This window comes from Hordeum vulgare, chromosome 3H (assembly GCF_904849725.1).
Source record: "Hordeum vulgare subsp. vulgare chromosome 3H, MorexV3_pseudomolecules_assembly, whole genome shotgun sequence".
NCBI lineage: Eukaryota > Viridiplantae > Streptophyta > Magnoliopsida > Poales > Poaceae > Hordeum > Hordeum vulgare.
The window spans coordinates 169,200,704-169,489,061 of record NC_058520.1 but is presented as its reverse complement, the minus strand read 5'-3'; the positions used below and the strand labels follow the sequence as shown (position 1 = coordinate 169,489,061).

At 43.7% G+C, this 288,358-nt stretch overlaps 2 protein-coding genes and 1 long non-coding RNA gene across 4 annotated transcripts; all 3 read left to right on the top strand.

The window, feature by feature from the left end:
• The first annotated feature begins 26,458 nt into the window (after positions 1 to 26,458).
• LOC123441600 (alcohol dehydrogenase 1-like) lies at positions 26,459 to 28,351 on the top strand. Its single transcript, XM_045117959.1, has 7 exons — positions 26,459 to 26,530; positions 27,022 to 27,347; positions 27,433 to 27,515; positions 27,612 to 27,687; positions 27,773 to 27,834; positions 27,917 to 28,012; positions 28,112 to 28,351. Exons 1-7 carry the CDS (start codon positions 26,496 to 26,498, stop codon positions 28,349 to 28,351), a joined length of 918 nt encoding a protein of 305 aa, XP_044973894.1. The 5' UTR covers positions 26,459 to 26,495.
• A 216-nt stretch (positions 28,352 to 28,567) lies between these two features.
• On the top strand, positions 28,568 to 28,792 carry LOC123439748. Its single transcript, XR_006630144.1, has 2 exons — positions 28,568 to 28,601; positions 28,714 to 28,792. It is a non-coding gene; the product is annotated as an uncharacterized LOC123439748 (long non-coding RNA).
• A 140,572-nt stretch (positions 28,793 to 169,364) lies between these two features.
• LOC123443381 (nuclear pore complex protein NUP98A-like) lies at positions 169,365 to 175,084 on the top strand. 2 transcript variants are annotated; one of them, XM_045119731.1, is made up of 6 exons: positions 169,365 to 169,928; positions 171,627 to 172,753; positions 172,883 to 172,955; positions 173,223 to 173,274; positions 173,657 to 173,795; positions 173,923 to 175,084. In XM_045119731.1, exons 1-6 carry the CDS (start codon positions 169,529 to 169,531, stop codon positions 174,847 to 174,849), a joined length of 2,718 nt encoding a protein of 905 aa, XP_044975666.1. In that variant the 5' UTR covers positions 169,365 to 169,528; the 3' UTR covers positions 174,850 to 175,084. The 2 variants fall into 2 exon arrangements, with proteins under 2 accessions (XP_044975666.1, XP_044975665.1); XM_045119730.1 differs by having other exon boundaries at positions 173,214 to 173,274.
• The last annotated feature ends 113,274 nt before the right edge of the window (positions 175,085 to 288,358 follow it).

The following is a 288,358-nucleotide window of genomic DNA, read 5'->3' as shown; positions in this document are numbered from 1 at the left end:
GGACAGATGGCATGTTGCGTTCCGCCGCTCCCTCGGACCGGCCGAGGTCCAGGATTGGGAGGCCTTGAAGGCACTGGTTCCTCTCCCGGACTCGTCGCTCCATGACAGTTTCTCTTGGAGTCTCTCCCCCTCGGGAGATTTCTCCGTTAGCTCAGCTTACCTCGCACTTTGCCGGTGCCGGTCCTCCCGTGGTTATCCCCACTTTGGAAGGCATTACTGCCCCTAAAGATCAAGATCTTCGTTTGGCAGCTTCTCCGCGACCGTCTGCCTGTTGGAGAACGTTGCATGGAAAACAAATTTTTTCCTACGCACACGAAGACCTATCATGGTGATGTCCATCTACGAGTGGAGATTAGATCTATTTACCCTTGTAGATCGCATAGCGGGAAGCGTTTAAGAAACGCAGTTGATGTAGTGGAACGTCTTCACGTCCCTCGAACCATCCCACGAACCGTCCCGCGATCCGTTCCGATCTAGTGCCCAACGGACGACACCTCCGCGTTCAGCACATGTACAGCTCGATGATGATCTCGGCCTTCTTGATCCAACAAGCAAGACAGAGAAGTAGATGAGTTCTCCGGCAGCGTGACGACGCTCCGGTGGTGGTGATGATTGCTACGTCGACAGAAATCTTATGTCGTCTCTTGATCTTGCGTTGGTTTTCCCTTGAAGAGGAAAGGGTGATGTAGCACATGAGCAGTAAGTATTTCCCTTAGTTTGAGAACCAAGGTATCAATCCAGTGGGAGAATCTCGTCAAGTCCAGAGTACCTGCACAAACACAAAGAGTTTGCACCCAACGCTATAAAGGGGTTGTCAATCCCTTCAAGATTGATTGCAAAGTGAGATCTGAAGGGGGAAAGTGAAACAAAGAAAAAGTGTAAGGCTGAAAATATGGTGTGGAGTAGACTCGGGGGCCATAGTGTTCACTAGAGGCTTCTCTCAAAATAGCAATTATTATGGTGGGTGAAAAAATTACTGTCGAGCAATTGATAGAACCGCGCAAAGTCACGACGATATCTAAGGCAATGATCATATATATAGGCATCACGTCCGGGACAAGTAGACCGATACTTTCTGCATCTACTACTATTACTCCACACATCGACCGCTATCCAGCATGCATCTAGTGTTTTGAGTTCATGACGAACAGAGTAACACCTTAAGCAAGATGACATGATGTAGAGGGATAAACTCAAACCAATGATGAAAACCCCATCTTTTTACCCTTGATGGCAACAACACGATGCGTGCCTCGCTACCCCTTCTATCACTGGGTGAGGTCACCGCACGGTATGAATCCAAAACCAAGCACTTATCCCATTGCAAGAATCATAGATCTAGTTGGCCAAACAAAACCCACAACTCGAAGAGAATTACAAGGATATGACATCATGCATAAGAGAGATCAGAAGAAACTCAAATAATATTCATAGATAATCTGATCATAAATCCACAATTCATCGGATCTCGACAAACACACCGCAAAAGAAGATTACATCGGATAGATCTCCATGAAGATCATGGAGAACTTTGTATTGAAGATCCAAGAGAGAGAAGAAGCCATCTAGCTACTAGCTATGGACCCGTAGGTCTATGGTGAACTACTCACGCATCATCGGAGAGGTCATGGTGTTGATGAAGAAGCCCTCCATATCTGAATCCCCCTTCGACAGGGCACCAGAACATGCCCCAGATGGATCTTGCGGAGACAAAAGCTTAAGGCGGCGGAAAAGTACTTTCGATGATCTCCTGATTTTTTCTGGGATTTTAGGGAATTTATAGGCGAAAGACCTAGGGCAGAGGAGGCCCAGGGAGCCCACAAGCCTGGGAGGCGTGGGCCCCCTGGCCATGGCTAGGGGGCTTGTGGGGTCCCTGGTGGCCCCCTGCCCTGATTCTCAGGCTTCCCGATCTTTTTCTGTTTTGGAAAATATCTTTTTGGCAGTTTCGTTCCGTTTGGACTCCGTTTAAAATCCTCCTCTGAAAGGGGTAAAAAACATGGAAAAAACAGGAACTGACACTTGGCACTGAGTTAATAAGTTAATCTCAAAAAATATATAAAAGGCATACAAAACATCCAAAGTTTGACAAGATCATAGCATGAAACCATAAAAAATTATATATACGTTGGAGACGTATCAAGCATCCCCAAGCTTAACTCCTGCTCGTCCTCGAGTAGGGAAGTGATAAAGAATGAATTTTTGATGTGGAATGCTACCTAGCATAGTTGTCCTTTGCAACTTCTTTCATGTGACATGAATGTTCAGATCCGTAAGATTGAAAACAATAGTTTGCTATTGACATGAAAACAATAATATTTCAAGCAAACTAGCAAGGTAATCATGAACTTTCAAAATAACAAGGCCAAAGAAAGTTATCCCTACAAAATCATATAGTCTGGCTATGCTCCATCATCCTCACACAACTAATGTAAATCACGCACAACCCCGGTATTGGCCAAGTAATTGTTTTCGCACTCTTACTTTCTCAAACTTTTTATAACTATCACGCAATACATGAGCGTGAGCCATGGATATAGCACCTTAGGTGGAATAGAGTGTGGCGGTGGCTGTGATACAAAAAAAGAGGAGATGGTCACATTGACTCGGCATATCAAAGGGCTATGGAGATGCCCATTAATAGATATCAATGTGAATGAGTAGGGATTGACATACAAAGGATGCGCTGGAGCTATAAGTATGTGAAAGCTCAAAAGGAGAACTAATGGGTGTGCATCCAACTTGCTTGCTCACAAAGACCTAGGGCAATTTTGAGGAAGCCCATCATTGGAATATACAAGCCAAGTTATATAATGAAGATTCCCACTAGCATATGGTGATGATGAAACGAGAGGCTCTCAATCATGTAGAACATGGTGCTATTATGAAGCACAAGCGTGGAAAAAGATAGTAGCATTGTCCCTTCTCTCTTTTTCTCTCTTTTTTTATTTTTTTTATTTGGACTCTTAGGCCTCTTTTTTTCCTCTCTTTTCCTTTTTTTTATTTGGGCTCTTTGGCCTCTTTTTTTATTTCCTCACATGGGACAATGCTCTAATAATGATGATCATCACACTTTTATTTACTCACAGCTCAAAGCTTAGAAACGACTCTACAGGAAATGCCTACGGCAGTGTACCGGGATGTGCAAAGATCTAGCTTGGCGTATGACGTTGAAACATCTCGCTAGCTATCTTACGATCATGCAATGGCAATATGAGAGTGACGGCACAAGTCATGACACGGAACGGTGGGAGTTGCATGGCAATATATCTCGGAATGGCTATGAAAATGCCATAGTAGGTAGGTATGGTGGCTGTTTTGAGGAAGGCATATGGTGGGTTTATGTACCGGTGAAAAATGCGTGGTACTAGAGAGGTTAGCAATGGTGGAAGGTGAAAGTGCATCTATACCTTGGACTCACATTAGTCATGAAGAACTCACATACTTGTTGCGAAAGTTTTTATTAGTAATCGAAACAAAGTGCTAAACGCATACTTCGAGGGGAAGGGTTGGTAGGTGTTACCATCGCGCGATCCCGACCTCAACACAAAGGATGACAATCAATAGATCAATTATGCTCCGACTTCCTAACATAGCGGTTCACCATACGTGCATGCTACAGGAATCACTAATTTCAACACAAGTATTTCTAGATTCACAACACGCTACTAACATAACTCTTAGTATTACCAAATCCACGTCTCAAAACTAATTGAGAGGAATCAAAACTTCTCTTTCTACTCAATGCACACGAAGATGGAGGTTTTTGTATCCTCTTTGGGTACCTATCACCTTTGGGACTACTTTCATAGCATAAATCAACTACCAAGTCACGCACCGCCGTGCTCTAAAAGATCTAAGTGAAGCACATAGAGAAAAATTATCTAGCTCAAAAGATATAAGTGAAGCACGATGATCATTCTAGCAAAATCACGATGAGTACATGTCTCTCTCTAAAGGTGTGCAACAAGGATGATTGTGACACAACAAAAATAAAAGACTCCTAAGATACAAGACGCTCCAAGCAAAACACATATCATGTGGTGAATAAAAATATAGCTCGAAGTAACGTTACCGATGGATTGAAGACGAAAGAGGGGATGCCTTCCCGGGGCATCCCCAAGCTTAGGCATTTTGGTGTCCTTGAATTTGGCTTGGGATGCCTTGGGCATCCCCAATCTTGAGGTCTTTCCACTCCTTATCTCTTTGTCTATGAGAACATCACCCAAAACTTGAAAACTTCACAACACAAAACTTAAACAGAAACTCGTGATATCATTAGCACAAGAAAACAAACTACCACCTCTTTAGGTACTGTAGCAATCTTGATTTCTATTTATATTGGTGTTGGGATACTGTATTCTCACTTTTCCATGGCTAGTAACCCCCGGTACTAACCATAGTTTCATCAAAACAAGCAACCAACTCAACAAAAACAGAATCTGTCAAAAATAGACCAGTGTGTAGATATCTGTATACTTCGTATACTTCTGGTACCTCAAATATTCTAAACAATTTAGACTGCCTGGGAAAAAGGCATATCAACCAGCATCAAAAAGAATCAACTCAAAAGCTCTTTCTGAATAAAAATGAAAAATCATCTTGTGAGCGAAAAGTTTCTGTCTTTTTCCAGCAGGATCAAACAACCATCACCAAGACTAGTCATAAAGGTTTTGCTTGGCTCAAACACAAAAAGAAACACAAAAGACACAATCATAACAAAATTATGATAGTGCGGACGCAACAAAACAGAAAGAAAAAGAAATAAATTCATTGGGTTGCCTCCCAACAAGCGCTATTGTTTAACGCCCTTAGCTAGGCATAAGGCGATAGAATCACGTATCGTCGTCTTTGGTGCTCAAACCATAAGTGGCCCTCATCATGGATCATAAGGCAATCTTATTTTATTTCTAGGAAAGTGCTCCATGCCCTTCTTTAAAGGAAACTGAAATCTAATATTCCCTTCCTTCATATCGATGATGGCACCGATAGTCCTTAGGAAAGGTCTACCAAGAATAATAGGGCATGTAGGATTGCAATCAATGTCAAGCACAATGAAATCCACGGGTACATAGTTCCTATTTGGAATAATAAGAACATAATTGATCCTTCCCAAGGGTTTCTTGACAGTAGAATCCGCAAGATGCAAATTAAGAGAACACTCTCCAATCTCATTAAAACCCAAAACATCACATAAAGACTTTGGAATCGCGGAAACACTAGCACCCAAATCACACAAAGCATTGCATTCATAGTTTTTGATTTTGATTTTGATAGTAGGTTCCCACTCATCATGAAGCTTTCTAGGGATAGAGACTTCCAATTCAAGTTTCTCTTCAAGAGATTTTAACATAGCTCCGACGATATGATCGGTAAAGGCTTTGTTTTGGCTATAAGCGTGTGGAGAGTTTAGCATGGATTGTATTAAGGAAATGCATTCAATCAAGGAGCAACTATCATAATTGAATTCCATGAAATCCAAAGTAGTAATTTCATTACTACTCAAAGTTTTAATATCTTCTACTCCACTTTCAATGCTTTTAGCATCAAGATAGATGGACTCCGAATCATTAGGGCGTTTTTAAACCAAAGTGGATTCATATCCAGCCCGATCATCATTGGGTTTGACAGAAGAAAACAAAGATTCAATGGGAGTCACACCAAGCACTTTAAGATCTTTGTGATTCTTATCACGAGAACACGCCTTTTTAAGCCATTCATGTCTAGCACGAATTTGGGCGGTTCTTTCTTTGCTCTCAATCATGGAAACACGCATAGCTTTCAAAGTTTCATCCATATTGATCTTGGGAGGAGCACATCTAACTTTCAAAGCATCAATATCACTAGACATTCTATCAACGCTCTTAGCCAAATCGTCAATTTTGAGTAGTTTTTCCTCTATGGACGCATTGAAGATTTTTTGCGAGTTGATAAACTCTTTGATATTACTCTCTAGATCAGAGGGTAATCTATTGTAATTTTCATGAGTATTGTTGTAGGAGTTGCCAAAGTTATTAGAGGAGTTACTAGGAAAAGGCCTAGGAACATAGTTTCCTCTAAAAGCATTGTTGTTGCCAAAATTATTCCTACCACCAAAATTAACGTCCAAGCTAGCGTTTCTACTCTCAATCAAGGAAGACAAGGGCATATCATTAGGATCTATAAGAGCACTTCTAATAGCAACCAAATTCATTAACTCATCCATCTTAGCACTCAACGAGTTAATTTCTTCTATAGCGTGTACTTTCTTACTAGTAGGTGACCTTTCAGTGTGCCACTGAGAGTAGTTCGTCATGACATTGTCTAGGAGTTTCGTGGCTTCTCCTAACGTGATTTCCATGAACGTTCCACCGGAGGCAGAGTCCAATATGTTTCTAGAAGCGAAATTCAAGCCAACGTAGAAGATTTGTATAATCATCCAAAGACTCAAGCCATGAGCGGGACAATTTCTAATCATCAATTTCATCCTCTCCCAAGATTGTGCAACATGTTCATGGTTAAGTTGCTTAAAATTCGTGATATCATTACGGAGAGAGATAATCTTAGCCGACAGAAAATACTTGGATATATAAGCATCTTTGGACTTATCCCAAGAATCAATACTATTTTTGGGCAAAGACAAAAACCAAGTTTTTGCTCGATCTCGCAACGAGAAAGGAAAAAGCTTCAATTTAATCACATTTTTATCTACATATTTCTTCTTTTGCATATCGCAAAGCTCTATGAAGGTATTAAGATGGGATGCGACATCTTCACTAGGAAGGCCGGAAAATTGCTCTTTCATAACAAGATTCAGCAAAGCGACATTGATTTTGTATGACTCCGCACTAGTGGCGGGAGCAATCGGAGTACTACTAAAATCATTATTATTAGTATTCGAGAAGTCACGAAGTTTGGTGTTTTCAGTCATGGTGACTTCGGCAAGCAAGCAAGCACACAAGCAAACAAAGAGCAAGCGAGAAAAAGGGCGAACGAAAAAGGCAAACGAAAAAGGCAAATTTTTTTTGTAATTTTTTGTTTTTCAGAAGTGGGGGAGAGGAAAACGAGAGGCAAAATATTAAATGCAAGAGATGAGTTTGCGACACTTACTTGGATGAGTTCTTGACTTGATCCACCCTGGCAACGGCGCCAGAAATCCTTCTGCTACGTCGACAGAAACCTTTTGTCGTCTCTTGAGCTTGCGTTGGTTTTCCCTTGAAGAGGAAAGGGTGATGCAACACAAGAGCATTAAGTATTTCCCTCAATTTGAGAACCAAGGTATCAATCCAGTAGGAGAATCTCGTCAAGTCCAGAGTACATGCACAAACACAAAGAGCTTGCACCCAACGCTATAAAGGGGTTGTCAATCCCTTCAATATTGATTGCAAAGTGAGATCTGAAGGCGGAAAGTGAAACGAAGAAAAAGTGTAAGGCTGAAAATATGGTGTGGAGTAGACCCGGGGGCATAGTGTTCACTAGAGGCTTCTCTCAAAATAGCAAATATTACGGTGGGTGAACAAATTACAGTCGAGCAATTGATAGAACCGCGCAAAGCCATGACGATATCTAAGGCAATGATCATACATATAGGCATCACGTCCGAAACAAGTAGACCGATACTTTCTGCATCTACTACTATTACTCCACACATCGACTGCTATCCAGCATGCATCTAGTGTATTGAGTTCATGACGAACAGAGTAACGCCTTAAGCAAGATGACATGATGTAGAGGGATAAACTCAAACCAATGATGAAAACCCCATCTTTTTACCCTTGATGGCAACAACATGACGCGTTCCTCGCTACCCCTTCTGTCACTGGGTGAGGTCACCGCACGGTATGAACCCAAAACCAAGCACTTCTCCCATTGCAAGAATCATAGATCTAGTTGGCCAAACAAAACCCACAACTCGAAGAGAATTACAAGGATATGAAATCATGCATAAGAGAGATCAGAAGAAACTCAAATAAGATTCATAGATAATCTGATCATAAATGCACAATTCATCGGATCTCGACAAACGCACCGCAAAAGAAGATTACATTGGATAGATCTCCATGAAGATCATGGAGAACTTTGTATTGAAGATCCAAGAGAGAGAAGAAGCCATCTAGCTACTAGCTATGGACCCGTAGGTCTATGGTGAACTACTCACGCATCATCGGAGAGGTCATGGTGTTGATGAAGAAGCCCTCTGTATCCGAATGCCCCCTCCGGCAGGCACCAGAATGTGCCCCAGATGGGATCTTGCGGAGACAGAAGCTTGCGGCGGCGGAAAAGTACTTTCGATGATCTCCTGATTTTTTCTGGGATTTTAGGGAATTTATAGGCGAAAGACCTAGGGAGCGGAGGCCGAGGGAGCCCACAAGCCTGGGAGGCGCGGCGACCTGGCCACAACTAGGGGGCTTGAGGGGTCCCTGGTGGCCCCCTGCCGTGATTCTCAGGCTTCCCGATCTTGTTCTGTTTCGGAAAAAATCTTTTTGGCTGTTTCGTTCCGTTTGGACTCCATTTAAAATCCTCCTCTCAAAGGGGTAAAAAACATGGAAAAAACAGGAACTCGCACTTGGCACTGAGTTAATAAGTTAGTCTCAAAAAAGATATAAAAGACATACAAAACATCCAAAGTTTGACATGATAATAGCATGAAACCATCAAAAATTATAGATACGTTGGAGACGTATCAATGATCTACTATTGCAGGGCTCTATCCGAGCTCCAGAGAAATCCGATCTAGAGGTAGAACTATGTGGTCTAGGGTTCAGTTGCACGTCCCAAAAGTTATCTCTAATCAGCCCTAAAACACCACTATATATAGGAGGGAGGGGGAGGGCTAGCCTTGAGGGACAAGCCCTCAAGGTGTGCCGGCCAAGGAGAGGAGGACTCCTCCTCCTCCAATTCGGTTTGGGAAGGAGGAGTCCTCCTCTTCCTTCCCACCTCCCTCTTTCCCTTTTTCTTTTATTTTTGTTTGGTATTTTCTTATGTGGCGGCATGGGCCTGTTGGGCTGACTCCACCAACCCACTAAGGACTTGTGCCGCCACCCTAGTGCCTTGGGCTCACTCCCGTGTGGGTGGACCCCTCCCGGTGAACTCGCGGAAGCCATTCGGCACTCCCGATACACTTCCGAAATTGCCCGAAACTTTTCGGTGACCAAATGAAACCATCCTATATATCGATCTTCATTTCCGGGCCATTCTGGAAACCCTCGTGACGTCCGTGATCTCATCCAGGACTCTGAACAACATTCGGTAACCACACATATAACTCAACTATACTAAAACATCGCCGAACCTTAAGTGTGCAGACCCTACGGGTTCGAGAACTATGTAGACATGACCCGAGGCACTCGTCAGTCAATATCCAATAGCGGGACTTGGACGCCCATATTGGATCCTACATATTCTCCGAAGATCTTATCGGTTGAACCTCAGTGTCCAGGATTGATATAATCCCGTATGTCATTCCCTTTGTCCTTCGGTATGTTACTTCCCCGAGATTCTATCGTCGGTATCCGCATACCTATTTCAATCTCGTTACCGACAAGTCTCTTTACTCGTTCTGTAATACAAGATCCCGTGACTTACACTTAGTCACATTGCTTGCAAGGCTTGTGTGTGATGTTGTATTACCGAGTGGGCCCCGAGATACCTCTCCGTAAAACGGAGTGAGAAATCCCAGTCCTGATCCATACTAACTTAACGGACACCTTCGGAGATACCTGTAGAGTGATGTCTACTATGCAACCTTTTTCTTGTAGACGTTGTTGGGCCTCCAAGTGCAGAGGTTTGTAGGACAGTAGAAATTTTCCCTCAAGTGGGTGACCTAAGGTTTATCAATCCGCGGGAGGCGTAGGATGAAGATGGTCTCTCTCAAGCAACCGTGCAACCAAATAACAAAGAGTCTCTTGTGTCCCCAACACACCCAATACAATGGTAAGTTGTATAGGTGCACTAGTTCGGCGAAGAGATGATGATACAAGTGCAGTATGGATAGTAGATATAGGTTTTTGTAATCTGAAATTACAAAAACAGCAAGGTAACTAATAATAAAAGTGAGCACGAACGGTATTGCAATGCGTGGAAACAAGGCCTAGGGTTCATACTTTCACTAGTGAAGTTCTCTCAACAATGATAACATAATTGGATCGTATAACTAGACCTCAACATGCAACAAAGAGTCACTCCAAAGTCACTAATAGCGGAGAACAAACGAAGAGATTATTGTCGGGTACGAAACCACCACAAAGTTATTCTTTCTGATCGATCTATTCAAGAGTCCGTAGTAAAATAACACGAAGCTATTCTTTCCGTTCGATCCATCATAGAGTTCGTACTAGAATAACACCTTAAGACACATATCAACCAAGACCCTAATGTCACCTAGATACTCCATTGTCACCTCAAGGATCCGTGGGCATGATTATAGGATATGCATCACACAATCTCAGAATCATCTATTCAACCAACACATAGAACTTCAAAGAGTGTCCCAAAGTTTCTACCGGAGAGTCAATACGTGTGCCAACCCATATGCATAGGTTCCCAATGTCACAAAACCCGCAAGTTGATCACCAAAACATACATCAAGTACTCACATGAATATCCCATTGTCACCACAGATAGACACGTGCAAGACATACATCAAGTGTTCTTAAAGACTCAATCCGATAAGATAACTTCAAAGGGGAAACTCAATTCATTACAAGAAGAGAGAGGGGGAAGAACATCATAAGATCCAACTATAGTATCAAAGCCCGCGGTACATCGAGATCAAGACATCTCAAGAACACGAGAGAGAAAGATCAAACACATAGCTACTGGTACATACCCTCTGCACCGAGGGTGAACTACCCCCTCCTCGTAATGGAGATCGCCTGGATGATAAAGATGGCCAGCGGAGATGGATTCCCCCTCCGGCAGGGTGCCGGAACGGGCAACAGATTGGTTTTTGTTGGCTACAGAGGCTTGCGGCGGCGGAACTCCCGATCTAGGTTTCTTTTTGGGGGTTTCTATATTTATAGGAATTTATGGCGTTGCAGTTACGTCGGTTGGGCCCACGAGGAGGTCACAAGCCTGCTAGGCCCGACCTAGGGGGGGGGGTTGGGTCTCTTGGGCTTGTGACTCCCTCGTGGCTCTTCTGGCCTTCTTCCAAAGCTTCGGGGGTCTCTTTTGATCCAAAAAAATCATCACGAAAGTTTTATTCCATTTGGACTCCGTTCTGAAAAAAGTCCAAAACTCGGAAAAAACAGAAGCTGGCACTAGGCACTGAGTTAATAGGTTAGTCCCAAAAAAGTTATAAAATAGCATATTCATGCATATAAAACATCCAAAGTTGACAAGATAATAGCATGGAACCATAAAAAATTATAGATAAGTTGGAGACGTATCAAGCATCCCCAAGCTTAACTCCTGCTCGTCCTCGAGTAGGGAAGTGATAAAGACCAAAATTTTGATGTGGAATGCAACCTAACATATTTGTCCTTTGTAACTTCTTTCTTGTGGCATGAATGCTCAGATCCGTAAGATTCAAAACAATATTTTACTATTGACATGAAAACAATAATACTTCAAGCAAACTAGCAAAGTAATCACGAACTTTTGAAGTAACAAGGCCAAAGAAAGTTATCCCTACAAAATCATATAGTCTGGCTATGCTCCATCATCCCCACACAACGAATTTAAATCATGCAGAACCCCGGTATTGGCCAAGTAATTGTTTTCGCACTCTTACTTTCTCAAACTTTTTCAACTCTCACGCAATACATGAGCGTGAGCCATGGATATAGGACTATAGGTGGAATAGAGTGTGGTGGAGGTTGTGAGGCAAAAAGGAGGATATGGTCACATTGGCTTGGCGTATTAATGGGCTATGGAGATGCCCATCAATAGATATCAATGTGAATGAGTAGGGATTGCCATGCAATGGATGCACGAGAGCTATAAGTGTGTGAAAGCTCAAAAGGAAAACTAGTGGGTGTGCACCCAACTTGCTTGCTCACGAAGACCTAGGGCAATTTTGAGGAATCCCATCATTGGAATATACAAGCCAAGGTATATAATGAAAATTCCCACTAGTATATGGAAGTGTCAAAACAAGAGACTCTCTATCATGAAGAACATGGTGCTATTTTGAAGAACAAGTGTGGAAAAAGATAGTAGCATTGTCCCTTCTCTCTTTTTCTCTCTTTTTTTGTGTGGGCTCTTTGGGCTCTTTTCATTTTTTTGGTGGGCATCTTTAGCCTCTTTTTTTTATTTCCTCACGTGGGACAATGCTCTAATAATGATGATTATTATACTTTTATTTACTCACAACTCAATACTTAGAACAATGATGACTCTATAGGAAATGCCTCCGACAGTGTACCGGGATGTGCAAGGATCTAGCTTAGCGTATGACGTTGAAACATCTCGCTAGATATCTTACGATCATGCATTGGCAATATGAAAGTGATGGTACATGTCATGAGATGGACCGGTGGGAGTTGCATGGCAATATATCTCAGAATGGCTATGAAAATGCCATAATAGGTAGGTATGGTGGCTGTTTTGAGGAAGGTATATGGTGAGTTTGTGCACCGACGAAAGTTGCGCGGTACTAGAGAGGCTAGCAATGGTGGAAGGTAAAAGTGCATCTATACCATGGACTCATATTAGTCACGAAGAACTCATGTACTTATTGCGAAAGTTTTTATTAGTAATCGAAACAAAGTGCTAAACGCATACTCCTAGGGGAAGGGTTGGTAGGTGTTAACCATCGCGCGATCCCAACCGCCACACAAAGTATGACAATCAATAAATCAATCATGCTCCTACTTCCTAACATAGTGGTTCACCATACGTGCATGCTACGGGAATAACTAACCTCAACACAAGTATTTCTAGATTCACAACACCCTACTAACATGACTCTAATATTACCATATCCATATCTCAAAACTAATTGTGAGGAATGAAACTTCTCTTACTAATCAATGTACTTGAATATGGAAGTTTTTATTAAATCCTCTTTGGATGCCTATCATATTTAGGACTAATTTCATAGCACACGCCAATTACCATGCTGTTTAAGACTCTCAAAATGATATAAGTGAAGCATGAGAGTATAAGACAAACTACTCCAAAAGATATAAGTGAAGATCAATGAGTAGTTGAATAATTATTTGGCTATGTGAAGACTCTTCCATCTAAGAATTTAAGATCCTAAGTACCTTATTCAAACAAAATAAAATGACGCTCCAAGCAAAACACATATCATGTGGTGAATAAAAATATAGGTCCAAGTAACGTTACCGATGGATTGAAGACGAAAGAGGGGATGCCTTCCCGGGGCATCCCCAAGCTTAGGCTTTCTGGTGTCCTTTAATATGGCTTTGGGGTTCCTTGGGTATCCCCAAGCTTAGGCTCTTGCCACTCCTTGTTCCATAGTCCATCGAAACTCTACCCAAAACTTGAAAACTTCACAACACAAAACCTAACGGAACTTCATGAGATGGTTTAGTATGATAACGAGCAAATAAATCACTTGGGTACTGTCAAAACAAGGCTCATAATTATTTTCACACAATTCCTACTGTATCTTACTATTTCCACAATTTATATTACTCAATATAATCTATGGAAACACCAAAACAAGCAAACTATGCATTGAAAACAGAATCTGTCAAAAACAGAACGGTCTGTAATGATCTGAACAATAACCATACTTCTGCACCTCCCAAAATTCTTAAATAATTATTAAAATTAAGGCAATTTTTATATCAATCAGAATAAAAAATAATCAACCTAAAATCACTCTCTGGATGGAAATGAAAAATAATTTCATGACCGCAAAGTTTCTGTCTTTTTCAGCATGATCAAACAACTATCACCCAAACTAATCATAAAGGCTTTACTTGGCACTTTATTGAAACTAAGGCAATAAAAAATGATCAATACAGTAGCTTAATCATGTGAACACATGAAAACAGTAAGGATACATATTGGGTTGTCTCCCAACAAGCACTTTTCTTTAATGCCTTTCAAGCTAGGCATGATGATTTCAATGATGCTCACATAAAAGATAAGGATTCAAACATAATGGAAGCATCATGGAGCATATGACTAGCACATTTAAGTCTAACCCACTTCCTATGCATAGGTATTTTGTGATCAAACAATTTATTGGAGCAAGAATCAACTAGCATAGGAAGATAAAACAAACATGACTTCAAAAGTTTCAACACATGGAGAGGAAGCTTGATATTATTGCAATATGTAGAAGCATATGATTCTCTCTCATAATAATTTTCAGTAGTATCATGAATGAATTCAACAATATAACCAGCACCTAAAGCATTCCTTTCATGATCTACAAGCATAGAAATTTTACTACTCTCCACAATAGCAAATTTATTCTCATGATTAATAGTGGGAGTATCGTAAAAGACTTGAATACTACAAATAGTTTCCACATTGAAAAAGCAAGGTTTAGCAAAGGTGTACTCAAAATTGTGACAAGTTTTATCATCATTATTATTTATAGCATAAGTATCATCACAATAATCATCATAGATAGGGGGCATTCTTTCATCATAATAAATTTGATCATTCAAAGTGGTGGAACTAAAAAGATCATCTTCATCAAACATAGCATCCCCAAGCTTGTGGCTCTTCATATCATTAGCATCATGGGTATTCAAAGAATTCTTACTAACAACATTGCAATCATGCTCATCATTCACATATTTTATGCCAAGCATTTTATGTAATTCTTCTTTTAGCACTTCAGCACAATTTTCATTTCCATCATTTTCACGAAAGACATTAAAAAGATGAAGCATATGAGGCAACCTTAATTCCATTTTTTTGTAGTTTTCTTTTATAGACTAAACTAGTGATAAAACAAGAAACTAAAAGATTCGATTGCAAGATCTAAAGATATACCTTCAAGCGCTAACCTCCCCAGCAACGACGCCAGAAAAGAGCTTGATGTCTACAACGCAACCTTCTCCTTGTAGACGTTGTTAGGCCTCCAAGTGCAGAGGTTTGTAGGACAGTAGAAAATGTCCTTCAAGTGGGTGACCTAAGGTTTATCAATCCACAGGAGGCGTATGATGAAGATGGTCTCTCTCAAGCAACCCTGCAACCAAATAACAAAGAGTCTCTTGTGTCCCCAACACACCCAATACAATGGTAAATTGTATAGGTGCACTAGTTCTGCGAAGAGATGGTGATACAAGTGCAATATGGATGGTAGATATAGGTTTTGTAATCTGAAATTACAAAAACAGCAAGGTAACTAAAAGTAAAAGTGAGCACGAACGGTATTGCAATGCGTGGAAACAAGGCCTAGGGTTCATACTTTCACTAGTGAAGTTCTCTCAACAATGATAACATAATTGGATCATATAACTAGCCCTCAACATGAAACAAAGAGTCACTCCAAAGTCACTAATAGCGGAGAACAAACGAAGATATTATTGTCGGGTACGAAACCACCACAAAGTTATTCTTTCTGATCGATCTATTCAAGAGTCCGTAGTAAAATAACACGAAGCTATTCTTTCCATTCGATCCATCATAGAGTTCGTACTAGAATAACACCTTAAGACACATATCAACCAAGACCCTAATGTCACCTAGATACTCCATTGTCACCTCAAGTATCCGTGGGCATGATTATACGATATGCATCACACAATCTCAGAATCATCTATTCAACAAACACATAGAACTTCAAAGAGTGCCTCGAAGTTTCTACCGGAGAGTCAAAACGTGTGCCAACCCTTATGCATAGGTTCCCGAGGTCACAAACCCGCAAGTTGATCACCAAAACATACATCAAGTACTCACATGAATATCCCATTGTCACCACAGATAGACATGTGCAAGACATACATCAAGTGTTCTTAAATTCTCAATCTGATAAGATAACTCCAAAGGGAAAACTCAATTCATTACAAGAAGGGAGAGGGGGAAGAACATCATAAGATCCAACTATAGTAGCAAAGCCCGTGATACATCGAGATCAAGACATCTCAAGAACACGAGAGAGAGAGAGAGAGATCAAACACATAGCTACTGGTACATACCCTCAGCCCCGAGGGTCAACTACTCCCTCCTCGTCATGGAGATCGCCGGGATGATGAAGATGGCCACCGGAGATGGATTCCCCCTCCGGTAGGGTGCCGGAACGGGCTCCAGATTGGTTTTTGGTGGCTATAGAGGCTTGCAGCGGTGGAACTCCCGATCTAGGTTTCTTTTTGGGGGTTTCTGTATTTATAGGAATTTATGGCGGTGGAATTACGTCGGTTGGGCCCACGAGGAGGTCACAAGCCTGCTAGGCCCGTCTAGGGGGGTGTTGGGGCCTCCTGGGCTTGTGACTCCCTCGTGGCTCTTCTAGCCTTCTTCCAAAGCTTCGGGGGTCTCTTTTGGTCCAAAAAAATCATCGCGAAAGTTTTATTCCATTTGGACTCCGTTCTGAAAAAGGTCAAAAACTCGGAAAAAACAGAAACTGGCACTAGGCACTGAGTTAATAGGTTAGTCCCAAAAAAGATATAAAATAGCATATTCATGCATATAAAACATCCAAAGTTGACAAGATAATAGCATGGAACCATCAAAAATTATAGATACGTTGGAGATGTATCACTAATCACTTAGCAATTGAACCGGTATCTAATACCCTCATGCTACTAGGAGTACTAGTAAAGGACACATCAATATCATGTATATCAAATATACTTCTGTTGATTTCGCCAGCCTTCTCATCTACCAAGTATCTAGGGTAGCTCCGCCTCAGTGACCGTTCCCCTCATAACACAAGCACTTAGTCTCGGGTTTGGGTTCAATCTTGGGTTTCTTCATTAGAGCAGCAACTGGTTTGCCGTTTCATGAAGTATCCCTTCTAGCCCTTGCCCTTCTTGAAACTAGTGGTTTTACTAACCATCAACAATTGATGCTCCTTCTTGATTTATACTTTTGCAGTGTCAAACATTGCGAAACGCTTAAGGCTCATCATATATATCCTTGATATGTTATAGTTCATCACGAAGCTCTAGCAACTTAGTGGCAGTGACTTTGGAGATCCATCACTATCTCATATGGAAGATTAAATCCCACTTGATTCAAGCGATTGTTGTAATGAGACAATCTGAGAACATGCTCAACGATTGAGTTTTTCTCCATTACTTTGAAGACAAGAATCTTTTCGGGGTTCTCATACCTCTCAACAAGGGCACGAGCATGAAATCTCAATTTCATCTCTTAGAACATCTCTTATGTTCCATGACGTTTCAAAACGTCTTCGACGCCTTGCTTCTAAGACATTAAGTATTACGCACTGAACTATCACGTAGTCATCAAAAACGTGTATGTCAGATGTTCGCAACATCCACAGACGACGCTCGAGGTGCATCACACTGAGTGGTGCATTAAGGGCATAAGCCTTCTGCGCAACAATGAGGACAATCCTCAGTTTTACGGACTCACTCCGCAAAGTTGCTACTATCATCTTTCAACTATATTTTCTCTAGGAACATATAAAAATAGTAGAGCTATAACGGAAGCTACATCATAATTCGCAAAGACCTTTTGACTATGTTCATGATAATTAGAGTTTAATTTAATCAAATTACATAATAAACTCCCACTCAAAAAGTACATCTCTCTAGTAATTTGAGTGGTGCATGATCCAAATCCACTAACTCAAGTACGATCATCACGTGAGTTGAGAATAGTTTCAGTGGTAAGCATCTCTATGCTAATCATATCAACTATACGATTCATGCCCGACCTTTCGGTCTCATGTGTTCCGAGGCCATGTCTGCACATGCTAGGATCGTCAAGCTTAACCCGAGTGTTCCGCGTGTGCAACTGTTTTGCACCCGTTGTATGTGAACGTTGAGTCTATCACACCCGATCATCACGTGGTGTCTCGAAACGACGAACTGTTGCAACAGTGCACAGTCCGGGAGAACACAATTTCATCTTGAAATTTTAGTGAGAGATCACCTTATAATGCTACCGTCGTTCTAAGCAAAATAAGGTGCATTAAAGGATTAACATCACATGCAATTCATAAGTGACATGATATGTCCATCATCTTGTGCTTCTTGATCTCCATCACCAAAGCACTGGCATGATATTCTTGTCACTGATGCCACACCATGATCTCCATCATCATGATCTCCATCAACGTGTCGCCATCGAGGTTATTGTCGTGCTATTTATGCTATTACTACTAAAGCTACGACCTAACAATATAGTAAACGCATTTGCAAACACAAACGTTAGTTTAAAGACAACCCTATGGCTTCTGCCGGTTGCCGTAGCATCAACGTGCAAGTCAATATTAACTATGACAACATGATCATCTCATACATCCAATATATCACATCACGTCATTGGCCATATCATATCACAAGCATACCCTGCAAAAACAAGTTAGACATCCTCTAATTTGTTGTTGCATGTTTTACGTGGCTGCTATGGGTATCTAGTATGATCGCATCTTACTTACGCAAAAACCACAACGGAGATGTGCAAATTGCTATTTAACCTCTCCAAGGACCGCCTCGGTCAAAACCAATTTAACTAAAGTTGAAGAAACCGACACCCGCCAGTCATCTTTATGCAACGAGGTTGCATGTCAATCGATGAAACCAGTCTCTCGTAAGCGTACGAGTTAGGTTGGTCATGGCCACTTCAATCCAACAATACCGTCGAATCGAGAAAAGACTAAGGAGGGTAGCAAATAAAACATCACCATCCACAAAACCTTTTGTGTTCTACTCAAGATAACATCTATGCATGAACCTAGCTCTGATACCACTGTTGGAGAACGTTGCATGAGAAACAAAAAATTTCCTACGCATAGGAAGACCTATCATGGTGATGTCCATCTACGAGTGGAGATTAGATCTACGTACCCTTGTACATCGCATAGCGGGAAGCGTTTTAGAAACACGGTTGATGTAGTGGAACATCTTCACGTCCCTCGAACCGTCCCGCGATCCGTCCCACGAGCCATCCCGTGATCCGTCCCACAATCCGTTCCGATCTAGTGCCGAACGGACGACACCACCGCGTTCAGCACACGTACAGATCGACGATAATCTCGACCTTCTTGATCCAGCAAGCAAGATGGAGAAGTAGATGAGTTCTCCGGCAGCGTGACGACGCTTCGGTGGTGATGATGAACTACTCCTGCAGGGAATCCGATCTAGAGGTAGAACTATGTGGTCTAGGGTTGAGTTGCACGTGGCAAAAGTTGTCTCTAAGCAGCCCTAAAACACCACTATATATTGGAGGGAGGGGGAGGGCTAGCCTTGAGGGACAAGCCCTCAAGGTGCGCCGGCCAAGGGGAGGAGGAGGACTCCTCCTCCAATTCGGTTTGGGAAGGAGGAGTCCTCCTCTTCCTTCCCACCTCCCTCTTTCCCTTTTTCTTTTATTTTCCTTTGGTATTTTCTTATGTGGAGCCATGGGCCCCTTGGGCTGACTCCACCAACCCACTAAGGACTTGTGGTGCCACCCTCACTCCCGGGTGGGTGGACCCCTCCCAGTGAACTCCCGGAACCCATTCGTCCCTCCCGGTACACTGCCGGAATTGTCCGAAACTTTCCGGTGACCAAATGAAACCATCCTATATATATCAATCTTTGTTTCCGGACCATTCCAGAAACCCTCGTGACTTCCGTGATCTCATACGGGACTCTGAACAACATTTGGTAACCACACATATAACTCAACTATACTAAAACATCGCCGAACCTTAAGTGTGCAGACCCTGCGTGTTCGAGAACTTTGTAGACATGACCCGAGGCACTCCTCGGTCAATATCCAATAGAGGGACCAGGATGCCCATATTGGAAACTACATATTCTCCGAAGCTCTTATCGGTTGAACCTCGGTGTCAAGGATTCATATAATCCCCTATGCCATTCCCTTTGTCCTTCGGTATTTTACTTGCCGGAGATTCGATCGTCGATATCCGCATACCTATTTCAATCTCGTTACTGGCAAGTCTCTTTACTCGTTCCGTAATACAAGATCCCGTGACTTACACTTAGTCACATTGCTTGCAAGGCTTATGTGTGATGTTGTATTACCGAGTGGGCCCCGAGATACCTCTCCGTCACACGGAGTGACAAATCGCAGTCTTGATCCATACTAACTCAACGGACACCTTCGGAGATACCTGTAGAGCACATTTATAGTCACCCAGTTACGTTGCGACGTTTGATGCACACAAGGTATTCCTTTGGTGCCAGTGAGTTATATGATCTCATGGTCATAGGAACAAATACTTGACACGCAGAAAACAATAGCAATAAAGCGACACGATCAATATGCTACGTTCATAGTCTGGGTATTGTCCATCACATGATTCTCCTAATGATGTGATCCCGCTATAAAGTGACAACACTTGTATATGGTTAGAAACCTTGACCATCTTTGATCAACGAGCTAGTCAACTAGAGGCTTACTTGGGACAGTGTTTTGTCTATGTATCCACACATGTATTTGAGTTTCCAATCAATACAATTATAGCATGGATAATAAAAGATTATCACGAACAAAGAAATATAATAATACTAATTTATTATTGCCTCTAGGGCATATTTCCAACACTGCCTCCGGGGACCGAGGTGCTGAAATGCCATGGTCCGGGTAACGGCACCTGCCCCCTGTGCATGTCCCGGAGACTGGAACTCACATTCTATTCTCCTGCGTAGCGGTCCAGGACCTTTGGTGCTTTGAGCGTGAGGCTTTGGGACCGGAGTGGGAGGCTCATGACCTTGCAGAGTTTCTGCAGGTAAGGGCTACCCAAGTTGGCCGAAAGCGCCGACTGTTCTGGCTGGTCTTTGCAGCTATGATGTGGACTCTTTGGACTACTCACAGCAAAATGGTGATTGAGCGCGTGTTTCAGAGGAGCTCTTCTGACTCGTTCTTCAAATTCCTTGCCTTCTTGCAGCACTGGCATCCGCTCGCTAGGACCCGAGACTGAGACCGGCTTTAGCGATATCTGGACGCACTGCTGACGTCCGCCTGACGGCTCTCCGTCTGCTCGCCTGCACCTTAGCTTGGTGGCAGTGTGTATCTTTTTCTTGTTTATCTTGGGCGTGTTTGTGCTGTGGCCCCAGCTATTTTATGTTTTTTCTCACTATGGTCGGATGTGGTTGTCTGGATGATGAAATATTTGCGTTACATATAAAGCGGGGCGAAAGCATGTTTCGAGAAAGTAACTTAGGTAGTATCATGTACTTGGGACTAGCAAACATGTTGATGTGACAGACAATTAAAGTAGAGTGAGAGGATTAGAGTAACATAGGTAGATACCGTAACATGTTAAATGCTATGCTACTATATGTCATGCATGTCAATAAATGAGAGCATCTATGATACTAGTTTATGATACTATGCACTATAAAGAAAGTATCATGTGCATGATACTACTATATGATACTCCCCACTATGACCAACCTTATGCTGCGCTTGGTCTGATCCAGCTAACGAGGTATGCAAAATGGGTCATGCTTTGCTCGGAGGTTCGCAACACGGGACATATCGTGTTTGGGGGTTTGCATCATGAGTCAAATTGCCATAAAGACTTGTCAAAGATTTACACAACAAGTGCTTCGCAACATGAGTCATGTTGCATTTGAAAGGTTTGCAAAGAATCAACATGTGGGTGACCCACATGATTCCAAATCCACATGCCACTGAGAACAGACTCCCACCCCATAAAAAGCTATATAGGTAGTGCATGAAAAAAAATACACATCAATGTTCTTGCATAACTACATGATCGAGTCGCTACCATCCCAACTAGATGAATTCCATCGGCATGGTTACAGAGGGCAAGAAATTCGGCGAATTCGACCGACAAGGAATCCAGGCCGACGTTCTCCACCCATCACCATTGAATGACCTCGTTGACTATGCCTCTGGAAATGGACCTCTTAGCATCCCTAGAGTAATTCCAGCATCCACGATTTACTAGATTGGAAATTTCTAGGTTGTATTAGCCCACTCAACCATTTAACCCCATTAATCTTAATTTAGAATAGGGGATCTCTCTCGTAAAACTAGAGAAGTCATGAATTGACCCCTCTCCCTTCACACCCGACCTTGAGGACATTAAGGTTTCTAGTGCCATCACCGGGGCCGTCAGCTATATGTATATTTAGTTCATTCAACCTCGTTAATGTCAATCTAGAATAGTGAAACTCTCATGTAAAACTAGAGAAGTCGTGGATTGTCTTCCACTCCCTTCACACTCGACCCCGAGGAGGTTAGAGCCCCCTCGCTTACGCCATTAGCAATCTGCGCCACCTTCCATGGCTATGTGAGCCTTGGAGGTGTGGCAGGTTCCCTCACTAACGGGAGGGGATCTCATCCTTGCTTTAGATAGTTTTACCGTCTTGGTTGGGGCGACGACGGCTTGGAGTTAGAATAATGCCTTTCCTATGATATCCCTGCTTTGAAGGTGAGCCTAGAGACAATAATGGATGCGTAGAGGTGTGTATGTGATAAACCTTCTTGGATCCGGACGGTGTTGGTATCTGGTGGATCTTCATGGATTTGACCGACATTCATCTCTGATGGATCTGTCTGGATTTGGGCAACCCTTGTTTTCATTGGTATGCTTGCAAGTATGGCTTTTCCGATTTATGCTTCTCATCACTAGGGACGGTTAATGTTCTGGTGCGTGTGTTCCTTTAGGTCTTAACACAATAATCTCACGATTGACTATCACAACAAGTACTGCACAACTCCAATGAGGGAATGATGATGGTGACGACACCTTCAACTTGTCTCACTTCATGTACTAGTGGTCTTACTGTTGGGTTCTATCTTAGATGCATCTCATGCAAATTAAAAGAAATATGCACAGAACATCCAAGAACATGGTACAGAGATGGATCACATATCGTTATCACTAGACGCACATTGTTGTGCAGCGGAAGTAGAGTTGGGACAGCTCTGCGAGGCCCGTCTCCTCCTCGTTCGATCTCCCTCGAATAGCCAGTTATCAGATCCCACGTACAGGTTCGCCGGAACGGCGCAAGTGCATCGTCTCTAATGGTATCCGCACGTGCAGAAGGAACACCATGCGACGGACTGCTAGGTCCGATCACACAATCGACGACGAGTGAAGGTGGTTAGTTGCTACACATGCAAAGCCCTTATGACGGCTCCGAAGCGATCGACTAATTAAGTGTGCCACACCTTCACTATATATAGGCATCCGTTGATGAGCTCAACTCTTGGGCCTCGCACAGATTCTAAAGCCCACAAGTAGTTCCTTCCCTTAAGCGCGTGACCCCTTTGGTTCTGATTCACTTGGTCCCCAGTCAGATCACATCCGGCTCGACTAGCCGGTAGCGGCCTCTAGCAAAGTGTGCCGACTCCAAGTGTCCAATGATCTGTTTCCTTTGCCACACGATATATGTTGTCGTGCTCAAGGCGACATGGTCATCCTTCTAGCAGCACGTCCTCTTTCTCGTTCGGTGAATCCGACCAACACTTCGAATTATCTCATAATCCTCATCGCATGACCATGCTTATCCAAGCCGGATCACCCGAGGGGTCTGAATTATATCTCTCTTGATCAGAGGGGCAAATTCCATCTTGCTCGACCATGTATCCCAACATGGGTATGGAGAATACCGAAACTTACCTTTGTAACTACCGAGTCACGGAGTAGCGTTTGGTCGGCCCAAAGTAGATTTGTCACCATTCCGAATACATGCGCGAGCTCAGATCTTAGGACATAGAACATATGTTGTACTAGAGGCTTACAGATGACCAATCGCTGGGTCTCATAGTTGGGTTTGTTCAACTCGGACCTTATCTTGACTCGAATTCGACTACGTTGAATCTGATCAGATCTTTCCGAGTCCATATTATCCGGCTAGCATCCAATGCTACATGGTTAGTGAGACCGGACCATCCATCGTGTCATATGCTAGTTTAACTGGTTGCACGTTCACACAATCCTTTCGACTAGGGGTCATTTAGGACAGTCACCATACAATGTATAATCTCGCAAACAAATCACATACTTATTAATACACATCATTGATAATATTCAGAGACTATCTTTATTCGTAAATACATATAAAATATCATTATACATGATTGACTTTAGGACATATCTCCAACACCAAGAACCTAGTTGTAATTTTCATTATCTCTGAAAATCTTTGTACCATTTTTTTTTGGAACGATCTTTGTACCATTTTAACATTTTATGAATAGATTGGAGGATGATACTATATCTTAATCCGAATGAAAACTCATACATTCAAATTCAAAACGAGGGCCGGGCTAGTGTCAACTAAACCCATCTTTAATTAGCCTGTAGCCATCTACTATATGGATCATCCCAATGCCTCAACTTTTTTCAACGGCTTGATCCCGAAAGAATAACGTAGCTAGCGCCTTCAATCTAGACGGGGTGGGGTCAAACCGTTGTTTATTGCTGCCAGCTCCGGCTCGTTTATCCAACTCCCATGATCGTGAGGAGCACCAGGCAAAAACGCTAAACAAAAGTAGCTTTTTCGAGACGATCAGGGAGAGGGAGACGACGCGCAGGTGAGCAATCTACGGTCGTCCCGGAGGAGCGGTTGGTGCCTGGCCTGTAGTATTAAAATGGCTCGCAGTGGTTCCCGTCAAGAAACAAAAAAGAATGGCTCGTAGTGGACGCCCAGATTTTGGCGACTCGCCCGAGCAGAGACGGAGCCTGTCGTTCGTGCTTAAACCGAATTTCTTTTGAGGGATGCTTAAACCAAATTTCAATCAAGGTAGCAGGGCGAGACCAAGACATAAACACACTACGGGTGCATCTCTTTGACAGCCCCATTTAAATCAGTCAGAGATATATCCACGGCTCTCGTAAGTTTCTACTCAACGGGAACATGACATTTTTATTGAAATTGTGTCAAATATCTAATACAATGTAAATTTCATTTGGACTTGGATTCAAATTGTGTGTAGACATGTAAAAATCGTGTCTTAATAAGGCAAGTGTATCATATGCGTCTTTATATAATGTGAGGTAGACATATGATGTAACTTATGTCAATATAATGTGAGCCGGCGACGTGTGGCGACGCCCGGATGCGGTATTGGTTTTTTCTTTTTAAAACGAAAACAAAAGATTTGATTCATATCTCTACTATTAAAGCAGGATCGAACGTCGTGATGGTTCAACTAGCGATGGTTCGACCTCTCCCAGCGATCCCACCTCGTCTTACCCATCCCCGAACCAAAAAAACGCAGAAAAAAAAATCCGAAACGACCTGCACGCCCTCCACTTTCCCCGTCGGTCTCCATCCCCAGATCTCTCTCCCCCACCCCCTCCCTCGCAACCACCCCGATGCACCCTCTCCCCGAGACCCGGCGGCGCCTCCTTGTCCGTCGGAGCGTAGTCGCGCATCAGGGTTGGGGGTTCTGCGAGCATCAGGGTCGGAGTGGAGTGGAGCTGCTCCTTGGTGGGCAGAGGCTGATGATCGGCGGCGAAGTGGAGGATGAGCGCCACCGGCTTGCCGGAATGCTGGGCTTGTTTGGGGCTGCTGTTGGCAGTGGGTTTCTTGTTCTTGGGTCCGGCTGCTCCTCCTCCCACTGGCGGTGGCAGTGGTGGTGCGTTTGCTGGTCCAGCAGGCTGTTCCATGGCATGGGCGTTGGCGGCTGATCCGTGGGTGGGGGCCAGGGCCATGGCCCGGCATGGATTCGGGCGAGGAGAGGAGGAGCTGCTGCTGCTGCTGCTGATAGAAGTAGTGGTATCCTTGGCCTTGCCGCGGTCGGTGGCGGGCGCAGAGGCAGAGGCAGAGTCCCTGTGGAGGGCGAAGAAGGCGAGGAGCGCGCCGGCATCGACGCCCCCCGGGAGCGGGACCGGGAGGTCGTAGGGGCAGGCCGCGGCCTGGTGGAGCGCGGCGAGCAGGTCTGTTGAAGGTGGAGGTGGAGGTGGTGTGTGGTGGCCGCCGCCGCCGCCGTGTAGGGCGTTGAGGAGGGTGGGGGTTTGGTAGTGGTGGTCGAGGTACCTGCTCCGCTTGCACGCGCGCTTGGCCTTGTCCTCCCCGCCGCCGGCCGCCGCGGGTGGGGTGTCCATGGGGATGAGGGAGACGACGGCGATCTGTGGCTGTGGGGGATGGATTCGGCCGGGGCGGAGGAGTAATGCTGCCTCCACTCCTCTCCACGTGTAGTGAGTGGTAACTCCTCCTTTACGCTAGAACCACCCTCTCTAGGCTGGAACCGCTCCCGGTGCCGCCCCCACCCCCGTGCGCTCGCCGCCGTTCCCTGCCGCCGCCGCCGCCCCTGCGCGCTAGCCGCCGTTCCCGTCGCCGCCCGGTCCCGCCCCCGCGCGCTAGCCGCCGCTGCCGGCGCCACTCGGTCGCCTGCCCTCGCCCTCGCCCCCGCGCGCTAGCCTCCGCTCCCGGCGCCGCTCAGGCCCGCCCTCGCCCCCGCCCAGCGAGCTCGCGGCCGCCCCCGTGCCGCTCGGTGCCGGCCCCCGTGATGCTCAGGGGCAGACCCCCATGTTCCCTCGGATCTTCGGCCATGAAGCTGGAGGGTATGTTTCTCAAGTCTCAACCACCTTCCTTGATCAACTACTACTGCTCTGTGTATACATGTTTACCATGCTGTTAATACATTCAGTTTATGTTCTCCTCTAGGATTTCCAGATTTCAGCTTGTGCTAATTGTTTGTTGACAGAGAATAGGTCGACCACATAACTGAAAACATGCGAAGCAATCATAAGAACTGTGTTGCATGTGTAAGCCATTACTGAATAGTTGTTGTTGTCTGTATCGTAGTGGCGTCACTGTCATTGAATCTTGATAGAGTAACTATGAAGACATAAGTCAATATCATAGATTGGTACTAGGATTCTCAAACAAGTGAAGATACATCAGGGGTTTGTTCCATGTTGCTTTAGTTGAATTGCTATATCTATCCATCTCTTTATTTATCTGAGGTGCTCGGACATGAAGTCCTTTTATATAGATATTTCTGGTCAAATTTTATCTGGTGCACGTCCCCTGAACTTATTTATGCTCACAGCATAGTGGAGAGTGTTGGAGAGGGCGTGACAGATGTTGCCCCTGGTGACCACGTCCTCCCTGTGTTCACCGGGGAGTGCAAGGAATGCCCACATTGCAAGTCTGCGGAGAGCAACATGTGTGATCTTCTCAGGATCAACACCGACAGAGGTGTGATGATCGGGGATCGCAAGTCGCGCTTCTCTATTGGCGGCAAGCCGATTTACCATTTCGTAGGGACTTCCACCTTCAGTCAGTACACTGTCATGCATGTCGGTTGTGTTGCCAAGATCAACCCTGAGGCTCCCCTTGATAAAGTCTGTGTTCTTAGCTGTGGTATTTCCACTGGTAAGTTGACTTGTATTGCTATTGTAGTATGCTTATTATGGCTACAACTTATCTCATGATGCTGAGCTGCCATTCTTTCTTTTAGGTCTTGGCGCGTCAATTAATGTTGCAAAACCACCAAAGGGTTCCACAGTGGCGATATTTGGGCTAGGGGTTGTTGGCCTTGCGGTAAGTGTCCTAATCCCTCCCTTGATTGTTCTGCAATTGCAACCGGTACATGCATCTGACTTGCATCTATTTGCCCGTCGTATTTGTATGATTTAGGCTGCAGAAGATGCAAGGATTACAGGTGCATCAAGGATCACTTGTGTTGACCTGAACGCCAGCAGATTTGAAGAAGGTAAATACTCCTTATTTTACTATTCATGGGGTTATTTTTGTTGTTTTGAGAAGTTCCTCAGATTTTCTATTTTCTCCATGTTCAGCTAGGAAGTTTGGCTGCACGGAATTTGTGAACCCGAAAGATCACACCAAGCCAGTTCAGCAAGTGTGTTCCTTCACACGAGGAAAATAGTTATTCATTATGCTTAATGATGATCATGACATACAACTTCATGGTGATGCTTCAGGTGCTCGTTGACATGACAAATGGTGGAGTTGACCGCAGTGTTGAGTGCACTGGCAACGTCAATGCTATGATACAAGCATTTGAATGTGTTCATGATGTATGACTTCTTAAGACATCAATCGTCCACTCAAGCATGATTATTTTGCATCGCCTCTTATCTCTAGATGGAAGCTTGAATTCTGTGATCTGTATACAGGGCTGGGGTGTAGCTGTGCTGGTGGGTGTGCCACACAAGGACGCTGAATTCAAGACCCACCCAATGAACTTCCTGAATGAGAGGACCCTGAAGGGCACCTTCTTCGGTAACTTCAAGCCGCGCACTGACGTGCCCAATGTCGTGGAGATGTACATGAAGCTCTGCTGGAGAAGCTGCCCACCTACGACCGCGCGCGGACGACGGTGCTGGCCATGCCGGAGGGGGAGCTCAAGGAGGTGAACGCGGACAAGCTGGCTACGCAGCAGCGCATCGCCTTGGTCGGCGACGACCACGAGTGTTACCTCTCCAAGTTCAAGGACCGCGTCGACCGAACGCCCCCCCCCCCCCAGCTTGAGCTTCTCACCTCCTCTTTGGAATTTCTCAACTAGGTGGGAATTCGCAAAATTCTTTGTTTACAGGTCAACAACAGCAGCAATTGCCCAACCAACCACCGTCATTACCTAATCAGCCACCACCACAGCTATACCAGGTTCTTTTCTTCTAGAAGATATGGTTGATTTGATTATGCTGTCTTAAAGTTGGCTTTTTCCTCGCGTAAAGAAATTTGAGTCTATTCCGGAATGTTTTTTTCCTTTACGCAGCATTTGCTGTGCAAAATCAGTTTTAGGATGTACATGAAATGATGGAGTATTCTTGATCTGCTCAGGAGTTTTAGGCCTCAAAGAACTAAGCATGCAATGAGGAACGCCTCGGTCGGCGACGACCACGAGTTCTACCTCTCCAAGTTCAAGGACCGCGTCGACCGGACACTCCCCCCAGCTTGAGCTTCTCACCTCCTCTTTGGAATTTCTCAACCAGGTGGGAATTCGCAAAATTCTTTGTTTACAGGTCAACAACAGCAGCAATTGCCCAACCAACCACCGCCATTACCTAATCAGCCACCACCACAGCTATACCAGGTTCTTTTCTTCTAGAAGATATGGTTGATTTGATTATGCTGTCTTAAAGTTGGCTTTTTCCTCGCGTAAAGAAATTTGAGTCTATTCCGGAATGTTTTTTTCCTTTACGCAGCATTTGCTGTACAAAATCAGTTTTAGGATGTACATGAAATGATGGAGTATTCTTGATCTGCTGAGGAGTTTTAGGCCTCAAAGAACTAAGCATGCAATGAGGAATTGTTAACTAACCTTTTGCTATCATAGTGTAGTAACATATTATCAGCATTACAAAGTAGCATGTGAATTGACTCTTATTATCAGATTATCTATAATCCAATAAGACTAATATTTCACACAGTATCCATGCTTATGCTTATGTTCAAAACTTGGCCTGAATTTTGTTTCTTACCTATATCTGTCGACGGCTACTATTTCTCAAACATGCTTTAGCTACTGCATTTTTATAAAGGCTCATCCGAGTCACCTCCAAATGGTCATTTTTTTCAAAATCTTGCTCTGATGGTCAAAGTGAGGAGTTAGGATTGCTATGGTTTGAGGTGTATTTTAATGTTGTAGCTTACTAGCTTTCTACTTTTGTGTATAATTTCATTTCGGTTCTAACTCATTTAGCTTGACTGTAACTGAGAGTGGATAAGGTACGCACCAGTTTGTCAAAATACACATTGGTTATCTTACGAACAAGTATATCTATCACCAGAGCACAAGCAAATATCTTATTGTTTCATGAAGCAAACTGGTGGCATTGGTGCTCCTGGATTGAACTCATCTGTTGGATTGCCCGCTGCATCAGTGCTTGGAGCACCTCTGACAGTTGCTTCTCTTCTTGTACAACCTGTTGGAGCAGCTCGTCCTCCACCTCGCGGTCCAAGTCCAGGATCCGTCCGTCCGGCACGCGCACGTGGTCAACGCGCTGCGGCGGTTCAAGGTCGACCCGTTCACCGGCGAGTTATTCGCCGCGTTCCAGGTGTCGCACCGGCAGCAGCTTGATGGAAAAACAAAAAACATAGCACACCTGACTTACTGTAAGATGGATTTAATCAGCTAACAACGTACTAGCTAGCTTTGCCATGAGATGGATCGGTGAATTGATTGATAGACTAGCTAGCAACGCACGCACGGACTGGCATGTAACGTGTTTACTGTTTATACTTTTTCAACTCACGGCGATAAAACCTAAGAGCTACATGACTAAGCAGAGTTAGAATTTCGGTATTACTTTGGACAAGCAATCATTGGTGAATTCTGGCTATATGTGAGATTTATTGGCACCCAACAGAGAGAACTAGCAAGCTGGTGATTTCATCGTGTTTAGGAGGTCAAGCTTGAAAAAGGTACAATTCTCGACTTATCAAGAATCATGTTTTTTTCAAAAACATCTCGAGAATCATGTTAATCATAATATTTCCCCTGCTTAAAAATGCTCCCTGATGTGTTAGTTAACGGTCCTCTGGATATAGTTTATTTGATTTTTTACAGAATTTGACCATTTATGGAGGCTTTCGTTAATGATGGATCAACCTTGGTTCTAACAATTAGCCTATCCGACATGCAACCCCTGGGGAAATGGGTTGCAAAATATAGCTTGTTTTCCGTTTGTATGGTTGTGGTCATAGTCTATTTTAAGCCTTTATAAGTTTCTGTGGTTGTGAAGTGTATTCACCTCCACGTAGAAATAGACGATTAATTTTTTTCACCCATGAAGCGTCGTCGTGATGGTTCGACCTCGATCGATCCACCCATGTGCTCCCACCAAGGTAACTGACGATTCTGCTAGCTCCTGCGATCTGACCATTAGTTTAGTTGATGCCACTAACCTCTACCCACCATGTTGATTGGCTACAGATAGATGTCAATGTGAGGGTCATTGATGGGTCGCTGTCCGGCGTGGTGACCATTGAGTCGTGGAGAACACATGCAAAATTGGTCATACTCAACAAGTAATGTTACAAGAGCTCATTTCTTCAGTATTGGCATATGTAGTCATGTACTCATGCGCTGACATTTCTAGAGTTAGCCCCTAATCAAATAAATGTTTGGTGTCTGATTCATCATAGAATATTTGTGCTTGGTGCAATAAATTTCACACATGACATGATTTTGTTAGTCAAACGGTTTATTTAAGCAGGAGGTAATCTTCTTAAACTCTCCATAAAACAATCGGAATAATTCATTAGTTGATTGCTTAGTTCTGTTATCTATCCCATCTCTTTCTCATGGAACATAACCTCAAAATATGCACATAATATTCCAAGATCTCCCATCACGATATGTCAAATCTAAAAAAATGAGTTGATTCATTTCCATGTGATGTGGAAGTTATTAGTGGTCATTTTTAACCATACAGTTTGAGTTCACTTTTGGAAGTTATGCTTGTTGAATATGATACTTAAAAAAATCGATTATGTGATGTAGTAACGTCAAATGTGGTAAAAAAATGTTTTTATGGTTCATGTGGAAAAATGCAAAAGCTTTGCCTCTGTTTATACTAACCATTAGTTTAGAATAGTATAAGCAAATCTCGGATGCATTAGGTTTTTAAAACTCTTTATTGCAGCTGGTTGGTGCATAATTTAGAATGATGATTTTAGTCATTGAATTACATGCTATTTGTTTTGTAAAAAATATGCGTGTTGAATGGTGGGTACCCCTGAAAGTTTCCTTGCGAAAGAAAAAGATGCAAATGAAAGTTATGGAAAATAGCATACTAACAAATAAATTCTAAGGAAAGACGACGTGAAATTTGAAACAGATGCAGGAGGAAGATGCTTGGACAGTGACTTGCTAAAGAAGAACAAAAATACTAAGGGGTTGTATTTCTTTCTACGGCATGTGCTTTTTAATATGGTAAAAACATGAGGCATGTAATATCATAATATAGCTTTAAGAAAACTTACTTAGACTTTAGTTCCATATAATCACTCATTAGAAGTACATGGATAAGGAACTATGTATCAAATAACTTATGAAGAACCCAAATTCGGGGTTGAGTTTGCCTTTAGTGAGCTCCTCATATCTCTACTATGAAAGGATGAGTCTTTCAAGACAATAAATACTTTGATATGAACTAAAGGAACATTATCTGTTGAGCTGCTTTTTTTTGTAGCTCTATGATAATATTTAGCATGTCGGTATCCTTACATTCTAACACGTTCTTAAACATCAATAAGATCCATGGGCATGTTGATCGTGAGCAGAGGGAGGGGAGCAGAGCTAGATGGCGAAGAGAAGTCGTCGGCATTGTGGTGCACCACGCCATCCACTCCTGGTCGATCCCCGCCCATCCCAGCGAACATGGTTTGTGGAAGGGTCTCCTGGACACGACGCGCACTGGGTGTTGCCACAAAAGATTCAGACCGGCGTGGCGCTGTTGCGGCGGGGTCATGGGGCCGGGCCGCCGCGCGGTGGATGACATCGTCCAGACTGCGCGCGCGTCCAACGGAGCACTATACCCCCTCCCCCTCGATCTCACCTCACAACTGCGTAGCTAGGAGGAAGGGTTCAAAGGCGCATTGTGGAAAGTTGGGCCGTGATGGGTGCCTCACACGCCGTTCTAATGCGCGTCATGACGCGTCGGCGGCTGCATGGGGAAGCATGGGGGGTGGCTAGCTGAAAGGGGGGAGGGGTGAGCACTGAGGAGAAAGTGAGACTGAGAGTGTTCACGGTTGTAGGATTGCTTTTTATCCTGCAACTTTATAATTTTTGTTTCTATATATTGGTGTATATTTTAGCATAAGAACGGAGGTATTTACACGATCTATCAGGGCTATCAAATTTCTTGGCTAGATTAAGAAAATGTTATTTTGCATATTCTAGATGTATGTCTATCTAGCCTTTTATTTTGCATGTTAAATATGAATATATGATACTATGTCCCGCAGAGGTTGTTAGGGCTATGGGAGGATGACGATCCTCTCTTGAGCTATTGATGAGGGGAGCAAGGGTAGATCAAGCGTTCAATGATGGTGGTGAGACAACTAGCGAGGTTGAGTCAACTGCGGAGATCAATAATGATGATAAACAACATCAGTTTGTCGTCCCGTGACAACGCACGGGCACTAAACTAGTATTAATTAAGAGAGGAGAATTGTTTGTTATAAACGGCACACTTATACACGACATGCGGGATTACTCGCGCGTAAAAATGATGCCTCGTTTCTTTGCCTCTACGGAGATCCACATGTTTGCCTCTTGATCAATGGTGTTTAAAAGGACGAGCGGTGGAGCGCTTGTCGGAAGACCCGAGCATTTCTCTCATTTCACATCGTCCATGAAAGAGGCATGACGAAGAAAGCCATTACCTTTCTATTGGGGGACCCGTGAGCCGGTCCTACCAACCCACCAGTTGAACACTGAATTCTCGAGACGCCATGTCGAGGTGTCAAGGTGATGGAGCCTATATTTCTTCCAGACCAATCTCCAAAGCCTGAACTTGTAACGACATTTAAAAAATAGATGTGGTCAACTTTCTTGCTCACGCTTGCAAAGGATGCAATGTCCATAATTTGGCCAACCCCTTTTCTCCAGCCTATCAGCAATCCAAATATGATCTTGGATAGCGAGCCACACGAAGAACTTGGCCTTCGGTGGCACCCAAACCCTTTAGATCATTTTCTCCATGGGCGAGAAGACCAAGCCAAGGAACTGGGCCTTGTAGACAGAGGTTGTGGAGTAATGTCTCTCTGTTGTGTGTTTCCAAACAATGGTATCTTCGATGAGGTCATCAAAGTGGACGTTATTTAACATCATCCATAAGGTGAAGAATTGACAGATGTGCTCGATGAAGATAACGGTAGTGGTTTTGATGTTGAGAATCCACGCGTTGCCTTTTAGGGCCTCATGCACCTTCGAGTTCTTCCTGGCAAAGGCCATGAAGACGAGCGGTGCCACATTTCTAGGCTTGCATCCGTGCAGCCAAGGCGAGTCCCAGAATGACATCTTGGCGCCATTACCCACTGTGATCGTCATTGACACATAGAAGAAAAAGACCGCCCCAAATAAGTTGTGGATCGGTTTGGGGAACCCGTGCGATGAAAAGGATCTGGATGCGGTATTGTTACGGTTCCATGGAAAGAAGCGCTCATAATCAGACCCTCTAGAAATGTAGCCATATCGAGGAATCTGTTTAATAAATCTCGGTGTCATGCTCATGCTCGTGCAACTCTTTGGTCCTTAATAGATCGACTACGCGACTCGGATTTATTCTAACAATTTCTACCTATGATAAGCCTAGTTTATCAATGTTTTTTTTCTAACAAAGCACAATATTTGTAACACCATATGTGTAAAAGTATATATGCATGGGAATATTTTTGTTTTAGAAATATGAAACCAAGGTAGTTGAATTTGGATTTTTTTAAAGGTTGATTTTCAGTACTCCATCTATTTGATTGAAAGGACAGATTGACAACTCATATCTCTATGATTTCTCTCTACAAGTATGATATGAATATGTTGGACTAAGGGCATCTCTAGCAAACCCCGTATAAGCGGTTAAACCCATAAATATTTTGTGTTTTACTGTTTTGGTTGAAAAAAATGTTCAGAACAGTAATAGTGTTCCAACCCATAAATTTTTTAAGGGGCACGGAAAAGCCACACCCGAAACCTTTATATATAAAGGTTGGAAGGCCGAACCATGGGGAGCCTGTATACCGGCCAAACCTCGTCGAAGCAAACACGCCGTCGCGGAGTTTGCCGGAATCCGCCCTAAACTCGCCGGAATTCATCACCGCACACCGAAAAGGCCGCTAGACGGCGCAATCGATCGCCGGTGATTCAAATTGGACGAGCTCGACCTCGCCTTGGCCTCCCATGACCTCAGCCTACTTGTCGGAATCTTGCCGGCACTGCCGGCAAAGGGGCACGACTCGGCCGACGCGGCTGGCAACAGAGCAGGACAGTGCCAGTAGGCGACGGGGCATGGCCGGCGGGCAACATGACGTGGTCGGCGAGGCTGGGCGCGACTGACAAGGTGGTGGGGCACGACCGACAGACGACGGGGCATGGCCGACGGGCGATGGGGCCCAGCCGACGGGGTTGGACGTGACCGACATGGCCGAAGGACGACGAGGCATGGCCGACGGGGTTGGACATGGCCGGCATGGCCGGTACGGACGGCTGGAGGAAGGGGCGGTTGTCGCCGGACCGAAGAAAGGAGCTATTTATTTCAGTTATACAATTTGTTTTACGTTCAATCGTAACTAAAATGAATCCTTAAAATGTTTTTTTAGATCCGTATCTCAGTTTTATAGTTTGTGTTTTTACGAGATGTGTTAGAGATGCTCTAATTTTTACCTAGAGACCGTGACCTCGAGACTACATTAGTTTCGAATCTGATTATATGAATTACTTATGCCAACTTTAATTCTTTCCTATTCTCAAAAAAGAAAAACTTTATTTCTTCCCAAAAATGTTGCGGTTCCAAAATGGTTCCCGCCGTGCTGTGTGTCCTACGCAATAAAAAAAATACGCTCTGAGTACACCATATTTTTTGTTTGGAGAACTTACAACATAAAGTTATAGACTTTTGTCTTTTCTCGGGGGATTTCGAAAACCTAACTGGAGCAGGCCCAACCCAAGTAATCCATCCTTGGATTGCAAGTTCAAAAAAGTGCCATTTGGATGGAGAGAGACCGATCGATCTGTCGACGATTACTTCTCGGGCCCTGTCGTGTTAACTGCGATGAGGCCGGCATGTTTAGCGCAGCGGTCGGCTGTTGAAGACGACAACTGATTAATCACGGAGTATAATTATCGTCTAATCGGCAAGCAACGAGGAACTAAAGAAATCGAAGGGCGCTATCACCTCCTTTTCTCTTCTTCTTTTGTTCTTTCCGGCTATCGTTCCCGCTGTATTCTTCCCGGGAAATATAACAGGTTTCTCCGTGTTGATGTATCAGGGCGGATTACGTGGAGCCTAATTGATTGCAATAGTACGTGTGGAGTCGTGGTTGTTGGAGGTCGGGATTAGGATTTGGTCGGCAACCTAGCACTGTCTCGGTCTCGGTCTTTCACCTGTACTAATCAACAAGGCAACCGAAGAGATGAATCTACGTCTTCTCAAAAGCTAATCATCCAATTGATGGCCTGAAAAGCCCGAAACTGTGGCTAGCAAAAATGATTGTTTTTAGGACGTCCGGCACTAGTGCCAGCACATACAATTATCCGGAACAGGGTCGCGGAAAGCCTGAAGGTGTGGCTAGCAAAAAAAGAAAGAAAGAGAAAAGACCAACACTAATTGATGAAGATGCTAAGTAATTACTCTATACTAGAAGGATTAAGCGTTGCTGCGTTGTTGGCGTTGTTGTGTTTTTATAAAATAAGTTAACCTACTTATTTTTAAAATATAGGTGTATTAGATTTCTAAAAGGTCAAGACTCTTCAAATTTGAATAAACTTGTAGAGAGCTATATTAATATTCATAATATCAAGTTACGATCATTAAATTTATCATGAAATAAATTTTTATATTTTATTTATTAGTATTGTGGATGCTGATATTTTTTACTCTAAACTCAGTCAAAGTTAAATAAATTTGTTTTTTTGAAAAAAAATATAACTTACAAATTGGAACCGAGGGAGAATTTAATTTGGCTACTATGAGATGCGATGACCTATATTTTTTATTTTATTTATAACGTGGTCTTTTGACGGGTCTTTCATGGTGTGATTCCGTGTTATGTGTTAATCAGTCGATATTTACGTCGAAAATTTGTCCACGTCACTATTTGCATATACTATTTTGATATTACAATAATATATTTTTAGGTGACGAGGGGATGAACGGGATTGATGTATTATTATAAATCGGTTGCTACCGTTTAATTTTAAGAATCGTTGACCAAGTCGAAATCGTGAACCCAATCACAAATCGAATACCTCAATGGAATCAAAAAGCTTCTAAATTAAGGAACATAGTGAATTAAAATGGTTGAATAGAAGAGCTTGTTGAGAAATTGTTGACCCGGTCAAAATTGGATGACCAAAGTTTAATTAAAGACCTCAATTGTTTATGAGGCCTTCAATCCTACAAAGATTGGTGATATTGTATATGCACAACAATGACATCAGGTGGCTGGAGGAACTACACATGACGTCCAAGAAGAGAAGTATATGATACTCCTTAAATTTCTAACTGAACCCCTAAACTGAACTCTTTAGAAGATAAATAACAAATTCGACGCAAATTTGATCAAACTAGTCCATCAAATTTGATTCAACCACCAGCATAAACTATTTTTCATAAAATTAAACAAAATCTAAACTAAATATTACATAAAAACTAAACAAAGTAGTCATCACTATCAGTCCCGCGTGCATGCGCGGGTCGATCCGACGACCAGCTCGTGGTAGTCCTCCACCGCTCGCTCACAACGGCAAGGACCAACACACGACATCTCCACTACAACAACACCAAGATGCTACGGCTCGCCATCAAGTTGTCGGAGCGCAAGGCGGTGGATGATGCGACGACCAAAGCCAAGTCCGCCCGACTGGCAAAGGAACAGGCGCAAACGGTCCGTCGGATGGCCGTCATCATCTCCTTCTTTGACGACTTCGAAGACTCCAATGGGTCACACAATGACAATGACTTCGCCCCTCCCGCCATTGACGCCTACACGGAGGGGTATACCCGCAACAACGGTCGCCACAAGAAGGTTCCAGCGAGGAAATTCCTCCGCCCTTCTTTCCATAGGTTTATCTTTAGCTTTTTTGTGTGTGACTCCAATCATGTCATGTCATGTCCGACAATGAACTAAGATATCTTTTGATTGTATGAACTATGTCCGTTTACTAATATGAACTATGTCCATTTATTGTTGAGTGTGTTGGTGTACATAGTTGCTACTATGTTGCATGCTTATCATGATTTTGAGGGGCTAGATATAAGGGGACGGTTGCGTAGACAATTAAATGAGGGGTGACCGACCTTGGTCTGGCTGTATTGTTGGAAGATTATGCAAGTTCATGATTAATTCCAGTAAATAATTAATGACTAAAACAGAAAGTAGCATGCAATACTCTAGCAATTCGGCAGAGCAACTAAACATGCACAACATCACCGCACAAAAAGCAACAACTACAACGATCAACATAAACAGATTATGAGTAACGTACTGTTCGTTAGTTGCAGCAGGAGCGACTGTGTTGATGACGATGTTGGTGACGATCCTTTGTTGATGGCGATGAAGATGACGATGAGTAGCACCGCCCGACTTGGATGGTAGACGACCCGTGATGACGAATTTTAGCAGTCGCGCAAAGCGCTTCCCAAAAACCTAATTCGTCCTCTCCCGGTGCAGGATCGCAAAGACGAACGGTTCCGGAGACCTGCTCTCTCGTACGCCGATGCGCGCCGGCGTTCGAGATGAGGTAGACTACGATGGCGGCGCAAGTGGTGAGACGAGGCAAAACCCTAAATGTTTTTGGTGTGTGTTTGGCCGACCACGGTAAGCAGTATATATAGGAGGACCATGGTCGGTTTCGTGTCGCGACCACGTCTCAAACCGACTTGGTTTCCAAGTCGTATACTTAGTGGACAAGAAATTCTCAACTTGTGTGTCAAGACATAAAAAATAAAACGGCAAAAGGAAGCCGCGCCCCCGCAAGGCATCAGACCATAATTCAGCGGACCATTCACGCGCATGTCGCACGTACGCGCCGCCCTGCCCTGCCCGGCCAGGCGAGGCGAGCGAGTGCATGCGTGTGGTTCTCTCCTTTCTCTTCTCAACACACACTTAAAGTGGTGGGAAGAAGTCACTATATAAAGAGGTCCAACTCTTCCTCCACTAGCGGTATGGGACTAAACTTTGGCAGTACCACACCACCACTTGCCATTTTATTCATGGGCTCAATTTGAGATTTCAGAATTTGTAGATGGGCCAAGCCCATTAAATCTAACAACCCCCCACCAGATCTCAAATACCCATTTAGAGATTTGCCTTTTCTCTTCACTTGTTTAATATACCAGTATTTCAACACAGACTATTAAGTTGAACTTTTGTCTAGAACTTTAAGCTACATCCATCCACAACTTGAAAATGGACTATGCCTTCAATTGCTAGTTTTGTGTGAACATGTTTCACTCAAAGTCTTAACCAGTACCTGGCTGCCAGTAGGCTACCCCGCGGTTTGAAGCATATACGTCGTACTCCCTGGTCTTTTCATGAGCTTACTCGACATTTTATAATCGGAGCTCATATAGGTGTGTTCTTTCAAGATTGTTGTGTAGGACAACATCTTTGCTATAATAGCCAATAGAATCACATTAAGGCATGTTGCCAACCTGCCTTACATCACTCAAGCCTTATAGCTATGAGACTTTTGCATCTTCACTTAGAGACGATCACTTATTACTCTCCTCTGTTAACCAATAGCTTGTCCTTCCCAGGTCCTAATTCACGGGATCTCCGATCACAAAGGTTGGGTTACTACTATGGCGTAACGTCTATGGGTCTCATACCCATCTCCCTCGATGCAATATCTATCACATTTCGTGATAGTCCCTTTGTAAAAGGATCTGCCAGGTTTTTGTTTGTTTGAATATACGTAACAATTATTACTCCAGAGTTTCTCAATTTCCTGACAGTTTTCAAACGTCTCTTCACATGTCTTGATGACTTTGCGTTATCCTTAGAATTATTTACTTTAGCGATAACCGTTTGGTTGTCACAATTCATAAGAATAGCCGGTACAGGTTCTTCAACCACATGCAAGTCCATCAAGAGTTCACGCAGCCATTCTGCCTCTACAGTGGCTATGTCTAAAGCAGTTAGTTCTGCTTCCATAGTTGACCTTGTCAATATGGTTTGCTTGCAAGACCTCCATGACACCGCACCACCTCCATGAGTAAACACATACCTACTTGTAGCATAGAGTACATCAACATCATAGATCCAATTTGAATCACTATATCCTTCTAGCACAGCGGGGTGCCACGCGAATTCCATAACTCATGGTACCTTTCAGATAGTCCAAGACCCTTTCTAGTGCATTCCAATGATCATTACCCTGGTTGGACATGAACCTACTCAGTTTGCTCACAACAAAAGAGATGTCTGGTCTTGTAGCGCTAGCTAGGTACATGAGTGAACTAACAATTTGAGAGTATCTTAATTGATCTCTCGTTTTTGTCTTGTTCTTTCTAAGTGTCACGCTGGGATCATAAGGTGTTGGAGAAGGCTTGCTATCCATAAAGCCAAAACGGCTCAAGACCTTCTCAACATAGTGAGATTGCGTTAGAGTAATCCCACTCTCATCCTTAATAAGTTTGATGTTTAGGATCACATCGGCTTCTCCTAGATCTTTCATGTCAAAACTCTTTGATAGGAAAGACTTGACCTCATTAATCGCAACAATTTTTGTACCAAAGAGCAATATGTCATCCACATACAAACATACTATGACACTATTGCCTCCACCATGGCGGTAGTAAACACACCTATCAGCCTCATTAATGACAAATCCCGCACAAGTCAAAGTTCTTTCAAACTTCTCATGCCATTGCTTAGGTGCTTGTTTGAGACCATACAAGGATTTTAGCAACTTGCACACCTTTTTATCCTCTTCTTTTTCCACAAACCCATCAGGCTGATCCATATAAATTTCCTCTTCCAACTCTCCATTTAGGAAAGCTGCCTTTACATCCATTTGATGAATGATGAGACCATAAGAGGCACCAGGGAAAGTAGCACCCGAATAGTGGTCATTCTAGCAACAGGTGAATAGGTGTCAAAGTAATATTTTCCTTCTTTCTGAGTGTAGCCCTTGGCCACAAGTCATGCCTTGTACTTATCAATAGTACCATCAGGCCTTAACTTCTTTTTGAACACCCATTTACAACCCACATGTTTACAATTATAAGGTCATTCAGTTAACTCCCAAGTTCCATTAGAAATAATTGAGTCCATCTCATTATGAACAACTTCTTTCCAATCATCTACATCTGGAGACACATATGCCTCTTCAATAGACTTGGGAGTATCGTCGACAAGGTATACGATGAAACCATCACCAAAGGATTTTGCAACCCTTCGCCTCTTGCTCCTTACAGGAGCTTCGTCGTTATCCTTCTCATGGACTTCTTCGGGTGTTTATTCAATAAAATCATCAAATGTACTAGATTTATAATTTAACTCAGAAGAAAATCTAGCAATGCTATGCATATCTTTCATAGGAAACATATTCTCAAAAAATGTTGCATCACGAGATTCCATTATAGTATCTACATGCATATCAGGAACCTCAGATTTAACTACTAAAAATCTATAAGCAATGCTCTGCTGAGCATAACCCAAAAAAACACAATCCACAGTCTTTGGTCCAAGTTTGCGTTTCTTGGGGATAGGAATATTGACCTTTGCCAAACATCCCCAAGTGCGCAAATAAGAAAGTGATGATTTTCTCCCAACCCACTCTTCTTAAGGGGGTTTCTCTTTATTTTTGTTAGGAACTCTACTCAGGACATGACATACTGTCAACAAAGCCTCCCCCACCATGCCTTAGATAAACCAGCAGTGTCTAACATGGCGTTCACCAAGTCAGTCAACGTGCGGTTTTTCCTCTCGGCAATCCCGCTTGATTGGGGTGAATAGGGAGGCGTCGTCTCATGAATGATACTATGTTCCTCACAAAATTCATCAAAAACTTTGGGAAAATATTCTCCACCATGATCCAACCTAAGACGCTTGATCTTTCTCTCTAGTTGATTTTCAACTTCAGCTTTATAGATCTTAAAGTAATCGAGAGCTTCATCTTTAGTTTGCAACAAATAAACATAGCAAAATCTAGTCGCATCATCAATAAAAGTCATGAAATATCTCTTTCCAACTTTTTTCAACACACCATTAATCTCACATAGATCAAAATGTATGAGTTATAGAGGTGCCAAGTTTCTCTCTTCGACAGCCGTGTGAGGCTTTCGAGGTTGCTTCGATTGCACACAACTATGGCACTTAGAACCTTTGGCAAGTGTGAAATTAGGAATTAAACTCATACTGGATAGCTGAGACATTAAACCCAAATTAATATGACATAAATGAGAATGCCAAACACTTGTATCATCATTAATACTAGCACAAATTTGGTTTACTAACTTACTGCAAAAATCTGAAAGGAAAAAGCGGAACAAGCCTTCGCACTCACAGCCTTTGCCTATAAATTGTCCAAATCTTGACACGATTACTTTATTTGATTCTAAAACCACCTTAAACCCATCTCGACATAGAAGGGAGCCGCTAACTAGATTCTTGTTCATAGTAGGGACATGCTGCATGTTCCTTAATTGCACGATCTTTCCCGAAGTAAACTTCAGATATACCATGCCAATGCCACGAACAGAAGCATGCGACCCATTCCCCATTAGGACGAAAGAATCCCTTGCGACCTGATAAGATGTAAACAAAGAGGCGCCAGCACACACATGAACGTTAGCTCCTGAATCAATCCACCATGAAGATGATTGAAATACTGAAAGCACAATAGGTAAATTGCCATACCCATCAGTATCGCTAGCGGTCACCATGTTGACTGTCTTGGTGCTGGTTTTCCCTCTGCGGTCTGCATGTTCTAGGCAATCCTTGGAAAAGTGTCCGAGCTTCCCACAGGCGTAGCACTCTAGCTCAGCCTTGTTGAACTTCTTCTTCTTGAAGGTACTAGTCTTTATAGGCTTGTTGAAAATAGGCTTGTTCTTTCCTTTGTTCTTGTTCTGTGGGAACCTTTGTACCATGTTGGTAGTAGGTTGAACCTCACCTCCTTTCTCAGTAGTGTCTTTAGCCCGAGCTTTCTCTTCAACATCAAGAGATGCAATCAGATTTTCAACTAATATCTCCTGTCTCTTATGTTTCAGAGAAGTGGCGAAGTTTCTCCATGAAGGAGGCAACTTTGCAATCATGCACCCAGCCACAAATTTATCGGGTAGATCACACTTAAGGAGTTCCAGTTCCTTCACAATACACTGTATCTCATGAGCTTGTTCAACCACAGAATGGTTATTCACCATCTTGAAGTTGTGAAAGTTCTCCATGATGTACAGTTCACTGTCTGCATCTGTAGCACTGAATTTAGCCTTCAGAGCATCCTAGAGTGCCTTTCCATCTTGTATGTGCATGTACACATCACACAGACGGTCAACAAGAACACTCAAAACGCATCCCACAAACATAGTGTTGGCTTCCTGAAACTTTCTCTGATCTTCATCAGAAGCTCCCTTAGGCATGCCAGCACTAACATGGAAAACTTTGAGAGCAGTAAGCCAGAGCGTGGATCTCACTTCCCACCTCTTAAAGTGCACACAGGTAAATTTATCCGGCCTCAGTGCATCAGCATATCCAGCCATAGTTAACACAGGAAATTGCCTACAATTAGGTTTTTGGATTGTTGAAAGATTAGGCAAGTTCATGATTAATTCCAGTAAATAATTCATGACTAAAACAGAAAGTAGCATGCAATACTTTAGCAATCCGGCAGAGCAACTAAACATGCACAACATCACCGCGCAAGAAGCAGCAACTAAAGTGATCAACATAAAGAGATTATGAGTAACGTACTGTTCATTAGTTGCAGCAGGAGCAACATTGTTGACGATGATGTTGGTGACGATCCTTTGTTGATGGCGATGAAGATGACGATGAGTAGCACAACCCGATTTGGATGGTAGACGACCCGTGGTGACGAATTTGAGCAGTCGCGCACAGCGCTTTCCAAAAACCTAATTCGTCCTCTCTCGATAAAGGATTGCAAAGATGAGCGATTCCGGAGACCTGCTCTCTCGTACGCCGATGTACGCCGACGTTCGAGATGAGGTAGACTTCGATGGCGAAGCAAGTAGTGAGACGAGGCAAAACCCTAAATGTTTTTGGTGTGTCTTTGGCTGACCACGGTAAGTAGTATATATAGGAGGACCAAGGTCGGTTCCGTGTCGCGACCACGTCTCAAAGTGACTTGGTTCCCAAGTCGTATACTTACCGGACAAGAAATTCTCAACTTGTGTGTCAAGTCATAAAAATAAGACGGCAAAAGGAAGCCGCACCCCCGCAAGGAATCAGACCGGAATTCGGCGGACCATTCACGCGCATGACGCACGTACACGCTGCCCTGCCCGGCGAAGCGAGCGAGCGCGCACGTGTGCTTCTCTCCTTTCTATTATCAACACACACTTAGAGTGATGGGAAGAACTCACTATATAAAGAGGTCAAACTCTTCCTCCACTAGCGGTATGAGACTAAACTTTAGCACTACCACACCACCACTTGCCATTTTATTCATGAGCTCAATTTAAGATTTGAGAACTTGTAGATGGGCCAAGCCCATTGAATCTAACATGTATATGCTCTAATACACGTACACCATGCTCCACAGTATGCTACAAAATAAAGAAAAACTAGAGGAAAGACATCGCACATTGTAGAGTTGCACGAGGGCGTTTGTTTATTTTCTTGAGAACACGCGAGGGAGAGCTTATATAGAGCGGCTTTGGTGCTAAGTAAGCTAACTAGCGCTCACGCCCGAAAGCTTATGGGCCGGCCCAACTGCATTTTAGTTAAATGGTAGCTGGTGGGACAGCTGCCATCGAATGTTGACTAGTCAAGCATTGATCATTGACCACAAGACGGTTGACTTTTCCTGAAAAGGAAAAACACAAAAATTAAAAGTAGATCAATTTATTTTGAAAAGAAGCTAAACAAATTTGGAAAAGTTTATGCAACCTGTAAAAATGTTCGTTCATTTGAGAAGACTTCATGATTTTTAAAAAGTACAAGACTTGGAAAACTCATAATTTGGAAAATATCTACAAAAATAAAAAAATCACGAATTTGAGAAAAACCTTGAATATAAAAATTCTCATGAATTTGAAGAATAATTCACAATATATTTTATAAAATATCTTAATTTTTAAAAAGTTCACGAAATTATTAAAACAAAAATTACAAAAGCTTTTAAAAAAGCTTGTAGTTTGCGGAAGAACTACATAAATGGCACTGCATAGGATTTGGTCCGCTAGGGTGCTTGTGTGAATGTGTGGGAAAACCTAGAGGCCCAGGCCCAGGCCCAATGCACGTTTTCCTTGAAATTAAAGTGGTTTTCCCCCGTCCCAATTATATTAAGCCAAAGCAAAACAAAACGGCAAATCTGTATTAAAAACGTCTCGAGGATTTTTTTGTTTCCAAACACAGATAATGTAACAAAAGAAGCAGGTATAGAAATACCACAAGCCTCAACAATTTTTGACGAAATTTCTATAGCAATAATACATTCAAAAAGCAAATGTTGAATAGATTCACGTTCACTACAAAAGTATAACAACCTCCTGGTTATCAGCTAGAGTAACCCCTTGTAATCAAGCTACAGTGATCATCATATTAAGTAATCTATTTTGTTAAAGAGTGCATGGTCATATTTCATTTTAAATTCCTTTTTGAAATTCAAAATTTAATTATTAAGTGGATTAAATATTTGGGCAAACATGAAAAAATAAAATCATGCTTTGTTTTCAAATATTTCTTAAGTATTTATAAAAAAGAAACCAACATTTTTGTTCGTTTTAAGTGCCTTAAAACAATTATAATACATGCGAGAACAATTATTTAAATGCCTTTCAATTTATTATGAGTTCCAAACCATTTCATTAAATCCCCAAATTTTTTTGGCACTTCCTAAAATGCAATGATAATTTTGGGCTAGGATTTGTTTTTATAAAACCACTTTGGTATTTAAATTAATTACAAAGGTGTAAATATTTAATTAAAGAAGTTAGAAAACTAAAAGGTCCCACTATGGACTCGACCTAAGTTCATAGTGAGGCCCAACCCACCTAAATCCCCCTTCGTCCTCCTCCTGTTTACACGGGAGGACGTGGGCACACGGATGCGTGCGAGCGGCCGCACTGACGCCGTGGGTGTCATTCAACGACTCCCCGTCGTTCCCGAGCGACTACAAAACGCCCCGCACCGCTAGGACGAAACCCCAGCCCTCCTTTCTCCCCCCTCGACCTCTTCCTCCCCGAGCGACCCCGAGTGGTGTCGACGCCATGGCCGTGGCGTAGCCACGACCACCGTCGTCCCCGCCCCCAATGTCGAGCAGCTTTGCCCTGACCTCCTCCGTCGTCCACGCTCGCGGGATCGAGTCGGAGAGCTTCACATCGACCGGAGGAAGCCTTCTTCCTCCTCCAGGGCTGCCGCATCCACCGCTCGATTCGATTCCCTCCGGCAACCCGACTTCTCTAAGCCCACCGCGTCCTCCCTACGACCTTATTTGGTTCTAGGGGAATTAATCCCCTAGTGGAACTAATCCACTAGGGGATCAAATTGATCCCTGCCTATCACCAATCCATTGTATAGCTCATCCATGTCAAAGCCCTTCTCTTCAGACTCATTTGGTTCTCTCAAATTAAAAGGGGGGCTTGGTTCAGTTATTAATGACCCACCAATTTCACAAGAAAAACAAACATCCTAGATAACCATACATAATTGATGTGCACAGTATAACAAGATAAACAAAAATCCTTGATAATCATACAAAAATGGTGTGCAACATAGCATTTGAATGCAGCAGTAGCATATATAAACAAGAACTTTTGTGATAATTCAGCACAAATTACATATCATCCTTGATAATTTAGTACAAACTACTCCGAACTTTTGCGATTCATTCGAAAAATAAATAAACAAGACTTTTTCCTCGATTGTGCACTTCTCGCCGATGGGCCTACTCATATCCATGTTTTTCAGCTGGCATTTCTCGTTTAAGCAAGGCATAATAAGGGTCATGAACTCATCTACTTTTGTTCATTCATGAAAACATGAAGGACTCTACTTTTTCTTCATTCATGAAGGCATAATAAGGCATTTCTGGCATGTCGGTGTGTCCCTCTTTTTTGTTCATTCATGAAAACATCAAAGGCATCTACTTTTTCTTTAGTGGTTAGCTCTTCAATTTGTTCGCCACAGCGATGCATTTCTTGATTGAAAACTCATCTACATCAGCCTTGGCTCTCTCCCTTGCTGCAGCTTCCTCTTCAGCTTGCTTGGTCTTCATGGCAATATAGCTCTCCATCATCCCTGCAACATCAACTTTCTTGCTTTTCTTTGGCTCCTTCTCCACTCGCTTCCCCAAAGTACCTTGAACCTCCATAGGATCTTTTCCAGTCGCTTTTTCTGGTTGCTGATTAGATAGGCTTATCTCATCATCGTCATCATCATCATCCACTCTCTCTTCAATATCCAGAAACGTGCTCTCTTTCTCGAAAGGCTCATCGACATTATCAACTTGAGTAAGAATAGGATGTTGAGAAGGCTCAGATGACGTGAAGTTCAAAGTTCATTCAGTTGTTTGTCCTACACAAGGAAAATGACATAAGATATCAATTAAACATAAATGTGACAACCTGCATAACTCAGTATAAATAAGTTCATCTCACCATCATGTAGCTCTCCTAAAGCATCAAACAATGGGAATGAAGCCTTGTTGGAGCAAAACTTCTTTGCTTTAGGAAATGACTAAAAATATAAGAAATTAATTGGTGAATAGCTACACAAGAATTTATCTCTCAGACGGCTAGATGAGGACAAAAGTAACTTACAATGAGAATATTTTCCCACAATGCAGGTTCAGCCACCACCATCTTCCTTGAGTCATCCCATGGGATTCCGCTTTGCATGCTTGCTTCTTTGAGGAAGCGATAGTTCCTTTTGAGATCCTTTTCCTTATTTTGTATTTGCAGCTTTGTGATTAAAGCATATGTATGCTTCTCATTCATTTCTCTTGTTATCTTGTTCCATGCTTCACTAGACCATCCATTGTCTCCACTAAATGATGGGTTGTTATGCTCATGAAACAACTCAACTAGGGTCTTCTCTTGTTCAAAAGTCCATGGTGCTCTAGCTTTTGGAGATGCCCCTTTCCTTTTTGAGGTACAACCTTTTGGAGATGTCCCTTTACTTTTTGTACTACAAGCTTTTGGTGACAACTTCTTAGACGGAGCCAGGAACATCGGAGAACCTCTTCCAAACATCATAGCTCTTGAGCACAATAATGTTAGTAACATTGTTATCTAACTTAGTCATGAAAAAAATTATGTGCTAACAATTATGGAAAGAAACAAAGAGTTCAGATTACTAACTCTTTCCACATCCTCACTCCTCCCCGCATCTTCCTTACTACTGTTGTCGATAAATGATATAATCTTCCCACATCTTTATTGCAATTGTGTCTCTATCATTATCTCCATGAACTATTTGATTACTCAACAACTCAACATCATTGTGGTTTCGATTATCACCTCCTGGGAGATCAACAAAATCCCTCGCGGGTATGTTATTGGGCTGATTGTCTAACCACTCCTCGTCACCTTTATGCATTCGAATAATATTATGAAAAACCGCAACACGTGTCGGTATCTTGACTTGGTTCTCTATGCGATGAAATGTACAAACTTTGAGGATAGGAAATCGTTTTTCCAAAAACCCCAAAGCCCTCTCTATATAATTCCTTAATATAGCATGACGAAGGTTGAATAATTCGTTGTAGTTCCTTGCTCGACGTTGACCACGCTGGAACTCTTTCAAGTGATATCTAAATCCACGATATGGAGCAAGAAATGATGGTGTATTTGCATAGCCACCATCAACAAGGAAGAATTTTCCTTCAGGAACTTGAAACCCATCATTCCAAGCCTATCTAAGGACTTCCGCATCCGTTGCACATCACTCCCAGCCACATGAGATGAAAGTGAAATTTAAATCAAAGTCGCAAGCCAACATCACATTGTGACTTAGTGTGCCCTTTCTATTCCTATATGGAGCAGCTTTGTCTCCTCTTATAGTAATAGGTATATGGGAACCATCGATTGCTCCAATGCAATTCCGCAAGGAAAAGGATGAAGAATGATTTTGTGATCTTGTGAGAAAAAAATAACTACTTCCTAGCTGATACCTAATAAGGTACCTTGAAATAGGGGAAGAAGCGTGGATTTTTACTAATCGTCTGATGGGTGTGTTGAACATTGGGAAGCTTTAGAAACCTATAGGTGAGAGCAGGGACTATGTTGAAAAATGCCTTGATATGGCGATGTAATGTCTCGCCACTATACTTGAACTCGAGTTATAGATCTTCAAATGATGCATTGTGTGAAAGCATGTACAAGAAGAACCCAAGTTTTCCTCTACCTTCACTCTTGTATCACGCATCACATTCTCTCGTCTAAGATAGTTAGCCAATGACTTGAAGATCCCAGGTTCCATATGAAATGCTACTCAACAATCCATCACGTGACCTTCAAGTATTTATCGTAGGCACTCCTTGCATGACAATATCGATGTATGCCGACGCTTTTTGGGTACAATAGGACCCAAGAGGTGCAATGCAGGCAACAAGAAAAGCATAATATCATCTTCTTCCTCCTTCCTCATCCTCTTTCCATCCACACTTGTCGAATTCATATTACCACTAAGTAACCATCAAATAAAAAAATGTAACCAACAGGATGTCAATTTTTCATCAATGTAATGCATATCATATATGGCATTATGCAGAGAAATCTGTTCAGATGAAGGACTATACAATTCATCATTGTAATGCATATCATATATGGCAGCATACACATAAATCAATGAGAAGGGTAAAGGTTGGATGCATCAAACCTGAATTTTTGACTTGATTTTTTTGACGTTGTTGCTTATGTCGCTTATGTAGACGATGAACTGCTGTCTTAACTGGATCCCACGACGGAGGTAATTCGTCCTCTCCCACTCGACTTGCAAAGAAGATGACCTAAAAAACAAAAAAGAGAATAAAAGATAACAGTTAATCAGATTTTGCTACAAAGATACTCAACTACTACACAATCTACTACAAACAGTATGAATCATCATGTACAATGTCATTAATTACACAAAAATAGTCTGAGTTATCATGTACAATGTCATCAATCTACTACAAACAGTCTGAATCTACTACAAGAGAATACTTCATTAATTGCTGGATCATATGACTAGGTCCAATATATAATAAGAAGTAAGACTATCTAGCATTAGAGCCTAAAGAAGTACCCAAACAATATGCTTCTCAGTTCTAGAAGTTAAATAGATATGCAGATGGTTCATGACCATCAACAACTGGTCCAGCCTTCACCCGTTTGTATCGGAGTAACAAGGCTAACCAAGAAATAACAGATTAGTCGAGCTGTCGAGTACAACATGCTATCGGAAAACATCATAAGTAGACTCACGAGTAGTATAACTCTTAAATTTCTGACAGTAATTGAAAATGGGAGCAACGCCACTTTTGGGAGCACCCAAACATGCTACATTCCATTAACGATGGGGCTTTGCATTTTGCAAGTTATTACTGAGATTACCCCTTGTCTAACAATAACCTCAAAGATCCCAAGTGCCAGTATTCCAAATGTTACTTGATAGTTGCTACCAACAAGGAAACATAGTTGCTAATTCTGACAGCCCCACAGATGAACACACTTTGAGACGAATGTTTCTTCTCACTCCAAAAATGAATTCTAACTCAAGGCAGAGGTTGCTGATAACCCACAAGTGTAGGGGATCGCAACAGTTTTCGACGGTAGAGTATTCAACCCAAATTTATTGATTCGACACAAAGGGAAGCGAAAGAATATTCTCAAGTATTAGCAGCTGAGTTTGTCAATTTCAACCACACCTGAAAGATTAGTGTCTGCAAGCAAAGTATCAGTAGCAAAGTGGTATGATAGCAACGGTGTCAGAAAAAGATCTATTGACGGCACACTATTCCTAACTGTTGTATCAATGGCACCAGTAAATAGCACGTGGACGGGGAACTATTCTTCCCTGGCAACGGCTCCAGAAAAGTCTTGCAACAAGTAACAGCAAAGTAGCAAGTAACAGCAGTAGTGACAGCAGTAGCAAGGAACATCAGTAGTGACAACGACACCAAGTAACAGCACTAGCAACAGTAGCAGCAGATTAAAAGCAGTAGCAACAGTAGCAGCGACAAAGTAACGTAGCAAGGACCAGTAGTAAAAGACTCATAGGCAGTGGATCGGTGATGGACGAGTATGTCAGAAGTGATTAATCATGTAACAGCTATAACACTGAGAGATAAGTAACTAGCCCCCGTTCGTCAATCTAATGTAGGCATGTATTCCGTATGTAGTCATACGTGCTTAGGGAAAAGAACTTGCATGACATCTATTGTCCATCCCTCCCGTGGCAGCGGGGTCCTAATGGAAACTACAGGATATTAAGGTTCTCCTTTTAATAAAGAACCGGACCAACGCAGTAACACTTGGTGAATACATGAACTCCTCATACTATGGTCATCTCCAGGAGTGGTTTCGGCTATTGTCACTCCGGGGTTGCCGGGTCATAACACATAGTAGGTGACTACAACTTGCAAGATAGGATCTAAAACACACATATATTTGCGACAACATATTAGGTTCAAATCTGAAATCATGGCACTCGGGCCCTAGTGACAAGCATTAAGCATGGAAAAGTAGTAGCAACATCAATCTCAGAACATAGTGGATACTAGGGATCAATCCCCATCAAAACTAACTCGATTACATGATAGATCTCATCCAACTCATCACCGTCCAGCAAGCCTACGATGAGATTACTCACGAACGATGAAGAGCATCATGGAATTGTCGATGGAGGAAGGTTGATGATGACGATGTTGATGATTTCCCCTCTTCGGAGCCCGAAACGGACTCCAGATCTGCCCTCCAGATGAAGAACAGGAGGTGGCGGCGCCTCCGTATCATAAAACACGATGAATCCTTCTCTCTGATTTTTTTCCGGGCGAAACGAAAGATATAGAGCTGAGTTTGGAGGCGGTGGTGCCACGTGGGCCCCACAAGCCCTCACGACGTGACCAGGGGGGTTGCCGCGGCCTGTGGGCTTGTGGCATGATACGTCTCCAACGTATCTATAATTTTTGATGGTTTCATGCTATTATCTTGTCAAACTTTGGATGTTTTGCATGCCTTTTATTTATTTTCTGGGACTAACTTATTAACTCAGTGCCAAGTGCCAGTTCCTGTTTTTCCATGTTTTTGACCCCTTTCAGAGGAGATTTTGAAATGGAGTCCAAACAGAAGAAAATCCCCGAAAAGAATTTTTCTGGTACGGAAGAAGATCGGAGGACTTGGGAGCCAAGCCAGAAGAGCCCCAGGGGCCCCACAAATCCCCACCCCACCGCCAGGGGGGCTGCGCCATCCAGGCTTGTGGCCCCCCTGGAGGTCCCCCGACCTAGATCTTGCGCCTATAAATTCCCAAATATTCCCAAAAAAATCAAGAGACGATCGCAATTACTTTTCCACCGCCGCAAGCTTCTGTCTCTCCAAGATCCCATCTGGGGCACGTCCTAGTGCCCTGCCGGAGGGGAGATTCAGACACGGAGGGCTTCTTCATCAACACCATGACCTCTCCGATGATGCGTGAGTAGTTCACCATAGACCTACGGGTCCATAGCTAGTAACTAGATTGCTTCTTCTCTCTCTTGGATCTTAAATACAAAGTTCTCCATGATGTTCATGGAGATCTACTCGATGTAATCTTCTTTTGCGGTGTGTTTGTCGAGATCCGATGAATTGTGGATTTATGATCAGATTATCTATGAATCTTATTTGAGTTTCTTCTGATCTCTCTTATGCATGATTTCATATCCTTGTAATTCTCTTCGAGTTGTGGGTTTTGTTTGGCCAACTAGATCTATGATTCTTGCAATGGGAGAAGTGCTTGGTTTTGGGTTCATACCGTGCGGTGACCTCACCCAGTGACAGAAGGGGTAGCGAGGCACGTATCGTGTTGTTGCCATCAAGGGTAAAAATATGGGGTTTTCATCATTGGTTTGAGATTATCCCTCTACATCATGTCATCTTGCTTAAAGCGTTACTCTGTTCGTCATGAACTCAATACACTAGATGCATGCTGGATAGCGGTCGATGTGTGGAATAATAGTAGTAGATGTAGAAAGTATCGGTTTACTTGTCTCGAACGTGACGCCTATATGCTAGATCTTTGCCTTAGATATCGTCATGACTTTGCGCGCTTCACCCACCGTGATATTTGCTATTATGAGAGAAGCCTCTAGTGAACACTATGGCCCCTAGGGTCTACTCCACACCATATTTTCAGCCTTACACTTTTTAATTCGTTGCACTTTCCGCCTTCACATCTCACTTTGCAAACAATCTTGAAGGGATTGACAAGCCCTTTGAAGCGTTGGGTGCAAGCTTGTTTGTGTTTGCGCAGGTACTTTGGACTTGACGAGGCCCTCCTTATGGATTGATACTATGGTTCTCAAACGGAGGGAAATACTTACTGCTCCTGTGCTGCATCACCCTTGCCTCTTTAAGGGAAAAACCAACGCAAATCAGAGAAGTAACAAGAAGAATTCCTAAGCGCGAGGGAAGGACTTTTGTTGCCGTAGCAGAAGAATTTATCGCGCTGTTGCCGCGGAGGAAGATCAAGTCAAGAACTCATCCAAGTAGGTGTCGCAAACTCATCTCTTGCATTTACTTTGTTTGCCAGTTGCCTCTCGTTTTCCTCTCCCCCACTTCACCAATTTGCCTTTTTCGTTCGCCCTTTTTCTCGTCCGCTTTTTGTTTGCTTGTGTGCTTGCTTGCTTGCTGAATTCATCATGAAGGAAAACACCAAGGTTTGTGACTTCTCGAATACTAATAATAATGATTTTATTAGTACTCCTATTGCTCCCACCACTAGTGCGGAGTCATACGAAATCAATGCCGCTTTGCTGAATCTTGTTATGAAAGAGCAATTCTCTCGCCTTCCTAGTGAAGATGTTGCATCCCATCTCAATACCTTCATTGAGCTTTGCGATATGCAAAAGAAAAGAGATGTGGATAATGACGTGATTAAATTTAAGCTTTTTTCCTTTCTCGTTGCGAGATCACGCAAAAACTTGGTTGTCTTCTTTGCCCAAAAATAGTATCTATTCATGGGATAAGTGCAAAGATGCTTATATATCCAAGTATTTTCCGCCGGCTAAGATCATCTCTCTCCATAATGATATCATGAATTTCAAGCAACTTGATCATGAACATGTTGCACAAGCTTGGGAAAGAATGAAATTAATGATTAGAAATTGTCCCGCTCATGGCTTGAGTCTTTGGATGATTATTCAAATCTTTTAGGCTGGCTTGAATTTCGCTTCTAGAAATATCTTGGACTCCGCCTCAGGTGGAACGTTCATGGAAATCACGTTAGGAGAAGCCACAAAGATCTTAGACAACATCATGACGAACTACTCTCAGTGGCACACTGAAAGGTCACCTACTAGTAAGAAGGTACACGCTATAGAAGAAATTAACTCGTTGAGTGCTAAGATGGATGAGTTAATGAATTTGGTTGCTAGTAGAAGTGCTCCTTTTGATCCTAATGACATGCCTTTGTCTTCTTTGATTGAGAGTAGCAACGCTAGCTTGGACGTTAATTTTGTTGGTAGGAGTAACTTTGGCAACAACAACGCTTTTAGAGGAAACTATGTTCCTAGGCCTTTTCCTAGTAACTCCTCTAATAACTTTGGCAACTCCTACAACAATACCCATGGAAATTACAATACATTACCCTCTGATCTAGAGAGTAATATCAAACAGTTCATCAACTCTCAAAAGATTTTCAATGAGTCCATAGAGGAAAAACTACTCAAAATTGACGATTTGGCTAAGAGCGTTGATAGGATTTTTTGTGATGTTGATGCTTTGAAAGTTAGATGTGCTCCTCCCAAAATAAACATGGATGAAACTTTGAAATCTATGCGTGTTTCCATGATTGAGAGCCAAGAAAGAACCGCCCAAATTCGTGCTAGACATGAATGGCTTAAAAAGGCGTGTTCCCGTTATGAGAATCACGAAGATCTTAATGCTTGGTGTGACTCCCATTGAATCTTTGTTTTCTTGTGTCAAACCTAATGATTATGGGGCTGGATATGAATCCACTTTGGTTGAAAAGTGCCCCAATGATTCGGAGTCCATCTATCTTGATGGTAAAAGCATTAAAAGTGGAGTAGAAGACGTTAAAACTTTGAGTAGTAATGAAATTACTACCATGGATTTCAAGGAATTCAATTATGATAGTTGCAACTTGATCGAATGCATTTCTTTGATGCAATCCATGTTGAACTCTCCACACGCTTATAGCCAAAACAAAGCCTTTACCGATCATATTGTCGAAGCTATGATAAAAGCTCTTGAAGAGAAACTTGAATTGGAAGTATCTATCCCTAGAAAGCTTCATGATGAGTGGGAACCTACCATCAAAATCAAAATCAAAAACTATGAGTGTATTTCTTTGTGTGATTTGGGTTCTAGTGTTTCCGCGATTCCAAAGTCTTTATGTGATATTCTGGGTTTTAATGAGATTGACGAGTGTTCTCTTAATTTGCATCTTGCTGATTCTACTATCAAGAAACCCATGGGAAGGATCAATGATGTTATAATTATTGCAAATAGGAACTATGTACCCATGGATTTCATTGTGCTTGACATTGTTTGCAATCCTACATGCCCTATTATTCTTGGTAGACCTTTCCTAAGGACTATTGGTGCTATCATTGATATGAAGGAAGGGAATATTATATTTAAATTTCCTTTAAGGAAGGGCATGGAACACTTTCCTAGAAAGAAAATAAGATTGCCTTATGAATCCATGATGAGGGCTACTTATGGTTTGAGCACCAAAGACGACGATACATGATTCTATCGCTCCTATGCCTAGCTAAGAGCGTTAAACAATAGCGCTTGTTGGGAGGCAACCCAATGGATTTATATTTTTCTTTATGTTTTGTTGAGTCCACACTTTCATAATTCTGTTGTGATTGTGTTTTTTGTATTTCTTTTTGTTTTTGAGCCAAGAAAAACCTTTATGACTAGTCTTGGTAATGGTTGTTTGATCCTCCTGGAAAAAGACAGAAAATTTTCACTCACGAGATGATTTTTCATTTTTATTCTGAAAGAGATTTTGAGTTGATTCTTTTTGCTGCTGATGGATATGCTTTTTCCCCAGACTGTCGTAATTGTTCAGATTTTTTGAGGTACCAGAAGTATACGAAGTATACAGATTTCTACAGACTGGTGTGTTTTTGATAGATTTTGTTTTTGTTGAGTTGGTTGCTTGTTTTGATGAAACTATGGTTAGTATCGGGGGGTACTAGCCATGGAAAAGTGAGTATACAGTAGCCCATCATCAATATATATGGAATTCAAGTTTTCTACAGTACCCAAATAAGCTGTAGTTTGTTTTCTTGTACTAATGTTATCACAAGTTTCTGTTTAAGTTTTGTGTGCTGTGAAGTTTTCAAGTTTTGGGTGACGTTCTCATGGGAAAAGAGATAAGGAGTGGAAAGAGCTCAAGCTTGGGGATGCCCAAGGCACCCCAAGCCAAATTCAAGGACACCAAAAAATCCTAAGCTGGGGGATGCCCCGGGAAGGCATCCCCTCTTTCGTCTTCAATCCATCGGTAACATTACTTGGAGCTATATTTTTATTCACCACATGATATGTGTTTTTCTTGGAGCGTCTTGTATCTTAGGAGACTTTTCTTTTTGTTGTGTCACAATCATCCTTGCTGCACACCTTTTTGAGAGATATAGAGACATGCACTCATCGTGATTTTGCTAGAATGCTCATAGTGCTTCACTTATATCTTTTGAGCTAGATACTTTTGCTCTTGTGCTTCACTTATATATTTTGAGATAGATACTTTTGCTCTTGTGCTTCACTTATATCTTTAGAGCACGATGGTGCGTGATTTGGTAGTTGGCTTATGCTATGAAAGTAGTCCCAAATGTGCTAGGTACCCAAAGAGGATGCAAAAACCTCCATCTTCATGTGCATTGAATAGAAAGAGAAGTTTTGATTCCTCTCAATTAGTTTTGAGACGTGGATTCGGTAATATTGGGAGTTATGTTAGTAGGGTGTTGTGAATCTAGAGATACTTGTGTTGGATTTAGTGATTCCCGTAGCATGCACGTATGGTGAACCGCTATGTTAGGAAGTCGGAGCATAATTGATCTATTGATTGTCATCCTTTGTGTTGAGGTCGGGATCGCGCGATGGTTAACACCTACCAATCCTTCCCCTCGGAGTATGCGTTTAGCACTTTGTTTCGATTACTAATAAAAACTTTCGCAATAAGTATATGAGTTCTTCATGACTAATGTGAGCCCATGGTATAGATGCACTTTCACCTTCCACCATTGCTAGCCTCTCTTGTGCCGCGCAATTCTCGCCGGTGCACAAACCCACCAAATTCCTTCCTCAAAACAGCCACCATACCTACCTACTATGGCATTTTCATAGCCATTCCGAGATATATTGCCATGCAACTCCCACCGTTCCGTCTCATGACTTGTGCAGTCACTCTCATATTGCCATTGCATGATCATACTAGATCGTTGCACATCCCGGTACACTGCCGGAGGCATTTCCTATGGAGTCATCATCATTGTGATCTTCTAGCTTTGAGTAACTAAAAAGTGTGATGATCATCATTATTAGATCATTGTCCCATGTGAGGAAAAAAAAAGAGGCCAAAGAGCCCAAAAACAAAAAAAAGAGAGAAAAAAAGAGGCCTAAGAGCCCAAATAAAAAAAGAAATGAGAGAAAAAGAGAGAAGGGACGATGCTACTATCTTTTTCCACACTTGTGCTTCATGTTAGAACCATGTTCTTCATGATTGAGAGCTTCTTGCTTTGTCACTACCATATGCTAGTGGGAATCTTTGTTTTATAACTTGGCTTGTATATTCCAATGGTGAGCTTCCTCAAAATTGCCCTAGGTCTTCGTGAGCAAGCAAGTTGGATGCACACCCACTAGTTTTCCTCTTGAGCTTTCACATACTTATAGCTCTAGTGCATCTCTTGTATGGCAATCCCTACTCATTCACATTGATATCTATTAATGGGCATCTCCATAGCCTATTGATACGCCGAGTCAGTGTGACCATCTCCTCCTTTTTGTCTCACAACCACCACCACACTCTATTCCACCTACAGTGCTATATCCATGGCTCGCGCTCATGTATTGCGTGATAGTTATAAAATGTTTGAGAAAGTAAGAGTGCGAAACCAATTACTTGGCCAATTCCGGGGTTGTGCATGATTTACATTAGTTCTGTGAGGATGATGGAGCATAGCCAGACTATATGATTTTGTAGGGATAACTTTCTTTGGCCTTGTTATTTTGAAAGTTCATGATTACCTTGCTAGTTTGCTTGAAGTATTATTGTTTTCATGTCAATAGCAAACTATTGTTTTGAATCTGACACATCTGAACGTTCATGCCACGTGAAAGAAGTTGCAAAGTACAACTATGCTAGGTAGCATTCCACATCAAAAATTCATTCTTTATCACTTCCCTACTCGAGGACGAGCAGGAGTTAAGCTTGGGGATGCTTGATACGTCTCCAACGTATCTATAATTTTTGATGGTTTTATGCTATTATCTTGTCAAACTTTGGATGTTTTGCATGCCTTTTATTTATTTTCTGGGACTAACTTATTAACTCAGTGCCAAGTGCATGTTCCTGTTTTTTCCATGTTTTTGACCCCTTTCAGAGGAGATTTTGAAACGGAGTCCAAACGGAAGAAAATTCTAGAAAAGATTTTTTCTGGAACGGAAGAAGATCGGAGGATTTGGGAGCCAAGCCAGAAAAGCCGAAGGGGCCCCACAAGCCCCCACCCCGCGGCCAGGGGGGTCCACGCCATCCAGGCTTGTGGGCCCCTTGGAGGTCCCCTGACCTAGAACTTGCGCCTATAAATTCCCAAATATTCCCAAAAAATCAAGAGACGATCGCAATTACTTTTCCGCCGCCGCAAGCTTCTATCTCCGCAAGATCCCATCTGGGGCACGTACTGGTGCCCTGCCGGAGGGGAGATCCGGACACGGAGGGCTTCTTCATCAACACCATGACCTCTCCGATGATGCGTGAGTAGTTCACCATAGACCTATGGGTCATAGCTAGTAACTAGATGGCTTCTTCTCTCTCTTGGATCTTCAATACAAAGTTCTCCATGATCTTCATGGAGATCTATCCGATGTAATCTTCTTTTGCGGTGTGTTTGTCGAGATCCGATGAATTGTGGATTTATGATCAGATTATCTATGAATCTTATTTGAGTTTCTTCTGATCTCTCTTATGCATGATTTCATATCCTTGTAATTCTCTTCGAGTTGTGGGTTTTGTTTGGCCAACTAGATCTATGATTCTTGCAATGGGAGAAGTGCTTGGTTTTGGGTTCATACCGTGCGGTGACCTCACCCAGTGACAGAAGGGGTAGCGAGGCACGTATCGTGTTGTTGCCATAAAGGGTAAAAAGATGGGGTTTTCATCATTGGTTTGAGATTATCCCTCTACATCATGTCATCTTGCTCAAAGCGTTACTCTGTTCGTCATGAACTCAATACACTAGATGCATGCTGGATAGCGGTCGATGTATGGAGTAATAGTAGTAGATGCAGAAAGTATCGATCTACTTGTCTCGGACGTGATGCCTATATGCTAGATCATTGCCTTAGATATCATCATGACTTTGCGCGGTTCTATCAATTGCTCGATAGTAATATGTTCACCCACCGTGATATTTGCTATTATGAGAGAAGCCTCTAGTGAACACTATGGCCCCCAGGGTCTACTCCACACCATATTTTCAGCCTTACACTTTTTACTTCGTTGCACTTTCCGCCTTCAGATCTCACTTTGCAAACAATCTTGAAGGGATTGACAACCCCTTTGAAGCGTTGGGTGCAAGCTTGTTTGTGTTTGCGTAGGTACTTTGGACTTGACAAGGCCCTCCTTCTGGATTGATACCTTGGTTCTCAAACTGAGGGAAATACTTACTGCTCCTGTGCTACATCACCCTTTCCTCTTCAAGGGGAAAACCAATGCAAATCAGAGAAGTAACAAGAAGAATTCCTAAGCGCCAGGGAAGGACTTTTGTTGCCGTAGCAGAAGAATTTCTAGCGCCGTCGCCCGGGAGGAAGATCAAGTCAAGCACTCATCCAAGTAGGTGTCGCGAACTCATCTCTTGCATTTACTTTGTTTGCCAGTTGCCTCTCGTTTTCCTCTCCCCCACTTCACCAATTTGCCTTTTTCGTTCGCCTTTTCGTTCACCCTTTTCGTTCGCCCTTTTTCTCGCCCGCTTTTTGTTTGCTTGTGTGCTTGCTTGCTTGCTTAAGTCACCAAGAACCAAAACACCAAGCTTTGTGACTTCTCGAATACTAATAATAATGATTTTATTAGTATTCCGATTGCTCCCGCCACTAGTGCGGAGTCATACGAAATCAATGCTGCTTTGCTGAATCTTGTTATGAAAGAGAAATTCTCTGGCCTTCCTAGTGAAGATGCCGCATCCCATCTCAATACCTTCATTGAGCTTTGCGATATGCAAAAGAAAAGAGATGTGGATAATGACGTGATTAAATTGAAGCTTTTTTCCTTTCTCGTTGTGAGATCGCGCAAAAACTTGGTTTTCTTCTTTGCCCAAAAATAGTATCGATTCTTGGGATAAGTGCAATGATGCTTATATATCCAAGTATTTTCCGCCGGCTAAGATCATCTCTCTCCGTAATGATATCATGAATTTCAAGCAACTTGATCATGAACATGTTGCACAAATCTTAAGGGATTGACAACCCCTTTGAAGCGTTGGGTGCAAGCTTGTTTGTGTTTGCGCAGGTACTTTGGACTTGACGAGGCCCTCCTTCTGGATTAATACCTTGGTTCTCAAACTGAGGGAAATACTTACTGCTCCTGTGTTGCATCACCGTTTCCTCTTCAAGGGAAAGACCAACGCGAATCAAAGAAGTGACAAGAAGAATTCCTAAGCGCTAGGGAAGGATTTTGTTGCCGTAGCATGGCCCACTGGCACACCTCCTCCGGTGGATCTTTGCACATGTATTTTTCATTTATTCTAGAAAAATTCTCCGTAAATTTTCAGGACATTCCGAGAACTTTTATTTCTACACAAAAACAACACCATGGCAATTCTGCTGAAAACAGCGTCAGTCCGGGTTAGTTCTATTCAAATCATGCAAATTAGAGTCCAAAACAAGGGCAAAAGAGTTCAGAAAAGTAGATATGACGGAGACGTATCAGTTGCTATATTTAAACTAAAACAAAATGATAACGCATTTGCATCTAAAAGTACACTGCGATGGCGGAATTTAGTTCCTCATGTGCAAATAACCTAGGTAGTAACTGACTCTTATCTCGTCGAGGATCAAGGCTGCTGAAAAGGCGATCTATGGTGCTGGGGGCACATCTACGTGATCGATCTTGACCTCGTACCTTTTCCCCGTCCTCGAGTGTCGAGTCCACCATGGCCAGCACGCTGGCGCGGGTCCCCGAGGGCGCGGCCGAGACCGGCGACCTCTCTAGTGCAGCCGCCCTCACTCCCTCTCTCCATCTCTCACTCACTCCCTCTCTCCCACTCCCTCCAGTTCTACTCGAGCCCCACGACGACTTTGTCCGGCGCAGGCGACGGAGTAAAGATGCAGCAGATCGGCAAGAAAAAGGAGAGGACTTACCAGAGAGAAGGAAGCCGTCATGGTCGCCGGAGGCTCCGCATCGTGATGACCCACAAGTATAGGGGATCAATCATAGTCCTTTCAATAAGTAAGAGTGTCGAACTCAACGAGGAGCAGAAGGATCTGACAAGTGGTTTTCAGCAAGGAAATATCTGCAAGCACTGAAATTATCGGTAACAAGTGATTGTGTGGTGAGATGATTCGTAGCAAGCAACAAGTAACAAAAGTAGCAACGGTGCATCAAAGTGGCCCAATCCCTTTTGTAGCAAGGGACAAGCCTGGACAAAGTCTTATAGGAGGAAAAACGCTCCCGAGGACACACGGGAATTTCGGTCATGCTAGTTTTCATCATGTTCATATGATTCACGTTCGTTACTTTGATAGTTTGATATGTGGGTGGACCGGCGCTTGGGTACTGCCCTTATTTGGACAAGCATCCCACTTATGATTAACCCCTCTCGCAAGCATCCGCAACTACAAAAGAAGAATTAAGACAAAGTCTGACCATAGCATTAAACTAGTGGATCCAAATCAGCCCCTTACGAAGCAATGCATAAACTAGGGTTTAAGCTTCTGTCACTCTAGCAACCCATCATCTACTTACTACTTCCCAATGCCTTCCTCTAGGCCCAAATAATGGTGAAGTGTTATGTAGTCGACGTTCACATAACACCACTAGAGTAAAAGCAACATACAACACATCAAAATATCGAACGAATACCAAATTCACATGACTACTATTAGCATGACTTATCCCATGTCCTCAGGAACAAAAGTAACTACTCACAAAGCATAATCATAGTCATGACCAGAGAGGTAATGAGTAGGATCAAGGATCTGAACATAAACTCTTCCACCAAGTAATCCAACTAGCATCAACTACAAAGAGTAATTAACACTACTAGCAACCTTACAAGTACCAATCGGAGTCGCGAGACGGAGATTGGTTACAAGTGATGAACTAGGGTTTGGAGATGAGATGGTGCTGATGAAGATGTTGATGGTGATGAGTCCCCTCCGATGAGAGGAGTGTTGGTGATGACGATGGCGATGATTTCCCCCTCCGGGAGGGAAGTTTCCCCCGCAGGATCGTCCTGCCGGAGCTCTAGATTGGTTGTGCTCAAGTTCCGCCTCGTGGCGGCAGCGAATCCACGAAAAAGCTTTCCCCTGATTTTTTCCTGGACGAAACCCTTCATATAGCAGAAGAGGGGGGCCAGAGGGCCAGCTGGGTGCCAACAAGCCCCCTAGGTGCGGCCAGGGGGGTGGCCGCGCCTAGCAGGCTTGTGGCCACCTGCTGGCGCCCCTCTGGCGCTTCTTCGGCCTAGTATTTTTTATAAATCCGGAAAAAAAATCCTCGTTGATTTTTACGGCGTTTGGAGTTGTGCAGAATAGGTATCTCAACTTTGCTCCTCTTTGAGGCCAGAATTCTAGCTGCCGGCATTCTCCCTCTTCAAGTAAACCTTGCAAAATAAGAGAGAAAAGGCATAGGTATTGTACCGTGAAGTGAAATAACAACCCAAGAAGCAATAAATATCAACATAAAAGCATGATGCAAAATGGACGTATCATGTCACCGCTCGTTGTCATTGCCGGAGACAACGCGTCGCCGCTGCCACTTTCACCTAATCAACCCTAGGTCTCGTGCGCTCGTCTCATGTGGATTTAGTTCCACGCCTTTGAGATGATTCTTCTAGACCCCATGGAATGTAGCGGACCGACGTGGTTTGGGCCGGGATCTTCCCCACCATGGCCCAAACCAAACAACAAAATAAAACCCACGTGGAACAGTTCCCGACTTGAAACGACCCACGTGGATTGGGCCGAGATCCCAGGCAAACCACGTGGTTCACCTGCTAACCAAACAAGGCCTACAAGACCCCGTGAGCTCCCCGTTTCCCCCTCTCTTTTACCCTTGCTGCTTCACCCTAGCTGCTCTGTGCCATTGCTAGAGCTCCGCCGCTAGTGCCGAGCTTTGTGCCGTCGATGTAGTGCCCCTCGGGCTAATAAGTGGAGCACGCCGACATGCTTGTAGTCTCACGTAGGTACAGTCTGGGTCGTTAAAACGACGAATACGAGCCTCTGTGCTCGATTGCTTCGAGCCCAAGCTCCAGCCGTCGTCGCGAGCTCGATTCCGGCGAGCACCGGCCACCCCAGCTCCTGCGGCTGGTCGGAATGGAAGTGCGCGAGTGACACCACCCAAACATACGCACGCACGGCCTTCCTCGTGCCCCGTAGTGATGTCTCCATAGTTACCCGTACGTCTCCGTCGCAAGACTCGTTGCCGGTGACAACTCCGGCCAAACCAGCCGCTCCCACCGGTGCCAAACGATGTGTGGCGCTGCGCACATTCAAACACGACAAGTCCCGAGCCCGTAGAGCCCTTGTAGTCGATTTCTGGCCAAGTTCGGCGCCCCTCCGCCATGGTTTTGGTTGCCGTAGTTAGCTCCGGCGCTACCGCCAACGTGCCCCTACTGGGACCACCCCTAGTGCCCCTGCCACTATGCTAGGGGGCCTAGTTGAACAGTTGACCATGGTCAACTGGCTGACTCGGCCATGTCGAGTCATTGGCTGGTGGGCCACGCCCCTCTAGGCTAGTGACATGTGGGCCACTGCCCCTCTAGGCCACTAACATGTGGGCCACCCCATCTAATTAATTAGTTAATTAATTTGCTTGATTAGTTTAAAATTAAGCACACACTCGCATGTGGGCCCCGTGCTATTTAATCCTATTTGGATTAAGTTAAACTCTCGTTACCCCCTCTTTATCTATGCAGTTGGGACCTGATACGTCTCCATCGTATCTACTTTTCCAAACTCTTTTGCCCTTGTTTTGGACTCTAATTTGCATGATTTTAATGGAACTAACCTGGTCTGACGTTGTTTTCAGCAAAATTGCCTTGGTGTTATTTTTGTGCAGAAATCAAAGTTCTCCAAACGTCCTGAAAATCTACGGGGAGCAGTTTTGGAAAATATGAAAAATATCTGTGCCAAGTTCCACCTGAGGGGGTGGGCCAGTGGGCCACAAGCCCTGGCTCCGCCACCACCCCTTGGTGGCGGTGGGCAGGCTTGTGGGGCCCACACGGCTCTGCCGCCCCCAACCTCAGGTCTATAAGTTCACTTTCGTCCCAGAAAAAATAAAAGAGAAGTTTTCGTCGCATTTGCGATACGGAGCCACTGCCACCACCTGTTCTTCATCTGGAGGGAAGATCTGGATTCCGTCTTGGGCTCCGGAGAGGGGAAATCGTCGCCATCGTCATCATCAACCTTCTTCCCTCTCCAATTCCATGAAGCTCTTCATCGTTCGTGAGTAATCTATTCGTAGGCTCGCTGGGCGGTGATGAGTAGGATGAGATCTATCATGTAATCGAGTTAGTTTTGATGGGGATTGATCCCTAGTATCCACTATGTTCTGAGATTGATGTTGCTACTACTTTGCCATGCTTAATGCTTGTCACTAGGGACCGAGTGCCATGATTTCAGATCTGAAATTATTATGTCGTCACCAATATATGTGTGTTTTAGATCCGATCTTGCAAGTTGTAGTTACCTACTATGTGTTATGATCCGGCAACCCCGGAGTGACAATAACCGGAACCACTCCCGGTGATGACCATAGTTTGAGGAGTTCATGTGTTCACCAAGTGCTAATGCGTTGGTCCGGTTCTTTATTAAAAGGGGAACCTTAATATCCCGTTGTTTCCTTTTGGACCCCGCTGCCACGGGAGGGATGGACAATAGATGTCATGCAAGTTCTTTTCCCTAAGCACGTATGACGACACACGGAATGCATGCCTACATCACATTGACGAATGGGAGCTAGCCACATATCTCTCCGTGTTATAACTGTTGCATGATGAATATCATCCAAACAAATCACCGACCCATTGCCTACGAGTTTGTCCCACTATTGTTACTACTGTTGCTACTTCTGTTACATGTCTTGCACTGCTCGTACTACTGTTGCTACTGCTGTTACTTGTCTTGCTGTGCTGCTACTGTTTCTACTACTGTCGCTTGCTACTGTTGCTACTTGCTACTGCTGTCACTACTGCTGTTCCTTGCCACTGCTATTGCTCGTTACACTGCTGCTACTTGCTACAATTTTGGTTCGCTGGTCGTTGACGGGAACTGACAATTTCCGTCAACGAGGCAACTTGGCGCCATTGATACAATCGTTAGAAATAGTCTGCCGTGTCAACCGATCATTTTTTACACCATTGTTATCATACTACTTTGCTACTGATACTTTGATTGCTAATACTAATCTTTCAGGTGTGGTTGAATCTGACGCATTCAGCTGCTAATACTCGAGAGTATTCTCTCACCTCCTGTCTGGCGTATCAACAAATTTGGGTCGAATATTCTACCCTCGAAAACTGCTACGATCCCACGCGCTGGTGGGCCATCCACAACATTCTTCTAGTTTCGATTGACGGAGAGTGCTAGCAGCATTCTTCTCGTGCCATTGCAAAGGGGAAGAACACTTGACATCAGGATCCATTTGTTAGTTTGACTAGTAAAACGGACTGTTGGCTACTGACCTCGTGCTGACATCATGCTCATGCAATAATTGTATTTTTCAAATAAAAACAAATATGTTCATTCCAGAGTATTAATAAAACCTTAAAAATTCATATAAAATAAACCATAAGTCACATGAAAATATTTTATATATGAAAGTTGCTCAAAAAAATTGAACGAATCCGAATATGATGTCCGTTCATATATCACATGCATCTAGCATGATGAACATGGACATTTGACATTACGGTCATCTATCTGGTAATAGGCAAAGACCCGGGAAATATCGTCACATACTATCTCGCTTCGTTTGTAACATGTAGTACTATGTTAGCTCATTCCTAGCATTGCATATTGCCATGTCATGGATTGTGTTGCATCTGCTTGTTTGTATTTTTTGTTTTCCCCCCTCTTCTCTTCAGTAGACCCAAGACTAACGCTTCTACCGGGTACGACCACAACCCTGACGTCTAGTCTTTTGTAGGAGAGCAACAAGGCAAGCAAACCCCCTTGATCACTACAATATCACCCATTCTTTCTCCCTCATGCTTGTATTAGATTTTGCTACTATTGCAGATAGCTGCTATTCTGATGCATAGCCTGTTTTTGTTAAGCTGTTGTTGTACCCTACTACATATTAAATGCTTAGTATAGGTTGATTAGTGACCCCGAGTGACCTCACTATGTCCCATTGCCACAGCTTCATCATCGAAGACTCGACGAATTGAAGACTCGAAGACTCGATCATCTTGATCGACGAGCCACACCCGTCACATCACTTGACACCCCTCTGTTGTACGACTCTATAGAGCTACTATCGAGTACCGAGGGTGATACCTCGCAATGTACTCCCGATGTTAATTGTGTAGTGTAGTTAACCATGTTGGGTAACGTAGCATAAATTCAAAAAAAATTCCTATGCCATATTCATATCTTCCTATGGATAGACCAGCAACGAGAGAGGGGTGAGTGCATCTTCATACCTTTGAAGATCGTTCAACGGAAGCGTTGCTAGAACACGGTTGATGGAGTCGTACTTGCGGCGATTCAGATCGCGGTGTGATTCCGATCTAGTGCCGAACCACGGCACCTCCGCGTTCAACACACGTGCAGCCCGGTGACGTCTGCCGCACCTTGATCCACCAAGGAGGAGGGAGAGGTTGGGGAAGATCTCTGGCAGCACGACGGCGTGGTGTTAATGGAGAGACGAGGTCTCCCGGCAGGGCTTCGCCAAGCACCGTGGGAGAGGGGGAAGAAGGGGGGCAGGGCTGCGCCGAGGGAGATAGAAAATTGTGTGCAAAACAGCCCCAAAACCCCCACTATATATAGGAGGAGGGGAGGGGGGTGCCACCCCTAGGGTTCCCACCCTAGGTGGTGCGGCAGCCCTCCATATGGGAGGTGCGGTGGCCAGGGCAAGGGGAGGGGGTGGCGCACCCTTAGGTGGGCCTTAGGCCCACCAGCGCCTAGGGTTTCCCCCCTCTCCACCTCCTGCACCTTGGGCCTCCTTGTGGGAGGCTCACCAGCCCACTTTGGGCTGGTTGCCCTCCCTATTTTGGCCCATGCTACCTCTTGGGGATGGTTTCCCCTCCCGGTGGACCCCCGGGACCATTTCCGGTGGTCCCGATACATTACCGGTGACGCCCGAAACATTTCCGGTGTCCAAAACCATCCATCCAATATATCAATCTTTACCTCCGGACCATTCTGGAGCTCCTCGTGACGTCCGAGATCTCATCCGGGACTTCGAATAACTTTTGGTAACCTCGTATAACAATTCCCTATAACCCTAGCGTCATCGAACCTTAAGTGTGTGGACCCTACGGGTTCGGGAAACATGCAGACATGACCGAGACACTTCTCCGGCCAATAACCATCAGCAGGGTCCGGATACCCATGGTGGCTCCCACTTGCTCCACGATGATCTCATCGGATGAACCACGATGTCAAGGATTCAATCAATCCTGTATACAATTCCCTTTGTCTGTCGGTATAGAACTTGCCCGAGATTCGATCGTCGGTATATCTATACCTTGTTCAATCTCGTTACCGGTAAGTCTCTTTACTCGTTACGTAGAATGTCATCGTGTGACTAACTCCTTAGTCACATTGAGCTCATGATGATGTTCTACCGAGTGGGCCCAGAGATACCTCTTCGTCACGCGGAGTGACAAATCCCGATATCGATTTGTACCAACCCAAAAGACACTTTCGGAGGTACCCGTAGTGCACCTTTATAGTCACCCAGTTACGTTGTGACGTTTGATACACCCAAAGCACTCTTACAGTATCCAGGAGTTGCACAATCTCACGGTCGAAGGAAAAGACACTTGACATTAGAAAAGCTTTAGCATACGAACAATACGATCTAGTTCTATGCTTTGGATTGGGTCTTGTCCATCACATCATTCTCGCAATGATGTGATCCCGTTATCAATGACATCTAATGCCCATGACCAGGAAACCATGATCATTTATTGACTAACGAGCTAGCCAACTAGAGGCTTGCTAGGGACACATTGTGATCTATTTATTCACACATGTATTACTGTTTCCTGTTAATACAAATATAGCATGAACAATAGACGATTATCATGAACAAGGTAATATGATAATAACCATTTTATTATTGCCTCTAGGGCATATTTCCAACAGCCTCCCACTTGCAGTAGAGTCAATAATCTAGTTACATTGTGATGTATCGAACACCCATAACATTATGGTGTTGATCATGTTTTGATCGTGGAAGAGGTTTAGTCAACGGGTCTGCAACATTCAGATCCGTATGTACTTTACAAATCTCTATTACTCCACTCTGGACATGGTCCTGGATGGAGTTGTAGCGGCGTTTGATGTGCTTCATCTTCCGGTGAAACCTGGGCTCCTTGGCAATGGAAATGGCCCCAGTGTTATCACAGAAGAGTGTCATTGGACCCGACGCGCTTGGAACCACTCCAAGGTCGGTGATGAGCTCCTTCATCCAAATTCCTTTATGAGCTGCTTCTGAAGGAGCTATGTACTCCGCTTCACATGTAGATGCTGCCACGACTTCTTGCTTGCTGCTGCACTAGCTCACTGCCCCACCATTCAAAACATATACGTATCTGGTCTGTGACTTAGAGTCATCCGGATCTGTGTCAAAGCTAGCGTCGACGTAACCCTTTGCGACGAGCTCTTCGTCACCTCTATAAACGAGAAACATTTCCTTAGTCCTCTTCAGGTACTTAAGGATATTCTTGACCGCTGTCCAGTGTTCCATACCGGGATCACTTTGGTACCTCCCTACCAAACTTATGGCAAGGTTTATATCAGGTCTGGTACACATCATGGCATACATAAAAGAGCCTACGGCTGAAGTGTAGGGGATGGTACTCATCTTCTCTCTATCTGCTGTCGTGGTCGGCGACTGAGTCTTACTCAATCTCATACCTTGCAAAACTGGCAAGAACCCTTTCTTTGAGTTTTGCATATTGAACTTCTTCAATATCTTGTCAAGGTATGTACTTTGCGAAAGACCTATGAGGCGTCTCGATCTATCTCTATAGATCTTGATGCCTAATATGTATGCAACTTCTCCAAGGTCCTTCATTGAAAAACTCTTGTTCAAATAGGCCTTTATGCTCTCCAACATCTCTATATTATTCCCCATCAATAATATGTCATCCACATACAGTATGAGGAAAGCTACAGAGCTCCCACTCACTTTATTGTACAGACAGGCTTCTCCATAAACCTGTATGAACCCAAACGCTTTAATCACCTCATTAAAGCGAATGTTCCAACTCCGAGATGCTTGCACCGGCCCATAGATGGAGCGCTGGAGCTTGCACACTTTGTTAGCACCCTTAGGGTCGACAAAACCTTCTGGTTGCATCATATACAACTCTTCCTTAAGGTTCCCGTTAAGGAATGCTGTTGTGACGTCCATTTGCCAAATTTCATAATCATAAAAGGCGGCAATTGCTAACATGATTCAGACTGATTTCAGCTTCACTACGGGAGAGAAAGTCTCTTCGTAGTCAATTCCTTGAATTTGTCGGAAACCCTTTGCGACAAGTCGAGCTTTATAAACGGTTACATTACCGTTTGCATCAGTCTTCTTGAAGATCCATTTATTTTCTATGGCTCGCCGGTCATCGGGCAAGTCCACCAAAGTCCATACTTTGTTCTCATACATGGATCCTATCTCGGATTTCATAGATTCAAGCCATTTGTTGGAATCCGGGCCCGCCATTGCTTCTTCATAGTTCAAAGGTTCACCGTTGTCTAACAAGATGATTTCCATCACAGGGTTGCCGTACCACTCTGGTGCGGAGCGTTCCCCTGTGGACCTTCGCGGTTCAGTAGTAACTTGATTCGAAGCTTCATGATCATTATCATTAACTTCCTCTTCAGGTGGTGCAGGCGCCACAGGAACAATTTCCTGCGCTGCGCTACTTTCCTGTTCGAGAGGGGGTGTAATTACCTCATCAAGTTCTACTTTCCTCCCACTTACTTCTTTCGAGAGAAACTCTTTCTCTAGAAAGGATCCGTTCTTGGCAACAAAGGTTTTACCTTCGGATCTAAGATAGAAGGTATACCCAATATTTTCCTTAGGGTATCCAATGAATACGAATTTCTCCGCTTTGGGTTCGAGCTTCTCTGGTTGAAGTTTCTTCACATAAGCATCGCAGCCCCAAACTTTAAGAAACGACAACTTAGGTTTCTTGCCAAACCATAGTTCATACGGTGTCGTCTCAACGGATTTAGACGGTGCCCTATTTAAAGTGAATGCTGCAGTTTCTAATGCGTATCCCCAAAATGATAGCGGTAAGTCGGTAAGAGACATCATAGATCGTACCATATCTAATAAAGTGCGATTACGACGTTCAGATACTCCTTGTGTTGCGGTGTGCGAGGCTGCGTCAGTTGTGAAACGATTCCACACTTCCTTAGGTGTGTGCCAAACTCGTGACTCAAATATTCTCCTCCACGATCAGATCATAGACACTTAATTTTTATGTCACGTTGATTCTCAACCTCACTCTGAAATTCCTTGAACTTTTCAAACGTCTCAGATTTGTGCTTCATCAAGTAGATATACCCATACCTACTCAAATCATCGGTAAGAGTGAGAACATAACGGTAGCCACCGCGAGCTTCAACATTCATTGGACCACACACATCAGTATGTATTATTTCCAATAAGTCGGTTGCTCTCTCCATTATTCCTGAGAATGGAGTCTTAGTCATCTTGCCCATGAGGTACGGTTCGCATGTGTCAAATGATTCAAAGTCAAGAGACTCTAATAGTCCATTAGTATGGATCTTCTTCATGCGCTTAACACCGATATGACCAAGGCGGCAGTGCCACACGTATGTGGGACTATCGTTATCAACTTTACATCTTTTGGTACTCACACTATGAATATGCATAACATCACGATCGAGATTCATCAAGAATAAACCATTCACCAGCGGAGCATGACCATAAAACATATCACTCATATAAATAGAACAACCATTATTCTCTGACTTAAATGAGTAGCCGTCTCGCATTAAGCAAGACCCTGAGACAATATTCATGCTCAAAGCTGGTACTAAATAACAATTATTAAGGTTTAAAACTAATCCCGACGGTAGATGTAGAGGTAGCGTGCCGACAGCGATCACATCGACCTTGGAGCCATTCCCGACACGCATCGTCACCTCGTCCTTGGCCAGTCTCCGCTTATTCCGCAGTTCCTGCTTTGAGTTGCAAATGTGAGCAACAACACCGATATCAAATACCCAGGAGCTACTACGAGTTCTGGTAAGGTACACATCAATAACATGTATATCACATATACCTTTAACGTTGTCGGCCTTCTTGTCCGCTAAGTATTTGGGGTAGTTCCGCTTCCAGTGACCTTTTCCCTTGTAATAGAAGCACTTAGTCTCAGGCTTGGGTCCATTCTTTTTCTTCTTCCCGGCATCTGGCTTACCGTGCGTGGCAACGACTTTGTCGTCTTTCTTGAAGTTCTTATTACCCTTGCCCTTCTTGAAACTAGTGGTCTTGTTGACCATCAACACTTGATGCTCTTTCTTGATTTCTATTTCTGCAGACTTGAGCATCGAGTAAAACTCGGGAATGGTCTTCTCCATCCCTTGCATGTTATAGTTCAGCACAAAACCTTTGTAGGTTGGTGGGAGAGACTAGAGGATTCTGTCAATTATAGCATCATCCGGAAGTTCGACTCCAAGTGAAGTCAGACGACCGTGTAACCCAGACATTTTGAGTATGTGCTCACTGACAGAACTGTTCTCCTCCATCTTACAGCTAAAGAACTTGTCAGAGTTTTCATATCTCTCGACACAGGCATGAGTTTGAAAAACTAGTTTCAGCTCTTGGAACATCTCATATGCACCGTGTTGCTCAAAACGCCTTTGGAGCCCCGTTTCCAAACTGTATAACATGCCACACCTAACCAGAGAGTAGTCATCACTCCGCGTTTGCCAGACATTTAGAATGTCCTGGGCTGCTGCGGGAGCGGGAGGGTCACCTAGCGGCGCATCAAGGACATAAGCCTTTTTAGCTGCTTCAAGGATGAGCTTCAAGTTGCGAACCCAGTCCGCATAGTTGCTACCATCATCTTTCAGCTTGTTTTTCTCTAGGAATGCGTTGAAATTGAGGTTGACGTTGGCCATCTACAATATTTATAAAGACAACTTTTAGACTAAGTTCATGACAATTAAGTTCATTTAATCAAATTAAGTATGAACTCCCACTTAAATCGACATCCCTCTAGTCATCTAAGTGATACATGATCCATGTTGACTAACCCGTGTCCGATCATCAGGTGAGACGGACTAGTCACCATGGTGAGCAACTTCATGCTGATCGTATTCAACCATACGACTCATGTTCGACCTTTCGGTCTCTTGTATTAGAGGTCATGTCTGTACATGCTAAGCTCGTCGAGTTAACCTAGGTGTTTCGTGTGTGTAAATCTGGCTTACACCCGTTGTATGCGAACGTTAGAATCTATCACACCCGATCATCACGTGGTGCTTCGAGACAACGATCCTTCGCAACGGTGCACACTTAGGGGAATACGTTCTCGAAATTTTAAGAGGGATCATCTTATTATGCTACCGTCGTTCTAAGCAATAAGATGAAAAACATGATAAACATCACGCTGCAATCATATAGTGACATGATATGGCCATTATCATCTTTGCTCTTTCGATCTCCATCTTCAGGCATCGCATGATCATCATTGTCACCGGCGTGACACCATGATCTCCATCATCATGATCTCCATCATCGTGTCTCCGTGAAGTCATCACGCCAAGTACTACTATCACTACTACTATAGCTAACCGTTAGCAATGAAGTAAAAGTAGTAAGCACATGGCGTTGCATCTCATATAATAAATTAAGACAACTCCTATGGCTCCTGCCGGTTGTCATACTCATCGACATGCAAGTCGTGAAACCTATTACAATAACTTGATCATCTCATACATCATACATGCAACATCACAACTTTGGCCATATCACATCACATGTCAAACCCTGCAAAAACAAGTTAGACGTCCTCTAATTGCTGTTGCAAGTTTTACGTGGCTGATTTGGGTTTCTAGCAAGAACGCTTTCTTACCTACATGACATCCACAACAATGATATGCCAAAAATATTTACCCTTCATAAGGACCCTTTTCATCAAATCCAATCCGACTAGAGTAGGAGAGACAGCCACCCGCTAGCCACATTTATGCATGGTGTGCATGTCTGTCGGTGGAACGAGTCTCACGTAAGCGTACGTGTAATGTCGGTCCGGGCCGCTTCATCCCACAATACCACCGGAAAATAATAAGACTATTAGCGGCAAGCAATTGACAAATCATCGCCCACAACCTTTTGTGTTCTACTCGTGCATAGAATCTACGCATAGAAAAACCTGGCTCGGATGCCACTGTTGGGTAACGTAGCATAAATTCAAAAAATTTCCTATGCCATATTCAGATCTTCCTATGGAGAGACAAGCAACGAGAGAGGGGTGAGTGCATATTTATACCTTTAAAGATCGCTAAGCGAAAGCGTTGCTAGAACGCGGTTGATGGAGTTGTACTCGCGGCGATTCAGATCGCGGTGTGATTCCGATCTAGTGCCGAACCACGTCACCTCCATGTTCAACACACGTGCAGCCCGGTGACGTCTCCCGCACCCAGATCCAACAAGGAGGAGGGAGAGGTTGGGGAAGATCTCCGGCAGCACGACGACGTGGTGTCGATGGAGAGACAAGGTCTCCCGACAGGGTTTCGCCAAGCACCGTGGGAGAGGTCGAAGAAGGGGGGCAGGGCTGCTCCGAGGGAGATGGAAAACTGTGTACAAAACAGCCCCAAGACCCCCACTATATATAGGAGGAGGGAAGGGGGGTGCCACCCCTAGGGTTCCCACCCTAGGTGGTGCGGCAGCCCCCCAGATGGGAGGTGCGGCGGCCACGACATGGGGAGGGGGTGGCGCACCCCTAGGTGGGCATTAGGCCCACCAGCGCCTTCGGTTTCCCCCCTCTCCACCTCCTGTGCCTTGGGCCTCCTTGTGGGAGGCTCACCAGCCCACTTTGGGCTGGTTGCCCTCCCTCTTTTGGCCCATTCTACCTCTTGGGGCTGGTGGCCCCTCCCGGTGGACCCCTGGGACCATTTCCGGTGGTCCCGGTGGTCCCGGTACATTACTGGTGACGCCCGAAACATTTCCGGTGTCCAAAACCATCCATCCTATATATTAATCTTTGCCTCCGGACCATTCCGGAGGTCCTCGTGACATCCGGGATCTCATCCGGGACTCCGAAAAACTTTCGGTAACCTCGTATAACAATTCCCTATAACCCTAGCGTCATCGAACCTTAAGTGTGTAGACCCTACGGGTTGGAGAAATAGGCAGACATGACCGAGACACCTCTCCGGCCAATAACCATCAGCGAGGTCTAGATACCCATGGTGGCTCCCACTTGCTCCACTATAATCTCATCGGATGAACCACGATGTCAAGGATTCAATCAATCCCGTATACAATTCCCTTTGTTTGTCGGTGTAGAACTTGCCCGAGATTCGATCGTCGGTATACCTATACCTTGTTCAATCTCGTTACCGGTAAGTCTCTTTACTCGTTCCGTAGCACGTCATCGTGTGACTAACTCCTTAGTCACATTGAGCTCATGATGATGTTCTACCGAGTGGGCCCAGAGATACCTCTCCGTCACGCGGAGTGACAAATCCCGATCTCGATTCGTACCAACCCAATAGACACTTTCGGAGGTACCCGTAGTGCACCTTTATAGTCACCCAGTTATTTTGTGACGTTTGATACACCCAAAGCACTCCTACGGTATCTGGGAGTTGCACAATCTCACGGTCGAAGGAAAAGACACTTGATATTAGAAAAGTTTTAGCGTACGGACAATACAATCTAGTGCTATGCTTAGGATTGGGTCTTGTCCATTACATCATTCTCCCAATGATGTGATCCCGTTATCAATGACATCTAATGCCCATGACCAAGAAACCATGATCATCTATTGACTAACGAGCTAGCCAACTAGAGGCTTGCTAGGGACACATTGTGATCTATTTATTCACACAAGTATTAGTGTTTCCTATTAATACAAATATAGCATGAACAATAGACGGTTATCATGAACAAGGAAATGTGATAATAACCATTTTATTATTGCCTCTAGGGCATATTTCCAACAAACCAGAGGTGGATTACGAAGGGTGATTCCTCCTTCACCACTTCCCATAACGACTCTGTCGTGCAAGCCCTCAAGCGTGAACCATCGAGGGTGATTCCTCCCTAATCACCTTGACGGTTGCATCAATTGGAATCAATTGAGGGTGATACCTCGGATTCCTTTCATGTTTTAGACACACAATTACTTTAACAGTACTATTTGAACATGATGAGATGTGTGGAGCGGGTGGATTCCTACGTGATTGTGACGACGCGTGGTCGGGCATTCTTGGCCCTTGCGACAAGTCCTCGAGACGGGGCAACGGGTCCACATATCGTGGATCATTGATCATCGTCGCAGTTAAGGAGCGGGTGGATACCCACGTGATTGCGATGAGGTGTGGCCTGGCATTCTTGTCCCTTGACACAAGTCCTCGAGACGGGGCGATGGGACCACATATTGTGGATCATTGATCATCAGCGTAGTTTAACAAAGCATTAATGGGTTTGGATATGTGATCTGAGAAGGCCTCTTGCGTTTTCGCACTAACCACCACGTGGGAATAAGTATGGGCACTCTACGTCGTACATTCGCTTGAAAGATCTTCACATGTCACAATTGAGGGACACGTGCCCCGAGGGTCCGTGTAAGCATCATCTTTGTATAAAGAGGTGCTAGGACTAACACTAGCCGTCCACATAACGCGCAAGATTGTGAAGGGAGATTATCTCATGACCCATTTGAGATTAGGATTTAGACCGACATGTGGCCTCTTAGTTGAGCCTAGGTAGGAATACGGCATGTCGATCAGTCGAGGCCGGAAATGACCCAGGAAAGTGTGTTCGACCGGAGTTAATCGAGCGTGTTGGGTAAGTTTGTGCACCCCTGCAAGGAAGTATATCTATTCGAATAGTCGTGTCCACGGTAACAGAAGCTCAGAGTTGTATCCCTATCTATTATAACTAGAAGTGTGACTTAAGTTGAATTGTTGGCTCTGAGATTGCTTTCTCAGAGGGAGTCGAGGAAGGATGTCTGGGTGTTTTAAAACAAAATTTGCTGCAACATAGTTATTACATATGTGTTACTGATCTACACTCTTCTAATGCTGCAAGACCCTAAAGATGCTAGTCCTCGATAGGACTGGGTCTTCCTCCTCTGTTCGAGCATTTATGCAGTTCAGTCCAAAGATATAGCCCCATTCCTTTGATACCGATGCATACTTAGCATAGTTCCAATGTCAGTCTTGTGAGTACTTTGAATGAGTACATACCATTGCTTTGCTCCCATTTTTGCTATTGATACAATTGTAGTGACCAGATGACAGAGCCCAGGAGCTCCCGCCGCCGACTACTACTACCCCAACGGAGGCTACTACTACATGGAGGCTGCTGAGTAGTTAGGAGGATCCCAGGCAGGAGGCCTTGCCTTTTCGATTTGATGTTATGTTTATGCTAGACTTCTTAAGGCAAAACTTGTTTACCTATGTCTGTATTCATATATTATTTGTTTTTGCTGACTCGTTTGTATTAGAGCTTATGTATACGAGCCCTCTAGGCCCCTCTCTTGTAATATGAAGCTTGTGTGACTTTAATTTGTGTCTAAAGTTGTGTTGTGATATCTTCTCGTGAGCCCTTAATCTTGGCCGTATGCATTTGCGTGTATGATCAGTGTACAATCAAAATGGGGGCATCATAAGTTGGTATCAGAGACAAATGCCTATAGGTAGCCCCCTTTCCCACTCCTTGGCCGAATTTGAGTCTAGTCTTTGAAAAACTTATATGTGTGGCTTACGGGGTCACATCTCAATCGGGTGGTATTAGGATCTTTTACACCTATTCTATACTCTGGGTTCTGATCTCTCTTCTTTTTCAGGTTAAAGTTTTTGCTAACTCTAACTGTAGGTTCTAGTAGATACTTCGTGCTGGAGAGCCCCTCATTCCCGACAATGGCTTGATTCATCAGAATACCGCGAAGATACTCTGTGATGTTATCCTGAGAACTTGTGCTCATCGCTTTTGCGATTTCCTTCCATCACCATCCTCTACGGATAACTCCTCTCACCTTATCAATTATTCATTCATCCCGAGTTGTTCATGTCTTTCACAAAATCCTTCAAATTACTATTCGATCTTCTGAAATCCTTAGTAGCCTATTGCTCTTGAGTTTTCTCTCCTGCTTGCATTATGGTTAATTCTATATGTCTAGCAACATTCATTAAAATACTTTGTGGTTGTCCTTTGATCTTATTGATTCAACATGTGTGTGAATGCACACAATCATCAGTTGATCCTCATAAATTATCTATCTGGCTTAGGCGTCTTTCCAAACAGGAGCTAGTTCTTGGCAAATCAACCTTGATTGATTGTCCATCTAAGTCCATTCAACTTACTTGTATTTGATCGGAGCATCTGATTTTGATACACCAACGTGGAAATCATAATTCCTTTGGTATTGAAGTATCAATATTACTCAAATGATCTCTAATCCGATGTCTTGCTTTCTTTCTTCCTCTGATTGAGTACCAATACTGACATCAGGCCCTTTGTGGACCGCCAGACCCATTGTTAGGTTATTATCCGATAGCATCCTTCACATTCAAAATTCTTGTGATATTCTTCTCGTGATACATGATGCCATTGGTAAATTGTGTATTCTCTCGTTGATAAGTTGTATCCTGTAATTTTGCTAGCCATGCTCTTCAAGCATGTGTTAATTACTCTTAAAGTTTGTGGTATATGTTCCTAAGATGCCCGATGGGTTGAACGGAACCTATGCCTTCCCTAATCCATGTGGGCCGATGAGTTTTCATGAGTCTTACTCTTCTGGTGTTTTTCCAAATAATCTTTCAAAGCTACAACTTCATCAAAGGCAAGGAGTAAATGGAAGGTGATTCATTGATGAAGTGGGACTCGACCTTGAACTTTGTGTTCATGCCCATGGACCCGGTGTATGTCTTATCATGGAAGCTTCACATAACAATAAAATTCCCTTGGAATAATTTGATCTGGTATCTGTGATCTTGCCCTTTGCAATCATGGTTCCAACCATGTTGTTCTACTTTGATTTCATTCCCACACAAGTTAAAATACTTGTCTTCCACAGATCAATACACTAGTCTAACCTCTATTATGATCTACCTTTGAGTATTATGTGTGGTATCTCGAGCACATCACGGAGCTATATAACTTCGTATGAGCTCCTCATCAAATATGATATTTCGCTGATTGCAGTTTCCTCATGTTCTGAGTTGTTGGACACTCAAGGACACCGATAACTAGACCGAGTATGCATTGCGATTCAACAGCTCTTAGTAATCTTCTTTGCTTATGAGTTTGTACTCGATCATGTCATTCCAAGCTGTTAGGCTACATAATCATTGTTATGCTAGAGCTTGACCATGCTAGCTGTGTCCTTTATCCCCGGAACACATTTGCAACAGTACAATAAGCTTGCATCGAGCTTTCAATGCCATGTTCGTTGTCTTTAAAGGCAATTTCGATTCTTAGCTAGCACTCTAATTTGTGGTTCTGACAACCTTTCGCTTCACCATTCCTTTGCTTGATCTTATCACTTCTCATCAAATGTGTCGTGATCATCATCAACATTCTGAGCTCCAACACAAACTTGAGAAATACCAGCCTTGCCTCTCGGTGATTTGTGTTATCATCGACAACTGTATTGCCTTGCCTCCAACACAAACTTGTCCATGTTTTGTGTTGTCCCTTGAGTTCCTTGCTATCCAGCTTATGTTGTGTTTTACCTTGGAGTATTACCATTTTTTATGTCAATAATGTTGTGAGAATTGTTGCATCTCTTAAGAATTCTTGATGTAGTGATACTTCTGGCCATCACCATTCATTTCTTGGTCCTCGTGTTGTTTCTAACTGGAATACCGACAAGTGAACTCTAATGTTGATTCCAATACTTCTAGCAACCATATTACTTTGAAGTTAATTGCATATAGTTTCATTCTTAGTGTGTTGGTTGTTGACTCACCATTTTAGCATTGGTGATGCTACTTAGTCCGTATTTCCAAGTGCACCCATCGATCAGTGTTTAATTGTTGATGTTTCCTCGAGCATACGTCATTATATCATTTGATCTGACAAAGGCTATCTCCTTGTTCTTATAATTTTTGAAATTCATCCCTATCGAAATCTTGAGGGATTGTTGCTGAGCCCATCGGCCACACCCTCAACTTCTCCATGTTCCATGATGAAGCTTTTGAAAACATTATCTTTGTAACTAGCTCATGAAGAATATGTTTGATAGAAGAAGTGTTTTCCCAAAGTTCATGTGCATTCTTGCCGCCGTAAATATGAGAAAGTTTTTGTTTGCTTCCTCTCGGATCATCCCAAATCATTCATGCATGTACGAAGAGTTATATGTTTTGAAGATTTGCTATCTTCACTTCATATAACTTTCTTAGCACCCAAACCACTAATTGATTTGATCAAGGAAAAGAAGTTCCTTCGTAAGAGCTATTCCAGACTTACACAAGGACCTTCATATCCTCGATGATGGTTCCCAAATAAGAACTCATTTGCATTTAGTTGTAAGAATTCCATGTGGGCACGAATGTCTTGACATTGTGTTCATGTGTCTTACAATCCAACTCATGATTCAAGACTTGCTTCCATAGTTCATAACCCGAGAATCTTGCATCATCATCTTGTCAATTTTTTTGCCCCCTTTTCTTCACAGGCGTCGTGAGCCCGAGGTATCCTAACACTAATCAGATATGAATCTCGGGCTGATATGATGGTTGGAAAATTTTCCAATAATTATAACTTTGGTCTTTATGTAACCTGGTACGGTGATGTCTTGTCTAGCACACCTCGCGGGAGGACCTATTGTTATATTATCTTCCTTAGTAAGGTTATCTATTCCCCCATGAGAAAATTGTCTGACTTATTTTTATAAGTTGTTCCTGATGGAACCTTTGTGTACCCAAAGTACGACCTTTACCTGATGACCATGTCGATGCTCCCCCGAAGCACGAATGTGGTACTTCAAATGTCAACATGAACATTGGAAGCACAATGCTAAAATGTTCTTGATCAATTATCTAAACAGTATTGTACGGGTAAACATCATGATTATCCTTGACCCTTTATCTAAATGGTTATGTACCTGATGAGCTATCATGTATACCATGCTCTGTTTTTCCCTTCGGGAAGCTATATGTTGGAAATATGCCCTAGAGGCAATAATGAAATGGTTATTATCATATTTCCTTGTTCATGATAATCGTCTATTGTTCATGCTATAATTGTATTAACAGGAAACAGTAATACATGTGTGGATAAATATATCACAATGTGTCCCTAGCAAGCCACTAGTTGGCTAGCTTGTTGATCAATAGATGATCATGGTTTCCTGACCATGGACATTGGATGTCAATGATAACGGGATCACATCATTAGGAGAATGATGTGATAGACAAGACCCAATCCTAAGCATAACACTAGATCGTGTTGTTCGTATGCTAAAGATTTTCTAATGTCAAGTATCTTTTCCTTCGACCATGAGATTGTGCAACTCCCGGATACCGTAGGAGTGCTTTGGGTGTATCAAACGTCACAACGTAACTGGGTGACTATAAAGGTGCACTACGGGTATATCCAAAAGTATCTGTTGGGTTGGTACGAATCGAGATCGGGATTTGTCACTCCGTGTGACGGAGAGGCATCTCTGGGCCCACTCGGTAGAACATCATCATAATGAGCTCAATGTGACTAAGGAGTTAGTCATGGGATGATGTGCTACGGAACGAGTAAAGAGACTTGCCGGCAACGAGATTGAACAAGGTATGTGGATACCGACGATCGAATCTCGGGCAAGTTCTATACCGGTAGACAAAGGGAATTGTATACGGGATTGATTGAATCCTTGACATCGTGGTTCATCCGATGAGATCATCGTGGAACATGTGGGAACAAACATGGGTATCCAGACCTCGCTGATGGTTATTGGCCGGAGAGGTGTCTCGGTCATGTCTGCATGCCTCCCGAACCCGTAGGGTCTACACACTTAATGTTCGATGATGCGAGGGTTATAGGGAATTGTTATATGAGGTTACCGAAGGTTGTTCAGAGACCCGGATGATATCCCGGACGTCATGAGGTGCTCGAGAATAGTCCGGAGGTAAAGAATTATATATAGGAAGTGAGGATTTGGTCGCCGGAATTGTTTCAGTCGACACCTGTAATGTATCGGGACCATCGAAAGGGTTGCGGGGGTCCACCGGGAGGGGGCCACCAGCCCCAAAGGCTAGCATGGGCCAAAAGGTGGAAGAAAACCAGCCCAGAGTGGGCTGGTGCGCCTCCCACCTAGGCCCAAGGTTCCACAAGATAGGGAAGGGGGGAAACCCTAGTGCAGATGGGCCTAAGGCCCATTTGGGGTGCGCCATCCCCCTCTCCCTTGCCCTGGCCTCCACCACTAGCTCTAGATGGGGCTGCCGCACCCTTTGGGGGTGGGAACCCTAAAGGGGGCGCCCCTCTTTCTTCCCCTATGTATAGTGGAGATTTTGGCTGTTTTGAAACACACGAAATCTCTCTCTTGGCGCAGCCCTGCTTCTCGTGTTTCTCCTCTCCCACGGTGCTTGGCGAAGCCCTGCCGGGAGACCTCCTAGCTCCACCGCCACCACGCCATCGTGATGCCAGAGCTCTCCCTCAACCTCTCCCTCCTCCTTGCTGGATCAAGGCGTGGGAGACGTCACCGGGTAGTACGTGTGTTGAATGAGGAGGTGCCGTGATTCGGCACATAGATCGGTACCGACCGCGATCTGAATCGCTGTGAGTACGACTCCATCGACCGCGTTCATAGTAACGCTTCCGCTAAACGATCTTCAAAGGTATGAAGATGCTCTACAACCTCTCTCGTTGCTGGTCTCTTCATAGATAGATCCTTGTATGGCGTAGGAAAATTTTGAATTTACTACGTTCCCCAACAGTGGCATCCGAGCCAAGGTTCTATGCGTAGATTATATGCACGAGTAGAACACAAAATTTGTGGGCGCTGTTTTTTTCAGTTGCTTTCCGTTACTAGTCTTATCTTGATTTGGCGGCATCGTGGGATGAAGCAGCCCGGACCGACTTTACACGTACTCTTACGTGAGAATTGTTCCACCGATAGACATGCACCAATTGCATAAGGTGGCTAGCGGGTGTCTGTCTCTCCCACTTTAGTCGGATCGGATTCAATGAAGAGGGTCCTTATGAAGGGTAAATAGTATTGGCATATCAATGTTGTGGCTATCACGTAGGTAAGAAACGTTCTTGCTAGAAACCCAAATCAGCCACGTAAAACTTGCAACAACAATTAGAGGACGTCTAACTTGTTTTTGCAGGGTATGCTATGTGATGTGATATGGCAAAAATAATGTGATGTTGCATATGTGATGTATGAGATTGATCATGTTCTTGTAACAGGATTCACGACTTGCATGTCGATGAGTATGACAACCGGCAGGAGCCATAGGAGTTGTCTTAATTTATTGTATGAGATGCAACGCCATGTTGGTTACTTTACTTTATTGTTAAACATTAGCTATAGTAGTAGAAGTAATAGATTGGCGTGACGAATTCACGAAGACACAATGATGGAGATCATGGTGTCATGCCGGTGACGATGATGATCATGGTGCCCCGAAGATGGTGATCAAAGGAGCAAGATGATAATGGCCATATCATGTCACTATATGATTGCATGTGATGTTTATCATGTTCTTTTACATCTTATTGCTTAGAACGACGATAGCAAAGATAAGATGATCCCTCATGAAAATATTGAGAAAGTATTCCCCAAAGTGTGCGCCATTGCGAAGGATCGTTGTCTCGAAGCACCATGTGATGATCGGGTGTGATAGATTCTAACGTTCGCATACAACGGGTGTAAGCCAGTTTACACACGCAGAACACTTAGGTTGACTCGACGAGCCTAGCATGTATAGACATGGCCTCGAATATAGGAGACCGAAAGATCGAACATGAGTCGTATGGTTGATACGATCTGCATGGAGATCCTCACCATTGATGACTTGTCCGTCTGACATGATGATCGGACATGGGCTAGTCCACGTGGATCGTGTAACACTTGGATGACTAGAGGGATGTCGATCTAAGTGGGAGTTCATCGGATGAACTTAATTATCATGAACATAGTCAAATAGGTCTTTGCAAATTATGTTGTAACTTACGCTATAGCTCAACGATATTTGATACGTTCCTAGAGAAAATATGGTTGAAAGATAGAAGTAGAAATTATGCGGACTCGGTCCGTTAACTGAGGATTGTCCTCATTGCCAAACAGAAGGCTTATGTCCTTAACGTACCGATCGGTGTGTTGAACCCCAACCGTGATCTATGGATGTTACGAACATCCGACATACACGTTTTTGATAACTACATGCTAGTTCAGTGCATATTGCTTGAACGACTTAGAATTAAGGCGTTAAAGACGTTTCGAACGTCGCACGACATACGTGATGATCCAAGACATGAAATTGGGATTTCATGCTCGTGCCCTTGTTGAGAGGTATGAGACCTCCGACAAGATTCTTTGTCTGCAAAATTAAAGGAGAAGAGCTCAATCATTGAGCATGTGCTCAGATTGTCTGAGTACTACAATCGCTTGAATCGAGTGGGAGTTGATCTTCCAGATGAGACAGTGATAGCTCTCCAAAGTCATTGACACCAAGCTACTAGAGCTTCATGATGAACTATAACATATCAAGGATGGATATGATGATCCTTGAGCTATTCGCGATGTTTGACACCGTGGAAGTAGAAATCGAAAAGGAGCATCAATTGTTGATGGTTTGTGAAACCGCTAGTTTGAAGAAGGGAAAGGGCATGAAGGGATACTTCATTAAACGCAAGCCAGTTGCTCCTCTAGTGAAGAGACCCAAGGTTGAACCCAAACCCGAGACTAAGTGCTTTTGTAATAAGTGGAACAGTCACTCAAGAGGAACTACCCTAGACACTTGGTAAATGAGAAGGCTGGCAAAGTCAACAAAAGTATATTGGATATACATGACATTGATGTGTACTTTACTAGTACTCCTAGTAGCACCAGGGTATTAGATACCGGTTCAGTTGCTAAGTGTTAGTAACTCGAAATAAAATCTAGGGAATAAACAGAGACTAGCTAAAGGCGAGGCGACGATGTGAGTTGGAAGTGTTTCCAAGGTTGATATGATCACACATCGCACGCTCCCTCTACCATCTAGATTAGTGTTAAACCTAAATAATTGTTATTTGGTGTTTGCGTTGAGCATAGACATGATTGGATTATGTTAATGGCAAAATATGATTATTCATCTAAAGAGAATAATGGTTATTCTATCTACTTGAATGATACCTTAAATGGTCTTGCACCTAGAATGAATGGTTTATTGAATCTCGATCGTAGTGATACACATGCCCATAATATTGTTGCCAAAAGATACAAAGTAGTAATGATAGTACCACTAACTTGTGGCACTGCTGCTTGAGTCATATTGGTATAAAATGCATGAAGGAGCTCCATGCTGATGGATCTTGGTACTCACTCAATTTTGAAACGTTTGAGACATGCAAACCATGCGTGTTGGTATAAACGCATGAAGAAACTCCATGCGAATGGATCATTTGACTCACTTGATTTTTGAATCACTTGAGACATGCAAATCATACCACATGGGCAAGATGACTGAAGACCTCTTTTTCCAGTGAGATAGAACAAGAATGTAACTTGTTGGAAGTAATACATTTTGATGTGTGTAGTCCGATGAGTACTGAGGCATGCAGTGGATATAATTATGTTCATACTTCACAAATGATTTGAGTAGATACTAGTGTATTTACTTGATGAAACACAGGTCTGAATTATTGAAAAAGGTTTAAGTAATTTCAGAGTGTAGTTGAAGATCATCGTGACAAGAGGATAATATGTCTACGATGTGATCGTGGAGGTAATCATATATATGTGAGTTACGAGTTTGTTAAACGTTTAAGACAAGGTGAAAATTTCAGGTGAAAAATGTTTCACAACTCATGCCACCTGGAACACCATAGTCTGATGGTGTGTCCGTATATCATAGACGTGCACTATTAGATATAGTGCATGCTATGATATTTCTTATCAAATTACCACTATCATTTATGGGTTAGGCATTAGAGACAACCGCATTCACTTTAAATAGGGCACCACTCAATTCCATTGAAACGACACCGTATGAACTGTGGTTTAGAGAAACCTTAGCTGTCATTTCTTAAGAGTTTGGCGCTGCGATGCTTATGTGAAAGAGTTTCAGCCGGATAAGCTCGAACCCAAAGCGGATTATTGCATCTTCATAGGACACCCAAAACAGTTGGGTATTCCTCCTATCTTAGATCCGGAAGCAAAATTGTTTGCTTCTAGAAACGTGTCCTTTCTCGAGGAAAGGTTTCTGTCGAAAGAGTTGAGTGGGAGTATGGTGGATACTTGATGAGGTTACTGAACCATCACTTCAACCACTGTATGGCAGGGCGCAGGAAGTTGTTCCTGTGGCGCCTACACCAATTGAAGTGGAAGCTTATGATGGTGATCATGAAGTTTCGGATCAAGTCACTGCCAAAACCCTCGTAGACGGACAAGGATGCGTACTACTACAGAGTGGTATGGTAAACCTGTCTTAGAGGTCATGTTGTTGGACAACAATGAACCTGCGAGATATGGAGAAGCGATGGTGGGCCCGGATTCCGACAAATTGCTAGAGGCCATGAAATCCGAGAGAGGATCCATGTATGAAAAACAAAGTATAGACTTTGGAGGAACCACTTGATGGTCATAAGACTATTAACTGTGAATGGATCTTTAAAAGGAAGACATACGATGATGGTGAAAAGTCAACATTAAGAAAGCTCGACTTGTCGCGAAGGTGTTTTCGACAAAGTTCAAAGAGTTGACTACGATGAGACTTTCTCACTCGTAGCGATGCTGAAAGTCTGTTGAAATTATGTTAGCAGTTGCTGCATCATTTATGAAATATTGCAGATAAGATGTCAAAATATTGTTTTCTCGACGGTTTCCTTGAGGAAAGGTTGTATGTGATACAACCAGAAGATTTGTTGATCCTAAAGGGTGCTAACAAGTATGCAAAGCTCCAGCGATCCCTCTATGGACTGGAACAAGGATCTCGGAGTTGGAATATACACTTTGATGAAATGATCAAAGTTTTTGGTTCTATACAAAGTTTGTGAGAAACTTGTATTTCCAAAAGGTGAGTGGGAGCACTATAGAATTTCTGATAAATATATGTGGTAGACCTACTGTTGATCGGAAATAATGTAGAATTTCCGCAAAGCATAAAGGGTTGTTTGAAAGGAGTTTTTTCAAAGGAAAACCTAGATGTAGCTACTTGAGAGTTGAGCATCAAGATCTATCAAGACATATCAATGTGCTTAATGGAACTTTCAACAAAATGCATGCCTTGACAAGTTTTTTAAGGAGTTCAAAATAGATCAGCAAAGAAGGAGTTCTTGGCTATGTTATAAGGTGTAAATTTGAGTACGACTCAAAGCCGACTACGACCGAAGAAAGAGAGGACGAATGTCGTCCCCTATGCTTCAGCCGTAGGCTCTATAAGTATGCTATGCTGTGTACCTTGCCATGAGTAGTCATGGGGTACAAGCGTGATACAAGAACGGATCACTGGACAGTGGTCGAAGTTATCCTTAGTAACTAATGGACTAAGGAATTTTTCTCAATTATGGAGGTGATTAAAGAGTTCATCGTAAAGGAGTTACGATGATGCAAGCTTTGTCACTAATCCTGATGACTATGAGTAGTAAACCGGATTCGTATAGTGGAACAATCATTCGGAATGATTCCAAATGGGGCGTAGTAGCATCTATAGGATGACGTAAAGATTTGTAAAGCACACACGGATCTGAAAGGTTCAGACCCGTTGACTATAAACCTCTCTCACAAGCAAGACATGATCAAACCCCAGAACTGCATGGGTGTTGAATTCATTGCAATCACATAGTGATGTGAACTACATTATTGACTCTAGTGCAAGTGGGAGCCTGTTGGAAATATGCCCTAGAGGCAATAATGAAATGGTTATTATCATATTTCCTTGTTCATGATAATCGTCTATTGTTCATGCTATAATTGTATTAACAGGAAACAATAATACATGTGTGGATAAATAGATCACAATGTGTCCCTAGCAGGCCTCTAGTGGGCTAGCTCGTTGATCAATAGATGATCATGGTTTCCTGATCATGGACATTGGATCTCATTGATAATGGGATCACATCATTAGGAGAATGATGTGATGGACCAAACCCAATCCTAAGCATAGCACTAGATCGTGTTGTTCGTATGCTAAAGCTTTTCTAATGTCAAGTATATTTTCCTTCGACCGTGAGATTGTGCAACTCTCGGATACCGTAGGAGTGCTTTGGGTGTATCAAACGTCACAACGTAACTGGGTGACTATAAAGGTGCACTACGGGTATCTCCTAAAGTATCTGTTGGGTTGGTACGAATCGAGATCGGGATTTGTCACTCCGTGTGACGAAGAGGTATCTTTGGGCCCAATCGGTAGAACATCATCATAATGAGCTCAATGTGACTAAGGAGTTAGTCACGGGATGATGTGCTATGGAACGAGTAAAGAGAATTGCCAGCAACGAGATTGAAAAAGGTATGGGGATACCAACGATCGAATCTCGGGCAAGTTCTATAACGGTAGACAAAGGGAATTGTATACGGGATTGATTGAATCCTTGACATCGTGCTTCATCCGATGAGATCATCGTGGAACATGTGGGAACCAACATGGGTATCCAGACCACGCTGATGGTTATTGGCTGGAGAGGTGTCTCGGTCATGTCTACATGCCTCCCGAACCCATAGGGTGTACACACTTAAGGTTCGATGATGCTAGGGTTATAGGGAATTGTTATACGAGGTTACTGAAGGTTGTTCGGAGTCCCGGATGAGATCCCGGACGTCACGAGGAGCTCCGGAATAGTCCGGAGGTAAAGAATTATATATAGGAAGTGAGGATTTGGTCGCCGGAATTGTTTTGGTCGACACCGTTAATGTACCGGGACCACCGAAAGGGTTTCGGGGGTCCACCGGGAGGGGCCACTGACCCCAAAGGCTAGCATGGGCCAAAAGGTGGAAGGGAACCAGCCTAGAGTGGGTTGGTGTGCCTTCCACCTAGGCCCAAGGCGCCACAAGAGAGGGAAGGGGGGGGGAACCCTAGTGTAGATGGGCCTAAGGCCCATCTGGGTGCGCCACCCCCTCTCCCTTGCCGTGGCCGCAACCACCAGCCCTAGATGGGGTTGCCGCACCCTTTGGGGGTGGGAACCCTAAAGGGGGCTCCCCTGCCTCTTCCCCTATATATAGTGGAGCTTTTGGCTGATTTGAAACACACGAAATCTCTCTCTCGGCGCAGCCCTGCTTCTCCTCTTTCTCCTCTCCCACAGTGCTTGGCGAAGCCCTGCCGGGAGACCTCATAGCTCCACCGCCACCACGCCGTCGTGATGCCGGAGCTCTCCCTCAACCTCTCCCTCCTCCTTTCTGGATCAAGGCGTGGGAGACGTCACCGGGCTGTACGTGTGTTGAACGCGGAGGTGCCGTGATTCGACACATAGATCAGAACCGACCACGATCTGAATCGCTGCAAGTACGACTACATCGACCGCGTTCATAGTAACGCTTCCGCTTAGCGATCTTCAAAGGTATGAAGATGCTCTACAACCTCTCCCGTTTCTGGTCTCTCCATAGATAGATCCTTGTATGGCGTAGGAAAATTTTGAATTTACTACGTTCCCCAACACTATACTCTAATACTTGTGTGTGAACACATTTTCCTTCTCGTTGGTTTGTTTAACCTTTCTTGTAATCTAACTTACGTGAGCAATGGTAATTCCATGCTTAGGTAACAACCTTGGTGTACAACTCTGTTAGCCACTGGTGGACGAGAACTTTGCCTATTGGTCCGCCTCATTTCAATGAGCAGGAAAATGGTTATATTCGTCCCCCGCCCTTGGCACCGACGTTGTTGCCAACATAAATGAGAGACTATCCTCGGACATTTCTTGCTTCCAAGACCGTGCAAGATGTCATTGCTCTGCTTACTATTAACCCCCCATGGTGGCCCCATAGCCCAAAGTTCCATAGGAGCGAAACCAGACTCTCTCGTACTTAATTGATTCAAAAGTATCCTTTGCACTTGGCTTCGCATCTAATTTCTGAGCCACCCGAGGGAGTTAGGGATTCTGGGGTCCTCGACCGTCCGGTTAGTCAATGCCAGGTTGGCCCATTGGGCCATACTATTGAAGATCGGGCCTTATGAAGACCTCTACTCTGGAAGGAATGTTTCGAAGATTGGCGTGTACTCCAAGCTTAGAAGGACTAGGTCAGCTCATCTATCCCCGACTAATAGTCCATAACTTGTAAACCCTCAGGTCCCTGGTGCCAATATAAACTAGAGACCCCTATTCGTGTAGAGGAGGCTGAATCATCTAGGGTTTAGCATATACGATCTTGAGGTAGATCTACTCTGTAATCATCTTCGTTCCGCTCAGCATGTATAGAGGGGGCTCAGATGGCTCAAATACTATGGATAGAAGACTTCCTTCTCCACATTCACATGGTAAGAGGATATGATCTCTACTCCATCAAATAATTACCTCTCAAGTTGAAAGGGCCAGCACGGCACTGGTTAAACAGCCTGCCCGAGGACTCGATTGGAAGCTGGGAAGAGCTCGAAGAAGCCTTCCTGTCCAATTTCCAAGGGACCTATGTCCGACCCCCGAATTCCTCCGACCTAAGAAATGTCGTCCAAAAGGCGGGCAAGTAGGCCAGAGAGTTCTGGATCCGGTTCTTAACGAAGAAAAACTAAATTGTGGATTGCCCAGTCGCGGAAGCAATAGCCTCTTTTAGGAAAAACATTGGAAACGAGTGGTTGGCTCGCCAGCTCGGACAGGACAGGCCAAGGACAATGTCTGCCGTCACTTCCCTCATGACTCGCTTTTGCACGAAGAAGGACAACCGGCTAGCTCGGCGTAGCCACAACCCGAACGACCCTGGGACCTCGAAGGTTCAGGACGAAAATGGCAAGGCGAGGAAAAACAAGAACAATCGTCGCCTCCGCACTAGTGACACCGAAGACACATCAGTAAATGCTGGGTTCCGCAGCTCCAAGCCAGTACAATGAAAGAAACCCTTCAAAGGGAACAAAGGTGGGCCAACCCAATAGGAAAAAAAATATATGGAACGACCCTGTCAAATCCACGGCACCCAACATAAGCCGGCCACTCACACCAACCGTATTGTTGGGTATTCAAGCAGGTCGGCAAAGCTGCAACCGAAGAACAAGGAAAGGAGCCCTCGAAGGGAAGACGACGAGGAGCCCCATGGCCCGAACAACGAGGTCCAAAAACAGTCCCCTCCCGAGGTAAAAACCGTAAACATGATTTACGTGACACATACCAAAGAAGGAGCGGAAGCGAGCCCTCCGAGAAGTCTACGCCGTAGAACCTGTAGCTCCAAAGTATAATCCATGGCCGGCTTGCCCGGTCACTGATACGTCTCCATCGTATCTACTTTTCCAAACTCTTTTGCCCTTGTTTTGGACTCTAATTTGCATGATTTGAATGGAACTAACCCGGACTGACGCTGTTTTCAGCAGAATGGCCATGGTGTTGTTTTTGTGCAGAAATGGAAGTTCTCGGAACGTCCTGAAAATTTACGGAGAATATTTCTGGAAAATATGAAAAATACCTGTGCAAAGATCCACCAGAGGGGATGGGCCAGTGGGCCACAAGCCCTGTAGCCTCCACCCACCCTGGTGGCGGCTACCAAGCTTGTGGGGCCCATGTGGCTCTGCCGCCCCCAATTCCAGCGCTATTTATTCCCTTTCGTCCCAGAAAAAATCAAGAGAGAAGATTTCATCGCATTTTCGATCCAGAGGCGCCGCCACACCCCGTTCTTCATCTGGAGGGCAAATCTGGAGTCCGTTTTGGGCTCCGGATCAAGCAGATCGTCGCGATCGTCATCACCAACCTTCTCCCCTCTCCAATTCCATGAAGCTCTTCATCGTTCGTGAGTAATCTATTCGTAGGCTCGCTAGGCGGTGATGAGTAGGATGAGATCTATCATGTAATCGAGTTAGTTTTGACGGGGATTGATCCCTAGTATCCACTATGTTATGAGATTGATGTTGCTACTACTTTGCCATGCTTAATGCTTGTCACTAGGGCCCGAGTGCCATGATTTCAGATCTGAAATTATTATGTTGTCACCAATATAAGTGCGTTTTAGATCCGATCTTGCAAGTTGTAGTTACCTACTATGTGTTATGACTCGGCAACCCCGGAGTGACAATAACCGGAACCACTCCCGGTGATGACCGTAGTTTGAGGACTTCATGTGTTCACTAAGTGCTAATGCGGTGTTCCGGTTCTTTATTAAAAGGAGAACCTTAATATCCCGTACTATCCATTTGGACGCCACTTCCACGGGAGGGATGGACAATAGATGTCATGCAAGTTCTTTTCCCTAAGCACATATGACTACACACGGAATGCATGCCTACATCCAATTGATGAACGAGAGCTAGCCACATATCTCTCCGTGTTTTAACTGTTGCATGATGAATGTCATCCAAACAAATCACCGACCCATTGCCTACGAGTTTGTCCCACTGCTGCTGTTACTTGTTTTGCTTTGCTGCTGTTACTACTGTGCTGCTACTGTTACTTGCTGCTGCTGTTACTTGCTACTGTTGTCACTACTGCTGTTCCTTGCCACTGATGTTACTCGTTACACTGCTGCTACCTGCTACAATACTTTTTCTCGCGCCGTTGAAGGGAAAGAATATTTCCCGTCCACGGGCAAACTTCTGGCGCCATTGATACAACAGTTAGGAATAGTCTGCCGTCAACAGATCATTTCTGGCACCGTTGCTATCATACTACTTTGTTGTTGATACTTTGCTTGCAGAAACTAATCTTTCAGGTGTGGTTGAATCTGACACATTCAATTGCTAATATTTGAGAATATTCTTTCACTTCCAGTCGTGCGAACCAACAATTTTGGGTTGAATACTCTACCCTCGAAAACTGCCACGATCCCACGCGCTGGTGGGCTACTACAAGACAATTTCTAATTGTTGAACAATTGGGAGCAGCTCTTTTGTGGCTCCGTTGCCATGGAGGCATCAAGTCAGGAATAATTGCACGTCAACAACATTTTTCTAGCGCCGTTGCCGGGGATGGGATTGCTATATTCTCTGAGTCACTTGGGATTTATATCTGCTGATCACTATGAAGAATCTGAAAGATCCAAAAACCAAAGTTTTGCTACACCTCGTAGTTCTGCTCTCAACTACGAGGGGAGGTAAGGCACTGCCATCTAGCTCTGCACTTGATTCACCTTCAGTTATGAGTAAGTTTGCGACACCACCTCCTGCTAGAAATCTTGATATGTCGCCTGTGCTTGATGATGCTATGCTTGATACTCCTTTGCCTGATACTGCTAGAGGTGCTATGCCTGATACTGCTAGAGATGCTATGCCTGATACTGCTAGAGATGCTATGCCTGATACCGCTAGAGATGTTATTTTGCCTGATGATGCTATGATTGATACTGCTAGAGATACTACTTTGCCTGATATGCCACTAGGGGTATTCCTTGATGCTCATATTGCTAGAGTTACTGCCAATGCTCGTGATGCTTCTGAAACTGCCGATACTATTGAGATAGAACCTGCTTTTGCTCCTGCTAGATCTAGCTCTCCTAGATATGAATTGCCTGATATACCTGAGGGTTATGTTATGGAGGGAGAGATAGCTGAGGATTTTCTTGCGTGTAAGGATGCCTATGACGCTGAGAAATTACTTCTCAAGTGGAAGGAAAAATCTCTGAAAGCTAGGATGAAATACGACCCGAAGTTTGCCACTTCACCTATCTTTATCACCGATAAGGATTATGAATTCTCTATCGTCCCTGAGATAATCTCTCTAGTCGAATCTGATCCTTTCCATGGTTATGAGTCTGAGACGGTCGTAGCCCATCTTACCAAACTACACGATATAGCCACCCTTTTCACTAGTGAGGAGAAGATCCGCTACTACTATATCCTTAAGCTGTTTCCTTTCTCTCTAAAGGATGATGCTAAAGCCTGGTTCACTTCTCTTGCTCCTGGATGTGTGAGTAGTCCCCAGGATATGGTCTATTACTTCTGTGAGAAATATTTCCCTGCCCATAAGAAGCAAGCTGCCTTGCAGGAAATATACAACTTTGCTCAACTCAAAGAAGAGAGTCTCCCACAAGCTTGGGGGAGGCTCATCCAGCTACAAAATGCTTTGCCTGATCACCCTCTTAAGAAGAACGAGATACTTGATATCTTCTATAACGGACTTACCGATGCTTCTAGAGACCACCTAGACAGTTGTGTCGGTTGTGTTTTTAGGGAACGAACTATAGAACAAGCTGAGATCCTTCACATACAACGGGTGCAAAACAGTTGCACACGCGGAACACTCGGGTTAAGCTTGACGAGCCTAGCATGTGCAGACCTGGCCTCGGAACACATGAGACCGAAAAGTCGATCATGAATCATATAGATGATATGATTAGCATAGGGATGCTTACCACTGAAACTATACTCAATTCACGTGATGATCGGACTTTAGCTAGTGTAAGTGGATCATGAACCACTCAAATGACTAGAGAGATGTACTTTTTGAGTGGGAGTTTAGCGAGTAATTTGATTAAGTTAAACTTTAATTATCATGAACATAGTCTAAGTCCACTTTGAATATATTTGTGTTGTAGATCATGGCTCACGCGACAGTCACCCTGAATTTTAATACGTTCCTAGAGAAAGCTAAGTTGAAAGATGATGGAAGCAACTTTGTAGACTGGGCTCGTAATCTTAAGCTAATCTTACAAGCTGGGAAGAAGGATTATGTCCTTAATGCTGCGCTAGGAGATGAACCACCCGCTACGGCTGACCAGGATGTTAAGAACGCTTGGTTAACACGTAAGGAGGACTACTCAGTAGTTCAATGTGCAGTCTTGTATGGCTTAGAACCGGGACTTCAACGTCGCTTTGAGCGTCATGGAGCATTTGAGATGTTCCAGGAGTTGAAGTTCATCTTTCAGAAGAATGCCCGGATCGAGAGGTATGAGACCTCCGATAAATTCTATGCTTGCAAGATGGAGGAGAACTCGTCTGTCAGTGAACATGTGCTCAAAATGTCTAGGTACTCAAACTGTCTAGCTGAGCTGGGGATTGAACTCCCGCAAGAGGCTATCACTGACAGAATCCTTCAATCACTGCCGCCAAGCTATAAAGGCTTTGTGTTGAACTACAACATGCAAGGGATGAACAAGTCACCCGGCGAGTTGTTTGCGATGCTGAAAGTCGCAGAGTCTGAACTCCGTAAAGAGCATCAAGTGTTGATGGTGAATAAGACCACTAGTTTCAAGAGAAACGGCAAGGGCAAGAAGGGTAATTCAAAGAAGAGCGGCAAGCCTGTTGCCAATCCGACGAAGAAACCCAAAGCTCGACCTAAGCCTGAAACAGAGTGTTACTATTGCAAGGGTATGGGTCACTGGAAGCGCAACTGCCCCAAGTATCTGGCTGATAAGAAGGCGGCCAAAGAAAAATCAGGTATATTTGATATACATGTTATTGATGTGTACTTAACCGGCTCTCGTAGTAGTGTCTGGGTATTCGATACCGGTTCTATTGCTCATATTTGCAACTCGAAACAGGAACTGCGGAATAGATGAAGGCTGGCGAAAGATGAAGTGACGATGCGCGTAGGAAATGGTTCCAAGGTTGATGCAATCGCCGTCGGCACAGTTTCACTTCAGTTACCATCAGGATTAGTTATGAACTTGAATCATTGTTATTTAGTGCCTCCGTTGAGCATGAACATTATATATGGATCTTGTTTATTGCGAGAAGGTTACTGTTTTAAGTCAGAGAATAATGGTTGTTCTATTTCTATGAGTAACATCTTTTATGGTCATGCACCCAATGTGAGAGGATTGTTCATATTGAATCTTGATAGTGATACACACATACATAACACTAAGACCAAAAGAGTTAGAGTTAACAATGATAGCGCCATATTTTTGTGGCACTACCGCTTAGGTCATATTGGTGTAAAGCGCATGAAGAAACTCCATACCGATGGACTTTTGGAGTCACTTGACTTTGATTCACTTGACACGTGCGAACCATGCCTCATGGGCAAGATGACTAAAACTCCGTTCTCCGGAACAGTGGAGCGTGCCAGTGACTTGTTGGAAATCATACATACCGATGTGTGCGGTCCGATGAGCGTGGAGGCACGCGGCGGATATCGTTATTTTCTCACCTTCACTGACGATTTGAGTAGATATGGTTATGTCTACTTAATGAAGCACAAGTCTGAAACATTTGAAAAGTTCAAGCAATTTCAGAGTGAAGTTGAAAATCATCGTAACAAGAAGATCAAGTTCCTACCGTCTGATCGTGGGGGTGAATATCTGAGTTTCGAGTTTGGTGCTCACTTAAGACAATGTGGAATTGTTTCACAGTTGACACCGCCTGGAACACCACAGCGTAATGGTGTGTCCGAACGTCGTAATCGTACTTTATTAGAGATGGTGCGATCTATGATGTCTCTTACCAATTTGCCGTTATCGTTTTGGGGTTATGCATTAAACACAGCTGCATTCACTTTAAATAGGGCACCATCAAAATCCGTTGAGACGACACCATACGAACTGTGGTATGGCAAAAGGCCAAAGTTGTCATTTCTTAAAGTTTGAGGATGTGATGCTTATGTCAAAAAGCTTCAGCCTGAAAAGCTGGAACCCAAAGAGGAAAGGTGCATCTTCATAGGTTACCCAAAAGAGACAGTTGGGTACACCTTCTATCTCAAATCCGAGGGCAAAGTGTTTGTTGCTAAAAACGGAGCTTTTCTCGAGAAGGAGTTTCTCTCAAGAGAATTGAGTGGGAGGAAGATAGAACTTGATGAGGTTGTCGAACCTCTCATCCCTCTAGATGGTGGCGCAGGGGAAGGGGAAACCTCTGTCATTGCGACGCCGGTTGAGGAGGAAGTTAATGATGATGATCATGAAACTCCGGTTCAAGTTCCTGTCGAACCACGCAGGTCGACGAGACCACGTGCTGCTCCACAGTGGTACGGTAATCCTGTCATGTCAATCATGTTGTTAGACAACAATGAACCTGCAAATTATGAAGAAGCAATGGTGGGCCCAGATTCCAACAAATGGCTAGAGGCCATGAAGTCCGAGATAGGATCCATGTATGAGAACAAAGTATGGACTTTGGAAGTACTACCTGAGGGTCGCAAGGCTATTCAGAACAAATGGATCTTTAAGAAGAAGACGGACGCTAACGGCAATGTGACCGTTTATAAAGGTCGACTTGTGGCAATGGGGTTCTTCACAAGTTCAAGGAGTTGACTATGATGAGACATTCTCACCCGTAGCGATGCTTAAGTCCGTCAGAATCATGTTAGCAATAGCTGCATTTTTCGATTATGAAATCTGGCAGATAGATGTCAAAACGGCGTTCCTTAACGGTTTCCTTAAGGAAGAGTTGTATATGATGCAACCCGAAGGTTTTGTCGATCCTAAGAATGCTAACAAGGTGTGCAAGCTCCAGCGATCCGTTTATGGGCTGGTGCAAGCATCTCGGAGTTGGAACAAACGCTTTGATGAGGTGATCAAAGCATTTGGGTTTATACTAGTGGTTGGAGAATCTTGTATTTACAAGAAAGTGAGTGGGAGCTCTGTGGCGTTTCTAATATTATATGTGGATGACATATTGCTGATTGGAAAAACGTAGAGTTTTTGGAGAGCATAAAGGATTACTTGAATAAAAGTTTCTCTATGAAGGACCTAGGAGAAGCTGCTTACATTCTAGGCATTAAGATCTACAGGGATAGATTGAAACGCCTGATAGGACTTTCACAAAGCACATAACTTGATAAAGTTTTGAAGAGGTTCAAAATGGAATAGTCCAAGAAAGGGTTCTTGCCAGTTTTACAAGGTACGAGATTGAGTAAGACTCAGTGCCCAGCAACTGATGAGGATAGAGAGCATATGAGCACCGTCCCCTATGCTTCAGCCATAGGTTCTATCATGTATGCAATGCTATGCACTAGACCGGACGTTAGCTTGGCCATAAGTATGGCAGGCAGGTTCTAGAGTAATCTGGGAGTGGATCACTGGATGGCGGTCAAGAATATCCTGAAGTACCTGAAAAGGACTAAGGAGATGTTTCTCGTGTATGGAGGTGATGAAGAGCTCGCCGTAAAGGGTTACGTCGATGCAAGCTTTGACACAGATCCGGACGACTCTAAGTCGCAGACCAGATACGTATTTATTCTTAATGGGGGTGCGGTAAGCTGGTGCAGTTCCAAGCAAAGCGTCATAGCAGATTCTACATGTGAAGCGGAGTACATGGCTGCCTTGGAGGCGGCTAAGGAGGGTGTCTGGATGAAGCAGTTCATGACGGATCTTGGAGTGGTGCCAAGCGCACTGAATCCAATAACCTTGTTCTGTAACAACACGGGTGCCATTGCCTTAGCAAAGGAACCACGGTTTCACAAGAAGACGAGACACATCAAACGACGCTTCAACCTCATCCGCGACTATGTCGAAGGGGAGGACGTAAATATATGCAAAGTGCACACGGATCTGAATGTAGCAGACCCGCTGACAAAACCTCTTCCACGGGCAAAGCATGATCAACACCAGAACTGTATGGGTGTTAGATTTATTACAATGTAATTCGCATGATGATGTGAGGGCCAGATTATTGACTCTAGTGCAAGTGGGAGACTGTTGGAATTATGCCCTAGAGGCAATAATAAATATAGTTATTATTATAATTCCTGTATCAAGATAATCGTTTATTATCCATGCTATAATTGTATTGAATGAAGACTTATATACATGTGTGGATACATAGACAAAACACTGTCCCTAGCAAGCCTCTAGTTGGCTAGCCAGTTGATCAAACATAGTCAGGGTCTTCTGATTATGTACAAGGTGTTGTTGCTTGATAACTGGATCACGTCATTAGGAGAATCACGTGATGGACTAGACCCAAACTAATAGACGTAGCATGTTGATCGTGTCATTTTATTGCTACTGTTTTCTACGTGTCAAGTATTTGTTCCTATGACCATGAGATCATATAACTCACTAACACCGGAGGAATGCTTTGTGTGTATCAAACGTCGCAACGTAACTGGGTGACTATAAAGATGCTCTATAGGTATCTCCGAAGGTGTTCGTTGAGTTAGTATGGATCGAGACTGGGATTTGTCACTCCGTGTGACGGAGAGGTATCTCGGGGCCCACTCGGTAATACAACATCACACACAAGCCTTGCAAGCAATGTGACTTAGTGTAAGTTACGGGATCTTGTATTACGGAACGAGTAAAGAGACTTGCCGGTAAACGAGATTGAAATAGGTAAGCGGATAGTGACGATCGAATCTCGGGCAAGTAACATACCGAAGGACAAAGGGAATGACATACGGGATTATATGAATCCTTGGCACTGAGGTTCAAACGATAAGATCTTCGTAGAATATGTGGTATCCAATATGGGCATCCAGGTCCCGCTATTGGATATTGACCGAGGAGTCACTCGGGTCATGTCTACATAGTTCTCGAACCCGCAGGGTCTGCACACTTAAGGTTCGACATTGTTTTATGCGTATTTGAGTTATATGGTTGGTTACCGAATGTTGTTCGGAATCCCGGATGAGATCACGGATGTCACGAGGGTTTCCGAAATGGTCCAAAAACGAAGATTGATATATAGGATGACCTCATTTGATTACCGGAAGGTTTTCGGAGTTACCGGGAATGTACCGGGAATGACGAATGGGTTCCGGGTGTTCACCGGGGGGGCAACCCACCCCGGGGAAGCCCATAGGCCTTGGGGGTGGCGCACCAGCCCTTAGTGGGCTGGTGGGACAGACCAAGAAGGCCCTATGCGCCATAGGAAGAAAATCAAAGAGGAAAGAAAAAAAAAGAGGAGGTGGGAAAAGGGGGAAGGACTCCTCCTTCCAAACCTAGTTGGATTCGGTTTGGAAGGGGAGGACTCCCCCCCTTGGCTCGGCCGACCCCTTGAGGGTCCTTGGACCCCAAGGCAAGGCTCCCCCTCTTCCCCCTATATATACGGAGGTTTTAGGGCTGATTTGAGACAACTTTTGCCACGGCAGCCCGACCACATATCTCCACGGTTTTGCCTCTAGATCGCGTTTCTGCGGAGCTCGGGCGGAGCCCTGCTGAGATTAGATCACCACCAACCTCCGGAGCGCCGTCACGCTGTCAGAGAACTCATCTACCTCTCCATCTCTCTTGCTGGATCAAGAAGGCCGAGATCATCGTCGAGCTGTACGTGTGCTGAACGAGGAGGTGTCGTCCATTCGGCACTAGATCGCGGGACGGTTCGCGGGGCGGATCGAGGGATGTGAGGACGTTCCACTACATCAACCGCGTTCACTAACACTTCTGCTGTGCGATCTACAAGGGTACGTAGATCGAATATCCCCTCTCGTAGATGGACATCACCATGATAGGTCTTCGTGCGCGTAGGAAAATTTTTGTTTCCCATGAGACGTTCCCCAACAATTCGGAGTCCCGGATGAGATCCCGGATGTCACAATGAGCTCTGGAATGGTCCTGAGATAAAGATTGATATATAGGATGGATGGGTTTGGACGCCGGAAATGTTTCGGGTGCCACCGGCAACGTGTCAGGACCACCGGAAGGGTTCCGGGGGCCCACTGGGATGGGCCACCAGCCCAGGGAGGCTACATGGGCCAAGTGTGAGCGGGAACCAGCCCCTAGGTGGGATGGTGCACCCCACACACCCAGCCCAAGGCGCACCAGAGAGGGAAGGGGGAAACCCTAGGCGCTGGTGGGCCTCAGGCCCACCTAGGGGTGCGCCACCCCCTCTCCTCCCCTAACCGCCGCCCAGCACCTCCTATCTAGGGCTGCCGCACCCTTTGGCGGTGGGAACCCTAAAGGGTGCGTGATACGTCCATTTTGCATCATGCTTTTTTGTTGATATTTATTGCTTTATGGGTTGTTATTACACTTCACGGTACATTGCTTATGCCTTTTCTCTCTTATTTTATAAGGTTTACATGAAGAGGGAGAATGGGGGCAGCTGGAATTCTGGTCTGAAAAAGGAGAAAGTTTGAGATACCTATTCTGCTCAACTCCAAAAGCCGTGAAAATCAACGAGGAATTATTTTAAATTTTATAAAAAATAATGGGCGGAAGAAGTACCACACGGGAGCCACCAGGAGGCCACAAGCGTGCCAAGCGCGGCCTACCCCCCTCGCCGCGCCTAGGTGGCTTGTGGGCCCCCTGTTGCCCCTCTGGCTCCAATCTTTTGCTATAAGGAGGGTTTCGTTCCAGAAAAAATCAGGAGGAGGCTTTCGGGAGGAATCGCCGCCGCCACGAGCCGGAACTTGAGCAGAACCAATCTAGAGCTCCGGAAGGGCCGTCCTGCCGGGGAAACTTCCCTCCGAGAGGGGGAAATCGTCACCATCATCATCACCAACACTACTCTCATCGGAGGGGACTCATCACCATCAACATCTTCATCAGCACCATCTCATCTCCAAACCCTAGTTCATATCTTGTAACCAATCTCCGTCTCGCGACTCCGATTGGTACTTGTAAGGTTGCTAGTAGTGTTAATTACTCTTTGTAGTTGATGCTAGTTGGATTACTCGGTGGAAGATTATATGTTCAGATCCTTGATGCTATTCAATACCTCTCTGGTCATGAACGTAATTATGCTTTGTGAGTAGTCACTTTTGTTCTTGAGGACATGGGATAAGTCTTGCTATAAGTAGTCATGTGAATTTGGTATTCGTTCGATATTTTTATGCGATGTATGTTGTCTTTCCTCTAGTGGTGTTATGTGAACGTCCACTACATGACACTTCACCATTATTTGGGCCTAGAGGAAGGCATTGGGAAGTAATAAGAAGATGATGCGTTGCTAGAGTAACAGAAGCTTAAACCCTAGTTTATGCGTTGCTTCGTAAGGGGATGATTTGGATCCACTAGTTTAATGTTATGGTTAGACTTTGTCTTAATTCTTCTTTCGTAGTTGTGGATGCTTGTGACAGGGGTTAATCATAAGTGGGATGTTTGTACAAGTAAGGGAAGCACCCAAGCACCGGTCCACCCACATATCAAACTATCAAAGTAGCGAACGCGAATCATATGAACATGATGAAAACTAGCTTGACAGAAATTCCCATGTGTCCTCGGGAACACTTCACCTCCTATAAGAGTTTGTCCAGGCTTGTCCCGTGCTACAAAAGGGATTTGGCCATATTGCAGCACCTTTGTGACTATTTTTACTTGCTACTTGCTACGAATCATCTTATCACACAACTATCTTTTACCGATAATTCCAGTGCTTGCAGAGAATACCTTGCTGAAAACCACTTGTCACATCCTTCTGCTCCTCGTTGGGTTCGACACTCTTACTTATCAAAAGGACTATGATAGATCCCCTACACTTGTGGGTCATCAGTGCACCCCCTCCCCTTCCCCCTATATATAGTGGAGGTTTTGGTCATTGAAGACATGCAATTCTCTCTCTCTCGGCGCAGCCCTGCTTCTCCTCTCCCTCCTCTCCCACGGTGCTTGGCGAAGCCCTGCCGGGAGACCTCGTAGCTCCACCGCCACCATGCTGTCGTGCTGCCGGAGCTCTTCCCCAACCTCTCCCTCCTCCTTGCTGGATCAAGGTGCGGGTGACATCACCAGGCTGCACGTGTGTTGAACGCGGAGGTGTCGTGGTTCGGCACTAGATCGAAATCACACCACAATCTGAATCGCAGCAAGTACGACTCCATCAACTGCGTTCTAGCAACACTTCCGCTTAGCGATCTTCAAAGGTACGAAGATGCTCTCACCCCCCTCTTGTTGTTGGTTTCTCCATAGGAAGATCTATATATGGCGCAGGAAAATTTTGAATTTTTGCTACGTTACCCAACACTTCCGTGAGGAATCTGCTCAAGAATCAGCTGCATCAGCTCAAGATAATGCAGCGACTAATGCTACAACTGCCTCCTCCAACAAGAAAATTCCTCAAGCTGAGGAAAATCCTCAACCTGATGAAAATGGTCAGAGTGAAGAAAATGCTCCTGCCCCAAATACTGAAACTGCTATTGTTGTGGTAAACACAGAAACAACAATGATAGTAGCCCCTCCTCAAGAACAGCAGCATAATCTTCAACCGCAGCAAAATCAGACTTTTTCAAAAAGGCCAAAGTTTCAAAAGGAAGCATTTTATGGAGAACGTATGTACTTCACTAGAGTAAATCCTTATGATAAGCTTCGCATCAGGCACCGGAAGTTTTGGACGACGAACCAGCTCAACTACTATGCTTCAGTGCTTTGTGGGAGGAACAAGATACTTCAGCACAAGCATATTCCTCAGTGTCACATGGAACAAATTCCTTGCTTCACTCCAGTCCTCAATGTTCTTCACGAAGCTGGATTGCTACCTCTCTGCACTGACATTGGCGACTGGAACTGCGAATTCATTCTCCAATTCTACGCCACACTGCACATATCTGGAGACCCAAAGGATGTCAACACTTGGGTTTTGGATTGGATGACTCAGCACACGCACTACAAAGCACCTGCCACTGAATTGCTTCGAGCTCTTCCAGTCTGAATTCCCTCAGAGAATGCGGTGCTGATGTATGATGAACGTGAGCTGCCAAATAGATTGATGGAAGTCCTCGTGAAGCCTTTGGCCAAGGACCAGTCTCCAAGGACTCGCTTTCTAGTTCAAGACTTGAAGTATGAACCACGAACAGTCTATAGAATCCTGGACAATATCATCGCTCCCATAAAAGGTCATGACGATGAAGAAGATGTCGTAGGCATCATGAAGAATATCCTTTTCAATATCATCCATGGCATACCAATAAATCTTCATGAATTCTTCCTCACGACTTTGGCTGATAATGCACTATCGCCTTTTGACATGAAGATTTATGCCCCGTGGATCATGAGATTCATCAGAAGCAGGTCAGGCATCAACTACCATGCTTATTTTCCTAATCACATTGGATATCTGCCACCCATCACAGTCATCAAGAAAACATTTGAGCTGGTTGAAGGCAAAGGCAAATCTGTGATTGATGAAGGAAATCAGCCCCTCGATGGCCAGTTTCGCCAAGCAGAGTCATATTCTTCATATGATGACACTGCTACCCAAGATCCACCAAGCCCAACTGCCCCAAGAGTGATGAATAACAGAGAGCTACTCATCAGTCTTCATCAGAATGTCGATCGCAATCACAAATGGGTCAAACATCAATTCATTGCCATTGTGAAAACCCTCAACGAAACTCAGAATCCAGTGAGGAAAAATCACTATTATCTTCGTGAGGTGTTTGATCGTACCTAGGCCACCTTGGCTCATCTTAAGACTCAAGAGGTACTTGAGGAATTGGAGTTTACTCAGGACTTGACTGGTCGTGGCCTCCCAAGAAGATATTCAAGCCAATTTCAGTCCCTGACCTTGAGGACAGTTCTTTTTCTTCATTCCGCACTGTTGAATCGGATGAAGATCTAGAAGACACTGCAACTGGTCCAAGGAAGAAGCATGTTGACAAGAATCCTCACGTCTCTTCATCAGCCAAGAAGTGAAAGTCTTCATGGGGCGTTAGTCCTCAGTTTGTCCCTTTTCGTCGCTTGATGACAAAGGGGGGTAAATTTGAGTTAGTCTTCAAATGGGATCTATTTTGGGGCTTATGAACTTTATTAAGTTACAAACTATTGGTTCTTCTAAAGTGTTTTATGTAATGAGTTGTAACTTAAGCCCGATGGTACTCTGACTCTTTTGAATGTTTTTCTTCGCATGCTTATTCCTCAAAATATATTAATGCAGGCATGCTGAAATTCGTCAGATACCATTTATCATCATGCATTCTTGAATTCCTCATTTTATATGTCAAATGTATGCATGATTTACAAGATACAGGGGGAGATCTCCATGATATAAATCATCAATGTGCATTTATTGTGAAAAGCAAAATTCCTCAAAATATGCACATCTTCACGAGGAGTCTTTCGGTATCTCGATTTCAAATTCCTCAAACTCGGTATTTACACTTCGTATATTTATCCCCGTTGAAAACTTAACCTAATTGTCATCAACCACCAAAAAGGGGGAGATTGTAAGTGCATATAGTGCCCTTAGTAATTTTGGTGGTTTGAAGACTTATAGGTTAAGTAACTAATGTGTTTCTAAGTGTACACAGGCTCTATAAGTCGCTGAGGAGTTTGAGTTATATGATGAATATCGACCCCTAAAAATGTATGTCTTCGGCTGAAGAAATCGGTCTAAGCTTGAAGACTTTGATCACGAAGAAATTGCAATCAAAGTGATATTCCTCATGAAGATATTGAAGATGAGAAATTCGGTGTGTCCTGAAGAAAAACTGCCGGAAGACTTCGAATCGTGAAGACTTACTCTTTCTGTTTCGTTTACTTTACTCCTGAGTATTAGTAACACCGTACTGTTAAAGGGGGTCGAGGCAATACTACGGAATGAATTTCCTCATGATGCTCAACCCAAGCCTAAACCTACAAAAGCCTCAAGTGAGGAATATGAGAGACATGAGGACTCTCACAGTTGAGAGTTCCGACTGTTGTCGTGATTCGTGCCACCTCACCGATCTTATCCACACCAACGATCACAATATTTAAGGGCATTTATGTCAAATCATGTCGGAATGCTCCTAGGCTATAAATAGCCACACACACACACACACCCTCCCCACAACCACTAGCTGGTTGGTTGCTCCGCGAGAAACTGACACTTGTCATTTAGAGCAACCCAAATTCATCAGAACCTTCGAGAGTAAATCATCAGTGAGGAAATACCCCAAACACCAAACCACAAACCAAAAACCAAGTGATTGAGCATCACTGAAGAATTTTTTCCTGTGTGGAACTGAAGCCTTTTACCTTTGAGGATTGTGCATCCTCTAGGAGATTTGGCATCATGGTCTAGAGCATCCAGCACTCAATTGTGGATCGCCGGGTGACCGAGTTTGTGAGGGTTTGGAAGTCTGCCCTGAAGACTTAGCACGAGTGTTGGGCGAGGACTGTGTGTCCTTAGCTCAAGGAGAATACAGTAGGGACTGTGTGTCCTTTGGTTTCAATACCAAGCCGCTCCAAACTAGACGTACGACTGTCACAGTAGTTGGAACTGGGTCATCAACAACTGTCTTCATCATGATACGGGTTTCATTTCTTCAACTCTTTCAATTCCTCAATATTGTATGTTGAAGACTTTCATTGTCACTGCTTGAAGAATTTGCTGAAGACTTTCACTGAATTTCCTCAACCCCAAATTCTTCATGCCAGTTAATCTTCACCTGCTTATTATGTGCCTGCATACTGTGCAAACCGATTCTCATAATCTTCGTCAAGTAAACTGTTGTTGTAATCTTTGCACCTCTGATCCTGCACTATTTCCGCTGCACGTTATTCATGAGTGAGGAATTTCCTCAAAAGGAATTTCCTCAGGGATGAAATTCTAATAATTGCCTATTCACCCCCCTCTAGTCAATATAACGCACTTTCACTAGTCCTCCATGGATGGAAGCCGTGGTGGAATAGACAAGGCCACTTTGTGGACCCTTCGTGGGTGGAGCCCTTCGTGGACTCTCGCAATTGTTACCCTCTGTGGGTTGAAGTCTCCACTAACATGGACGTACGATAGCGCCACCTATCGGAACCATGCCAAAAATTGTCGTGTCGACATCATGTGTTTGATCTTTCTAACCTCTACTCCTTTACATGTGCAAAGTCTTTACTTTTCTGCTTCCATATATGTTGACTAGGATGTGTAGGGTGCACTAGACTTGTTAGAACTGCTGAATTTCTGCCCTCCTAGAATTTCGGTCAGGCTAGAAATTTTATCTTGACAACTAGTCTACTGACCCCCCCCCCTCTAGACACATCTTCTATCGATCCCTCAATTGTTATCAGAGCAAGGTCTCCAAAACCTTGGTTTAACCGCCATTGGAGGAATATGAATGTGACTAGTTCCTAGATTTTTAGTTGTACCATGCCTATTCTTGATGGGGGGTACTTTAGACAATGGAAAGATGAAATGCTTGTTATATTTGATGAGTTCCATTTGCGCAAGTATGTTGAATATGCCTATGCTCCTCCCATTGATCCCATACATCCTTCTCATGATCATGAAGTTAATATGCTTGGTAACCTTAACACTGTCAATCTAATCATTAGAGGTTTACCAAGAAATGTGCTTAATCAATTGTAAAACTTTGAGTGTGCTCTGATGACCCACAAGTATAGGGGATCTATCATAGTCCTTTTGATAAGTAAGAGTGTCGAACCCAACGAGGATGAGAAGGATCTAACAAGTGGTTTTCAGCAAGGTATTCTCTGCAAGCACTGAAATTATCGGTAACAGATAGTTGTGTGACAAGATGATTCGTAGCAAGTAGCAAGTAACAAGTAGCAATAGTAACAAAGGTGCAGCAAAGTGACCCAATCCCTTTCGTAGCAAGGGAAAAGCCTGGACAAACTCTTATAGGAGGTAAAGCGCTCCAGAGGACACATGGGAATTTCTGTCAAGCAAGTTTTCATCATGTTCATATGATTCGCGTTCGCTAATTTGATAGTTTGATATGTGGGTGGACCAGTGCTTGGGTGCTGACCTTACTTGGACAAACCTCCCACTTATGATTAACCCCTCTCGCAAGCATCCACAACTACAAAAGAAGAATTAAGATAAAGTCTAACCATAACATTAAACTAGTGGATCCAAATCAGCCCCTTACGAAGCAACGCATAAAATAGGGTTTAAGCTTTTGTCACTCTAGCAACCCATCATCTACTTACTACTTCCCAATGCCTTCCTCTAGGCCCAAATAATGGTGAAGTGTTATGTACTCGACGTTCACATAACACCACTAGAGGAAAAACAACATACAACGCATCAAAATATCGAACGAATACCAAATTCACATGACTACTTATAGCATGACTTATCCCATGTCCTCAGGAACACAAGTGACTACTCACAAAGCATAATAATATTCTTGACCAAAGAGGTATTGAATAGCATCAAGGATCTGAATATATAATCTTCCACCGAGTAATCCAACTAGCATCAACTACAAAGAGTAATTAACACTACTAGCAACCTTACAAGTACCAATCAGAGTCGCGAGACGGAAATTGGTTACAAGAGATGAACTAGGGTTTGGAGATGAGATGGTGCTGATGGAGATGTTGATGGTGATGAGTCCCCTCCAATGAGAGGAGGGTTGGTGATGACGATGGCGACGATTTCCCCCTCCGGGAGGGAAGTTTCCCCCGGAGGACGACCCTGCCGGAGCTCTAGATTGGTTCTGCTCAAGTTCCGCCTCGTGGCGGCGGCGATTCCTCCCGAAAGCCTCCTCTCAATTTTTTTCTGGAACGAAACCCTCCTTATAGCAAAAGAGGGGGGCAGAGGGCCAACTGGGAGCCCACAAGCCCCCTAGGCGTGGCCAAGGGTGTAGGTCACGCCTAGCAGGCTTGTGGCCTCCTGGTGGCTCCCCTCTGGTACTTCTTCGGCCCAATATTTTTTATAAATTCCAAAATAAATCCTCGTTGATTTTCACGGCTTTTGGAGTTTCGCAGAATAGGTATCTCAAACTTGCTCCTTTTTCAGACCAGAATTCCAGCTGCCGGCATTCTCCCTATTCATGTAAACCTTGCAAAATAAGAGAGAAAAGGCATAAGTATTGTACCGTGAAGTGTAATAACAGCCCATAAAGCGATAAATATCAACATAAAAGCATGATGCAAAATGGACGTATCAACTCCCCCAAGCTTAGACTTTGCTTGTCCTCAAGCGGAAACCGAGATCAATAAATATGCCCACATGTTTAGAGAGAGAGGTGTCGACAAAACAAGATAAGGACATGCAGGCATCATGATCATAATTAGAACAGCAATATCATCATATAATCTCTGATGCTAAAGTGACAATTCCTTCACAAAGTAAAGTATGGATCAAGAACCATATTGAGAATTAACAACCAATAGCCTTTAGTCATTGAAGCAATTGCAATTTATCATAACATCAGAAAGAGCCAAATAAGAGCTTGTAAAGCAAATCCACATACTCAATCATCCTTTTTTTCTACAATTGCTACAACTCACGTGGTACTCATGAGATCAAAGTTTCAGTCGGACACAGAGAAAGATAGGGGCTTATAGTTTTGCCTCCCAACTATTTACCTCAAGGGTAATGTCAACAATAATAATTCAGGAATACTTACTTCCAAGTTGACATATGAATATAGATCTTTCCCTAGCATATGACATTAGCCAAGATAAAGGCGAAATAAGGAATTGGTGTAGATCACCATGACTCTTTCAAGGGCAAAAAGTAAAGGTACAAGATAGGCCCTTCGCAGAGGTAAGCAGAGGTTTACATGCGCTTTTGAGGTTGGATGTGTGTCCTCTTAGTGTGAAGGAACGTCACTTTATATTGCCTCATGTGATAAAGAACTTTATTATGCAGTCTGTCGCTTTTATGTCTTCCTCATCACAGGTTCGTACAAAGCTTGTTTTCCACACACTAATAGATCATACATATTTGGGGAGCAATTTTTATTGCTTGCATCAATGACAACTTACTTGAGGGATCTCATTCAATCCATAGGTATGTATGGTGGACTCTCATGGCAAAACTGGGTTGAAGGTTTATGGATGCACAAGTAGCATCTCTACTTGGTGCGGGAGTTTTGGCTGATATGAGGTGGAAGCAATCATCACATGCTAAGGGATCTCTAGTCATATAATGATTGTTCGGAACCAAGCAAACATAATTCATTATGTTGTCTTCCTTGTCCAACATCTACTTCTAAGCATGCAATAATTTAGTGAGTGTTCACAGTCATAGATGGTGCCCAAGATGATATATTCATATGTGAACCTCTCTTTCTTTATTACTTCCTATTAATTGCAACAATGACCAAGGTCTACGTTTGTCCACCCACAACAAGTTTCAATCAACATTGTTTTTATATGTGAAGTCATGACTTCCCATAAGATCATTACATGATCTTTAAGGCTTTTGTTCTTTTATCATTCTTTTCTTTAGATCATGGCATGAAGCAAGGCCCTTAACTAAAACACTCTTTATTATATGACTCACAAACTCGAATACATCGGGGGTGACACAAAGCAAAACTCAAGCCTAAAACACTAAGAACTTAATTCTACTAGAGAAAGATAAAACCAAAAAGGATCAAAGTAAGAAAAGGTAAAGGCAAAAGATGTGATGGTGATACGATGCCGGGGCAACTCCCCCAAGCTTGGCACAAGCCAAGGGGATTGCCCATACCCATGCTTAGTTGTCTTCCTTCGGAGGTGATGGTGGTGGAGTTGTTGCGACCTGCGTTTGATCCTCTGTCTTCCAAGGCATAGGTGCTCCATCATGGAAAGATGATTGGTTCTCCGGAATCCTCAAATCTACAGCCAACCGTATTAATTTAAATCTATACTCATACTCACAGTTTTGGTTCTGCAGGTCATAGATTTGGGCTTGGAGGTGATCAATTCTGTCATAGAGCCTGGAGAGGTGTTTCCCGATGTCATTGGCATCAATCTTGTGCTTGTTGGTGAACTCCGTGATCATCATGTGGTTGGCGTTGAGTCCGCGTTCCACCATCCCTTGGCACTTGAAGACTTGTTGCTCCATTGCTTCGAGCCTTGCCTCCACACTTCCGGTCTTCTTGGGCCCCTCAACATCACGGATGTGCAGCACCCCCTCCCGCATCTCGATAGATTAAGGGTGTTGCAGCACTCCCGCGAGGTAGGGATTGATGACCTTATCGAAGAACTTGTCCTTCGGAGCTTTTTGGCACGCCATAGCGATCTAGATCTGTCTGCACAACAACTCAAAACAAAAACAAAGGAAATTTTTGTGATACGAGGGTCAGATCTTTCGGGGGAATATATAATGATTTTTTCCCGACCAGAAGGAGTACTCCGCAAGAAAACGTAGTCCGGGAGGCACACGAGGTGGTCACAAGCCCCCTAGGCGCGGCCAGGGGGTGGCCCGAGCCTGGCAGGCTTGTCGCCTCCTCGTGCGCTTTCCGGACTACTTTAATTTTTTCTATTTTTCTAAAAATTCCTAAATGGAGAAATATCCCTACTGGAAAAGTTTTGGAGTCGGTTTACTTACCAAATCACATACCTCTTTGTTTTCGGAGTCTGAAACAGGCTGATAAATATCCCTTATGTACTCCTCTGGAGTTATGGTATTGATAATATTGCTTTCAACATTTATGGGAGTACCTGAGATATAATGCTTGATTCTTTGCCCATTTACCACTCTCGGAAAATTACCTTCCGTGTTGTTGATCTTGATGGCACCGGAACGATATACTTCCTCAACAGTTGAGGGACCTTCCCATTTAGAGGGAAGCTTGCCTGCAAAAATCCTTAAACGAGAATTATATAGCAAGACATAATCACCTACATCGAACTCATGTTTTTGTATACTTTTATCATGCCACCTCTTAACCTTTACTTTTAACAACTTGGCATTTTCATATGCTTAAGCTCTCCATTCATCAAGTGAGCTAGTATCAAATAACCTCTTCTCACCAGCAAGTTTGAAATCAGAGTTGAGCTCTTTGATTGCCCAATAAGCCTTATGCTCTAGCTCAAGAGGTAAATGACATGCTTTACCGTAAACCATTTTGTACGGAGGCATGCCCATGGGATTCTTATAAGCAGATCTACAAGCCCACAGTGCATCATCGAGCTTCTTAGACCAATTCTTTCTAGACCTATTGACAGTCTTTTGCAGAATTAGTTTAATCTCTCTATTACTTAGCTCTACTTGACCACTGGACTGAGGATGATAGGGAGATGCAACTCTATGGTTGACATCATGCTTAGCAAGCGTTTTACAGAAAGCACCATGAATGAAATGTGAACCACCATCAGTCATTAGATATCTAGGGACTCCAAATCTAGGGAAAATAACTTCTTTAAGCATCCTGATAGAGGTGTTGTGATCAGCACTACTAGTTGGAATAGCTTCTACCCACTTAGTAACGTAGTCAACAGCAACTAGGATGTGAGTATACCCATTGGATTTTGGAAAAGGTCCCATATAATCAAAGCCCCAAACATCAAACGATTCAATGACGAGTGAATAATTCATAGGCATTTCCTGACGTTTACTGATATTACCTATTCTTTGACATTCATCACAAGACAAGACAAACTTACGGGCATCCTTGAAGAGAGTGGGCCAATAGAAACCTGATTGCAATACCTTGTGTGCAGTTCTATCTCCCGCATGGTGTCCTCCGTAAGCCTCGGAGTGACACTTCTGTAGGATCTGTCCCTGTTCATGTTCAGGTACACAACGTCTAATAACACCATCTACTCCTTCCTTCTAAAGGTGAGGATCATCCCAAAAGTAATGTCTCAAATCAAAGAAGAATTTCTTCTTTTGCTGGTATGTGAAACTAGGTGGTATATATTTGGCAACGATATAGTTTGCATAATCAGCATACCACGGTGTACTACGTGAAGCATTGATGACATTCCATTGCTCATCAGGAAAGCTATCATCAATAGGTTGTGGGTCATCAAGAACATTCTCCAACCTAGACAAGTTATCTGCTACGGGGTTCTCAGCACCCTTGCTATCAATAACATGCAAATCAAATTCTTGTAGCAAGAGAACCCATCTGATAAGTCTGGGTTTAGCATCTTTCTTTTCCATAAGGTACTTCATAGCAGCATGATCAGTGTGAATAGTGACTTTGGAATCAACTATGTAAGATCTGAACTTTTCACACGCAAACACGACTACTAAAAATTCATTTTCAGTAGTAGCATAGTTTCTTTGGGCACTGTCTAGAGTTTTACTAGCATAGTGAATAACATTCAACTTCTTATCAACTCTTTGTCCTAGAACAGCACCAACAGCATAATCACTAGCATCACACATAATTTCAAAAGGTAAGTTCCAATCAGGTGGTTGAACAATAGGCGCAGTTATCAAGGCCTTCTTAAGTATTTGGAAGGCTTCCTCACAATCATTGTCAAAAACAAAAGGAATATTCTTTTGCAAGAGATTGGTAAGAGGCCTAGAAATCTTAGAAAAGTCCTTAATGAACCTTCTATAGAAGCCAGCATCACCAAGGAAACTTCTTATACCTTTGATATCTGTGGGGCATGGCATTTTCTCGATCGCATCGACCTTAGACTTATCGACTTCAATACCTCTTTCAGAAATTTTATGTCCTAAGACGATGCCTTAATTAACGATAAAGTGGCATTTCTCCCAATTCAAGACAAGATTGGTATCTTTACATCTCTCCAAGACTCGATCAAGGTTGCTAAGGCAATCATCAAAAGAAGACCCGTAGGCGGAGAAGTCATCCATGAAAACCTCAACAATCTTTTCACAAAAGTTAGAGAATATAGCCATCATACATCTTTGAAAGGTAGCAGGTGCATTACATAAGCCAAAAGGCATACATCTATAGGCAAAGGTACCGAAAGGGTAGGTGAAAGTGGTTTTCTCCTGATCAAATTGTGCAACAGGTATTTGGGAGAAACCAAAATAACCATCTAGAAAGCAGAAGTGTGTGTGTTTAGACAGTCTTTCTAGCATTTGGTCGATAAAAGGCAAAGGGTAATGATCTTTCCTAGTGGCTTTATTCAATTTCCTAAAATCAATCACCATCCTATAGCCAGTAATAATCCTCTGACGGATCAATTCATCCTTATCATTAGGGACAACGGTAATACCTCCCTTCTTAGGGACGCAATGCACCAGACTTACCCAATCACTATGAGCAACAGGATAGATAATACCTGCTTCCAGGAGCTTTAGTATTTCTTTTCTTACTACCTCTTTCATCTTAGGATTTAATCTCCTTTGATGATCGGCAACTGGTTTGGAATCAGGATCGGTTTTAATCTTCTGTTGGCATAGAGTGGGACTAATGCCCTTAAGATCATCAAGAGTATATCCAATAGCAGCACGGTGCTTCCTTAGAGTTTTTAGTAACTTCTTTTCTTCATGCTCTAAGAGTCTAGCACTAATAATAACATGATATATCTCTTTTTCATGAAGATAAGCATACTTAAGAGTATCAGGTAACTGCTTCATCTCAAACACAGGATCACCCTTTGGTGGGGGTTGATCTCCAAACAGTTCAACAGGCAAATTATTCTTAAGGATAGGATGTTGTTCAAAGATAACTCTATCTATCTCATTCCTTTCATCCATATGCATATCATTTTCATGCTCAAGCAAGTATTCCTCTAAAGGATCAGTAGGAGGCATGGCAATAGAAGCTAGGGCAATAATTTCATCCTTACTAGGCAACTCTTTGTCATGAGGTTGTCTACCAAACTTGGAGAAATTGAACTCATGTGACACACCTTCAAAGGCAACAGTGACAGTTTGCTTCTCACAGTCAATATGAGCATTGACAGTATTGAGGAAAGGTCTGCCAAATATGATGGGACAAAAGCTATCTTGTGTGGTAGCAAGAACGAGAAAATCAGGAGGATACTTCATTTTACCACACAAGACTTCAACATCCCTAACGATTCCCAAAGGGTAGATAGTATCTCTATTGGCAAGTTGAATAGTGACATCAATAGGTTCCATCTCAACAGGTGCAATCTCGTCTTTAATTTCATTATATAAGGATTGAGGTATTGCACTAACACTAGCACCCACGTCACATAAACCATGATAACAATGATCTCCTATCTTAACAGAAACAACAGGCGTGCCAACAACATGCATATGTTTGTCTCTAGCATGAGGTTTAGCAAATCTAGCAGCATCTTCACAGAAGTGAATATCATGTCCCTCAACATCGTCGGACAGGAGATCTTTGATAATAGCAATGCTAGGTTCAACTCTAATTTGCTCAGGGGGTGTAGGTGTTATAATGTATCCCCTACGTATCACAGTTGAAACTTTAGAATGATCCTTTATCCTAACAGGGAAAGGTGGTTTCTCAATGTAAGCATTGGGAACAACATCATCATTATAAGCAATGACTTTCTCTTCAACTGGACTGGGTTTAACTACATTGACTTCTAAGGGAGGATGATATTTAAACCACTTCTCTTTAGGGAGATCAATATGAGCAGAAAATGATTCACACAATGAAGCTACTATCTCAGATTCAAGTCCATATTTAGCGCTAAAATCACAAAAAGTATTTGTTTCGACAAAGGATTTAACGCAATAAAACTTGAGATTCATACCTGACTCCTTACCTTCATCAAACTCCCAATCTTCAGAGTTGAGTTTAATTCTTTCTAATAAATTACATCTGAAGTCAATATCTCTCTTCATAAAAGAACTGGTACAAGAAGTGTCAAGCATGGTGCGATTATCATGAGAAAGTCGAGCATAGAAGTTCTGAATGATAATTTCTCTCGAGAGCTAATGGTTGGGGCATGAATATAACATTGATTTAAGCCTCCCCCAAGCTTGAGCGATGCTTTCTCTTTCACGAGGCCAAAAATTATAAATATAATTCCGATCACGATGTACTAAATGCATAGGATAAAACTTTTGATGAAATTCCAATTTCAATCGGTTGTAGTTCCATGATCCAGTATCATCACATAGCCTATACCATGACAATGCTTTATCCCTCAAAGATAAGGGAAAGACCTTCTTCTTGACCTCATCCTCGGGCAAACCTGCAAGCTTAAATAAACCACAAACTTCATCTAGATAGATTAGATGCAAGTTGGGATGTGATGTTCCATCTCGTGTAAAAGGATTAGCCAGCAGTTTCTCAAGCATACCCGAACGAAATTCATAGAAAATATTTTCAGTAGGTGCAGCAGGTTGAGGAGCAACTCCTCGTGCTTCCGTTCGAGGTGAAGATACCCCGAACAAGCTCCTCAAAGGATTAGTTTCCACAGTGACAAGTGACAATAAATTTCAGCACACTATATAAATGTTTCCTTACCAAATTCCACTTACCAAAGGCGCTTCACTCCCCGGCAAAGGCGCCAGAAAAGATTCTTGATGACCCACTAGTATAGGGGATCTATCGTAGTCCTTTTGATAAGTAAGAGTGTCGAACCCAATGAGGAGCAGAAGGCTCTGACAAGTGGTTTTCAGCAAGGTATTCTCTGCAAGCACTGAAATTATCGGTAACGGATAGTTATGTGACAAGATGATTCATAGCAAGTAGCAAGTAACAAGTAGCAATAGTAACAAAGGTGTATCAAAGTGGCCCAATCCCTTTTGTAGCAAGGGACAAGCCTGGACAAACTCTTATAGGAGGTAAAGCGCTCCCGAGGACACATGGGAATTTCTTTCAAGCAAGTTTTCATCATGTTCATATGATTCGCGTTCGCTACTTTGATAGTTTGATATGTGGGTGGACCGGTGCTTGTGTGTTGCCCTTACTTGGACAAACCTCCCACTTATGATTAACCCCTCTCGCAAGCATCCGCAACTACGAAAGAAGAATTAAGACAAAGTCTAACCATAGCATTAAACTAGTGGATCCAAATCAGCCCCTTACGAAGCAACGGATAAACTAGGGTTTAAGCTTCGGTCACTCTAGCAACCCATCATCTACTTACTACTTCCCAATGCCTTCCTCTAGGACCAAATAATGGTGAAGTTTTATGTAGTCGATGTTCACATAACATCACTAGAGGAAAAATAACATACAACGCATCAAAATATTGAACGAATAGCAAATTCACATGACTACTTATAGCATGACTTATCCCATGTCCTCAGGAACAAAAGTGACTACTCACAAAGAATAATAATATTCATGACCATAGAGGTATTGAATAGCATCAAGGATCTGAACATATAATCGTCCACCGAGTAATCCAACTAGCATCAACTACAAAGAGTAATTAACACTACTAGCAACCTTACAAGTACCAATCGAAGTCGCGAGACGGAGATTGGTTACAAGAGATGAACTAGGGTTTGGAGATGAGATGGTGTTGATGAAGATGTTGATGGTGATGAGTCCCCTCCGATGAGAGGAGTGTTGGTGATGACAATGGCAACGATTTCCCCCTCCGGGAGGGAAGTTTCCCCGGCACGACGACCCTGCCGGAGCTCTAGATTGGTTCTGCTCAAGTTCCGCCTCGTGGCGCCGACGATTCCTCCCGAAAGCCTCCTCTCCATTTTTTTTTGGAACGAACCCTCCTTATATCAAAAGAGGGGGGGCAGAGGGCCAACTGGGATCCCACAAGCCCCCTAGGCACGGCCAGGGGGTAGGTCGCGCCTAGCACGCTTGTGGCCTCCTGGTGGCTCCCCTCTGGTACTTCTTCGGCCCAATATTTTTTATAAATTCCAAAATAAATTCTCATTGATTTTCACGGCTTTTGGAGTTGCGCGGAATAGGTATCTCAAACTTGCTCCTTTTTCAGGCCAGAATTCCAGCTGCCGGCATTCTCCCTCTTCATGTAAACCTTGCAAAATAAGAGAGAAAAGGCATAAGTATTATACCGTGAAGTGTAATAACAGCCCATAAAGCGATAAATATCAACATAAAAGCATGATGCAAAATGGACGTATCATGCTCATACCTTGTGGAAAGACATAGAGAAAAGATATCCAAATTATTCCTTGAAAAATCTTGATATCATTGTCCACAAATGCATTGCTTTTCACAAATTCAAGCCAACTCATCCTAACTTTGATAAATACCTATTTGAGGCTCGTGACCTCGTGCGTGCTAAAGGAGATGTCATTACTAACAACAATATCATTATTGAAGCCATTCGAATGCATAAACATGAACATTATCATAGTCAAATTTCTCATGAAATTCTTGTTTCTTATGATGAGGGAACTTCATCCGATGATGACAATGTGGAGCATGCTACTACAATGAAGATGAATAATTTGACATCGAGTATGAGAAGACCATGAGGAACCTTAGTCTTATGGCTAACCTTAAAGAATACATGGTCGGTGGTAAGGAGTGGGCTCTCGATAGTGGATGCACCGATCACATGGCCGGAGATAAAGAACTGTTCCATGAGATTACACCAAACCTGGACCTCGGAAGTACGTGACTTCTGTAGACAACTCCAAAGGTAAGGTACTTGGTCTTGGTAAGATGGTCGTATATCATGACAGTTCCATTCAGAATGTCATGCTTGTTGAATACCTTGGCAACAATCGTCTTTCCGTATCTAGACTAGCAGACTTTGGTTTTAATGTGCTATTTACGAAAGTTGAATGCCGAGTGTTTCGTAGCAATAATCATAACATCGTCTTTACAGGTTTCCGTAGAGTTGATCTATACATTGTTGATTTCTCTAAGATATCCAAACCCCGTACATGTCTTATCGCAAAATCTTCTAAAGGATAGTTATGGCATAGAAGGCTTGGACATGTTGGTATGTGTAATCTTGACAAACATATCAAAGGTGATCATATTCTTAGTGTTAAAGATGTTATCTTTGACAAAGATATACTTTGTAGTGCTTGTCAAGCAGGAAAGGAAGTTGGTGGAAGTCATCCCGTGAAGAACATCCTGACCACAAGAAGACCCCTCGAGCTGCTTCACATGGATCTCTTTGGTCACAATGCTTACAAGAGCCTCGGTGGAAATTTTTATGGTTTAGTCATTGTTGATGATTTTTCCAGATTCATTGTTGATGATTTTTCCAGATTTACGTGTCTATTCTTTCTTGATGATAAGTCACAGGTACAAAATATCTTCAAGAACTTCACTCGGAAAGCTCAAAATCAGTTTGAAGTGAAGATCAAGAAGGTTCGCAGCGACAATGGAATGGAGTTCAAGAACACTAATGTGGATACTTTTCTTGACGAAGAAGTTATCTCACATGAGTTCTCGGCGACGTACACACCTCAACAAAATGGTGTTGTTTAGAGGAAGAACCGAACTCTCATAGAGATGGCAAGAACGATGCTTGACGAATACAAGACTCCAAGACACTTTTGGGCAGAAGCCGTGCAAACAGCTTGCCCTGCCATAAACCTACTTTACCTACACAAGCTTCTTGGTAAAATGGCATACGAGCTACTCACTAGTAACAAACCCCAAGTTGGATACTTTCACGTATTCGGCTCTAAGTGTTATATTCTTGATAAGCATCATCGGTCTAAATTTGCACCTAAATCTTATGAAGGTTTCCTTCTTGGTTATGGATCAAACTCTCACGCTTACCGTGTCTACAACAACTTCACTCGAAAAGTTGAAGAGACGGTACATGTGAAGTTTGATGAGACTAACGGTTCGCAAGTCGAACAATTGCCAATTGATGTAGTAGATAAGGCACCTTTGGAAGCTATCAAAGACTTGTCCATTGTCAAGATTCGTCCCATGGAGGTGAAGGAAAGTATTTCATCAACTCAAGTGGAAGCTCCCACTTCGCATCAAGGCAAACCGCAAAATGGCATGGAAGCATCCAGAAGCAGTACAAGACATGATCCACCTCAACCTTCCTCACCACCACCCCAAGGAGAAGATGACGTCAACGACAACGCTCAAGATGATGAAGATGATGAAGAAGGAGCTCCTCCATCCAACAAGAAGAAGCTGTCAAGAATTAGGGCAAGAATGGACATAGATCATCCGTTGAAACAAATCTACAGTGACATAAAAACATGAGAATCACTCGCTCTAAATCTCGTTTAGCTAACTTTTGTGAGCATTATTCCTTCATCTCTAGTATTGAACCCTTGAAGTTAGAAGAAGCTATTCAAGATCCAGATTGGGTGAATGCTATGCACGAAGATCTACACAACTTCGAGCCAAGTATGGACACTTGTTGAAAAACCTGAAGGCGAGAAGAATATCATTGGTACAAGATGGGTGTTTCGGAACAAGCAAGATGAAGACAGACAAGTTGTACGCAACAAAGTATGTATCGTAGCCCAAGGATACACGCAAGTCGAAGGTATGGACTATGGTGAGACTTATGCTCCTGTTGCTCAACTTGAAGCCATTCATATTCTTCTAGCTTATGCCAATCACCATGATATAACTCTTTACCAAATGGATATCAAAAGTGCCTTTCTCAATGGATAAATTAAAGCAAAAGTTTATGTTAAACAACCTCCTGGTTTTGTGAACCCTAAGAAACCTGATCATATTTGCAAACTTCATAAAGCTTTATATGGTCTTAAACAAGCACCTAGAGCTTGGTACAAATGCCTAACGAAGTTTCTCATTGAAAAGAGTTTTGAGGTTGGTAAAATTGATGCAACCTTATTCACTAGAAGAGTAAATGGAGAACTATTTGTTTGCCAAATATATGTGGATGATATTATCTTTCGTTCCACTAACCCACATTTTAGTGGAAAGTTTGGAAAGCTGATGTCAGAAAAGTATGAGATGTCTATGATGAGTGAACTAAAGTTCTTCCCTGGATTGCAAATCAAACAATCGAGAGAAGGTACATTTATCTCTCAAACCAAGTACACCAAGGACTTAATCAGAAAGTTCAACATGCAAGAATGCAAAGGTATGAGAACCCCCATCCCTACTAGTGGACATCTTGACCTCACTAAGGAGGACAACCTCGTTGATCAAAAGGTTTATCGATCAATTATTGGTTCATTGGTATATCTATGTGCCTCCCGTCCTAACATCATGTTGAGTGTTTGCATGTGTGTCCGCTATCAAGCAACACCTAAAGAGCGTCATCTATTGAAAAGGATAGTGAGATACCTTATACACACACCAAACTTTGGCATATGGTATCCCAAGGGATCTTCTTTTAATCCTATTGGCTATTTCGACTCAGACTATGCTGGAGACAAGGTTTATAGAAAATCCACCTCGGGTACATGTCAATTTCTTGGGAGATCTCTTATCTCTTGGACATCCAAGAAACAAAACTCGGTATCCTTATCCACTGCTGAAGCCGAATACATTGTCGTTGGATCATGTTGTTCACAATTACTATGGATAACTAAAACGCTTAAGGACTATGGCATTCATGTTAGAAAAGTTCCATTGTTGTGTGACAATGAAAGTGCTATTAAGATTGCCTATAATCCTATGCAACATTCTAGAACAAAACGCATCCAAGTGCGACATCATTTCTTTCGTGATCATGTTGCTAAAGGACATATCAATCTCAAGCATGTTCGTACTGACAAAAAACTAGCTGATATCTTTACCAAGCCACTTGATGAGAAAGTGTTCTGTCATTTGAGGAGTGACTTGAACATCATTGATGCCTCAAAATTGATCTAGACTCACTCAGAAGCATGCAAGGGCATGAGCTTGACTGACTATTCCTTGATGCCATTGATTTGATTATCTTATATCTGGGAAACTATACTCCCTTGTATTGCATCTAAATTTTTGTAGGTACTTGGAAGAAATATACACCACAAGATTGTTATCAACTCCAATCAAAAGCAATCTTGACATGGTCAAGTATCAACAACCCCTCTTCGAGGATGAAGGAACAAGACAACAACTCATATCCTTGACGACCATTTGATGAAGTAATTCAATCATGTCATTTGGATATATTATGCTCTTCCTTGCATGACTAACCATTGTAGGTGAAAAGTGAACCAAAATGACATGGATTGCTCCCAAATCAAGATGGTCCTCATCAACTTTGAGCATCCACAACAAGTTCACCTACATGCCATGTCATCAACATCATTCGAAGGTATGTACTCATATCCTTGATAAAGCTCTACACCAATTCATGGAGTGAAGCAACTCAAGTAATATGAAGACATTGAAAATCTTAATCGAAGAATGGTAACCCCATTTCACGCTTAACGATGAGTATGACCTATGATCAAGCATCCTTGCTTGACTCCTGAAGTCAAATACTCTAATATAGGTGATCTTGTCACCGCCCCACATCTAGATGGAGATCAGTGTATGGTTCACATTTTACCTTTCACACTCTTAGAACCATTCAACTCTCATCTACATGTATATATATATATATCTCATATTTTCAAAAAAAATTGTTGCTACCTTTGTTTTTCTTCTACCTTTGTTTCTGTTTCTCAATTAGTACCTTCTTTTACAATTGGAATCTTGAAATAAATCTTCCGACCAGCCTATTCTTCTGTTAAAGAGTTAACTATCATTGTAACTCGGTTTCACCGAATTGGGAAACTCGGTCCAACCGATTTCACCCAAGAGGCCTGAATATCATTCTCGGTTCTATCGAACCATTTTGCCTCACTTACTCTAATTTTTTTTTATAAACTTTATTGCTCTGAAAATTTCTTCTGAATGTATGTTTTAGGGGGAGAAAAACCTCAGTGATCCCATGCAATATAAGAGGGAGAATCATCTAGGATCCCTAACATAGGGGGAGATAATTCAAGGAACTCTTATTCATACCAAAGGGGGGAATACAAATTCAAGGAGCCCTTGTAAAAGTGATAAGTATCCAGGATCCCTTTCTCTCAATGAGCCCTTACCCTCTGACCTTCTTTTTGGTAATTTATGCCAAAGGGGGAGAAATATCAAAGTATCAAAGCTTCCATTCAATGAACCTATTCATAGGGGATAATTATCACCAAGAAGCTTCTACAAAAGAGGGAGAAACAACACTAAGGGGGGATATTTGTTACAAAAGGGAGATGTATCAAACCTTACACATTAAGGGGGAGAGAGATAAATATGGCTTTATTGGTTTTAACTTATTTTCCCTACCTACTCCCAATATCTACATGCTATGATTTAGGGGGAGAGGAAACCTTACATATTCATATTTAGGGAGAAAATTTCTTGTTCTTTGGAGACATATCCTTTTATCAAAACCTATCTTCAACATGTCTTCAATTTCTTGGTATTTTTGAGGCTCTTTGCATCTTTACAACAGGGTACTATTGTGATATATAACATTTATCTTCCCAAGTGTACTCCTATGACAAGACGCCCAAGATCCTCAAGGTAAGTATATGCATCATATCCTTTTTCATGATGACCTCTTGTTTCTTCCACATACTGTTTGCAAGAGGGAGTATTGAACATGGAACTTCTTCATTTACATATGTTTGATGCATATATCGAGGATGTCTATAACTTGTCTTGTCCTTCTACCTCGTGTGTGCCCATGCATTCCAAAGCAACTATCCTTTAAAAGGAATTGCACACATTTAGTAGGAGCTTGTACTAATCATGTTTCTTTCAAAGCTGTCATATCCTTATGGTTATCTTTATTTGAAGTTTTAATTGTATGTTGTCATCAATTATCAAAAAAGGGGAGATTGAAAGCACATATGCTCCCTTGGTGGTTTTGATAATTCATGACAACATACAATGTCTCTTGGACTAACACTTTTACCTAGATATTTCATGCAAAGTCCATGGAGAGCTATGGCTTAAGGTTTATGTGCATATGCCCAAGAAAGGAACAATGTTGGCTCAAGCTTCAAGCTAGAAGACTCTTCACTTTATATTTGTGAGAAATCACTTTTGAGTCCATAAGAAAGCTAATACTATTAAAAGGGGGTGAGGTAGTAAAATGAACTGATTGCTCAAATGCTCAAAGTTAGCCACCAAAACACTCAGTCATTTTTCCCACATATCCACTCTCTCAAGATCCACATACACAAATTCAGTGTCACCAACATTTCCATATTGGACACACCGAGTTTGACCTCAGATAGAAACCCTAGCCATTCCCACCAAATTGGTGCAACCGAAACCAAGTCGGTGCTACTGAGTTCAGTGTGACCAACATTCTATTGCCAAGATACACAAAATTGGAATTTCCGAGTTTGAGTATGAGCGCCACCGAGTTTGGCCATCTGACCGTTAGTCACCTTATCGGTCCCACCGAGTTTCGTATATTGATCTCACCGAGATTCAAAAATATCACTCAACTCCTATACTAACCCGTCTAGTGTATCACATCCGTCAACACATAACCAGAATCTCGGACCTTCATCTACTACAGACACTCGTGATCACAACGATACAAAGTATGGCAGTACTCCCGAACAATCTGCACCAGTACTGGGGACATCGGGGTTATCTCGCCACTACTAGTATTGAAGCAATTACGAACATCCTTCGTTCTGAGATACTAAGAAATCTGAATGATAACGATGTGCTTGAGAATCCCCTGGAGCTCAACTCCCCAGAAGAAATCAAGTTAGACAGGAGGCACCAAGACAGAACTCCGTCACATCGACATCATATAGATTCCAAAAAAATCCGCGTGATCCTAAAAAATTTGAGTGAGAAGAGGAGTAGAATTAAATTATTACGTCAAGACTCCTCACCAGAGCATAGAAGAGGAGAAAAAAGAATCCTACTCTCCGATAAATAACTAGACTCGACTCGGCCAAGTTCGATCAATCAAGGGAGCTCCTAGGTCGGTACTGCTCTGATACCAACTTGTAACGCCCAAGATGCGATCCTATCCTCAATTTGGCACGAGGGCCTCGTCAGGGTTAGAAGCGCATCTCGTCGTTTCACAAGAATGTATATCGTTACAAGTACATGTACTGAAAAGAAGAAATATATAGAATTGGCTTACACTCGCCACAAGCTACATCAGAGTCACATTAGTACAATACATAATCATCATGAAGAAGAGCAGGGTCCGGCTATGGACGAAAACAAACGAGAAAAGAAGAACGACGTCCATCCTTGCTATCCCAGGTTGCCGGCCTGGAACCCATCCTAGATCGATGAAGAAGAAGAAGAAGAAGCAACTCCAAATGAACATTCAACGCGCTCGCGTCAAGTAATCTTTACCTATACCTGCAACTGGTGTTGTAGTAATCTGTGAGCCACAGGGGACTCAGCAATCTCATTTCCAAAGGTATCAAGACTAGCAAAGCTTAATATGTGAGGTATGGTTTAGTGGTGAGGCTCCAGCAAGCGACTAAGCATTATATGATGTGGCTAACTTACGAGTACAAGAATAAAGAGGGAGAATATCTACGTATAACAGACGTGAACTACTGATGATCAAATGAATGATCCTGAACACCTACTTATGTCAAACATAACCCGACCGTGTCCTCGATCGAAGGAGCTCACGAAAGAGACAGTCACGGTTACGCACAGATTTGGCAAGTTTTAATTAAGTTAACTTCAAGTTATCTAGAACCAATGTTAAACAAAGTTTCCACGTTGCCACATAACCGCGGGCACGGCTTTCCGAAAAGATTTAACCCTGCAGGGGTGCTCCAACTACTCCATCACAAATTACCACAAGCCGCATAGAAATCCTCGATCACGAAGCTCGCAATCTCGTCGGACTCCTTAGAGGAAAACCTCAACTCTGAGATGACCCAAAGCATCACCGGAATCCCGATGCACAAGATATTTCGTCAAAGGTAAAACTAATCCAGCAAGGCCGCCCGACGTGTCGACGAACCCGATAGGAGCCGCGTATCTCATTCTCAGGACACAACGGATGGGTCACACTAGGAGAAACCAAACCTCGGGTTGCCCCGTGCTGGCCCCGTAGTCTGCCAGTTTGGACCAACACTCATGAGGAGCACTGGCCCGGGGGTTGATTAATTACTCCGCGGGTGCCGGCGGGTCCCTATGCATTTATTAGTTATTAGGCAAATGTAGTACCAAAGTTGGGCCTTGCCAGACCAGTCTTAATCTAAAACGAATTATCAAGGGGGTCCCCATAAAAACCCCGATCGTGTTAGGAGCGCTCAATTATGGAACATAACACCGGTAGCCGAAACTAAGGGGGCAAAGGTGGAACAAAACACCAGACTAGAAAGGCTGAGCCTTCCACCTTTTACTAAGTATATAGGTCCATTAAATTAAACAGCATTAAATATGGTGATATATCAAGGAACCCATGTTATCACATGGAATCAATTGCACCTGAACTAGCAACGCTAACACATGGTTAAGCAAGCAGTAACATAGCCAATCAGTGGTTTGCTAGGTTGTGAACAGGATGAAGGTTTTCATGGCAATGTTGAGAGGCTGAAATTTAACAAGTGGTAGGCAACAACAAATAGCGACAGGAACGATAATACTAGCATGGCAATGATAGTAATGGTATCTGGGGAAATGGTCATCTTGCCTGAGATCCCGCTTGGAAGAAGAATGACTCCGTGAAGCAGACGAACCGATGTAGTCTAACGGGTCCTCACAATCCGACATGCTTGCGGAAATCTATCGAGACGAAGGAAACTGGAAACAAGCATCAAAACAGATATTCACCAAGGCACATGCACGACAAGATGCAATCCACATATGATGCATGATCAGCTGAATATATGCAATACATGGCACAGCGATTCACAACACTCAAACACTACACATTAAGTGAAGTTCAATATGCAACAAGTTGCATATTGACGAAATTCCACATATGAATTATTTAATTCCATCCTGGTTAGCTACACGCCAATATTAAATGTGGTTAAACATGGCAAGAGGTGAAGCGTAATTAAACTACCTATCTAGGCATTTTAAATGAGGTCGGAAATGACATATAGCACCTACGAGATGACCTCATACGTTAATTTACAATTCTGTCCAGATTTGAACTAACATGTTTAAATGTTTGTTAAAAATCAAAACAAATAGGTTCACGTGATTCTACGCGTCTTTACAAGCAATTTACACATAGAGAACATCTCCAACGGAGCTACGGTTCAAAAGATACGAGCACCGCAAGATATGATGGCATTAATGCAATATGTGTGCAATGATAGTCACAAGCATCTCAAAACACACAAGCAGAAAGAAAATATGAAACTACATGAGATTCTAAGCAAGTTTCATATAGGGCACAATCAAATCGGAGCAACGGTTCAACAACTACGAGCTAAACAAGAAATGACTACAATCTGCCAAAATCAGCCACATAGAATTTTCTACACCCCACAACTACGAGCTACACTAATCCAATATACTCAACCAAGGCATGCGACGATAGAGGGCAAGGTGCACTACCACATGCAACTTATAACACCTAGCATGGAAGCATGGAACACTAGGAAAAAGAAGTCACAAAATGGCATCTCACACACTATTTCAGACTTAGTGAAATCCACAGTTTATGACACTGCAGTTTCCGATCTGAAGGCATATTGACAGCAGCAAAACCATAAGCTACAGGACTCCAAATGGCATGAAAATTCACAGCATGCTAGAGAATCCTAAAGTATACAACTAACTCCATTGCATCAACCTCAAAAGAGCTACAGATCACCAGATAAACTCATGCAAAGACAGCAACGAAATATAACAGATTTCAGACTTAGAAATATTTCAGCATCTCCAAATCAGCACTATTTTCTAGCAACTTGAGAGCAAGCAAACCACACCTAAACATGGATTTCTATTGCAACCAAAATTACCATGTGCTAGACTAAACATCCAAGAGCAACTCTCTAGTTGACAACTTAATCATACCAAGCACGGAATAAAACCCACAAAATAAACAAAAGGGCATCACGGCAAAATATCACGTGAACTAACTTGCTCGCTAAAACTAAATGCACAGTTAAATCCTATGGATTTTTCTACCCCGAAAACTTATATAACATGAGGGGTTGTGAAATGAAAACAACGCCACACGTATATGCAGGAATATGCCCTAAACACGGTATATCAAACTAGCTACGGAATCCTACATGCAAAAATACCAACTACTACTCTAAAATACATGGCAAAAGGGTTCCTAAAACATGAGCATTTCTACTACGGAGTTTGAGCAATCCGGACACGCACGAAAAATAATTACGGAACAAATCCTATTGGGACAGCATGCAAAACTAGGCATTTGGCGGTTCAAACTACTTCAAACATTTATGCAAGTTGCAAATTCGTAATCTACGCGAAATTCTACACGAGATCCATATACAACACGTCGCGATCCGACACACGAGTTAAAAGTTACAGGCGTTCTAAATAACTAATAATTCCATAGGTAGAATTAAATTCTAATTCCTTAAAAAACGCTATTGGGCCTAAACCATCTACGTGCTGGAACTCGCACAGGCGCAACATAACTAAGCCCCGCTCGGGCGCACATTAAAGGGGCCATGGGGTTGATTACCTTCGGCCTCGGGGACGGTCTGGCGGGGAGGAGAAGCTGGGCCGAGGCGGGAGGAGGCCGGCCTGGGCTGCTGGGGAGCCCTGGCCTGGGGCGGCTCGCGGCCCATGCGCTGGCCCACGCGGGCGAGGCCACGATGACGAGCAGGGATGCGATGGCTGCGTCGTTCCCCTCCTGCTCGCTCCCGACCTCGGCCAGGGCGGCGCCGGCCATGGCACGGAGGGGGCCTGGAGGCGGCGAGGGCGGTCCCCTCGAGCCGGATCTGGTCACACCCGACCGGATCGGGGCTCTGGAGGACGGCGACTGGAGGCGGAGGACCGGCGCGGGTCGGGGTTGCTCGGGGCCGGTGGCTCGGCTCTCCAGTGGCGCAGGCTGGTCGGTCTGCTGTGGCGGCTGGTCGGTCTGCTCCGGCAGTCGCCGACGACGGAGGGCGGCGAGGCAAGGCGCACGTTAGGCCGGCGGCGACCGAAGGTCATGGCTGCCATGGGAGGCGCGGGAGCTGCGCGGGGTTGCTGTGCCCGGGAGGCGAGCGAGGCGGCGGCGGGAGCTTTGGACCCGGGCGGGCCTCGGATGGGCTCGGCGGGCCCGTGGCGGCTGGGAAGAGAGAGGCTCCGGGAGGAGTTGGCGGCTAGGGTTTGAGGGGCTGCGCGGAAAACGAGGAGGGATTAGGGAGAGGCTGTCTAAAATGCACGGGGGGTCTATTTATAGACAATGGGGGCTAGGTTTAGCAGAATTTCGCCCCAGTTTCAACCGCGTGGTCGGAATCGAACAATTCCGAACGCGGGACGGGCTAAGTGGCCGTGTAGAGTAGTTATCCGGAGACGAGAGGGAAAACGGGCGGCCCGGCAATGAGATTTAAAACACTGAAAGACGTCTGACGATAGACCGAATACGGTGCTGCTACGGTCGACCGTTCGGGTACCAGACGGACTCCGATTGCGACAAAATTTGGCAAGCGGTCTACCTATAATATATTAAGACCGCACACCACATTCCAACCCAATCGGAGAAAGTTTTATACACACTTTTGAAAACAAAATTTAAACGATGTTGCGGGCGCGTGCGTGTGTGGTCGGGCTCAGAACGGACAACGACGAGAACCGGGAACTAACAACGGATGCAACTTTTGAAAACTGGCGGCAACGGGATGCCGATGCAATGCTGATGATGCGCATGATTTGATGATGATGCGACAAATAAAAATAATCACACGACGGAAACGGAATAAAGGGGGAATCTTCTAGAACGTCGGTCTCGGGTTGTCACATCCCCCCTCTAGACACATCTTCTATTGATCTCTCGGTATCACAGAATCAAGCACATATACGTAACAAAGTATATATTCTTACATGGAAAATACCTACAGGACCAAAGATAGCATATTTTCATGTTCTCATCAGGGAACACATACTAGACACTTTGAGGCAAAATAAACTAAAAACATCAATCTAATAATTGATTTGATTTTTTGAACAACTTATTTACATCTTATGGTTGATAGGTTTATGGCATAATTGTCCTACTGCACATTTGTAATATTCTTGCGGTAGTCATGTGAAAAAGGTAAACATTCTCTATTAGCTTTAGCTTTGCTACTGCCTAGAAGTTGGCAAACTACAAAGACATTTACTCGAACCTCAAATGACACCGCCAAACTAATCTCATACCAATTGCCCCACTTAGCGTACAATGAAAAAGTTAAGGATCGGGAGTAGGCACCAATAGTTTGCAATACAATGCGTTTTTCTGATGCATGTATCAGAGGCAGCAAGGATGAAAAAATAAGGATCATAAAATAGCTATAGTATAAGAGGAAGACATTTTGAAGGCCGAGCTACATGAGTCTCAGAATCACAACCCATCATAAAGCCTTTGTTATGGGTGCATCTGGGTCTTTCTTTGCTATACGCGATTAATTTTTTTGATATGCAGAGGTGTGTGCTACGGCAACAAAAGTCCTTCCCCGGCAATGCCAGGAATTCTTCTTGCTACTTCTCTTGCTTGCGTCGGTTTTTCCCTTGAAGAGGAAAGGGTGATGCAGCACAGGAGCAGTAAGTATTTCCCTCAGTTTGAGAACCAAGGTATCAATCCAGTAGGAGAATCTCGTCAAGTCCAGAGTACCTGCGCAAACACAAAAGATCTTGCACCCAACGCTATAAAGTGGTTGTCATACCCTTCAAGATTGATTGCAAAGTGAGATCTGAAGGCGGAAAGTGCAACGAAGAAAAAGTGTAAGGCTGAAAATATGATGCGGAGTAGACCCGGGGGCCATAGTGTTCACTAGAGGCTTCTCTCAAAATAGCAAATATCACGGTGGGTGAACAAATTACTGTCGAGCAATTCATAGAACCGCGCAAAGTCATGACGATATCTAAGGCAATGATCATACATATAGGCATCATGTCCGAGACAAGTAGACCGATACTTTCTGCATCTACTACTATTACTCCACACATCGACCGCTATCCAGCTTGCATCTAGTGTATTGAGTTCATGACGAACAGAGTAACGCCTTAAGCAAGATGACATGATGTAGAGGGATAAACTCAAACCAATGATGAAAACCCCATCTTTTTACCCTTGATGGCAACAACACGATGCGTGCCTCGCTACCCCTTCTGTCACTAGGTGAGGTCACCGCACGGTATGAACCCAAAACTAAGCACTTCTCCCATTGCAAGAATCATAGATCTAGTTGGCCAAACAAAACCCACAATCGAAGAGAATTACAAGGATATGAAATCATGCATAAGAGATATCAGAAGAAACTCAAATAAGATTCAAAGATAATATGATCATAAATCCACAATTCATCGGATCTCGACAAACACACCGCAAAAGAAGATTACATCGGATAGATCTCCATGAAGATCATGGAGAACTTTGTATTGAAGATCCAAGAGAGAGAAGAAGCCATCTGGTTACTAGCTATGGACCCGTAGGTCTATGGTGAACTGCTCACGCATCATCGGAGAGGTCATGGTGTTGATGAAGAAGCCCTCCGTATTCGAATCACCCCTCCGGCAGGGCACCAGAACGTGCCCCAGATGGGATCTTGCGGAGACAGAAGCTTGCGGCGGCGGAAAAGTACTTTCGATGATCTCCTGATTTTTTATGGGATTTTAGGGAATATATAGGTGCAAAACCTAGGGCAAAGGAGGCTTAGGGAGCCCACAAGCCAGGGGCGCGGGCCCCCCTGGCCGCGCCATGAGGGCTTGTGGGGTCCCTGGTGGCCCCCTGCCCTGATTCTCCGGCTTCCCGATATTTTTCAGTTTCGGAAAAAATCTTTTTGGTAGTTTCATTCCGTTTAGACTCCGTTAAAAATCCTCCTCTGAAAGGGGTCAAAAACATGGAAAAAACAGGAACTCACACTTGACACTGAGTTAATAAGTTAGTACCAAAAAATATATAAAAGGCATGCAAAACATCCAAAGTTTGACAAGATAATAGCATGAAACCATCAAAAATTATAGATACGTTGGAGACGTATCAAGCATCCCCAAGCTTAACTCCTGCTTGTCCTTTAGTAGGGAAGTGATAAAGACTGAATTTTTTATGTGGAATGCTACCTAGCATAGTTGTCCTTTGCAACTTCTTTCACGTGACATGAATGTTCAGATCCATAAGATTCGAAACAATAGTTTGCTATTGACATGAAAACAATAATACTTCAAGCAAACTAGCAAGGTAATCATGAACTTTCAAAATAACAAGGCCAAGGAAAGTTATCCCTACAAAATCATATAGTCAGGCTATGCTGCATCATCCTGACACAACTAATGTAAATCATGCACAACCCCGGTATTGGCCAAGTAATTGTTTTCACACTCTTACTTTCTCAAACCTTTTATAACTATCATGCAATACATGAGCGTGAGCCATGGATATAGCACTATAGGTGTAATAGAGTGTGGTGGTGGTTGTGAGACAAAAAGGAGGAGATGGTCACATTGACTCGGCGTATCAAAGGGCTATGGAGATGCCTTTTAATAGATATCAATGTGAATGAGTAGGGATTGCCATACAAGGGATGCACTAGAGCTATAAGTATGTGAAAGCTCAAAAGGAAAACTGGTGGGTGTGCATCCAACTTGCTTGCTCACGAAGACCTAGGGCAATTTGAGGAAGTCCATCATTGGATTATACAAGCCAAGTTATATAATGAAGATTCCCACTAGTATATGGTGGTGACAAAGCAATAAGCTCTCAATCATGAAGAACATGGTGCTATTATGAAGCACAAGTGTGGAAAAAGATAGTAGCATTGTCCCTTCTCTCTTTTTCTCTCTTCTTTTTTTTCATTTGGGCTCTTAGGCCTCTATTTTTTCTCTTTTCTCTTTGTATTTTTATTTTTGGACTCTTTGGACTCTTTTTTTTATTTCCTCACATGGTACAATGCTCTAATAATGATGATCATCACACTTTTATTTACTCACAGCTCAAAGCTTAGAACGATGATGACTCTATAGGAAATGCCTCCGTCAGTGTACCGGGATGTGCAACGATCTAGCTTAGCGTATGATGTTGGAACATCTCGCTAGCTATCTTACGATCATGCAATGGCAACTATGAGAGTGACAGCACAAGTCCTTAGATGGAATGGTGGGAGTTGCATGGCAATATATCGCGGAATGGCTATGAAAATGCCATAGTAGGTAGGTATGGTGGCTGTTTTGAGGAAGGAATATGGTGGGTTTGTGCACTTGCGAAAGTTGCACGGCACTAGAGAGGCTAGCAAAGGTGGAAGGTGAAAGTGCATCTATAACATGGACTCACATTAGTCATGAAGAACTCACATACTTGTTGCGAAAGTTTTTATTAGTAATGGAAACAAAGTGCTAAACGCATACTCCTAGGGGAAGGGTTGGTAGGTGTTAACCATCGCGCGATCCCGACCTCAACACAAAGGATGACAATCAATAGATCAATTATGCTCCGACTTCCTAACATAGCGGTTCACCATACGTGCATGCTACGGGAATCACTAACTTCAACACAAGTATTTCTAGACTCACAACACCCTACTAACATAGCTCTTAATATTACCAAATCCACGTCTCAAAACTAATTGAGAGGAATCAAGACTTCTCTTTCTACTCAATGCACATGAAGATGGAGGTTTTTGTATCCTCTTTGGGTACCTATCACCTTTGGGAATACTTTCATAGCATAAGCTAACTACCAAGTCACGCACCGCCGTGCTCTAAAAGATATAAGTGAAGCACATAGAGCAAAATTATCTAGCTCAAAAGATATAAGTGAAGCACTATGAGCATTCTAGCAAAATCACGATGAGTGCATGTCCCTCTCTCACAAAAAGGTGTGCAGCAAGGATGATTGTGACACAACAAAAATAAAAGACTCCTAGGATACAAGACGCTCGAATCAAAACACATATCATGTGGTGAATAAAAATATAGCTCCAAGTAATATTACCGATGGATTGGAGACGAAAGAGGGGATGCCTTCCCGGGGCATCCCCAAGCTTAGGCTTTTTGGTGTCATTGCATTTGGCTTGGGATGCCTTGGGAATCCCCAAGCTTGAGCTCTTTCCACTCCTTATCTCTTTGTGCATGAGAACATCACCCAAAACTTGAAAACTTCACAACACAAAACTTAAACAGAAACTTGTGACAACATTAGCACAAGAAAACAAACTACCACCTCTTTTAGTACTGTAGAAAACATGAATTCTATCTATATTGGTGTTGGGATACTGTATTCTCACTTTTCCATGGCTAGTACCCCCCGATACTAACCATAGTTTCATCAAAACAAGCAACCAACTCAACAAAAACAGAATCTGTCAAAAAACAGACCAGTCTGTAGCAATCTGTATACTTCGTATACTTCTGGTACCTCAAAAATTCTGAAAAATTACGAATACCTGGGCAAAAGGCATATCAACCATCAGCAAAAAGAATCAACCCAAAATCTCTTTCTGAATAAAAACGAAAAATTATCTCGTGAGCGAAAAGTTTCTGTCTTTTTCCAGCAGGATCAAACAACCATCACCAAGACTAGTCATAAAGGTTTTGCTTGGCTCAAACACAAACAAAACACAAAAAATACAATCACAACAGAATTATGATGGTGTGGACGCAACAAAACAGAAAGAAAAAAGATAAATTCATTGGGTTGCCTCCCAACAAGCGCTATTGTTTAATGCCCTTAGCTAAGCATAAAAGCGATAGAATCACGTATCGTCGTCTTTGGTGCTCAAACCATAAGTAGCCCTCATCATGGATTCACAAGGCAATCTTATTTTCTTTCTAGGAAAGTGCTCCATGCCCTTCTTTAAAGGAATTTAAATCTAATGTTCCCTTCCTTCATATCGATGATAGCACCGATAGTCCTTAGGAAAGGTCTACCAAGAATAATAGGGCATGTAGGATTGCAATCAATGTCAAGCACAATGAAATCCACGGGTACATAGTTCCTATTTGCAATAATAAGAACATCATTGATACTTCCCATGGGTTTCTTGACATTATAATCCGCAAGATGAAAATTAAGAGAACACTCTTCAATCTCATTAAAACCCAGAACATCACATAAAGACTTTGAAATCGTGGAAACACTAGCACCCAAATCACACAAAGAATTGCATTCATAGTTTTTGATTTTGATTTTGATGGTAGGTTCCCACTCATCATGAAGCTTTCTAGGGATAGAGACTTCCAATTCAAGTTTCTCTTCAAGAGATTTTATCATAGCTTCGACGATATGATCGGTAAAGGCCTTGTTTTGGCTATAAGCATGTGGAGAGTTTAACATGGATTGCATCAAGGAAATGCATTCAATCAAGGAGCAACTATCATAATTGAATTCCTTGAAATCCATTGTAGTAATTTCATTACTACTCAAAGTTTTAATATCTTCTACTCCACTTCCAATGCTTTTAGCATCAAGATAGATGGACTCCGAATCATTGGCCAACTTTTCAACCAAAGTGGATTCATATCCAGCCCCATCATCATTAGGTTCGACACAAGAAAACAAAGATTCAATGGGAGTCACACCAAGCACTTTAAGATCTTCGTGATTCTCATCACGAGTTTCAGGTTTAGCAGCCATTTTATTGACTAAAGTAGCCTACTTATTAGAGAACTGGCCTACCAACTTTTCAAGACGAGCAAACTGAGAATTTAGCGCAAGGAATTCTTTGGCCATATCAACTTCTCTACTCATAAAAGCCAGAAAAGAATTTTGCTCCTTCAGTTCTCTACGAAAGTAACTGTTGTATTCAAATTGTGTAGACATGAAGCCTTTATCACTAGTTTCAATCTCTTCTAACTTCGCATAGTGAGCATCAAAATGCCTTGGTTGGGCCATACGGGTTTTAGCAGGCAGACAAGCGGGCAAAGAGCAAGCGAGAAAAAGGGCGAACGAAAAGGAAAACGGAAAAGGCAAATTGTGAAGTGGGGGAGAGGAAAACGAGAGGCAACTAGCAAACAAAGTACATGCAAGATATCAGTTTGCGACACCTACTTGGATATTTTCTTGACTTGATCCTCCCCGGCAACGGCGCTAGAAATTCTTCTGCTACAGCAACAAAAGTCCTTCCTCGGCAACTCCAAGAATTCTTCTTGCTACTTCTCTTGCTTGTGTCGGTTTTTCCCTTGAAGAGGAAAGGGTGATGCAGCACAGGAGCAGTAAGTATTTCCCTCAGTTCGAGAACCAAGGTATCAATCCAGTAGGAGAATCTCGTCAAGTCCAGAGTACCTGCGCAAACACAAAAGAGCTTGCACCCAACGCTATAAAGGGGTTGTCAATCCCTTCAAGATTGATTGCAAAGTGAGATCTGAAGGCGGAAAGTGCAACGAAGAAAAAGTGTAAGGCTGAAAATATGGTGTGAAGTAGACCCGGGGGCCATAATGTTCACTAGAGGCTTCTCTCAAAATAGCAAATATCACGGTGGTTGAACAAATTACTGTCCAGCAAATGATAGAACCGCGCAAAGTCATGACGATATCTAAGGCAATGATCATACATATAGGCATCACGTCCAAGACAAGTAGACCGATACTTTCTGCATCTACTACTATTACTCCACACATCAACCGCTATCCAGCTTGCATCTAGTGTATTGAGTTCATGACGAACAGAGTAACGCCTTAAGCAAGATGACATGATGTAGAGGGATAAACTCAAACCAATGATGAAAACCCCATCTTTTTACCCTTGATGGCAACAACATGATGCGTGCCTCGCTACCCCTTCTGTCACTGGGTGAGGTCACCGCACGGTATGAACCCAAAACCAAGCACTTCTCCCATTGCAAGAATCATAGATCTAGTTGGCCAAACAAAACCCACAACTCGAAGAGAATTACAAGGATATGAAATCATGCATAAGAGAGATCAGATGAAACTCAAATAAGATTCAAAGATAATCTGATCATAAATCCACAATTCATCGGATCTCGACTAACACACCGCAAAAGAAGATTGCATCAGATAGATCTCCATGAAGATCATGGAGAACTCTGTATTGAAGATCCAAGAGAGAGAAGAAGCCATCTAGTTACTAGCTATGGACCTGTAGGTCTATGGTGAACTACTCACGCATCATCGGAGAGGTCATGGTGTTGATGAAGAAGCCCTCCGTATCTGAATCCCCTCCGGCAGGGCACCAGAACATGCCCCAGATGGGATCTTGTGGAGACAGAAGCTTGCGGCGGTGGAAAAGTACTTTCGATGATCTCCTGATTTTTTATGGGATTTTAGGGAATATATAGGTGCAAAACCTAGGGCAAAGGAGGCTCAGGGAGCCCACAAGCCAGGGGCACAGCCCCCCTGGCCGCGCCATGAGGGCTTGTGGGGTCCCTTGTGGACCCTTGCCTTGATTCTCCGGCTTCCCTATCTTTTTCTGTGTCGGAAAAAATCTTTTTGACAGTTTCATTCCATTTGGAGTCCGTTCAAAATCCTCCTCTAAAAGGGGTCAACAACATGGAAAAAACAGGAACTGGCACTTGGCACTGAGTTAATAAGTTAGTCCCAAGAAATATATAAAAGGCATGCAAAACATCCAAAGATTGACAAGATAATAACATGAAACCATCAAAAATTATAGATACGTTGGAGACGTATCAGTGTGCTCGCTATTGTTTGCAAACACGTTAACTGTTTTTGAATCAAACGATGAGAATTTTTAAGTGCACTTCAAACAATTGATATTTTTTAATACACTATGATTTTAACATGTTAAAAAAATTAGAACACAAGATGTACATTTTAATAGATGACACACAATTTAAGATACAATGAGCATTTTTAAAATACGTGATGAATGTTTTTTGAAACATACAATGAAAATTTGCATATTACACAATGGATATTTTCGAGACACAATTTAAATACACAAAAAAAATTCTGAACTAGCTGGAAAGATAACACACAATGGTCCTCTTAGGGCTATGCATTTACTGTGATCCATAACTTGATTCCCATATCTTATTGACTACCTGCCAGACCGAAACATGAAGAGATTATTGTTGGCATGTCTCTTTCGCCAGGTGGGCTGGCCTAGTTCAGGTGGGATGGAACTGCTCGCATAAGTGGAATACGACAACCCCTAAAATGCTGGCAGGTGCAACGCCCAAGAATAATACACCTCTGCGTCAGATCCCAATACAGCAAAATGAACCAGATCAAACTAATTTAACTATCCAAATACCCATTCAATCATCATCATAAATGGGGCATTTCGAAAAAAAACTATAGTGCAGAGTGTTGTTCCAGTTGAGGTGTGCCCTAAAGTTAATCAATCGGACGAACACACTGACAAGGGTCAGCAACAAGCAGTTCTACAACTACAACACTTCCCGTCTCCCTCCCTCAAATACATCAGCAATTGAAAACAAAAGGTTAATCAATTGGACAAGTCAACAACAGTCTGAACCCAAAGACTACAGTATTCATGAACTGCAGGGAGAGCAGGGGAACAAGGGGTGTACCGGCAATGCCGTGAGGACGGAGGCAATGGATGTGCCGACGACGAAGACAACATGGTGGCTCTCGAACACTTGCTGCATGCACGCACGCATCGGGGGATCATACCAAATCATGAGAGGCGGCTCGGAGAGGATCGGGGATGGAGTTAATTTGATCTGGGTCCAGCGGGTAGCTAACCTTGGTGGAGAATAAGGTGTCGCAGACGACGGTGGTCGCGTGCTACCGGAGATTACACAGCGGCAGCACCGTACAGCCCACGACGAGGGCGATTCGCTTCCTTGCCACTGCTTTGAGTGCGCGAGAAAGGGGAAGCGGTAGCCCTACCACGTTGTGGCCGACGAGGGACGACGACGTGAGAGGGGTGGTGGTGGTTGGCGTCGCTAGTTGAGGCCAAGGACTTGCAAACAGATCCGAGAAGGAGCCCCTCGCAGCGAGATCCACAAGCACCTGGATGGGAAGGAGGGGATGAGCAGGTTGGCATGGATCTGGTGAGAGCCACGTCGGGAAGGAGCTGACAACTGAGATCTATGGTGCCTAGATCCAGAATCGGGGGATTAGATTTGGGACCGAACAGTCGGCGGCTAGGCTTGGAGGAAGGAAGAGAGAGAGGGGCGAGTGTGCCTACTGTTGGATCTAGGAGGGATGGACGGTGCTTGTGCGTGACCCACGAGAGGGTCATATCAACCAATCAGAAATCACCTTTGGCAGCATGGAGAATAGATGGAAGCACAACACATCAGAAAGGAACATCGGTAACGCTTCGACGAGGCCCTCTACATCATATTGCTTGAGTTTATCATATTGACTTTATCCCTCTACATCATATTTCTTGAGTTTATCCATCTACATCATGTCATCTTACTTAATGTGTTACTCTGTTCTTTATGAACTTAATACTCTAGATGCAGGCAGGAGTCGGTCAATGTGTGGAGTAATGGTAGTAGATGCAGAATCGTTTCGGTCTACTTGACACGGACGTGATGCCTATATGCATAATTATTGCCTTGGATATCTTCATACTTATTTTCTTTTCTATCAATTGCTCGACAATAATTAGTTCAGCCACCGTATTATTTTCCTTCATGAGAGAAACCTCTAGTGAAACCTATGCCCCCCGGTTCTATTTTCCATATTATACTTTCAGATCTATAAACCAAAAATACCAAAATTATATCGCTGCTATTTATTTACTTTTGTTTTACTTTTAGATCTAGCAATCTTTTATATCTATCTCTATCAGATCTCATCCTTACAAATAATTGCGAAGGGATTGACAAGCCATTTTTAGCGTTGGGTGCAAGTGTTTGATTATTTGTGTAGGTACTACGATTGGGGCCTTGCTTGTTCCTCCTACTGGATTGATATATTGGTTCTCAACAAACTGAGGGAAATACTTATCTACTTCGTTGAATCACCATTTGCTCTTCAAGGGAAAACCAATGCAAGCTCAAGATGTAGCAAGAAGGATTTCTGGCGCCGTTGCTGCGGAGGATACATAGCAAGATCAAGCTTACCAAGTACCCATCACAAACTCATCTCTTGCATTTACTTTATTTGCCATTTGCCTCTCGTTTTCCTCTCCCCCACTTCAAAAACGATTTTCAAAAAATACCAAAAAGATTTCCCTTTTTATTCACCCTTCTTCAGCTCGTCTTTTTAGTTTGTTTTTTGTTTGTTCGTTTCCATGGCTCAACCCAAAAGTTTTGATCCGTATATTAAGAAGTTTGAAGATATTGAGAATAATGCTAAGGGATTCATGTCGCTCCAATTTGACCATAATAGTTTCTTTAGGAACGAGCTTAAAGAACAAAGGTTTATGCTGGAATACATGAATAAAGAACTTGATAATATGACCAAGGAATTTTGTGGTTTGAAATCTCAGTTTTCTCACCTTGAAAATTTAGTAGGCCAAATTTCTGATAAACAAGCCACCTTAGTCAATAAAATGGTCGCAAAGCCAAAATCTTTAAATAATGATGAAGGTCTTAAAGTGATTGATGTGACTCCTATTGAATCTTTATTTTCTAGTATAAATCTTGAAAAATATGGGACTAAAGATGAGTCAACTTTAGTTAAAAGGCGTCCCAATGATTCGGAGTTGTAGATCTTAATGCTAAGATCGATAAGAGTGGGATTGAAGAGGTCAAAACTTTAAATAGCAACGAACCCACTCTTTTGGATTTCAAGGACTTTAATTATGATAGATGTTCTTTGATTGATTGTGTTTCCTTGTTGCAATCCATGTTGAATTCTCCGCATGCTTATAATCAAAATAAAGCTTTTACTAAACATATTGTGGATGCTATAATGAAATATTTTAAAGAAAAACTTGAGTTGGAAGTTTCTATACCTAGAAAGTTTTATGATGAGTGGGAACCTACTATTAAGATTAAAATTAAATATTATGAGTGCTATGCTTTGTGTGATTTGGGTGCGAGCGTTTCCACGATTCCAAAAACTTTATGTGATGTGCTAGGATTCCATGAATTTGATGATTGCTCCTTAAATTTGCATCTAGCGGATTCTACAATTAAGAACCCTACGTGAAGGATTAACGATGTTCTTATTGTTGCAAACAGGAATTATATGCCCGTAGATTTCATTGTTCCTGATATAGATTGCAATCCTACATGTCCTATTATTCTTGGTAGACCTTTCCTTAGAACGATTGGTGCAATTATTGATATGAAAGAAGGAAATATTAGATTCCAATTTCCATTAAGGAAAGTCATGGATCACTTTCCTAGAAAGAAAATAAAATTACCTTATCAATCTATTATGAGAGCTACTTACGGATTGCATACCAAAGATGGCAATACCTAGATCTATTGCATTATGCCTAGCTAAGGGCGGTAAACAATAGCGCTTGTTGGAAGACAACCCAATTTTATTTTTATGCTTTTTTTTGCTTCTATTTTTGAGTGTTGCGTACATTATTACCTCTGTAATAATTGTTTTTTCTTGTTATAATTAGTGTTTGAGCCAAGTAAGACCTTCGGGATGCTCTACGGTGTTTGCAAGTTGATTTTGCTGAAAAACAGAAACTTTCGCTCTCAGTCCAAAAAATTTGTAAATTCACGGGACAGTACTTTTGGTCTGAATTTTTTACAAAAGACTTATTTACAAATTTCCCCGATTGTCCTAATTTTTTCGAATTTTTGGAGTTACAGAATTATTCGAAGTATACAGATCGCTACACTGTTCTGTTTTTTATAGATTCTGTTTTCTTTGTGTTTTTTACTTATTTTGATAAATCTATGGGTTGTATAAGGGAGTATGAACCATGGAGAAGTTAGGATACAGTAAATATTACACCAATATAAATAAATAATGAGTTCACAATAGTACCTAAAGTGGTGATTTATTTTTCTTATACTAACGGATCTCATGACTTTTCTATTGAGTTTTGTGTTGTGAAGTTTTCAAGTTTTGGGTAAAGATTTGATGGACTATGGAATAAGGAGTGGCAAGAGCCAAAGCTTGGGGATGCCCTAGGCAACCCAAGCCATTTTCAAGGATACCAAAGGGCCTAAGCTTGGGGATGCCCCGGAAGGCATCCCCTCTTTCGTCTTCAATCCATCGGTAAATTTACTTGAGGCTATATTTTTATTCACCACATGATATGTGTTTTGCTTGGAGGATCTTGTATGATATGAGTCTTTACTTTTTAGTTTGCTACAATCATTCTTGCTGCATACATATTTTGAGAGAGATACGTTAAATTGTGAATTTATTAGAATACTCTATGTGCTTCACTTATATATTTTGAGCTAGGCAATGTTGCTCTAGTGCTTCACTTATATCTTTTAGAGCACGACGGTGATTTATTTTATAGAAATTATTAAACTCCCGGACCTAACTTATATTATTTTGGGAGTTCTTTAAATAGCATGGTAATTGGTTTAGGTTATGAATTTAGTCCTAATATAATGGGCATCCAAGAGGGATATAATAAAAACTTTCATATTAAGTGCATTGAATATGATGAGAAGTTTGATTACTTGCATATAGTTTTGAGATATGAAGATGGTAATATGCGAGTCATGCTAGTAAGTAACTATGAATTGGAAGAAATACTTGTGTTAAAGCTCATGATTCCCGTAGCCTGCACGTATGGTGAACCGTTATGTGATGAAGTGGGAGCATGATTTGTTTAATGATTGTCAACCTTTGTGTGGAGGTCAGGATCGCGCGATGGTTAACTCCTACCAACCCTTCCCCTAGGAGCATGCGTCTAATACTTTGCTTCGATAACTAATAGGCTTTTGCCATAAGTATGTGAGTTCTTTATGAATAATGTTGAGTTCATGGATTATACGCACTCTCACCCTTCCACATTTGCTAGCCTCTCTGGTACCGCGCAACTTTCGACGATACATTAAACCCAACTTCCTCAAAATAGCCACCATACACTTTCCTCAAAACAGCCACCATACCTACCTATTATGACATTTTCATAGCCATTCCGAGATACATTGCCATGCAACACCACCGTCCCGTTTTTTTACGACACGCACCACCACTTGCATATCGCTTATGGAGTCATATTTTATTCTAGATATCGAGTTGTAATCTTTGAGTTGTAAGTAAATAAAAGTGTGATGATTTGCATTATTAGAGCATTGTCCCGTATGAGAAAAGGATTATGGAAGCTATTATTCCCTCACAAGTTGGAATGAGTCTCCGGAATTTACAAAAAATAAAAGAGGCCAGCGAAACCCATAAAAAATAAAAGAGGCCAAATATGACCACCAAAAAAAGAAAGAAAAAAAGGAAAAAATGAGAGAAAGAGAGAAGGGACAATGCTATTATCTTTTTCCACACTTGTGCTTCAAAGTAGCACCATGTTCTTCATAGAGAGTCTCCTATTTTATCACTTTCATATAACTAGTGGAATTTCATCTTTCGCGCAACCACTTAGTTTTCTTTTTGAGCTTTCATACACTTATAGCTCTAGTGCATTTGTTGCATGGCAATCCCTACTCACTCACATTGATATCTATTGATGGTCATCTCCATAGCCCGTTGATTTGCCTAGTTGATGTGAGACTATCTGTTCCTCTTTCTTTTTGCAACCTCCACCATATTCTATTTCACTTATAGTGCTATATCCATGGCTAACGCTCATGTATTGCGTGAGAGTTAAAAAGGTTTGAGAACATACAAAGTGTGAAACAATTGGTTGATTTTCATCGGGGTTGTGCATGACTTAGATACTTTTGTGGGGAAGATGGAGCATGGCCAGACCATGTGATTTTGTAGGGATAACTTTATAAGACCATGTTATTTCGAAAGGAAGCAATTTCCTTGTTAGTATGCTTGAAGTATTATTGTTTTTATGTCAATATTAGACTTTTGTTTTGAATCTTATGGATCTGAATATTCATGCCACAATAAAGAATATTACATGGATAAATATGTTAGGCAGCATTCCACATCAAAAATTCTGTTTTTATCATTTACCTACTCGAGGACGAGCAGGAATTAAGCTTGGGGATGCTTGATACATCTCCAACGTATCTATAATTTTTGATTGTTCCATGCTATTATATTATATGTTTTGGATGTTTTATATGCTTTAGTATGCTATTTTATATTATTTTTGGGACTAACCTATTAATCTAGAGCCTAGTGTCAATTTCTATTTTTTCCATGTTTTTGAGTATTGCAGATAAGGAATATTAAATGGAGTCCAAACGGAATAAAATCTCTGAAATGATTTTTCTTGGACTAGAAGAAACCTTCCAGACTTGGAGAAGGGGGCAGGACACCTCCCGGGAGACGACAAGCCTGCAGGGCGCGCCCTAGGGGGCGCCCCCGTGGCTTGTGGCCCCCCTGCAGGTCTCCTAACCCTAATATTTGTCCTATAAATTCCCAAATATCCCCCCATCGCCAAAAGGGAGACAAAAAATACTTCTCCGCCACTGAGAGCCTCTCTTCCCATGAGATCCAATTTGGGAGCCTTTTCCGGTAATCTGTCGGAGAGGGAGTTGATCCTGGAGGGCATCTACATCAACCCAATTGCCCCTCCGATGATGCGTGAGTAGTTCACCACAGACCTACGGGTCCATATCTAGTAGCTAGGTGGCTTCTGGTCTCTCTTTGTTCTTCAATACCATGTTCTTCATGATCTTCATGGAGATCTATTCGATGTAATACTCTTTTGCGATGTGTTTGTCGAGATCCGATGAATTGTGGGTTTATGTTTAGACTATCTATGAATATTATTTGAATCTTCTCTCAATTCTTTTATGCATGATTTCATATCTTAGCAAGTCTCTTCGAGTTATTGGTTTCGTTTGGCCAACTGGATTGGTAATTCTTGCAATGGGAGAAGTGCTTAGTTTTGGGTTCAATCTTGCGATGTCCTTACCAAGTGACAAAGTAGGGGGAGCGAGGCACATATTGCATTGTTGCCATCAAGGATAAAAAATATGGGTTTTTCATCATATTGCTTGAGTTTATCCCTCTACATCATGTCATCTTACTTAATGCGTTAATATGTTCTTCATGAACTTAATACTCTAGATGCAGGCGGGAGTCGGTCGATGTGTGGAATAATAGTAGTAGATGCAGAATCATTTCGGTCTACTTGACATGGACGTGATGCCTATATGCATAATCATTGCCTTGGATATCTTCATAATTATTCTCTTCTCTATCAATTGCTCGATAGTAATTTGTTCACCCACCGTATTATTTTCCTTCATGAGAGAAGCCTCTAGTGAAACCTATGGCCCCCAGGTCTATTTTCCGTATTATAATTTAAGATATATAAACCAAAATACCAAAAATATATTGCTTCAATTTATTTACTTTTGTTTTACTTTTAGATCTAGCAATCTTTTATATCTATCTCTATCAGATCATCATCTTTGCAAATAACTGTGAAGGGATTGACAACCCATTTTTAGCGTTGGGTGCAAGTGTTTGATTGTTTATGTAGGTACTATGATTGGGGCCTTGCTTGTTCCTCCTACTGTATTGATAGATTGGTTATCAACAAACTAAGGGAAATACTTATCTACTTCGATGCATCACCCTTTCCTCTTCAAGGGAAAACCAACGCAAGCTCAAGGGGTAGCATGGTCGCCTTCTCATGGCTTAGGACCACCTCGTTAGTTGGTTGGGGACCTTCTTTCTCCGTATGAAAGATAATTTACGGATAAAAATCCCCTCATAATTTCAGACCAATCGGAGCTACGGATCTCCGAATATTTAAGGAATGGTGAAGGGGTCAGAAAATAGTCGCAAAAACAGAAGAGAAACAGAGAGATAGAGAGATCCAATCTCGGAGGGGATCCTGCCTCCGAGGGCCATGACATCCACAGACCATTGGGGGAACTCTCCTCCCATCTAGGGGGAGACCAAGGAAGAATAATAAGGAGGGGGCTCTCTTCCCTCTCTCCCGATGGCGTCGGAGCACCGTCGGGGCAACCATCATGACGACGATCTACACCAACAACTTCACCGCCGTCACCACCAACTCTCTCTCCCTCTACGCAACTGTGCAAACCCCCCTTTTTCCCGCTGTAATCTCTACTTAAACATGGTGCTTAATGCTATATATTATTATCTTATGATGTGTGGCTATCCTATGATGTTTGAGTAGATTTTTTTGTCCTGCGGGTTAATTGTGGTATGGTGTGACTGATATGAGTTGTATGTTAATATGGTGCTGTCCTAAGGTGTCTTCCATGTCGCGCACCCGTGAGGGATTCCTTCTGAAGGGTGTTGCAATACGTTCATGGTTCACTTATAGTGGGTGGCTAGAGTGACAAAAGCTTACACCCGAGTAAGAGGGTTGTTGCATATGGGAGTAAAGAGGACTTGTTATTTAATGCTATGGTTAGGTTTTACCTTAATGATCTTTATTAGTTGTAGATGCTTTCTAGAGTTCGAGTCACAAATGCATGTGATCCAAATACGGAAAGTATATTAGCGCATGCCTCTTCCTCATTGCATATGATAATCATGTTATATTCAATTGCCTATGGATAATCTTTCTCTTGTGTCACAAAAAGCTTTCTACTAAACAACTAGCTTTTATTATCTTTCAAATTACTTGTAGTTTTATCCTACTAAGTACTTTTAGTTTTCTTTCCATAAAATAGTTTTGTTCTTGGTCTAGGTAAAGTAAGCGTGAGCGTGCATATAGTTTTATCGGTGGTTGAGAGAACTTCAGAAAATATTAATTCTATCTTTATCTCCTTGTTGGGTTGCAGACTATTACATATCGAAAAAAGCTACAAACAATCCCATACACGTGTGGGTTATCACCTCCCAGGTTGCCACAAGTGGGGCAGTGCATCTCTCCCACTTATCGCAACCTCCGACTTTTCCTTTTTTTCACAAATTTGTTATTTTTAAAATGTTTTATCTCTTAAGCCATTCGTTAAAATCTCGAACCGTTTTCATCAGATTCCTCGCGTCGAGATCTTCAAAATTAGATCCCATGTTAATAAGTTTTGATGAACATTTTTTCATGAAAAAACCCTGAAAAAACCATGCCTCTCGCGGAAGGAATAAAAAAAGAAAACACTTTTTGCTTTTGCCGAGAGGCACGACCGTTTTGTTTTTGCCGAGAGGCACAACCATGCCTCTCTCTAAAACAAAACTGTGCCTCTCGCGAAAGAAAAAAATTGGAAAATGTGCTTTTTCCGTTTCTGAGAGGCACGACCATGCCTTTCGCGAAAGAAAATCTGTGCCTCTCGCAAAAAACCAGAAAACGCGCTTTTCCCTGTTCCGAAAGGCACACATACCTCTGAAAGGATCGATATGGTTGACTAGAGGGGGGTGAATAGGCAACGACCACTTTTTAATTAATCTTAACAAGTTAGGGTTAACAACATAAAGGTTCTCTAAAATGACAACAAGGTGATGAACCTATATGATGCTACCAACTATACGCACTAAGGCAAGTAAGGGATAGTCAACAACAAAAGCATACACAATGTAAAGATTAGAGATAACTGCAAGTGGAACCAATGAAGACGAGGATGTGTTACCGAAGTTCCTTCCCTTTGACAGGAAGTACGTCTCCGTTGGAGCGATGTGGAGGCACAATGCTCCCCAATAAGCCACTAGGGCCACCTTATTCTCCTCACGCCCTCACACAATGCAAGGTGTCGTGATTCCACTATAGGTGCTCTTGAAGGCGACGACCGAACCTTTACAAACAAGGTTGGGGCAAACTCCACACAAAGCTTGGAGGCTCCCAACAAGACCACGGAGCTTCACCACAATGGAATGCGGCTCCGGGGTGACCTCAACCGTCTAGGGTGCTCAAACACCCAAGAGTAACAAGATCCGCAAGGGATTAGTGGGGGAATCAATTTTCTCTTGGTGAAAGTGTAGATCTAGGCCTTCTCAACCAATCCCTAGGAAATCAACAAGTTTGATTGCCTAGGGAGAGAGATCGGGCACTTTTGAGCTTAGGGAGAAACAATGGAGCTTCGGAGGGTCAAAGGTAGGGTTCTTGAGCAAGAAAAACCCTTTATATAGTGGCGGGAAAAATCCAACCGTTTTCCCACTCACAACACGAGCCCAGCGGTACTACCGTTGGCTGCAGCGGTACTACCACTGCTACTCGAGCGGTACTACCGCTAGCTGCAGCGGTACTACCGCTAGCACTCCAACGGTACTACCGCTGGCTGCAGCGGTACTACCGCTGGGCCCATGGTAGCGCAAAGACACTACCGGGCCAACCACCGCCAAGAAAGTCTTTGCAAAAAGTCCGATGAAGTACAGCCACAAGGATGGCGGTACTAAAGTCCTGGAGCGGTACTACCGCTAGCTCAGCGGTACTTCCACCAGCTCTAGCGGTACTACCGCTAGGGCTAGCGGTACTACCGCAAGCAGACCTTTTTGCAAGATGAGAAAAACCAGAGATGGGAACAGCTCCAAAGTTGCAGGGAAAGGGGATGGAGATAAAGTGTGTGCGTGCAAGATTGATTCCACCGAAACCTTTCCACTACGGATCCCCTCTTAATAGTACGGCGTTCCTACGACTCAAAAACCACCAAAGAGAATCGTAGAGGACACCGTGCTTCTGTTCCACGGAGGGTACCGAATCGTCTTGTGCCTTTGTCATGTATTATCTGAAAGCTTAATGCACACGATTAGTCCTTTAAGGTACTGTCATCAATCACCAAAATTACTTAGGCATAAATATGCCCTAACAATCTCCCCCTTTTTGGTGGATTGATGACAATACCGGATTTGCACAGTAGAAAGCATGTGAACATAAAGATAAATAACAGAGATGATTGAAGAGCATATGACTCACAGCATATGATAAAAATAGGTCTCACGATAAAACCAAGTCTCACATCACACGTAGCAAAGATAGCAAATACGATCAAACCAAGTTCAAAGCAAACACGATAAAGATAAAGCAAAGCTAAAGCAAAGCAAATCCAGCTCCTAGACTCTCTCCCCCTTTGGCACAAGACACCAAAAAGGGGGCACACCTAAGACACAGGTGGTCACTCCTCATCCTCCTCATCCCCAGACGCATCCGTGGCATCCGGATCCGTCTCGTCCTGCACCTCCTCAATGTCCTCCTCAGAAGCCTCCTCCTCAGCATCAGACCCAGTCCACTGGTAACCTTGAGCCCTCATCCAGTCAGACTCTGGAGTGATGTCTTCCTCTGAGCCGCTTGAGATAGCCACATCAAGGGTCCTTAAGACACGCTTGTGCCTCTGACGGCACTCCTTCTGAGCCACATGAGACTGATACTGTCCCTTGGACTTGATACGTCTCAAACGTATCTATAATTTTTGATGGTTTCATGTTGTTAACTTGTCAACTTTGGATGTTTTATATACCTTTTATATCTTTTTTGGGACTAACTTATTAATTCAGTGCCAAGTGCCAGTTCCTGTTTTTTCTGTGTTTTTTACTCTTTTCAGATCTGATTTTGGAACGGAGTCCAAACCAAATAAAATCCCCGAAATAAATTTTTCCAGAATAGAAGAAGATCGGGGGACTTGAGGGCCAAGGCAGGAGAGCCACAGGGGCCACAAGCCCTGTAGCCGCCACCAGGGGGCCGGCGGCTACCAGGCTTGTGCCCCCCTGGAGCTCCCCTGTCCTAGCTCTTTCACCTATATATTCCCTAAAATCCCAGAAAAAATCAGGGCATCCACGAAAACACTTTTCCGCCGCCGCAAGCTTCCGTTTCCGCGAGATCTCATCTGGAGACCCTTCCTGGTGCCCTGCCGGAGGGGACTTTGGAGTTGGAGGGCTTCTACAGCAACATCATCGCCTCTCCAATGACTCGTGAGTAGTCCACTTCAGACCTACAGGTCCGTAGTTAGTAGCTAGATGGCTTCTTCTCTCTCTCTTGGATCTTCAATACAAAGTTCTCCATGATCTTCATGGAGATCTATCCGATGTAATCCTCTTTGGCGGTGTCTTTGTCGAGATCCGATAAATTGTGCATTTGTGATCAGATTATCTATGAATTATATTTGACTCTTTGCTGATTTCTTATATGCATGATTTGATATCCTTGTAAGTCTCTCCAAGTCTTAGGTTTTGTTTGGACAACTAGATCTATGATTCTTGCAATGGGAGAAGTGCTTGGTTTTGGGTTCATACCGAGCGGTGACCTTTCCCGGTGTTGTTGCCATCAAGGGTAACACGATGGGCTTTCATCATAGATTTGAGATTGTCCATCTACATCATGGCATCTTGCTTAAGGCGTTACTTTGTTCTTATGAACTTAATACACTAGATGCAAGCTGGATAGCGGTCGACGTGTGGAGTAATAGTAGTAGATGCAGAAAGTATCGGTCTACTTGTTTTGGGCGTGATGCTTATAGATATGATCATTGCCATAGATAACGGCATGACTTTGCGTAGTTCTATCAATTGCTCGACAGTAATTCGTTCACCCACCATCTACTTGCTTTCATGAGATAAGCCACTAGTGAACACTACGGCCCCGGGTCTATCCATAACTATCGTCCCCACTTTCACTTTTACTTTGCTTTGTTTACCTTTTGCTTTCAGTTCTCACTTTGCAAACAATCTATAAGGGATTGACAACCCCTTCATAGCGTGCAAGTACTTGTGACTTGACGCGATCCTCCCACTGGATCGATACCTTGGGTCTCAAACTGAGGGAAATACTTACCGCCGCTGTGCTACATCACCCTTTCCTCTTCAAGGGAACACAACCGCAAGGCTCCAAGGCTGCAGGGAAATCCTTTGCATATTTGCCAAGCAAGTCCCTATAGGCGTAGCCCATAGCAGAAGGATTCCTGGCGCCATTGCCAGGGAAGGTTTGTTGACGCAGTAGCAGAAGGATTTCTGGCACCGTTGCCGGGGAGGAGGATCGCTTGCCGAGGAAGATCAAGACAACAATAATCTCCTGTCAACGCCAATTTCTGGCACCATTGCCGGGGAGGAGAGATCAATTCAAGATCTATCCAAGTACGTGTTACAAACTCATCTCTTGCATTTACCTTTTTTGCCAGTTGCCTCTCGTTTTCCTCTCCCCCACTTCACATTTGCCGTTTTCTTTTGCCTTTCTCCTTTGCCGTTTTCTTTTGCCTTTTGTCGTTCTCTTTTGCCCGTTTCACTCACTTTCTTCCTGCTCATTTGTGTGTGGGATAGTCCATCAATGGCTAGACCCACCACTCCAAACGATACCCCTGAGAACGAAGTTCTCAATTTCAAGCAGAATGAGGAAGAAAATTTAAAGGACGCTTGGTACAGGATTTGCAATGCTCAAAGTAGATCTACTCGTAAGCAATCCACTACCGTTCTTCTTCGCAGTTTTTATGTTGGAATCTCCCCTTGGAATAGGTATATTATTGATACAATCGTAGGCGGGAATTTTTTGGGGAACCATAATGTTGACTCCTATGGAGCTATCATGAATTTGGTAGGCTCACCCCGCTCATGGTTAATGGAACTACCTTGACCTTGGAACACGTGATGCAAAGGCTTGACGCTATTGAAAACAAAATTGCCACAATTAAACTTATTGAGGGTTTGGATAGAAAGATCCACAATCAAATTACTCAGTACGGATCCAAAGTGGGAATGGTTTTGAAAAATTTAAGGGAGAAGGAACCAATAGTTAATGATTCCTCTAGAATTGGCAAACTAGAAGATGTCATAACCAACTTGCGTTCCGCTTTTGCCGTTGTGCAAAATACTCCAAATCTCACTCTCAAAAAGATCGTCAAGTCTGTTTTTGTTCCTAAAGCTAGTGGTGAGTCATCCAATAAAGATGACGACCTTAAGATGATAAATGATCACGCTACTTATGGTTTGAGCACCAAAGATGAATATACGTGATTCCATCATCTTTTGCCTAGCTAAGGGCGTTAAACAATAGCGCTTGTTGGGAGGCAACCCAACGAATCTATCATTTTTCTTCTTGTTTTGTGTTTTCCACACTTTCATAATTCTGTTATGATTGTGTTTTTTGTGTTCCTTTTTGCGTTTATGCCAAGTGAAACCGTTATGATTAGTCTTGGGGATGATCGTTTGGTCATGCTGGAAAAGACAGAAACTTTCTGCTCACGAAAAGAATTTTCATTTTTTTTCTGTAAGAGCTTTTGAGTTGATTCTTTTTGCTGCTGATTTCTACGCAAATTCTTCAGACTGTCGTAGTTTTTCAGAATGTTTGAAGTAACAGAAGTATACGAAGTATACAGATTGCTACAGACTGGTCAGCTGTTAATAGATTTTCTTTTTGTTGAGTTGGTTGCTTATTTTGATGAAACTATGGATAGTATCGGGGGGTATTAGCCATGGAAGATTGAAAATACAGTAACCCAACATCAACATAAGTAGAATTTAAGTTTGCTACAGTACCTAAGGAAGTGGTGGTTTGCTTTCTTATACTAATGATATCACGAGTTTCTGTTTAAGTTTCGTGTTGTGAAGTTTTCAAGTTTTGGGTGAAGTTCTTATGGACAAAGAGATAAAGAGTGGCAAGAGCTAAAGCTTGGGGATGCCCAAGGCACCCCAAGTTGATTCAAGGATGTCGTAAAAGCCTAAGCTTGGGGATGCCTCGGGAAGGCATCCCCTCTTTCGTCTTCAATCCATCGGTAACATTACTTGGGGCTATATTTTTATTCACCACATGTTATGTGTTTTGCTTGGAGCATCTTGTATCGTGGGAGTCTTTTATTTTTGTTGTGTCACAATCTTCCTTGCTGCACACCTAGAGAGAGAGACATGCACTCACCGTGATTTTGTCGAGCTTCACATATATCCTTTGGTTAGACAATTCAGCTCACATGTGCTTCACTTATATATTTTGAGCTAGTTGATTTTGCTATATGTGCTTCACTTATATATTTTAGAGCACGGAAGCGCGTGGCTTGGTAGTTGATCTATGCTATGAAAGTAGTCTCAAAAGGGCTAGTTATCCAAAGGGATATGAAAACTTCCATCTCCATGTGCATTGAATACTTAGAGAAGTTTGATTCCTCTCAATTAGTTTTGAGATGTGGTTGTGGTAATATTTAAGTTATGTTAGTATGGTGTTGTGGATCTAGAAATACTTGTGTTAAAGTTAGTGATTCTCGTAGCATGCACGTATGGTAAACCGCTATGTGATGAATTTTGAGCATGATTAGTTTATTGATTGTCATCCTTTGTGTAGCGGTCGGGATCGCGCGATGGTTTATACCTACCAACCCTTCCCCTAGGAGTATGCGTTGAATGCTTTGTTTCGATTACTACTAAAACTTTTGCAACAAGTATATGAGTTCTTCATGACTAATGTTGAGTACATGGTTTAGATGCACTTTCACCTTCCACCATCACTATCTTCTTTAGTGCCGTGCAACTTTCGCCGGTGCACAAAACCCACCATATAGCCTCCCTCAAAACAGCCACCATACCTACCTACTATGGCTTTTTCAAAGCCATTTCGAGATATATTGCCATGCAACTACCACCATGACATGTGCCACAGCTTCTACATTGCCATTGCATGATCGTAAGATAGCTAGCATGATGTTTCCATTAATGTCTATGCCATGCTAGATCATTGTCACGGTACACTACCGAAGGCATTCCATATAGAGTCATCACTGCTCTAAGTTTTGAGTTGTAAGTGTGATGATCATCATTGATGGAGCATTGTCCCATGTGAGGAAATAAAATAGGCCATCGAAGCCCATTTACAAAAAGAGGCCAAAGATGCCCACCAAAAAAAAAGGCCAAAGAGCCCACCAAAAAAATGAGAGAAAAAGAGAGAAGGGACAATGCTACTATCCTTCCATACTTGTGCTTATTAAGCACCATGATCTTCATGATTGAGAGTCTCTCGTTTTGTCACCACCATATAGCTAGTGGGAAATTTTCATTATATAACTTGGCTTGTATATTCCAATGATAGGCTTCCTCAAATTTGCCTTAGGTCTTCGTGAGCAAGCAAGTTGGATGCACACCCACTAGTTTTCTTTAAGAGCTTTCACATACTCTTAGCTCTAGTGCATCATTAAGGATAGTAAAACTGCACCCAATCCCCGCGCTCTCAGCGATTAAACATTTTTGGCCGTTGGATTTCGTTAATTGAGAGTTTCAGGCCGTTGGATTACGTTGTTAGTCTAGCTGATTCGCGCAGTCCGTTGATTTTGGCCCGTCTGTCCTCTGGGCTGCTGCTCCAGGGGCCAAAACGAAGGCATCTGGTGCAATGGGCCTTTCGCTAGCCCATCCGTAGGAGGCCCGCCGCTCGACGCGATGGTGTGATCCCTTCCCAATAGCCTGGTCCATCCGCTCGCTATCCAATCCCTCATGTTCTATGAGGCGAGTGCGTTGACTTCAGAGGAGGGCGCACCGCACGCGCCGGTGTGGCTGAGCCGCACCAAGGAGGGAGTGCCGCACGGCCGACCCACAGAGTGTCAGTGCGACCGATTCCATTCAAGGAGAGTCGGTGCGGCCGGTTCCATCCAGGGATCGAGTGTATTGTACGGTGGATCCCAGCGACCGGAGGAGAGGGATCTGTCCACGTGAGCTGAGGGATGGGATCGAGTCCATCCCGTCGATTTGAGTGACCGGAGGAGCAGTCCGGGTCGAACCGATCGAATCCAGGGCATGGAAGAGGCGCACGTGAGGGCGAGGGACATAATGGCAGACGCCTCCACTACTGGAAATTGCTCTGCCTCCTTCAACCTCGCAAGTCGCAATCATGGTCGTCTTCTACTAGAAACTGCTATGCTCTCCTTGAAACTCACAATCATGGTTGGTAAAGTCGCAAAACTTTCTGGTGCCGAGTGATAGTATATAATGCTTCCCTCCTCCTGTGTATGCACACCGTACTCCAGTAGCAACATCTTGTTCAGCGACATGGTCAGATATGTTTGCTGTAAATTCCAATGCCCTCATATGAAAAGATACTCATATCCTCTCCCAACAATCTATATGTAGGTGATGTTGTTGCTAAGTGTGGACAATTGATTTGTGTGCAGATTCTGCAGCTTCCTACTTTCAATGGTTGTGCCCAGCCGTTCATCATCTCAAATGTCTTTTGAACAGGTAATTACTCTGCACTTTATCCTTTCATTTTCTGCCATCAATTTTACTGCGCCACACAATTGCTTACATAATTTGTTCCTCTGGTATTCATATCATGGTGTTGTATGGAACAGGTGAATTAGAAAAGTAGTATTATAATGTGCAAAAAACGAAATCATGCTGTCATAGAGGGACACGAAGCCTCAACTTCTTCTACCTGTACTACCTCATCATAGAGGGACAATATATCTACAGTCGGTCAGATAAGTTGCACTTTTCAGTTCATATACTATGCTTTGTCTACCATGCTCATTAATGTGATGATGATATCCACCTTGTCTTTTATGTCTGTTGAAATCAATATGACTCAATCAGGATTCGCATGTAAGAACATCATAGGTCCTATGCTCACAATTTTCTGTAGATGCAATAACAATTTGATGTTAATCATATAAATACACCTATTGTACGAGACCAAGCACTATCAGGATATGGTGTACTCATAAATCATTCAGATTCAGAGGGTAGATAAATTTAAGTAACCAAACTACAAATATTATGTATGCAACATTTAATTGTTGTTCCAGTGGTAGCTACATCGTTGAAAATCCTCAACTTTTCAGTGAGGTGGACTGTACTTTTTGTCAAGATGCATAGCTTGTTCTATTCGGTATGTCTATATAGATAGAAATTGCAGGATGAAACTTGCAAACTTTGGCTAAAGCTGAATATTGATGCCAATTTTATTAGCGAAACAAGATAAAGCTCATGGGTAGATATGCCACCGGTTCAGTTCTGTGGTGTGTGCTCATGCCACCACATTCAGAGTTGCAAAGATGCAGTCTCCGGAAGCTACTGGAAGGAGTCTGGCTGGTGTTGCGTGTTGGAAGCCTACGAGTAATTGCGTGAAGTAATTGAGCCATTGTTGCCGAAGATCTTAAAACATATAGACCAACAGATATTCAATTGCAAGAGTGATCCAAGGAAGCTACCAGACTAAGGGTGCTGAAGATTAACATGAATGGTTATGAAGTAGCACGCATTCTGGTTTAGTAGAGAAGAGAGAGGTTTCGAGTGTAGTGTGTTGCAAAATCTCCAGCCTACGTGTGGAGAATGACATCTCATAATTGTAATGCTACCTCTTGACCTTATACACATGTTTTATTAGATACGTTTGGAAGCTGCATAGAACTCATCTTATACCTATAACTATCTATTATTTATACATTTTTACCATACTATAGTTTTGTCGCATTATCCTAAAAAACAGAATCATATCCTCCAAAAAAATGTTATTATTTGTTGATATAGAAAGTTAATTTCAATATTTTTACTGGCTTTCCATATTTCAAATTTCACACCATCATATATGTTCTATAGTTTCTACCACTATATTGAAAGAATAGAGGGACGTGGTAGCCCTCACCATCTTGATCCAAAGGAGTCTGGTCTATCAAAGTCATGTGTCCATCGACCATACTAATTCAAAACACTACACTTTGAGACATTATGAGCCAAAAGAGACCACAATCTATAAGAAATCATGTATCAACGTCCTAATTCAAAGCGCATTTAAGCTCAAACACACTACTTTCTAGACAATCTACCATATTATTCTTCAGTTACATACCAGTATACTTCTGAATGAAGAAGACAAGCACATGCTATAAGAAATTACTTTATATCCTGAATAACTAAGAGATAAAATAGATGGGCGCAGCAACGCGCACCATCGACGATCTAGTTTGTATGGCAATCCCTACTCATTCACATTGATATCTATTGATGAGCATCTCCATAGCTCATTGATATGCCTAGTTAATGTGACCATCTTCTCCTTGTTTGTCTTGCAACCTCCACCACACTCCATTCCACTTATAGTGCTAAAACCATGGCCCACGCTCATGTATTGCGTGAGAGTTGAAAAAGTTTGAGAAAGTAAAGGTGTGAAAACAATTACTTGGCCAATACCGAGGTTGTGCATGATTTAAATTCGTTGTGCAAGGATGATAGACCATAGCCAGACTATATGATTTTGTAGGGATAACTATCTTTTGGCCTCGTTATTTTGAAAGTTCATGATTGTCTTGCTAGTTTGCTTGAAGTATTATTGTCTCCACATCAATAGCAAACTTTTGTTTTGAATCTAATGGATCTGAACATTCACGTCACATAAGAGGAGTTACAAAGGACATCTATGCTAGGTAGCATGAAAGCATCAAAAATTTATTCTTTATCACTTCCCTACTCGAGGACGAGCAGGAGTTAAGCTTGGGGATGCTTCATACGTCTCAAACGTATCTATAATTTTTGATGGTTTCATGTTGTTATCTTGTCAACTTTGGATGTTTTATATACCTTTTATATCTTTTTTGGGACTAACTTATTAATTCAGTGCCAAGTGCCAGTTCCTGTTTTTTCTGTGTTTTTGACTCTTTTTAGATCTGATTTTGGAACAGAGTCCAAACAGAATAAAATCTCTGAAATAAATTTTTCCAGAACAGAAGAAGATCGGGGGACTTGAGGGCCAAGGCAGGAGAGCCACAGGGGGCCCACAAGCCCTGTAGCCGCCACCAGGGGCCGGCGGCTACCAGGCTTGTGGCCCCCCTGGAGCTCCCCTGCCCTAGCTCTTTCGCCTATATATTCCCTAAAATCCCAGAAAAAATCAGGGCATCCACGAAAACACTTTTCCGCCGCCGCAAGCTTTCGTTTCCGCGAGATCTCATCTGGAGACCCTTCCTGGTGCCCTGCCGGAGGGGACTTTGGAGTTGGAGGGCTTCTACAGCAACATCATCGCCTCTCCAATGACTCGTGAGTAGTCCACTTCAGACCTACGGGTTCGTAGTTAGTAGCTAGATGGCTTCTTCTCTCTCTCTTGGATCTTCAATACAAAGTTCTCCATGATCTTCATGGAGATCTATCCGATGTAATCCTCTTTGGCGGTGTGTTTGTCGAGATCCGATAAATTGTGCATTTGTGATCAGATTATCTATGAATTATATTTGACTCTTTGCTGATTTCTTATATGCATGATTTGATATCCTTGTAAGTCTCTCCGAGTCTTGGGTTTTGTTTGGACAACTAGATCTATGATTCTTGCAATGGGAGAAGTGCTTGGTTTTGGGTTCATACCGAGCGGTGACCTTTCCCGGTGTTGTTGCCATCAAGGGTAACACGATGGGCTTTCATCATAGATTTGAGATTGTCCATCTACATCATGGCATCTTGCTTAAGGCGTTACTTTGTTCTTATGAACTTAATACACTAGATGCAAGCTGGATAGCGGTCGACGTGTGGAGTAATAGTAGTAGATGCAGAAAGTATCGGTCTACTTGTTTTGGGCGTGATGCTTATAGATATGATCATTGCCATAGATAACGGCATGACTTTGCGTGGTTCTATCAATTGCTCGACAGTAATTCGTTCACCCACCATCTACTTGCTTTCATGAGATAAGCCACTAGTGAACACTACGGCCCCGGGTCTATCCACAACTATCGTCTCCACTTTCACTTTTACTTTGCTTTGTTTACCTTTTGCTTTCAGTTCTCACTTTGCAAACAATCTATAAGGAATTGACAACCCCTTCATAGCGTTGGGTGCAAGCTCTTTGTGTTTGTGCAGGTACTTGTGACTTGACGCGATCCTCCCACTGGATCGATACCTTGGGTCTCAAACTGAGGGAAATACTTACCGCCGCTGTGCTACATCACCCTTTCCTCTTCGAGGGAACACCAATGCAAGGCTCCAAGGCCGTGGGGAAATCCTTTGCATATTTTCCAAGGAAGTCCCTATAGGCATAGCCCGTAGCAGAAGGATTCCTGGCGCCGATGCCAGGGAAGGTATGTTGACGCAGTAGCAGGCATACATACAGAAGAGAGTCTTCATCTGATCCTTCAGTTTCACGGCCCAAGATGGCATAGCAGAAGAGCGGGTATGCGAAGCAGGTCCTCCTCCAGCAGCAGTCTCTGTGTCCGTAACCATGGGCTGAGAAGAAGTTGATGGGTTGGCCCATTTGTCCTTGATACGGAGCTTGATAGGATCATGCACAAAATAGTCAGCCTGAATAGGGAAGGGATCTATCAAATAGATATCGTGTCACCTCTTCTGAATATAGGCAACCACGTAAGGCCCATAGATGGGAACCTTGCGGTTCATGATGCAATTGCAGAGCTCATGGAACATCACATGAGCAATGTCGAGAGGCGCAGTTTCCTTAGTCCTTGCCTCCTCACACAGCAGAAGCATCTCAGCCAGATGACCATGCACCTCGTCCTTGTTGCCAATATGAGGGAATAGAGAGTTGCGGAAGACCCGATACATGATATCCAATTGCGTGGGGAGCACACCTTTCTTGATGTAATGTTGTTGCAGCCTGTCCTTGGGGGTGGCAGTAGACGAAGAAGGAGCATGAGGACGCATCCCAAGAGCATTTTATTCCCCCTGAAAGTCAACTTTGAGGAACTGCATGAACTCCGTCCAGGAACCAGTCAGCTTCTGATTACCGGTCATCCAGGTCATGGTGCGCTCATCATCAGGTTGAAAGTGAACAGTGACATAAAACTGGGCCACAATATCTGGATCAAGGTCATGTCTGAAGGTGATGATGTGTGTAAGGCTAAGCTTTTCAATCAAGGAGAGAGCCTCGCCAAAGTAGTCCGGATTCCGCCGAAGGTGAGCAAGGTCGATCCACTACACCGGGACAAAGATCTTCTTGAAGGGCTTGATGATGTCATGATAGATCATGGCATGTTCCCGTGACCAAACATGATCGACGTTCTTAAGCTGAACCTTGTCATCAACATAGGGATTTCGGGTGCAGAGTGCCAAAAAATCCTTAGGGGCCATAGTGCGAACGTTGACCCCTTTGTTCTTGGTAGCAGTCTTCTTGAAGGACCTCTTCTTAGGATTCAGACTAGAAGTGGCGGAACCTTCTGGAGCCTCTAGAGTGCGATACTGCTTAGGTTGGGTGTTACGTGCGGTATTCAAGCGACGAGCACCACCTGTGACACACAAGACACACACACCAAAAAGAGCGACAAAAGGAGTCATGGCAATGGTCAAAAAATCATAAGAAGAAACACATATTGCTAAGAGAAATCAAAGAAATAAATAAATAAATAAATAAAAAATCCTCCTGGCGGTAGTACCGCTCGCCCTAGCGGTAGTACAGCCGCGGCCCTGGCGATAGTACCGCCAGGCTGGCGGTAATACCGCTAGGGGGTTGACTTCCAGATCTGGATATATTTGAACCCACAAAAACTACTAGATTCGTTTCAAGAGATCCACGGCTAATAAATAAACTCATTACAAGAATCACCATAGCCCTAACACATGTGGAACTCGAGATCATCTAGATGGAGACAAGCCTAGTCAAAGGGATCCAAGTTTTAGATCAAATCCATGAGAAGTATGATAAGAGCCACTAGATCTAAAACATGGAGAACTAGGGCATGTCAAAATAATTGCGATGAATAACATAAGACCTAAAATCCCCTAAGATATCTCCTTCGTTCCATCCAAAAACTAAGCACACATCATATCCATGGATCCAAATCACCAAGCTCCTAACCCTAGAACCAAACACACCAACCAAGAGAAGAAGGGGAGGAGATTTACCGGCGTCCATGGCACTTGATGGAGGAAGGAGGAGGGGAGCAAACCCTCCAACTCAAAGGAGAGGAGGGGCTCCGCAGAGAAAGATCTAAACGGGGGGAGTTCGGTGAAGACGGAGAGAGAGCCACGAGGAAGAAGAAGCAGGGCAAGAAAAACGGGCTCCCCCTCCTTTATATAGTCGAAGGGGTACGGGGCCAGCGGTAGTACCGCTGGGGTCCTAGCGGTAATACCGCTCCCACTGGCGGTAGTACCGTTGGGGTCCTAGCGATAGTACCGCTCCCCCTGGCAGTAGTACCGCTCCCCTTGAGACAACCCTAAAAATCCCTAGTCAAGCCTTGATAGGATGGGGTCCTGGCGGTAGTACCGCTACCCCTGGCGGTAGTACCGCTGGGGTCCTGGCGGTAGTACCATTGGGGTCCTGGCGGTAGTACCGCTACCCCTGACGGTAGTACCGCTGGGGTCCTGGCGGTAGTACCGCTACCCCTGGCGGTAGTACCGCTCAAAAAGACATAGCAAGACATAGGACTTTGTGGAAATGATGTGGGCAATGACTAGTCAGTGTAACAAAAAGATAACACCAGCAAGATATACTGACTAGTCATTTTGTATCCTTTCTTCAACACGAGAGAAAGGTGGGGCGGTGGCCGAAGCCACCTATGTTTGAGACAAAGGTATGACACCGCGAAGAATTATCCTTGGGTTCATGACCAATGCTCGTCTTTGAAGCACAAGTGCCATTTAATAATGGCCAAAGTGAAAGACTTGATCGATCTATGCATAATGGGGGGAGGGAAAGTTCATTGAGAGAACAACACTCCCCCTATGTCCATGCCTACACCTAGAACAAGATGTAATGCAGAGTGAGGTGCAAAGTGCCTAGTTTCAATCCACATTACTTGAATCAATGATATTTAGCTCAAGCCTTAACTCCCGGAACCTTGCTTCGTCTAGGGGCTTAGTGTAAATATCTGTAAGTTGCTCTTCAGTGTTGATGAAGTGAACCTCAATATCACCTTGCTTGATATGTTCACGAATGAAGTGATGGTGAATATCAATATGCTTGGTCTTGCTATGTTGCACCGGATGGAGGGAAATCTTGATAGCACTTTAATTGTCACATAGAAGAGGCACTTTGTCATAAGTGACACCGTAATCCTTTAAAGTTTGCCTCATCCATAGCAACTGTGCACAACAACTTGCAACTGCCACATACTCGGCTTCGGTGGAAGATAGTGAGACACAATTCTGCTTCTTTGAAGACCAACTTACCAATGAACGACCAAGGAATTGGCATCCTCCAGAAGTTGACTTCCTCTCCACACAGTCTCCTGCCCAATCTGAGTCAGAATAGCCCACTAGGTTGAAGTTTGCCCCTTTGGGATACCATAGACCAAAGTTTGGGGTATGAGCCAAATATCGAAAGATTCGCTTAACGGCCATAAAATGGCTTTGTTTTGGTGCAGATTGAAACCGTGCAAATCCCTACACTCAACATGATATCCGATCTAGATGCACAAAGGTAAAGAAGGGATCCAATCATGGAGCGATATACCTTTTGATCCACTGCTTTACCATTGGGATCACTGTCAAGCTTGCATCTTGTTGGCATGGGAAACTTGACCGGCTTGACATCCTCTAGCTTGAACCTCTTGAGCATGTCTTGAGTGTACTTGGCTTGTTTGATGAAGGTCCCTTCTAAGCCTTGCTTAATCCTCGACTTGGGAGTAGCCTTGAGCCACCAATCTTGCCTTGTTTCGAATCACAATCCCATTGGCATCTTGCTTGTTTTTGAAGATCCATTTGGTCCCGATGACATTATGTTCCTCCTTTGGTCTTGGCACTAAATTCCAGACTTGATTACGCTCGAAGTTGTTGAGTTCTTCATGCATGGCCATAAGCCAATCCTCATCATCGAGCGCTTCCTGTACCTGTTGAGGTTCACAATACGAAACAAACGCGTGATGCTCATAATAATTCCAAATTTGTTGACGAGTGGATACTCCCATTTTCAAACTGCCAAGCACATTCTTCATAAGATGTGACTTGACTCTCAGCTTGTTTGCAATCTTGGCTGCGCGACGCTCCAAGAATTTTGCATTGGATAACTGGGGAGCATCGACTTGATTACTTTGCTTGCCCTTGTGTTTTGATCCTCCCTTGGCACGAGTAGCCCTCTTAGGTGCTGCAGAAGGGAATTGAGAGACAACATCCTGATCAACTTGAGCCGGTTCACTGGTTTGTCCTTCTTCTTGTGGTTGCTCTTGATCTTGATCTTGTGCTTCTATTTGGCCTGGATCTTGTAGTTGCACTTGATCTTGATCTTGAGCAGATTTGGAACCTTGTGTAAGCACTTGTACATCATGGGACACATCACCATCTTTGAGCAATTGAGCTTGTTCAACTGGTTGAGGGTCTTCTCTTTGTTCATCGGAAGCGTGTGGGGCTTGTGAGGATGATGGCTCCACTTGAGTAGAGCATTGTCCTTCTCCTTCGGCCACAAGGGGTTCCTCAATGGGGAGTATTTGACCAATCCCCATTCTTCTTATGGCTTGGGGAGGAATTTCATCACCTACATCACATAGACCACTTTGCTCCACTTGGGAGCCATTATTTTCATCAAACTCCACGTTACACGTCTCCTCAATGAGCCCGGTGGACTTGTTGAGGACACGGTAAGCATGAGAGTTTGTAGCATAACCAACAAAGATGCCCTCTTGTGCTCTAGAATCAAATTTAGCTAAACGTGCACCTTTCTTGAGAATGAAACACTTACACCCGAATACCCAGAAGTACTTGAGATTGGGTTTGTTTTGGGTGAGAATCTCATATGGGGTCTTGTTCAAGCCTTTGTGGATATAGAGCCGATTTGACGCATGACATGCTGTGTTGATGGTTTCTGCCCAAAAGTTATATGGAGATTTGAATTCCGCCATCATTGTTCTTGCAGCGTCCATGAACGTCCGGTTCTTCCTTTCCGCCACACCATTTTGTTGAGGGGTATATGGTGCTGAATATTGATGTTTTATTCCCTCATCACCTAGAAACTCATCCAAGGTGTAGTTCTTGAACTCGGTGCCGTTGTCACTTCTAATCATCAAAATCTTTGCTTCATGTTGACGTTGAGCTTCATTAGCAAAGTTGATGACAGTTTGTTGAGTCTCACTCTTCCTCTTGAAGAAATATACCCAGGTGTATCTTGAGTAGTCATCAACAATCACCAAGAAGTACTTTTTGCCCCCAAGACTATCAAATGATGGAGGACCGAAGAGATCCATATGAAGGAGCTCCAACGGCTTCTTAGTGTAAATGAGAGTCGTTGGACGATGAGCAGTTTCATGAATCTTTCCTTCAATGCAAGCACTGCAAGCACGATCTCTGGCAAAACTCACATTCGTTAGTCCACGAATATGGTCCCCTTTGAGGAGACTTTGCAAAGATCTCATATTGACATGAGCTAGTCGGCGATGCCAAAGCCAGCCCACATCAACTTTAGCCATTAGACAAGTCGTAGTCTTAGTGGGTCGCTTTGAAAAGTTCACCACATAGAGACCATTTTCGACATATCCAACATAGGCTACTTTAAGAGTCTTGCTCCACAAAAGGACCATGGTATCAAGATTAAAGAATGTGGAAAAGCCCATAATTGCAAGTTGACGAATCGAAAGTAAATTGTAAGCAAGGGACTCAACAAGCATGACCTTCTCAATAGACAACTCTTGAGAGATGACCACCTTACCAAATCCCAATACCTTTGATGATGATGCATCGGCGAATTTGACATGGGTGGGCATAGATGGGGAAGGATGCACATCCACCACTAAGTCCTTGCTTCAGGTCATATGATTTTTTGCTCCACTATCGAGCAACCATGACACCACACCAGAAGCAAACTCCTGCAATAGATCAAGGCTTGGTTTTAGGTACCCATTTTTTAATGGGTCCTTTAATGTTAGAGACAAGGATCTTAGGAACCCAAATAGCCCATTCAATGAACTCATAGTAAGAACCAACAAATCTGGCATAAACATGCCCATCACCAGCACGACATAAAACATAGGAAGGATTGAGTTTGCCGGCTTTGTTGGTAGGAATGGTTTTGCCCTTCTTGACGCTACCATTCTCCACCTTGTTCCTGTTCACCTCCTAAGTCCCTTCGCCCTCTTTGACAAAGATGTCCATGAGGGTAGGGGATCGTTTGTTCCTGTTCTTCCTTTTTCTTTTTGACTTGGATGTAAGTCCAAGTCCCTCCTTTCCTACCACACCCTTTTGATTGCTCAAGAGGTCATTCAGGTTCTTCTCGCCTTGGATGCATGACACAAGGCCCTTCTCAAGTTTATCCTTCAACTTGGCATTTTCCTCCACAAGATGTACATGCTCACAACAAGGGTTAGTTGTACAAGCATTATCAATTAAAACGAAAGGAGGACAAGTAGAGATTTCCTTGGTAAGCTTTGCTTGGAGTTGATCATGAGACTCTTTCAGGGAGAAACGAGCACCTTTCAAGACCTTGTGAGCCTTGTCAAGTGTATCAAACTCCACTTTGAGTCTATCATGGCCAATCCCAAGAGCATCCTTTTCAGACTTAAGCATACGAGTAAGAACAGTAGCATGATCTAGTTCCTTTTGCAATTTAGCACAGTCATCGTTGTATGACTCCTCAAGAGCCAAACGAAGAGTGCGCTCCTTTTCTGGTGCAATAGATAGTTCAACAATCTCATCGGCATAGTCACGACTATGTCCTTGCAGCTCGGAGATGGTCTCCTCATGAGACTTGATGAGGTCATTAGCCTCACTCAATTGTTACAAAAGGGCAACAAAGTGCTTCTTGGGTTCTCCTTTGACTGTACACAGAAATTTGTCAAGATCATGCTCATTAAGTTCCACAACATCACTATCATCAACACAATTCAACAATGAAGGACCAGTAGTGATGTTGGTCTTAATGTTGGGTGTTACCTGATCGATACCTTTGGCCATGAGGCACTTGGCGATGTGGTTATCGTTGGGGGCGTTGAAGAGAGACATGTTCTTGGGAGAAGGGGTGGCAATGGCGACAATCGCAGTTGCCACCATATCGTCATCGTCATCATCATCGGAGGGGTACTCTTCAAGTGCCACCATACCCTTTGGGTGGGTTTTCTTGACAAAGTTGTTCTTGTTTGGGAATGACTTGGTTTTGTCTTTGGAATGAGCTTGCCCCCGTTGTCTTCCCTCTTCTAATAGGGACATTCTGCCACGAAGTGACTCACATTACCGCAGTTATAGCATGTCCTCACTCGTTGCTTGGATTTGAACCCACTTGAGTTGTTCTTGGTGAAGTTGGGTCTTGAGTTCCTCTTGTTGCCCCAAAATTGCCTTGACGCAAGAGCCATGTGCTCGTGATAAGCATACTTAGTGTCTTCACGGCAACTCTCCTCTTCCTCATCCTCTTCTTCTTCAGAAGCAGCCTTTGCCTTTAAAGCAAGGTTGGGTGAAGCTGTCTTTGACCGAACGCGAGCAAGTGCATTGTCAGCGGTCTCGTTCATGATTGACATTGCAATGAATTCATCCAACACCTCACTGGAAGACAAGGAGTGGAAATCTGGTCGTTGGCGAATGACTGATGACATGGCTTTGTTGAAAGGCATGATGGCCTTGAGAAACTTGCGCTTGATCCATGTGTCATCCACATCCTTGCTCCCATGATCCTTGAGAGCAATAGCAATAGCAGTCACCCTTCGATAGACATCACGAGGGTCCTCATCTTCCTTCATCACAAACTCATCGGCCTTATCAAGTACCACTTCATAGTTGGACCGTTGAATGCTTGAGCTTCCCTTGTACAACACCATAATGTGCTCCCAACAGTCCTTAGCCAGAGTGAAGGGGCACAAGTGAGGAAGATCTTCAGGAGGAACTGCGGACTGTAGAATAAACAATATGGAGTGATTATATTGATTGTTCGCTTCTTCTCTTGGAGTGAGGTTGCTTGGATCATGAGGGTAGTAGCCTTGCTCGATGATTCTCCATAAATTTGTTGAGCTGTGATTCAAATGAGACTTAATAGAAAACACCCAGTTAGCAAAATCACCCTTAACAAGCTTAGGAGGAGGACCAACAGGGTTAAGACGCGGTGTGGGAACATGTCCTCCATAGACCATGGGAGGTGGAACTGAGGCATAGGTTCCAGTCCCATCATTTTCGTGAGGGGAAGAAGGTCGCATACCTTTAGCCGCTTTCTTAGAGGAATTGGCCTCCGAATCTGTGTTGGCGGGTTTAACGACCAACGCTGGTTCGGGTGAACCTTTAATTCCCTCAATTAACTTTTTAAGCATGGTATTGACTTCGTTCGTCAAGGACGTCTTGAGGGCGGCCATAGCCGTATTCAAGTTGTCCCTTGTGACCGAAGTCAAGGCCATGGCCTCGGGTTGCCCATGGGGAACAACCTCATCATCTTCCATACTCTTCGGGTGGTGAAACCCTTAATAAAGAGACGTGGCTCTGATACCAATTGAAAGGATCGATATGGTTGACTAGGGGGGGGTGGTGAATAGGCAACGACCACTTTTTAATTAATCTTAACAAGTTAGGGTTAACAACATAAAGGTTCTCTAAAATGACAACAAGGTGATGAACCTATATGATGCTACCAACTATATGCACTAAGGCAAGTAAGGGATAATCAACAACAAAAGCATACACAATGTAAAGATTAGAGATAACCGCAAGTGGAACCAATGAAGACGAGGATGTGTTACCGAAGTTCCTTCCCTTTGACAGGAACTACGTATCCGTTGGAGCGGTGTGGAGGCACAATGCTCCCCAATAAGCCACTAGGGCCACTGTATTCTCCTCACGCCCTCACACAATGCAAGGTGCCGTGATTCCACTATAGGTGCTCTTGAAGGCGGCGACCGAACCTTTACAAACAAGGTTGGGGCAAACTCCACACAAAGCTTGGAGGCTCCCAACAAGACCACGGAGCTTCACCACAATGGAATGTGGCTCCGGAGTGACCTCAACCGTCTAGGGTGCTCAAACACCCAAGAGTAACAAGATCCGCAAGGGATTAGTGGGGAATCAATTTTCTCTCGGTGGAAGTGTAAATCTAGGCCTTCTCAACCAATCCCTAGGAAATCAACAAGTTTGATTGCCTAGGGAGAGAGATCGGGCACTTTTGAGCTTAGGGAGCAACAATGGAGCTTGGGAGGGTCAAAGGTAGGGTTCTTGAGCAAGAAGAACCTTTATATAGTGGGGGGAAAATCCAACCGTTTTCCACTCACAGCACGAGCCCAACGGTACTACCGCTGGCTGCAGCGGTACTACCGCTGGTAGCGCAAAGACACTACCGGGCCAACCACCGCCAAGAAAGTCTTCGCAAAAAGTCCGACGAAGTACAACCGCAAGGATGGCGGTACTAAAGTCCTGGAGCGGTACTACGGCTGACTAGTGGCGGTACTACCGCCAGGGCTAGCGGTACTACCGCCAGCTCTAGCGGTACTACCGCTAGAAGACCTTTTTGCAAGATGAGAAAAACCAGAGATGGGAACAGCTCCAAAGTTGCAGGGAAAGGGGATGGAGATAAAGTGTGTGCGTGCAAGATTGATTCCATCCAAACCTTTCTACTATGGATCCCCTCTTAATAGTACAACGTTCCTACGACTCAAAAACCACCAAAGAAAATCGTAGAGGACACCGTGCTTCTGTTCCACGGAGGGTGCCGAATTGTCTTGTGCCTTTGTCATGTATTATCTGAAAACTTAATGCACACGATTAGTCTTTAAGGTACTGTCATCAGTCACCAAAATTACTTAGGCATAAATATGCCTTAACAACCTCTTATGAAAGTAAATTCGTGCCTCTCGCGGAAGCAAACCCGTGCCTCTCAAAAAAAAAGGAAAACATGTTATTTTTTTGTTTTTGAGAGGCATGGCCACACCTCTCGTGAAAGCAAATCCGTGCCTCCGGCGAAAGAAAACCGTGCTTTTTGAAAAAGAAAAAAAAGTTTTTTCCATGCAAATTTTACTTCGAATGTTTTTCGCCCAAAAGCTAAAAAAGACCAGTGGAAAACAAGAACACCGACCTCCCCCCCCAAAAAAAATCACCTAAAAAGCCGCAAACGCGTGCACAAAAATAAAGTAGAATAAAATCACGAGGAAATATTGAGAACGTAACACATGACGACGACTGAGAATGCGTCAAGTGGTAACACGTGGGAGAGATTGTTGGGAGGCTCTCCAAGGAGCGCTCGTCAACTAGTTGCTCTCCAAGTCTAGGGGCTAGTTTCTTTCTCACGAAATCAGTAATTGACAAATACTCTTTTCAAGGATCACTCCCACCTTCCAGTTAGCGACAAGTGGCATACTGTATGTGTGTCACTTGCTGTCACCTGAAAGTTTTCTTTTTTTCATAGATTCGTATTTCCAAAATATTTTATCTTTTAAATAATGCGTACAAATTTCGAACCGTTTTCACCATTGGATTCCTTGCGTCGAGATCTTTAAAACTAGATCCCATGTTGATTGATTCCGGCGAACATTTTTTTACAAAAAAACTTACGAAAAAATTGTGCCTCTCACGAAAGAAAAAACACGTTTTTTCATTTCCGAGAGGCATGACCGTGTCTCGCGCGGAAGGAAAACTGTGTCTCTCATGAAAAAAAATAGAAACCACATTTTTTTGTTTCCGAGAGGCACTCACGAGAAAAAATAATATAAAACACGTTTTTTCTTGTGAAAAAATTAGAAAACACGAAAGCAAATTCATGCCTTTTGCAGAAGCAAAATCATATCTCTTGTGAAAAACATAAAACACGTTTTCTTTCATTTCTGAGAGATACGACTGTGCCTCTCGCGAAAGTAAATCCTTGCCTCTCGCGGAAGCAAAATCGCGCCTCTCGAGAAAAAAAAGAAAACATGTTTTTTTCGTTTTTGAAAGACACGACCATGTCTCTCGCGGAAGCAAATCCATGTATATTGTGCAAGAAAAATCATGCTTTTTGGAAAAAAAAATGTTTATCCATGCAAAAAAGTTTTGAATTTGTTTCAATAAAGGCCGATGGAAAACCGAAACGTCGAAAAAACCCACCTAAAAAGCCAAAAGCGCATGCAAAAAATAATAAATAAATAAAATTCGAAGAAAATGCTCAGAACGTGCCACGTGCCAATAACTGAAAACACGTCAAGTGACGGTGCGTAAAAGTGACCGTTTAAGACTTTCGAAGGACCATTCGCCAACTAGTTGCTCTCTTCTTTTGATGAGAAATATAGTTGAATGTAATAGGCCGAGGACCAGTGCACATTGTAGAGTCTATATAGGCCGAGGCCCGCCGAGGATCAGTATTGTAGAGTCTACAGGCTGAGGCCCAGAGTGATCGACTATCTCGGCCTGACCAAGTAACGGGTTTACGGGCTTCGCATTTACGCAACAACTAGCCCTATTTTCCTCGGCCCCGTCCGGCGAGATCGAGAGACTACCGATAGAGGAAGAAGAAACACGCCGCCGTCGACCCCATCCTCTCCTCCTCCTCCGCCGCCGCCTCCGCCTCCGCCGCCGCCTCCGCCTCCGCCGCCGCCATGTTCGGCTCTACCAATCCGTTCGGGCAGTCTTCCGCCAGCGCTTTTGGGCAGACCTCTAGCAACCCTTTCGGAGCCCAATCAGGGTTCGGCCAGACCAGCACCGCCACCAATCCCTTCGGCAGCCCGACCACCGCCTTCGGTGCGCAGACGGGGACCACCTCGCCTTTCGGCGCCACCTCCTCCACCGCCGGTGCGTTTGGTCAGCCATCCGCTCCGGCGTTCGGGGCTACATCCACCCCGGCGTTTGGGGCCGCGCCGGCTGGTGGATTTGGCCAGCCATCCACGCCGGCGTTCGGCACCCCGTCGTCCTCTCCGTTCGGGAGCTCCACGCCAGCCTTTGGCGCGTCGCCAGCCCCCGCGTTTGGCGCGGGCGCCACATCCTCCGGTTTCGGCAGTGGTTTGTGCTCTGCTCGCAATCTAGAGCATTTATCTTCTACCACTATGAACACATTTTATCATTCATTGCATTTAGTTGATTGCTGGATCTCTACTTGCCATGCACATGCGCAGCTTTTCATTGTTAACCTTGCCGAAATCTATCACGGTATACCTCGTTTCCTGAAAGGCTAGAACAGAGCTATGCTGAAGCAACTTTTTAGGTTGTGTTATCTGGCACTGCAGCTTGATGCCTACTTGGGAATTTCTTTGTCCAACTATTGAAAATCATAAGTATTGCTGATAGTTCCAAAGGTAGCAAATCCCCCTATCTCTTGTTATTCTAAACTGGCTCCTAATGCTCCTTTGTGATTATTAAGGGGCTGTTTGTGGTGGCCGGGAGTCGCCCCACCAAAAAAATCAGCGTTGACTGTAGGATGGGCTCCCGCTTGAGGCCAAATCTTCTCAGGGTAGCCAATATTTTGGTTAGCAGTTCTGATTTCACGCGCGCTTGCTGGCAAAACGAAGGTGGAGGATTCCCTCGCCAAAATATTGGTGCGCTTTGATTTGGTAGGGCAGACGCAGGCCGAATCAGAAAAACCGTTAAGCCACGTCATTTTAAAATGGTAGCCGGACGCAGGGTTGACGTTGTAATACTACAGGGCAAGCTCCCCTTCCTATGCAGTCCTGAATCGTGAAGGCAAAGCAATTATAAGCCATTTGTATCAACTGATATGCCTAACTGCCCACTTGTGCACACCTCTGCAACTCTGCATGCACATCTCTCTGTTCTGAAACTGGCAACTAACGCCTATTCGTAATTAACCATGTCATTTTAAAACGGCAATTAGAAGCAGATTGGCGTTAGCGTTATACTACGGTGCAAGCACCCCTTTCTATAGTCCTGACTCATGAAGGCAAGATAATTATAAGCCATTCATATCAAACCATCCCTAACTGCCCAACCGTGGACACATTTCATGCACATTTGTTACATATTAAAATCTACTTGCTTAAAAAGCAAGTCAAATCGTTTTGTACCGAGAGATGGTCCATATGGAAGTACATCCTTGTGAACATCACACTCGTTTTTATATTTATAAAGATCTAATTAAAGTGTATGATTTGAAGGACTACACACATCTAATAGTTTTTATTTTTGTTGATAGCAAGGGCAAGCATAAGAAAAAAAACTGTAGCAGTTAAAGTGCATGCAGCTATAGGTGCATGAGCTAAAGTGGGAGCGGAGTTGTTCGAAAAATGGAGTTCTCTAATTCTCTTCAACACATACATTTCCATAAGCATATTTGTATGAACCACATGACAAGATTGCCTTTCACCTAGTTTGCCAGTATTAAATACATCCATTTGGAACACTCTATATATGTCTATATGATGTCTTTATTATTATACGTCATAGGTAGTATTAACATCAATACATTATCCGCAGCAACCACGTGCATGACACTACTTCTTTTTTCGAGGGGTTCGTGCATGACACTAGTTGTGAGTATTTTATTCAAACATGCTTATATGAGATACAACACAAGTCATTTGGTAGTTATCTTTGTTTCGGCAGCATGTATTCATATTTCGTAATGTCGCATTTCACATTTGTTCCACTGAAACCGTTTTTGTTCTTATAATTTTATCTTTAGACCTACAATTTTTGGGTGTGTGATACTGTGATGTAATGCCCTCTACTCTGTAAATTTTGCAGGATCTTTGTTTGGACAGAAGCCAAGTTTTGGTGGTTTTGGATCATCTCCTAGCCAGTCTAGTCCTTTCGGTAGCACGTTTCAGCAAACACAGCCAACATTTGGCAACAGCACTTTTGGCGCCACAACTACACCGGCCTTTGGCACCACGACGACGCCATCCTTTGGTGCCACAACCACCCCAGCGTTTGGCTCTACATCAACATCCCTATTTGGTGCTTCCAGCACACCAACATTTGGCTCCACACCCTTTGGTTCAACCACAACTCCTGGTTTTGGATCCTCAGGAACCACAACATTTGGTGCGAGCAGTGCTCCAGCTTTTGGAGCTTCAAGCACGCCAGCAAATGCTTTTAGTTTTGGTTCTTCCCCGTCCTTTGGACAAACAGCATCTGCAACTGGAAGCACTCCGTTCGGAACAACTCCTTCGCCTTTTGGGGCACAAACTTCTCCATTTGGCTCGCAGACAGCAGCACCAGCATTTGGGCAAGCTTCATTTGGAAATCAATCTGGAGGAACCAGAGTACAACCTTATGTGCTGACACCAGATCCTGACAGTGCTACAAGTGGTACTCAGCCTGCTGCAAAACTTAATTCCATATCAGCCATGCCTGCATACAAAGAGAAGAGTCATGAAGAGTTGAGGTGGGAAGATTACCAGCGTGGAGACAAAGGCGGACCAAACTCTTCTGTAACTCCAGTGGCGAACAGCTTTCCAACTCCGGCGCCAAGTTTTCAAACAAATCCGCCGGCAAATCCATTTGCTAAGCCCTCTACAGGTGGTTTTGGTGCCACTCCAAACCCATTTTCGTCGCCCACAGTTACCCCATTTGGACAAACAAGTAGTTCTGCATTTTCAGCAAATACCTCACCATCTCTATTTGCGAATACTACTCCTTCATTATTCAGCACGCCATCGACAACCCCAAACCCTTTCAATAATAGCTTATCCATTAGTAATAATACTCAATCAGCTGGGCTGTTTCAGTCTTCCCCTGCAATAGCGCCATTTAGCCAGTCGTTTAGCCAGCAATCAAGCACTCCAGCTTTCTCCAGTGGTATATTCAACACACCTAACATTGGAATGACTGGAGGGCTGTTTGGCAACACATCTTCCCCTTTTCTAACAGTAAGCATTCTATTCCTGTGCAATTATCATATTTGGGCCTGTACTTATCGTATTATTATTCCTGTCATGTAATCCTCAATATTATTTTTCTGCAAATAACACGTTGATCCTCACTCCTTGTATTAATAGTCAACGTTTCAACAATCTGCCCCTGTTCAGCAGACTCCAAGCTTATTCTCATTCCAACCTCAAACCCAACCAGGTTAGTGCTTTCTCCCTTTACCATTTAGAGGCTGCTTGGCTTGGTGCCAAAAGTTGTCAGCCAATATGCAGGCAAGGCAAAAAAAAGACTATCTTGCCTGCCTATCAGAACTTGGAATTTTTTGACAAGTTCTGGAGTTACCACATATTGGCTAGCCAATTTTTGACTGCCAACTGAGCATGTTCTCAGTGCTTATGTTTCATTAATGGTTTTGCTTTTAACTTTTTGTGCGTATGCATGCCTGCATGGATACTGAAGCTTCTACAGGTGGATTCACTGGTTTTTCCAACACTATGAATCTGGCTCCATTTGGACAGCAGTATGACTCTTTCCATTTACTTTGTCACAAGTACATTTATTCTTTACTTTTTTTCTCTTTAGTGATTTCAATGAACTACTGGTAAGGTGATGGTAAACGATAATGTTGATATATGAGATTGGTCGTGTAGTTTGTAGATAGAAGAATCTACTTGATGGTTCTTTCAGCTTTCATCTGAGAATTTTGAAGTTTGAACTAACGTGTTCTTTTTCCTACAGTGGAAACATGTTTTGACTTAGTTCCTAAATTTAACCTCATAAATGAGTATTAGGCAACACCTGTTATTGCCTCATCCCCATGTAGAATATACTTTTTGAACTTAAGCGAATAGTTTTTCTTTTGACTTGTGAATTTGTAATGTCCTGTTGCATATTTGATGCAGAACCACCAGCCAGTCCAATATGGTTATGCAGCCGACTCTTGTTTCAAATCCCTTCGGGACACTTCCAGCAATGCCTCAGATGTCCATTGGGAATGGTGGATCCGCACCCTCCATCCAGTATGGAATATCAAGTTTGCCGGTTAGTTTTTACCATCTTTTAGGATTTGTAGTAGTTTCTGTAGATTGGAAGGGCAGTAGAGATGGGCACGGTGGGTACTTATTAGCAGTTTGTATTTCTGAGTTTAAAACATTTTGCTGCCCTGCAGGTTGCTGAGAAGCCTCTTCCAAGCAGAACAGTATCCATGGTGGTTCCTAGGCATTTGTCGCAGAGAAGGATAAAACTGCTGCCACGAAAATATAATCAGACATCTGATGGAAAGGTTCCTTTCTTTGCCGATGATGAAGAATGTCCTGCAACACCAAAAGCGGATGCCTTTTTCATCCCTAGAGAGAACCCGAGGAGTCTGATAATCCGTCCAACTGACCAGTGGCGTTCACGTAGTGCGGTTGACAGGCAATCAGTACTGAGAGATTCAACTGATCTTGACAAACATAACGGTGCTTTGGATGGGAAGGAGCGCGGCAAGGCTGCTGCGCCACCGACTCGATCTGGTTTGGTGGAAAATGGCACATACCGTGATGACCACCGCCAGGCATTACCTGAGGCGCATGCGAATGGTTCTTCTGTTGAGAAGCTGATGCCTAAGCTATCCCAGGCAGATTACTTCACGGAGCCTAGTTTGGAGGAGCTTGCCGCCAAAGAACGTGCTGAACCAGGCTACTGCAGCCGGGTGAGAGACTTTGTTGTTGGACGTCAAGGCTATGGCAGCATCAAATTCTTGGGAGAAACTGATGTAAGGGGTCTTGATCTGGAATCGATCGTGGAATTCAATAACCGTGAAGTGATTGTGTACAAGGATGATAACGAGAAGCCCCCGGTTGGCGAGGGCCTGAACAAAGCTGCTGTGGTGACTCTTTTGAACATCAAGTGTGTTAACAGGAAGACAAGCGAGCCATACACGGAGGGTCCAAGGGTGGACAAGTACAAGGAGATGCTGGTGAAGAAGGCTGAGGAGCAGGGTGTGGAGTTCATCTCGTTTGACGCTGCTAAGGGCGAGTGGAAGTTCAAGGTGAAGCACTTCAGCTCCTATGGTTTTGCTGAAGCTGAAGTAGGCCTGATCGATTCCATGTAGCCCCGTCCATGGAAGTTGTAACTGATTTCGGAGGACTCTCATTGTGACGCTTTTGTTTTCTGAATAATGCTATGTGGCTTATCTTTCGTTTCTATGTTTTGTACAAATCTTTCTTGTTTGTGGAGTGCGCAACCTTGCGCTAGTTTAGTACTATGTGTGTGTGTGTGTGTGGATTGTATAAGTGAATTGATTGTCGTTTCTTGTCGGAAGTAGAGGTTTATTTATGCTTTTGAAATCTCTGTTCCAAAAAGAAGAGTAAACTAAGCAGTTATAAGAGCAAGCTAAAAAAAAACTACACAGAAGATTAGAAAAGACTTATCGGTCATGTTTAAGTCCTGTTCGCCATTTTGGTGGCTTTTTAGAAAACTTTTTTTGTTACCTTTTCTGCTTTCACTAGAAACAGTGTTCTGATTCTCACCTTTTTCCTTGTTCCTCCTAGTTGGGATGGCCGTCAGTTCTAAAAACTTTCTTTATATTTAACAGGAAAATCTTGCTACAATCAATTAACTTATAATCCACAGTTTATCATAGCAACGGCAAACAGTACTTTATGCAAAAATAAACATATTATATATACTTTCTTTGTACCATAATACTTATAGATGGGGTATTTGTATTAGTGTTCTCAAACAACAAATATTTAGGTATAAAGGGAGTACAAGTTAGTAGGTAATAGATTCTTCTCCTGAATCTTTTTTACTTTAAAGATTTTTTTGGTGGAAGCCCTATTCTGGCTCTTGGCCGGGACCGACAATGGCGACGCCTTTGGGTGCTGATCACCTATATTGCGTTGGAGCTAGGGCACTTCATCCATGTACGTGGGTTTATGGGGTATCTCATATCTATCTGGATCCATCGATGGTGGGCCTTCGTGCGTCATTTTTCTCCTTGGAGTCATCAACTAGGACCCCCTCCGCTTGTCGATCGCCTCATGCAGTTTGGAGACTAGTGGTTTGATTTTCGGGCGACACATCCAAATCTTCTCTTAGCATGTGTGCGGCTTTCTGTAGCATGTGTTAGGGTTTGATTGATGAGATATTCATGCGTATTCATGGCGTGATTGTGTTTTTTATTCTATTTTCCTTTTTAACCGACCACTTTTTTTAAATATAGATGATTTGACCGAGGTTTTGCATGTTTGCCATAAAATAACTGAATTGATGAACTGAATGCTTAGATAATTATAGTTTACAACTATAGGTTTGGAGATGCAAGGAGACGCATTTTAGGCCTAATTTACATAATCTTTTGTGTAACTATAGGTTTGATGATGGTGCAACCCAGTCTTTTTTAGAAATAAGTATCCTTTTATGACCAAAATTAACAAATCCATAAATTAGAAGAATGAAATATCACTTATGTAACACAAACACACATTTTCTTCCTTGATTTTATACTTACATGGGTTTGGACTCCCATCTCAGTCCATTTTGAAGCAAGCCCGTGAATAGATGATGCTATGAAAAACAACCACACCTTATAGTTTTTCTTTGAAATGGGGCAGAAGAATTATCTCTTTTCATTAATTAGAAGAGAGTCTGACAGCGAACCAAAGAAAAACTAAAAGATATGAAGGACGGTACTCTCCCAACATCAAATTACTCAAGTGGCCACAAATTGGCCCTAAGCTTGGCCTCATGTCTATGTTCGCAAGCAGAATTGGAAGTGATGAGGGTTATTATAGAAGACATGGACGTTTCTCTCCTTCAATACTTCCCAAAAAATAAGCATAGCGAGGGAGGCATAGCCTTTTCGATTGGTGATGCTAAAAAGGTTTGTCTACCAATACTTCATAGTTTGCTTTGCCACCCATAGCAAAGTATTGGGGGCGTCAAATCCTACCTAATCCTTAAGAATGCCCCCACAATCTCATGGTGAAGAGACATTTGGAAAGGAGGTGGAAGGCGATTTATTGCACCCTAACAAAGTAGACATGACCCATAATTTGGCCAACCTCTCAATTTTAAATGGAAAGCTACACAAAAAAAATGTTTTTAGCCATGGGACTCCGGGGTGAGGGTGGGGGAGGTGTGTTTTGATTCTTCTCCATATATGCAAGTGTTGCCCCCATAAATTGAGCCTTGTAGGTCAGGGTCATCGAATATCCACTCCTCCGTTTTCATTGGATGGAGTCCTGGATGTCATTGTTAAGTTGCACATGTCTATGTGCATTCCTAATATCACGAATTCCATAATGTGTGCCACAAAGAACCTGGAGCTAAAATATATTTTGTGTGATCAATGCATCATTCTGCAAAGCTCGTCTCATGTAACACCCTGGATTTTCCCTTTTGGAAAATTTCTTGCCAGTTTTGCCTCCTCTCTTTTTCTTTTGGTGTTCTTGGGTTTTAATTGCACTCTTGTGTTTATGTTAGAGTAAGTGTCTTGCCGAGTCACCTGGAATTAGGGTTTATCCCCAAAACCCTAATTCCCCTCCTTGTCATTCAAACCCTAGATACCACTAGTTGCATTGCAACCCCCATTTCCCTTGCTAAAAAATCACCAATTTTTTTTGGAGCTCATACTATTCATACATTCACCATTTCCATCCATCGTTTCCCAAACCCAAGCCTACCCTTGACTAGAGCAGCCAGTTAATATGTTTGCCAACCCTATCACGTTGTGAAGCATGTGTAATTTGCCATGATCTATTTGAGCTAAACTTTTGCATGCATCACCATCCCTCCATACCATCACCCTCCATAAAATGTGACCATCATACACCCACCACAACTCCCTTCACAAATTTCCCAAGTTTGCATTCACCTAGCCATGTTGTGAAGGAAGTACACTTTTCATCTACCCATTTCATCCCAATTTTGTCATGGTGCTTAAACATGACAAGCCATCACTGCCACCTCATTTTCACCATTTTCCACCACACCATTTGACCCCAACAATTAATCTAAGTTTCTGTCTAGAAATGAAGATTACAAAGCAAGTGATAGCTAATGTTGTCCATTTACCACCAAATTTTGCACATCCACTCACGAGCATACTAAAACCATTGCACCCCAAAATTCACCTTATTCCATCAGAACAAATTCAAATGGAAAATAACAAGAACTTGTGTGGAAAAACTCCTTATAGAAGCCTAGCTCCAAACCAAGCCCTTCGAGACCCCACCTCTACACTTCTACCCTCTATTGCTTGTGCCCTACACCCCAGACATGGACAACATGACCAAAATTTCCCAAGACCCCCATGACCGTGGTGAGCACCATTTTGGCCGCTCACAAATGCGCTCTGGACACGATAGAGGCTCTATGATGTCCACAGACGGCCCCGACGTGTGTAGTCAAATCGTGTGTGCCGACCTACCTCCCCTACACCTCCCCGGACCCCTCCCCTTCACTAGAAGCCAAAGGAGCCCCGTCATCGCACCGCCATCATCAGCGATGTCCGCCCCATGATGCGGTCGAGCCCTCACTTGCAACCCCATCTGTTTTGCGGTCAACATCAGCGCCTCTAGGGTCCCCGACGACGTAGGCTGCGTCGACCTCCCCCATAGCTTGCTAGAGCTAGCTCCGGCCCGACCATGGCCATCGTGCTCCCATCTCACACCCGGCCTATAAAATCTAACCTCAATACCCTCCAGCATCCTGTAACACCTCCTCTCCCTCCCAACACTCCCCTTGTTGCAACCCAGCCCAAAAAGGACCGGTGCCTCTATGATTACTGTGCTATCCCTAGATCAATTGCTTGCACACACATGTTAAAAAGGATAACGCATATCCATATAGTACCTCATATAACACATCATAAAATCAAGCATAAGGGTGTGGAGTCCCATCAATTCCAATGGCAAGTTGAGTGTAGACCGTGACCCTAAAACTTAACTCTTACTCATCGCTCAAAATCCTACAACATGACAAGTTGCAACCGTGTAGGTCAGTACATTGAATCTACTAGCTAGATCACCGATAAAGATAGATGAAAATTGTAGGGTAACGTAGCATAAATTCAAAATTTTCCTATGCATATTCAGATCTTCCTATGGAGAGACCAGCAACGAGAGAGGGGTGAGTGCATCTTCATACCTTTGAAGATCGCTAAGCGCAAGCGTTGCAAGAACGCGGTTGATGGAGTCGTACTCGCGGCGATTCAGATCGCGGTGTGATTCCGATCTAGTGCCGAACCACGGCACCTCCGCGTTCAACACACGTGCAGCTCGGTGACGTCTCCCGCGCCTTGATCCACCAAGGATGAGGGAGAGGTTGGGGAAGATCTCCGGCAGCACGACGACATGGTGTCGATGGAGAGATGAGGTCTCCTGGCAGGGCTTCGCCAAGCACCGGCAGAGGGGAGGAGAAAGAAGATCAGGGCTGCACCAAGGGAGAGGAAGATTGGTGTCTCCAACAGCCCAAAGTGCCCACTATATATAGGGGGGGGGGGCTGCGCCCCCTTGAGGGTTTCCCTCTCCTGGGAGGGGCGGCAGCCCTAGATGGGGGGAGGTGCGGCGGCCAAGAGGGGAGGAGGGGTGGTGCACCCTTCTGGTGGGCCTTAGGCCCACCTGCGCTAGGGTTCCCCCCTCTCCCCTCTTCTTGCGCCATGGGCTGAGTGTGGGGGGCACACCAGCCCATCTAAGGGCTGGTTCCCTTCCGCACTTGGCCCATCTAGCCTCCCGGGGTGGTGGCCCCCTTCCGGTGGACCCCCGGGGCCACTTCCGGTGGTCCCGGTGGTCCCGGCACGTTACCGGCGACGCCCGAAACACTTCCGGTGTCCAAAACCATCCGTCCTATATATCAATCTTTACCTCCGGACCATTCGGGAGCTCCTCGTGACGTCCGGGATCTCATCCGGGACTCCGAACAACTTTCGATAACCTCGTATAACAATTCCCTATAACCCTAGCGTCATCGAACCTTAAGTGTGTAGACCCTACGGGTTCGGGAGACAGGCAGACATGACCGAGACACCTCTCCGGCCAATAACCATCAGCGTGGTCTGGATACCCATGGTGGCTCCCACTTGCTCCACGATGATCTCATCGGATGAACCACGATGTCAAGGATTCAATCAATCCCGTATACAATTCCCTTTGTCTGTCGGTATAGAACTTGCCCGAGATTCGATCGTCGGTATACCTATACCTTGTTCAATCTCGTTACCTGTAAGTCTCTTTACTCGTTCCGTAGCACGTCATTATGTGACTAACTCCTTAGTCACATTGAGCTCATGATGATGTTCTACCGAGTGGGCCCAGAGTTACCTCTCCGTCATGCGGAGTGACAAATCCCGATCTCGATTCGTACCAACCCAACAGACACTTTCAGAGGTGCCCGTAGTGCACCTTTATAGTCACCCAGTTACGTTGTGACGTTTGATACACCCAAAGAACTCCTACGGTATCCGGGAGTTGCACAATCTCATGGTCGAAGGAAAAGACACTTGACATTAGAAAAGCTTTAGCATACGAACACTACGATCTAGTGCTATGCTTAGGATTGGGTCTTGTCCATTACATCATTCTCCCAATGATGTGATCCCGTTATCAATGACATCTAATGCCCATGATCAGGAAACCATGATCATCTATTGATCAACGAGCTAGCCAACTAGAGGCTTGCTAGGGACACATTGTGATCTATTTATTCACACATGTATTACTGTTTCCTGTCAATACAATTATAGCATGAACAATAGACGATTATCATGAACAAGGAAATATGATAATAACCATTTTATTATTGCCTCTAGGGCATATTTCCAACAGTCTCCCACCTGCACTAGAGTCATTAATCTAGTTACATTGTGATGTATCGAGCACCCATAGCATCATGGTGTTGATGATGTTTTGCTCGTGGAAGAGGTTTAGTCAACGTGTCAGCAACATTCAGATCCGTGTGTACTTTACAAATCTCTATTACTCCACTCTGGACATGGTCCTGGATGGAGTTGTAGCGGCGTTTGATGTGCTTCGTCTTTCGGTGAAACCTGGGCTCCTTGGCTATGGCAATGGCCCCAGTGTTATCACAGAAGAGTGTCATTGGACCCGACGCGCTTGGAACCACTCCAAGGTCGGTGATAAGCTCCTTCATCCAAATTCCTTCATGAGCTGCTTCTGAAGCAGCTATGTACTCCGCTTCACATGTAGATGCTGCCACGACTTCTTGCTTGCTGCTGCACCAGCTCACTGCCTCACCATTCAGAACATATACGTATCCGGTCTGTGACTTAGAGTCATCCGGATCTGTGTCGAATCTAGCGTCGACGTAACTCTTTACGACAAGCTCTTCGTCACCTCCATAAACGAGAAACATCTCCTTAGTCCTCTTCAGGTACTTAAGGATATTCTTGACCGCTGTCCAGTGTTCCATACGTGGATCACTTTGGTACCTCCCTACCAAACTTATGGCAAGGTTTATATCAGGTCTGGTACACAGCATGTCATACATTAGAGAGCCTATGGCTGAAGCGTAGGGGACAGTACTCATCTTCTCTCTATCTGCTGCCGTGGTCGGTGACTGAGTCTTACTCAATCTCATACCTTGCAAAACTGGCAAGAACCCTTTCTTTGAGTTTTCCATATTGAACTTCTTCAATATCTTGTCAAGGTATGTACTTTGCGAATGACCTATGAGGCGTCTCGATCTATCTCTATAGATCTTGATGCCTAATATGTATGCAGCTTCTCCAAGGTCCTTCATTGAAAAACTCTTGTTCAAATAGGCCTTTATGCTCTCCAACATATCTATATTATTCCCCATCAATAATATGTCATCCACATACAGTACGAGGAAAGCTATAGAGCTCCCACTCACTTTCTTGTATAGACAGGCTTCTCCATAAGCCTGTATGAACCCAAACGCTTTAATCACCTCATTAAAGCGAATGTTTCAACTCCGAGATGCTTGCACCAGCCCATAGATGGAGTGCTGGAGCTTGCACACTTTGTTAGCACCCTTGGGGTCGACAAAACCTTCTGGTTGCATCATATACAACTCTTCCTTAAGGTTCCCGTTAAGGAACGCTGTTTTGACGTCCATTTGCCAAATTTCATAATCATAAAAGGCGGCAATTGCTAACATGATTCGGACTGATTTCAACTTCGCTACGGGAGAGAAAGTCTCTTCGTAGTCAATTCCTTGAATTTGTCGAAAACCCTTTGCGACAAGTCGAGCTTTATAAACGGTCACATTACCGTTTGCATCAGTCTTCTTCTTGAAGATCCATTTATTTTCTATGGCTCACCGGTCACCGGGCAAGTCCACCAAAGTCCATACTTTGTTTTCATACATGGATCCTATCTTGGATTTCATAGCTTCAAGACATTTGTTGGAATCCGGCCCCGCCATTGCTTCTTCATAGTTCGAAGGTTCACCGTTGTCTAACAACATGATTTCCATCACAGGGTTGTCGTACCACTCTGGTGCGGAGCGTGCCCTTGTCGACCTTCGTGGTTCAATAGTAACTTGATCCGAAGCTTCATGATCATTATCATTAACTTCCTCTTCAGTTGGTGCAGGCGCCACAGGAACAATTTCCCGCGCTGTGCTACTTTCCTGTTCGAGAGGGGGTGTAATTACCTCATCAAGTTCTACCTTCTTCCCACTTACTTCTTTCGAGAGAAACTCTTTCTCTAGAAAGGATCCGTTCTTGGCAACAAAGGTTTTACCTTCAGATCTAAGATAGAAGGTATACCCAATAGTTTCCTTAGGGTATCCTATGAATACGCATTTCTCCGCTTTGGGTTCGAGCTTTTCTGGTTGAAGTTTCTTCACATAAGCATCGCAGCCCCAAACTTTAAGAAACGACAACTTAGGCTTCTTGCCAAACCATAGTTCATACGGTGCCGTCTCAACGGATTTAGACGGTGCCCTATTTAAAGTGAATGATGCAGTTTCTAATGCGTATCCCCAAAATGATAGCGGTAAGTCGGTAAGAGACATCATAGATCATACCATATCTAATAAAGTGCGATTACGATGTTCAGACACTCCGTTGCGTTGCGGTGTGCCTGGCGGCGTCAGTTGTGAAACGATTCCACACTTCCTTAGGTGTGTGCCAAACTCGCGAGTCAAATATTCTCCTCCACGATCAGATCGTAGACACTTAATTTTTCTGTCACGTTGATTCTCGACCTCACTCTGAAATTCCTTGAACTTTTAAAACGTCTCAGATTTGTGCTTCATCAAGTAGATATACCCATACCTACTCAAATCATCGGTGAGAGTGAGAACATAATGATAGCCACCGCTAGCTTCAACATTCATTGGACCACACACATCAGTATGTATTATTTCCAATAAGTCGGTTGCTCTCTCCATTATTCCTGAGAATGGAGTCTTAGTCATCTTGCCCATGAGGCACGGTTCACATGTGTCAAATGATTCAAAGTCAAGAGACTCTAATAGTCCATCAGTATGGAGCTTCTTCATGCGCTTAACACCGATATGACCAAGGCGGCAGTGCCACAAGTATGTGGGACTATCATTATCAACTTTACATCTTTTGGTACTCACACTATGAATATGTGTAACATCACGATCGAGATTCATCAAGAATAAACCATTCACCAGCGGAGCATGACCATAAAACATATCACTCATATAAATAGAACAACCATTATTCTCTGACTTAAATGAGTAGCCGTCTCGCATTAAGCAAGACCCTGATACAATATTCATGCTAAAAGATGGTACTAAATAACAATTATTAAGGTTTAAAACTAGTCCCGATGGTAGTTGTAGAGGTAGCGTGCCGACGGCGATCACATTGACCTTGGAGCCATTCCCGACGCGCATCGTCACCTCGTCCTTGGCCAGTCTCCGCTTATTCCGCAGTTCCTTCTTTGAGTTGCAAATTTGAGCAATAGCACCGGTATCAAATACCGAGGAGCTACTATGAGCGCTGGTAAGGTACACATCAATAACATGTATATCACATATACCTTTAACGTTGCCGGCCTTCTTGTCCGCTAAGTATTTGGGGCAGTTCCGTTTCGAGTGACCTTTTCCCTTGCAATAGAAGCACTCAGTCTCAGGCTTGGGTCCATTCTTTTTCTTCTTCCCGGCATCTGGCTTAACGGGCGCGGCAACGGCTTTGCCGTATTTCTTGAAGTTCTCCTTACCCTTGCCCTTCTTGAAACTAGTGGTCTTGTTGACCATCAACACTTGATGCTCTTTCTTGATTTCTACTTCTGCAGACTTGAGCATCGAGTACAACTCGGGAATGGTATTCTCCATCCCTTGCATGTTGTAGTTCAGCACAAAACCTTTGTAGCTTGGTGGGAGAGACTGGAGGATTCTGTCAATTATAGAATCATCCGGAAGTTCCACTCCAAGTGAAGTCACACGACCGTGTAACCCAGACATTTTGAGTATGTGCTCACTGGCAGAACTGTTCTCCTCCATCTTACAGCTAAAGAACTTGTCGGAGACTTCATATCTCTCGACACGGGCATGAGCTTGAAAAACTAGTTTCATCTCTTGGAACATCTCATATGCACCTTGTTGCTCAAAACGCCTTTGGAGCCCCGTTTCTAAACTGTATAACATGCCACACCTAACCAGAGAGTAGTCATCACCCCGCGTTTGACAGACGTTCAGAATGTCCTGGGCTGCTGCGGGAGCGGGAGGGTCACCTAGCGGCGCATCAAGGACATAAGCCTTTTTAGCTGCTTCAAGGATGAGCTTCAAGTTGCGAACCCAGTCCGCATAGTTGCTACCATCATCTTTCAGCTTGTTTTTCTCTAGGAATGCGTTGAAATTGAGGTTGACGTTGGCCATCTACAGTATTTATAAAGACAACTTTTAGACTAAGTTCATGACAATTAAGTTCATTTAATCAAATTAAGTATGAACTCCCACTTAAATCGACATCCCTCCAGTCATCTAAGTGATACATGATCCACGTTGACTAACCCGTGTCCGATCATTACGTGAGACGGACTAGTCATCATGGTGAGCAACTTCATGCTGATCGTATTCAACCATACGACTCATGTTCGACCTTTCGGTCTCTTGTATTCGAGGTCATGTCTATACATGCTAAGCTCGCCGAGTCAACCTAGGTGTTTCGCGTGTGTAAATCTGGCTTACACCCGTTGTATGCGAACGTTAGAATCTATCACACCCGATCATCACGTGGTGCTTCGAGACAACGATCCTTCGCAACGGTGCACACTTAGGGGAATACGTTCTCAAAATTTTAAGAGGGATCATCTTATTATGCTACCGTCGTTCTAAGCAATAAGATGAAAAACATGATAAACATCACAATGCAATCATGTAGTGACATGATATGGCCATTATCATCTTTGCTCTTTCGATCTCCATCTTCAGGCATCGCATGATCATCATTGTCACCGGCGTGACACCATGATCTCCATCATCGTGTCTCCGTGAAGTCGTCACGCCAACTACTACTATCACTACCACTATAGCTAACCGCTAGCAATGAAGTAAGTAGTAAGCACATGGCGTTGCATCTCATACAATAAATTAAGACAACTCCTATGGCTCCTGCCGGTTGTCATACTCATCGACATGCAAGTCGTGAAACCTATTACAATAACATGATCATCTCATACATCATACATGCAACATCACAACTTTGGCCATATCACATCACATGTCAAACCCTACAAAAACAAGTTAGACGTCCTCTAATTGTTGATGCAAGTTTTACGTGGCTGATTTGGGTTTCTAGCAAGAACGCTTTCTTACCTACGTGAACAACCACAACGATGATATGCCAAAGCTATTTACCCTTCATAAGGACCCTTTTCATCAAATCCAATCCGACTAGAGTAGGAGAGACAGACACCCGCTAGCCACCTTTATGCACGGTGTGCATGTGTGTTGGTGGAACCAGTCTCACGTAAGAGTACGTGTAATGTCGGTCCGGGCCGCTTCATCCCACAATACCGCCGGAAAAGAATAAGACTAGTAGCGGCAAGAAATTGACAAATCATCGTCCACAACCTTTTGTGTTCTACTCGTGCATAGAATCTACGCATAGGAAACCTGGCTCGGATGCCACTGTAGGGTAACGTAGCATAAATTCAAAATTTTCCTACGCATATTCAGATCTTCCTATGGAGAGACCAGCAACGAGAGAGGGGTGAGTGCATCTTCATACCTTTGAAGACCGCTAAGCGTAAGCGTTGCAAGAACGCGGTTGATGGAGTCGTACTCGCGGCGATTCAGATCGCGTGTGATTCCGATCTAGTGCCGAACCACGACACCTCCGCGTTCAACACACGTGCAGCCCGGTGACGTCTCCCGCGCCTTGATCCAGCAAGGAGGAGGGAGAGGTTGGGGAAGATCTCCGGCAGCATGACGGCATGGTGGCGATGGAGATACGAGGTCTCCCGGCAGGGCTTCGCCAAGCACCGGCAGAGAGGAGGAGAAAGAAGAGCAGGGCTGCGCCGAGGGAGAGGAATATTGGTGTCTCCAACAGCCCAAAGTGCCCACTATAAATAGGGGGAGGGAGGGGCTGCGCCCGCTTGAGGGTTTCCCTCTCCTGGGAGGGGCGACAGCCGTAGATGGGAGGAGGTGCGGCGGCTAGGAGGGGAGGAGGGGTGGCGCACCCTTCTGGTGGGCCTTAGGCCCACCTGCGCTAGGGTCCCCCCTCCCCCCTCTTCTTGCGCCATGGGCTGAGTGTGGGGGGCACACCAGCCCATCTAGGAGTCAGTTCCCTCCCGCACTTGGCCCATCTAGCCTCCCGGGGTGGTGGCCCCCTTTCGGTGGACCCCCGGGGCCACTTCCGGTGGTCCCGGTGGTCCCGGTACGTTACCGGCGACGCCCGAAACACTTCCCGTGTCCAAAACCATTCGTCCTATATATCAATCTTTACCTCCGGACCATTCCGGAGCTCCTCGTGACGTCCGGGATCTCATCCGGGACTCCGAACAACTTTCGATAACCTCGTATAACAATTCCCTATAACCCTAGCGTCATCGAACCTTAAGTGTGTAGACCCTACGGGTTCGGGAGACAGGCAGACATGACCGAGACACCTCTCCGGCCAATAACCATCAGCAGGGTCTGGATACCCATGGTGGCTCCCACTTGCTCCATGATGATGTCATCGGATGAACCACGATGTCAAGGATTCAATCAATGCCGTATACAATTCCCTTTGTTTGTCGGTATAGAACTTGACCGAGATTCGATCGTCGGTATACCTATACCTTGTTCAATCTCGTTACCGGTAAGTCTCTTTACTCGTTCCGTAGCACGTCATTGTGTGACTAACTCCTTAGTCACATTGAGCTCATGATGATGTTCTACTGAGTGGGCCCAGAGTTACCTCTCCGTCACGCGGAGTGACAAATCCCGATCTCGATTTGTACCAACCTAACAGACACTTTCAGAGGTGCCCGTAGTGCACCTTTATAGTCACCAAGTTACGTTTTGACGTTTGATACACCCAAAGCACTCCTATGGTATCCGGGAGTTGCACAATCTCATGGTCGAAGGAAAAGACACTTGACATTAGAAAAGCTTTAGCATACGAACAATACGATCTTGTGCTATGCTTAGGATTGGGTCTTGTCCATCACATCATTCTACCAATGATGTGATCCCATTATCAATGACATCTAATGCCCATGATCATGAAACCATGATCCTCTATTGATCAACGAGCTAGCCAACTAGAGGCTTGCTAGAGACACATTGTGATCTATTTATTCACACATGTATTACTGTTTCCTGTCAATACAATTATAGCATGAACAATAGACGATTATCATGAACAAGGAAATATGATAATAACCATTTTATTTTTGCCTCTAGGGCATATTTCCAACAAAAATAACTCTATCACTATATACAATATGGCCGTGGAGGCTCTATGTATGAGTTTTTGCGTAAAAGGTGTTTTTTTTCCTTACTCAAATGGATTAGATTAAATACCACAGATTTAATGTCACTAATGAGACGGTTCTGCCAACAAAATCTCATAGCCCAAGTCATTATTAACACACATTAATTTATAGTGCAGTGTTGAGAGTTTCGAGATCGATCCTATTTAGAGGCTCAAGTTGTCCCTAACCAAGGACACGTGTAATCGATTAGTTTAACACTCCAGAGAGGTTTGCACACTTTACCCACAATATTAGATCCCTCCATTTATGTCCTTGCACTGCCTGGTGTTTGAGAACCACATGACCGAAACATGGTATTTCATAGAGTTTCCCTGACCATTGACAATGCCCATACAATACTACCATTCGTCTACATCTAGTAGCACTGTCCAGCTAGAGTCACAACTAAGACCGACCAAGCCAGAGCCCATATTGACTTGTGGTTGCACAGGTAACCTTCCAGTCATGAAGTATCCTTCCATCTATTTTAGCCTCGTGGAGCTTTCCATGTGATGACTCACACTTCTCCAGCAACACCTAGGACACCTACTAGGTACTCTAGGGTGCCTTTCAACCATTCCACCCAGTGGTACTTCAAAATATTGTCTTAGCCTTCAAGTCTTGAAGTTATCGTCATCGATTATAATTCATCACTCTCACAACTTCCACGAACACCATTCCAATCCCTCTCTACTAAGCATAGCAATTGAAAATAATAACGTTCCCGGGGCTCAGTAACAAGGACATGGGTTTCTACCTCATGATACTACTCAAGAACCAAGTTTCCAAATACTAATTTGCATGCATGGTGGAAAAGGTTTAATCTAATGTAATAAAACATGGGTAATCAATGATATGATAAAAGCAAACTTGCCTCGTACTTGTTGGTGAAGTTCATCGCTCTCACAATTCTAAATGTTCTATTCATCACACTCCGAGAAATCTATTGCAATCAAACACTTGTATTCATATAAGCAATCACTCTAACAATCAATTAAATCAACAAAAAAAACATAAATAAATGCAAAAGCAAGTCCAAATAAAACATCAAAAGAAACTTTATCAAAATCTAAAGAAAACTCAACTTTCTTAGCAATTAGAACAGATTAACTTCTCGAATCAAAATAAATATTAACAGAAAATAAAATGTAAATTTTAACTAAACATAAAGTGTTTTACATAAAGTTTTATTAGCAAAAATAATCAATTAAAAAGCTATTATAAAACTCTAGTTATGATTAAAACAATACTAACTTAGGATTTAACCAAAAAGATTTTCAACTACTAATACAAATTGTTTGTGATCTAAATTAAATTCAACAGAAAATAAAATTATTTCTGAACTAACTTAAATTCAACAAAAAATAAAACTCAAATAACTAAAGTCTATAGAAAGTATTATTACTAAAAACTATTTTTTGCAAAATAAACAAAATCAACTATGAAGCTCTATTTAAGATCAAAGCAACTTCGACACACTTGATTCAAAAAAATATATTTTAGAAAAGCTACCAGTGTCATAACTAAAAACCTAGTGGATTTATATTTTAAGTGTAAAAAAGAAAGATTTTTTTAAATTAAAAGAAATCATTTTCTTTGAACAGAAATATGCATAATAGGTACTGTTTTGAATTTGTTTTAAACAGATCTAAATAAGTTTTAAAATGAACTTTTATTAAGCCACTTGATAAAAAATTCAACTAGAAAATAGTAGCAAAAATAATTAATTAAAAACCTATTTTTAAATAAAAGTTATGAGCAATCTAGTGTTTGAAACAAATGTGTTTAAATTCAGAAACAAAAACATTAAAAAAAAATCTAATTTAAAACTTTTTACCTATTCAGAAACTACATAATTTTGTGAAACTAATGCAATTTGAATCACTAATTTTTTTTAAACTCTAAAAGTTATTAAAGAAAAAACATAAACAAATCTGAAAACTAAATAAAAACAAAAAACTAAACGCTACCGGCAGGCCAGCGGCTATGTGGCGGTGTGTGATTGGGCGTGCTAGAGAGCCAACGAGTGCTATGGGTGGATGATCGATGCATAAAGCAAATGATACACACTTATAAAATTTCTAATCTCGCGCGTACGTTGCAGATCCGATGGTGGGGTTGGACTCGAGTGATTTATAACAACGAGGTGGGGATCTCCGATGAGGCTCAATGTCGGCGGCAGCTCTAGGTGATGGGGGGGGGGTCCTAGAGCTCGAGGAAGCACTCCTAGAGCTCGGGGAAGAGGTCCCGATGATGAAGACGATGTCGGTGAGTCGAGTGGTGGTGTCGGAGGGCATTAGGAAGGGCTATAGCTAGTGTGCGTTGGTGCGGCAATGGCGAGGCAATGTTCTGTGGCTCGAGTGTGCGATTTCGATGAGATGAGGACATGTGAGAGAGTGGATTAGGGCGGAATGGTTGTGGTATAGGGGCAAAGGCGCGGAGGAAGGCGAGAGGCCAGAAGGAAATAAATCACAAGGGGTGGGTTGCCGCAGTAGCGTCGACGAGGGAAGGAATGAGAGAGGTGGGCGATGATAATCCCCAAGTGCAAGGAATCATCATATCACTTTCCAAAGATGAAAGTGGTAAGTATGGAGTGTCGAACCCACAAAGAGCTAAAGGTAATATCAATATTCTCTTAAGTCCTATCTGCCACTGATACGACTCTATGTACACTGAGCGTTTGCTTTTATATATAAACAAGAAATAAAACTGAGATGTGGGTACGGAGAGGATAGGTTTGCATGATACCGGAGAACTAAAACATAAAAATAGCTGCTGCCTAAATAAAGTTCGATTATACACAATATATTACAAATAGCTAGTTGGAACAATGATGGTATGGTGTGCGGAATTGTCCTAGGTAATTGATAACAAGATCGGTAATCATTATTGCAATTTTATATGAGGAGAGGCACGAGCTAACATACTTTCCGTACTTGGATCACATGAACTTATGATTGGACCTCTAGCAAGCATCCGCAACTACTAGGAATCATTAAGGTAAACCCAACCATAACATTAAATATCAAGTCCCCTTTACTCCCGTACGCTTCAATATCTGTACTCGTGTCTGTGTTTCCGTCACTCACGCAACCCACTATAAGCGAATCATGAATGCATTGCAACACCCTAAAACGGGAATACCCCATGTGTGCACTGCATAGGAGCACCATAGGACAACACCAAAATAAAACATACAAATCAAACCAATCAATATCATAAATCAACCGAAAGGACAAAAGAAATCTACTCAAACATCATAGGATGGCAACACATCATTGCATAATAATATGTGGCATAAAGAACCATGTTCAAGTAGGGGATTACAATGGGGTGCGGGAGAGTGAAGTGCTGAAAAGAGATGAGGGAGGTGATGAAGATCAAGATGTTGATGAAGACGATGACCATGGCGATGGTTCCCTCGGCGGCACTCTGGCGCCACCGAGAGAGAGGGGGAGAGAGTCTCCCCCTTTGGATTCCTCCATCATGGCCTCTCCACCTAGATGGGGAGAGGTTCTCCCCTATGGTCCTTGGCCTCCATGGTGCCCAAAGGGGCTCTCCCTCCTAGATTGAATATCTGTGTGTGTGTGTGTGTGTGTGTGTGTGTGTGTGTGTGTGTGTGTTTTCTTCTCTGCTTCGCGTCTGTTTTCGTGGTTTCGCCGCCGCCACGAGGCGGAACTTAAGCAGAACCAATCTAGAGCTCTGGCAGGACGATCCTGCCGGGGAAACTTCCCTCCCGGAGGGGGAAATGGTCGCCATCGTCATCACCAACACTCCTCTCATTGGAGGGGACTCGTCACCATCAACATCTTCATCAACACCATCTCATCTCCAAACCCTAGTTCATCTCTTGTAACCAATCTCCGTCTTGCAACTCCGATTGGTACTTGTAAGGTTGCTAGTAGTGTTGATTACTCTTTGTAGTTGATGCTAGTTGGATTACTTGGTGGAAGAGTTTATGTTCAGATCCTTGATGCTACTCATTACCTCTCTGGTCATGAATATTATTATGCTTTGTTAGTAGTTACTTTTGTTCATGAGAACATGGGATAAGTCATGCTAATAGTAGTCATGTGATATTCGTTCGGTATTTTGATATCTTGTATGTTGTTTTTCCTCTAGTGGTGTTATGTGAACGTCGACTACATAACACTTCACCATTATTTGGGCCTAGAGGAAGGCATTGGGAAGTAATAAGTAGATGATGGGTTGCTAGAGTGATAGAAGCTTAAACCCTAGTTTATGCGTTGCTTCGTAAGGGGCTGATTTGGATCCACTAGTTTAATGCTATGGTTAGACTTTGTCTTAATTCTTGTTTCGTAGTTGCGGATGCTTGCAAGAGGGATTAATCATAAGTGGGATGCTTGTCCAAGTAAGGGAAGTACCCAAGCACTAGTCCACCCACATATCAAACTATCAAAGTAACGAACGCGAATCATATGAACATGATGAAACTAGCATGACAGTAATTCCTGTGTGTCCTCAGGAGCGTTTTTCCTCCTATAAGACTTTGTCCAGGCTTGTCCCTTGCTACAAAAGGGATTGGGACACTTTACTGCACCGTTGCTACTTTTGTTACTTGTTGCTTGCTACGAATCATCTCACTACACAATCACTTGTTACGGACAATTTCAGTGCGTGCAAATTTTACCTTGCTGAAAACCACTTGTCAGATCCTTCTGCTCCTCGTTGGGTTCGACACTCTTACTTATCGAAAGGACTATGATTGGTCCCCTATACTTGTGGGTCATCAAGACTCTTTTCTGGCGCCGTTGCCGGGGAGTGAAGCGCCTTTGGTAAGTGGAACTTGGTAAGGAAACATTCATATAGTGTGCTGAAATTTATTGTCACTTGTCACTATGGAAACTAATCCTTTGAGGGGCTTGTTCGGGGGTATCTTCACCTCGAATGGAAGCACAAATAGTTGCTCCTCAACCTTCTGCACGCACTGAAAATATTTGCTTTGAATTTCCTTCGGGTATGCTTGAGAAACTGTTGGCTAATCCTTTTACAGGAGATGGAACATCACATCCAGACTTGCATCTAATCTATGTAGATGAAGTTTGTGGTTTATTTAAGCTTGCAGGCTTGCCCGAGGATGAGGTTAAGAAGAAGGTCTTTCCTTTATCTTTGAAGGATAATGCGTTGACATGGTATAGGCTATGTGATGATACTCGATCATGGGACTACAATCGGTTGAAATTGGAATTTCATCAAAAGTTTTATCCTATGCATTTAGTACATCGTGATCAGAATTATATTTATAATTTTTGGTCTCGTGACAAAGAAAGCATCGCTCAAGCTTGGGGGAGGCTGAAATCAATTCTATATTCATGCCCCAATCATGAGCTCTCGAGAGAAATTATCATTCAGAACTTCTATGCTCGGCTTTCTCATGATGATCGCACCATGCTTGACACTTCTTCTATCGGTTCTTTTATGAAGAGAGATATTGACTTCAAATGGAATTTATTGGAGAGAATTAAACGCAACACTGAAGATTGGGAGCTTGAATAAGGTATGAATTTCACGTTTGATTGCGTTAAATCCTTTGTTGAGACAAATACCTTTAGTGACTTTAGCGCTAAGTATGGACTTGACTCTAAGATAGTAGCTTCATTGTGTGAATCTTTTGCTTCTCATATTGATCTCCCCAAAGAGAAGTGGTTTAAATATCATCCTCCTTTAGAAGTCAATGTAGTTAAACCCACTCCAGTTGAAGAGAAAGTCATTGCCTATAATGATCCTGTTGTTCCCAGTGCTTACATTGAGAAACCACCTTTCCCTGTTAGGATAAAGGATCATTCTAAAGCTTCAACTGTGATATGTAGAGGCTACATTAGAACACATACACCCCCTGAGAAAATTAGATTTGAACCTAGCGTTGCTATTATCAAAGATCTTCCGTCCGAAGATGTTGAGGGACATAATATTCACTTCTGTGAAGATGCTGCTAGAATTGCTAAACCTCACACTAGAGACAAACATAGGCCTGTTGTTGGCATGCCTGTTGTTTCTGTTAAGATAGGAGATCATTGTTATCATGGCTTATGTGACGTGGGTGCTAGTGTTAGTGCGATACCTCAATCCTTATATGAGGAAATCAAAGATGAGATGGCACCTGTTGAGATAGAGCCTATTGATGTCACTATTCAGCTTGCCAATAGAGATACTATCTGCCCTGTGGGAATTGTTAGGGATGTTGAAGTCTTGTGTGGTAAAATGAAGTATCCTGCTGATTTCCTCGTTCTTGCTACCGCACAAGATAGCTTTTGTCCCATCATATTTGGCAGACCCTTCCTCAGTACCGTCAATGCTCATATTGATTGTGAGAAGCAAACTGTCATTGTTGGCTTTGAAGGTGTGTCACATGAATTCAATTTCTCTAAGTTTGGTAGACAACCCCATGAAAAGGAGTTACCTAGTAGGGATGAAACTATTGCCGTGGATCCTACTGATCCTTTAGAGCAATACTTGCTTGAGCATGAAAATGATATGCATATGGATGAAAGGGATGAGATAGATAGAGTTGTCTTAGAGCATCTCCAACAGGCGCGCTTCACGCCGCGCCTAAAAAACGAGTTTGCCGCGCGCTGGTCGCCTGGTTTCGCGCGTCGCGCAGCACTGGCTCCAACAGCCGCGCTATAATGCAGCGCGCGCGCGCCGCTCCAGCAGTGCCCAAAATTGCAGCGCGCGCACAATTTTTTTTAATAAATAGATTGCATTAATAAAAAAGATACAAAGTTATTTTACATAGATAGCAACTAGATAGGTAGTTCGAAAACATAGATAGATAGTTCGGTGGTAGATAGTTCGATAAAAAAAAACTAATCCTAGTCGCTCCAGTCATCTGCACCACCATCATCGTCGGTGTCGTCGGAGGTTGACAGCCAGATGTCAAACCAACGTTCATCTTCTTCAGTGAAGAAGGACCTCCCGCCTGCATTGACAAGGTCGGCCTGCGCACACGCCAAAGCCTTCCGACGACGTCTGTCCAACCGCTCCTCGCGGCGCCGACGCGTGTCCTCCTCGCGGCGCCGTTCCCAGTATTCCTGCTCGTAGGCGACTTTTTCCGGGTGGCGCCGGCGCCACTCCGCCATGACCCGCTCGTCCTCCTAGGCGACGAGGAGGCGGCGCTGCAGCGCTGTGTGCTCCGCACGGTCTTGTGCGGAGTTTAGACGAGGCGGCGGGGCCAGGTCTAACGCCTGCTGGAGCGTGCGGACGTCCGGGAAATTCATCTGCAGTCGCGGCCAGCCTAGGCGCCACGTCGCGGCGTCGAACGCGCGGGCGGCCTCGTGCGCCATGTCGTAGGTGCCGAGGCTCAGCCGGAGATCGCCGGAGTGTATCTCGGCATAGAACCCGTCGTTGGGGCGCTGGCGAACGCCGCAGTAGCCCGACGCAGAACGGCGGCGCGGCGGCATGGTGGCTCGTCAGCGGCGGTGGCGGCGGCGGCGCGAGAGGCAGAGAGAACGCGGCGTAGACGGGAGAGGCAGAGGGAGAGAGAACGCGACGCGAGAGGCACGGCAGCGCGCGGGACGCGGCGCCGCAAAAATGGCGCGCGGGCTGCCTCCTTTTCGCGCGCGCGCTAGCGGTTCCCGCGCGCGCGGTTTTCCCGCCGCCGCTGGAACGCGCATTTCAGTCCCGCGCGCGGTAAACTGCCGTTTTTTAGCGCGCGCGCGCCTTTTTGCGCGGCTGTTGGAGATGCTCTTAGAACAATATCCTATACTTAAGAATAACTTGCCTGTTGAACTGCTTGGGGATCCACCCCCACCAAAGGGTGATCCTGTGTTCGAGCTTAAACAGTTGCCTCATTCTCTTAAGTATGCCTATCTTGATGAAAAGGAGATATATCCTCTCATTATTAGTGCTAGCCTCTCAGAGCATGAAGAAAAGAAGTTACTAAAAACTCCGAGGAAGCACCGTGCTGCTATTGGATATACTCTTGATGATCTTAAGGGCATCAGGCCCACTCTATGCCAGCACAAGATTAAAACTGATCCTAACTTCAAACCAGTTGTTGATCATCAAAGGAGATTAAATCCTAAGATGAAAGAAGTAGTGAGAAAAGAAATACTAAAGCTCCTCGAAGCACGTATCATTTATCCTGTTGCTCACAGCGATTGGGTGAGTCCGGTGCATTGCGTTCCTAAGAAGGGAGGCATTACCGTTGTCCCTAATGATAAGGATGAATTGATACCACACAGGATTATTACTGGCTATAGGATGGTGATCGATTTTAGGAAATTGAATAAAGCCACTAGGAAAGATCATTACCCTTTGCCTTTTATCGACCAAATGCTAGAAAGGCTGTGTAAACACACACACTTCTGCTTTCTAAACGGTTATTCTGGTTTCTCCCAAATACCAGTTGCACAATCTGATCAGGAGAAAACCACTTTCACCTGCCCTTTCGGTACCTTTTCTTATAGACGTATGCCTTTTGGCCTATGTAATGCACCTGCCACCTTTCAAAGATGTATGATGGCTATATTCTCTGACTTTTGTGAAAAGATTGTTGAGGTTTTCATGGATGACTTCTCCGTTTACGGGTCTTCTTTTGACGATTGCCTCAACAACCTTGATCGAGTCTTGCAGAGATGTAAAGATACCAATCTTGTCTTGAATTGGGAGAAGTGCCACTTTATGGTTAATGAAGGCATCGTCTTAGGACATAAAATTTATGAAAGAGGTATTGAAGTCGATAAGGCTATGGTTGATGCAATCGAAAAAATGCCATACCCCACAGATATCAAAGGGATAAGAAGTTCCCTTGGTCATGCTGGTTTCTATAGAAGGTTCATTAAAGACTTCTCTAAGATTTCTAGCCCTCTTACCAATCTCTTGCAAAAGGATATTCCTTTTGTCTTTGACGATGATTGTGAGGAAGCCTTCGAAATACTTAAGAGGGCTTTGATAACTGCACCTATTGTTCAACCACCTGATTGGAACTTACCTTTTGAGATCATGTGTGATGCTAGCGATTATGCTGTTGGTGCTGTTCTAGGGCAAAGAGTCGATAAGAAGCTGAATGTTATTCACTACGCTAGTAAAACTCTAGACACTGCCCAGAGAAACTATGCCACTACGGAGAAAGGAATTTTTAGCAGTCGTGTTTGCATGTGAAAAGTTTAGGTCTTACATAGTTGATTCCAAAGTCACTATTCACACTCATCATGCTACTATTAAGTTGAAAGTGCGTTATATCGACTAGAGGGGGGGGGGTGAATAGGAGATTTTTAGAATTTCATCACTCAGGAAATTCCTTTTGAGTAAATTCCTCACTGATGACTAACTTACAGCGGAAACAGTAAAGGATCAGACGTGCAAACGTTCACAACCGCAGTATTTCAGAGTGAAGAATGTGAAAACAGATTGCACAGTAAGCAGGCACGCAGAATATAGATGAGGATTAACTAATGTGAAGAATTTGGGGTTGAGGAAATTCAGAGAAAGTCTTCAGCAAATTCTTCAAACAGTCACAGTGAAAGTCATCAACACATAATACAGGGAAAGTAAAGAGTTGAGGAACTAGAACCCGTTTCTCAGTGAAGACAGTCGTTGATGACCCAGTTCCAACTGCTGTGACAGTCGTACATTTGGTTTCGAGCGGCTTGGTATTGAAACCAAAGGACACCCAGTCCCGAGACACACAGTCCCTACCGTATTCTCCTTGAGCTAAGGACACACAGTCCTCGCCCAACACTCGTGGTAAGTCTTCAGGGCAGACTTCCAAACCCTCACAAACTTGGTCACTCGATGATCCACAATTAACTACTGGAACGCTCTAGACCATGACACCTAACCGTCTGGAGGATGCACAGTCCTCAAAGGTAAAAGGCTTCAGTTCCACACAGGAACAACTTCTTCAGTGATGCTCAATCACTAGGTTTGGTTTGTGGTTTCAGTGGATGGTGTATTTCCTCACTGATGAATTACTCTCAAAGACTCTGAGGAATTTGGGTTGCTCTTATGACAAGTGTCAGTTTCTAACGGAGCAGCCAACCAGCTAGTGGTTGTGGGGGTGGCTATTTATAGCCTGGGAGCATCCCGACATGATTTGACACTAATGCCCTTAAATAATATGACCGTTGGAGTGGATAAGACCAGTGACTTGGCGTGGTTATCGAAACGGTCGGAACCCTCAACTGTGAGAGTCCTCATGTCACTCATATTCCTTACTTGAGGCTTTTGGTAGGATTAGGCTTGGGTAGAGCATCATGAGGAAATTCATTCCATAGTGTAACTTCGACCCCCTTTAACAGTACGGTGTTCCTATTACTCAAATGCGAAGAAAGTAAAAAAGAAAGTGTAAATCTTCATGCTTCAAATTCTTCAGAATGATTTTCTTCAGGAACCACCGGTCTTCTCAATATCAGTATCTTCATGAGGAATATCAATTTCATTGTAGATTCCTCGTGATTCATTTCTTCAGCGTCAGACCAATTTCTTCAACTGAAGACATACATTTTTAGGGGTCGATATTCTTCAAATATCTCAAACTCCTCAATGACTTATAGATCCTGTGTACACTCACAAACACATTAGATACTTAACCTATAAGTCTTCAAACCACCAAAATCACTAAGGGGCACTAAATGCACTTACAATCTCCCCCTTTTTGGTGGTTGATGACAATTAGGTTAAGTCTTCAACAGGGATCAAAAATATGAAGTGTAAATACTCATTTGAGGAATTTGAAAACAAGATTCAGAGAGACTCCCCGTGAAGATGTGCATATCTTGAGGATTTTGCTTTTCACAGCAAATGCACATTGATGATTTATATCATGGAGATCTCCCCCTGAGTCTTGTAAATCATGCATACATATAACATATCATATGAAGAAAATGAAGATGCATGATGGCAAATGGTATCTGACGAATTCCAGCATGTGTGCATTAAAACTTGAGGAATAAGCATGCGAAGAAAAACGTTCAAAAGCGTCAGAGTACCATCGGGCCTAAGTTACAACTCATTACATAAAAACTTCAGAAGAGCCAAGAGTTTGTAACTTAAATATAGTTTATAAGCCCCAAAAATATCCCGCTTGAAGACTAACTCTCGAGTTTCTCCCCCTTTGTCATCAAGTGACAAAAAGGGACAAACTAAGGACTAACGCCCGTGAAGACTTCATTTCTTGGTGTACTTCCTCAGCTTGAGGAGTTTCCTCCTCATGAGGAGATTCATCTGCTGGCTCCTCGATCAAGGGCTGAGGAGTTGGTGCTGGGGGTGCGGTTCTCTTGTTGTAGTCATCAACAACAGTAGTGGCCAGCTTGATGAAATTTCTCTTGAGGCTTTTGCGATCTGACAGCTTGGCGTACTTGTCAGTCAATTTTTGCAGCTCTGCCTGTGTTGTCACCAGTGCATCAGGAGTCAGTTTGAGGAGATTCTGCGTGAGGAATTTCTCCTTTTTGATCTTTGCAACTTTGGCCTGCCTGGCCTGTTGTTCTTTCCACTTGGCTTCATTGATAAAAGTGGTCGCCATGTGACTGATGCCAGGCGGAAGCTTCAAGTAATCAATAGGAGTGTTTGGGTCCTCATACCAGATATTGATGTAGTCAAGGAGGACTTTGGGGTCCATGGCCAGAGGAATAGCACTACCGGATGCTTGAGCTACTCTTTCTTGCTTGTTTCTGATGATGGCTTGCAGGGTTTCATCATCATATTCAGCACTTCCCTCTGATGCAGACGGGACTGTGATGATTTTGCTGGGGTTGGGCAGAGGTGCATGTTCAGTAGTTGCCAAAGTCTTCGCAGGAGGTGTTGAAGACTTTGTCTGTGAGCTGGTTGCAGCTGGGAGTGAGGAGCTGGAGCTGGCGGTCGTAGGCTTTACGACTTGCTTCTGTACTGGTCTCTCTTGAGGCTTTGGAGGTGGAGCTGATGATTTTGGTGCTGAGGAGATTGGTGCTGAGGGTTTTGGCGCTGATGGTTTTGGTGTTGAAGGTTTTGGTAATGAGGGTTTTGGTGCTGAGGCTTTTGTGACAGAAGCCTGAGCAGACTTCTCTTGAGGCTTTGGAGCCCTTGGCTTTGATGGCACAGACTGCATTTGAGGAATTTCTGAGCCTGAGGTTTCTGCAGCTGAGGAATTAGCAGCACCTGAGGCAGCAGCTGAGGATTCATTAAATTTCCTCACTGCAGCTTCTGCCTACTTCTTGAGCTTGGCCAGATGCTTTTCTTTCTCATCTGGATAGTCATCAATGGTCATGAGACTTGAGGGATGTGCTACTTGATGATCCTCAATTGGGGCCCTTCTGCCAGGAGGCTTCAAAGCGAATTTCTTCGCATATTTGGGAGTCACAAACCTGTACTCCTTCCATTCCTTCGCCCATCGGCGTTCAATCTTCTGCAGCCGTATCTTTCTCTTGGCCATTGTCTCATTTTCATCAGCGTGCAATAGTCCAAGTAAATGTCCTCAGGGATATCAGCAGCTGTGTTTTGCTCAAGTTTCTTTCCTCCCTTCTGTTTTCTGTCTTCCTCCATTTTCTTCAGTTGAGGATTTTGCTGATGATTTTGAACTCTTGAGGATTCTGATGAGCCTTGAAGAGTTTCTTCCATAAATGCTGCAAATGAGTTAATGTGATGAGAACCGAGAGATTCATCAGCTGACATGTGTGTACCTGTGAACAGAGTATAGTTGCAAGGAATTTGGAGAGGTCATATGCGTTCTCAGATTTGAAGAAAATGAAGAAGTTTGACAGTTTGAGGAATATAACCAGTGGTTGAGGAATTTGCCTAAGCATACTGTTCTTGGGTTCCAGAGTTGTACAGATCCGAAAATTCGCACAATTGAGGAATCTCGTGAAAATCTTAGATGCTTAGCATAGTTCATCAATGATTGTGGTGATAGGTAGTGTTTGAGGAATCATGTGCGCATCGTATCTTGAGGAAAAACAGATTTCACATAGACGATGTAAAATTTTAGATCTAATCTGCTGTAAAAATGGGATATATTTACCCTGGAAGGTGCGCACGAAGAACACAAAAAGTTGTGTGTGGAGAGGCTCTTCGTTCGAGTGTCCAATGCACCCTAACTCGGCGACAGAGGACGTCTACGGCGGCGGCGGACGAAGATGGTCCGACTCCGGCGTGGTTCTGGCGACGGAGAAGTCGAGGCAGTGAAGCTCTTCCTCACCGGCGACGAGACTACCAATGGTGGCGCTAGGGTTCGGTGGAGTGTGCTGTGGCAGGAGAGCGATGAGGTGAAGAAGAGGATGCCGAGGGGGATAAGGACATATTTATAGCCAAAAGTTACTATTGGCGCGAGAATGTCGGACCAAATAGCCCCTGCCTCTACGTCTCCGCACGACACGTGTAGCTCCCATAGGATGCGGTGGAGATAGTGGAGATCGTGGTTATCCGATCGTGGGAAGTGGGGGTTCAGTTACTGTGTCTTTAAAGAAACAATTTTTGAAGATTTGAGGATTTTCGTTACAAAGTCATCAGCTGACAAGGATGCAGTGAGGATTTTGAACCAAGTTTCAAGTAGAACGCATATGAAGAATTGAATAGACTGGATAAGTATAGCATAGAGGGAAAGTAGGGTCCGATCACATTCACTTAGCAGAAACATCAACTTGAAGAAATAGCAATAAGTGAATTCTGTTGAGGACTAGAAATCACAGTCTATCTAGTCAAATGAAAGTCATCAAGTGTTTTTTGAAGATTTTGTAATAAATCATCACAATGAAGAACATCTATTTTGAAGAAAAACGCATTGTGAGGAAATTGATCATTTGAAGAAAATCAACTTGAGGAATTTCACATTAGGCCGTGGAGTTACACACCATATAAGAATGTTGATTACAGACGCCGCGTACAATTGTCGTAGGGCTCTGAGAATCAATTTCTTCGTTAATTTCTTCACATTCAGAGTGACATTCTTCATCAGTTGAAGAAAATCGATTCATCATGTGTTGCACATCTAAGTCATCAACTTTGCATAAGTGTTAGGATGTGTGCATGTTTTTACAAAACATTTGAAGATTCTAAGATATTTAGCTCACACCGCAACTTGCAAAACCTTTTCTCATCCAAGGGCTTAGTGAAGATATCTGCCAGTTGATCATCAGTCTTCACATGGTCGATGAGGATATTGCCATTGAGGACATGGTCCCGAAGAAAATGATGACGAATCTGGATGTTCTTGGTCTTCGAGTGCTGTACTGGGTTGTATGCAATCTTGATAGCACTCTCATTGTCACAGTAGAGAGGTACATTCTTCATGTTGATGCCATAGTCCCTGAGGGTTTGCTTCATCCATAGCAATTGAGCACAACAAGAACCAGCAGCAATGTACTCAGCTTCAGCAGTGGAGAGTGATACGCAGTTCTGCTTCTTTGAGGACCAACAAACTAGTGATCTTCCGAGGAAATGGCATGTGCCAGAAGTTGACTTGCGATCCACACGGTCACCAGCATAGTCTGAATCAAAATACCCTACCAGATGAAGATTGGAGCCCTTGGGATACCATAATCCTAGTGTTGGTGTGTGAGCTAAGTATCGAAGAATATGTTTCACAGCCTTATGGTGTGCTTCCTTCGGTTTTGCTTGAAAACGTGCACACATGCAAACACTAAGCATTATATCTGGCCTAGATGCACATAGATACAATAAGGAGCCAATCATAGAACGGTATACCTGCTGATCGAAATCTTTACCATTTTCATCAGTGCCGAGGTGGCCGTTGGTAGGCATCGGAGTCTTGGCACCTTTGCATTCGTGCATGTCGAATTTTCTCAGAACATCCTTGAGGTATTTCTCCTGTGATATGAAGATTCCATTGCTTTGTTGACGAATTTGAAGACCTAAGAAGAATTTCAGCTCCCCCATCATGGACATCTGATATTCTTCACTCATCATATAGGCAAATTCATCACTGTATCTTTTGTCAATACAGCCAAATATGATATCATCGACATATATTTGACATACAAACATCTCATTATCATAGGATTTTGTGAAAAGAGTTGGATCGAGTGAACCAGGTTTGAAGCATTTCTTCATGAGGAATTCCTTCAATGTATCATACCATGCCCGAGGGGCTTGCTTCAGGCCATACAAAGCCTTTTTGAGTCTGAAGCCTTTGTCTGGATTCTTTGGATCCTCAAAACCTGGAGGCTGAGCAACATATACTTCTTGCTCAAGCTTACCATTGAGGAATGCACTTTTCACATCCATTTGATATAAGGTGATGTTATGATGATTAGCATAAGCAAGTAATATTCGAATAGCTTCAAGTCTAGCAACAGGTGCAAAAGTTTCATCGAAATCTATTCCTTCAACCTGGGTGTAGACTTGGGCTACAAGTCGTGCCTTGTTCCTCACCACTTGACCGTCCTCATCTTGCTTGTTTCGGAAAATCCACTTGGTGCCGATGATGTTGTGCTTGCGAGGATCTGGTCGTTTGACGATCTCCCATACGTCATTCAGCTTGAATTGAAGAAGTTCGTCTTGCATAGCTTGGATCCACTCCGGTTCCAGAAAATCCTCAACAACTTTTGAGGGTTCTGTGATGGATACAAAGGAAAAGTGCCCACAAAAGTTAACTAAGTGTGAAGCTTTTGAGCGAGTGAGAGGACCTGGCGCGTTGATGTCGTTGAGGATTTTGTCAAGTTCTACTTCGTTTGCAATCCTCGGATGAGCTGGTTAAGGATTTTGTCTGGGCTGAGGAAGTGGTGCTGGTGCAATTTCCTCAGGAGTATCTTCTTGGTTTTTATCAGCGATGGGGATCGTTTCTTCACCAATTTCCTCAGTGGGAACAATGTCTTTAGTAGGCTTAAGCTTTATTGCTTCCTCAGGAGACAACTTATCTGGATCAGAAGGCAATTGCTCTCTTTGCGAGCCATTAGTTTCGTCGAACCGCACATCTACAGTCTCAACAACTTTGTTGTGATAGTTGTTGAAGACTCTGTAAGTGTGCGAGTCCTTTCCATAACCGAGCGTAAAACCTTCATGTGCCTTAGGTGCAAATTTTGAGCTATGGTGAGGATCTCTAATCCAGCATTTTGCACCGAAGACTTTGAAATAACTTACATTGGGTTTCTTGTCAGTGAGGAGTTCATATGAGGTTTTCTTGAGGAATTTGTGAAGATATACCCTGTTGATGATATGACATGCAGTGTTGATTGCTTCAAGCCAAAAGCGACGAGGAGTCTGATATTCTTCAAGCATAGTTCTAGCCATTTCAACCAGAGTCCTATTCTTCCTTTCGACAACACCATTCTGCTGAGGAGTATAGGGAGCAGACAATTCATGAGTAATACCAAGTTCATCAAGATAATCATCAAGACCAGTGTTTTTGAACTCAGTTCCATTATCACTCCTGATATGTTTGATCTTGATGCCAAAGTTCGTCGAGGCCCTTGAAGAAAATCGTTTGAAGATTTCCTGCACTTCAGTTTTATACACTATGATATGCACCCAAGTATATCTGGAATAATCATCAACTATGACAAAGCCATATAAAGATGCTGCATTGGTTAGTGTGGCATAGTGAGTAGGTCTAAATAGATCCATATGAAGCAATTCGAATGGACGTGTAGTGGTCATGATAGTCTTAGAGGGATGCTTGGATCTGGTCATTTTCCCAGATTCACAAGCACCGTAGAGATGATCCTTGAGGAATTTGACTGATTCGATGCCGATGACATGCTTCTTCTTCGCAAGTGTGTGCAAATTCCTCATGCCTGCATGACCTAGTCTTCGGTGCCACAGCCATCCTTCTGAGGTTTTTGCTAGTAAGCAAGTGGCTGGTTGAGGACCTGTAGAGAAATCAACAATGTACAAATCCCCTCTTCTTACACCTTCGAAGACTTTGGATCTGTCAGATTCCATGATGACTACACATCTATATCTACCAAAGATAACAATCATATCTAGATCACAAAGCATCGAGACTCACATAAGGTTAAAACCAAGGGATTCAACAAGCATCACTTTGTCCATATGCCTATCCTTGGAAATAGCCACTTTGCCAAGTCCCAATACCTTGCTTTTACCTTTGTCAGCATATGTGATTTGCTTCAGAGGTGATGGAGTTAGTGGCATATTCATCAGTAAGCTTTTATCACCAGTCATGTGATGTGTGCAGCCACTATCAAGAACCCACTCAGTATTCTTGGGTTTGTCATCCTGCAGATGAATTAGTACAGCTTACCATCTCATATGCTTCAGATTTGAAGAATATGATAGTAATTTCATCATAACAAAATGTAAGGACGAGTGAAATATTTCTATTTCATCAATCATTAGCTTGCGTCCTGTCAAGCATTTCCTCAGGTCTCCAGCAAATTCTTCAGATGATGATTTTCATTTGGAGACCTGATCTGCAGAAGTGATTAGTTCTATTTCTTCACCACCCACATCTGAAGGGGTGGCAAAGCGTTCATCATCCTGCGAGCACCATATGAGAAAGGTGGCATTGAAGCCAATGCACTTCTCTTAACAGTGGGGGGATTAAAGTACTCATATGAATATGCAGAGAACTGGTTTGAGGATTTATGAACATAATGATTTGAGGAGTAACGCTCATATTCATATTCCTTGTAGTTTCCCTGCATGTTAGAAGCATAAGCACGGGTACGAGCATAGTTTTGATCAGTTGAGGATTTTGATCCTCTTGGAGACTTTGGTCCTCCTGAGGAATTTGATCTGGGGTTCAGATTCTTCAGTGGTCGTGTCATGAGGACATTCACCTGAAGATTTTCAAGACATCTTTTGGGAACCCAGATTTTCCTCAGAGGAGGGCCATTTCTGCAGTTAGTTCCAACATATCGAGCAAATACTTCACCAGATTGATTTTTAAACAGTTTATAGTTGGAATCAAATGACTCATCCGAGGAATAGGATAGTTCACATGAAAAGCCAGTTAGATTAGATGGATCAAAAGGAGGCCCAGTAGCAGCAACCCATGAGGTTTTGGGATACTGCTCAGGTTTCCAATAAGATCCATCAGCATTTAATTTCCTCTCAAAGGCAATTCTTTCTTTCCTCGGGTTCCTGTTCAAGATCTGCTTTTTGAGCACATCACATTGGGTTTGATGTCCTTTGAGGCTTTTGTACATGCGTGTCACGTATAATTCCTTCAACCCTACATTTTCATCAGTAACATTTGTGTTTTCCTCAAGTGAGGAAATAGACACAACAGGTGCAGTTGAAGAATTTGTAGCAATGGTAGCATTTGATGGTTCTGGTGAGGAATTAGCAGCTTCACGTTCAATGCATTTAAGACATGGAGGAATAAATTCAACTTGACTAGCGCTGATCTGTTGAGCTAGTAATGAATCATTTTCCATACGAAGATCATCATGAGACATCCTCAGCTTCTCAAGATCAAGCTTCCTTTGAAGAAATTCATAGGAAAGCTTCTCATGATCAGTGAGTTGTGTATCATAATGATCCTGAAGATTATCAAATCTAGGCTGAAGACTTTTCATGTCATCAGTGAGGATTTGGGTAAGGTTCATTTCGTCATTCAACAGATCATCACTTTTGTCTAGAAATTTCTGAAGCCTTTCCAGAGAGTTTGTTGTTTAGTGGAAATGATAGCAAGTTTACTGTAACTGGGTTTCTTATAATCATTAGGTTCATAGTCACTTGAATCAGAGGAGGAGGCATTATTTGGTACCTTCGAACCCTTTGCCATGAAGCAATAGGTTGGAGCAAAGTCATCAGCATAGTCATCAGTATGGATGGTGCAATCATTTTCTTCAAGATTGAAGATTGACTTGCTGACGAAAGTGGTTGCTAGTGCAAGACTAGCCTGTCGAGATTCTGAGTCTTCTTCAGAACCTTCTTCTTCATCACCTTCCTCTGATTCTGCCTCGGAGTCCATTTCCTTGCCAGTAAGTGCCCGAGCCTTTCTGAAACTAGTCTTCTTGTATGATGAGGGCTTTGAAGATGAGGATTTTGAAGATTTCTTCTTCTTCTTCGAGTCATCAGCACTGTCATCCTTGTATTTCTTCTTCTTTGATTCCTTTCCCCATCGGGGACAATCAGCAATGTAATGACCTGATTTCTTGCACTTGTGACAGGTTCGTTTCTTGTAGTCCTCAGATGAAGATTCTGATTTCCTCATGTCTCTTCTTGAAGATTTACCGAACTGGCCACGTCGTGTAAATCTCTGAAATTTCCTCACGAGCATAGCAAGCTCCTGTCCAAATTATTCAGGGTCACAAATGCTGTCATCTGTGTCTTCTTCTTCAGATGAGGAAATTGCTCTAGCCTTCAGTGCAAGTGGTCTGGAATAGCTTTGTCCATATAGATCTCTCTTTTCTTCTAGCTGGAATTCATGAGTATTTAGCCTTTCAAGTATATCAGCTGGATCCAACATCTTGTAGTCTGGTCTTTCTTGAATCATCAGAACTAAAGTGTCAAATGAAGAATTCAAAGATCTTAGTAGTTTCTTCACAACTTCGTGATCAATGATGTCTCGAGCTCCCAGTGCTTGCAGTTCATTTGATATGTCAGTGAGACGATCAAAGGTGTGTTGGCAGCTTTCATTGTCATGTCCCTTGAAGTGATTGAAGAGATTGCGAAGAATATCAACATGAGAGTCACGCTGGGTTGATACTCCTTCATTTACCTTGCACAGTCTCTCCCAGATCAGTGTTGCAGAGCCCAAAGCACTTACTCTTCCAAACTGGCCTGGGCTCAGATGGCCACAAATGATGTTCTTCGCTTGAGAATCGAGTTGCTTGAATTTCTTCACATCAGCCACAGTGACACTGGCAGAGATGATGGGGACGCCATTTTCCACAATATACCAGAGATCATTATCAATAGCCTGTAAATGCATTTGCATTTTGTTCTTCGAGAAGGGAAAGTTCTTTCCTTCGTAGGTAGGACATGCTGCAGTCACCTTAAACATGCCTGTAGTCGACATAACTAAAACTCCAGGTGGTTAAACCAAAATCACACAGAACAAGGGAGTACCTTGCTCTGATACCAATTGAAAGTGCGTTATATCGACTAGAGGGGGGGGGGTGAATAGGAGATTTTTAGAATTTCATCACTACGGAAATTCCTTTTGAGGAAATTCCTCACTGATGACTAACTTACAGCGGAAACAGTAAAGTATCAGACGTGCAAACGTTCACAACCGCAGTATTTCAGAGTGAAGAATGTGAAAACAGATTGCACAGTAAGCAGGCACGCAGAATACAAATGAGGATTAACTAATGTGAAGAATTTGGGGTTGAGGAAATTCAGAGAAAGTCTTCAGCAAATTCTTCAAACAGTCACAGTGAAAGTCATCAACACATAATACAGGGAAAGTAAAGAGTTGAGGAATTAGAACCCGTTTCTCAGTGAAGACAGTCGTTGACGACCCAGTTCCAACTACTGTGATAGTCGTACATATGGTTTGGAGCGGCTTGGTATTGAAACCAAAGGACACCCAGTCCCGAGACACACAGTCCCTACCGTATTCTCCTTGAGCTAAGGACACACAGTCCTCGCCCAACACTCGTGGTAAGTCTTCAGGGCAGACTTCCAAACCCTCACAAACTTGGTCACTCGACGATCCACAATTAACTGCTGGAAGGCTCTAGACCATGACGCCTAACCGTCTGGAGGATGCACAGTCCTCAAAGGTAAAAGGCTTCAGTTCCACACAGGAACAACTTCTTCAGTGATGCTCAATCACTAGGTTTGGTTTGTGGTTTCGGTGGATGGTGTATTTCCTCACTGATGAATTACTCTCGAAGACTCTGAGGAATTTGGGTTGCTCTTATGACAAGTGTTAGTTTCTAACGGAGCAGCCAACCAGCTAGTGGTTGTGGGGGGTGGCTATTTATAGCCTGGGAGCATCCCGACATGATTTGACACTAATGCCCTTAAATAATATGACCGTTGGAGTGGATAATACCAGTGACTTGGCGTGGTTATCGAAACAGTCGGAACCCTCAGCTGTGAGAGTCCTCATGTCACTCATATTCCTTACTTGAGGCTTTTGGTAGGATTAGGATTGGGTAGAGCATCATGAGGAAATTCATTCCATAGTGTAACTTCGACCCCCTTTAACAGTACGGTGTTCCTATTACTCAAATGCGAAGAAAGTAAAACAGAAAGTGTAAATCTTCATGCTTCAAATTCTTCAGAATGATTTTCTTCAGGAACCACCGGTCTTCTCAATATCAGTATCTTCATGAGGAATATCAATTTCATCGCAGATTCCTCGCGATTCATTTCTTTAGCGTCAGACCAATTTCTTCAACTGAAGACATACATTTTTAGGGGTCGATATCCTTCAAATATCTCAAACTCCTCAATGACTTATAGATCCTGTGTACACTCACAAACACATTAGATACTTAACCTATAAGTCTTCAAACCACCAAAATCACTAAGGGGCACTAGATGCACTTACATAATTACCTCAAGGAGAAGAAGGATGCTAATCCTAGACTTATCAGATGGGTTCTCTTGTTACAAGAATTCGATTTGCACGTTGTCGACAGAAAGGGTGGTGATAACCTAGTAGCACATAACTTGTCTAGGTTGGAGAACGTTCTTGATGACCCACAACCTATTGATGATAGCTTTCCCGATGTGCAACTGAATGTCATCAATGCTTCACGTAGTGCACCGTGGTATGGTGATTATGCAAACTATATCGTTGCCAAATACATACCACCTAGTTTCACATACCAACAAAAGAAGAAGTTCTTCTTTGACTTGAGGCATTACTTTTGGTATGATACTCACCTTTATAAGGAAGGAGTAGATGGTGTTATTAGACGTTGTGTACCTGAACATGAACAAGGACAGATCCTATGTAGCGACCCGACTCAAGACGAGTCAAGCCTCTGGTGTTTCCGTACCATCCCAAGTTCATGCTGGTACACACTGAGTACATCAATGTATATATCAAGAGTTCAATCACACAGCTTTATTAATCGAAATCTCATAACGAGTACTTTATTACAATAATGGATTACAATAAAGTGGCTGAAGGCCATCTCATGAGATATCTAACGAAGACTAGCGGAAGCATCAGGTAGACGAGTCCATCCGACTCCAGGGCATGTCGCTGAGCATAGATAGTAGCCTCACTCCTAGTCGGAAAAGTACTCTGCAACATAATACGTTGCAGCCGTGTAGGTCAGCATATGGAATATGCCGGCAAGTCATCAAGAGAGGGGGTAAAATAATAATCAACTATCTCTACATGCATATTCGGCAGGTGGGGCTATAAGTTTTGCATAAAGCCAATTTTATCTTACAACAAGACGGGCTGGAAGCAAAATATTACTACATTTGTTTGTTGTCAACGAGATGGTTCCGCCAACCAATTCTCGTACCCGAGTTGTTGTTAACTCCCACATCATTATTAAGTTGTGTCGAGAGTTCAGGGGAATTTCAATGCCTTCGGCTCAAGTTCTCCATGACCGTGGACACGGCTAATCGATTAGGTTGGGCATTCTGCAGAGTTTTGCACACGTTCCCCACAAGATTTGATGGCCTCCGTGTTTGTCCTCGCATTTCAGGGTGTTTGAAGACCGGATGATCAAAACATGGTCTTTCAACGGGTCCCTCTGAATCCCTGTCGGTGCCCATCCATTCCTACCGTTCTTCTACATCTGCTAGCACCGCCTGTGCAGGTAAGCCTTGGGTCTTGAAAATATCCGTCCGTCTCTTTGAGCCTGGGTGAAGCTTTCCGCAGGATGTCATGGCCTCTCCAGCATCCCAGGTCATCCAGTGGGTTCCCCAGGGAGCCGATCAATCGTCCTTCACCCAGAGTTGCATTGCGCCCGAGGTCTTGAAAATCTAGTCTTAACCGGTCTTGATTATTGATCAACCTCGCATCACTCGTGTTATGCACTCAACCGAAATCCCGTCTACTCAAGCATAGCAATATGAAATTTGTCGTCCCGGGGCCAAGTATCAGGGTTGTTGTGTGCCTACCACATGATACTACAATCTATACTAAAATTTTCCAAGTACCTAAGCACCATGCAATTGGGCAAAGAAAGGTGAAACTACCATGCATCGAAACATAGGAAATAGAATGATCAAAATGACTTGCCTTGATGATAGTTGTCTTGATCGAGCGCTTCTAAGTAACAAGCTTCGCACTCCGGGTGATCTACCGATACAAACAAAATACACACCATAAGCACTACAATCAAGCCACAAGTAAAAATAACATCACAAGTAAAAATTTGCTAAGGCCTAAGTGAAAGAATTCAATACGCGTCACTAAGGCAAAAACTTGTTTCTGTTAAAAACCCCAGTAAAAATACTTTAATTTTTTTTTGAAACTTCTACCACAGTAAGATATAATCACTAGGAAGCAGTAGCAAAAAGAATCAAATCAAAATCATTTTTAAACTCCTGGAATAGGCAAAACAAGGTTTAAACGAAATCTGATCTAATTCATATTTGAAAATTTCAAACATAGACAAATTATATGTTTTTAAAAACTACAGAACATATGGGATCTACTGGAACAAGAATCAACAACATTGGACTTCGGGATCAAAAACTATGGTCAAAACAAAACTGAAACTCTGCTGTTTTTGGAACTAGACAGAAAAAAGAAACTAATTGCTAACATACAGGGGGGTACACGTGGCGCTCTGTGAATGGCTGCGGGGGTGTGTGTTGCTAGCGTTAGGAGCAAACGGCTGAAATCTAACAGAACCCACTGGCTAAAAGTTAAGTGAAATAAAACCCGAGCGGTTTTCTTAGCTAAACCGAACAGGTAACTACTTCTAATCTAACGCGTTCGTGTTAGATCCAACGGTGATGGAGGGAGATGGGGGTGCTCACCGGCGGGACGAACTCCGGCAGGAGCTCGACGGCGGCGGCGGCTCGGGCGCGGGCGGGGATGGCGCTGCAGAGGTCCTCCGGCGGCGGCGAGAGCTCCAGAGGGTGTGGGCGAGGACGGCGAGCGCGATGGTGTCTTCGGGCGGAGTCGGGGGTGGCCGGAGGCGGCTGCAGGGGGGGGGGGAGCAGCCGAAGTTGGCCGGGTCGGTGCTCCGGCGGCGGCAGCAAGGGGCGACGGGGGCGGAGCTTGGGCGCGGCGGCGGCGGGTGGAACGGGGTGCGGGTGGCCGGGGCGGCTTTTATAGGCGGGGTGGGGCTCGGGGAAGGAAGGGGCAGGGGCAATCCCGGGTGGATCCCGATGATCCTGGGAACTCGGGCTCGGGGTCAGGCGCAGTTTAGGAAAGGGAGAGAGGTGGGGGTGACAGAGCGGGGAGAGGGGTCGGGCGGGGACCCACGCGACAGGGAGAGGGAGGGGGCGCTGGGGGGGGGGTGCGGGCGGCCGAAACTTAGGGGATTCGGGATCCCGGGCTCTAGGAATTGGCCTACGGCTATAATGCGCTCGCTGCGGTTGCCTTTTAAAAAAAAACTTTCCTAATTCTAGTCTTTTTTTCCGAAACAGAAAATAAAAGGGGATAAAAAGGAAACAAATAAAATATTTAATATGGGGTATTATATACAAAAAAAAATCAGAAAAATATCCTCTATTCGAATAACATTTTTCCAAAGAAAAAATAAAAACTTTAAGAAAAATGTTTTTTTTCCAGAAAATCCCTAAATGCTTTATTTTCTTTTTGCAAATATTTTCGCAAATAAACTTTGGATTTCTTGGCTCCAAATATTTTCGCACTTTGGAGGGTCATTTTCCCCCGCTCTCTCTCTTGCGTGCAAGAGAGTATTTTCCCGGCATTTCTCGTCTAAGGAAAAAAAATAGAAATGCAAAAGCAAAAATCGAAAGAATTCAAATGCCAACTTTATTTCAATTCGATATGCATAGATGCTTAGCTACAATGTAAAACATTCCCAATTAGGAAAATTGGGATGTTACAAACCTACCCACCTTAAGATGAATCTCGCCCTCGAGATTCAGGTTGGCTAGAAAATAGGTGCGGGTGGTCTCGACGAAGATCCTCTTCTCGTTCCCAGGTGGCTTCTTCCTCGGTGTGGTGGCTCCACAACACCTTGCAGAACTTGATGATCTTGCTGCGGGTAGCTCTGTTGGCAGTCTCGAGAATCCTGACGGGTTTCTCCTCATACGTCAGATCACTGTCAAGCTGTATGGCCTCTAGGGGCACTGTATCTCTCAACGGAACATCGGCCATCTCAGCGTGGCATTTCTTCAACTGGGAAACATGGAAGACATCATGAACTCCGGACAATCCTTCCGGCAGTTCTAGTTTATATGCAACTTCGCCTCTACGTTCAAGAATTTTGTAGGGGCCAATGAAACGGGGTGCTAACTTTCCTTTCACACAGAATCTCTTGATTCCTCGAAGTGGAGACACCCGAAGGTATGCTCGGTCTCCCACTTCATATGTCACTTCCTTGCGTTTGCTGTCAGCATAACTCTTCTGCCTGGACTGAGCTATTTTGAGTCGGTCACGAATTAGCCTGACCTTCTCTTCAGAATCTCGGATAAGGTTGGGACCAAAAAGTTGTCGGTCTCCAACTCCATCCCACATCAACGGTGTTCTGCACCTCCTTCCATATAGAGCTTCAAAAGGGGCCATCTTCAGACTGGTCTGGTAGCTATTGTTGTATGAGAACTCGGCATAAGGCAAATTTTCATCCCAACTAGACCCATAGTCTAGTGCGCAAGCTCTCAACATGTCCTCCAGAATCTGATTGACTCTCTCGGTCTGTCCATCTGTTTGTGGGTGAAAGGCTGTACTGAACTCCAATCTCGTCCCCAAGGTTTCATGCAGTTGGTGCCAAAATTTTGATGTGAACTGAGTCCCTCTATCTGACACAATGCTCTTCGGTACTCCGTGCAGACATACGATCCTGGTCATATATATCTTGGCCAGCTTGGCACTCGTGTAAGTAGTCTTCACAGGAATGAAGTGAGCTACCTTGGTCAAACGATCGACCACAACCCAAATAGAATCATAGCCAGAACGGGTCCTGGGTAATCCTGTGATGAAGTCCATACCAAGCTTTTCCCATTTCCACTCGGGTATCGGCAGAGGTTGGAGCAAACCTGCTGGATTCTGATGCTCGGCTTTTACTCGCTGACAAACGTCGCATATTGCTACGAACTCGGCAATGTCTTTCTTCATTCCTGTCCACCAGAAACTTTCTTTCAGATCCAGATACATCTTGGTGTTGCCGGGGTGTATCGAGTACGGGGAATCATGGGCCTCCTGAAGTATCAACTTCCTGAGTTCGGGATCATTGGGCACATAAATGCGATCCTCAAACCATAAAGTTCTGTGTTCATCCTCACGAAAACCTTTAGCCTTCCCGTCTTTGATTTTCTGCTTAATCTCAGCTATCTCCTTGTCTGATTTCTGTGCTTCGCGGATCTTTTCTGTCAAAGTGGACTGAATTTCCAGTGTGGCAACAAATCCTCTTGGAACTATTTCCAATTTGAGCTCTCGGAGGTCATCGGCTAACTCCTGGGGTAACCCTCCTGCTATGAGTGTGTTCACATAACTCTTGCGGCTCAACGCATCGGCTACAACATTTGCCTTGCCTGGGTGATAATGCAATCTCATGTCATAGTCCTTGATCAATTCTAGCCATCACCTCTATCTGAGGTTCAACTCCTTCTGCGTGAAGATATATTTCAGGCTCTTGTGATCAGTGTAAACATCACAACTATTTCCGATCAGGAAATGTCTCCAGGTCTTGAGAGCGTGCACTACGACTGCTAGTTCCAAGTCATGCGTGGCATAATTCAACTCATGGGGTCTGAGCTGTCTGGATGCATAGGCTACAACTTTACCTTCTTGCATGAGCACTCCTCCGAGTCCTTGACGAGAAGCGTCACAGTAAACCTGGATATCCTTCCGAATGTTCGGCAATATCAGCACTGGGGCTGTAACAAGACATTTTTTCAGCTCTTGAAAACTGGTTTCACATTCCTCAGTCCAAACATACTTGGATTCCTTCTTCAATAACTCTGTCATGGGCTTGGCGATCTTTGAGAAATTCTCAATGTACCTCCGGTAATATCCGGCAAGTCCGAGAAAACTACGGATCTCCTTGACTGAAGTGGGTGCTACCCATTCGGTGACTGCTGCGACCTTGGCAAGGTCCACTGCTATTCCTTCTCCTGAGATGACGTGTCCGAGGAATCCGACTTCCTTCAACCAAAACTCACATTTGCTAAACTTTGCATACAACTTATGCTCTCGAAGTTTTTCCAGGACTAGACGCAGATGTTCCTTGTGTTCCTCCTCGTTCTTGGAGAATATCAGTATGTCATCGATGAACACCACGACAAACTTGTCCAAGTATTCCATAAATACCTTGTTCATCAGATTCATAAAATATGCTAGAGCATTAGTAAGTCCAAATGACATGACCGTGTACTCATACAAGCCGTACCGAGTGGTGAAGGCTGTCTTGGGTATATCCTGTTCACGAATCTTCAACTGATGATACCCGGATCGAAGATCGATCTTGGAGAATATGCGGGCTCCAACTAACTGGTCAAACAGATCATTGATCATCGGCAAGGGGTACTTGTTCTTGATGGTTACCTCGTTCAATGCACGATAATCGACAACCATTCTCAAGGACTTATCCTTCTTTTCAACCAAGAGCACTTGGGCTCCCCAAGGTGAAGAACTTGGGCGAATATACCCTTTGTCCAACAACTCCTTAATTTGCTTCTTGATTTCTACCAAGTCATTTGCGGGCATCCGATAGGGTCTCTTGGATATCGGGGCTGTTCCGGGTAATAGCTCAATCAGGAACTCAATCTCTCTATCAGGTGGCATGCCCGGCAATTCCTCCGGAAATACATCTGGGTATTCCTGCACAATCGGTACTTCCTCCTGGACTACTCCCGTGAGAGAGTTTACTCGCTTACTCCGTGTCGGGCGCTGAGACACGTACTTAATCCGCTTTTGCTCGGGGGTGGTGAGCAAAATAGACTTAAGGGCACAATTAATATTCCCTTCATACTTGGCCAACCAATCCATGCCTAGGATTACATCCAATCCCTGGGACTCTAATACGATGAGGTCGGTGGGAAAATTATGGTTCCCGATGTTGAGACTCAAGGCATGGCATCCTATCCCGGCTGTCATCATGCCTCCTCAGGAACTGACCTTAATAGGCTGGCTGAGGGTTCTAGTTGGCAAACTATACTTTTCCACAACTACCCTTGATATGAATGAATGCGTTGCACCAGAATCAAAATGTACCAATACTGGACGTGAATTTAGCAAAAACTTACCAACCACAGTATCGGGGTGATTATAGACCTCTTCAACATCAAGGTGATTCACCTGAGCTCGAGGAAAAGGATTTGGCTTCTTTGCTGCAGAGTTGCTGTTGCCGTTTCCATTTCCCTGCTTGTTCTGGGGACATTCAGTGGCATAGTGTCCCGTCTTCTGACACTTGAAGCAGGTGATGTGGTTCAGATCCTTCTGAGCTGGAGTTGAATGCTGCTGAGTGCCAGTACCGCCATTCTTGAAGTTGCTGTTGTTGTAGTGGTTCCCATTTCCTCCATGGTTGTGGCCTCCATGGTTGTGCACTGGGTGGTTATGCTGAACGTGTCCTCCAAACTTACCGGATCCAGTCCCGGTATTCCCTGAATAGGGGGTGTAGCGAGGCTTCTGCTGAGTGCCGGAGTTGAACTTTCCAATCCCATACTTCCGCTTGCGGTTCTCCATCTGCTGGTGTTTCCCCTCCAAGATGAGGGCCTTATCCACCAGCTCCTGGTAGTTGTTGAAGGTGGCTACAGTCAACTGAATGCTCAGCTCATCATTGAGTCCCTCCAAGAACTTTTCCTGCTTGGCCGCTTCATCGACCACATCTCCAGGTGCATAACGGGCGAGCATGCTGAATTCATCGACATACCGAGCCACAGAGCGATTTCCCTGGCATAAGTTGCAAAACTCACGCTTCTTCAGACTCATTGCACCAGCTGAGACATGTGCGGTGCGGAAGGCTTGCTTGAACTGCTCCCAAGTGACTCCAGCAATGGGGTATGTGGTGGTGTAGTTCTCCCACCATGCAGCAGCAGGGCCTTCTAGTTGATGCGCGGCAAAGCGCACCTTCTCAGCTTCAGTACAACCAGCAGTGATAAGTTCCCGCTCCATCTTACGGAGCCAATCATCTGCCACAATGGGCTCAATGCTGCTAGAGAAAGTCGGAGGGTTCAACCTCAGGAAACGGGTGAGATTGTCGGCCTGGGGTGGACGATGGTTGTTGTTATTGTTCTGGTTCTGGATGATCAGCTGCATCAGGGTATTCTGTTGCTGAATCAACTGGGTGAGTTCCGGCGGAAAGTTGGAAGTAGGGGCACGTCTCGGAGGCATCTGATGTTTGTGGAGGGGTGAGATTAGCATAGAACAATGGTCTAAGAGCAATTACACTACCCATATGAAATGCAACAAACAAGTATCACACCACACATTTTATTCAATACCATCACAAAGGTTGACACAGGGATACAAAATTCGATAATCCTAAACATCGGCCTAAACGTCTAACGATAAAATAAATTTGGTGGTCTAGTGTAAGTGTCCTCCTCAGAAAAGCATGGTGATGGGTCCTTCGGTGGAGCTTTCTTCATAGTCCTCGTCATTGCTGATCAAGGGGGCTACGTCACCTTCGGGATGAAGGTTCTCGCCCATGTCCAGTTCCTCCTCCAGGTATGCAACTCGAGTCTTCAGCTTCTCGATCCGCTCCAGGAAGTCCTTCACGTCCAGTTCATGCTCATAGTGGGCTTCCCGGGCTGCTTCTTCGAGTTCGAGTTCGCGGAGCGACAGTTGCTTGATCTTCCTGGCATCCTTGATCACACGATGCTCCAGAGTCCTGCTGTGCTTCTCCAAGGTCTGGGCATAGGACAGGAGAGCGTCCTTGGTCTTGCTTGAGATGACTTCTCCATCTTCTCTTCTCCGGGATACCGTGAATAGGTCTGGTGAAATAGGGCAGCCTCTGTACACTTCCTTGATACGTCCGAGTGCACAATGGACCGCTATGTCCCTTCCGAGAATCCAGTTGGGTGCGATGAACTTGAAATCCACCGGCTCAGTGCGCGGCTCGAATGTCCTTCCGGGAACGTGCACCTCGATCCTGTAGCGTGAATCCTCTGGGTAAGACGAAGTCGGCTTCCCTGTGATGGTCGGCAGAGCAATCCTCAAGTCCTTGGTGATCTGTACCAGCTACTTTCCGAAAGGCATAGTGGCGTCGGGCTGGCAAAACTCCGTGAACTTAACGAGGATGAAGGTGGCCATCTAAAACATTGGAAAATCGGAGAGAAGTCAGAAATGATCAGAAGAGGAAATAGAGGATTTATAGACATAAGAAAATAGTTTTCTTCCTAAGGCTTTTCCATTCCTAGAGGTTACGTCCTATGGTCAGCATGTGCTCTGATACAATTTCTGTAGCGACCCGGCTCAAGACGAGTCAAGCCTTTGGTGTTTCCGTACCATCGCAAGATCATGCTGGTACACACTGAGTACATCAATGTATAAATCAAGAGTTCAATCACACAGCTTTATTAATCGAAATCTCATAACGAGTACTTTATTACAATAATGGATTACAATAAAGTGGCTGAAGGCCATCTCATGAGATATCTAACGAAGACTAGCGGAAGCATCAGGTAGACGAGTCCATCCGACTCCAGGGCATGTCGCTGAGCGTAGATCGTAGCCTCACTCCTGGACGGAAAAGTACTCTGCAACATAATACGTTGCAGCCGTGTAGGTCAGCATATGGAATATGCCGGCAAGTCATCAAGAGAGGGGGTACAATAATAATCAACTATCTCTACATGCATATTTGGTAGGTGGGGCTATAAGTTTTGCATAAAGCCAATTTTATCCTACAACAAGAGGGGCTGGAAGCAAAATGTTACTACATTTGTTTGTTGTTAACGAGATGGTTCCGCCAACCAATTCTCGTACTCGAGTTGTTGTTAACTCCCACATCATTATTAAGTTGTGTCGAGAGTTCAGGGGAATTTCAATGCCTTCGGCTCAAGTTGTCCATGACCGTGGACACGGCTAATCGATTAGGTTGGGAACTCTGCAGAGTTTTGCACACGTTCCCCGCAAGATTTGATCGCCTCCGTGTTTGTCCTCGCACTTCAGGGTGTTTGAAGACCGGATGATCAAAACATGGTCTTTCAACGGGTCCCTCTGAATCCCTGTCGGTGCCCATCCATTCCTACCGTTCTTCTACATCTGCTAGCACCGCCTGTCCAGAGTCGCCGCGTTATCCAACCAAGCCAGAGCCCATAATGACTTGTGGCTGTGCAGGTAAGCCTTGGGTCTTGAAAATATCCGTCCGTCTCTTTGAGCCTGGGTGAAGCTTTCCGCAGGATGTCATGGCCTCTCCAGCATCCCGGGTCATCCACTGGGTTCCCCAGGGAGCCGATCAACCGTCCTTCACCCAGAGTTGCATTGCGTCCGAGGTCTTGAAAATCTTGTCTTAACCGGTCTTGATTATTAATCAACCTCGCATCACTCGTGTTATGCACTCAACCGAAATCCCGTCTACTCAAGCATAGCAATATGAAATTTGTCGTCCCGGGGCCAAGTATCGGGGTTGTTGTGTGCCTACCACATGATACTACAATCTATACTAAAATTTTCCAAGTACCTAAGCAGCGTGCAATTGGGCAAAGAAAGGTGAAACTACCATGCATCGAAACATAGGAAATAGAATGATCAAAATGACTTGCCTTGATGATAGTTGTCTTGATCGAGCGCTTCTAAGTAACAAGCTTCGCACTCCGGGTGATCTACCGATACAAACAAAATACACACCATAAGCACTACAATCAAGCCACAAGTAAAAATAACATCACAAGTAAAAATTTGCTAAGGCCTAAGTGAAAGAATTCAATACGCGTCACTAAGGCAGAAACTTGTTTCTGTTAAAAACCCCAGTAAAAATACTTTAATTTTTTTTGAAACTTCTACCACAGTAAGATATAATCACTAGGAAGCAGTAGCAAAAAGAATCAAATCAAAATCATTTTTTAAACTCCTGGAATAGGCAAAGCATGGTTTAAACTAAATCTGATATTATTCATATTTGAAAAGTTCAAACATAGACAAATTATATGTTTTTAAAAACTACAGAACATATGGGATCTACTGGAACAAGAATCAACATCATTGGACTTCGGGATCAGAAACTATTGTCAAAACAAAAGTGAAACTTTGCTGTTTTTGGAACTAGGCAGAAAAAAGAAACTAATTGCTAACCGACAGGGGGGGGGGGGGGGGTACACGTGGCGCTTTGTGAATGGCTGTGGGGGTGTGTGTTGCTAGCGTTAGGAGCAAACGGCCGAAATCTAACAGAACCCGCTGGCTAAAAGTTAAGTGAAATAAAACCCGAGCGGTTTTCTTAGCTAAACCGAACAGGTAACTACTTCTAATCTAACGCGTTCGTGTTAGATCCAACGGTGATGGAGGGAGATGGGGGTGCTCACCGGCGGGACGAACTCCGGCAGGAGCTCGACGGCGGCGGCGGCTCGGGCGCGGGCGGGGATGGCGCTGCAGAGGTCCTCCGGCGACGGCGGCGAGAGCTCCAGAGGGTGCGGGCGAGGACGGCGAGCGCGATGGTGTCGTCGGGCGGAGTCGGGGGTGGCCGGAGGCGGCTGCGGGGGGGGGGGGTGTCCGAAGTTGGCCGGCTCGGTGCTCCGGCGGCGGCAGCAAGGGGCGACGGGGGCGGAGCTTGGGCACGGCGGCGGCGGGTGGAACGGGGTGCGGGTGGCCGGGGCGGCTTTTATAGGCGGGGTGGGGCTTGGGGAAGGAAGGGGCAGGGGCAATCCCGGGTGGATCCCGACGATCCTGGGAACTCGGGCTCGGGGTCGGGCGCAGTTTAGGAAAGGGAGAGAGGTGGGGGGGTGACCGAGCGGGGAGAATGGTCGGGCGGGGGACCCACGCGGCAGGGAGAGGGAGGGGGTGCTGGGGGGGGTGCGGGCGGTCGAAACTTAGGGGATTCGGGATCCCGGGCTCTGGGGAATTGGCCCACGGCTATAATGCGCTCGCTGCGGTTGCCTTTTAAAAAAAACTTTCCTAATTCTAGTCTTTTTTTCCGAAACAAAAAATAAAAGGGGATAAAAAGGAAACAAATAAAATATTTAATATGGGGTATTATATACCAAAAAAATCAGAAAAATATCCTCTATTCGAATAACATTTTTCCAAAGCAAAAATAAAAACTTTAAGAAAAATGTTTTTTTCAGAAAATCCCTAAATGCTTTATTTTCTTTTTGCAAATATTTTCGCAAATAAACTTTGGATTTCTTGGCTCCAAATATTTTTGCACTTTGGAGGGTCATTTTCCTCCGCTCTCTCTCTTGCGTGCAAGAGAGTATTTTCCCGGCATTTCTCGTGTGAGGAAAAAAATAGAAATGCAAAAGCAAAAATCGAAAGAATTCAAATGCCAACTTTATTTCAATTCGATATGCATAGATGCTTAGCTACAATGTAAAACATTCCCAATTAGGAAAATTGGGATGTTACATCCTACAGAAGTGTTACTCCGAGGCAACGGAGGACACCACGCGGGAGATAGAACTGCACACAATGTATTGCAATCAGGTTTTTATTGGCCCACTCTCTTCAAGGATGCCCGTAAGTTTGTCTTGTCTTGTGACGAATGTCAAAGAATAGGTAATATTAGCAAACGTCAGGAAATGCCCAGGAACTATTCACTTGTCATTGAACCATTTGATGTGTGGGGCTTTGATTATATGGGACCTTTTCCAAAATCCAACGGGTATACTCATATCCTAGTTGCTGTTGATTATGTCACTAAGTGGTAGAAGCTATCCCCACTAGTAGTGCTGATCACAACACCTCTATCAAGATGCTGAAAGAAGTTATCTTCCCTAGATTTGGAGTCCCCAGATATCTAATGACCGACGGTGGTTCACACTTCATTCATGGTGCTTTCCATAAAATGCTCGCTAAGTACGATGTCAACCATAGAATTGCGTCTCCCTACCACCCTCAGTCTAGTGGTCAAGTACAGCTAAGTAATAGAGAGATAAAACTAATTCTGCAAAAGACTGTCAACAGGTCTAGAAAGAATTGGTCTAAGAAGCTCGATGATGCACCGTGGGCTTATAGAACAGCCTATAAGAATCCCATGGGCATGTATCAGTACAAAATGTTGTATGGGAAAGCATGTCACTTACCTCTTGAGCTAGAGCATAAAGCTTATTGGGCAATCAAAGAGCTCAACTTTGATTTCAAACTTGCCGATGAAAAGAGGTTATTTGATATTAGCTCGCTTGATGAGTGGAGAACTCAGACATATGAGAATGCCAAGCTGTTCAAAGAGAAGGTTAAGAGGTGGCATGATAAGAGGATACAAAAGCGTGAGTTCAATGTAGGTGATTATGTCTTGTTATATAACTCTCGTTTAAGATTCTTTGCAGGCAAGCTTCTCTCTAAATGGGGAGGTCCCTATGTTGTTGAGGAAGTATATCGTTCCGGTGCTATCAAGATCAATAACACGGAAGGTAATTGTCCGAGAGTGGTAAATGGGCAGAGAATCAAGCATTATATCTCAGGTACTCCCATAAATGTTGAAAGCAATATTATCAATACCATAACTCTGGAACAATACCTAAGGGACATTTATGAGCCTGTTTTAGACTCCAAAAATGAAGAGGTATGTGATTCGGTAAGAAAACAGAGCCCAAAACTTTTCCAGTAGGAAATTTTCTCCGTTTTGGAATATTTGAAAAAATACAAAAATTAGAAGTAGTCCGGAAAGTGCGCGAGGAGGCGACAAGCCTGCACGGCGCGGGCCCACCCCCTGGCCGCGTCGTGAGGGCTTGTGGCCAGCTCGTGCGCCTCCCGGACTCCGTTTTTGTGCAGGGTACTCCTTCTGGTCTGAAAAAAATCATTGTATATACTTCCATTTGGTCTGACCCGTGCATCATGTAGATTTCCTCTGTTTTTCGTTTCGAGCCTATTTTCTGCCGCAGATCTAGGTCAAGATGTCGTCCTAGGAATCTGTGGGGGAGAACAACCTCCGTCAAATCTATGGAGAAGTTCATGCTGATCTGAAAAGGATGGAGGTCATGGAGGCTAAGGAGAGGCTACTTAAAGAAACCAAGGGCAAAGCTAAGGAGAAGGATTAGGCATGGGACGAAGTGCAATCTGTGCTCAACAAGGAAGAAGTTGAAGAAGTGGATTTCCTCCAACCCTACCTCCACCTACTGTCTCCATCTTTGATTGAACTCTTGAGGTTTTGTGAAACAACTCGTGCTCGCAATACTTGTCTTACTCATGAAGTTGTTTTGCTGGAAAAACATATCGTAGATCTCCAAGGTATAAATCAAAGATTAATGGCCCTCTTGGAGTCAAAGATTGCAACAACTCCTCCACCATCACCACCAAAGGAAGACAACTGAGCATTGGTATGGGCAATCCCCTTGGCTTGTGCCAAGCTTGGGGGAGTTGCCCCGGTATCGTATCACCATCACATCTTTTGCCTTTAACTTTGTTTTAGTTTTCCTTTTCAGTTTTCTTTTTCTCTAGTAGATTAAAAGTCTTAGTGTTTTAGTCTTGAGTTTTGATTTGTGCCACCCCCGATGTATTCGAGCTCGTGAGCCATATAATAAATAGTGTCTTAGTTGAAGGGCTTTGCCTCTTGTCATGAGCAAAAGAGTGAGAATAGAACAAAAGCATGAAAGATCATGTAATGATCTTATGGGAAGTGATGGTTTCACATATAAAAAGAATGAGGATTGAAACTTGTTGAGGGTAGGAAAACGTAGACCTCGGTCACGGTTGCAATTAATAGGAAGTGATAAAGAAGGAGATGTTCACATATAAATATATCATCTGTGACACCATCTATGATTGTGAACACTTACTAAACTATTACATGCGTAGAAGTAGATGTTGGACAAGGAAGACAACGTAATGAACTGTGTTTGCTTGGCTGTGGACAATGTTATATGTTTAGAGATCCGTTAGCATGTGACGATTGCTTCCACCTCATATTAGCCAAAACCTCCCGCACCAAGTAGAGATACTACTTGTGCATCCATAAACCTTCAAACCAGTTTTGCCATGTGAGTCCACCATACCTACCTATGGATTGAATAAGATCCCTCAAGTAAGTTGTCATCGGTGCAAGCAATAAAAATTGCTCTCTAATATGTATGATCTATTAGTGTGTGGAAAATAAGCTTTGTACGAACCTGTGATGAGGAAGACATAAAAGCGACAGACTGCATAATAAAGTTCTTTATCACACAAGGCAATATAAAGTGACGTTCCTCCGCACTAAGAGGACATGCATCCAAACCTCAAAAGCGCATGACAACCTCTGCTTCCCTCTGCGAAGGGCCTATCTTGTACCTTTACTTTTTTCCCTTGAAAGAGTCATGGTGATCTTCACCAATTCGTTATTTCGCCTTTATCTTGGCTAACGTCATATGCTTGGGAAAGATCTATATTCATATGTCAACTTGGAGGTAGGCATTCATGAATTATTATTTTTGACATTACCCTTGAGGTAAGCAGTTGGGAGGCAAAACTGTAAGCCCCTATCTTTCTCTGTGTCCAGCTGAAACTTTGATCTCATGAGTACCACGTGAGTTGTAGCAATTGTAGAGAACAAAAGAATGATTGAGTATGTGGATTTGCTTTACAAGCTCTTATTTGACTTTTTCTGATGTTGTGATAAATTGCAATGGCTTCAATGACTAAAGGCTATCGGTTGGTACTTCTCGGTAAGGTTCTTGATCCATGCTTGACTTTGTGAAGAAATTATCACTTTAGCATGAGAGATTATATGTTGGTATTGCTGTTCTGATCTTGATCATGATGCATGCATGTTCGTATCTTGTTTTGTCGACACCTCTCTCCCCAAACATGTGGACATATTTATTGAGCTAGGCTTTCGCTTGAGGACAAGCGAGGTCTAAGCTTGGGGGAGTTGATACGTCCATTTTGCATCATGTTCTCATATTAATATTTATCGCTTCTTTGGCTGCTATTTCACTTCACGGTACATATATTATGCCTTTTCTCTCTTATTTTGCAAGGTTTACATGAAGAGGGAGAATGTCGGCAACTGGAATTCTGGCCTGAAAGTGGAGCAAAGTTGAGATACCTATTCTGCGCAACTCCAAACGCCATAAAAATCAACGAGGATTTTTTTTCCTGATTTATAAAAAATACTGGGCCGAAGAAGTGCCAGAGGGGCGCCAGGGGTTGGCCACAAGCCTGCACGGCGCGGCCACCCCCCAGGTCGCTCCATGAGGGCTTGTGGGCAGCCTGCTGGTCCACTTGCCCCCCTCTTCTACTATATGAAGGGTTTTGTCTGGAAAAAAAATCAAGGAGGAGCTTTTTCGTGGTTTCGCCGCTGCCACGAGGCGGAACTTGAGCAGAACCAATCTAGAGCTCCGGCAGGACGATCTTGCCGGGGAAACTTCCCTCCCGGAGGGGGAAATCGTCGCCATCGTCATCACGAACACTCCTCTCATAGGAGGGGACTCGTCACCATCAACATCTTCATCAGCACCATCTCATCTCCAAACCCTAGTTCATCTCTTGTAACCAATCTCCGTCTTGCGACTCCGATTGGTACTTGTAAGGTTGCTAGTAGTGTTGATTACTCTTTGTAGTTGATGCTAGTTGGATTACTTGGTGGAAGAGTTTATGTTCAGATCCTTGATGCTACTCATTACCTCTCTGGTCATGAATATAATTATGCTTTGTGAGTAGTTACTTTTGTTCCTGAGGACATGGGATAAGTCATGCTAATAGTAGTCATGCGAATTTGGTATTCATTCAGTATTTTGATATGTTGTATGTTGTTTTTCCTCTAGGGGTGTTATGTGAACGTAGACTACATAACACTTCACCATTATTTGGGCCTAGAGGAAGGCATTGGGAAGTAGTAAGTAGATGATGGGTTGCTAGAGTGACAGAAGCTTAAACCCTAGTTTATGCGTTGCTTCGTAAGGGGCTGATTTGGATCCACTAGTTTAATGCTATGGTTAGACTTTGCCTTAATTCCTCTTTCGTAGTTGCGGATCCTTGCGAGAGGGGTTAATCATAAGTGGGATGCTTGTCCAAGTAAGTGCAGTATCCAAGCGCTGGTCCACCCACATATCAAACTATCAAAGTAACGAGCGCGAATCATATGAACATGATGAAACTAGCATGACAGAAATTCCCGTGTGTCCTCAGGAGCGTTTTTCCTCCTATAAGACTTTGTCCAGGCTTGTCCCTTGCTACAAAAGGGATTGGGCCACTTTGCTGCACCGTTGCTACTTTTGTTACTTGTTGCTTGCTACGAATCATCTCACTACACAATCACTTGTTACCGACAATTTCAGTGCCTGCAGATTTTACCTTGCTGAAAACCACTTGTCAGATCCTTCTGCTCCTCGTTGGGTTCGACACTCTTACTTATAGAAGGACTACGATTGATCCCCTATACTCGTGGGTCATCAATCTCCAACTCTGATAGGGCGGAAATTTTGAGGGAATTTTTATGTGGAAAATATATTTCTTGTGGTGAAAGAAGGGCTCCAACCGCCTTACGGCGTGCTCACAAGGCAACCCGATGCGCCTAGGGGGGGTGGACGCACCCTATTGACTTGTGGGAAATAGGTGTCCCCTCTACGGTGGTTCTTCGCTCCGTATTTTTTATATTTCCATAAAAATATCCATAAAGTTTTATCCAATTCCGATAAGTTTTATCTTCTGCATGAAAACAGCACCACAGTAGTTCTGCTGAAAACAACGTCAGTCCGGGTTAGTTCCATTAGATCATATATAATGCATCAAAACCATGCAAAAATATTGTAAACATGGGTAAATACGGCATGAATACTTCATAAATTATCGATACTCTAGAGATGTATGAGGCCACCACCACCACCACGAGAGGCCATCCTCGCCCTCAAGTTCGAGCCGGAGCACTTCGTAGCCTCGACCCCAAACTCCACCACCGTCGTCGTATGCAACCACCACCGCCTGTGTCCGACCACCCCCGCACGAGTACCTACTAGCTCACCGCGGAGCGCTGCATCCATCCCCGCCCTTGGCAGGAGCCACATACCACTAGATCCGCGACAACCATCAAGGACTCGTCACCCTCTGTTGCCCCGGCCAGGAGAAAGAAGGAGGAGAGAGAGATCTGACCACTGGGCCCCGCCCATTAGTGGCTCAGGCCACGGACCCACCAACTTAAGTGGAGCCGCACTCGCAGGAATGCGCTTTCCCCTCTAGAAAGCATATTTCCAGCCGAGGCGCCACCACGTTCGAGCCAGGGATGTTTAGGTAAATATTATATTCACACATAGGTCCTTCCACCTTCAACCCCTCATATCTTTTCACCCGCACCTCCATTTTTGATGAAACCAATGCCCGCATGCTCCAATCCTCGCACCCCTTCCACTATGTTACCACCCACCATATTTACCTATTTGCCCTTGGCCCTTATTAGGCCGTTTTGGAACCCTGAAATCCACCACCATGCTACCATGCTTTGCCGGAACCAGCCCCTGGTAGACCAAAAGTATCGAGGTAACTCATTTCTATGATGCAGGCCCTAAGGTTTTACTCGGTGTTATTCTTGCTTGTTATTTGTTGTTTCATGTCGGTCTCTGCCGACGTGGGTTTGCTTAGATTTACTTTTAGTTGTTTACTTGTTACTTACTCCCGACATAGTGTAAATGCTTACATATGCTTTTTTCAACATGCGAGTGCTAAAACACATACTAAAGTTAGGATTTTACTTACCGCGGCTTATTATTCTTGCTCTGCCTACATGTGAGTTGAAACCCTACTACGGTTAGGTTGTTACTTTCTGTTATTACTTTTGGTTGCTACTTTCTGTAGTTGCTTGTTTATCTTCGTGCAAGTTTAATGTGGTGGAAATACTCCCCGTAACTTAATAAACTGAATAACAACCTCCTACAAACTGGGTGAGACAATGGTGTCATAGAACCGAACTAACCCGTATGACCACATTTGCCTCGGGGTGGGGCATACTTTGTTTATAGTTATTTCTCTTAAGTATGACCCCAAAGAGGGAAGATGGAATTGGTAGACATCCTTTGGCCAGGAAGTTGACATCCAGTCAAGGGAGCCTATGTTGGTTAAAGATCCGAATGTTGAGAACAAGTGGTTCCATGAGATGGCAAGGATCGAGATCCTCTCGCTCAGGGCTAGCCTACAGGAGGTCAGAGGCATAGTTAGAGTACCATGATATGGACGGTATATGTTGGGTGTGAGAGCCTATGGTGTGGGTAAAGTGTACAACCTCTATAGGGTGTGTGTTTAAAAACTAGTTAACTAGCAGCGTCCTCGTTAATGGACACGGTTTGGGGGAATCACACTTGGAGCATCTAATTCGGAGGTATGAACTTTAATAATCAGTGTTGGTAAGGTAAGGAATTGGTGCAAGCGTCTATCATCGTGGATTCCGGGACTTGAACAATGAAAGATGATCGGAAGATCGCGAGATAGAAACTTCTTTGTTTAATATTTTTGTAGTTGTTTTTATGCCATTGTTATTTCAAGCTTTTGCTTAGAGTACTAGTACTTTCTTTCGGTGGAATAACTTTAGACTGAATGACCACTCTCGGGGAAAGACTTTAATCTAGTAGCGATCATCGTATGTTGTTGCTTAGAAGTTGACGGATCACCTCGAGGGATAGACTTTTGCAAGTGATACCATCAAGGACAACCTTTACTTCTTGTTGTACGAGTTTTTATTTTCTAGTTAAGCTTTGGATCCATATTACTATTTTACTTCAGTAGTTTAGACTTGGTAAATGTCCACGAAGGGGAATGTTGCATGATAAACAAAAAATTTCCTACGCTTACCAAGATCAATCTATGGAGATCAACATCTATGAGAGGGGGGAGTGCGTCTACATACGCTTGTAGATCGCTAAGAGGAAGCGTATATAACGCAGTTGATGTAGTCAAACGTCTTCGCAATCCAAATTGCAATCCGTCCCATGAGCCCATCGCGATCCGTCCCGCGATACCATCACGATCCGTCCCGATATAGTGTCGAATGGACGACACCTCCGCGTTCAGCACACGTACAACTCGATGACGTTCCCCACCTCCTTGATCCAGAAAGTGAGGGTGGAGAGGTAGATGAGTTCTCCGACAGCACGACGACATGGCGGTGGTGGTGGTGGAGCTGTTCCGGTAGGGCTTCACCAAGCAATACCGAAACCGATCTAGTGGAGAAAACTGATCTATAGGGAGAGGGAGAGGCTGCGCCATGACTTGTGTTGCGGTTGCACTCTCTCCTCTCCACTATATATAGGAAGAAGGGAGGAGGGATGGCGCCCTAGGGTTTCCCTTATGGCCGGCGAACAAGAGGTGTCCACCTCCTACAAGGGAGGTGGGGCGCACCCTTAGGGAGGAGTCCCTCTCCTTTAGGACTCCTTCCATCTACCACCATTGGGGCACATGGTCCCTTGGGGCCGGCTGCCCAGCCCACAAGGGTGTGGTGTGCCACCTCCTGAGCTCATGTTCCCCCCTGAGAAGGGTGGTCCCCTCCCGGTGGACCCCCGGAGCCCTTTCGGCGCTCTGGTGTATTATCGGAAACGCCCCAAACCTTTCTGGAACCTGAATGCCTCTTTCCTATATATCAGTCTTTGTCTCTGGACTATTCCGGAGCTCCTCGTACGTCCGTGATCTCATCCGGGACTCTGAACAACATTCAGTCACCATCATTCATAACTCAACAATACCAAATCGTTACCGAACCTTAAGTGTGCAGACTCTGCGGGTTTGAGAACTATGCATACATGACCTGAGACACTCTCCGCTCAATAATCAATAGCGGTACCTGGATGCCCATATTGGCTCCTACATATTCTACAAAGATCTTTATCGGTCGAACCACGATGTCAAGGATTCAATCAATCTCGTATAATGTTGCCTTTGTTCATCGGTATGTTACTTGGCCGAGATTCGATCATTGGTATCTCTATACCTAGTTCAATATCGTCATCGACAAGTCTCTTTACTCGTTCCGTAATACAAGATCCCGTGACTAACTCCTTAGTCACATTGCTTGCAAGATTTTTGTGATGTTGTATTACCGAGTGGTCCCTAGAGATACCTCTCTCTCATATGGAGTGACAAATCCGAGTCTCGATTCATGCCAACCCAACAGAAACCTTCGGAGATACATGTAGAGCACCTTTATAGCCACCCAGTTTGTTGTGACATCTTATACATATAAGGCATTCCACCGGTGCCCGGGCATTGCATGATCTCATGGTCATAGAAACAAATACTTGACATGCAGAAAACAGTAGCAATAAACTGTCACGATCACATTCTGCGTTCATAGTTTCGGTCTTTTCCATCACATCATTATGCTAATGATGTGATTCCGTTATCCAATGACAACTCATGTCTATTGTCAGGAAACCTTGACCATCTTTGATCAACGAGCTAGTCCTTAGAGGCTCACTAGGGACAGTGTGTTGTCTATGTATCCACACATGTATTTGAGTTTCCAATCAATACAATTCTAGCGGGTAAAATTATGAGATTTATTATTATTGATTGGGTTTAGTTTGTCCACATCATGTCACCTTGCTCCAATTATTACTCTGTTTGCATGAACTTAATACCAAGGGAGGCAAGCTTAAAAGCGCTCTCGAAGTGGAGTAATAGTAGTGGATGCGAAATCGTTGTGGTCTACTTGTTTATGGACATGATGCCTATATACATGATCATTACCGTGAATAACATCATAACTATGCGCTTTTATGCTAGTTTCCCAACTATAGCTTGTTACCCATCGTATACTTTGCATTCGAGAGAGAAGCCTCTAGTGAAAACTATGGCACACGACTCTACTTAATCATATTGCTAAAAACCTAATGGTATGTTTGGCAGAGTGCATGGAGGATGCATGAGCTCAATAATTCCCTTCTCGACCCACTTTTGAGTGTTTGGTAGCTTGAACTAAGCCTTTTTAACATGCATGAGCTCAGCCCAAATATCCACTTAGCATGCACGAAGAGTGAACACCCCAACAACCGTTCACTCATGAGCATGCATGAATGAAGCGAGCGATAATTTGTTTCAAAAAATGTTCAATTTTTTTAAAAATAGTTTAATTTTCAAAAAATGTCGAGAGTACCAAAAATTATCCATAAAAATTGTTAATTTTTTCAAAAAATATTCTAATTTTCAAAATTCGTTAAAATTTTAAAAAATGTACGAACTTTCATTTTTTAAAATTTTGAAAGAATGGTTATATTTTTTAAAATTTACATTTTTGATTTAAAAATTTTGTTTAAATTTTTAAAAAGTTCAAACTTAAATAAACTTCGGAATTTCAAAAAAAAATCCCATGTTTCAAAACATTCTTCATATTTTTGAAATGTTTTGTTGACTTATTTGAAAATACCGGTTGCTAAAGTATCTTTCAACATGTGTGAACACATGCAAGCTACCAAACTGATTCTCACCTTAACATGTGTCAAGACATACACCACTACAAAACAACACCAAATGTATGTATTCAGCGTGTCTATAGTCAGCATGTATCAAAGGAGAACAACCATGCTAGGTTGGAAATCCTACCAAACACACCCTAAAGACCTTGTTGCCTTTTATTACTTTTGTTTTACTTTAATTTTATATATCTATGTCCATTAGAATTAATCCTTGCAAGTAACGAGTTCAAGGGGATTGACAACCCTCTTGCGTGCATTGGGTGCAAGCGCTTGATTTTGTGTGTGTAGGTGCTGATGGCGATAATTTTCCATGATTATCCTAGTAGTTCGATTAACCTTGGTTCTAACTGAGGGAGATACTTGCCGCTACTATATTGCTTCACCCTTCCTCTTCGTGGAAAAACCCAACGCAACTCACAAGTAGCATCTCTCCACAGTTAACCATCGAGATAGTCATGCTTGTTGAGACCCTTGCATACAATTTACTTTTCGTTCGTCAACTCACACTCATGGGTTTCTCTGCTTTCTTTGATCTTAATTCCGTGGCCCTTTTGTGGATAAATATTCTTAAAGTGGCCTATGTTGGATATGTTGATAATGGCCTCTATGTGGTCAACTTCTCATAGAGGCCCACTAAGATCACAACATGTGTAATGGCTAAAGTTGATGTGGGATGGCTTTGGCATCGCCGTTTATTCCACGTGAATACGAGATCTTTGCAAAGTCTCCACAAAGGGGACCTTGTTCGTGGACTAACAAATTTGAATTTTGCCAAATATCGTGCTTGCAGTGCTTGTATCAAAGAAAAGCTACACGAGATGGCTCACCGATCCATGACTACTATCTATTTGAAAAGGCCCTTGGAGCTCCTTCACATGGATCTCTTTGGTCTTCCATCATTTGATAGTCTTGGAGGAAGAAAGTATTGCTTGGTGATTGTTGATGATTATTGAAGATATACATGGGTATACTTCTTCAGGAGGAAGAGTGAGACTCAACAAACCGTCATCGACTTTCCATATGAAGCTCAACATCAACATAATGCAAAGATATTGATAATTGACAAAGGCACCGAGTTTAAGAACTACACCTTGGATGAGTTTGTTAGTTATGAGGGGATCAAGCACTGATAGTCTGCGCCATATACCCCTCAACAAAATGGTGTTGTAGAGAGGAAGAACAAAATGTTGACGGATGTGGCAAGGACCATGAAGGCGGAATTCAAATTTCCATACAACTTTTGGGCCGAAGACATCGACACCGCATGCCATGCATACAATAGGATCTACCTCCACAAAGGCTTTAACAAGTTTCCATATGATATACTTATGAGTAACAAGCCAAACCTCAAGTACTTCCTATTGTTTGGTTGTAAGTGTTTCATTCTCACAAAGGGGCTCGTTTGTCTAAATTTGAAACGAGAGGTCAAGAGGGCATATTTGTTGGGTATGATACAAACTCTCATGCTTACAGTGTCCTGAACAAGTCTAATGGACTCATTGAGAAGATGTATAACATGGAGTTTGATGAAAGTAATGGCTCCCAAGTGGAGCAAAGTGGTCTTTGTGATGTAGGTGTTGAAATTCCTCCTCAAGCCATAAGAAGAATGGGCGTGGGAAATTTCCTACCCGTTAAGGAACCCCTTATGGACAAAGGATAAGGACAATGTTCTACGAAAGTAGAACCATCACCAACACTTGACCCACACGCTTCCGAAGCCCCTCAACCAAATTAACAAGATCAACCTTATGATGATGGCGTTGGACCATCTGATGCTCAAGTTCACCTTCATGACTCAGAGCAAGCTCAAGATCAAGAGCAAGCTCAGGAAGACGCTCAAGATGATCAAGTTGATGCTCTTAAAATTACCATTGAAGAGCTATTGGAGCATCGTGTTGCCAAGATTTCTTACAACGTCAACAACATGTTATGGATAATGTGCCTGGAAGTTAGAGAAAAGGGGTAACCACTCGTAGAAAATAACAAACTTTTGTGAGCACCACACATTTATTTCTTGTATTAAACCCCTAAAGTCACATGAGGCACTCAAGGACTCGGATTGGGTTGAATCCATGCATGATGAACTCAACAACTTCGAGCGCAACAAAGTGTGGCAATTGGTGCAAAGGCCAAAGGAGAATCATAATGTCATTGGAACCAAATGGATCTTCAAGAACAAGTAAGATGCAAACGATGTTGTCATTCGAAACAATGCTAGATTTTTACCTCAAGACTACTCCCAAGTCTAGGGTATTGATTATGATGAAACTTTTTCTACCGTTGCTCATCTTGAATCTATTTGCATGTTGCTTGAATTTTATCTCATCATAATTTCAAGTTGCAACAAATGGATGTGCAGAGTGCATTTCTCAGTGGTCCTCTTAGTGAGTTGGTATATGTCAAACAACCCCCGGGTTTCAAGGATTCCAAGTTCCACAATCATGTATACAAGCTCAATAAGGCACTCTATGGCAGTAAACAAGCCCCAAGCATGTGCTATGAGAACCTTAGTAAGTTGTTGCAAGATTGTGGGTTTGAAATTGGGAAAATTGATCCCACTATTTTTACTAAGAGGGTTAAAGGGGATTTGTTCATATGCATACTATATGGTTATGGTATTATCTTTGGTTCTCCTAACAAAGCTTTGAATGATGAGTTTGGTGCACTAATGACAAATACGTTTGAGATGTCTGTGATGGGAGAGTTGAAGTTCTTCCTTTGATTTCAAGTCAAGCAACATAGAGAAGGAACCTTCATCAACCAAGCCAAATACACTCAAGACATGCTCAAGAGATTCACGTTAGATGATCTCAAACCGGTCAAGACTCCAATGCAAGTCAAGTGCCAACTTGACATTGATTCCAATGGTAAAGCGGTGGATCGAAAGTTATATCGCTCCATGATTGCATACTTGCTTTATCTTTGTGCATATAGGTTGGATATCATGTTGAGTGTGGGAATGTTTGCATGATTTCAAGCCGCACCTAAGGAAATCCACTTTGTGGCGGTCTAACATATATGTATCTATAACTATTTATTGTTCCATGCTATTATATTATAATTCTAGGATATTTTTGAGTAATAATTTACTAATTTATATTATGTTTGAGCACTAACCTATTGACCCAGTGCTTAGTGCCAGTTGTTATTTTCTGTGTGTTTTTATTTTTTAGGGTTATAGTACCAAACAAAGTCCAATTGCCCCAAAACTTTTTATGTTTTTTCTGGACCAAAAGAAAACTTGGAAGCCTCTGAAGAAGACCAGAGGCCACATGAGCGAGGCACAAGCCAACAGGGCGCGACCAAGGGGGTTGGCACACCCTCATGGATTGTCCCTCTACCTCCATTCTCTGGCCTATAAATTCACATATATTCCGGAAACCCTAAAGCAACATCGCGGAACACTTTTTCCACCACCGCAAGTCTGTGTTCCAGGGTGATCCAATCCGGAGCTCCGTTCCGGTACCCTACCAGAGGGGGATCGATCATGGAGGGCCTCTTCATCAACCTTGCTGCCCTCATGATGATGTGTTAGTAGTTCATCACAGACCAACGAGTCCGTAGTTAGTACTTAGATGGCTATCTCTCTCTCTCTCTCTCGATCTTCAATACAATAGTCATGGCATCTTTGCTTTGATCCATCCGATGTAATACTTTTGTATGGCGCGTTTGTTGGGACCCAATGCATTTTTGGTTTATGTTCAGATTATTCATGAAAAGTATTTGAGTCCTCTCTAAAATTATAATGATTATTAATTCATGATCATCATACCTTCGTAAATGTCTTTGATCTATTGAGTTGCTTTGGCCAAGTACACTAATATTTCTTCAGTGAGAGGGGCGCATTGTAGTGGGTTCAACCTGACGGGTTTCTATATCCTAGTGATAGAAGGGGACAATATACATCTTTGTGTTGTCTCTAATAAGGATAAAACAATGGGGTTTATTCATACTGATTGAGTTTACTTTGACTACGTCATGTCATCATTCTCTAAACATTACTTTGTTTGTCATGAACTTAATACGTAGGGAGGCAAGCATAGAAGCACTCTTGAAGTGGATTAATAGTAGTAGGTTCACAAAGGACTTGGACTATTTTCTTATGGACGTGATTCCTATATACACATGATCCTTGCCGTGAAAATCACATAACTATCCGCTTTAATGTCAATTGCCCAACAATAATTTGTTTACCCATCTATGTTGCTTTAGGAGAGATGCCACTAGAGAACACTATGACCCTGGGGTCTATTCACATATATATTCAAAAAACTTATCTTTACCTTGCTGACTTCATTTGTATTTTATTGTATCTTGCAATCTACAATTATCTACACACCTCATTCGTTTGCAAATAACGAGATCAAGGGGATTGACGACCGTCTTGCCGCGTTGGGTGCAAGTTGTTTGCTCTTTTGTGTGCAGCCGCTGAAGATAGTTGAGGATTTATATTCCTATTGGTTCAATAAACCTTGGTTTCTTAACTAAGGGAAATACTTGCCCATATTGTGCTGCAATTACCCATTCCTCTTCATGGAAAACCCAACGCAGATCGCAAGTATCAGGAAGGATTTCTGGCGCCGTTACCGGGGAAGATCATCACAAACTATCAAGTAAATTAAAACAAATTATCATTCACTTGTTATTATTTTCATTTTATGTTATATTTTTCTTGCTTCAAAAAATCAAAAAATACAAAAAAATATTTACCTTTGTTTGTCACTAGTTCACTTCTTTGGTCGCTAGTTTACTTGTCCTGCTTGTTAATTTGCTTGCTTGATCACCATGTCTCAAGATACTACTAAGTTTTTTGACTTCTCAAATGATAATAATAATGATTTTATTAGTACTCCTATACCACCCGCCACTAGTGTGGAGGCTTTTGATATTAATGCTGCATTGCTGAATCTTGTCATGAAACAACAATTTTTGGGAAGTCTTAATGAGGATTTCGCTGCTCATCTTAATACCTTTGTTGAACTTTGTGATATGCAAAAGAAATGGAAATGGATAATGATATTGTGAAATTAAAGTTATTTCCTTTTTCATTAAGAGGCAGAGCTAAGGTTTGGTTTTCATCTTTACCACGTAATAGTACTGGAACATGGGATAGGTGTAAAGATGATTTTATTGCCAAGTATTTTCCTCCTGCTAAGATCATCTCCCTTAGAAATAAAATAATGAATTTTAAACAACATGATCATGAGCATGTTGCACAAGGTTGGGAGAGGATGAAATTCATGATTAGAAATTATCCTACTCATGGTTTAAACTTGTGGATGATTATCCAAAACTTGTATGCTGGACTAAACTTTGTATCTAGAAAACTTCTAGATTCTGCCGCGGGTAGTACCTTCATGGAGGTGACCTTAGGAGACGCCACCAAACTTCTGGACAATATCAGGACCAACTACTGTCAATGGCATACCGAACGAGCTCCAACTGGTAAGAAGGTAAACTATGTTGAGGAAATCGCTACTTTGAGTGAAAAAATGGATGCTCTTATGAATTTGGTTGCTAATAAAAATGCTCATGTTGATCATTATTACATTCCCTTATCAACTTTGATTGAGAAAAATTATAATACCATTTATGTGAATTTTATCTCGCGAAATAATTTTAATAGTAATGCCTATAGGGGTAATTTCAATGCTAGGCCATATCTCGGTAATCCCTCTATGATTATGGCAACTCTTATGGAAATTATTCTACCAATAAGAATAAGTTATCCTCTGATCGTGAAAACACCATTAAATAATACATTAATTCTCAAAAAGTTATCAATGCTATGGTAGAGTAAAAGCTACATACGGTCGATACTTTGGCTAAAACATGGATAGAATTGCTCTTGATGTATAAACTCTTAAAAGTAAAGGTTTGCCACGAAGCATGATTTTAATGAGACTATTAAACCTATCCAAATATTTGTTATGGAAGCAAGGAGAGGACCGCTAAGTTTAAGGCTAAGTGAGAATTCCTAGAAAAAGCTACCCCACTCGGTTTTTTTACTGAAATCATGATGAATATCTTAAAATGATTGACACTTATCCTATTGAATTCTTATTTACTTATCTGAATATAAATGATAAAGGGACTATATATGAGTCAAATTTAGCTAGAGAGCGTCCCTTTTGCTTGGAGGGTGATGATTCTAATGCTTAAACTCAAAAAGTGGGTTTGGAGAGGTTAAAACTTTGACTACTGATGTGCCTACTATCTTGGATCACAAGGACTTTAATTATGAAAGTTGCTATTTAGTAGAATATATTTCCTTGTTACAAACCATTATTATCTCACCCAATGCTTATGAACAAAACAAGGCTCTCACTAATAATATAGTGGAAGCAATGATAAAAGCTTATGATGAGAAACTCGAACTTGAAGTTTCTATTCTTAGAAAATTGCATGATGAGTGGGATCCTACTATCAAAATAAAGATAAAAAATATGAATGCAATGATTTGTTTGACCTTGGTGCTAGTGTTTCAACAATACCTAAATCCCTTTGTGATGTGCTTGGTCTCACTAATATTCAAGAGTGTTCCCTAAACTTGCATCTTGCGGATTCTACCATTAAGAAACCGTTAGGTAGAGTCATGATGTTCCAATTATTGCAAATAAAAATTATGCGCGTGTATATTTTATTGTTCTTGATATTGATTGCAACCTACTTGTCCAATAATACTTGGAAGACCTTTCCTACGAACTATAGGTCCAATTATTGATATGAAAGAGGGAAACATAAGGTTTTAGTTATCATTAAAGAAAGGGATGGAACACTTCCGAATAAAAAGAATAAAACTACCTTATGAATCCATCATAAGGGATACTCATGGGTTGAGTGTCAAAGATGACAACACTTCGTCATATGCATTATGCCTAGCTAGGGGCATAAAACAGTAGCGCTTGTTGGGAGGCAACCCGATAGTTATCTTAATTTTTGCTTTTTTACTTTATGTTTTTGTGTGATGACATGATTATTGCATCTCTAATGATTGTGTTTTTATGTTTAAAATAGTTTTTGTGCCAAGTAAAGCCTTTGGGATGACTTGTATGATAACTAGAATTGATACGATGCAAAAACAAAAACTTTCACGTCCAGTGCCGAATTTCTCTGATTTTACTGGAAACTCTTTTAAGATAAATATTTGACACAATATTTATGTACAAATTTCTTAGGTATTCCTATTTTTTCAGAATTATTGGAGTTACATAAGTATGGGTTCTTTACACATCATTACACACAGTTCTGTTTTAGAAAAATTCTGTTTTTTGCTTGCATAGTTTGCTTGTTTTGATGATGCTATGGATTGTATTAGGGGGTATAAGCCATGGATAAGGTAGAATACAGTAGATATTATGAAATAATGGAATTTGAATCAATTTATAATAGTAGGTAAAGTATTTGATATGTTGCTTATACTAACGGATCTCACAATGTTTTGTTGAGTTTTGTGTGATTAAAGTTTTCAAGTTTTGGGTGTTATCACAATGGACAAAGGTATAAGGAGCGGCAAGAGCCTAAGCTTGGGGATGACCAAGGCACTCCAAGGTAATATTATAGGAAGACTCAAGCATCTAAGCTTGGGGATGCCCCGGAAGGCACCCTCTTTTTCATCTCAATCCACCGGTATGTCACTTGGAGCTACATTTTTATTCGTCACATGATATGAGTTTTGCATGGAGCATAGTTTGCTTTTGTTTGCTTTTATTTTTATTTTGTCACAATCATCATTTTCTGGACACACCTATTTGAGAGAGATAGACACCTTCATTATAATTTATTAGAATAGTCTATATGCTTCACTTATATCTTTTAAGTTTTGCAGTTTCTCAAGTACTTTGCTTATATCTTTTTGAGCATGGTGGCATATAGATTTCATAGAAATATTTGAACTCTCATTATTCACTTATATTTGTTTGATAGGTAATGAACAGTAACAGTAATTTGTGTGGGTCATAAGGCTAATCCAAAAATAATATGTATTCAATGAGTGATAACCAAACCATCATGTAGGACACAAAGAGAAATTGTGGGTTAATGACATTGATGTGGTAATATGAAAAAGGTGTGTGTTCATCATTGTTGATTTGTAGAAGTATAGGTATTAAGAGGTGTTAATATCTTCTTTGTCTGAATATTAAAAATACATGGTGGGGATGTGTGAGCATTTCTATTCCTCATTAAAATCCTAATGTTGTTTTGGGTCGGAGGCGCGTGATGGTTAACTCCTCCAAACCCCCTCCCTCGGGGCATGCGAGTAGTGCTTTGGTTTATGATAAAACTAACAAAACTTTGTAATAAGTATATGAGTTCTTTATGACTAATGTGAAACCACCGACATACGCAATCTCACCTCCTCATATTTTGCTAGCCTCTTCGGTACTGTGCATTGCCCATTCTCACCTCAAGGATCGGTGCAAACTTCGCTGGTGCATCCAAACCCCGTGGCATGATACGCTCTATAACACATAAGTGTTCGGTGTACTAATAAATGGGGTCCTTAGTACCCCATACTTAGGCATGGGCAACCGCGGCCCCTAGGTCGGCAACTTCTTGCGGGGATCACACGAAGCCCCAAAGCAAGGGAAGACCAAGACCAGAGCAAGGCGTCAAGACTCCCACCACTTTGTGAAGCCGCCCACCACCAGCGCCCAGCAAGTTTCCATCCCACCAAGCCACCACTCCAGCTCATCAAAGGGGTGATTGTATACATCAGCCGAGGTGTCGGCGGGCAGGCGGAGAAACGTGGCCACAATAGCGGCCGTGTTGTAGCCTTAGTGACACCCGTTGTGCCATGCTGCAGAACGGGTGTCACTAAGGCATGATGCTACCTTTTAGGGGTTCGACGCTGTGTTCAATTGCACGCATAGCTGCACCTCTCGAGGACCCTTGTCGGGTGGTTGTGCTCCTGTACTTAGAACCGCATAATCAACCAAACACAAATAAGACGTAGGGTATTACACTCCCGAGCCGCTTGAACCTGTATAAATCCCCGTGCGCGATCTGGTCGACTGATGCTCTTCGTGCACCTAGAGCCCCCTGTAGAACCGTAAATAGACCTCGTAGGTCCCATAGATTGTTTTCTCTCCCATGACATATTTGGACTGCAAGATAGGGGTCCTTCCAATGCGTGAATCTTCACTGACATTTCTGCGTGCCTTTATCGATGCCCATGGCACCCAAGAGGACCAGGGGTGGCCCGACAGCCGCCCCTTCGACGTTCAAACTGCCCACGGCTACTGCAACGGGTGACGAGGACGTGGGTGGATACCATGCACATCATGCTGATGAGCTCAACCACAACACCACGCGAAGCTCCATGAGCCACGAGCCGGACCACACCATCGTGTTAGCGTAAACGCTCCGGCAGCAGCTGGGGGCCATGCCGCGACCGGACCTCCACTGCGTCCTTTACAAGACAACCACGGCCTGCACCTGTGGGATAGCGACTCGGGGCGGCACGTAGACAAGACCCCTGTGTAAGGAGCGCAAGGCCAAGCTTAGCCACCTCCCCTTGGTGAGCACCGATGACGAGCGATGATGCAGGAAAGTGCTCCTTCTGGCACTACTAGGAGTAAGAGTGCTACGTGCGTCTCGCCCCGTCTGTTGCCTAAAACCGTGGGAGAAGCTTTGGCGCAGGCCTAGCTGCTGCTGAACTTCCTGCCTACACTAGAGATGATGCAGGAGTGGAGGGCGACCATACAAAGTGTGCTGAGTTTCACCAACAAGAACAAGCCAGATGCGGCGGGCTCCTCGCGCGCATGGGCGCGACTCTTGCAGGACCTAACACTGGGCTCGACGCTGGTGGCGCACACACTATGCAGGTGCCCCCACGAGAGCAGCAAATCACCCACCGGACCGACGTAGAAGACAAGGTGTCCAAAGCCTTGGCGGACCCGCGACTGAAGCAAGATCAGCGCCAAGTCCTTAAGGACCAGCGCAAGGAGGACATGCGCACCATAATCGAGAGGTGAGTGGAAAAACGTCGCCAATTCGATGGTCACGTGGATCCAGTCGTTGATGAGCCCATGCCTAGGGTGCGTGATAGCCTACCTTATGAGCTGGGATGCCCGGCGTTCACGAGTGAGCTACAACAAGTCCGCTGGCCCTCCAGCAGTGCCTTCAAGCCGAAGTTGCTGACAAATACGATGGCAATATCAGCCCATCGGAGTTCTTGCACATCTACACCATTGCAGTGCAGGCTACCGAAGGACAAAATGAGAAGGTTCTTGCCAACTACTTCTAGTTGGCACTCAAGCCCAACGTGAGGAGTTGGCTGATGAATTTGCCAGAAGGATCCATCTCTTCGTGGGCAGACTTGTGCAACCAGTTCGTTGGAGATTACCATGGGGGCCACAAGCTCGTGGGGCAGCCTAGCGATCTGCACGTCCTCCCCGAGAAAAATGGCACGACCCTCCACAAGTACATCCACAGGTTCAGTAGCGTGCAACACAACATCCAATACATCCACCCTACCGTGGTGATCGCTGCATTTCACATGAACATGTGCAATCACTACACGTGCAAGGAGATGAGCATCAACAAGGTTCGGGACATCGCCGAGCTCTATGCTCTGTCCAAAAAGTGCGCACGGGTTGAAGAAGGAAGAAGGCCCCCAGGGGAGGACGCTAGCGCGAAGGTCGATTCTTACGATGACGAGAACGGGCCCACCTCCTAGAAGAAGGGACGCAAGCATAACAAAAAGCGCAAAGGAAAGGCAGTGATTGCTGTCGAGAGCTCTGGCAAGCCTAATGTTGGCAAGAAGGTCAAATTGAGAAGTCCGGCAAGGACGTTGCCACGTGCTCCGAAGACGACGAGGTCGCAGCAAGCGAGAAGACCGAAAAGTCGCACAGGAATATCCACCTCACCAAGGGCCATGACATCACTGAGTGCTACCAAGTAGAACAACTTGCTGAGAAGAAGAAGCAAGAGTACAAAAGGAGCAACAAGGAGAAGGGATGAAATGGTGCCGGTGGATCCGACAAGAAGGAACGCAATGGCCCAGGTGGATGCCACGACATGGCCAAGCAGCATAAAGAGAAGCCTGATAGAGGCCGAGATGACCAATCTGACGGTGATGATTACGAGGATGGAGAGGAATCCGACATGCAAGAGTTCCAGAAGGCTGTAGATGCCATGTGTGTTGATAGAGGCGCATCTTTGCACTCCTCCCACATGCATCTCAAGCAATGGGTCTGTGAAGTCAATGCGGTGGAGCCAGCGGAAGAAGCAGGGAAGCCTCTCAAGTGGTCCAACACCGAGGATCACCCTCAATACATTATATCGGTCAGGTGCATGGCATTGTTGGTCGCACTAATGATTTGCAATGTCAGGGTCACGAAGATATTGGTCGACAGTGGGGACGACCTGAACCTCATTTGGCCAATGTGATAAAGCGGTTGCAGATCCCCGATTCGGACCTTAAAGCCACGGGCTCCTTCCAAGGAGTGGACGGGGGGATATTTCAGCCAAAGGGAAAGATAACCCTTTTGGTCACAATTGGCAGCAAGCTCAATTTCACGACTGAGAGGGTCAGCTTCGACGTTGCCAAGATATCGTTGGCATACAACGGAATCCTGGGCCGTCCTGTGCTGGCAAAGTTCATGGCGGCGTCCCACCAAGCCTACGACACACTCAAGATGCGAGGGCCGATGAGAATCATCATCATCCATACACACAAGAAAGACACAATCATCCGCGTCGACAAGATCTATCGAGAGGCATTCGTAGCATTCGCTGACAAGGCACTCGTTCCTGCCAAGAACAAGTCCAAGACCTCCGGCAAGACTCGTGACGAATACGAGAAGTGTGCCGCTGAGCGTAGAACGCCCGTTGATGACTTACCCTAGACTTCTACTGTCGGGGGCATGAAAAACAAAGTGACCATCCCCAAGACGAAGCAAGTGGCTGCGTGAGAGGACGACGGGGGGGGGGGGGGGGGGGGGGGTACTTTCACCACAAGTGCCATCCTCGGTAGCAAATAGGAAAGCGCACTCGTCTCCTTCCTATGGGCGAACGTCGACGTGTTTGCCTAACAACTGTGTGACATCCCCTGTGTTCCCAAGTAGGTGATCGAGCACCACCTTGTTGTTTGCCCTCCTGCACGCCCCATCAAGCATAAGGTCCGAAAACAAGCACTGGAGCGGAAAGAGCTTAGTGCCAAAGAAATGAAGAAGTTGGAAGCAGTGGGGCTAGTCAGGGATGCACTCCACCCAACATGGCTGGAAAATCCCGTGGTGGTGTGGAAGGCAAGCGGGTAGTGGAGGCTCTGCATTGACTTCACACATGTCAACAAGGCTTGCTCGAAGGACCTCTTTCCCTTGACATGCATCCACCAGATAGTGGACTCGACTGTCGGCTGAGACCTCTTCTCGTTCCTTGACGCCTACTCTGGAGATCATCAGATTTTCATGGCCGAGGAAGACAAAGAGAAGACAACTTTCATCACCCCCTGCGACACATACTGCTTCAGACGCATGCCTTCTGGCCTGAAGAGTGTGGGTTCAACGTTTGCGAGGGCCATCCAGATTGGTTATGGACCACAGCTACGCCAAAATGTGGATGGCTACATGGACGACATCATGGTCAAGACCACTGACAAGGCCACGCTAGTCCAAGATCTGAAAGAGACCTTTGCGAAATTGCGCAAAATCAACTTGAAGCTCAACCCCGAGAAGTGTTTGTTCGGGGTCCCATCTGTTAAGCTCCTTAGTTTCTTCATATATCAGTGTGGGATAGAAGCCAACCCCACCAAGATTGAGGTGATCGAGCAACTAGAGGCACCAAAGCGTGTCAAGGACGTACGCCGGCTAGTGGGCCGTGTCGCTACTCTGAGGAGGTTTATCTCCAAACCCGCAGAGCGTGCCGTGACGTTTTCAAGATTCTGAAGAAGACATGATTAATGATGTGGACACTGTAAGCAGAGTCAACATTGCAAGACCTAAAGAAGTACCTATCCTCGGCCCCGGTCCTAGTCGCGCCCAAGCCCGAGGAACCGTTGCTGTTATATTTAGCAACAATGAACCAGGTGGTTAGCGTTGCACTAGTGGCGGGAATGGAAGCTGACGATGACGAAATGATGGCCCCTGAATCGACATCTAGTGAACCCTGGCCAACCCCGATGAGCCAAGAAACCAACACGAGAAGCGGAACAATGGGCACTACTATAACAGCTCGGAACCAACGCTCCAGAAGATTCCCTTTTATTTTGTTATCGCCGTGTGATTTATTTGGTTGTCGCATTCATCATTGCGTCATGCGAATCATTTGCATTGCATCTACACTCCATTTGAAAGGATCGATATGGTTGACTAGAGGGGGGGGGGTGAATAGGCAACTACCACTTTTTAACAATACTTAACAAGTTAGGGTTAGCAACAAAAAGGTTCTCTAAAATGACAACTAGGTGAGCAACCTATATGATGCTACAAACTATAATCGCTAAGGCAAGTAAGAAATAATCTACAGCAATAACATACACAATGTAAAGGTTAGACATAACCATAAGTGGAATCGATGAAGACGAGGATGTGTTACCGAAGTTCCTTCCCTTCGACAGGAAGTACGTCTCCGTTGGAGCGGTGTGGAGGCACAATGCTCCCCAATAAGCCACTAGGGCCACCGTATTCTCCTCACGCCCTCACACAGTGCAAGGTGCCGTGATTCCACTATAGGTGCTCTTGAAGGTGGCGACCGAACCTTTACAACCAAGGTTGGGGCTAACTCCACACAAAGCTTGGAGGCTCCCAACAAGACCACGGAGCTTCACCAGAATGGAATGTGGCTCCGAGGTGACCTCAACTGTCTAGGGTGCTCAAACACCCAAGAGTAACAAGATCCACAAGGGATTAGTGGGGGAAATCAAATTTCTCTTGGTGGAAGTGTAGATCTAGGCCTTCTCCACCAATCCCTAGAAAATCAACAAGTTTGATTGGCTAGGGAGAGAGATCGGGCACTTATGAGCTTAGGGAGCAACAATGGAGTCTTTTAGGGTCAAAGGTAGGGTTCTTGAAGTGTAAGAACCCTTTATATAGTGAGGGAACAAATCCAACCTTACCCTCACTCTCAGCACAAGCAGGGCGGTACTACCGCTGGCAGCAGCGGTACTACCGCTGCCCCTCCAGCGGTACTACCGATAGGACCAGAGCGGTACTACTGCTGAGCCCATGGTAGCACAAGGACTACTACCGGGACTACCACCGCCATGAAAGTTTTCGCAAAAAGTACAACGTAGTACAGCCGCAAGGAAGGCGATACTACAGTCTTGGAGCGGTACTACCGCTGGCAACGAGCGGTACTACCGCGAGCTAGTGGTACTATCGCCAGGTTGGGGCGGTACTACCGCTAGGACCAGAGCGGTACTACCGCTCACCTCCAGCGGTACTACCGCCAGAGGCCTTTTTTCAAGATGGAGAGAAAGAACAGAGGGGGAACAAGCTCCATAGATGCAAGGGAAAAGAGATGGAGATAAAATGTGTGCGTGCGAGATTGATTCTACCCAAACATTTCCCACACGGATCCCCTCTTAATAGTACGGCGTTCCTACAACTCAAAACCACCAAAGAAAATCGTAGAGGACACCGTGCTTCTATTCCATGGAGGGGTGCCGAAACATCTTGTGCCTTTGTCATGTATTATCTGAAATGCTCAATGCACACGATTAGTCCACTGAGGTACTGTCATCAATCACCAAAATCACTTAGGCATAAATATGCCCTAACAATCTCCCCCTTTTTGGTGAATTGATGACAATACCGGATTTGCACAAAAGGAAGTATACTGAATATAACTGCAAACCCAAAGTCTATGGTCCAGGGACTGGCTCCCCCTGGATGAGTGCATGATTTTAGGATAGTGCTATGAATGGTAGTGCACTTAGTCCAAGGAGAGAACTCCCCCTAGAGAACATAAGCTGGTACTCCTTGCAACGACCTGATACATCATTTGAGAGAGGAAGCAAGGCAAAGCATGTGAGCATGAAGATAATTTAAAAGAGATAATGAAGGGCATATGACTCACACCATATGACTAAAGCAAAGTCTCATAATTAAAACAAAGTCTCACATCACACCCACGAAAGGTAGCAAACATGATAAGACCAACCAAGTTCAAAGCATAGAAAGACTTAGAAAAAGATAAAGCAAGCAAATCCAAATCCCTACATTCTCTCCCCCTTTGGCATCAAGACACCAAAAAGGGGTAGAGAGGACACCTAGGACACATGTGGTCACTCAAGCAGCTGCATCAGACTCGTTCGTAGCATCTGCATCCTGCTCATCCTCCTCCTCCTCAGTGTCCTCGTCAGAAACCTCCTCCTCAATATCAGACCCATCCCACTTGTAGCCTTGAGCCTTCATCCAGTCGGTCTCTGGAGTGATGATGTCCTCAGAGCCGCTCGAGATCTCCACATCAAGTGTCCTCAAGACACGCTTGTGCCTCTGACGGTTCTCCTTCTGGGCCACATGAGACTGATATTGTCCCTTGGCCTGCATGCAGAAGAGGGTCTTCATCTGATCTTTCAGCTTCATAGCCCAAGATGGCATAGCAGAGGAGGAGGTATGCGAAGCACGACCTCCTCCAGCAGCAGCAGTCTCTGTGTCAGTCTCCATGGGCTGAGTAGACGTTGAGGTGTTGGCCCATTTCTCCTTCTGACGCAACTTGATAGGATCATGGATGATAAAGTCAGCTTCAACAGGGAGAGGCACATCTGGAAAGGATTCTGCCCACTTCTTCTGGATAAAATAGAACAGGTAAGGCCCATAGATGGGAACCCTACGGTGCAGGATGCAATTCTTGAGCTCATTGAACATCACATCAGATATGTCGAGATGCCCGGTGTCTTCTTCCTTGCCTCCTCACACATCAAAAGCAAATCCACCAGATAGGAGTGAACCTCATCCTTGTTGCCAATACGAGGAAACAACATGTTGTGGAATATCCGGTGCATAATATCCAGGTGCGGGGGAAGCACATTCTTCCTCACATAGAGATGTTGCAGCGTGTTCTTGGGGTGGGGCCAGGTTGGTTATGAGGACACAATCCAACAGCAGTCTGCGACCCCTTGTCTTCTACCTTCAGGAGCTGCATGAACTCAACCCATGTGCGAGTCAATTTCTGACCACACGTCATCCAAGTCACAGTGCGATCTTCATGAGAGTGGAAGTGAACAATAACATAGAACTGGGCCAGAAGCTCTGGATCAAAGTCATTATGGAAGGTGATGATGTCCTCAATGCCAAGTTGCTGAATCAGGTGAGGGCCTCGCCAAAGTACTCAGAATTCCGTTGAAGGTGAGGGAGGTCAATCCACTGCACTGAGACATAAGCCTTCTTGAAGTCCAGAATCACGTCACGGTAAATCATTGCTTGTTGCCTTGACCAAAAAAGATCACAATTTTTGAGGTGAGCTCTTTCATGGACATAAGGGTCATGGCCGCGGAGTGCTTGAAACTCTTTAGGAGTCATAGTGCGCAGGTTGAGGTTGGCCTCCTTGGATTTTGTGGCAGTATTCTTGAATGGGTGCTTTGGAGGGTTGAGATTGGAAGTTGCGGAACCTTCTCGAGCTTCGGTATTGCGGTACCGCTTGGCTGGGTTTCACGCACTGGGTTCGAGCGACGAGAACCACCACCTGTGACACACAAGACACACACACACAGAAAGAGCAACAAAAAGAGTCATGACAACATTCAGAACTCATAAAAGGAAACACAAGTTGCCAAAGGAAATCAAAACAAAGTGCCTAGGGGCGCTAGTACCGCTCGCCTTGGTGGTAGTACCGCTGGGGTCATAGCGGTAGTACCGCTGCCCCCTCAGTGGTAGTACCGCCAGGATGGCGGTAGTATCGCTGCCCCCACTGCGGTAGTACCGCCAGGATGGTGGTAGTACCGCTCGGGGGTGGACTTGCAGATCTAGACAGAGTTAAAGCAGGGAAAATAATAGATTTATTCACAGATCCATATCTAGCATATAAACTTTTGACAAGAAACACATGATCTTTGAAACATGTGGAACTCTAGATTATTTAGATGGAGACAAATCTAGTCAATGGGATCCACATCTAGACCAAATCCAAAAGGCTTGTGACAAGAACTATCGGATTCAAAACATGGAGAATACTAGGGCATGTTAGATGAATGCAAGGAAGAGCATTAGACCTAAAATCTCCTAAGATGTCTCCTCCGTTCCATCCAAAAACTAAGCATATAGCGTATCCATGGATCTAGTACATCAAGCTCCTAACCCTAGAAGCAAAAACACCAACCAAGAGAAGAAGGAGAGGAGCTGTACCAGACTCCATTGCACTTGAAGGAGGAAGGAGGAGGGGAGCAAACCCTCCAACCGAAAAGAGGGGGGAGGCTCCACGGAGGGAGATTCGATCGAGGAGATTTCGGTGTAGAGGGAGAGAGCACCACGAAGAAGAAATAGGGGCAAGAAAAACGCCCCCTCCCTTTTATATAGCCCTTAGGGCACGGGAGGGGCGGTAGTACCGCTGGGATCATATCGGTAGTACCTCTACCCTAGCGGTACTACCGCTCCCCCTAGCGGTAGTACCGCTGGGGTCATAGCGGTAGGACCACCCCCCTGGCGGTAGTACCTCTCGGGCCATAGCGGTAGTACCGCCGTGGGGACCCTGCCTTATGGGTCGAGATCGCCGTGCTCAGTGATCCTAGAGATCAATGCTCACCGAACATAGATACCGAATAAAAGAGTCTTACATCCAAGTACCGATTATTACATCACATGACCAAATGGTCAAGTTCACAAGGTAGGGCCTCAGGCCAAATCACTCTGATACAACTAGTTGCGGAAATCATAGGGGCTAAGCGGGTGCCCATGCCATCAAGCCTACACCGACAGGCATTCTGACTCGGAAGCGTTCTAGTTCATAGGGGCGTCTCCGAAGACGTACTCATCTCCAAACTCGGGTCCTTCCATGTCTGGTCAATAACATAACCAGTGGCAAGTCAATGAGTACTTTGAATGTACTCGCAATCAGCCCATGATATGAACAAGTGAAGGATAACAATATCATGCATCTTTGGTGGAATGCATCGATGTGGAATGATCATGAATGTGCATCAAGCTAAAGAATTACTTTTGAAGAACAGGTTACAGATATCAATATATCTGTCGAGGGCTGAACCATCCGAGCTCACTCTATATGCCAAGTCACCGAACTTGGTCATATCATTACTTTCCATAACAACACCTTTTTAACCACCACACACACACACACATACTTGGTTTATGCGGAAATAACTGGATGTAGTTTAAGCAGGATTACCCAACTGTCCTTGACCGTGGACACGGCTATTCGAATAGTTTTACACTCTGCAGAGGTAGTACGCTGGACCCACGATATTCGGGAAACTTCCGTGTCATCCACGACTCGCGATATATAACATAACCGAGGTAAGTACCCGATCAATGCCTTTCCCCTGACGATACTAGACAAAGAGGTCCACTCGATTGGTATCCAACCCACATGTTGTACGTCTTATGAGCTACGACTCCGGACAGTGTCAACCATGCGGGGACCAACGGTGTGACTGGAACTCATAAAAATGGCATAGTCGTCCTACCTGGCACGACCCCATCACCAGAGTGAACACACATTACTCCCGCCACTAGTAATGTGGCTCTTTGGTAGCACCGACTAGAGTAATTAACATAGCCCCATCCCATAAGGAGTAACGTGGTCGTACTGGTAAGGTTGGGACGGTCGACACAATATAAATCTAATCCCATTTCTGAAACCATACTCACGCAAATACCGGGTGCATCACTTCACCAAAAGTGACCACCTAACTCATCATCACCGTCGGGCATTAGTGGCACCCGACGGGGTTTTCATAAACTCTTGATTTATGTCATCAACATGCTCATGATAATGCTACTGCTATCTTTACTTGTTAACATGATATTAGCATGACCCTCAAGGGGTAGGGTCAAGCTCAATGCATGTGCTCTGGGGAGCCATCGGTTAAATCATATCAAATGATTACCGGCACTTATGATCATATGCAACGGAAATACTTGCTATCTTAACATGCAAAGTAACATATGCTCAGTCATGGTCAAAGGGATGCTTGCCTTTCTCAGCTAGGTATCTGGGGTCTTCGAGGTCTTCAGCTCCGATTCCCTCGTCACATGGATTTTCTATCGTTGATAAAACAATAAATAAGAAATAGCTCACACAGGAACAGATCACAAAGTCATTTTAAAAATGTTCATTATTACTGATTAATCTAAGTTGTTATTTTGAAAAATATTTGTCTTAATTTCCCTTGAATGAACATGTTTGAAATTAACCAGACAGAAGCAAAACTATTCCAATTTAGTCCTTTTTATTATTGTAAAACAGAATAGTTGTAGAAAAATTCATCCATTCATATCATTAAATACTACTTATTTTTAGAAGAATAGAAGTGGAAAAATTATATTTTACACTGGTTAAATGTTTTTATAAAAATCTTAGAAACGAAGTTTTAAAAATAAAAGAAAAACGGGCTAAACTCCTAGCCTGGCTCGGCATGGAGCTAGGCTGGCCCATGGCCAGCCGACAGCCTGCCCAGGCGCGCGCGCTGTCAGGTTTGAACCTGACGTGCGGGGCCCTACGGTCAGTGGCTGTGGACAGCGTGGGGGAGGAGGCTGGGCCACCGATAGGTGGGGCACACCTGTCGGGGTCGTCTCCTACCTCTGGCCAGAGAGGAGGAGGAGCACGTCGGCGAGGTTGCCGATGCTCTCAAGCCCCAACAAGGGCTGGAATGGGTTCGCCTTGAGGTCGCCTACCTGCTGGTGGTCAGAACAACGTCGGAGAGGCAGGGGTTCACCGGCGACGAGGAGGCCGTGGCGGAGGAGTTTCGGGAGGTGGTCGAGGAGGTGGCTAGAGACACGGAAATGCTCGAGCGAATTGGGGGAAAGCTTCCTGGGGTTGAGGGGATCAGTTTGGGGGGTCGAGGGGCGCAGGAGCCGTCGTGTAGCCGGAGATCGACCGGAGCTCCGAGGCGGAGGGGCCTCGGTCGATCTCGAGCACCGGGCTCTGCTGGTTTGTTGGGGTGGCTAGGGAGGAGCTAGTGATTGTGGTGAAGCTATCTAAGGGGTGCAGGAGCGAGGGGAGGGCTATTTATAGGCCCGCGACGGTGAGCCGATTCGGGAGCGCCGGTGACTCACAGTGGCACGCATGGGGGTGTAGAGAGGGGCTGGGGTCGAAACCAAGGTCTCAGGACATGGTTTTGGATTGCTAGAACCATCTGCTGTGGAGGGAGAGAGGGAGAAGTCGAGCATCCGTGGCCGCGCAACCTTGGCCGGTTCTGGTGCGTGCGGGCACACGTCGCACGTGCTCTAGCGCGGGAGAAGAGGGGCCCTGAAGGTTGCTCGATGCAGAGGGGTTGTCGGGGAAGAGGTTGGACACCTCGAGGGAACCTGGAACTGGCCGAGAGCGTCGCCCCCACCTTGGTGGCTTCCTGTAGCGCGCCCAAAGCGCAGTTTTGGCATGCCACGGCATGCTGGTGCGCTCTTAGGCACTTTGGACATGTCTAGCAATCCTGGCACTGGCTGGAAGTGGCTAGCCGTTTGGGTCTCGTGGGAGCTTCGACTGGTCAAGGGAGACAATAAATACTAGTGTTGTCAGCCTTGAACTGAAGCCTAAATTGGAGTTTTTGGCCTTTCCACTTTGAACCAGTGAGGGGCCAGTTGACTGGGGTTAGATACAGATACTGGCCACCTAATCTATAAGTTTGGAGCAAAGGGGTTCGGTTTAGCTGTGGCTAAGGTGGCTTTTCCCTATCTGTCAGAAGGTGCTCGACAGTGGTTTGAGGGGGTTGCACCCCACCACTGGTGCTGCAACTTAACAAGTTTGGGTTTGGTGCTAAATCATGGGGTTTCACCAAGTTTGAGCTCCATTGGACAAGTTTAGCTTTGTAAACTTGAAAACACTTCAATATGGCCCGATTTGTCCCTTCCAAAGAGAGTGTGGGCAAACTAAGTCCCACAAATCCCATTTTTGGTATGGAACCCTCATTTGAGGTATTAGGCACTCCTGCAAAGTTTCAGCATCATTGGATAAACTTTGCTATGTAGAGTTGCTCTAACTCCAATCTAGACACAAGGGTTTTTTGGGTTATTTGGTGTCCTTAATCACCTTGGATCAAAGTGATAATTTATGTGGACACCAAATATGGCTTAGGGAGGCTGTTGAAATTTTCTAGGATTTTATTGAGAATCTTTCCTTTGGAAATATTTCAAAAGGTCAAAACAGACAGAAATGGCTTTCAGGGTTTTATACAAATAATTATAATATAAAATAGGGTTTAAAATCTTATGTATGGAAAATATATGTCCTTCTGAAGATATCCAAATTTAATCAGATTTTTCTAAGGGAGAAAAGTATTTTCCCAAGTGGGAATATCAATTCTGGCCTCAGAAATGGACATGCAATTTAAGTAGGGAAATAATTATAAAAATAATTATTTTTGTGGTTTCAGAATAGAAAGATAAGTTAAAATCAAATCACTAACTTTGAGTAGAAGCACTCCTTGCCATCAAGGGCATGTAGTGCAACTCAAGGTAGGGTTTTACCTTGATCACCAATAAGTAAGGGTTTTTGGAAATAAATCAATGTTGTGAAATAGGGTTTTTTATCATTACATGATCAACACACAAGCATACAATGACAATCATGGCACTCACAACATAAATTTGGAAAAGTTTTAACAAGCTCTGATTTTCACAATATAGATAACTGGTAGTAAAAACAGGGTGTGACAGACCTATCCCCCTTACAAGAATCTCGTCCTCGAGTGTAATGCCCCAAGTGTAACATGGCCATATTTGGAACCTTCCATGTTTGGATCCATGATGTCATGCTATGGATTTATCATTTCATGTGGCTTATTTCAAGTCTCCCCTTTGCATTCATGCCATCCATAGCATTCATACCATTCTTTTGTTGTTGTGGTGTTGATCCTTATGTGTGATTGTGATGAGTGCATGTGGTGTGTGAAGTGGTGTGCAAGCTTGGGTTTTAACTTTGCTTGTTCTTCCTAAAACTAGGTTTCAACAAAACCCTCCTTCTTTATTTTCTTAAGCTCAAGATTTACTTGCTCTAACCCTGTTTGTAAAATGTAGATCATTTAGAGTATTTTCTAGTGGATGTGGTGCTATGTCTAGGGGTTTTTCAAACTTTGCTGTTATGGGGTTTTAACTACAAAATAGATCAACTAATTCTGTTTTGTAATTATTTTATTGCTCCAAAAATCCTCTTTTCATTATATTTAAATAGGTCATAATTCCCTTATGACCAGGGTCATTTTTTTTGGAGACATATAATTTCCTAGGAGTTTTATTCTTGCTGTTTTAAGTGAAAAAACCCTGTGGGTTTTTCTTTATCTTTATCTGGCGCCAGCCGAGTGGGCTTCCTCCCCTCGCAGGCCCAGCTCTTCCTTCACTTCGCGAGAGCAGCCCACTTTCCCCGTCCCTCTTCTTTCTGACGCCGTCTCCTTCCTCCCTCCGCTTTCCGTCAGGTTCAGAGAGAGAGAGAGAGATCGAGCGCGCCGTCGTTTCACGGACCTCGAGGCCGTCCCATCCGCCTATTTAAACCCCACCTCGATGTCTGGACCTCTAGGGTTCCTCCTAGCCGCCGCCACCTTTCTTCCCATCTCTCTCCCTCTCTCCCCCGTCAGGTAAGATCCAGCATCAGTAAGTTGCGGAGTGTCGCCGCCGTCGATCCGCGTCCCTCTCGTTGTCGGCAGCCTCCCCCCGCGGCGTCCGAGGCGTCCGCGAGCATGGGGTTCCTCCCGCCGCCTGATACGTCTCAAAGGTATTTATAATTTTTGATGGTTTTCATGCTGTTATCTTGTCATCTTTGGATGTTTTATGTACCTTTTATATCTTTTTTGGGACTAACTTATTAATTCAGTGGCAAGTGCCAGTTCCTGTTTTTTCTGTGTTTTTGGCTCTTTTCAAATCTGATTTTGGAACGGAGTCCAAACGGAATAAAATCCCCAAAGTGATTTTTTCCCGAACGAAACAAGATCAGGGGGCTTGTGGGCCAAGCCAGGAGGGCTACAGGGAGCCCACAAGCCCCCACTCCGCCACCAGGGGGGGCGGCAGTGGGCAGGGTTGTGGCCTTCGTGGCGCCCCCCTGACCTAGATCTTGCGCCTATATATTCCCTAAAAATCAGAAAAAAAAATCAAGGGATCCACGAAAATACTTTTCCGCCATCGCAAGCTTCCGTTTCCGCGAGATCTCATCTGGAGACCCTTCCCGGTGCCCTGCCGGAGGGGACTTTGGAGTTGGAGGGCTTCTTCATCATCATCATCGCCCCTCCAATGACTCATGAGTAGTTCACTTCAGACCTATGGGTCCGTAGTTAGTAGCTAGATGGCTTCTTCTCTCTCTTGGATCTTCAACACAAAGTTCTCCATGATCTTCATGGAGATCTATCCGATGTAATCCTCTTTTGCGGTGTGTTTGTCGAGATCCGATGAATTGTGGATTTGTGATAAGAGTATCTATGATATATATTTGAGTCTTTGCTGATTTCTTTTATGCATGATTTGATATCCTTGTAAGTCTCTCTGAGTCTTGGGTTTTGTTTGGCCAACTAGATCTATGATTCTTGCAATGGGAGAAGTGCTTGGTTTTGGGTTCTTACCGTGTGGTGTGCTTTCCCAATGACAGTAGGGGCAGCAAGGCACACATCATGTAGTTGCCATCAAGGGTAACCAGGTGGGCTCTGTCGTAGATATGAGATTGTCCATCTACATCATGTCATCTTGCTTAAGGCGTTACTCTGTTCTTTTGGACTTAATACACTAGATGCATGCTAGATAGCGGTCGACGTGTGGAGTAATAGTAGTAGATGCAGAAAGTATTGGTCTACTTGTTTTGACGTGATGCCTATAGATATAATCATTGCCATAGATGACGTCACGACGTTGCGCGGTTCTATCAATTGCTCGACAGTAATTTGTTCACCCACCGTCTACTTGCTTTCATGAGAGAATCACTAGTAAACACTACGGCCCTCGGGTCTATTCACACCTATCATTTCCACTTTTGCTTTTACTTTGCTTTGTTACTTTGTTACTTTCAGTTCTCACTTGGCGAACAATCTATAAGGGATTGACAACCCCTTCATAGCGTTGGGAGCAAGCTTTTTGTGTTTGTTCACGCTCTTGTGATACTCCTTCACTAGATCGATACCTTGGTTCTCAAACTGAGGGAAATACTTACCACCGCTGCGCTACATCACCCTTTCCGCTTCGAGGGAACACCAACGCAAGGCTCCAAGGCCACGGGGGAAATCCTTTGCATATTTGCCTAGGAAGTCCCTTAAGGCGTAGCCGTAGCAGAAGGATTCCTCGTGCCATTGGAAGGTCTTTTGTTGCAGTAGCAGAAGTATTTCTGGCGCCATTGCCGGAGAAGGAGAGATCTGTCCAAGTAGGTCTCACAAACTCATCTCTTGCATTTACTTTTTTGCCAGTTGCCTCTCATTTTCCTCTCCCCCACTTCACATTTGCCGTTTTCATTTGCCTTTCTCCTTTGTCGTTTTCTTTTGCCTTTGCCTTTTTTCCTTTGCCGGTTTTCTTGCTTGCTTGTGTTCTTGTTTGTTTGTTGAAGTCATCATGGCTGAAAACACCAAACTTTGCGACTTCTCGAGCACTAATAATAATTATTTTATTAGTACTCCCATTGCTCCCGCCACTAGTGCGGAATCGTATGAAATCAATGCAGCTTTGCTGAATCTTGTTATGAAAGAGCAATTCTCTGGCCTTCCTTGTGAAGATGCCGCATCCCATCTCAATACCTTCATTAGGCTTTGTGATATGCAAAAGAAAAGAGGTGTGGATAATGACGTGATTAAGTTGAAACTTTTTCCTTTCTCATTGCGAGATCGCGCAAAAACTTGGTCTTCTTCTTTGCCTAAAAATAGTATCGATTCTCGGGATAAGTGCAAAGATGCTTACATATCCAAGTATTTTCCGTCGGCTAATATCATCTCCTTACGTAACGATATCATGAATTTCAAGCAACTTGATCATGAACACGTTGCACAATCTTGGGAGAGGATGAAGCTTATGATTAGAAATTGTCCCGCTCATTGCTTGAGTTTGTGGATGATTATACAAATCCTTTACGCTGACTTGAATTTCGCTTCTCGCAATATCTTGGACTCCACCTCAGGTGGAACGTTCATGGAAATCATGTTAGGATACGCTACAAAACTCCTAGACAATATCATGACCAACTACTCTCAGTGGCACACTGAAAGGTTGCGTGCTAGCAAAAAGGTACACGCTATAGAAGAGATTAACTCGCTTAGTGCTAAGATGGACGAGTTGATGAATTTGGTTGCTAGTAGAAACTCTACTGTAGATCCTAACGACATGCCACTATCTTCCTTGATTGAGAGTAGCAACCCTAGTTTGGACGTGAATTTTGTTGGTAGGAGCAATTTTGGCAACAACAATACTTTTAGAGGAAACTATGTTACTAGGACTTTTCCTAGTAACTCCTCTAACAATTATGGCAATTCCTACAACAACACTTATGGAAATCACAACAAATTACCCTCTGATTTAGAGAGTAATATCAAATAGTTCATCAACTCTCAAAAGATTTTCAATGCGTCCATAGAGGAAAAACTACTCAAAATTGATGATTTGGCTAAGAGCGTTGATAGGATGTCTTGTGATATTGATGCTTTGAAAGTTAGATGCGCTCCTCCCAAGGTCAACTTGGATGAAACTTTGAAAGCTATGCGTGTCTCCATGAATGAGAGCAAAGAAAGAACCGCCCAAATTCGCGCTAGGCATGAATTGTTTAAAAGGGTGCGTTCTAGTGATGCAAATCACGAAGATCTTAAAGTGCTTGGTGTGTCTCCCCTTGAATCTTTGTTTTCGCGTGTCAAACCTATTTATGGAGGGGCTGGATATGAATCCACTTTTGTTGAAAAACGCCCCAATGATTCGGAGTCCACCCATCTTGATGATAAAGGTGTGGAGAGTGGAGTAGAAGAAATCAAAATTTTGGGTAGTAATGAAACTCCCACTTTGGATTTCAAGGAATTAAATTATGATAATTGCTCCTTGTTTGAATGCATTTCTTTGATGCAATCCATTGCAAACTCTTCACACGCTTATAGCCAAAGCAAAGCCTTTATCGCGCATATCGTAGATGCTATGATGAAATCTCTTCAAGAGAAGCTCGAACTAGAAGTCTCTATACCTAGAAAACTTCATGATGAGTGGGAACCTACTATCAAAATAAAGATCAAAAACTATGAGTGCAATGCTTTGTGTGATTTGGGTGCTAGTGTTTCCGCGATTCCAAAGTCTTTATGTGATATTATTGGTTTTCATGAGATTGAAGAGTGTTCTCTTAATTTGCATCTTGCGGATTCTACTGTCAAGAAACCCATGGGGAGGATCGATGATGTTCTTATTGTTGCAAATAAGAACTATGTACCCGTGGATTTCATTGTACTTGACATAGATTGCAATCCTTCATGTCCCATTATTCTTGGTAGACCTTTCCTAAGGACTATTGGTGCTATCATCGATATGAAGGAAGGGCATATGATATTTCAATTTCCTTTAAAGAAAGGCATGGAGAACTTTCCAAGAAATAAAATAAGATTTCCTTATGAATCTATGATGAGGGCTACTTATGGTTTGAGCACCAAAGATGACTATACGTGATTCCATGACCTTTTGCCTAGCTAAGGGCGTTAAACAAAAACGCTTGTTGGGAGGCAACCCAACGAATCTATCCTTTTTCTTTCTGTTCTGTGTTTTCCAAACTTTCATATTTCTGTTATGATTGTGTTTTTTGTGTTTCTTTTTGCATTTGTGCCAAGCAAAACCGTTATGATTAGTCTTGGGGATGATCGTTTGGTCATGTTGGAAAAGACAGAAACTTTCTGCTCACGAAAAGAATTTTCATTTCTTTTCTGTAAGAGCTTTTGAGTTGATTCTTTTTGCTGCTGATTTCTACGCAAATTCTTCAGACGATAGTAATTTTGAAGAATTTTTGAAGTACCAAAAGTATACAAAATATACAGATTACTACAGACTGGTCTGCTGTTACCAGATTCTGTTTTTGTTGTGTTGGTTGCTTATTTTGATGAAACTATGGATAGTATCAGGGGGTATTAGCCATGGAAGATTGAAAATACAGTAACCCATCATCAGCATAAGTAGAATTTAAGTTTGCTACAGTACCTAAGGAAGTGGTGGTTTGCTTTCTCATACTAATGTTATCACGAGTTTCTGTTTAAGTTTCGTGTTGTGAAGTTTTCATGTTTTGGGTGAAGTTCTTATGGACAAAGAGATAAAGAGTGGCAAGAGCTCAAGCTTGGGGATGCCCAAGGCACCCCAGGAGATTCAAGGATGCCGTAAAATCCTAAGCTTGGGGATGCCCCGGGAAGGCATCCCCTCTCTCGTTTTCAATCCATCGGTAACGTTACTTGGGGCTATATTTTTATTCACCACATGCTATGTGTTTTTGCTTGGAGCGTATTGTATCGTAGGAGTCTTTTATTTTTGTCGTGTCACAATCATACTTGCTACACACCTAGAGAGAGAGACATGCACTCACCATGATTTTGTCGAGCTTCACTTATATCTTCTGGTAGACAATTCAGCTCACATGTGCTTCACTGATATCTTTTGAGCTAGATACTTTTGCTCTATGTGCTTCACTTATATATTTTAGAGCACAGCGGTGCGTGGCTTGGTAGTTGATCTATGCTTTGAAAGTAGTCTCAAAAGGGGTAGTTATCCAAAGGGATACAAAAACTTCCACCTTCATGTGCATTGAATAGTTAGAGAAGTTTGATTCATCTAAATTAGTTTTGAGTTGTGGTTTTGGTAATATTGAAGTTATGCTAGTAAGGTGTTCTGGTTGTGTTGAAGTTAGTGATTCCCGTAGCATGCACGTATGGTGAACTGCTATGTGATGAAATCTGAGCATAATTAGTCTATTGATTGTCATCCTTTGCGTGGCGGTCGGGATCGCGCGATGGTTTATACCTACCAACCCTTCCCCTAGGAGTATGTGTTGAATGCTTTGTTTCGATTACTAATAAAACTTTTGCAACAAGTATATGAGTTCTTCATGACTAATGTTGAGTCCATTGTTTAGATGCACTTTCACCTTCCACCATCACTATCTTCTTAGTGCCGTGCAACTTTCGCCGGTGCACAAAACCCACCATTAGCCTCCCTCAAAACAGCCACCATACCTACCTATTATGGCTTTTTCAAAGTCATTCCGAGATATATTGCCATGCAACTACCACCATGACATGTGCCACCACGTCTACATTGCCATTGCATGATCGTAAGATAGCTAGCATGATGTTTCCATTAATGTTTATGCCATGCTAGATCATTGTCACGGTACACTACCGAAGGCATTCCATATAGAGTCATCGTTGCTCTAAGTTTTGAGTTGAAAGTGTGATGATCATCATTGATGGAGCATTGTCCCATGTGAGGAAATAAAAGAGGCCAAAGAAGCCCACCAAAAAAAAGAGGCCAAAGAGCCCACCAAAAAAAATAAAAAAATGAGAGAAAAAGAGAGAAGGGACAATGTTATCACTTTTCCACACTTGTGCATATTAAGCACCATGATCTTCATGATTGACAGTCTCTCGTTTTGTCACCACCATATAGCTAGTGGGAAATTTTCATTATATAACTTGGCTTGTATATTCCAATGATAGGCTTCCTCAAAATTGCCTTAGGTCTTCGTGAGCAAGCAAGTTGGATACACACCCACTAGTTTTCTTTAAGAGCTTTCACATACTCGTAGCTCTAGTGCATCATTTGTATGGCAATCCATACTCATTCACATTGATATCTATTGTTGAGCATCTCCACAGCTCATTGATATGCCTAGTTAACGTGACCATCTTCTCCTTGTTTTGTCTTGCAACCTCCACCACACTCCACACCATCTATAGTGCTAAAACCATGGCTCATGCTCATGTATTGCGTGAGAGTTGAAAAGGTTTGAGAAAGTAAAGGTGTGAAAAAATTACTTGGCCAATACCGGGGTTGTGCATGATTTAAATTCGTTGTGCAATGATGATAGAGCATAGCCAGACTATATGCTTTTGTAGGGATAACTTTCTTTTGGCCTTGTTATTTTGAAAGTTCATGATTACCTTGCTAGTTTGCTTGAATTATTATTGTTTCCACGTCAATAGCAAACTATTGTATTGAATCTAATGGATCTGAACATTGACATCACATAAGAGGAGTTACAAAGGACATCTATGCTAGGTAGCATGAAAGCATCAAAAATTCATTCTTTATCACTTCCCTACTCGAGGACGAGCAAGAGTTAAGCTTGGGGATGCTTTATACGTCTCAAACGTATCTATAATTTTTGATGGTTTCATGCTGTTATCTTGTCATCTTTGGATGTTTTATGTACCTTTTATATCTTTTTCGGGACTAACTTATTAATTCAGTTCCAAGTGCCAGTTCCTATTTTTTCTGTGTTTTTGGCTCTTTTCAGATCTGATTCTGGAACGGAGTCCAAACGGAATAAAATCCCCGAAATGATTTTTTTCCCGAACGAAACAAGATCAGGGGGCTTGTGGGCCAAGCCAGGAGGGCTACAGGGAGCCCACAAGCCCCCACTCCGCCACCAGGAGGCGGCGGTGGGCAGGCTTGTGGCCTCCCTGGCGCCCCCCTGACCTAGATCTTGCGCCTATATATTCCCTAAAAATCAAAAAAAAATCAAGGGATCCACGAAAATACTTTTCCGCCGCCGCAAGCTTCCGTTTCCGCGAGATCTCATCTGGAGAGCCTTCCCGGTGCCCTGCCGGAGGGGACTTTGGAGTTGGAGGGCTTCTTCATCATCATCATCGCCCCTCCAATGACTCGCGAGTAGTTCACTTCAGACCTACGGGTCCGTAGTTAGTAGCTAGATGGCTGCTTATCTCTCTTGGATCTTCAATACAAAGTTCTCCATGATCTTCATGGAGATCTATCCGATGTAATCCTCTTTGGCGGTGTGTTTGTCGAGATCCGATGAATTGTGGATTTGTGATCAGATTATCTATGATATATGTTTGAGTCTTTGCTGATTTCGTTTATGCATGATTTGATATCCTTGTAAGTCTCTCCGAGTCTTGGGTTTTGTTTGGACAACTAGATCTATGATTCTTGCAATGGAAGAAGTGCTTGGTTTTGGGTTCTTGCCGTGTGGTGACCTTTTCGAGTGACAGTAGGGGCAGCAAGGCACACATCGTGTAGTTTCCATCAAGGGTAACCAGGTGGGCTCTGTCGTAGATATGAGATTGTCCATCTACATCATGTCATCTTGCTTAAGGCGTTACTCTGTTCTTTTGGACTTAATACACTAGATGCATGCTGGATAGCGGTCGACGTGTGGAGTAATAGTAGTAGATGCAGAAAGTATCGGTCTACTTGTTTTGTACGTGATGCCTATAGATATAATCATTGCCATAGATGACGTCACGACTTTGCGCGGTTCTATCAATTGCTCAACAGTAATTTGTTCACCCACCGTCTACTTACTTTGATGAGAGAAGCCACTAGTAAACACTACGCCCCCAGGTCTATTCACACCTATCGTTTCCACTTTCGCTTTTTTACTTTGCTTTGTTACTTTGTTGCTTTCAGTCCTCACTTGGCGAACAATCTATAAGGGATTGACAACCCCTTCATAGCGTTGGGAGCAAGCTTTTTGTGTTTGTGCAGGCTCTTGTGATACTCCTTCACTGGATCGATACCTTGGTTCTCCAACTGAGGGAAATACTTATCACCGCTGCGCTACATCACCCTTTCCGCTTCGAGGGAACACCAACGCAAGGCTCCAAGGCCACGGGGGAAATCCTTCGCATATTTGCCTAGGAAGTCCCTTAAGGCATAGCCGTAGCAGAAGGATTCCTGGTGCCGTCGACACACCTATTTCTGGTGCCATTGGAAAGTCTTTTGTTGCAGTAGCACCGCCCCGTTCCCGTCGCTAGAGGGGTGGATCCCCCTCTCCAGAGCTCCCTGCACAGCGACTCCATCGGGCCGGAGAAGAACGCTGTCGTGGGGCGCCTCTGCTTCCTCTTCTTCCTCTATGTCGTAGCAGGTCGTCCCCGAGCACTCCAAGTTGAGCATCTCGTCATCTCCTTCCTCTCCTCCTTGCGCGTAGAGTACCGGGGTCGTGACGTCGCCGTGTCTGTCACCGTCGCCGCCGTGGTGCTGCGCACTGGTGCGCCGCCGTAGCGGGCCTCCTCCTGCTGTGGTTGGCATGGGAATGGGACCCTGGTGATCCCCTCTTCCTCCCAGCAAGTGCCCGCAGCTCAATTTAGGCCGTAGCGTCGCCGGTAGCCATCCCCAGTTTCGGCCACCGTCGATCTGTAGCAGGTTCAGAGGTGGATGCTCAAAAGAGCAACGCCCCCTCTGTGTTAAGATCCGATCGAGTAGAGAAGTGGTAGGGGGTAGTTTTTTCGTGCGTGAGGGCGTGGGTTCGAGTCCCAGGAGTGCCCCTTTTTGTTTTTGTTGTTTGTTTTAGCACAGTGGCTCGACAGAGGGCTTACCATGCTTGTTGACCCTTCTCTGTCGAAGTGGAGTGGCTAGCCCAGTGGTGCAAGTGCTGGTTGTGCACCAGGGAGTGCTTGGGTTCGATCCCAGGGCTGCCCCTTTTATTTTTTTCTTGGTGTTTGCTTGTTTTGAACTTGGCTTGCTTGGGTAGCAAATTGTTTGTGCCTAAGAACACAAACCAGTAGGTTTCTCCTCTTATTTTTGCTTATGTGAGTATGTAGTGTGAGTGTGCACATGTGTTGATGTGTGAGGATGTAGTATGTTGTGTATGTGTGTGTGTGTTGTGGTGCATGTGTGTGTGTGTGACACACCCACATGAACAAGGTGTCTTGGTTGCTTAGTAACAATGGGGTGTCCTCTTGGCACCTTGGTGTGTGTGTGTGTAGATGCGTTGTGAGTAGTTGATCTAGTGGAGTAGTGCATGTGATGGTGTGTGTGCATGAGCACTAGTGATGCGTGCATGTATGTGTGTGTATGGTGGTGTGCTAAGGCACATGTGCATGAGGTCCAACCCCCTCATGCTCACCATTGGTGTTGTGAGTATGAGCATGTGCAAGTGTAGATGAGGGTAGTGCACATCACATGTGATAATGCACTATTGGAGCTCATTTGATTCTAGGGTAATTTTCATCTTAACTTTGTGCCCCCATGTTATATGTAAGTACCCAACTATTTTATATGTTTTTGGGGTAGAATCATCCCAGGAATCCACTGGTGGAATCAGATTTCCCTTTGGAGCAACTTCGTAAACTGTCATTTTTCTGTCTTGATGCTATTGTTAGAGCTTGGTGCCATGTGGTGTGTTGAGCCTATGAGGACGATTCCTTGATGTGGCAATAGTGAGTGAACCCCACTATAGCATGGTAGTTTTGTTTTGCTCATAGGAGTTTGTATGCATCTAATGTGAGCTTTCAAAGTTGACACTTGGCTGAAGATTACAGATTTGTGAAAACCCTGTGATTTTCACTAAGTCTGGGAATCTGCTGATATTTTCTTCCCTTGTTGATGTGGCTGCAAAAGCTCATGTGTTGGGAATCAGCCGAGGCAATCAACTAGAGAGTTGGAGCTTTTGGGTTTGTATAGCTCTTTGTTATATTTCATGCAATTTAACTTCCTGTAGATAGCATTTTGGAGGCTGTCAAAATGCTTCAGAGCATAAGCAGATGGTGAAAATGCGAGATATTCACTAAGTCCCAGAAATCTGTTGTTTTTGTCCAAGTTTGTGTCCATTGATCTTCTCATGTGTGATGCCTTTGCAGTAGCTTCTTGCTCATGCTTGTAGTGATTTTGAATGGCTTTTGCCACATATCTTGTTTGGCACATTTGGGTGGCTGTAGGTACTTTGCATGTTGTTTACAAACTGCTATGATGCTGTTTAGGACAGATTGCATGTTTTAGTTGTTTTGAAGCTTGTGTGAGTATTGTTGGTGGTGTGGTGAGTTTCTTTGCATCACCCCACCTATATTTGTTTGTTTGATCATGTGGCAACCTGGGAATACCAGAAGAGTGCCAATGGAGTGTGGTTGTGGTTGATTTGAACCGTAGGACTCCATATCTTGTTTCGTAGTTTCTGGTTGATCCGTAGCTCCGTTCTCAACGTTCTTTATATGTTTTTGCATCGTTTTCTCGTGATGCACCTGTTCATTACATCTTCATGCATGTCAAGATAGCTTACTGTGAAGTTCTGTCCAGAAGTTTATCTTCTCCTCTCATGCATATGCAAGTGACTAGAATAGAGATGCATGCTTCATTCTCATCTCATGCATCATGTTGTTTGTTGCATCATGTTGTGTTGGTGTTCCTTGGCTGTTATTTTTATCTTGGGTAGCACCGGGATCGAAGAGCGAGTTCGTGGATTCTAGAGAGTACGTGCATGACGATCAAGAGCAGTTCCAAGCTGAAGACATCACAGGCAAGATGACCGTGACCTTGATACCGTATCTAGCTTTGTTATGCTTAGAATCACGTTTCCTTCGGTATATGCTCGCTGCCTACCACTTGATAAAATGCCTCCTGTTGATTCCATGAAACCCAAACACCTTCCCCTCCTAGCTAATGTTGTTTGGCTAAGTAGGCTTGCTCAACTTCTAATGATTAGCTTAGCTAGTTGCAGGTGCCAGCTGTCTCATGTGATAACATGAGTATTTTGATATCATTATGATTAAACTGCTATTTAATTAATGCACCTATATACTTGGTAAATGACGGAAGGCCTAGCCTTTTTCCGGGTGATTTGTTCCGTTATTGCCGCCTTAGTTTCGGCTACCGGTGTTTGTTTCCATAACTGATCGCTCCTAACACGTTCGGCAGGACCCAACATTGGTTTTAATTTGCTACTCACTTAATAATAATTTTGCATAGGGAATAGCTACCCCGAGGATTTAATCTACAACCCGGGCCAGTGCTCCTCATGAATGTTGGTCCACCCACCTAGCAGTCGGCGATACCACCTCAGGGCAACTTGAGGCATTTGGTTATTGTCAAGTATGCATAGACGGTGTTGTCCTGAGAACGAGTTACGCGGCTCCTATCGGGTCGTCGACACACCGGGAGGTCCTGCTAGACTTGTCTTACCTTAGCGATATATCTTGCGTACAGGGATCCCGGTGAAACTTTGGGTCTCCTCAAAGTTGAGGTTTTCCTCTAAGGAATCCGACGAGATCACGAGATTCGTGATAGAGGATTACTTTCCGGCCCGTGACCGTTTGTGATGGACTAGTTGGAGCACCCCTGCAGGGTTTAATCTTTCGGAAAGCCGTGCCCGCCGTTATGTGGCAACATGGATAATTTGTTAACATCCGGTTCTAGATAACTTGAACTAACTCTAATAAAACTGCCAACGGTGTGCGTAACCATGACTGTCTCTTTCGAAGTCCTCTCTTCGATCGGGAACATGGTGGGGTTATGTTTGACGTAAGTAGGTGTTCAGGATCACTTAGTGATCACCTAGTCTTCGACCGCTCGTGTAGACCACCATATCTATGACTCTGATCTTCGTAAGTTAGCCACCATAAATACTTAGGATGCTGCAACCTAAACACCAAACCTTCCTCACCAAATAACTTGACTAGTTTCGTTACCAAGGTCCTCGATTGCTGAGTCCCCATTGCTCACAGTTTAATACAACACCCCAACAGGTTCAGGTACGCCTGACGCAGGAGATCCAGATGGCATGCAGCTGGCATGGCAGTACGATGAGGAGAACGACCATCTGTACGTGAACTATCCAGAAGACTGAGGCCGTGGTCGTGATCATGGGCGAGCATGCGGGATATCATAGTCTTTTCTTTGTTTCATGTAGCCCGTAGCGGGACTATCTTGTCTGAATAATTGTGTGGATGCAACTCTGATATTATACTATGTGAGTTGGCAAATGAATGCCTTATTTATCAATCTTAATTTATGTATGTGCTATGATTATCTCGTTTGCGAACTGCTTAGATGCGCCTCTTTCCTTTTTGGGGCATCGCCCCCTAAATAGAAAAGGGCCGCATCTTAGTCGTTACAAGTTGGTAATCAGAGCCTGACGACCATAGGAGCCTTTGTGTGATCGAACTTGGCCGAGTCGAGTCTAGTAAAATGTTTTGAGTCTTAGTTATATCGGAGAGTAGGTTTCTTTTTTCTCCTCTTCCATGATATGGTGAGGTTCTCGACTTAGGAAATCTTAATTCTACTCCTCTTCTCGCTCAAACTTTTTTTAGGATCATGCAGATATTCTGAAATCTATATGATATCGATGTGATGGAGTTCTGTCGTGGTGCCTCCTGTCTGACTTGATTTCTTCCGAGGAGTTGAGCTCTAGGGGATTCTTGTGCACATCGCCATCATTCATATTTCTTAGTATCTCAGAACGAAGGATGTTCGTAATTGGTTCAATACTAGTAGTGGCGAGATAACCCCGATGTCCCCAGTACTGGTGCAGATTGTCCGGGAGTACTGCCATACTTCGTATCATTGTGATCGCGAGGGTCTGTAGTAGATGAAGGTCCGATATTATGGTTATGTGTTGACGGATGTGATACACTGGACGGGTTAGTATAGGAGTTGTGTGAAATATTACTCCTTGTATTCATATACCAGATTGCATGACCAGATATTTTGGGAATTCATAGGTGGGATATCAAGTAGTGGCTTATAGGACAATCTTCCTACAGATGCATGATGTGAGGTTGGGATTCGACATTCAGTGGGTACGTTTGTTCACGGTCGTCTTACAACGGTTCTTGTTGTGTCTTACAGAGTCATTGTAGCTTGCTACGACTCGGGGACGCTTCGTAAGTCGTGTGCACTGCCTTGCATAGGATGGCTATTGTAAATTCGAGCCCGTGCGATCTTATCCACGAAGATATCGGATGAAATCTCGATGATACGTTTGTTCCGAGCAGTTCTAGCTCATACTTCGTTGCAAGTGGTCTTAATCAGAATTTTGTCGACAGTTACTTTGAGGAAGCATTCTTACTATTTTGTTCGAGTGCAATTGCTAATATTCATGTTCAGATATTCCTGCCTTTTGATTCAGCTTTACCTTCAATATTATTCTGTGGGCTAATGTGTTGTCCGTCTTCAGGATGGCTCCACCAACTCGTCAGAATCCGGGTCGTGAGGGTGCTGAGATGCCGCCACCACCCCCTCCACCACCTCCTCCGCCGCCGCCTCCTCCTCCTGCAGAGGCTTGGCAAGCAGTGATGGCTGCTACAAATGCTAACACTCAGATGCTGATCCAGCTGTTGCAAGAGAGGACTAATCAGCAGCAAGGCAAATTCAACTATGGTGGTAATCAGTTTGCTACTCTGAGTCAATTGCTGGCAAACCAGCCGAAGACCTTCACATCGTGTGATCAACCATTTGACACTGAGGATTGGATTCGGGACATGAACAAACACTTTGAGTGCAGCAATGTCCGTCCAGAGGATTTCGTCAAGTTTGCTACATTCCAGCTGAAGGGGCAAGCATCGATCTGGTGGCAGCAGTTGAAGGACTCCAGGGGTGCCAGAGTGATCACTTGGGATGAGTTCCGCAGAGACTTCAGGTCCCACTATATTCCATCTATCTTTGTGGAGGAGATGCGTGAGAAGTTCAGGCGATTGAATCAAGGTGGTAACTCCGTGTACAAGTACAACGTCGAGTTCCAGGAGCTAGCCCGATATGCCTTGCAGGACATTCCAGATCAGAAGAGCAAGATCTATCAGTTCAGAGGTGGTCTGAGAGAGGATTTGCAGCTAGCCCTTGCCTTGCACGATCCTGAGGAGTTTGATAAGTTCTACAACTTGGCTCTCAAGGCTGAGGCAGCTTTCCTTAGGGTGGAGAATTCGAAGAAGCGTTTCAGAGATTCTAGCTCGTCTTCCTCAACTCACGTGGTTCAGAAGCAACATAAATATTGGGTGTCTCCTCCTCCTCCTCGGCACACACAAAAGTTCAAGAAATCAGGTGGTCGAGGTTCTTCCCACCCACCCAACCCAGCTTTCCAGCAGAGATTTCAGCAGTAGAAGCAAGGGACTCCTCAGTCACAGTACCGTCAGCCGGTAGATGTTACTTGTCACAAGTGTGGGCAGAAGGGTCACTATGCCAACAAGTGCAGCTCTCAGGTGCGTCTTCTTCCTCCTCCTCTAGGCAAACCTCCAAGCAATGCTATAGTGAAGTTCAACCCCAGGTCTGCTAGAGTCAATATGGTGAATGCAGTTGAAGCAGAGAACTCCTCAGACGTGATTATGGGTAATCTCCTCGTTAATGATATTTCTGCAAAGCTTTTATTTGATTCTTGTGCATCTCATTCATTCATCTCAAGGCCATTCTCATTTAAGCATGGGTTCTCAACTCGTGATTTGCCTAAGCCTCTATCAATTGTGTCTCCCGGCAAGATCATGAATTCCCACATGGTGGTTCCAGATGTTTCTGTCAAGATGGGTAATTATGCTTTTCTGGCATCTCCTATTGTCCTTGGCAATTATGATATTGATTTGATCCTTGGAATGGACTGGTTGGCCATGAACAAGGCATCTATTGATTGTGAAGCTAAATAAGTGAAGCTAACTCACCTCTTCGGAGGACGTGATTATCTTCGCAGCACGTGATGACACAATCCGTATATTTTCTTTGAATGAGAAGGGTGAGATCTCTCCAATTTCGCAAGTCCCAGTGGTTTGCGAATATGAAGATGTTTTTACGGAAGAACTGCCAGGGATGCCTCCGCACAGAGAAGTTGAGTTCGTAATTGAGCTTGAACCGGGTACTGAGCCTTTGTGCAAACGGTCGTACAAACTGGGTCTAGAAGAGTTGAAGGAGCTGAAGAGACAACTCGATGAGCAGGAGCGTCTGGGTCTGATCAGACCAAGCTCATCTCCTTGGGGCTGTGAAGTCCTTTTTATCAAGAAGAAGGATGGCACGGATCAATTGTGTGTCGATTACCGTCCATTGAACAAGAAGACAATCAAAAACAAGTATCCACTCCTAACATCAATGAGTTGTTCGAGCAATTGAAAGGGGCTAAGATATTCTGAAAGCTCGATCTCAGGATGGGCTATCATCAGATTCGCATTCGTGAAGAGGATATTCCAAAGACTGCTTTCAGGATAAGCTTTGGCTCGTATGAGTATACAGTGATGTCTTTTGGTCTGGCAAATGCTCCACCGACCTTCTGTCGAATGATGAATTATATCTTCTCCCCATTCAAGAATGAATTCGTCTTGCTGTATCTTGATGATATTCTGGTCTTTTCAGAAACTGAGGAAGAGCATGAAGAACATCTCAGGCTGGAGCTTGATAATCCGAGAGAGCATAAGTTCTATGCTAAGTTTTCCAAATGCGAGTTCTGGTTGAAAGAAGTTGTCTACCTTGGGCACATCATCTCTGCCGAGGGCATCAAAGTTGATTCATCGAAGGTGCAGGCCATTGTTGAGTGAGAGCCTCCGCAAAATGTGAAGCAGCTTCGAAGCTTTCTTGGGCTTGCAAGCTATTGTAGAAGATTTGTTGAGAACTTCTCCAAGATTGCTAAGCCTCTCTCAAGTCTTCTTCAAAAGGGTGTGAAGTATGTCTGGTCTCCAGAGTGTCAGTTGGCTTTCGACACACTCAAAGAGAAGCTCACTTCTACTCCAGTCTTGGTTCCTCCTAATGACTCCAAACCTTATCAAGTTTTCTACGATGCCTCTCTTCAAGGTCTTGGTGCTGTGTTGATGCAAGTCAATAAAGTGGTAGCTTATACCTCGAGGCAGTTGAAGCCAAGTGAGAAGAATTACCCCACTCATGATCTTGAGTTGGTGGCAGTGGTACATGCTCTGATGACTTGGAGACATCTCTTGTTGGAACGAAAGGTTGAAGTGTTCACCGATCACAAGAGTCCCAAGTACATCTTCACCCAGCCTAACCTCAATCTTCGGCAAACTCGTTGGGTGGAAATGCTCCAAGGTTTTAATCCAAGCATTGAGTACACTCTAGGCAAAGCTAATGTCGTGGTAGATGCTTTGAGCAGGAAGGCTTACTTTAACAGTCTCATTCTGAAGCCTCTCCAGCTTGACCTTTGTGAATCTTTCAGAAAGCTCAACCTTCAGTTAGTACCTCAGGGATTTCTTGCAAATCTTCAGATCTCTCCTACCTTGGAAGACCAGGTCCGAGCAGCTCAACTTCTTGATGCAATGGTGAAGAAAGTTAAGATTGGCTTGGCAAAGGGAGTTCCCAAATATAAGTGCTTCAGTGTTGATGCCAGAGATACATTATTCTTTGAGGATCGTCTTCTCGTTCTGAAAAGGAATCTTAGAAAGGTTATCATGGAAGAAGCTCATAACTCTCTTCTCTCAATACATCCAAGAAGTTCCAAGATTTATTAGGACTTGAAACAGACCTTCTGGTGGACTCGCATGAAGCGTGAGACTGCTCAGTTGGTAAATGAATGCGATGTATGTCGAAGGGTGAAAGCAGAGCATCAACGTCCAACAGGTGTTTTGCATCCTTTGCCCATTCCCGAGTAGAAGTTCGACCATATTGAGATGGATTTCGTCACCGGGTTTCCACAGTCCAAGAAGGGTAACGATGCCATCTTCGTCGTCATCGAAAAGTTGAGCAAAGTAGCTCATTTCCTTCTAGTCAAGGAATCCATCTCGACAACTCAGCTTGTAGAGCTGTACACTTCGAGGATAGTGTCTTTGCATGGCGTGCTTATGTTGATTTCTTCGGATCGCGGAAGTAGCTTCACTTGCAAGTTCTGGGACTCTTTTCAGTCTGCGATGGGTACGAAGATACGATTTAGCACAGCCTTTCATCCTCAGACTAGTGGGCAAGTGGAGAGAGAGTCAATCAGGTCCTCGAGGATATTCTGAGAGCCTGTGTCATTTCTTTTGGCATGAAGTGGGAAGACTCCCTACCTTTCGCTGAGTTCTCGTATAACAACAGTTATCAGGCAAGTTCAGGCAAAGCTCCGTTTGAGATTCTCTATGGCAGGAAGTGCCGTACCCCGCTCAACTGGTCCGAGACCGGCGAGCGTCAAATTCTTGGGAATGACTTGATCGAAGAAGCTGAAGAAATGTGTCGAGTCATTTGGGGTAATCTCAGAGCAGCACAGTCCCGTCAGAAGAGCTACTATGATAGCAAGCATCGTGACATGTCTTATGAGCTCGATGACTTTGTCTATCTCAAAGTGTCTCCTATGAAGGGCACTCAACGTTTTGGCATCAAAGGCAAGCTTGCTCCTTGTTTTGTTGGTCCTTTCAGAGTTGTTGGCAAGAGAGGCGACCTTGCTTATCAACTTGAGCTCCCTTCAAACTTCGCAAATGTGCATGACGAGTTCCATGTCTCTCAGCTCCGGAGATGCTTCAAGACTCCCGAGCGCATAGTTGATCTTCAAGATATCGACCTTCAACCTGACCTATCTTATCGTGAGCATCTAGTTGCAGTTCTCGAGACGACTGAGCGCAAGACCCGCAATAAGTCAATCAAGTTTCTCAAGGTGCAATGGTCACATCATTCCAATAAAGAGGCCACTTGGGAACGCGAGGATCACCTCCATTCTGAATTCCCAGAGTTCTTTGAGTCCTAGATCTCAGGTCGAGATCTTCTTGTAGTGTGGGAGAGTTTGTAATGCCCCAAGTGTAACATTGCCATATTTGGAACCTTCCATGTTTGGATCCATGATATCATTCTATGGAGTTATCATTTCATGTGGCTTATTTCATGTCTCCCCTTTGCATTCATACCATCCATATCATTCATACCATTCGTGTGTTGTTGTGGTGTTGGTCCTTATGTGTGATTGTGATGAGTGCATGTGGTGTGTGAAGTGGTGTGCAAGCTTGGGTTTTAACTTTGCTTGTTCTTCCTAAAACTAGGTTTCAACAAAACCCTCCATCTTTATTTTCTTAAGCTCAAGATTTACTTGCTATAACCCTATTTGTAAAATGTAGATCATTTAGAGTATTTTCTGGTGGATGTGGTGCTATGTCTAGGGGTTTTCCAAACTTTGCTATTATGGGGTTTTAACTACAAAACAGATCAACTAATTCTGTTTGTAATTATTTTATTGCTCCAAAAATCCTCTTTTCATTTTATTTAAATAGGTCATAATTCCCTTATGACCAGGTTCATTTTTATTTTATTTTTGGAGACATAGAATTTCCTAGGAGTTTTATTCTTGCTGGCTTTTGTTTTAAGTGGAAAAACCATGTGGGTTTTTCTTTCTCTTTATGTGGCGCCACCCGAGTGGGCTTCTTCCCCTCGCAGGCCCAACTCTTCATTCCCTTCGCGAGAGCAGCCCACTTTCCCCGTCCCTCTTCTTTCTGACGCCGTCTCCTTCCTCCCTCCGCTTATGGTCAGGTTCAGAGAGAGAGATCGAGCGTGCCATCGTCTCACGGACGTCGAGGCCGTCCCATCCGCCTATTTAAACCCCACCTCGACGTCTGGACCTCTAGGGTTCCTCCTAGCCGCCGCCACCTCTCTTCCCATCTCTCTCCCTCTCTCCCCCGTCAGGTAAGATCCAGCGTGTGTAAGTTGCAGAGTGTCGCCGCCGTCGATCCACGTCCCTCTCATCGCCGGCAGCCTCTCCCTGCGGCGTCCGAAGCGACCGCGAGCATGGGGTTCCTCCCGCCGTCCCGTTCCCGTCGCTAGAGGGGTGGATCACCCTCTCTGGAGCTACCTCCACAATGACCCCATCGGGCCGGAGCATAACGCCGTCGCGGCGCGCCTCTGCTTCCTCTTCTTCCTCTACGTCGTAGTAGGTCGTCCCCGAGCACTCCAAGGTGACGAGCTCGTCATCTCCTTCCTCTCATCCTCACGCGTAGAGTACCGGGGCCTTGTTGTCGCCGTGTGTGTCACCATCGCCGCCGTGGTGCTGCGCACTGGTGCGCCACCATAGCGGGCCTCCTCCTGCTGCGGTTGGCATGGGAATGGGACCCTGGTGATCCCCTCTTCCTCCCAGCAAGTGCCCGCAGCTCAATTTAGGCCATAGCGTCGCCGGTGGCCATCCCCTGTTCCGGCCACCGTCGATATGTAGCAGGTTCAGAGGGGGATGCTCAAAAGAGCAACACCCCCTCTCTGTTAAGATCCGATCGTGTAGAGCAGTGGTAGGGGGTAGTTTTGTCATGCGTGGGTTTGAGTCCCAAGAGTGCCCCTTTTTGTTTTTGTTGTTTGTTTTAGCACAGTGGCTCGGTAGAGGTCTTACCTTGCTCGTTGACCCTTCTCTGTCGAAGTGGAGTGGCTGGCCCAGTGGTGCAAGTGCTGGTTGTGCACCAGGGAGTGCTCGGGTTCGATCCGAGGGCTGCCCCTTTTATTTTTTTCTTGCCGTTTGCTTGTTTTGAACTTGGCTTGCTTGGGCAGCAAGTTGTTTGTGCCTAAGAGCACAAACCAGTAGGTTTCCCCTTTTATTTTAGCTTATGTGAGTATGTAGTGTGAGTGTGCACATGTGTTGATGTGTGAGGATGTAGTATGTTGTGTATGTGTGTGTGTGTTGTGGTGCATGTGTGTGTGTGTGACACACCCACATGAACAAGGTGTCTTGGTTGCTTAGTAACAATGGGGTGTCGTCTTGGGCACCTAGGTGTGTGTGTGTAGATGAGTTGTGAGTAGTTGATCTAGTGGAGTAGTGCATGTGATGGTGTGTGTGCATGAGCACTAGTGATGCATGCATGTATGTGTGTGTATGGTGGTGTGCTAAGGCACATGTGCATGAGGTGTAACCCCCTCATGTTCACCATTGGTGTTGTGAGTATGAGCATGCGCAAGTGTAGATGAGGGTAGTGCACATCACATGTGATAATGCACTATTGGAGCTCATTTGATTCTAGGGTGATTTTCATCTTAACTTTGTGCCCCATGTTATATGCAAGTACCCCAAGTATTATATATGTTTTTGGGGTAGAATCATCCCAGGAATCCACTGGTGGAATCAGATTTCACTTTGGAGCAACTTCATAAACTGTCATTTTTCTGTCTTGATGCTATGTTTACAGCTTGGTGCCATGTGGTGTGTTGAGCCTATGAGGATGATTCCTTGATGTGGCAATAGTGGGTGAACCCCTCTACAACATGGTAGTTTTGTTTTGCTCATAGGAGTTTGTATGCATCTAACATGAGCTGTCAAAGTTGACACTTGGCTGAAGATTAAAGATTTGTGAAAACCCTGTGATTTTCACAAAGTCTGGGAATCTGCTGATATTTTCTTCCCCTGTTGATGTGGTTACACAAGCTCATGTGATGGGAATCAGCCGAGTCAATCAACTAGAGAGTTGGAGCTTTTGGGTTTGTCTAGCTCTCTGTTAAATTTCATGCACTTTCACTTTCTGTAGATATAATTTTGGAGGCTGTCAAAATGCTTCAGAGCATAAGCAGCTGGTGAAAACCTGAGATTTTCACCAAGTCCTAGAAATCTGTTGTTTTTGTCCAAGTTTGTGTCCATAGATCTTCTCATGTGTGATGCCTTTGCAGTAGCTTCTTGCTCAGGCTTGTAGAGCTTTTGAATGACTTTAGCCACATATCTTGTTTGGCACATTTGGGTGGCTGTAGGTACTTTGCATGTTGTTTACAAACTGCTATGATGCTGCTTAGGACATATTGCATGTTTTAGTTGTTTTGAAGCTTGTGTGAGTATTGTTCGTGGAGTCGTGAGTTTCTTTGCACCACCCCACCTATATTTGTTTGTTTGATCATGTGGCAACCTAGGAATACCAGAAGAGTGCCATCGGAGTGTGGTTGTGGTTGATTTGAACCGTAGGACTCCATATCTTTTTTCGTAATTTCGATTGATCCGTACCTCCGTTCTCAACGTTCTTTATATGTTTTTACATCGTTTTCTCGTGATGCACCTGTTCATGCCATCTTCATGCATGTCAAGATAGCTTAGTGTGAAGTTCTGTCCAGAAGTTTATCTTCTCTTCTCATGCATATGTAAATGACTAGAATAGAGATGCATGCTTCAGTCTCATCTCATGCATCATGTTGTTTGTTGCATCATGTTGTGTTGGTGATCATTGGCTGTTATTTTTATTTTGGGTAGCACCGGGAACGGAGAGCGAGTTCGTGGATTCTGGAGAGTACGTCCAGGACGATCTAGAGCAGTTCCAAGCTAAAGACATCACATGCAAGATGACCGTGACCTTGATACCGTATCTAGCTTTGTTATGCTTAGAATCACGTTTCCTTCAATATATGCTCGCTGCCTACCATTTGATAAAATGCCTCCTGTTGATGCCATGAAACCCAAACACCTTCCCCTCCTAGCTAATGTTGTTTGGCTAAGTAGGCTTGCTCAACTTCTAATGATTAGCTTTGCTAGTTGCAGGTGCCAGCTGTCTCATGTGATAACATGAGTATTTTGATATCATTATGATTAAACTTCTATTTAATTAATGCACCTATATACTTGGTAAATGACGGAAGGCCTAGCGTTTTGCCGGGTGATTTGTTCCATTATTGCCGCCTTAGTTTCGGCTACCGGTGTTTGTTTCCATAACTGATCGCTCCTAACACGTTCGGGGTTGTTATGGGGACCCCCTTGATAAATCGTGTAGTGTTAAGACTTGTCCGTGAGGACCCAACGTTGGTTTTAATTTGCTAATCACTTAATAATAATTTTGCATCGGGAATAGCTACCCCGAGGATTTAATCAACAACCCAGGCCAGTGCTCCTCATGAGTGTTGGTCCACCCACCTAGCAGTCGGCGATACCACCTCAAGGCAACTTGAGGCATTTGGTCATTGTCCACTATGCATAGACGGTGTTGTCCTGAGGACGAGTTACGCGGCTCCTATCGGGTCATCGACACACCGGGAGGTCCTGCTAGACTTGTCTTACCTTAGCGATATATCTTGCGTATAGGGATTCCAGTGAAACTTTGGGTCTCCTCAAAGTTGAGGTTTTCCTCTAAGGAATCCGACGAGATCACGAGATGTTGGAATTATGCCCTAGAGGCAATGATAAATAAGTTATTATTATAATTCCTGTATCAAGATAATCGTTTATTGTCCATGCTATAATTGTATTGAATGAAGACTTAGATACATGTGTGGATACATAGACAAAACACTATCCCTAACAAGCCTCTAGTTGGCTAGCCAGATGATCAAGGATAGTCAGGGTCTTCTGACTATGTACAAGGTGTTGTTGCTTGATAACTAGATCACATCATTGGGTGAATCATGTGATGGACTAGACCCAAACTTATAGACGTAGCATGTTGATCGTGTCATTTTGTTGCTACTGTTTTCTGCGTGTCAAGTATTTATTCCTATGACCACGAGATCATATAACTCACTGGCACCGGAGGAATACTTTGTGTGTATCAAACGTCACAACGTAACTGGGTGACTATAAAGATGCTCTACATGTATCTCCGAAGGTGTCTGTTGAGTTAGTATGGATCAAGACTGGGATTTGTCACTCCGTGTGACGGAAGGTATCTCGGGGCCCACTTGGTAATACAACATCACACACAAGCCTTGCAAGCAATGTGACTTAGTGTAAGTCACGATATCTTGTATTACAGAACGAGTAAAGAGACTTGCCGGTAAACGAGATTGAAATAGGTATGCAGATACTAACGATCGAATCTCGGGCAAGTAAGATACCGAAGGACAAAGGGAATGACATACGGGATTATATGAATCCCTGGCACTGAGGTTCAAACGATAAGATCTTCATAGAATATGTAGGATTCAATATGGGCATCCAGGTCCCGCTATTGGATATTGACCGAGGAATCCTTCGGGTCATGTCTACACAGTTCTCGAACCCACAGGGTCTGCACACTTAAGGTTTGGGATTGTTTTATGCGTATTTGAGTTATATGGTTGGTTACCGAATGTTGTTCGGAGTCCCGGATGAGATCACGGACATCATGAGGGTTTTCGTAATGGTACGGAGACGAAGATTGATATATAGGATGACCTCATTTGATTACCGGAAAGTTTTCGGCATTACCGGGAATGTACCGGGAGTGACGAATGGGTTCCGGATGTTCACCGGGGGGTGGGGGGCAGCCCACCCCGGGGAAGCCCATAGGCCTTAGGGGTGCCGCACCAGCCCTTCGTGGGCTGGTGGCAAGCCCAAGAAGGCCCCTCCGCACGAGAGAAAGAAAATCAAAGAGAAAAAAAGGGGAAGTGGGAAAATAGAGAAGGACTCCACCTTCCAATCCTAGTTGGACTAGGATTAGAGGAGGAATCCTCCTCCCCCCACTTCGGTCGACCCCTTGGGGCTCCTTGAGCCTCAAGGCAAGGTCCCCCCTCCCTCCTATATATACTGAGGTATTAGGGCTGATTTAGACAACATTGCCACGGCAGCCCGACCACATACCTCGACGGTTTTTCTCTAGATCGCGTTTCTGTGGAGCTCGGGCGGAGCCCTGCTGAGATAAGATCACCACCAACCTTCGGAGCGCCGTCACACTGCCGGAGAACTCATCTACCTCTCAGTCTCTCTTGGTGGATCAAGAAGGCCAAGATCATCGTCGAGCTGTACGGTGTGCTGAAAGCGGAGGAGCCGTCCGTTCGGCACTAGATCGAAGCGGATCGTGGGACGGATCGCAGGACGGTTCGTGGGACGATTCGCGGGGCGGATCGAGGGATGTGAGGATGTTCCACTACATCAACCGCGTTTCTTAACGCTTCCTGCTGTGCGATCTACAAGGGTACGTAGATTGGAAATCCCCTCTCGTAGATGGACATCACCATCATAGGTCTTCGTGCGCGTAGGAAATTTTTTGTTTCCCATGCGACGTTCCCCAACAGTGGCATCATGAGCTAGGTTCATCCGTAGATGTAATTTCGAGTAGAACACAAAAGTTTTTGTGGATGGTGATGTGCGATTTTATGCCCTCCTTAGTCTTTGCTTGATTCCGGGGTATTGTTGGATCGAAGCGTCTCGGACCGACATTACTCGTACGCTTACGAGAGACTGGTTTCATCGCTACGAGCAACCCCGTTGCTCAAAGATGACTGGCGAGTGTCGGTTTCTCGAACTTTAATTGAATCGGATTTGACCGAGGAGGTCCTTGGATGAGGTTAAATAGCAATTCATACATCTCCGTTGTGGTGTTTGCGTAAGTAAGATGCAATCCTACTAGATACCCATGGTCACCATGTAAAACATGCAACAACAATTAGAGGACCTCTAACTTGTTTTTGCAGGGTATGCTTGTGGTGTGATGTGATATATTGGATGTATGAGATGATCATGTTGTAATAGTTAATATCGACTTGCACGTCGATGGTACGGCAACCGGTAGGAGCCATAGGGTTGTCTTTAAACTAATGTTTGTGCTTGCAGATGCGTTTACTATATTGCTAGGATGCAACTTTAGTAGTAATAGCATGAGTAGCACGACAACCCCGATGGAGACACGTTGATGGAGATCATGGTGTGGCGCCGGTGACAGAAGATCGTGCCGGTGCTTTGGTGATGGAGATCAAGAAGCACGTGATGATGGCGATATCATGTCACTTATGAATTGCATGTGATGTTAATCCTTTTATGCATCTTATTTTGCTTAGAACGACGGTAGCATTATGAGGTGATGTCTCACTAAAATTTCAAGACAAAATTGCGTTCTCCCCGACTGTGCACCGTTGCTACAGTTCGTCGTTTCGAGACACCACATGATGATCGGGTGTGATAGACTCAACGTTCACATACAACAGGTGCAAAACAGTTGCACACGTGGAACACTCGGGTTAAGCTTGGCGAGCCTAGCATGTGCAGACATGGCCTCGGAACACATGAGACCGAAAGGTCGATCATGAATCATATAGTTGATATGATTAGCATAGGGATGCTTACCACTGAAACTATCCTCAACTCACGTGATGATCGGACTTGAGCTAGTGGAACTGGATCATGAACCACTCAAATGACTAGAGAGATGTACTTTTTGAGTGGGAGTTTAGCAAGTAATTTGATTAGTTAAACTCTAATTATCTTGAACATAGTCTAAGTCCACTTTGAATATATTTGTGTTGTAGATCAATGGCTCACGCGACAGTCACCCTGAATTTTAATACGTTCCTAGAGAAAGCTAAGTTGAAAGATGATGGAAGCAACGTTGTAGACTGGGCTCGTAATATTAAGTTGCTCCTGCAAGCTGGGAAGAAGGATTATGTCCTTAATGCTGCGCTAGGAGATGAACTACCCGCCACGGCTGACCAAGATGTTAAGAACGCTTGGTTAACACGTAAGGAGGACTAGTCAGTAGTTCAATGTGCAGTCTTGTATGGCTTAGAGCCGGGACTTCAACGTCGCTTTGAGCGTCATGGAGCATATGAGATGTTCCAAGAGTTGAAGTTTATCTTTCAGAAGAACGCCCGGATCGAGAGGTATGAGACCTCTGATAAATTCTGTGCTTGCAAGATGGAGGAGAATTCGTCTGTCAGTGAACATGTGCTCAAAATTTCTGGGTACTCAAACCGTCTAGCTGAGCTGGGGATTGAACTCCCGCAAGAGGCTATCACTGATAGAATTCTTCAATCACTACCGCCAAGCTATAAGGGCATTGTGTTGAACTATAACATGCAAGGGATGAACAAGTCACCCGGCGAGTTATTCGCGATGCTGAAAGTCGCAGAGTCAGAACTCGTAAAGAGCATCAAGTGGTGATGGTGAATAAGATCACTAGTTTCAAGAGAAACGACAAAGGAAAGAAGGGCAATTCGAAGAAGAGCGGCAAGCCTGTTGCCAATCCGACGAAGAAACCCAAAGCTGGACCTAAGCCTGAAACAGAGTTCTATTATTGCAAGGGTATGGGTCACTGGAAGCGCAACTGCCCCAAGTATCTGGCTGATAAGAAGGCGGCCCAAGAAAAATCAGGTATATTTGATATACATGTTATTGATGTGTACTTAACCAGCTCTCGTAGTAGTGCCTGGGTATTCGATACTGGTTCTGTTGCTCATATTTGCAACTCGGAACAGGAACTGCGGAATAAGCGAAGGCTGGCGAAGGATGAAGTGACAATGCGCGTGGGAAATGGTTCCAAGGTTGATGCAATCGCCGTCGGCACAGTTTCACTTCAGTTACCATCAGGATTAGTTATGAACTTGAATAAATGTTATTTAGTGCCTGCGTTAAGCATGAACATTATATCTGGATCTTGTTTATTGCGAGACGGTTACTCGTTTAAGTCAGAGAATAATGGTTGTTCTATTTCTATGAGTAATATCTTTTATGGTCATGCACCCAATGTGAGAGGATTGTTCATATTGAATCTTGATAGTGATAATACACATATACATAACATTGAGACCAAAAGAGTTAGAGTTAACAATGATAGCGCCATATTTTTTGTGGCACTGCCGCTTAGGTCATATTGGTGTAAAGCGCATGAAGAAACTCCATACTGATGGACTTTTGGAGTCACTTGACTTTGATTCACTTGACACGTGCGAACCATGCCTCATGGGCAAGATGACTAAAACTCCGTTCTCCGGAACAATGGAGCGTGCAAGTAACTTGTTGGAAATCATACATACCGATGTGTGTGGTCCGATGAGTGTGGAGGCACGCGGCGGATATCGTTATTTTCTCACCTTCACTGACGATTTGAGTAGATATGGTTATGTCTACTTGATGAAGCACAAGTCTGAAACATTTGAAAAGTTCAAGCAATTTCAGAGTGAAGTTGAAAATCATCATAACAAAAACATTAAGTTCCTACGGTCTAATCGTGGGGGTGAATATCTGAGATTCGAGTTTGGTGCTCACTTAAGACAATGTGGAATTGTTTCACAGTTGACACCGCCTGGAACACCACAACGTAATGGTGTGTCCGAACGTCGTAATCGTACTTTATTAGAGATGGTGCGATCTATGATGTCTCTTACCAATTTGCCGTTATCGTTTTGGGGTTATGCATTAGAAACAGCTACATTCACTTTAAATAGGGCACCATCAAAATCCGTTGAGACGACACCATACGAACTATGGTTTGGCAAAAGAACAAAGTTGTCATTTCTTAAAGTTTGGGGATGTGATGTGATACATCTCCATCGTATCTACTTTTCCAAACTCTTTTGCCCTTGTTTTGGACTCTAATTTGCATGATTTGAATGGAACTAACCCGGACTGACGCTGTTTTCAGCAGAATTGCCATGGTGTTGTTTTTGTGCAGAAATGGAAGTTCTCGGAACGTCCTGAAAATTTACGGAGAATATTTCTGGAAAACATGAAAAATACCTGCGCAAAGATCCACCAGAGGGGATGGGCCAGTGGGCCACAAGCCCTGTAGCCGCCGCCCCCTGGTGGCAGCCACCAAGCTTGTGGGGCCCACATGGATCTGCCGTCCCCAATTCCAGCGCTATTTATTCCCTTTCGTCCCAGAAAAAAAAATCAAAGAGAGAATATTTCATTGCGTTTTCGATCCAGAGGCGTCGCCACATCCCATTATTCATCTGGAGGGCAAATCTGGAGTCTGTTTTGGGCTCCGGATCAAGGAGATCGTCGCTATCGTCATCATCAACCTTCTTCCCTCTCCAATTCCATGAAGCTCTTCATCGTTCGTGAGTAATCTATTCGTAGGCTCGCTGGGCGGTGATGAGTAGGATGCGATCTATCATGTAATCGAGTTAGTTTTGACGGGAATTGATCCCTAGTATCCACTATGTTCTGAGATTGATGTTGCCACTACTTTGCCATGCTTAATGCTTGTCACTAGGGCCCGAGTGCCATGATTTCAGATCTGAAATTATTATGTTGTCACCAATATATGTGCGTTTTAGATCCGATCTTGCAAGTTGTAGTTACCTACCATGTGTTATGACCCGGCAACCCCGGAGTGACAATAACCGGAACCACTCCCGGTGATGACCATAGTTTGAGGAGTTCATGTGTTCACCAAGTGCTAATGCGTTGTTCCGGTTCTTTATTAATAGGAGAACCTTTATATCCCGTAGTATCCTTTTGGACCCTGCTGCCACGGGAGGGATGGACAATAGATGTCATGCAAGTTCTTTTTCCCTAAGCACGTATGACTACACACGGAATGCATGCCTACATCACATTGACGAACGGGAGCTAGCATCATATCTCTCCGTCTTATAACTGTTGCATGATGAATGTCATCCAAACAAATCACCGACCCATTGCCTACGAGTTTGTCCCACTGCTGCTGTTACTTGTTTTGCTCTGCTACTGTTACTACTGTTGCTGCTACTGTTACTTGCTGATGCTGTTACTTGCTACTGTTGTCACTACTGCTGTTCCTTGCCACTGCTGTTACTCGTTACACTGCTGCTACCTGCTACAATACTTTTTCTCGCTCCGTTGACTGGAAAGAATATTTCCCGTCCACGGGCAAACATCTGGCGCCATTGATACAACAGTTAGGAATAGTCTGCCGTCAACCGATCGTTTCTGGCACCATTGCTATCATACTACTTTGCTGTTGATAGTTTGCTTGCAGAAACTAATCTTTCAGGTGTGGTTGAATCTGACACATTTAGCTGCTAATACTTGAGCATATTCTTTCACTTCCCGTCGTGCGAACCAACAAATTTGGGTTGAATACTCTACCCACAAAAACTGCCGCGATCCCACGCGCTGGTGGGGTATTGCAAGACAATTTCTAATTGTTGAGCAATTGGGAGCTGCTCTTTTCTGGCTCCGTTGCCGTGGAGGCATCAAGTCAGGAATTGTTGCACGTCAAGAGCATTTTTATGGCGCCGTTGCCGGGGAAGGGATTGCTATATTCTCCGACTCACTTGGAATTTATATCTGCTGATCACTATGAAGAATCTGAAAGATACAAAAACCAAAGTTTTGCCCTCAACTACGAGGGGAGGTAAGGAACTGCCATCTAGCTAGGCACTTGATTCACCTTCAGTTATGAATAAGTTTGCGACACCACCTCCTGCTAGAAATCTTGATATGTCGCCTGTGCTTGATGATGCTATGCTTGATACTGCTTTGCCTGATACTGCTAGAGATGCTATGCCTGATACTGCTCGAGATGCTATGCCTGATACTGCTAGAGATGCTATACCTGATGATGCTAGAGATTCTATTTTGCCTGATGATGCTATGCTTGATACTGCTAGAGATACTACTTTGCCTGATATGCCACTAGGGGTATTCCTTGATGCTCATATTACTAGAGTTATTGCCAATGCTCGTGATGCTTCTGAAACTGCCGATACTATTGAGATAAAACCTGCTTTTGCTCCTGCTAGATCTAGCTCTCCTAGATATGAATTGCCTGATATATCTGAGGGTTATGTTATGGAGGGAGAGATAGCTGAGGATTTTGTTGCGTGTAAGGATGCCTGTGACACTGAGAAATTACTTCTCAAGTGGAAGGAAAAATCTCTGAAAGCTAGGATGAAATACGACCCGAAGTTTGCCACTTCACCTATCTTTATCACCGATAAGGATTATGAATTCTCTGTCGACCCTGAGATAATCTCTCTAGTCGAATCTGATCCTTTCCACGGTTATGAGTCTGAGACGGTCGTAGCCCATCTTACCAAACTACATGATATAGCCACCCTTTTCACTAGTGAGGAGAAGATCCGCTACTACTATATCCTTCAGCTGTTTCCTTTCTCTCTAAAGGATGACGCTAAAGCCTGGTTCACTTCTCTTGCTCCTGGATGTGTGAGTAGTCCCCAGGATATGGTCTATTACTTCTGTGAGAAATATTTCCCTGCCCACAAGAAGCAAGCTGCCTTGCAGGAAATATACAACTTTCCTCAACTCAAAGAAGAGAGTCTCCCACAAGCTTGGGGGAGGCTCATCCAGCTACAGAATGCTTTGCCTGTCACCCTCTTAAGAAGAACGAGATACTTGATATCTTCTATAACGGACTTACCGATGCTTCTAGAGACCACCTAGATAGTTGTGTCGGTTGTGTTTTTAGGGAATGAACTATAGGACAAGCTGAGATCCTTCTGAATAACATCTTCGTCAACGATAATGCTTGGACTATTCCCGAACCACCTCCTAAGCCAACTCCTAAGAAAAGAGGTATTCTATTCCTCAGTCCCGAAGATATGCAAGAAGCCAAGAAATCTATGCAAGATAAAGGCATTAGATCTGAAGATTTCAAAAATCTACCACCTATCGAAGATATCCATGGTCTCGATAACCCGATACAAGTAGTAGAAGTGAATTCTCTGCGTAGGTTTGATGAGAGTGATATTCCTTTTGACAAACCTGCTAGCCTAAGCTTTGATGAATTTGATAACTTTGTTGCCAAACAACATAGTTTCAATGATTATGTTAGCAGACATTTGGAACAAAGTACTCGTATGCTTAGTCATTTAAGTGCTTGTGTAGAAAGAAATGTCAATGATCTGAAGCTTCTGAGTAAACATGCCTCTATAATTACTACTCAGGCAGAACAAGTACTTAAAGCTTAGAATGACTTGCTCAATGAATTAAATGACAACTCTGTCAGAGTCATTACTAGAGGAGGCAAAATGACTCAGGAACATTTGTATCCCGAATGCCATCCTAAGAGAATTGATCAAGATTCTCAAGGAATTAATGCTGATACACCTAGTCATCCTAAGAAGAAGAAGGATGATAGAAACCTACATGTCAGTTCACCAAATACTGTCAACCTTGAAGAACCAAATGATATTTCTGCGTCTGATGCAGAAACACAATCTGGTGATGAACATGAACCTGGTGACAATATGGACAACGATGTTCATAATGAGGCTCAACCTAGCAATGATAAGGATGTGGAGATTGAACCTACGGTTAATCCTGATAACCCACAACCTAAGAGATACGATAAGAATGACTTCGCTGCTAGGAAGCATGGTAAAGAAAGGGAGCCATGGGTTCAGAGACCCATGCCCTTTCCTCCTAAGCCATCTAAGAAAAAAGGATGATGAGGATTTTGAGCGCTTCGTTGAGATGATAAGACCCGTCTTTCTGCAGTTGCGGTTAATTGATATGCTCAAAATGTCTCCATATGCCAAGTACATGAAAGATATCGTGACTAATAAACGGAAGATACCAGATCTTGAGATCTCGACCATGCTTGCCAATTACACTTTCAAAGGTGGAACTCCTAAAAAACTTGGTGATCCCGGAGTGCCCACTATACCTTGCTCCATTAAAGGAAACTACGTAAGAACTGCCTTATGTTACCTTGGAACCGGTGTTAGTGTTATGCCGCTCTCTCTTTATCGTAGACTTGAACTGGATAAGTTGACACCCACTGAAATTTCTCTGCAAATGGCCGACAAATCAACTACTTTCCCTATCGGCATTTGCGAGGATGTGTCTGTTGTGGTTGCTAACACCACCATCTTAACAGACTTTGTTATGTTGGATATTCCCGAGGACGATGCCATGGCTGCCATCCTCGGAAGACCCTTTTTAAACACTGCAGGGGCTGTTATAGATTGCAACAAAGGCAATGTCACTTTCCATGTCAACGGTAATGAGCATACAGTGCACTTTCCGAAGAAACGACATCAAGTACATTGCATCAATGCTATCGAAAAAACTTCCTCGATTCTTATTGGGAGCTTTGAATGCCCTATTCCTCGTGTCAAGATGAAGTATGATTTGCTTGTTGGGGATATACATATCCCCATTGAGGTGACTTAGTGGCTATTCGACAATTCTCCGTTTCCTCTTGTGATTCGAAAAGGTCTTGTCATGAGGATTTGATCAACCCCATTGACGGATTTCTTTCGATGACCATGAAATGGATGAATCAAAGAGTCACATACCTCTGTTTTAAGCTTTCACTTTCTGTTGCTTAGAAGAAAAATGATAGATTTAGTTTAGTTTTTCATGCTTTCTGTTTTATCGTCCCGGAGAAAAATACCCCGAAAATAAAAGTTCTCCGATGGTCCTGAAAATCTAGTATGATTTTTTTTGGATTTTTTGAAAAATACTAGGACTGAGAGCTGGCCTGGGGGCCACACCAGTGGGCCACAAGCCCTGTAGCCGCGGCCCCCTCCTTGTGGCGGCTACAAAGCTTGTGGGGCCCACAAGGACCCCCTCCACTCATTCCAGCTCCCATCGTCTTCTTCTACCTCCAGAAAAAATCATTTCGCAGCTCAAACCCGTGTTCTCGCTCATTTGGCTGAGATTTTCGATCTCCTTGCTCAAAGCACCATTCTCCGAACTGTTTTGGGGAAATAACTCCTTGATAAGTGACTCCTCCATTGGCCTAATTAGTTTTTGCTCTAGTGCTTTATCCTTCGCTTATTCTTGCTACCTTGGTGACCCTGTTCTTGAGCTTGAAATGTTGATTTTAGCTGGTCCCAAGTAGTTTTAGCGTGTGATACGGTCTCTAGGCACTAGTAGGAGTAATTGCTACAAGGTGTGGTTGGTCTTCATTCACTTTTCTCTTGAACTTCAAAAATTTCAGCAAAAGGAAATTATGTTCAGGAGGAAGTTTCATGGTGGTTCCTCAAGTAAGAAGGGTCCCCGTCTTTCTATTCGGGAGCCCGATCCTTATCAACTAAGGGACACACCGGTACAACCATGTGAATGGCCTTCCGATGAGTTCATGATCGAAGCAGGCTTCAAGGATGAGTTTGATACACTTGTCCGCAATGCCGGATAAGAAGAATTCCTCTCAGATAAATGTGAACAATATGCTATGCTCACTGCCTCTTTCGTGCGTAGATTTAAATTTTCAGTTGGCCGTGACTCATCCATACTGTTTGATCTGTATGATAAATCCTACACCATGGATTTGGAGGATTTCAATAGGATTTGCAAGATACCTGATGGCGGTAGTCTTAATGATCCTGCTAAGTCTTCGGTTAGAGATTTTGTCTCTAGTATAACTGTTGGCGAAACTAGAGACATCACGCAAGGTACCATAGGAAGCATTCATTTCCCTGCCTTGCACTACTTTGCCCTCTTCATAGGTAGATGCATTAACGACAAGGTTGCACATTGTCACCTATGCGCATCCGACCTTAGTATTCTTAAGAGCGTAGTAACAGGTGACAGGAGCTTCAACATGGGAGCTATAATAGCAAGGAGGCTGAATAATAATGCCATTGATGGGGATTTCTTTGGTGGAATTTATGCTACGCGCTTAGCAAATTTTCTTGGAGTGCCCATCCATTCAGGAGACCCCCCTCCCCGTACAGCCTACCTTGATCGTGTCGCTCTAACACGCTACCAGTTCCTTGAGAGGGATGATGAATCCCTCCTATACCGTTTGATATTTAACCGACATCGTGTTTTCCATATTACCCTTCCTTCTCCTGCTTTCTTTGACTCTCAGGTAAAACGGAGATACTACATAACCATAGGAGAGGCAGAGGAGTATGAGAGGGAGGCGACGGCTGCTCGTCTTCGTGAGGCAGCTATTCAGGCAGTGGCTGCAGCACTCCCGTATAACACCCATTATGATTTTGGGTTTCGCCAGGACCATCCATGGGAGTAGACCAAGCTAGGCCAAAAGCCTAAGCTTGGGGGAGTACGTGTTATCACCGACCTTACATTCATGTTTATGCTTTCACTTTGTTAGTCGGTGTTTACACTTTGCCACTTTATTATCCATGCTAGTTTATTTTCATTTTCTTGTTTTCTTGTTTTGTGTCCTTTTGAGAAAACCCAAAAAGATTTTCCTTTCTTCTTTCGCTTGTTGGGAGTTTTCCCGTGTAAATAGTTTTCTTTTTCTTTGGGTCAAGGTAGAAGATATTGGTTACAATGTTTAGTGGATCTTGCATGCATACCTATTTAGCTTTCAAAGAGCCATATTACTTTGTCTTCTCCTTTGTGTTTGCCTGCAGATTCAGCTTAGTCCAATGCACGAGCACTCTTAATATTGTTCACATCGTTCGATCGTGCAAGTGAAAGGCAATAATGATGATATATGATGAAGTGACTGAGACTAGAAAAGCTGGTATGAACTCTATCTATTTTGTTTTTGTAAATATGACTAGCTTGTCGTCCCAGATTCAGCTTTGTTGTGAGAGAAACATGTTTGCAATGACAACTTAGAGATCATAGTTTCTGATGCCATGCTTAATTAGCTGAGAGCTTATAATGGTTTGTCTTGAATGCCAACATAGATTTTTAGATGACTATGATGTAGTATGATAGGATGGTATTCTCCTTTGAATGATTCAAGTAGCTTGACTTGGCGCATGTTCATGCATGTAGTTCAAACAAAATCAACATAGCCTCTATGATGTTCGTGTTCATGGTGATTTATATCCTGTTCAGGCTTGCACTCCATGTTAGTCAAACTCATTGCATCTTGATGACTGTTGTCGCTCTCTAGTTGGTCGCTTCCCAGTATTTTGCTAGCCTTCACTTGTACTAAGCGGA

Coding starts and splice junctions, on each gene's coding strand:
- LOC123441600 (XM_045117959.1), top strand. CDS start 26,496: ATGTTCCCTCGGATCTTCGGCCATGAAGCTGGAGG. Junction 27,516..27,611: donor TAGGGGTTGTTGGCCTTGCG/GTAAGTGTCCTA, acceptor TGTATGATTTAG/GCTGCAGAAGATGCAAGGAT. Junction 28,013..28,111: donor CATTTGAATGTGTTCATGAT/GTATGACTTCTT, acceptor ATCTGTATACAG/GGCTGGGGTGTAGCTGTGCT.
- LOC123443381 (XM_045119730.1), top strand. CDS start 169,529: ATGTTCGGCTCTACCAATCCGTTCGGGCAGTCTTCCGCCAGCGCTTTT. Junction 169,929..171,626: donor ATCCTCCGGTTTCGGCAGTG/GTTTGTGCTCTG, acceptor TAAATTTTGCAG/GATCTTTGTTTGGACAGAAG. Junction 172,754..172,882: donor CATCTTCCCCTTTTCTAACA/GTAAGCATTCTA, acceptor TTGTATTAATAG/TCAACGTTTCAACAATCTGC.